The sequence below is a fragment of the Pogona vitticeps genome, chromosome 3, assembly GCF_051106095.1.
Source record: "Pogona vitticeps strain Pit_001003342236 chromosome 3, PviZW2.1, whole genome shotgun sequence".
In the NCBI taxonomy this organism is placed as follows: domain Eukaryota; kingdom Metazoa; phylum Chordata; class Lepidosauria; order Squamata; family Agamidae; genus Pogona; species Pogona vitticeps.
Window position 1 is genome coordinate 99,514,425 of NC_135785.1, and position 273,076 is coordinate 99,787,500.

Here is a 273,076-nt window from a genome sequence, read left to right on the forward strand (position 1 = left end):
GGAGTAGCACTTCAATGATCAAAGAACAGGTGTGCACAATGACTGGACCTTCTGGAAATGGCCCACTCCTGATTTAACTCTTGGCAGCTGGACATACCTCAAAATGAAGTGCAGCCTCCAGTAGTCTGATATCTTCTATGAGTCCTATAGAGACATTCTTAGGAAATAAAGATGGCAGATTGCTGGAGATGTGTGTCTCTAAAGTTAACTCACCTGCCCAGTTTAAAAAGTTAAAAAGGTGCTGGGAGAGAAGTGACTCTGAGAATGGGAAGAAGCATATGAGAGGGTTATGGAGAGAATAGATAGCTGAGGAAAAATTAAAAATGGATGTGTGAAAGAGATTGGCACATGGGGGGCAATTGGCTGAAAGAAAGGCAGGGGAAGGAGAGAAAATGAGAGAGGTGAGTGAGAATTGGCTACCAGAAGGAAAAACAGAGAATGAAGGGTCTGACAATGGGCTTCTGTTGGAGCAGAAAACTACCCATTCAGAGAAGTGGTTTTCTGTCTTGGGTCTCAAATCTTGCTTCTCCCCTTGTACTCACATCTGCTTGCCTTTCCACTTCATCATTCTGCCTCCTGTGAGTGTTCTGTGACTGGTCATGCCCACCATTGTGGCGATTTTGAGACTACATCCAGGACACTTACTCAAGAGTTAAAATGGAGTCCAGATGGAGGACTCTGGGTTTTCTGTGTCACCCTGTTTCCAAGCCAAATACAAACCTGTAGTTTCAAAGGTAGGCTAAGGTGTATGCATAATACCTGCCCTTCTTTGTTTGAAGAACTGGGGTGTTAATATCCATTCCACAGCTTCCTCAGCTGTAACTAACACCACAACTCCAGTGCAGCCTATACCCTCAACTAACTTACATCTAAGACAAATGCCTGGCAAAATCCAACTACAAATAACATTTGGACTCTAAGACATGGGTGCATGCCCGGTGAAGTGGACATTTAATCCATGAAAACTAGCCGATTGTATGATTTCTTTAGTGATCTATAAATGTATCACCTTCTCCTACATTTGCAAATGTGCCCAGTAACTCAGAAAAACTGTGATTCCTGACTTCATTTAAAAATAAATAAGTCATACCTGGAGGCCATCTGTAGCTCTTGGGCAAATGGCTTCTTCTGTATTACAATTATATATCATGCTGGCTAGTAAGACTGGAGAAGGGCATCTTTTAGAGGCAGTGGATAATGATGCACATTTGCATGCAGTGCCATAGTTAGACATGGACACACTCTGAAGAAGAGTATAGAAAATTACCACAGGCAAGAGGAATCTCACAGAGCATGCGAGGTAGGTGTGAACAGCATTGTTTCCCTCAGATGTTCTACCCCTCAAACTCCCAAGGGGCCCCAACTAACATGGACAGTGGAAGGGATTTGTGGACTGAAAGTTCAAATCACTTGGAGGGCCAAGTGTCCCCCATTTCACCCTTCTTTTGGTAAAATATGTTGATAAACTCTGATGAACAAAGAGTCTAAGAATAGCAATAGTCCTGCTATAAGTTGGATGCTGTAAGCCACCCAGAGACCTTTGGGTAGTGTGGGCGGCATATAAATTAAATAAATAAATAAATATTATTAAGTTTATGCTTCCATATCTTTATTAATGGGATAAACTTGAATTCAACCAACCAAACATCATTTCCCAAAAGTCAGCTTTCTGTGCATGACAGAATGGGATATATACTCGAATAGTCCTTGGAGCAATAGAGGTAGTGCATCAGTAGAAGCAGGTTAAACTCGGGAGGGGGGGAGAGATACAAATAAAGGTCCTGTAATCAGTGCTAATCACACTATGTAGGGTTGACAGCAAATATTGAAGGGCATCAAGCAGAAATGTGGCCTTCTTTAATATGAACTATGCTGCCTTAGAACAAGCCGAGCAAATATTTAATTCCTCCATATTACATTTGTCATTATTCTGTTTCTAAGAATGAAGACTCCAACCAAACAACCTATACTATACTCACAAGTCAAATGCATACCTTCCAAAGGACTTTAGTTACAAACCACTTGGGAGTATAGTTTACCTGAATACAAGCATATGTCTTTTTAATGTGTACAGAAGCAAAACTAAAACGTTCTGGCACCTTTCAGATTAAGTTTTATTTCAGTGCAAGTATTTCTGAATTACAATCCTCTTCGTTGAACATTTTGAGTGCAGTATTGAGGCCTTAAATTCATATATTCACAGTGTACCTTGTGGGAGTTGGGATGAAGAATAATGGGATATAAAAGATGACAATTTCATTGTGCTATTAGAATATTTAACATTGTAGGCCAATATATAATATTTAGGTTTTTGTCCTTGAAGGGTTGAAACAATAAGGTCTGCTTTCAGAAAAAAAATATGGTTGTGCTGAGATGACAGCTTTGACAAAGAAAGTTTTGGCTATACATCAGATGTTAATGAAAACAACTCATTTTTATATATGAGTGGTTATTATAGAAAAATGGAATTTCAGAGGGAGGCTCGGAGGAGGTAAGGAGAGAAAGAGACTGAGCAAGCAGAAGATCCATAACATCCAGTATGCAACTCAAGGCTTAAAGAAAGATTGGGGCTTCTAGCATCACATACTGGATGTTATGGATCTTCTTCTTGCTCACTCTCTTTCTCTCTTTCTCTCCTCCAAGCCTACCTTTGAAATTCCATTTTTCTATAATAACCACTCAGAGATCAAAAACAAAATATACTGGAGGACAGGTTCTTCTGACACAGTTTTTTGTGTGTTGCCATTTATGGTGTCAGAGCTGTGATAATTTATTTTCTTGTGCAGATACTGTATGCTGGCTGGATAGCTCAGTGAGTTAGGTATCTGGTTGGAACTCTGATTCCCCATTGTGGCTCCTGGAACACAAGCCAGACTGTCTAGCCTTGAGCAAATTGCAAAGTCTCAGGGCGCCCCCAGAAGAATGGATGATAAACCACTTTTGAGTACTCTATACCTAGAAAACTCTGGAAAGTGTTGGCATATGTCAGAACTGATATAACAACAAGTAATTATTATTAGATACTGTCTAGTTTGCCCTTTTTTGAATGCCAAGGGGCATTTTTTTGGAAGAGGATTACATGTGTTGCATCACAAGATTAATAGAGAAATGAAATCCTGATGTTGAGGATGACATTGCTGGGACAAAAAAAAGTGGCTCTAGAATAGATGTGAGGGATGCAACTGGAATCTGAGTTGTTAGCATAGTCCTGATACTATCACATGTTGTGCGGTCAGTACCTGTTTTTTGTACAGGGAAAATTTGGCTCCGAGGCCCTTATGGTGCCACTGGCGAAGCTTGCATATGTGTGGGTGGGTGCGGTGGGGATGGGAATGTTCAGCACTGACAGCACCAGCAAACTGACATTGTGACAGACAGCAGTAAAGCTAAGAAAGCTGAAGGCAGGGGGCTGGTTACCACTGGGAAGACACTACTGGCAATCTGTGAAGAGCCTTCTCAAGCCTGTTGCCAAATAATTTACAGTCTAAATGAAGGAACAAAAAAAGGGGAGGGGGCTTTGACAGAAAGACTTTCTGGGAAGAGAAAGATCCCACTGAGTGTCCTTGCATCAAGAACGGGGAAGGTTTGGCCTACCAGATCTTGTTGTGCTATAGCTCCTTGCAGCCCTCAACAGCGACTATGCTTATCGGAGCAGGTCAATACCATCTGGATGGTCACACTTTGCTCAGCAAGGACATGCATGATTCTGAGAGCTGCAGTCCAAAACTTTCCCAAGCTCTGCCTGTCTCTGTCATGTTGCTGAAGGTCTTTTAAAACCTTTAACTGGCTCTGAATGTAACAGAGAAGCTCTGAACTCAAGGAAGATGACTCCCTCTCCCTAGAGGAAAAGAATCTGCAACTTTATGAGTTTTAGACTTACACATACAGATAGACTGGCTGCTGGCCTAGTCCTGGAATCAATTCAGTTAACAATCTTGTCTTGCACATTTTCCATTGGCAAAGCATGAGATGCAGTTTCCTAGAAACATCCCTCTTTCAAATTAACTGGCTCTCATGAGAAACCACCCCAAAGAAGCAATTAGTGGCCTGTTTACCCAGCTCAGTATTCTCTGTGTAGTACTGTATTAAGCTGTAGCTTCTCCCTTTATGCCGAACAGTCTGATCTCTCCTCACAAGGAAGTCTTTTGAATAGCAGGGTTTGAAGTCCTGTAGGCCCACCTACCATTCTCCTCCCTATGCCTTAACCAGAGTCGCCAAGATGCCCACTGAAACAGCCCCATCTCAGGCTCTGACTGTCAGCAGCCAGCCGTCCTAACATACAGTAATCAGAGGGCCAGAGCCCCACAGGCTGACCTCTTCCCTCCCGTCATAATCTCTCTGTGTGTAGGGGGTGGGGAACGGGATGCAGACAGAGAAATAAAATGGGCGAACGAATGTAAGCAAGCCAGTCTTTCGAGGTTTGAAGTCCAGTTCAAAAGGGACCAGCAGCGGTAGAAGCAGCTCTAATTGGAGACCAAGGTTTATTTTGTGGGCTCAGGTAAGTTGCGGAGGGAATCAACGGCAGGCAGCTGAAGGCCTGGCTGTGGATATCTCCAATTTTTGCGTCTGGCTTTACCTGTCAGCCCCCCTCCATCGACAACGATCACACCTGCCTTGACACGTTCACATGCCTATAAAGTACAACACACACACACACACACACACACAAACCATTAAGACTCAGTAGCCATCCCTTTCCACCACCGGATACCTGGGCTTCCTCTGGCCTCAGGGCTGGGAACGCCAGCAGGGACTTGGCCAATGGTTTTCCTCAGGGACTAAAGGGGAGCCCTAAATCAGAACTGGCGTGGCCGCACATGATTATTACGGTAATTATTACACCAATTAACTCCCCTTCCAAACGAATTCTGGCCTCACCAGCGACCACCGCCTAAGTTCCCTCACAGACTTCACCCCCCTCCCCGCCGCAACCGCCTTGCCAAAGACCCACTGCGTCGCCAACGGCCCTCTTCCTCCTCCCCATGCCCTTCTTCGGCGGTGGGGCCGGCGTGGTGGTGGTGGTGGTGGCGAAGCCCCGCCGCCGAACCACGAAGGCTTGCTTTTTCCTCCCTCGTTTCCCTCTATAATTTTTTCCAGCGACGCGGGCTCCTCTTTCTCTCGGGACGCCCGGCGCTAAAAGCAGAACCTGCGAAGGGAATCTCCGGAGATGACTCATCGGCACCGGAATATCTAGTCCCAGCCCGTCTCCATTATTATTATTTTGATGGTGGCATTTAGCAGGGAGGGCAAAGCGCCCTCCCCTCCCCCCCAAAGGCTCACGCCAAAGCCTCGAATTAATGGGGGGGGGGGGAAGGAGCTAAAGCACCGACTCCCTTCCCGCCCGAGGGCGCGCGTGGCGGCGACCTGGGTGCTACCACCTGCCGCGGTTTCCACACGTTCGTTCAAGACCGCAGCAATGCCTGATGGGCGTTGTGGTTTTGAGGGAGACCTGCGCGGCTCAAATCCGGGGTGGAGTGGAGTTGAGGGGGGGGCGGTTTGTCCTTGTGATTGTGAGCATGTGCAGAAGAGGGCAGGATACGGTCTTGTGTACCAGGAGGTTGCACGCACACACGCACACACATATATACACACGACAGCGTTATCTCGCCTCGCCGCTACCGACCGCCCCCCCCCTTTCCCACGCCACAACCTCCCGGCCATGCCATGTGTCTCTGTGCGTTGCCCTTGCAACGGGTGAAAGGGATTCCGGGAGGAGACGGCCAGCCTTTCTGATCTGCCTCCGATGTTTTCTTGCTTCTGCTTCGGCATCCATCACCATTCCTTCGCCAGCCCTGCTGCTCTGCCAGAGTAAGTGCCTCTTTTGAATCTCTCTCCCCCTCCTCTTCTTATTACTCCATTATGGATCGCAGTGTGCCAGGAGATGATGCTTCAGCGGCGGAGCAAGGAAAAGGCACGGCGAGCTAGTTTCCAAAGCCCAGCTTTTTCTCATTTTAAAGCAAAATTTTTTTTTTAAAAATAAAAAAAATTATACATATATAAAAGGATAGGAATCATGCATATTCTGCGATACCTGCTTAAAGGAGGAACCTGCTGAAATTCTACACAATACGAGCAATCGCTCTTCTTACGTGCGGGAAGTAGTTAACCCTTTAGCCCCCGGAATGCGTTTGATAGCCGCTGCGTGTGTGTGTGCGTAGCATTGTTACAGGTCTTGCGACTGGGGGGGGGGGGAATCTTTCTTTCAGTCTGCAGGGCTATCCGTGTGTGTGTGGTTGGGAAAGAGTGGGGAGCACCCTGGGAGACAAAAATATCTTGGAAACGCACCTAGTCGACTACGAGTAAGGATATTTGACTTCTAAGTTCACACGAGCCATAGTTACAGCGAGGGTGGGGGAAACCCACTCGTAGAGCATCTTTTCTGTAAAAATCAGTGGGCTGGGTCAAGTCTATTTTCTCTTTAAAATGACTGTGTTCTGTGAAAAAGGCATCCTTTTAAAAAAAAGAGGTCAACAAGAGATTATTTGAAAGCAATGTAGTGTTACTGTTTTTCTAGATATAGTTTTCTTATCTGAAATTATTACAGTAGTTGCATTTCTGATTGAACTGTACTTACCATGGCAGAAATGTCATGGTCTGTTTCAGCATCATTCCTCCCCCCCCCCTCCGCACAAGTTTTATTTTTGGAGTGGTCAAAAAAATATGAGGGTTCCCCAAGGTGAAGAGAAGGGGAGTAATTTCTGGATTTGTTTATGTGTGAACTATATTTTCAATGGTCAAAACAGTGGGGGGGAAACAATAATTTTAAAAGCCCAAATGTAGTGATCTGTTTGCTGCACAGCTGCATGAAAGGGATTTTGCATTGGCTAGACTTAGAATTAATAAGAGATGGCTTTGAAAAATGGCTGGAGGAGGTTGCAGTAAGTTCCACTAATCAAGTTGCTCCTACCACACCTTTCTTGGGCTTCACCAGGTCAAAGCTCCACCTGTCTGTTCCACCTATGCTCACCTCTCCTATCAGCTAAAGGGAATCACCAGCATCAAGTCTCTCCACACTGCACTTCATTGGCATCCAGATGTTGATGAACTACTTACTGTACCTTTACCACTACTCAAGTTAGTCAAAGCTGATGGAAATTGGAGTTAACAACACTTGGAGGGCCACAGATTCCATGCCCTTTTTCTGTATTCAGACAACATTTACCTCCAATGCTGGGAGCCCTCATGTCTTGTTTCTGGACTTTCCAGAAGTATTTGTCTGAAGGCTAAAACAGATACGGTATGGGATTTCTGCAACCAGGTATCCATCTGTTTTAATCCTTCCTGAATCCATAGTCACTCTGGATCCAGGGTGGATCTGACCAGATCTACACATCAGACAACAGGAGTGACTATGGATTTAGGAAGAGTGAAAACAAATGCATAGATCTGATGCCCATCATAATGGGACTGCAGTGCTGGTGGTGGATGGAGATAATGTGTTACCTTTTTGCCATTCACCCAGTTTAAATCTGCCTACAAAGCTTTTGTTTGTCTGATGAAGAAATTGTACAAATATTGCTTGTACTGTATGTGTTTTCCTCCAGAACCTTTTTTGTGTGTGCACACACGCATGCGTGTACATGAAACTTAAAAAAAAGTTTAGAAAGGGCTCTACTCCCACTTAAAACTGTTTTTGGCTGTGCTGTGGGAAACACTGAGCTACTTGTGCCTTACTCCCGGTGGGAAAATAGCGTTTTTAGAAGGCTGTTTAGATCATGAAAACAGCAACAGTGGAAGAGATTAAATTCTCCCTTGCGACTGCTGTTGCTTTGGCCAAAATGTTTTAAAATGCAAATAGATCTTTATGGCCACCGCTTGTATGTGTAGGCCCCATGGGTGCAGTACCTCGATAGCCCCCTGAGGGAGTACAGTCCTGACTGATTTTGGAAGCTCTTCAAGGTCATGACCTGGTTAGGAATTGGATGGGAAACCACAAAGGACATCCTCTTGGGCCTAGGTTGAAACTCTGCCTAGATCCCTGGAGAACTGATGCCAAGTCAGACTGAGAAAACTTGGCTAGATGCACCCATGCTGATGTTCCTGTCTGTGAAGAGCCTCCTCTTTGCTCACCTTTAGTTACACTGGGGTACCCAAACCATCTAATTAGCTTATTTATTAGTTAACATTTTTATTCTATTTATCCTATCAGTTTAAAGTGGCGTATGTGGAGTTCTTCCTCCCCACTTGATCCTCCTAACAGCTAGTGAGATACGTGGATAGCGGAGAAAAAATAACTGTTGCAAGATCCCCCAGAGGAGTTCCTGGTTTAGTGGGGACTTGAACTTGGATATCACATGTCACCATCTTAATTTTGTTGTTGTTGTTTAGTCCTTAAGTTGTGTCCGACTCTTCATGACCCCATGGACCAGAGCACGTCAGGCCCTCCTGTCTTCCACTGCCTCCCGGAGTTGGGTCAAATTCATGCACCATCTTAATACTTCAGTCTAATCACTACATTTGGCTCTGTAGATATTCAGTGGCATGTTTACAAGCATTTAAACATTTAATGTGTCTTTTTTTCTTTTTCTTTTTTTTAAAGCAACATTAGGGGGTTAGAGGGAGGGCAGCCTGAATCAGAAGCATGGATGATGGCTTTAAATCCTTCCTTCCCTCCCTGTTGCAGTCTAGACAGGAACCAAGTTCATTCTTAAATTAGTCATTTGAAGTAAGAAGGTTCCCATTTTTAAGAGTGGGAGTTTTCCTCTTAATGCAAGAACCTCTATGTGTATGGATGAGGGTCATGGCAGAAAGGGAAAAGATTAATGTCCATTTCGTCTACAGTGTAGGTCCTAATTTATTTCTCTGTGTACTTCCCCGCTTTCTTTTTATTTTGATTTGGAGGAAAAATAGTCATGCTGAATGTAAAAGCATGTCCAAAGTAGCCTTCACAGTTATGGAACCTCAAAAGCCAAGCAAACAAATCTGAAGTATGTTGTGGGTGTTTCAGTGATAATTCCAGGATGTGGGTATTGATGTGTAGACTAAGTTTGCAGACATATATGTTGACTTTACAGTGGTGCCTCAGTAGACGATTACCTCGCAAAGTGACAAATTCGCTAGAAGATGACTTTTTTTTGAGCAATGTTGCGATTCACAAAACGATTGTTCTTATGGGCAAGATTGTTCCTATGGGCAATTTTTGCTGAATGATGTTTGGGTCCTTGCCTTGTAAGACAGTTTTTTTTGGGGGGACCCTGTTTCACAAGACAGTTTTGTCCCCCATTGAAACACATTACTTACATAGGACCTAATTTTTTATCCCAAAAAAGTATGGGAGAAAGCGTATGCTGCTGGCTTTCCAGGGTCTGCCTCCTAGAAAACCAACAGCATATACTCTCTCCCTCACTTTTTGGGATAAAAAAGCAGCTGTTATGTAATTAATGTGTTCCAATGGGGGGGGGGAATATCTTACAAAGCATTACCAATGGGGCTATGACTACAGATTTAAATGACAGAGGATGGTAAAAGCAGCCAAAAATCAAAGGGTGAAGAGATTGTAAGACCACCAGGAAAATCACAAACACAATCCCCCATTAATACAAACTATGCAATTAAATTCCCCACAATTGGGGAAATCATTGAGATAAGCACACCCAAAGTGCAATGGATGAGCTTTACCCTGGGAAAACCACTTTTATGACATGGCATTTTCCCTGCAAGGTATGAGTTGGAACAGCCCTTGTACTTCCTACCCCATTTTGGCCCCTGACCCCCCCAAGGCATGGTGACCCCCTGGCTGCACCTCCCACTTAGTACAGGGCTGCACAGCCCCAGTCCTGCCAGAGGCCAAGAGAGGTCCTCAGTGTTTTGGGGTGCCCTGTGGGACCCCCATCAGGGGTTAGGTGTTCCTCCCACAATCCTCTAGTGCACAGGTATCAGCATATGCTAATACAGTGGTGCCTTGCTTAGCGATTGCCTCTAACGATGTATTCGTTTAGCCATGGGTTTTTTTGAGCAATTTTGCACTCCGTTTAGTGATATTTCCTATGGGGAAATTTCGCATAGCGAATTTCGGGACCTTGCCTTGCTTAGCGATGACAGTTTAGGTCCCCCTGTTTTGCTTAACGATGTCCATTTTTGCAATTTTAACTGTGTCTTAAAATGTTCAAAAATGGTTTTAAGTGCTTGAGATTGTTAGTGCACCTTGCAAAACCTGTGCAAACTTAATTTGGCTTTGTTCTGAGTCTTCGTTGATTTTTGGTGAATTTTTTTCTCCCCCATTGGAATGCATTGAACTGTAGGTTTGACAGCTGTATATATATAAACCCATGCTGGAAAACCCTGTATGTACTCACTCAGAAGCAGAAAGCAGCACCAGGCAGTCCGAAGCCTCTCTGAAAACTCACACTCTCTAACCATTGGGGTGAAAGAGTTACAAAGAAGTAGCCCCTTCGCCGACCAACGGTTAGCAATTTAAATTCCCTGCCTTTCCCCCCACCTTTTTTCTGATTGTAACTCAAAGCTCCGGTGGCAAGTCGAAGCAAAATTTTGCGGCCGGAGCTGATCGTAACTCAAAATGGTCATAGGTCGAGGCACCACTGTACCTTAGAAATCCTGTTAGGGGTTCCCATAAGTTATCTGTGACTTGACCACACATAAAACTGTTTCCCTGAAAATAAGCCCTAGTATGATTTTTCAGGATGCTTGTAATATAAGCCCTACCCCACCCTCCATCATTGTGCAGCAACCAGAAAATGACACAACTGTATTTGAATAAATGTACGTAGATTGTTGTACATTGGGGGAGGGGGAAGACATCCCTTGAAAATAAGCCCTACTGCGTTTTTTGGAGCAAAAATTAATATAAGAACCTGTCTTATTTTCGGGGAAATATGGTAGCAACAAAGTGAAGCCACTGAGAGCAGATGATGTACTGAAAATGAGAGAAAGAAGGGGGGGGGTCATGCAGTTCTCAAGAATAAATGAAAATTTTCTATAATAAAGAACATTTTATAGGCATATTCTAAATGTTAATGAGAAGGGAGAGTAGTATAGTGGCTGAACTGTAATTACTGTCATTATTTCTCTGTTTTTTTATAAATTTAAACTATTCGCTGAATTTGATATATATATGGATGGTATGTAAAACTATTTTTGCCCCTGACTTTAAAACAAATCTTACACTAATTAGTATAAAAATTATCTGAGAACTCTAAAATTCCAAAGACATCTCGGTTGCCTGTTGACTCTCCAGAAGTAAAGGAGGGAAAGAGCCAATTGCGCCGTCCAAGGGAAGGAGTTCCACCGTATGGGAGCCGCCATAGAAGGCCCTCCCCTGAGGATCTCAATACAACTGGGGGCTCACAGGGGTTCACAGGCTTTCAGGTAGCCTAGACCTAAGCTGTAATGAGCTTTAATGACCAGCACTTTGACTAAGGTAACAACTGTGGCTCAATATTCTTTTGCACAGACTTGTATAGGTAACCATGCACACCAGTGGTTCTTAACCTTGGGTTACTCAGGTGTTTTTGGACTGCAACTCCCAGAAACCCCAGCCAGTACAGCTGGTGGTGTGAAGGCTTCTGGGAGTTGCAGTCCAAAAACACCTGAGTAACCCAAGGTTAAGAACCACTGATGTACAAAATAAACAATATTGGGATTTTTTTTGCAGAGGTCTTTTAGGCACACGAGGGAGACTTTATATCCTGCTTTCTTTGAAGTGAGGAAATTAGCTTACTGACGCAGATTAAGTATAAACAATAATTTTGTTTAATCATGAAGTTATGAAGATATTAATTTTTTTTAATTAATATGCCTAATCCTTAGCATTGGCCACAAGGGGCTCTTCCTCATAATAGAGAAAGAGCTTTCAAAGCAGCAGGGGGAAAGATGAAGAAAAAGAATCTGCACGGGTTATACTGTTATTTGACCTGCTTCGTAGACAGGGGTGTATCAAGTCCCCCTGTCCTTCCCTGTCGGATGCTGCTACAGTGGGGTCTCTACTTAAGAACATCCCTACTTAAGAACAATCCAACTTAAGAACAGCTCCATTTGCTAAATGTTGCTTCTACTTGAGAACAGAAATCCAAGATAAGAACAGGAAAAAAACTTTTCCTGCTCTTTTTTTAACCTTAGGTCATCTCAGGTTAAAAAAAAATCTCCCCCTAGTGGTAGAGTACGTATTAACCAGCTTTGCATTAGTTCCTATGGGAACTAATGCTTCAATGTACGAACACACCTCTACATAACAAAAAAACAGCCAGAATGGATTAATTGGTTTTCAGTCCATTCCTATGGGAAATTTTGCTTCAACTTAAGAGCATTTCAACTTAAGAACACCATTCCAAAACGGATTAAGTTCTTAAGTAGAGGTTCCGCTGTAGTTTCTATGGACGGAAAAGAGCAGATACGGATTAAATGGTTTTCAATGCATTCCTATGGGAAATGCAGATTCAACATAAGAACTTTTCAACTCGAAAACCACCTTCCAATACGGATTAAGTTCTTAAGTAGAGACCCCACTGTATTCTGTACAGCAGAAGTGCGTGTGCTAGGATTGGTTGTGGACCTGGGAATCTCTTAAATCAAGGGTGGGTAGCTTGGGAGGGCTGAAGGGTGACTTTTGTCCTAACAGATTTTAAAATACTGTGTGTTTATTTTGCTTCTGACAATTGTTTTGGCTTTTCCATGTGGTTATACAGTGGGGTCTTGACTTGAGAACTTAATCCGTATTGGAAGGCGGTTCTCAAGTGAAAAAGTTCTCAGGTCAAATATGCATTTCCCATAGGAATGCATTGAAAACCATTTGATCCGTATCTGCTCTTTTCCGTCCATAGAAACTAATGGGAAGCTGCTATTCCGCCTTCGACCACTAGAGGGGGATATTTTTTCTTTTTTTCTTAGGTCAAGAAAGGTTCCGGGAAGGCAGGGAAAATACAGTCCAGGCAGTCCAGTACCAGGCAGTCTGAAGACTGTCTCCCAGTCCACTCTCTAAACGCTGGGAGGAGTGAGGAAGCAGACAGGCACCCTTTTCACTGGCCAACAGTTAACTGAAAGTTCACATTTTGCACTTGCCCTGCCTCCCACATGGGTTTTTTTCAGTTCTTAACTCAAATCTAAGTACGTAAGTCAAGTCAATATTTTCCTATGAGAGCGGTTCTTAAGTCAAAATGTTCTTAACTCAAGCCGTTCTTAAGTCAAGACCCCACTGTATTACATAGGTCAGTCTCCATCTGGTGGGTGGCTTCATATGTTATATCAGTACATTGAGGGGTATGAGTGTACTGTACACTGATTGGTGATGTTTGTCTTTTCTGCCCTGGGTGCTTGTGAAGTCTCTCCTCCTCCTCCTCTTCCATTCATGGCAATCACAAGTCCTCTTCTAATACTGCCTGAGCTATGCAAACACAAGAGGCCACTGAAATCTTCAGAAGTAATTAGTGGGTAAAGCAGGCCCAAAATCAACCCAATAACGAAGAAGCATGAAATGCTCCCTGCATTCTCCCTCAAGATTTTACAAAGACTGATGGCTGCATCCCACTGAAGTCATGTTTGTCATCCAGTTCTTCACAATAGTGTACAAGTTGCCCTCCATGGAAACGTATAAACAGGGCTTGGAGGCAGTCAGTTTTTCCCCGTGTTGCTTAGAAACATCCTATTTCTGAATGAGCTTCTCCCCAATTGCTGTTCTGACGAGTAGCTATGGACAGATATATTGCCTACTGGCAAAAGGTGTGGTTGTTATGTGCTGTCAAGTCACCTGAGACTCATGGCAACCCTTTGAATGAGCAACCTCCAAAATCTCCTGTCCTCGACTTCCCTGCTCAGCTCTTGTAAACTCAAGCCCGTGGTTTCTTTAGGGAGTCAGTCCATCTCATATTTGGTCTTCCTCTTTTCCTGCTGCCCTCCTTCTCCATCATTATTGCCTTTTCCAAAGAACCTTGCCTTCTCATGATGTCCCCAAAGTAGGACAGCCTTAGTTTCAACATTTTTGCCTCCAGAGAGTGTTCAGGCTTACTTTGATATAGGACCCACTTGTTCATTTTTTGGCCCATCCAGGTATCTGCACATCTCTCCCACACCATATTTCAAATGAATATTTTTCTTCTGTCAGCTTTCTTTACTGTTCAGCGTTGACACCCATGCAAAGTGATGAAGAATACAAGAGTGTGGAAGTTCTTGGTGTTTGTTTCCAGTGACACATCCTGATACTTAATGATCTTTTCTAGTTTCTTCTTTGCTGCCCTTCTGAGTGTCTTGGCTGCGATCTCCCTTTGGATTGATGATTCACCTAAGATATAAAAAAAATCTTTCACTATTTCAGTTTCATCATTGTCAGTGTTAAACTTGTATAGCTCTGTAGTCATGATTTCAGTCTTCCTAATGTTCAACTTCAGTTTTGCTTTGGCAGTTTCTTCTTTCATTTTCCCCAGGAGACATTCTTTGTTGCTCTGTCAGTAGGATGTACGTGGAAATCTTAAATTATTGATGTTTGTTGTCTGCAGTCTCTCTTTGGATTGATGATTGAATCAACTGGCAAAAGTGCCCAGCCTTACATGGTTCAGAAACCCTTTACACCTCTCTCTGGTATTCTTTCCTTTCTCCTAACTAGATGCTCTATCTGTGTTCTCACAACATCCACTGATCCAAGATAAGTACCTCAGTCCTCATCCATCTCTATCCACCTATCACAGTGCCCTTTCCCTTCTATGGAAGCTGGCGCTTTTTCTTGTTGCTCTTTCTCTTCCCTCATCTACCTCCCTGGGGGATCTTTCTCTCCCTCACCCCATTGCTCTTTTGCTCATATTCTGTTCTCTTTTCCTTTCTTGTTGATGTTTTTCTCCTGCCACTCTAGGACTTATTCAACCTTTCCCTTTGCACACATTTCACCCTGCTTACTCGAGAACAGGGCTCTTTCTTCCTTACATTCAATATTCCTTATAGCTTTTTGAAGAGTAGAGTGGCCTGGCAGATGGGAGCAATGGTTGCAGACAGTTGGTCCAGATGCCCCCTGAAGGACTTAATAGTCTAGGACTAAATGTGATTTCCTCTCTGTTGATTAAGGGAAGTTATCTGTTTAACTGATGGAAGATGAGATAGAAGGATTTAAATTAAAATAAAGAATATTAACAAAAAATAACAAATTTTCAAGCAAATTATGCAAGGTGCATTACTCAGAGCCCCTTTGGTAAGCATCCCAATTTTCAGGTCTCTAGGTGTCATGGTTTTGTAGCTATGGGAAGAATGTGTGTGTGTGGCAGAGAGAGAGAGAGAGAGAGAGAGAGAAGGGGAGAGAGGGAGGGATCTTTTTTGTTATAAATTAACTTGGGTAACCCCCTTTAAGAAACATGGAGAGAGGAGGCTACTGAGATGTCCAGTGGCAAAGAATGCCGTAAATTGATTATATGTTGGGCAGTTGAATGCCAGTGTGGTTTAGTGGACAGACTGTCAGACTAGGAAATCTGAGTTCAAATTCCTGCTCAGTCTTGGAATTGGAGAGTGGCAATAGTGACCCACTCCTTGAACATCATACATACATTGAAAATCCTAGTAGGATTGTTAAAAGTTGCAAGTGACTTGACTGAGCAAACAACAAAAGAGTTATAATGAATCCTCGAGGTTTTTCTTCCTAACGTTTCACCAGTCTCTGTGGCCGGCATCTTCAGAAGACAGGAATTAGAACACTGTCTCTGTTCTTGAACACAGAGTTCTAACTCCTGTCTTCTGAAGATGCCTGCCACAGAGATTGGCGAAACGTTAGGAAGAAAAACCTCCAGAAGACGACCAAACAGGCCAGAAAAACCTACAACTACCAAAAGAGTTATACTTTGTTCTGAATCTCCCACTGATCAATTTTCTTTAGGTCACCCTGCATTCTACTATTATCAGAGCAGGAGAAAACTATATTTTTGTTCATTTTCTCAAAATAGTGCACAAGTTAGGTGCTTTACTATTTTCCCCCCTAAATTCAAATACTGTATCCTTTTCTTATGAGTAGGTAGGTAGATTTATGATCCAGTCCAGGGTTCTACAGGCAGATGGTGATGGCCTTGCCTTTAAGCCAGATCAAGTGTCGGTCTGTTATGCTTTAACTGTGACTCTCTCCAGAACGGGGCTGTGCAGTCTACTCAGAAAGAAGCCTTGTTGTGTGCATTGGGATTTTCCCGATAGCTGCCTACATGCTGAAAATTGGGTAATTCTGTGATTTTGGACCCCAGGCCATTTGGGATCTAGACATTCATGTCCTTGTTATTGTGCTTTATTCAGAGGTCAAATACATTTTACAAACAAACAAAATTGAGGGAGCAGCAAAAGGCTGAGTGACTCACGCATTATCGTTTTGCACTCTTATTCATGTCTAAAGTGAAATGTTGTTAAGAGTGTCACTTAGAGAGGGTGACCTTCCTCCAGCATTTTTCTTTTTAGCTATATGGGATGATTCTTCAGAAGCATCGATGCGGGTGACCTTCCTCCAGCATTTTTCTTTTTAGCTATATGGGATGATTCTTCAGAAGCATCGATGCTTCTGTGCAATCCACCACTTTTAAAACACGGGTGGCTATTATTATAAACAGTTAAATAAGTCTATATATAGGTACACAGCACATGTTAAAGGGATAAAATCCTATACATAAATCAAAATTCAAGGAATGACTGACTTACGGTACGCAGTTACCATTGTCATGACTGATATAACCTAGGGATAGATAACTTTCAGTCCCTCAGATATTGATGAAGTAGTATTCCCATCATAGCTTACCATTGGTCAGGATAGTTAGTGCGGTGAGAAGCAGAGTTCAGCAGCATCTGGAGGGTCATAAACTCCTTAGCACTGATATAATCCATTATAAGGTGTTAGAAAGTTCATTGCAACAAAATGTTGTTAAGATATACTACTCGTGTGATTTAAATTTGAATATTTCCCAAAGTGGAACATAGAAACTTCCTAGGTATCTCCCGTTCACCCTCAATCCTGAATCTTGTGTTGCAAGACATTGCATATGATGTTCCCAAGTTATTCTGCTATGGCATGGTGTTCTTGAGGTATGCAGCTCACCTGAGATAACAGGAGCTTCTGTGTGCCTCTGGAACTTTGCATGTAGGTAATATACACAACATAAAAGAGGAAGCAAAAATGCACTTGTGCCTACTTCCTTTTCTTCTGGTTCTTCACAATGGCTGAAGCTGGCCTGTGATGTTAGTGGTTAAACAAAGAAAATATAAGGCCGAATCAAGATTTGCTCATGCTTACAGCAGTGCCACAGTAATCAAGAGGACTTTAGGTCACCATGATTAACTTAAACCCTACTGGTTGCAACTCTTAAGTTTGTCTATCTAGATCTAACCCAACATGTCCTAATGTTTTTTTACAGTGCACATTGCTTCTTGGTTACATGATTCCTAGCTTGAGTGGAGGAAACCTTTACATCACATTGTGACGTAGTCAATTGCTCAAAGAGCCACTGGCTTCAGACTGTCTACCTGTCTAGTTATTTCTGAATACAGTAGTAATGCTGAAGAAGAGGGCCAGTCCTATTTTATAAAGGATTCAATTTGGTTTGGACACCTTTGAGATATTTTCAGTGCATATTGCTCATTCACCTTGCCGAAGCTCAGCCCTACTACTGCTCCAAGTGCTACTGTTGTATTAAGAGATCAACCCCCCTCCCCACATTATTCCCTTCCATAGGGATTTTGTTTTGGCCATGGTTGTCTGGCTGGCAGTTAGGAGAGGCTAATAGGATGATTTGTGGCTGATCTCCTGTCTCCCTGACCATTTAACCAATATATTCCACAGAACTAGGGGTTTTTGTATAACACAGAGTTGAAGTAACATTCCATTAAGCAAACCTCTAGAGAGCCATACCTTTGAGTGTTGACATAGGCTGGTTGTGGACCTGGTAGGTGGGGTCTCATCCCAAATTTTCAAAAGATGTCCTCCTTGCCCACTCTAATCATAAGCCACTGTGACTTTCCTGCTGCCTTCCTCTGAGTAAATAGTGCCAGAACTTGAAGAAGCTGTCTTTGTAATTTGGAGGGAACAAAGGGAAATTTTTTATTTTTGGTCTTTATTGACACATATGCATTTGTTTATGTAGACTTTATTTAAGGCATATGAAAATAAACTTCTGTACTTATCCAACACTTCAGAATGAGCTTTTTAGCTGCCCTAAAGATAAAATATGCGACCAGCAGGAAATCAATAATGATTTTGTATCCATTTTCAAGGTGTGGCGAGGATACAGAGTCTGTACATGAAGACCAAACGGCCAATTCCATTCACAGGTATCTTGCTATTGCATTTTACAAAATAAAAATATATCAAGGAAATCTCTCTCCTTTTTCTTCTTCTTTTAAAGTGAAGTTTTAAAAGAATTGAATTCTCAAAATCCGTTAAATGGTTGTAAATTACTAGTAGAGAGCGATTCTTTAACTGATTAAGTATTTGAGGGCAGGGTATAGCTTGTGCCTTTTAGAGACCATGGGTGGAAATTTTACCATGCTTTAGTGACCCTGGGCCCCCCATGCAATATTTTTTGCAAGCACTAGAAGGTGCATGGGGACATTTTAAAAGTTTAAAAGACCATATCTGAAAGTTAAACCCATTTTTTCAGTCAATAAAACTCTGCTGTTGTGACTTTTACAAAAATAAAAACCAAAAATATGCACACTAGCCCCCTTAATCAAACTTTTGCTCCTTTAGTTCTGCCCCCTTTGGAAAACGGCTCTCCGGATGCCATCAGATCTGGCATCTGCCTTGCTGAGGTTGCCTTTTGGTACCCTAATCCATCTCAGCCCATTGAATTCTTTGTGGGAAACAGTAAAGCTCAGACCTGGGAAACTGAAGGGATACTAAAAATTTTAGGTGAAGTTTGAATTTCATTAATTAAAAAAGGAGGAGGAGCTGGTGGGGTGCAAAAAATGGAAGTGACTTTATCTTGGAAGTAAATGGATACTGCATGGAGGAGGATGAGAGAAACAATGCATAACCACTGGATATTTTATCTAGAAATACGGTGGCAGTTAATCTTTCTTAATTAGCTCTCTGTTTAAGGCCCTAAGAAGGAAAATCTGGGGCCTGGATGTTACCTGTCAGTAGTTATCACTGGGAGAGTAGATTGAGCAGACACTTACGTACTCCACTGTTGTGAGATGCACAACTTGGAAGTACAGTAATAGGTTGCAATACAATTCATTGATCATAAGGCATTCCTTTAGGTGGTAATGACTTTCAAATGCTGCTCCTCTTTTATCTCAGAGAAAAAAAGCCCCAGAACATTCCTTTTCCTTGCTAGAAGAAGGGAGATTCAGCTTGCTGTGGGGTTGCTAACTCAGCCCTTCAGCTGATCTCCATGTTGTTTCCCACAGAAATCCAAGTTATGCAGTACATGTGGCTTCTTCACACAGGGCACCTGCAGATAGTGCTAGTGATATAGTTGTATGGATTTCACAGGCTGTAGTCTTGCGAACGATAGCACATAGTTGTCATGGAGAAAGTCACAGATGCAACGCCTGCTACTAGGCCTTGTAGCCAGAAGAACAAGGTAACAGGTTTCCCATCTGGCCTGCAAAGATTCTCATTTATGTTCCCCCCCCCCCCCTTCTGGAACTAGAAAAATTCACCATTTCATGCTGGAAGAGAAGAGAAGAGTCTTCCCTCAGTTCTGAATGCAAAACAGAGATAAGAACCTGGATTCCTAGTGTAGAAACAAACAGACAAATACCCAGGCATTATTTAATCCTGGAATGGAAACTCAGTTCTTATCTGCAGTAACAGGCAGTGAGAGTGATGCGCTCAGTCCCAGGATTACAGAAAGACCACCTTTAGCAGGGAGCAACTTTTCTATAGTGCTAGGAGAAGACTCCAATCAGCTATCAGAGATTGGGGATTACCTGATCTAGTCCCTAGACAATACTGGGTGAACTGAACCTGTGGTGTGATGTGCAACAAGGAAGCTTCCTAAACTGAACATATCTGATATATCGTCTGTTTAATAAAACACATTCTTAGCTTACAGTGCATTTCAGTAGCTTTAAAAATATTATCTGTGCACACAGTTCTCTCACAAAATGTTAATTAAGGAGAAGCAAAACTTTTGCTAAATCTGAAAACTAATAATGACCATAATGGTTGAAGCTTCATATTTTTGCTCATTTTTTCTGGGGACTTAAATTCTTCACAGTGCCTTTAAATGTTGCTTTTATTTCCTTCTAGAGATGAAAACAAAGAAAACTACCCAGACAAAGCTATAGTCTTAGAGGAAAACCAGGCAGTGTTCCAAGACACACAAACACCCTGTGATGGCATATTAAGGGTTGGAATGGGGAACTTAAAATCCCGAAAGCCCACATCTATTTCAAAAACAGAAAATGGGAAAAACCGTGAAGAAAGTCAGGTAATAATGAGTTCTCATCTTTTGTACTGTAATGTTGTGCTGCAGTTCAACAGAGGGAAATGCAACTTTTAAATGCAAAGCAGTAGCACTGCTAATATTGTGGCAGTGTGCTTCCATTTTTGATGAGGGTCATATACAAAACCATCTGGGTCATCAGCCACATTCCATCAGGAACATAGTTTGGGAAAGGTTCTCTTTCATGACTACTCCCAAGATCCATGGCCAGCATGGCTTTGTAATTATAGCCTGAGATGCTGCTAAAATGGTATATTCTTACAGATATATAATACTCAAATTGTCATAATTTTATGGAGTCATTTACTCACAGCTGAGTTTTCTTTTGTACATCTTCATTTTAGCTCTCTTTGTTTCTTTTCCTTTTGGTGCTCGTGATACTGATGGATTCATGTTCAGGCTTCAAAGGTGTGTGTTTTCTTCATAGTTGCAGGAATAAATGTTTCATGGCTATTCCTCCTGCATGCTGAGGAAGCGTTCTCCATCTTGTGATAAACCTCCCATAGCTTCCAAGATTCTGGGTATATAACAACATGGGGCATTGGCAATTTGCAAAGGAAGCTCAAGACACCTTTAAAGTGAGGGGGGGACACCAGGGAAATAAAATGGGGTGATTGGGGTTCAAAGTAGGCTGTTTTTCAGAGATCCTCCCCTAAAGATGGAACATTTCATGTACTTTCTTTGTGATTGGTTGTTAGAAGGCAACACAGGCCTAATTTGCAAGTCTGATGGTTGAGGACCACTCAAAGCCTGTTGTGGGAAGTAAAATGGGTTAATTGTAGGGAATACAAATTTCTGTTAACATTTACGTTGACCCTTAGATAACAAAGGATATATGTTCCACCGCTAATTTCTAGTTGTGATGTGATGGGTTGAATATACTACAGAGTGTTTAGAGGAATGCTATAATCTATGACTCTATAAACTAACCATGTCTGTACCACAACTGAATGCTCATTCTGCTGTAAAAGAAATCAGAGAACATAGCAAGTTATCCCAAACAGGCTGGCATCTGTCTAGAATATTTAACTTTGACATATTTGCTTTCCATTGGAAATTAGTTTCCTTGATGGCAAATATTCAACTAGGACATCCTTCAAGTGCCAAATGAAGTGGTGAAGTCTGCAAAGGGTTCTGTGCCGCATCAACAGTTCTGCAAACACAGCTTTTGTTCTGCGTCAGGAGTGGAGAATGTATGGCCTTCCAGAATGTTGATGCACAGTTCCCATCATGTCTCAATACTGATTATTCTGGCTAGGGCTGATGATGTGCATCCAGTGCTATTTGCATGCTCTGATTTTCTGGGACCAGAAAAAAAAGTACAGAATTTGGCACAGGGACCAGAACATAGCTTCTTCAGAAATTGTTTCATTTCATTTCATTTATTTATTTAAAACAATCTTCATTTTTGAAACAACCTCAGATTCTTATAACTGTGAAACGACTTGTGGAAATGTGTGAGCAATGACTGCTCAAATCTTTGAAAGTAGTGAGATGACTGAAACGTTGCCCAGCATTTGAGGGTAGAACTTCAGTACTTCTTGCAATCCTGAGCTCTTCTACATTCTTAGTCAGATCAAGATAAATCACATAGAGCAGAATTCGCAGCAGGAGAAATTACAGCAATTGGTTGTTCTACATAATTTAAGCAGGTTGCAGAATTTTTTGTTTTCTTGGTATGTTATTTAGATTGCTTAGAATATGGATTCTATGTTGCCCCCTTTGGCACTGTTCTGCCTATTACAATTTAAAGATATTAATCCTACGTATTAAGGCCTAAGTACAACTGCGAGTGCCAACTAGAGTAAACTGACCGAACCTGTTACTGAATGGTGAGTCAATGGTTATGTAAATTCCATTGATTAAATAGGTTTAATCTGTTTGGAACCACCAGAATTCATGTATTCATTATAATGAAGAAGAAGAACTGTGGCACTTGGAGTCGGGGTGGTTAGGAAAATGAGAGACTGGAACTGTAAATAGCAAGTTACTTTTAATCAGTCCCTTTTTGTAGTAACTGAGGTACAACTATTTTTCTTTATTCATTGAAACTACAGTAGTGTCCCACTTGACGATTACCTCATTAGATGAGGAAATCGCTTAATGACTAGTATTTTGCAATCACTATAGCGATCGCAAAACGATGTTTGTATGGGGTTTTTTCGTTTAACGACAATCAAAACAGCTGATCGTTGGGTTTTCAAAATGGCCACCCGCTGTGCAAAATGGCTCCCCGCTGTGTTTTAGGACGGATTCCTCGCTATACAGGCACCGGAAAATGGCTGCCTTATGGAGGATCTTCACTGGACGCTAAGGTATTTTTCCCATTGGAACTTCATTGAACCGGTTTTCAATACATTTCAACGGGTTTTTTACTTTCGCTTGACGACTATTTCGTTATGCAGCGATTTTGCTGGAACGGATTATCCTCGTCAAACGAGGCACCACTGTATTTTGCCTGAAGAGAAAGGTCTTGCCTGCTTGTGGAAGGGCAGTTTCAAAGACTAGGAGCAGCAACAGAGAAGACCTTCTCCCATGTCTCAATCAAACATATCTGTGAGGGTGGAAGGCCTCTCCTGATGATCTTAACAACCAGTCAGGCTCATTAAGGGAGACATGGTCCTTGAGTTAGGTTGGGTCCAAGCCCTTTAGGGCATTATAGGTAAGAACCACCACTTTGAATTCTGCCCTGAAATATATTGGCAGCCAGTGGAACTGCTGTTACAGAAGGGATGTGTGATCTCTGTGTCCAGTCCCACTTAGCAATCTGTCTGCTGTGTTTTCAAGCTGTTGAAGTTTCCTTACACTTTCCATAGGCAGCCCCACACTTTAGAATGTGTTACAGTAATCCATCTGGGATGTAGCTAAAGCATGTGTTAATGTGGCCATATCAGACCTCTCTAGGAGCTCAGTTTTATGCTTGATTGCAATGTAATGAGAAATCATTCCTTCTGTAGTTGTAAGTGTTCTTAGTTATACTGGGATGGCCTCATTACTTAGTTGCATTTTGTATTATAGGTTGGAGCATTCTGATTTTTAACAAAATCATAAGTAAAAGGGGAACTTGAATCATTTAAGGAGGTCTTCAATAACAAAACAGTACAGTAGTTTCTTTTTTAAAGATTGCAGTTATGACACTAACAAACTACTTTTGAAGGATTTGGAGCTATGACTGTAACCAATTATTTTTTAAAAAAGAATATTCTAGTCTCTGGTTAGACTACAAAATGTGTTTTCTGTCTTCTTGTCTTCTATCACACATATTTTCATATGAATAGCCATGAATATGGATTGTAAAATGATTCATTCTTAAATGGTATAGATATGTACTTCTAAAATGGTATGAGCCTCTCTTCTTTAAAACACAGAGCAAAAAGAATTTGTTAATTTTTGGACTAATTTTCAGGTTGGGACCCTGAGAAAATAAATGGATGATAATATAGATAAAAATCAAGAGGGGCCAAAAACTTCTATTTGGAATTCCACTGTTTGATTTAAACTCAATAGCTGTGAAAAAATAAATAAACCTAAACCTCCAGTGCTTCAACATTGTGGATGTGTTTCTTAACCACATCAGGCTTAGAGAATTAAGTATTCTTACAAAAATTTGAAACTCTAAAAAGTTCCTACACAATCCTCCTGAGTTATTTTCCATAATCAGGGTAGGAACATTCATGGAAATATGCAATGCACAAGGCCTTCCTCGTGACCCTGGAACTCTGGTTGAGCTGCAGTTTTGCTCATTAACTAAGCCATCTTATTGATTAATCATATTGATTAACACTTTTAGCCTGAGAAATAAAAGTCCAATTGTGTCCTCTTTATTTCAAGGGCATACTATTATGCTCTCCCGGCAATACAGAGTTGATCTTTTTTAGTGGTTACTTGTCCTGGGTGAAGATTTTAAAATCCTGTTAGTTTGACATGATTGAGAGCTAAGAAAAAAAAACCGTAGATTTTTATGTGCTCATGATTTACTTCTGTTCAGTTCAATGAACAGAGCAGTTAAGTGCTCAGGAGCTTAGACTGGTCTATCAGCTTGTTCTGCGAAACATCTCAGATGCTGATGACAGCAGTTGTCACTGCCTGCGTAGAACCAGTTACCTGGCCTGCAATATATTCACATGAGTGAAGAGCTGGTGGACTAGTCTGGGTATCTGTCCCTCCTTAAAAGATGTTCCCAAAATATTGAGGATCATCCTTTTGAATTCACACTGCCTGGCCTTATATCCAGTCAGAAATCAAAGATGACAATATGTATTCCTGTCCAAACAACTTGGGAGAGCCATTTCTTTGGGGAATATATTGGTTGTGGAGCCTCTAGCAGGCTGGCTTTTGACCCTCCATGGTACAAATGAGGCTGATGGGGGCAGATGCATAGAAAGCAAAAAGATGAAGCCATACTATTAAAAATCTGGTCTCTAATCAAGCAAGATCGAAATCCAGGGTGAATCCAGTGATTGACCTGAGAACTCCTGGTCCCTTCCTAACTCCTGTACCCTTGTCCAAATATATTTTGGTCTATAGATACCCAAAACTCATTCATTTTGGTGTGTGCACTTCTGTAAGATCCACAAAGTGACACTACAAATTAAATGTTGATTAACAAGTAAATAACATGGCATGAAATGTTGTCTGACAACTGACATGAGGTGTATGAGCTGTCTCACTTTAGGCTAGATGGGGGAGATGTTATCCTCTCCCCTTTTTAATAAAAAGAATTATGCACGGAAGAAAAATGGGATATCGGAGGAAGGTGTGCCTTGAACTCCTTGTATTTATGACATCTGGTTTTGTAGACAGACAATGCTTTGCCTATAGGAGTGGGCAATTATATGAGCCCTTACCTGCGATGGTTACAGCTCAGCTCAAGTGAGAATTTATCCTTAGTGCCAAGTGAGCTTGAGTGTGGATTAATCCTTAGCATCAAGCTAGAGGTGTTCGTCTGTTGATTACTTATCTTGAATTGGATGTAGATAATTATATAAGCATTAATGCAGCGAATATAAAATGTGCAGCTTCTCATGTTTGAGGCGTGGAATTCAAATACAGAGATAGAGTCCTGTGGTCCGCCCCTTCCTGTTTTTCTTCGTTCAAATGTCCTGCGTCTTCCTTGATTGCCTCTTTTTCCTAACATAGGAAAGGGAGAAGAGATCAATGGGTTGAGGGTGGTACGTCAATAGACCATCTCTTGTTTTTATTACTACCCTGTGATGCCCTAGCCTGTTTTGCCTGCCATGCCACTTCCTAAATGCCAAGTAAGTCAGCCAATGCTGTATAAATGTTAAGTCAGCTGATGCTGTACAGGTGGTTTATGACAAGATTAAGCAATAACTGAAACAGGCCAACCAGTGCCCAAGATTTTAAAAAATAGGAACAAATATAAACACTGAAAACTATAACATTAAAATGCAATTTATTTAAATGTAGTTTAAAAACACATTGATAAATACAAGGGATAGCAATCATTTATCCATAGCTCCTTTTTGAGCAGCCAGCCAATTGTCAAAAAGCTCACCTAAATTAAAAGGTCTTTTTTTGCTAGCAAGTGTACAGCAGCAAAGTGCATACAATAATGGCAGGGAGAACTGTGACTTGCCTCATCTTTCTGTGCAGTTACTGCAATTCAGAAAATCATTGATGGAGACTTTGGTGTTCCAAATGTGTTGGTGTCCTTGGAGTGCCTTGGAAAGCAAATGGATTTTTTTTTCTCAGCTGGAAGCTTTATGATAGCATGCAGGCTCCCCACTCCATCCCTTCAAGACAGCTTCTCTATGACCAAACTTCCTTTGCAAGTGAACAGGTGAATAGAAATGATGGGTGGCTTTCTTGAGTGTGCTCAGACTGCTCTGAAATGATTTTCTTCCTGATGCAGAGTAGCAAATGGTGCTCCTTTCCCCTGCCCATACAGGTCTTCAAGGCACATAATATTCAAAGCTAGCTCAGTTCATTTGGCAGATAAAGTAGAAAATTCCACACAAGCACCTCTTCCCACGAATGGGAAGTTTTTTAAATCAAATAATTGACAATTAGCTGCCCTTTTGGCATACCCCAAATCTGCTGCTTGGTGAGCTTACTGCTTATATAGGGCACACTCTAGCACATCCCCTGAGGTGTTTGCAACATGCTCGTTTTAAAGGAGGTGAATCGGTGTGGCAAGGGGTCCTTGAGGAAATAAATGTGTTGGCAAGCAATGCTCTCATTGTGGAATTCAGCCCCACTGTTGTGCTTCTGAACATCCACTGCAAACTGGAAAAGTTGCTCTAAAACAAGGGGACAAAAATGCATGCTTTTGATATTTGTGTGTGTGTGGTTTCCCAATTAATTTGAGCCATCAGCTGCAAATACCTCTTTAAATGGATAAATAGTCTAATTATCCTAACATTTTAACTTGTCTTTAATTTTATCTATTTTACATATGTCCATAATTTTAAATAGTACAACACTCTGATTATGAATAAAGAAAGAATGAATTGAGTATATTGTGCTGCCTTTAAAAGAGTATTCCTGGTTTGCAGCTGAAATTTGGAGGCATGGTTTTCAGGGGCCTGGGGGCCACATGTCCCCCCCCCTTGCCATGTGGTGTAGGCTTTCTGTGACAGAAGCTGAATAATTTTGGATAAATTATCTCGTTATTTTTTTTCATATCCATGACTGAAATCTTATTGCTCAGTGTATTAACTTGCAGATAGAGTAGGCTCAATAAATTAGCAGGGGTTTGGTGAGTTAATTCCTCCATAAGTTTCATTGATTCAGTGGGCCTGCTCTAGTTGTGACTTAGCACTCTAAATAAGAAGATTTCAGTCAGAATCTGAAAACATTTTACATCTGGGAACAGCTATAGTGCTGACATGGAAGGTAAGCATGCAATGGATTGGTTGGTTGGTTTTTGCTCCTGCTCTGTGCAATCCTTACATCAGGTTGTTTCCATTGCACTGAAGCAAAATGCAGTGGACAGCCTTCACTTTTCCCTCTCGGGCCCTCTCCTCCCCTCCCTCTCCAGATCAGCTGTGATTACACGCTTACTTTTTTTTTTTGTCCTTCCCAAAATAGCCACTTGACATCCATCTGTCCACTGTTTACTTGAGTGTTTTATATTTCTCGATATATTATTCCTTTATTTTTATTTTTTACAGGAGATGGGAAATGCATTGCCATGGCTTTCAGACTGTCAGAGGAAAACAGGGACACCAGCTAATGAGTACACAGAGAACGTGGCATTCAGATACCAGGAAACAGTCATCAAGTTTCAACCCAGGTATTCTCTTTTGAGTAAACAAATCTTTCACTTCAGTTTACATGTAAAGTGAGGCTAACTGATTCATGTTCCCCCCCTTCCTGGCTTGCTCAATTTGATCCACCAAGCCAAGTGTAGAATGACACTCATTTTTAGTGTCCCTTTGACTACCTCACAAAACCTTCTCCTATTCTTGGGGGAAGGGGAGCTCAGCTGAGGCATAAAAATAGGGATTTGGGGGGCCAGCTTTTTGAAAGGCTTTAATTTAATATGTTGGTGAATCACATGTTACACTGTTTAAAAACAGAGCTGAGTGTACTCTTTGTGTGTTCAAAGAAAATGAAGGGCTTGAGTTGGTCGGGGGGGGAGATGAAAATTCTTTGCCCCCAGGTAACTACATCTCTGAATTAAGACATACTGCATTTGATGACTTTTTAAAAGTTTGTGATTATCAATTTATCTAATAAGAGGAACTAGTGGATATTATTTCTGTAGGCATCCTTCAGTCTCGAAACACTATGGTAACGTGCTCTGAATAGAGGTCTTGGAACAGTGTCTAATGTGGTTGAGAAGGCCAATTTGAGAGTGACAATCCCTTCCACACTGGAGACAAATACAATCTATCCCTTATTCAGCTCCTTGATTTTGCTGGTTTTGGGACTGCCTGTTTGCCTCGGCCTGCTGAACAAGTGTCTCTTCAAATTGGGAGAGGCCATGCTGCACCGCCTGCCTCCAGGCCGAATGCTCAGATGTCAAGGTTTCCCATCCATTGAGATCCATTCCTAGGGCCTTCAGATCTCACTTGCAGATATTATGAACTTCTGGGATAAAATGCTTTGCAGGCTGTGCATTTTGCTCAGAAAAACATATTGAGCAACTGGTGGTGGTGAAGTATCTCAGTTGTTTGTTATTAATATTAGTTACTTTTGACCCAGCAGAAAAACTTCTCATGCTTTTTTCAATAACAGTCCTGCATTACTGCTACCTTGTTTAAATTGTAAGAATTGCCTCAAAAGTGGGTTGAATCAAAATGAAAAATGTTGTGGCCTGCTAGGAAACAAACCAGGAATGGTAGCATTCACATAATTAGCAATTGCATTATTTTTTAAAAAAAACCCTGGTAAATTTGAGGAACAAGGGTTTCAATCTGGGCAGTAAAAAAAGCATCACATTTAAAAGCCTTTATGTAAATACATGATAGTGATTCAGATAATGAGATTATTTCCCCTTTAAACATTGTTCTGATCCCATACCACTCTGGTTGAATCCCCTGCTGTCTAATCTGTGTTTTTAATGAATTATTCAAAGTACCTGAAATGATTCATTTTAATTAATCAAGAATGGGATTTTATCACAGAAGTAACTTTCTGGCTTACTGGAATTAAAGACTCTTGGAAAGTAGAATGACACTCCCCTTGTTTCCCATGTTCATTTTGCAGGGTAGATCAGAGTGCATTCATTTCACCAAAAGATGCTACTGAAAATTTACATGACTTCCCTGAGGTAAGTCTGACGAAAAACCTTATAAAGTCTGATACAGAGCACTGTTGTCAATGCTGTTCATTTAAACAGGTGAGAGACACAAGATGCCAGTTGTGACGTGCTATCATGGATAGCGATTCTCTCTTGGATCTCTTGCAGCTACTGTGAGCATAGTATCAAGTTATGCCTATGTAGCTAAGCAATAGGATTTTGCCCCCTATCAAATTAGTCCTGGTTGGGCTTCATTTTGTTGTGCAAAAATAATGCGTCACATACATCATACATTATGACTACAGTATATGCCTTATGATATGCATGCAAATCAAGAAATTATTGCAGTGTGCTTGCAGTTCTTTCTTTTTTGGCACTGTTTTGAAAAAAAGAGGAAAAGCCATTGAAAATTGAAGGATTTTTATGTTTAGACAATTTTAAGAACTGCAGGAAAAAAACGGAATTTTTGTTAAGGTGAGAGGAGGATGTGAAAATGTTATGTACTGATAACTGCAAAGGGTGCAAGAACGAAAGAAGTGACGCTAGAACAAAAGAGTCAACCAGCATTTAGGATGAGCAAAGAAACAGGTAGAATCAAGATGTGTTGTTGAAGAGTAAAACAGATTTTTCTACGGTGGTAAGTTTGCCCATTAAATTGCCTGGAAGCTCAGTCAGTTAGGTTTCTAGCTGGAGAGTCAGAAGCAGTCTTCCATTTCCCACTATGCCTCCTGGAAGAAGAGCCAGTCTGTGTAGTCAAGGGCAAGCTGCACAGTCTTTGGAGTACTGATCAGAAGAAGGGAGTGGTGAACCACTTCTGAATATTCTATAGCTAGAAAATCCTGGAAAAGTCAGAATTGAATTAATGGTGTATAATTTTTAAGTTTAACTATTATGAACAGCTTTAAAACAAGTAGAGATTATTATCTCTATTTATTATAAAAACAAAAGTAAAATCCCATTATTAGTTCCAACTGGAGTAGATACATTGAATCAAAGTGACAGTGGTAAGTCAGTCCTGCAAGTGAGTTCCACTTATTCAGTGATTCTACTCCACCTGGGACTAGAAATAGTATTTCATCCCAAAAAGTTTCTTTTGAGATATTAAAGTCTAATAAATAATTAGTGTAGTAGTCTGGGAGGTGTTAACTAGGTTAGAATGAGTACAATTCATGGAAACTGAATTAATCAAGGTGCTCTTCCTACAGATTGAATTTAACTAGAGTACTGCCCCAAAAGCTGCAAACAAGAAGGGGTAAAGCTATGCAAACAGGTTTGCAGTTTTGCCCTCTGCAAGGCCATATCTGCAAATTTTAAGGGCTGCAAATTAGCAATTTGTGGGAGCTAAGATTTGTAAATGACTTCTTTCTGTACCTAGTGCCAGGAGTTTTTGTACTTCTGTACCTATCTTGTTCTGACAGTGCTTCTCTTTGCATAGTATTGCTGTATAAGCATATAAATGAAATGAGGAATCACATATGAAATATAGGTCACAGTAGTGCTTTTTGCAAAGAATTAGGTCTGCTGCCATAGTGATGCCAAGACAGGTCTGCTTATGAGTGAGATTCTGATATACATTAAGAGAATCTTCTGTTCTTACCCTTTAAGAGCCTTCTGTTGCAATTAAAGCTACTGCTGAATCCTTTCCTGCTTAGGTCATTCTTTATTTGGATCAGCCATTCTTTTTAGGCTGTTGTTTACAGCTCAAATCCAGAAATGTTATAGTCTAAATAAGTCTGCCAGACAGGAGAAGCATGTGGAACAGCTCAGACTGGAGACAAAGTGTAGCTCATTAAGCTGCTTGCTGTAAATCTAAGTTTTGCAGGCCTAACGTACGAACAAATTGGAATGAAATGCTGTGTGGAATTTGACTAGGCAAGCTTTAGCAAGACATTAAGGACTGGTATGTCAATCAGTAGGTTAGACGAGATGGAGTAATGACAGTGGCCTAGTGAATCCGGAGTTCACGGGGACAAAGTGAAAGCAGGTTCTAGTTAGCAAGGACAGTGGTGTCATCCTGGGGTGGTATGGCCTTCAACTGGCAATTAAGACCATTTAGCCTGAGAAAATATCCGCTTCTGGTGGAGGCAGAAGGTACAAGAGCTGGGGTGTTGGAATGAATCAGTGCAGCTTCCAGCATATTTTGATTCTTCCTGAGTGTGTAGGTGTGAGGACTGCCACGATAGGCATCTGAACAAAACTTTAGCACTGCAACACTGGTTAAGAATAGTGGGTTTTAACAACTGGAATATACAGGACACTGGTAGCGGGATAGGAAACCTTACTGAATTACATAGAGTGGTGCCCCACTTAACGATTATCCCGCTCCACGATGAATCCGCTTAACTATGAGGTTTTTGCGATCGCTTTTGCGATCGCAAAACGATGTTTCAATGGGGATAATCCACTTGACAACGATTGGTTCCCTGCTTCGGAAACCGATTTTCTGCTAAACGGTGATCTAAAAACAGCTGATCGGCAGCTCTCAAAATGGCTCCCTGCTGTGCAAAATGGCTCCCCGCTGTGTTAAGGATGGATTCCTTGCTATACAGGCACAAGAAAATGGCCTCCCTATGGAGGATCTTCACTGGACGGTGAGGTATTTCGTCCATTGGAACTCATTGAACGGTTTTCAGTGCATTTCAATGGGCTTTTTACTTTCGCTTGACGACAATTTCGTTCTACAGCGATTTTGCTGGAACAGATTATCGTTGTGTATGCCTACGGAGTTAAGTATATCTCTTATAGCCTGGATGGGTGATCCAATAACTTAGCAAAGCATCATCTTTACCTGTTCAAGCCAATTTCAAGATCAGAAGAAAGGAGTCATCAAGTCTGCTTCCCTTTTCTGTTACTTTTGCATGTGTTCACTCACGTCTATTTTGTTCCTTTTCACATTAGTCTGTCAGCTTTTGGAAATGATCACAAAATTTTGCATTTAAGCAAGTATTTTAGATGGCATTCCTGAAGTCTATTCTTTCAAAAATCTGCATTCCGAAATGCATCATCATCATTGTCGTTGTCGTTGTCGTTGTTGTTGTTGTTGTCGTTGTTGTTGTTGTTGTTGTTGTTGTTGTTGTTATGTGCAGAATCTGATGGATAACAATTAGTTGTGATCTGGATATTCATTTTGGGGTGTGTGGATCAGTACCAATTCATACTGGAAATTCATAAACAGTTGATTTGTCAGTTTTCTCTGTCTTTAGGCCCACAAAGAGGTAAGAAATAGATGCAGGTTCAATTCTGAAATGTTTCCATAAATTCTTTGGGACACAATAATCAGTTTCTGGATGTCTTGCTGAACACATGTCTTGCTGAGCACCCACCAGGGGTTCATGCAGTGTACAGTGTCTTTCTTCCTTGTCAACTACTGACTTATGGGAATTTCTCTAGAAAAGATGACAAAATAACTATGACCATTATGCCATTCCTGAAATATAGGGATGTCTGTATAGCTGGATTAGCAGTGGCTTGTAACAGAACACGAGACAGTGCTATGTCACTGCACACACAAAGGAACAGTAACTGAAAACCGCAGTGGTTCTCTTCCCCACCCTTCCTTCTTATCAGCTGTTGACAGTTTCCTTGTTTATTATGTTCAGAAGCCATAGCAATTTCATTCCAGATAAACAGAACTAGGCAAACTTGTGTCATCTTTGATCTTCTCCCCAGTGGCACTTCTGAATCCTACCGTCTTCCTTTGATTTTTTTTTTCTTTGAAAGGATGCTGGAGGTTTTAATGAAGTGTAGGGGAAGAGTGTCAGAAACACCTTCTTGGGTAATAGTTATTGTTGCATGCATTGGACTTACTAAAACCTTATAATTCATCCTAACATCACAATGTTCTTCAAAAGATGCCCATAGTGAGGATCTGTATGATGGGCCAAGTCTGAGCAAACGGGGTGGACTTGGGTTCAAATACTAGCTCCTTTGTGAGGCTACAGGGTAGTCTTATATCACTCCCCCTTGTTTTGAGGTGTATACAGTGGTGCCTCGCATAGCGAGGTTAATCCGTTCCGGATTAACCTTCGCTATAGCGAAACATCGCTAAACGGAATAAAAAAAGCCATAGAAACGCATTGAACTTTGTTCAATGCGTTCCTATGGCTTGAAAACTCACCGTTAAGCGATGTTTCTTCATAGCGCCGCCATTTTCGCGCCCTCGGTAAGCGAGGGCAGGGCGCGAAAATGCGGCGATGACCTTCCGGCGGCCAATTTTGGAACCACCGATCAGCTGTTCTCCCCGGCTTCGTTGTGCGAAAATCGCTAAGCGAATCGCTTAGCGATCATCGCACAGCGAAAAAACCCAATAGGGGCCATCGCTGAGCGAATGCTCCAGCGATGGCCCAGAGTGCCTCGTTAAGCGATTTCATCGCTCAGCGAGGCACTCGTTAAGCGAGGCACCACTGTATATAAACCAGGCATATTAACAGTATACCTAATGGATATCTTGTCAGGAAGAATATGATGTACTTTGCTCTGAGCATTGTGGACAGAGTATTGCATGGATCAGTATCCTGCATGAAGCCCCAACCCTAGTTGAGTCCATAGATGGGTGTCTCCTCCGCTTTGGCCCGGACGCCTATCTGGTTATTCTCCAGATCCAACACCATCAGGAGCAACTACAGTTCAACGTTGCACGTATGCCCTGTTTTCCACTCATTCTGGGGCTTTCCTGGCTCCGAACACATAACCCACTAGTAGACTGGGCACAAGGGGAGTTGTGCTTCAGGGATCCGTGTCTGCACCTGGTTCCACCGGCCACCTTGACTGCAGCAGGATCAACAGACAGTCCAATGATACCTTCGGAATACAGGGACTTGCTGATGTTTTCGAAGAAAAGGGGGCTGACCAGCTACTCCCACATCGACCTTATGATTGTGCCATCAATTTGGTGCCTGGAGCACCCCTCCCTGTGGTACGGATCTACCCTATGTCCGAACCAGAACTTGCGGCCTAGTGGGACTTTCTTGACAAAAACCTGAGACACGGATTTATCCACTCGTCCACGTCACCCCTGTCTGCACCCGTTATCTTTGTTTTTTTTTTTTTAAGGCAGAGAGCTCCAACTCTGCAATGATTACGGGGCCTTGAATAAAATAACCATTCGGGATCACTACCCTCTGCCATTGATCGGTGATCTCCTGGATCACCTTAAGGGGGCACAGATCTATACCAAGTTGGACCTCTGTGGTGCCTATAATTTGGTGAGAATCCGTGCAGGCAATGAATGGAAGATGGCTTTTGGGACTTGTTATGGCCAGCATGAATACCTGGTCATGCCTTTCGGCCTGACCAACGCTATGACTGTATTCCAGCATTTCATGAACATAATCTTTAGAGACCTGCTTGATCGCTTTGTGATCATCTATTTGGATGACAATTTGATTTACTCATGTGACCCCGCTTGGCACACAGAACACGTTCGTCAGGTCTTCCAACAACTACGAGATCACTGACTCTATGGCAAGCTGGAGAAGTGTGAGTTCAACCTGCAGGAAGTCGAGTTCCTAGGCCACATTGTGTCACCCCAAGGGATCCAGATGGACCCAAAGAAAATAGAATCGGTTCTGACCTGGCAGAAGCCCCGGAACCGTAAGAATGTGCAGCAGTGTATTCACGAAGGCTTTCACAGCCGGGATCTAATGGTTGTTGTGGGTTTTTTGGGCTTCTTGGCCATGTTCTGAAGGTGGTTCTTCCTAACGTTTCGCCAGTCTCTGTGGCCGGCATCTTCAGAGGACAGCAAACTGTGCTCTGGGTAAGGCTTGAGAGTGGAGTATTTATGGCTGTGAGAAGGCTTGTTTGTGAGAAGGCTATTGTCTTATCAGGAGATGGTTAACCAGTATGTTTTGTTGTGGCTGTATTGTTTTGATAAGGAGGGGAGATTATCTGTCCCTGTGGTTGATGGGTGTCATTAGCTGGTCTTTTGTGTGTAGTAATCCCCTGACCTTGTGGCTGGGTGGAGTTCGTTGACCTTTTGCACTCTGTGTTTTTGAGAGCTGGGAGCCAGGTTTTGTGAGTTTCAGACTTTCCTCGTTCCGGTTGAAGTTTTGTTGATGCTTGTGGATTTCAATGGCTTCCCTGTCCATATGCATTTTTAGGGCTTTGGGAACAATAACAAAATCCTGTTGCTTAGCAAGTAAATTGCACTAGAGCAGCTGAATCAGTTGGAGGGACTTGGTAAATCAACTCCTCCACGAGTTTCATTGATTCAAATGGGCCTATTCTGTGATTTCCTTTAGCATAGTGTAGCAGTTAGAGGAAGCCCATTTGAATCAATGGAACATACAGAGGTGCTGACTCACCAAATCCTCACTGATTCAACGGGCCTAATCTAGTTGCTACTTTGCATGCTAAGCAACAGGATTTTGGCCAATAAATGTAACTAATTACTTTTTTAAAATGGCTTCACAAGCTGTGAGGGATAATGGGAGTTGTAGTCTAGTCATATATATGGGTTGCATATTCCTCATCCTTAGGTTAGAGTCAGCTGAGTAAAAGTGGAACCATATGCCTCATCCAATCATGTGTTAGTACCACATATAAGTGAGCTCAGTGGTTTGTTAGGTGCTGTCAAGTTGGAGCTCACTACAGTGATCCTAATAGGGCTTTCAAGGTAAATGAGCTACTTAAAGGAACAGTTTTACCAGTTCTTCCCCCAGGAAATTTCCATGGTGAAGCATAATTTGAACCCAGTTCTCCTGAGTACTTGTCCATCACTCTATCCACCACACCACATTGGGTACCTGATTATGAATTAGGTCAGTCTTTTAACTATTTTTAACTGTCTGCCAGCTTTGAACTCTATTCGCAAGTGAGAAAAATTTATACTCAAAATATCAAAGATTTAAAAATGGGGCAAACCCAGCAGAGCACAGAGAAAGGAGGTTGGGTAGAATAACTGAATCCGTTTAGATAGGTCACCGCACTACAACGTATCTTCATTACCATCAAGGTATATATCTTCACTTCTGCCATTCTCTCAAAAAATATGAAGGACTGCTTACTGGGAGGGCTGGCAAAGAATTTTCTAGTGCTTTTAGCAGACTTTTTGCAATCATGAAAGTTGTGGATATTTTAAAAGGCAGTTCTGTCCAAAATGGCCTATTTGTATGTACAGTGCTGCCTCGCTTAGTGATCGCTCCGTTGAGCGATGAAATCGCTTTGCAATGGACTTTTGGCCATCGCTGGAGCGATCGCTTAGCGATGTCCTCTGGCTAAAATTCGCTTTGCGATGATCGCGGGGGAGCGATCATGGCAAAGCAAATTTTTTTAAACAGCTGATCGGCGGTTCCAAAATGGCTGCCGCTGTTTTGCCTTGCTGTAGAGGCACCCCAAATGGAGGAATTTCGCTTTAAGGTAAGTTTTTAGCCCATAGGAGCGTATTAAGTGCCTATGGGCTTTTTAAAATCCCTTAGCGATTAAATCACTTAGCAGTGTTTTTTCCAGAATGGATTAACATTGCTAAGTGAGGCACCACTGTATCATGTAAAGTTAGGATGATTGTTGTGTTATTTAAGAATCTGAAACATTAAATGGGTTGTTGGAATCTTTCCTAACAATCCGCTGGTGCCAATCCTTCTGTGCTTGCTATGTCCATGTTTGTACTTTGCTCCTTAAAGGGAAAGGACGCTAGAAACTTTTTACATGAATTACAGAGGTATTGCAGGGAAAAAAGAGTGCTTTGTTTTGCTGTTGCTGGAGGTGAGGTATCAGACACATTTTTAAAATTCCTCTTTGAGATGTCTCATCATGTCAAGCCAGCCAAAAACTAACAGAATTTATCAAGTATTCTTTCCATTCCTAATAGCCGTGTTTTGATATCTGCTCTCTATTATTTGAGGAAGTTCTGGTCAAACAGCTTCTGCATAATGACCTGTTGATCAAATCCAGGAAGCAGCCTAGACTTAGAGATGCTCAAGAATATGGGTCCAGACAGTCAATTATACTGTCCTGCCTTGTGCTGTGGAAACAGAATCCTTTCCCACTGTTCCTATCCTTCAGGATATAGTTTTCTCCAATAGGTTTGGACATCTTTTGCCCTCATTCATTACATCTCCTATAGTTTTTAAAATCAATTTTTAAAGCACATGTTTATTTGCATGGAGGGTGTAATTTTATGTACACTTCCTTGGCAAACTGTGTTGAATTTAATAACTGTGAATGTTGGAACATTACCTGAACCTGTAAAATAAGATTATGTGTTAAAATATCAGTGAAAAGAAGGATGCCAATGCTCCATAGAACTTTCATGATTATCCTGTTTGTAGATCGAGGGCAGTGGTTCCCAATCTTGGGTAATCTAGGTATTCTTGGACTGCAAATTCCAGAAACCTTGACGAGCACAGCTGGGGCTGAAGGCTTCTGGGAATTGCAGTCTAAGAACACTCTGAGTTACCCAAGGTTGGGAACCACTGGTCTAGGTCAATGGTTCTGAATTTTGGGTCCCCAGATGTTTTTGGTTTAGAGACAAGGCATGGCTAGGACCCAGCTTGGCTTCCTTCTGGTTGCAATGTAAGATGAGGTCTCATTTGCTTCAAGGAAAAGAATTAGTATCATTTCCCCTATCCCTTATACGCATGGTTTCTGGCAAATATAGAAGAGATGGGAGGCATATTTTATTAATGTATGGAGCTGCAATCGTCTCAGTTGCAACCCTGTATTTTTAAGTGCTAAAGTCTTAAGCATACATATTTTTTTTGGAATAAATGTCCCTGGCTGCTATGAGCAATACTTTTGAACAAACATAGCAGAGGACTAGACTGTAAGAGCTGCACAGAAAGGAGAATTCAGCTGGGCATGGCCTTTCCTCCCACTCTGCTGTGATGAGGGGAAAAGTCACACCTGATAGACTTCTGCACAAGCTTTTAAAGGTCATTCCTCTTGGGATCAGGAAGCAATAGCCTTCTCAATGAGTCAGAGTAGAAGAAAGATATAGGATATGACATATATGGACTGACTTGATTGCATGTTTTTGTGGTTTTCGTGGTGCAGTGGTTAAACGGCTGTACTGCAGCCAAAACTGTGCCCATGACCTGGGGTTCAATCCCAGGTAGCCGGCTCAAGGTTGACTCAGCCTTCTATCCTTCCGAGGCTCTTAAAATGAGTACCCAGCTCGCTTGGGGGGGGGCAATGTGTAGCCTGCATAATTAACTTGTAAACCACACAGAGAGTGCTTGAAGTGCTATGGGGCGGTATATAAGCAGCACGCTTTGCTTTCGCTTTTTTCTCATAATACAAATATTGGGCTTCCTCCAGTAAAACTGGTTGGCTAGTGATTCAAAAACAGACAGAAGAAAGTACTGCTTCATACAACTAAACCTCGGAAATGCCAGTATTGAAGCTAAACCAAAAGAAGGGGGGATAGATGCTTGAAGGCTATCCCATGTTCTAGCTCGGCCACCAGCTGCCAGGCTCGAGGTAACCTGCTCAGCCACCCTTCCCCTCTGTCCTTGATGTCGTTAAATGCCAGATCTGCCCTAAATAAAGTCCAGCTTATTCAAACCTGATCTTGGATGAAGGGGCAGATCTGGCTTGTATTACTGAGACCTGGGCGGTGTAGCCCTCTCTCTAATTTGCCCACCCGGATATTCCATCCATCACCAAGGTAGACTGGAGGGTCAGGGAGGGGGAGTTGCCATTGTCTATAAAAGCACGTTAGAGGTTGTCAGTCCCTCTCCCTTGGCGATCCCAGGTCTAGAGGCCCTCCACGTGTTGGTAGGGACCAGGGATAGATTTGGAATAGTGCTGGTTTATCGTGGTCCCTGCAACACAGCACTCTCCTTTCTGGAGCTGGGGGGGGGGCTTCATCTTGGCAGTGATGTTGCGGTCCCCCAGGCTCCTTGTCCTGGGCGACCAACATCCACACTGAGATGGAAACCACTGGTCCGGCTCTTGAGCTCTTGGAAACCACGGCTTCCTTGGACATGTCTCAGTATGTCAACAGCCCCACCCATGTGGCGGGTCATATGCTAGACCTGGTGTTTTCAACAGGCAGGTTGAGAGTGATCTGAAGGTGACGGACCTTCTGTGGGATCCCTTGTCATGGTGGATCACCACCTGATAAAATACAGCACCTCAGTGGAACTCGTCCCCTTGCAGGGAGCCATTAAGATGGTCCACCTCCACAAGCTACTGGATCCAATTAGTTTCCAAGAGGCAATACAGGGGATACTGGCTGATGTGCACTTCAGGAGACCAATGCCCTCAATCCATTCCACTCTGGATTCAGGCTGCGTCATGGCATGGAGGTGGCACTGGTTGCCCTGCAAGATGACATTTTGAGGGAGACTGATGGGGCAAAATGGCCTTGCTGGTCCTCCTCGACCTATCAGCGGCCTTTGATACCGTTAACCACGATGTTCTCCTGGGGTGGCTCTCTGGGTTGGGGATTGGTGGTCTGGCCTTAGCCTGGCTCCAGCTCTTCCTCGAGGACCGTCCTCAGAGAGTACAGCTTGGTGAGATGATGTCCACCCCTTGGACCCTTAACGGTGGAGCCCCTCAGGGGTTGATCATGGCCCCAATGCTGTTTAATATCTATATGAGGTCCTTTGGGGAGGTCATCAGGAGCTTTGGAGCTTCTGTCACCACTTCTAGTCGCCTAGAGTGGTCGTAAGACCAGATGGGCGGGGTATTAAACAAACAAACAAACAAACAAACAAACAAACAAACAAACAAACAAACAAACAAATAAATAAATAAATAAATAAATATGCAGATGACACACAACTCTTTCTCTCTTTCCACCCTTCTGCAAAGTATGCTATCCCATCCCTTGAGCACTGCCTGGATGCAGTGCTGTGGTAGATGAGGGATAATGGACTGAGCCTGAGCCCAGGCAAGATGGAGACCCTGCGGGTGGGTGCCCTAGTGTTTGTGGATTGGGTGCCTCCCTCTCTTTTGGGGGGCTACTCTCTCTGCTAAGAATGAGGTTTGCAGCTTGGGTGTACTACTGGATCCAGCACTCTCAATGGAGCCTCAGATAGCATCTGTGGTCCATTCTCCCTACTTCCACCTAAGGCAGATTACCCAGCTGCAATCTACCTTGACATCGGGTCCCTCACAATGCTGGTTCATACACTGCTACAGTGATGCCTCGCAAGACAAATGTCTTGCGCAATGAAAAACTCACAAGACGAAAGCGTTTTGTGATTATTATTATTTTTTGGTCCTCGCAAGACAATTTTTTTCTATGGCTGTGCTTCGCAAGATGAAATTTTTGTAATACGAAATACCTCGGGGAACAAATTATTTTTTTGTCTTGCGAGGCATCACTGTATTCTCAAGAATAGACTACTGTAACACTGTCTACATGGGGCTGCCCATGAGGCTGTTATAGAAACTTGAGCAGATCTAGAGCACAGCAGCCAGATTATTGAGTGGTGTTAAGAAACATCAACACATTTCTCCCACCCTGGCCGCCCTGCACTGGTTACCTGACTGTTTCCGTGCCAGCTTCAAGGTGATGGTGTTAATTTATAAAGTTCTAAACAGTTTAAGACCTTGATACCTGACTGAACACCTCCTCCTGACGAGATCTGCTCATCCCATATGATCTTCCCAGGCCAGGCGGTTGACAGTTTTGACCCTGAGAGATGCCCAGAAAGAGAGAACCAGAAACTAAGCCATCTCAGTAGTCACTCCTCAGCTTTGGAACAACCACCTGCCCAAAATCCACCTGGCCACTTCACTGGGAATTTTTAATCGACTGTTAAAAACGTGGCTTTTCCGACAGGGCTTCCTGGACTTTACAACACCTTAATTACAACACCTAATTACAGTGAGTGGTCTCAACATTTATACTATCAGTCTTGCTGTCTTGCTCTATATTATTATTATCTCTTATTATTTAAATTTTTGGTTGTTTCAACTTTATTTTGATTTTATATTATTATGTTAATTGTTTGGAATTGTATATGTTTTATTTGTTTAATATGTAAACTGCCCAGAGTGGCCTAGTAGCTAAATGGGCGTTATAGAAGAGGAATGAATGAAAGAGTGAGTGAATGAATGAATGAATAAATAAATAATACAATGTTAAATTCAATGTCAATATGCTAATTAATGCTAGTTAATCATTTTTGTGAATATTTTAAAAAACTTTTATTATGTTAATTGTTAGGGATATACGTTAGCAACATATTCCTTCTACATTTTAAAAAATGTATTAAAATTACTATAATGGCTGTAAATGGGCAACTCAGAAATACAAAATTAAAGTGTCATGAAACAAAAACTCTTAAAATAATGACTTTTGAAATTGTAAAATTTTTGTACAAATTATGGATAATGAATCAATTTTAATAGTGGTGCCCTGCTTGATGACGATAATGCGTTCCAGCAAAATCGCTGTTAAGCGAAATCATCGTCAAGCGAAAAAAATCCTCATTGGAATGCATTGAAAACTGGTCAGTGCCTTCCAATGGGGGAAATACCTCATCGTCCAGCGAAGATTGCCCATAGAGAACCGCTGATCAGCTGTTAAAAATTGCTATAATGTGAAGCTGCCATCCAGAAAGCAGCCATTTTGAGAAGGGAGGGAAGCCATTTTGTGGAGCCAGAAAGCAGCCATTTTGAGAAGGGAGGGAACCCATTCTGCAGAACTGGAAAGCAGCCATTTTGAAAAGGGAGGGAAGCCATTTTGCGGAGCTGGAAAAAACAGGCTCCTAATCAATGTAAAGCGGATTTCTCCCATTGGAACCATTGTTTTGCGATTGCAATAGTGGTCACAAAAATGTCATCGTCAAGCGATTTCGACGTCATGCGGGGTAAGCATCTAGTGGGGCACCACTGTATTGATTCTGTGCTTTCACGTTCAAATAAAATTCACTGGTACAAAACATTGTTATGGCTACTCACCAGAGCTTGAAAATGGGATCAGTCAAATTCATGATAATAAGTCTATCACTGACTACTTTTGATCAGTAACTACTAGTAATGACTCTTGGGCTGGCTGGAATCTCTAGATTAAGTTTGCCATGGAATCCCCATTGTGGGAGGACAACCAATGGGAAGGGCCTGTTTGCTGTCACATTCTGTTCATAGGCTTCCTGGAGGAGTTTCCTTGGTTACTGTGAGAAACAAGATGGCAAGATTTGGTAGGCTTTAGATATGATCCAACAGAGCTCTTTTTTCATGTTCTTAGTGCTTTTCAGTATCAGACCTAAAATTTAATGGTCATATTAGATGAACTGACATTTTTTCAAAAGATTTTTTTTCTTCCGAATGTTTTCCCTTGCTTTCAAAAAGCACTTTATTAGTACTCTCAGATTAAGACAGCAGTGATAAAAGTAAGCTATAGTAAAAATGAGTTTTGGTTTATGTGTCTGAACTAGTCTGCATTCTTGATATTGGTTCCTTTGTTGTTTAGTCATGTCCGTCACTTCGTGACCCCATGGACCAGAGCACGCCAGGCCCTCCTGTCTTCCACTGCCTCCCGGTGTTTGGTCAGATTCATGTTCGTAGCTTCGATGACACTGTCCAACCATCTCATTCTCTGTCGTCCCCTTCTCCTCCTGCCTTCACCCTTTCCCAACATCAGGGTCTTTTCCAGGGAGTCTTCTCTTCTCGTGAGATTGCCGAAGTATTGGAGCCTTAGCTTCAGGATCTGTCCTTTCACTGAGCACTCAGGGTTGATTTCCTTCAGAATGGATAGGTTTGTTCTCCTTGCAGTCCAGGGGACTCTCAAGAGCCTCCTCCAACACCACAATTCAAAAGCATCAATTTTTCAGCGGTCAGCTTTCTTTATGATCCAGCTCTCACTTCCGTACCTCACTACAGGGAAAACCATAGCTTTGACTATTCGGACTTTTGTTGGCAAGGTGATGTCTCTGCTTTTTAAGATGCTATTGAGGTTTGTCATCGCTTTCCTCCCAAGAAGCAGGCATCTTCATAGAATTGGTCAATTTCAGCCTCTTCAGTGTTGGTGGTTGGTGCATAAACCTGGATGATTTTCATGTTGAAAGGCCTGCCTTGGATTTGTATTGAAATAATTCTATCATTGTTGACATTATATCCCAGTAGAGCTTTTCCCACTCTTTTGTTGACTATGAGGGCTACTCCATTTCATCTATGGGATTCTTGCCCAAAATAGTAGATATGATAATCATTTGAACTGAATTTGCCTTTTCCCGCCCACTTTAGTTCACTGAAGCCCAGGATGTCAATGTTTATTCTTACCATCTCCTGTTTGACTACATCCAGCTTCCCAAGGTTCATAGATCTTACATTCCAGATTGCTATGCAGTATTTTTCTTTGCAGCATCGAACTTTCCTTTCACTTCCAGGCACGTCCACAGCTGAGCATCCTGTCTGCTTTGGCCCAACCACTTCATTAGCTTTGGAGCTACTTGTCCTTATCCTCTGCTCTTCTTCAGTAGCATGTTCCTCAGTAGCATAAAAGAAGATGAGCCCCTTTCAACCTGAGGGACTCATCTTCTTTTAGCCTTTTGTTTCTGTTCATGGTTTTTTTTTTGTTTTTTTTTTTTTTTTTTGACAAAGATACTGGAGTGGCTTGCCAATGCCTGCTCCAGGTGGATCACGTTTAGTGAGTTTAGTTTAGAACTCTCCACTATGACCTATCCATCTTGGGTGTCCTTTCACAGCATAGTCCATAGCTTCTCTGAATTATTCAAGCCCTTTTGCCATGAGAAGGCAGCATTGGTTCCTTATCACATTTTAAAAATGCATTGAGCAGGAGGTTAGACTCAATGGCCTTATAAGATCCTTCTCAACTCAATTATTTTATGATTCTATAAAGATGGTATGTATGTATGTATGTATGTATGTATGTATGTATGTATGGATGGATGGATGGATGGATGGATGGATGGATGGATGGATGGATGGATGGATGGATGGATGGATGGATGGATGGATACTGAGAGAGATTTTTAATCCAATGCTGAAAATCTGCTGCCCTCCTACCTTCAGCAGATGGGAAAATATATACAGTATTTAAAGCTGATGTTTTTCCCCTTCATAAAAAGAGATTATATTACAGCATCAGCATTGCTAACAGCAACAACACTGGCCACACAGTGTTCATCACATACATCTGCCTGAGAGGCTTTGTACCATAGTTTGCTGGTGGTTAAATACAAAACAAATATGTATGAGTGAAATGATTCTAAATTAGTGTTTTTCCTCTTCAGAGAGGAGTTAATTGCTTTTGTCTGGGCAGCATTGAGAGATATATTTCAGATGTAAGTTGACAGCAGAGACTATCTTGTATTTAGGAGGTTCACCTGTGTCTTTCATTTTAGAATTATTTGGGTCAATGTCTCTTTTTTCTTTTTCTTTTCTTTTTGCTGTGGGGTACAATCCACCAAGTATGAGTGCAGGATCGGGGGGGGGGGGGTTGTTGTTGGAGAATGAAATGAAAGCAGCCTGTCATTTCTAGGATGGAAATATTCTGCAAATGCTATTCTGTGGATAGCGTCCTCACCATGTCACGTTTGGCTTTGGATAGTGTCTCCCAGAATCCTCCAGTTAAAATGGTCAAAGCTTTTTCAAGCTCTGGATCCATGCCTACTGCTGGCATGCAGCCTCTAGACACTGGCTCCCCAGTGAATGTGGCCCTTGGTCCTGAAAATATTTCCTACCTCTGCCTGAAAAGTTGAAGTTTTGTAGGTGAAAACAGGAAGTGTGCATTCAACAGTGTGCCTTGGCTATCAGAAATACATGAGATGTAGATGGTGGTTATATTTGTACCGGGCGGAAAAGTTGTTGGGCTGAGATTCAAGGCAAGCTTTGCCAGTGCCAAAGAGGAAGAAAGTGTGTGTCCTTTGACAGAAACGTAAAGTCTTGACTTTTATCTTTGCATGCTAAATGAGCAACAATAAAGAAGAAGAATGTGCTGCTCTGTAAGACAATGAGATTGCTCTTTGGTCAACGTTGAGAGAATTTGTACACTTCTGAAACAGACTGTGTGAAATTGAAAACTAGGATAGATGCTGCCTTGTTGCAGGGATTTTTTTAAAGGAGAAGCCCTGAATAGGTTGTGCCTTTGTGAGCAATCACCTCATTCTTTTGTGTGTGTTGTGTGTGTGTGTGTGTGTGTGTGTAACTTTACAAAGGGAAAAGATAACAGACATTTTCTGCAGATTACAAAAAGTATGTTAAAAAAATTCTTAATGTCTTGCTGTCATCCTGGTGGCAAAATCTCTTGTGGAGGCTTGAGAATCTTCCACAGGCTGCCCCGCAGAATCGAGACAGCCTATCATGATCTTAAAGAAGTCATTGGCAAAATTTCACATCCTTAGCCCTGTATTGGAAGGGTCATGGGTTAACTGAGAGAAGATGTAGAAGGAGCCCCAACCTTCTGCCTAGAACGGCAGTATGTCTCTCCCTTTGTTAAATGGATAGTCTGGTGGATAGTCTGACCTCAAAAAAACTAATTTTTCCATATTCAGGATCTGAGCTATAAAATGAGGTAGTCACACCTTTTTAGAGCAATGCTGTGTTCACAGAGCTCTTTTGTATTCAGTCCTCCTTTGAAGGGGAAAGGGAGACTGAACATGGGAGGTAGGCACATATAATTAGTAATACACCCTCCCCACAGGTGGTGCATGTTTAAGGTTGTAGGGGTGCTTCATCATGGCTGGATGCTTGTATCAGATTGTGTGGCTGGAATATTGCTTTACCTCTTCAGGACCAAAATGAGAAATGGATCAAGCATGAAACCATAGCTGGAGGATCTGCTAGGAGATAAGCAGCTTGTTCTTATTGATTTGTTTTCAGCGAGTGACAAAGATCTGTTAATTTTGTCCCAGCACTTGGTGAGAAATGAGAAGGTACATTGGCAAGATCTGCAGCAGCCTACAAAAATGAAACCTCTCTTTAACTAAAGCAGATAAGCCTTTTTTAAAAAAAGAGGAAAGAAAAGAAACAGAGAAAAGAACCAGGAGTGTGGCTGAAAATATAACACTTTGCTTTCGGCAGTCTTTTGTGCACTCTGCTAAAAAAAAAAAAATAGGATTTCATTTGCTCTGGTTTTTGTGAATGGTAGATTGGGAGCTATCAGGTCTTGCTCTCATCACAATGAACCTATGAAATCCCTACATTGCAGTTTGCTCCAAGACTAAGAGTAAAAGCCCTCAGCTTCTCCAAGTGGCTTTCTAGAACAAATCTTTCACTGATGACATTATCCTTCCCTTCTGTCGTAAATAATCTTATCAGTTAAATGAATGGAGCAGGTGACAGTGCTTCACAAGGAGGATGGTGTTCCTGAGTAGTGAATGCACTTGTGCTGAACCCCCGTGTCTGCTGGCAGCACAAATGACGTGGAGGAATCAACTGTCTTGATCCTTGTTTTGTTTCCCACACTTTCCATCTAGCCCGATGTTCCTGTTTTTGCTTGCAAAATTCATTGCTGAAGCTCCAGGCTCTTGAAACTGATCTCTGTTCTGCCCTTTTACCAAACCAGGAAGAAAATCCTCAGCCACCAGCTTCGAAGGACCCAGTCCCTTCCGCAGTTCTAGCCAGCGTGCAAGTCGATGGGGATACGAGCGGAGGTAAGAGGGTCTTTGCTAATAAGCCTTCATGGATATTCTTGCTTCTCCTTGGAAAGGCAGCTTGATGGGTTACAGCTTGACTGGATACATTGGTAGTATGGATAGAATGCAAAAAGATAGAGACTGAGGCAAAAAAAATGGAGATAGAAAGGGTTGAGAAAATGTAAATTTGAGACAGAGTAATGAAAATGTATTTTTCTTCGTGGCACAGGAGTATTAGTTCTTTTGAGGAAGAAAAGTTTGTTTAGATCAGTGGTTCTTAACGTGGGCAATAATGCCCCCCAGGGGGCGATTTCATTTTTCAGGGGTGCGGTAGAACGAAAAGGGGCGGTGTGGGGGCGAAAGAACAGAAGGGGGTGGTAGGGGGGCGCTGGAGTGAGCCAAACCTGTGAAGGCGACTGCAGCCGCAGTGCTGGCAGTAGATCCAGTGCTGCTGCTGCCGCCAGATGATCCAGCTCTTTCTACCTGCCACGTCTTGCCTTTCTCCTTTAGGGGAGCACTGAGTGTGGATCGAGCGGAAGGAAAGGGTCTCTGGGGTCCTCATCCTTGCCCCGTGAAGCACTGCCTCGCACCCGGGTGGGGAGGGAGACTAGGTAGGTAGGTAGGTAGGTAGGTAGGTAGGTAGGTAGGTAGGTAGGTAGGTAGGTAGGTAGGTACTGTAGGTAGGTAGGGTGGAGATCATCACCTCAGGGAGGGGGGCGATGATAACTTCCTCAATGGCTCAAGGGGGGGTTTCTTACGAAAAGGTTAAGAACCACTGGTTTAGATAGCTATTAGAAAGGGCCCTCACAAATGATTATTTCAGGAAGGTATCGGCAATTTTGCTCCCAATTTATTTTTTGTCATTAGAACTTTTTCTGTTTCTTTCAGTGCGTTTTCTCTCCCTCCCCAAAACATACCTTTGGCAGGCCAGCAGGGTTTCCTCTCTGCGCTCTTTGATTGCAAATGGAATGGCTCTGCAAGGAAAGTGAAAGTTTTGAAATCCGCATCTCCTTTTTTATTAAACTATTGACTCTCTTGTTCATCAAGCTTATTATTTCTGTATTTCTCTGCTGCTCCCCCCGGTTCTTGCTAGAAATCAATTGTTGGAAATAAATGGAATTTGTGAACTGGGATTTATTTCTGTTATCTCAGAGTCTCTAATCACCCAGATGGCATGAGATGGATTCCTGGGTTCAAGCAGAAGGCGAATTGCTGTGTACAAAAAATAGGTCATCGATAACAAGGCTAATAAAGCCAGCAGATCAACTGTAGGCCAGCTTAAAATTTGCAGACTGTGCGTGATCTCCATTAAGGCAAATGGGTCAGTATTTCATGGCCTAATCCCACGGTAATATCAGTAGATAAATACCACAACTGTAGCTGAACAGCTTATTTCAGAAGCTTTTTGTGCAGAGTCATTTTGCAAAGGCTAATCTGACGTTCTTTCTAAGAATCCCTTGGATCACGTTGGCAAGGCTGCTGTTTAGAGACGCATTTTCATATCTAGAAATAAGTGGTGCAAAGCCCTTATTGTACTTTATGGGTGGCCTGGTCACCATTAGATATACAATCATGCCCTGATTAATGATTACCCTGCATTACGACAAATCCGCTTCACGACAATGTTTTTGCGATTGCAAAACGATGGTCTAAATTGGGTTTTTTCGCTTTGCAAAGATTGGTCCCCTGCTTCGGGAACTGATTCTTCGCATTACGATGATCAAAACAGCTGATCATTGGATTTTCAAAATTGCCACTGGGTGCTCAAAATGGCTCCCTGCTGTGCTTAGGGACGGATTCCTCGCTATACAGGCACTGAAAATGGCCACCGTACGGAGGATCTTCGCTGGACGGTGAGTTTTTAGCCCATTGAAACGTATTAACCGGGTTTTAATGCGTTTCAATGGGTTTTTTATTTTTGCTTTACGATGTTTTCGCTCTACAGCAATTTCGCTGGAACGAATTAACGTCATTAAGCGAGTACCCCTAAAGTATATCTAATTGTGTAAAGTCAAAGAAAGCAAAACATACTCAGTATGTATAAGCAAACTGTAGAAAATGTTCTACTATTAAAATTACCAAGTCGGGTCAGTTGAATTGGAAACGATAGAAAAGAGGGGCCTGTTTTGCTTGCAGCCCTGAATTGCAGCATTGTGGATCAAATATGGTATATTTTATGTGTATCCATCACTGACTGCTGAAGGTCAGGAGTTCCACTGATACTGTAAAATATTCATGTCCCCCAACTTCAGATGTTACAAGATCAGAATAGTAGCTGCTGAAAAAAGGAATGGTGGGGATGCTTCTTATTTTAGTTCTTGGTAATAGCCAAAATCTTTTAAGGAGACCTCTAAGATAGGTAACACAGGGGATGTTTTACTGAGATCCTTTGAATTGCTTTGTAAAATTACTTTTTTTTTTACAACTCCTTCCAGATTCCTCCAGCAAGCAGGTTGGCCTGCTTTCCCAGCCTCTGCACTTTATGTACACTCTTCATCCTTGCTAAAGCAGATTGGCTCAACGGGTGTCACATGCGGTTGATTGCATTTGTCGGGTGCCTGTCAGTTTGCCCCATTTTGCAGAGTCAGGCAACATAATCAAGAAGATTCCTTAAGCTCTGGGGAGTATATAAGTTGATAGTTGAATGGCCATGGAGGCTCACAAGTTGCGACGTCCTTTACTGAGATAATTCTGATCAGAAAAAGGCAGTGTTCAAGTCTTAGTACCAATTTTTGTACAGTACAGGAAATTATTTTCTTTAAATGCTAAAGGTAAGATGTCTGTCTGTCTGTCTGTCTGTCTGTCTGTCTGTCTGTCTGTCTGTCTGTCTGTCTATCTATCTATCTATCTATCTATCTATCTATCTATCTATCTATCTATCTATCTATCTATCTATCTATCTATCTATCTATCTATCTATCTATCTATCTATCTATCTATCTAACCTTTAGCATTTAAAGAACACTGCCCCCCACAGGCTACACAGGTTTAGCAATCCTGGCTAAACTAGGGTTATCTGGACAAATTTTGTGCCCCAGTAAGTGGAATGTAGGCCTGTATCCTATTTATGGTGCTGGATAGGGAGTGCAAATTGGAGAGTGGTCAGGTTCTTGACATAGCTGCTAGGCTGCCTTAGATCTGGTGGTACAATTTGGATCCAATCCTGAACAAGTAGACAGACATGGATTAAGAAAAAGCACAACAAAGAAGATTCAGACACGCAACCATATACTAATTTATCTGTAGTAATGCAATACTAGAAATGATTTAATTTTTTGCAATAATTATATAATTTTATATTTTGAACAGAATTCCAGTGCTCACTTAGGTAGGGAAGTCAGTGAGTAGGCGCCTGCTGAATCTGCTGTCCATGTGCTCACCATGGCTGGGCAACTTCAGGCTCTTTGACTTTAAATCATATGTGAAACTGACAGGCTTTCAAATGGAGGACACCTTCAGAAGGAGGACTGTCCTTTGACTGTTCTCCAGATAGAAGATTGTTTGTTTGTTTGTTTGTAAAAGAGTACCTGTGGTTACCCTAACCAGGGCAGTAAATATAGCTTCCAATGGAATTGGATGGACATGAGCACACCCTGATTCCAAGTGCCCTCTTTTGCTTCTTTCTAAAGCAAGGGATTGACAACTTGAGGCTCTCCAGGTACTGTGGGGCTGCAGTGCCTATCAGTACTAGCCAACACGGCCCTTGGTGAGAAATGATCAGAGCTGTAACATTACAGCATGTGGAGAGACTCTGTTTTTGGGGCTTTACTCCTTCCCTAAAGAAATGTCAAAGCTGACAGTGCAGAGCATCTGTTTTGTAGAAAGAGCTTCACATGTAGCAATAACCTCTACAATTGCACTTTTTGGAATATGTTGTTGTTATTATTATTATTTCCCTATTTATTTTGTATGGCAAGTACTGTATTGTTTGGCCAGGGAATGAGCTGCAGAACAGTCAGTTCCACACATCGTTCCTTCCTGGCCATCATTCACAAAAGAGGAACTCCAGCAGAACCCTACAGGAGAGAAAAGTTCTGCTTCCTCAGTCTCTTTAGCTAAGTGGCACCTTTGAATGCACAGTTGTGTGAGACGAAGGCAATTCTTGGTCTGTGTAATTGCTAGCTGAGGATTACGTGGAACACTGTGCCCATGGAGCTATTATTCTCCATGGAAAGGATCAGGATTATCGCTTCTACCTCTAGAAGTTGCTTCTGTAGTTCTTAACATGTTCATCAGTCATTGCATACGTATACAGGGTTGTGTTTCTTTGGGGGGGGGGAATTAAGAATGGGTTCCAAGAGAGAGAGAAAATACATACAGATGTAAAAATTGAATTTTTTTGGGGGGGGTGGTATTTAAAGGCAACTAGAATACTCTTTTATTTGAAAGAAAGGTGATTGGACTCCTTTTAATTTTAAATAATAAACCAATATTGAGTGAATTGTGCCAAACATTGTTGATTCAGGATTATAACTTATAGAAACTGTCAATCAGTACCATTTAGAAATTGAGGGGGAAAAACTAGGTCAGATTCTTTTGTCATGATGTCTGCCAGAATGTAGCATTAGCTTTTCCTTTAAAGAGATCTATTAGTAGCTCCCTTTCATAATTATATTTACTGCACATGCCACCCCTATTTATGGATTGCTTTAGCACATTACTGCAATTTTAAGAGGAAGATTACTTCGTACATGCTTTACAAATTTTGAGAAATGGGTATCCGCTTTACTTGTTCTGTCTTTCATGATTACATGGCTTATTGATATTTTGCCTGAACTCCCCATTATGATAGAGGGTATAGCTATGCAGTCCAATGTAGAGGTTTCTAATTCAGTGCAGATACTATTGCATGCATGTGTAGATTCAACATGAAGTTCTCATACTTACTGTCCAGATGTAAGGACCATGACGCTTTGAAAAATGCCACCTCAACGTTCACTGCAATGTAACAGGTGTTCTTTAATACTGTCAGTCCACCGTGGGAATGGAAACAACGGGTGGGACAGAAGGACCCACCAGCTCTCCAACCCCCTGTAAGCTGCTTAAGAAAGAAAGAGGGCACTCTAGAGTTGGTTAGAGAACAATTTGGGATGGTCCACGACTAGGAGTGTGTGAGATATTTGGTTGTGTGAGACAAAAACTTCTTGCGTGATGTTCTGTCTATCCTGGGGTACTATTTAAGTTGCTGAGGTTGGCTGCCATCACGACATATCTCCCCCTATCTATCACTTGCTGTGTAGATATGTTGTTCTTCTTTAAGGTTTGTAGATACACAGAGTTCTGCGTGAACAAAGCTGTGACTTCAGCAGTGTGGTTCTTGTTGCTGACATGGAGGGGGTTCTGACAATGCAGAAGTAGCTCCTCTGCTGCAGTGGTAACGTGTGAATGCAGGTCCTGAGATAAAGGCTTCATGACTCTTCATACTTACCTGGAAGTAATTTTCACTGAATACTGCAGGAGTGGACCTGAGCAGACATCCATATGATTATGCTGGACCTCCTGGTTTTCATCCATATGACAGACTTTACAGACAGCCATACAGACTGTCTGGAGCTGCACACAGTCCTAAAATTATTGGAACATTTTAGTTTGTCTTGAACTGTTGGCTTAAACAGGTGGTATTTTAAGTCATTAGATATAAGTAAAAGCTATTTTGCATATACATAAGGGTGTCAGACATGTGTTCTTCAAGTTTGTTAGGATGAGATAGCCAGGGTGATGAATTCTAAACTCATAATAAATTCCTGATTTGTCTAATGCAAAAATGAGGTAGTCAACCTAAGTGTTAAACTGGAGCAGAGGTGGGCAAAGAGTTGTTCTCCAGATGTGTTGGCCTACAAGTTCCCTACCCAGCAAAGCCAATGGTGAAGGATGGTGGGAGTTGAGTTTGGACAACATCTGGAGGGCTGCACTTCCCCCACCTTTGAAGTATGGGATCCTTTTGTGTCTAGAGCTGGTTTTCTTACTTAGGTACTCTGAAGTTAAGATAAGAGACCCAATCCAGATGAGGACCCTAGCCTGAGTACGGGGGTGGCAGTTATTGTCCGTTTACTGTTTTTCTGATTGAAGTGGGAGGGTCTCATCCTTGCAGCTGTAATTTGAGTGATGAGATTAGTTTGTTTAGATATATCATTCTCTTGAAATAAAAACTGTACATGTGGATCTGTAGGCCAGAATGGAATCCCAGCCAGAGAGCAAAGAGTTAATGTCTCTACCATCTGCACTATGAACTGATCTAGATCGGATCCTTTGTGTTTACTGACATTGGAGGGGGATCCCTTTTGCTAGCGGTTTCCATTTTGGTGGTAGACAGGCTGTTTCAAGTGGTTACACAAGAGAAAGAGAGGAAAAACTGGCTCAATAATGTTTTAAAGTATTGTTTAGTTAAGATGTCCTTAAGATATTTCCGTGAAGGACAATGTACAAAGGTGCTACAGTGAGAAAGACTGGATTGCTGAATAGATGGATCCAGACAAGTTCCTACCTGGATAAAGCCCAATTTTATTGATGAGAGGCAGGAACTCCCGTTTTTCTTCTTGCTCTTACATTCTGTAAAAATAATATTGCATTAAAATGTTAAGCCATATTTGAAGAAAGCAATATCTGCAGTTCCACTTGGTCCCCGTTAGCTTTTCCTTGCTTAAAATGTTGGGTAATGGCAACTTTTTATTTTGTTTGTATCCCACAACTTGATCTGAACCATATTTAGCCAGAAGGAGATTTGAGTGAGTTCCGTAGAACTTTCTTCACATAAGGATACTGAGAATGGCAATCTAAAGTTTTATTCTATTCCTAGACCACATACTTTCCATTGTTGACATGACCTTCTCTTCGTACAAGTTGCATTCTTGTTCCACTATATTAAATAACAGTTTTTTTCCCTAGAGATTGCTGATGAACCTCAAAGTCTGTTTTATAATGTGCTGGGCTAATGAGCTTGGCCTTATGAATGCCTGTCAGATTTGTCTTGTTATTGCAGAGTCTGGACAATTCAACAAAGAAGGTCAGGCAGATGCCGACAATGGACATGAAGACCATCATTTCTTAGGGACTAGCAGACTGCTGTATCACATTACTGATGGAGATAATCCTCTGCTGTCTCCTCGCTGCTCTATTTTTAGCCAAAGCCAGAGATTTAATTTAGACCCTGAATCAGCTCCTTCCCCACCAAGTGCTCAACTGTTCATGATGTAAGCTTATTCATATTAATATTTTCTAGAATCTCTTCTGTGTAGCCATTAATGTTTCTCTTTTATTATGTCTCCTGTGCTCTCTTGCTGCTTACTGTATAGCAAGCATCATGTTTATTGATGGGAGATTATTATTTTTGGGGCCTAGTTGCATAAACCAAACCTATGATAATTTATGAATGGAAGTAGTGGCAACTCTGATGAAAGAATCCTTGGAGTTGTATTTTGGTCTGGGTTCTGAGATTCCTGTTAAGCATGTAGCCTTCATTTACAGAACTACAGTTTCCAGAGAAGGCTGGGATAGAGGCTTCCATAATGTGGAGTCTAGACAGTAGCCCATGGAATGAGAATACAGGTGTTACAAACATGTACCACTTTTGTGAAATGTCTGAGGCAATGAAATACAGTGGTGCCCCGCATAGCGAGGTTAATCCGTTCCGGATTAACCTTCGCTATGCGAAAACATCGCTGTACGGGGCAGGAAAAGCCTATTGGAACGCATTAAACTTAGTTTAATGCGTTCCAATAGGCGCCAAAACTTACCCCTCCAGCGATGTTTTCGCGGTCCGGCGGCCATTTTGGAGCCGCCGATCAGCTGTTCGGCAGCTCCAAAATGGCCGCCGGATGACCCGAAATGGCCCCCTGTCAGTGTTTTCGCGCCCTCCCCTTGCTTACCGAGGTCGCGAAAACGCTGCGGGGGGGCATTTCAGGTCGTCCGCAGCCATTTTGGAGCCGCCGATCAGCTGTTCGGCGGCTCCAAAATGGCCGCCGGACGCCCCAATCGTCGCAAAGCGAGTGCGGCGATTGGGGCAGCTCCGTATAGCGATCCCCAAAAAGGGATCGCTATACGGATTCTTCGTTATACGGTGCGCTCGTTAAGCGAGGCACCACTGTATATGTACAGTAGTATGAAAGAACTTGTCCTAGGATTAAAGAAGTTGAGCTAGATTCTCCTGAGAGAAAATAAACCACCCAGAGTAGACACGTTCTAAGTGGGTGGTATGTAAATAAACTAGCTAACTAATTAACTAATAATATTCAGTGCCGGTTTTAAAAATTTAGTACAGGTGGGGCCTTACACACATTATCTTGCTTCTTCTCAGGCAGTCTGAGTGTAGCATTGCAACATGTCAATACTTCCACAGAAATTCAGAGTATCAAAATAACACATTGCAAGTAATAATATTAGTGGCAATGCATCACTTTTTAGTGGAGGCATCACCACTTTTCTTTTTCAAATAAAGTTACCTTCCTCTGTAGGGAGTAGCATTTCTCTCCCCAACCCCATTTTAGAGCATTTTCTATTTTAGATGGATTTTGTATCAAAAGGAAACTTTAAAAGCACTGTAACCATTAATGTACGGGATTACCAAAGACTTACCCTCCAGCATTATAGGTAACAAATTGCTAGGGGATTTACCTAATAAATTCCTTTGAGAAAGTAACTTTGTAAGCTTTGTAGAGACACCAGGACGCTTTCAGATGCTCTTGGGAGAAGGCCCTGCACTGCTCCCGTTCATTTATCCATAGTCTGCCACGTGGCACAGTTTTGTGCTTGTGTATCCAAGTGAGCTCTAGTGCTGGATCATGTGGTGGTCCCTTCTGGGCAGTGTCGTAGTCACAGAACTCTTCTGATCCCACCTTCCTTCTCCCCTTCCAGCATTCAGGCAGTGGTGCTGCCCAACATAGACTCAAAGAGGACAGCTTCTGACTTTATTCCTTGTTCAGCTAGTAACCTCATCCATGATCACCATGATTGCTCTGTTGGTGGTGCTGGAGGACAGACTTCTAGTTTCAGTGCAACCTAGGTCAGCTTGTGTCTATGCCTGCCATCTTCACAAATGATCACTGCAGCTGGCTCTTCTAAGAACACCTTGGTGTGCAGACATTAGCATATGATGTTTTGATATCTATGCTGGGAAGAACTTTACTTGCAGCTTCTTGCAAATCTCATGGCTTTCAGATGAAGAAAACCAGGCCAGGTTATAGCCAATCTCAGTTATCCCTCCTCTGTTCACTCTCTCCTTCTCCTCTTTACTGCTGCCCTCCCCCTATTCTCCTCCTCCTCCCAGTATGGTTTAAACAGTCCAGGGCAGTTCTAGCTCCTGCCTTGTAAAATGACACTAAGGAGAAGCATTCGCATAACTTTCTCATTCTGTAGGCCAAGAAGTTCTTCCAGAGGCAGCTGTGATGACTCAAAAGAACCACAGACAATAGCACAAGTTACAAAGCACCTACAAAGTCTTAAGAGGAAAATCAGGAAATATGAAGAAAAGTTTGAGCAAGAAAAGAATTATCGGGTAAGACACCAGAAGGCTAAGTAACATTTTTAAAAAAGGGTATATGTTTCTGCCATATATGAATGGGGAAAGGGCTCTTAGAAATTATAAGCAGATTGAGGTGTGAGGTGTGCCCAGTTTGGTGGGTGACAGATTGCACAAGGCTGGTTGAGATAATGTTTTGTTCTTGACGTTCTCAAGGGACAACGTCAGTGGAAATTTGCATTGTTAGAATTTACTTCAGACTGGTGCTGATGGCTTGCTAGCAGATGAGCTCATAATATTAGTTGACATCATAAAGGTCTGTCTTAAGCAATGATGTCATAATTGCCCAAATCCTGGTTTATCAACACTAAAAAGATTAGGGAGCACCAGTGAAGACCAGTGAAAGGGCAAGTAGTTAATGAAAACTTCAATATTTTTTACTAGGTGAAAATTCAGGTAAAACTGTAAAAAAGGAGATGTGATTGAAGCCTTGTGGGTGGAGTGTTCTTCACTCTCCATTTTTAGTTTGCTGTATCCACAGTCTCATTTATTCTTGTGAAAAGAAACTGTGCATATGGTTTCTCTTCTTCTGGTGGCAATTATAATACATCCTTTTGGGTTAAATTTATATGTGAGTACCATTGGGGCTGTAACTGTTGTTAGCGAGGGTGGTGTTATGTACATCTGCCCTGATTAATCTTTGCCTATTTTGCAGCTCCACTATAGATAGATACAGTTTGTAATGTAAGAGTCTCAAATATTTTTGAGCCAAGAGACCACATTTGGCATTTTGAATGTCTCTCCCCCCCCCGCCCCCGCAAACCTGGCCCCTATCCTCATAAAATGCCAGACACACACAGTGGGAAAAAGACAAGAACAGAAAGAGGGGAAACAAAATATGTCTGTGAAGTAAAGCATGCAGAGAGACACAGGGAGACTGAGAGGCAGAAAAGAGAGGAGAAGGGAGAAAAGGGGCAAAATAAATAGAAGTAAACATAGGATGAAACATGGAGGGAGAAAGTAAATGGGGAATATTGAGAAAGAGAGGAAATGAGGAAATGGAGAAAGAGAAAAGAAAAGGGGAATGAAAGCGAGAATGAAGGTGAGAAGGCGATAGAACTGGATTAACAAAGAAATAAGGAAAATTGAGTGAGTAAATGGAGAAAGTAAATTGACAGGAAGGAATGCACAAACCGAGTAAAACAGAGGTCATCAACCCCCGGTCCGTGGCCCCGTGCTGGTCCGTGGCCTAAGCCAGACTGGGCTGTGAAGACAGACCTCCTGCCCCCCCTGCATACACTCCTCTCCCCACCCCTGCTTTGTGCACGTGCCAGCGCTGGCATGAGTGCTCCCCCACCCCTTCACGCATGCACCCAAGTGCCCGAGCGCCCATGCAAAGAGGTGGGGGAGCGCTCACACCAGCGCTGGCGGGCAGGCTCTCCCCCACTGCTTCGTGCATGCTCCTGAGAGAATGTGCGCAGTCGCACATACCTGTGCGAGGGCCCCCCGCCTTCCTCGGAGGCTCAGCTGGTCCGCAGTCCCAAAAAGGTTGGGGACCTCTGGAGTAAAACACAGCTCAATTGAAAGCAAGCACACATTCATATGAAGAAAAACAGAGAGGGGGAAATGTGTTTGCGGGAGAGAAACACAAAACATTGGTGTTCTCTACAAGTGGATACAGCAATTTTGCCCTCCCCCCCCCTTTTTTTGAGAATTAGGGAAAAGGAAGATATACTTCTGAAAAGCTTCTGTAGGAAAGAGAAACCCAGGGCTGTGTTCCCAGCCATTTTGGGACAGTACATTGTTTCCCCCTAACTGTACTGAAATATTTCTCATGAGGAAAAATTCAGAGAGATATCCCATCCCTGCAGTGGTAGGCCGCCCGGTTTGATACAATCAAGGCAGAAAAGAGGAAAACCTGATCAACTTAAAAAGTGGAATTGTAGTGCAGGATTTTAACACTACATTTAAAGTCCAGTTTTGCAAGAACCTTGGCCTAATTTACCTATGAAAATGATTTGTTCAAACCCCTGGTAAGAATGGTCTGTTTGTCTCCCAGCAGCCCAGGGCAGGAAAAAGAGAGAGGAAGGAAAGAAGGGAAGAGAAAGGAGTGGGAGGAGGAAAGCTGAAAGAGAGAGTTCTTGCCTCTTGTGGGGTTTTGCCCTGCACTTCACTGGCATTAACCCCAACAGGATTAAGCCCTGCAAGGATGTGGTTCTCAGTGGAAAAATACTTCTCTGTTTCTGCCTTAGACCCTAGCATTAATAACTTTGGAAGCAGCCTTGGATTGTATCTGACACAAATGAAGGAGATCATCCTGTTGCTGTGCAGCAGGCCTAGCAACCAACAATGTTTTGACCTGATCTAGAATTCATATTTGCTGTGCATTGTTTCCCAAGTGTACCTGAATATTTGTTGGCTATTCTGGATTAATACTAGAGTGCATCTTGACAGCCTTGCCGGTCAGTGATGAGAATTGTGTAGGTAATAATAATAATAAAACACTAATAATCTCTCTCACACACCCTTTCTTTCTCTTTCAGCCTTCCCATGCTGATAAAATATCAAATCCTGAGGTAATGAAATGGATGAATGACTTGGCCAAAAGTCGTAAACAGCTTAAAGGTAGACGTAACCATTGAGTACAGTCTTTTTGTTGTAGGGCATTTCCCTTTCACTAATGAGAGGTATTTAATGGATAACAGAAGAGGCCATGTTGCTTACTCTACTCCAGAGTGATATTCCCCAATAGTCCTCAAAGGAAAGTGCAAATTCCACCAAGGAGAGCTGAAAGGCAGATATTTAATGTCATAGTGAATCTTTTTAGAAAGATAATCAGTGTTCTTCCAGGATATTCATACTATATATTCTAGCTGGTTTTATGTGAGTCTCAAAATCATAGATTTCTCCTAAAAATTCTGGGAATGGTTGACACTCCTTTCTGAACAACCCAAATGATGTTAATTCCCTGTTTCTTTTTAGGGAGAAAGAACACTTATAACACCAACCCACTGCCACCTCCACTGCCTGCCTACCCGTGCCCCTGCCATCCCACACCACTGTCCTCGGAAGCAAGCAGTAGGTTCAACTTCCTTTCCAGGAGCAAGGCCTGCAGCTTCTGGGCATACACAGAAGCAGGAGCCAAGTGCGCTACTTCTGGGCAGAAATCTGAGCATGGCCAGAAGAGGTGGGCTTGGCTCCTGGAAGGGAAATACAAGCCTGCTGCTTGCTTCTGAGGACAGCAGTGCCAGCAACAGAAGCAGGTCGGTGGGAGGCAGCAACGGCAGGGGGACTTGATGAGTGAGTTGGAAAAATGGTTCTGAGTCACCAGTCAAGTGCAAGTCATTGTGGAAAAACCCAAGTCAAGTCCAAGTTGAGTGAGGGTTGTGATTCAAGTGTGACCCGACAGTGAATTTCAAGTCGCAAGTCTTCATCCCTGGCATCTGGGTTATGCCCAAGAGGGAGTGAACGTGTTATACTTTTTCCCATTCAAAGAACAATGCAGGCTGTGTTGCAAGACAAGAAGGTGGAAGTTTTAGGAAACCTTAAGTGACCTGAAAAGGGTAGTAACCCTGTCATGGCATTACCACTTTTACTTTACTGTACATGCAAGAAGTTTATAAAGTGTCCTCAAGTGTCCTTTACACTAAGACAGGGTGCCTTAAACCATTCTCAGTCTATTGATGATAGTGCTTCAGATACAGAGTAGGGAGGGGAAGAGATGGAATAGATGGGCTTAGGATTGCAGAACAGGGAGCTAATCACAGACTCATAGTGTTACAGGGTTGGAAAGAATTCTAGTGATCATCTAGTCAGTTCCCTGATAAATGACCATCCAACCTCTGTTTAAAAGCAGAGACTACCACATTTCAAGGTAGCCCATTCCACTGTTCAATGGTGCTTTCTATCAGGAAGTTCTTAATTAACAATCAAAGTCTCCTTTTTTGTATATCTGTGAAGACTCTCAGTCATCCAGGTGAGGTTATCTGGAAGCTGAGTCATGGCAACTGGACTTCTTTCTTATTAGGGTGAAACGTTTTGCTACTCATCCAGGTATCTTCCTCAGTCTGAAGAGAGTTGATAGGAGATCCCTGATATATCCTCCACATTAGTTCACTTCCCCCTGGTCTGAATAGGCTCATTAGAAGGACAAAGGACTGGGGGTGAGTGGAAATCCCACCTCTGTAGCTCCTCTCCACCCAGAGGTGGGATTTTCACTCACCCCCCCCCATCCTTTATCTAATAAGCCTATTCAGATGAGTAGTGAAATGTTTCAACCTAATAAGAAAGAAGTCCAGTTACCATGACTTAACTTTGAGATCTCCTTTCTTGTAATTCGAAAGGTTTTTTTTTCTGTGTAGTTTTCCTGATCTCACTTGCCTTTCCAAAGCCATGGACTATAAAGCCAAGAGTTAAATACCCTCCTTGCCCTGCCCTTTTCTACTGAGGTCTGAAATTATGTACCAACTCTTGGACAAAATTGCAGATTTAGCAGGTGTTGGCATTGTTGGAACAAATATCACCTGGACAGAATCAGTGGTTCAGTGCTTTCCCCTTCACCCCATTATTCTCCTGCATATTTAATCTTGTTTTCAAAAGCCTAGCTATTTAAAAAAAATGACTACTTTTAACTGATTGTGAATTTTCTGCTTGAATCTGTTGGAAGAAGAGGGCAGCCTGATTTGTCTGCTACATTTGAGAGGCACTCCTTTGTGTTATTTGTTCATTTTAGTGACTTCTATCCTGCTGTTCAGTAAAATTCCTGGGACAGCTTAGAAAATTTAAATCACAATAAAGAAAAAGTGACACATAGGAAAACATATTCAAAACAGTAACATCGACAGGAGCAGCTTGACAACTTCCATAAGACCACACAGACTGAATTGTCTAAAAGTCCTGAAAAAGATAAAGTCTTTGTGTGATGCCAAAATGACAACAGTACAGATGACACAGAGCATCATCTCCTCCCGTAGTTAGACCCCCATACTTGATTTGCTGGGGAAAACCCTGAGAATGGATTCTGACAAAGATCTCAGTGTTTGGCAAAGCACATCTGGAGACAGCCAGTCCTTATGAGTACAGCAGAAGAGTGATATCAAGCCTCTTGCCTTCCAGAGGTCTTTCCATCTTCTTTTGGCTGCCAACGCTTCATGTAAGTTAGGTGAGTACAGTCCTACCTAACTTACATTAAGCACTGACAGCCAAATGGAAATGCAGACATTTCTCCCATTGCTGGTGTTCTCCAAAGCTTTCTCTAAGTCAGGCAAAATCCTGTCTCTCCCTCACAGCTTCAAAGATTGCTAGAGAGAGAGAGAGCAGGATGCCTTTTAAAAAAAAATCCAGAGAAGCTTTGGCAGAGCACAGACACTGTGGGGGAAAACACCTGCTCAGACTCAGGAGGTCTGGGTTTGAATCCTTCCTCTGCCACAGAAGTTCATGGAGAAGGTGGAACTGTCAAACCACTCCTTTAATGCCTCACTCATTTAGGGTTTTTATAAGTCGCTTCTGTCTTGATGGCACATAACAAATTTGAGGGAGGGAGAAGCAAAAAGAGAAATGCATTTTATATAAAATACAAGGTTTCTTTATGCAAAACACAAGGTTTGTGTGGAAAATACATGGAGGCGGGGTTTGTAGCATACACAATAATTACATGATTTTTTTTTCTGTGATGGATTTCTCTTCATTCTGAATACATCCTGCATGGGGTGTAACAACAGAGTATTAGAGTTAAAAGTAACACTGGGACAAGTGTTGTCTTCCCAGCTTTGTGGTGCATTTTATGACCCCCCCCCAAGGAGTTTGAGGTGGAGACTTCCGTTCTCCACTGTGCTTCCAGGGAGAAAACAGTCTGTATAGTCTTGGGGAAGGTGCACAGTTCCAGGATGCCCCCAGAAAAAGGGCATGGTTAACCACTTCCAAGGGCTCTGTTTATTGACATTTTGGTGAGCTTCCATACATGGCTGAAGGACTGTAGTTTACTTTTGAAGGTTTCAAGTAGTGTAAATTATCTGAGCAATCCAATTCAGTGAGATGGTGATGGTGCCATCTTTCTCTCTGTGTGTGTGTTTGTGGTGAACAGAATTCTTTGCAAGCACTTGCTTATTCATGTCCTCTGAATTTTCCTCACAGAGCTGAAGCTCAAAATGTCAGAAGAAGAAAGTTGCCCCCTCAAAAAACCTCAAAGAAACCTTCCTCAGGAGAGCTCCAAAGAGACTGTGAATCAGGACTCAGCAGGCGCTCCCTCGAGTCCATCAGTAGAAGAAACCATGGATGGCATGATGAAACGGTTGACAGAGACTCGGCAGCAGCTCAGTATCCCTGAAAACATTAAGGTATGTGATTTTCATATAGTATAACAGATGATTAACTGTTCAGCCTGTTTGTCATATGGTGAACCATCAAAAGCAGTGGGGGCTTCTGTGTTTTACTACCATGTCCCATCAGTTTATTATAGCCTCACTATCAAAACTGCAGGAGAAGATATCTACCTTTAAAAAAAAGGCTCTTAGCAAGGCTTACATAGATGAGGTAGCAACATCTGTTTTCAGAAATATTTCCAGTTGTGGGATAGTGTGTATTACAAAGCTTTCACCGGGAATGAGGAATATACAAAAGAACCCTAATATTTAGATGGAGACTCCTCCCCCTCTGCTCCCCACAGGCATACATGATCACAAGCATTTCCCCTTGCTTTCCAGATGTAAAGTGTCTAAAACAGCTCATACAGATTAATAAAAATTTAAAAACTTCTTGTCCACATGTCTTCTATCTAAAGGTGAAAGAGAGAAGAAAAAGGAAACAGACTTAGACAGTAGTTCTTAAGTTTGCATAGTAGTTTGCATAATGATCAGCTGGGATGAAGACTATTTAGGGGAGAAGGTCAAATAGTAGAGTGAATGGAGTGGCAAGAATACGTAAAAGAAATAGATAGTTAAGTGTTCCTGAATGGGCAGTTGTTCAAAGTTGGCTCCTTTCTTCTTTTAGGCAAATTTGAACATATTTAGGACTTCCAATCCATGCTTATTTCAAGCTCTTGTTGCAATTTGCGGTTGGTTGGTGGGTTGGGTTGGGTTGGGTTGGTTGGTTGGTTGTAAAATGCTTTCCTTGCTCACATATGAAACACTATGCATAAAAATATGTGTGTTTTGAAAAATGCTTCACAACACTAAAATATAAAATGTTTTATTCAGTGCAAAAAAAAAATCCCTTGGAAAAAAGGGATTGTTGGGGGGGGGGGAAAGAAAGATGGAGACTACTGGTTTTTTTTAAAGGGCATGGAAATGCCTGTGAGTCCAGTGCAGAAACAGGACAGAACCAACTTATCAATAAAAAACACACAAAAGAATCTGAATGAATTCAAACTTGAAGAGATATTAGAAGCAATACATTGAAGTTACAAACATCAAAGCCATTGATGTTTTGTTCTGATGAGTTTTATGTATTATGTTACTTGTTTTTTCAGAGGGTTGGGAGTGGAGTGCTGCTGGCATCAGGTGGGTCATTGGGGAAGGAATGTTCAGGTCTTTCCTGCTGCCCCAAGAGGCCCTGGCTGTGGAAAGTTGCCACTATTGGTAGCCCTACAAAACTGGCTCATTCCTTTTTCTGTAGTCAGCATGGCATCCGTGCAGACTGCCATAGCAAATGGATGCAGAGGGGGCAGGAACAGCAGCACTTCTTCTGAAGGCAGGCTGTATACAGAATTGACTTTGTCATGAATGCCTGGCTCCAAGGGGTCCAGAAAGCCAAGTTGCTATTGGAGGGGAGCAATCTGCAGAATCCTGGGTAAAAAAAGGATTGGTAGGCCATTCTGCAGATCATTTCTTCATCTAGTTGGCTTGGCTTCAAGAACCTCTCAAAGCCAAGGAGTCAAGAGAAAGGCCTGGAAAGCACCACTACTCTAGCTGCCTATGCTCCTTCATCTATGGTGATGCTAGCAGGAGCTGTTATATCCATCCGTAACAATGTTGCTATGCCATCTCCTTCATGCCTTCTGGTTGGCAATGGTGGAGAAGGAAAATGTGATGGAAGTGGAACCAAGTGTTCAAGAAAAATAACATGCTGTGCACTGCTGTAATGCTGCATCGCCATACCTTCTCATATATGACTGTTGGTTGGTGATGGAAAGACACCCTGCACAAAATGGGAACAGTGCTTTATTTCCCACATCAGGTCACAGGTCAGACTATCTTTCTAAGGCAGCAACTTCACTGAGAAGCATTTGTTGGTCACAACAGTATAAGGTTATTATCAAGCTGTTAAGAGCAGAAGGCAAATGGTCGCGATCTTGTTCAGTTATGCTCCTCACAAAAAGACTGCTGTTTGAGCAGTTTGACTCATTCCTTGTTCACCTAAGGAAGTATCAGTGCTTTCTTGCACAAACATAAGCCTTGTATATTTAAATGAGCAATTTCTGCTAATGGAATGGCATCCAGGGAGACCCTCTGTTAGACCGCCCATGGAGCTGTCCACTATGCTGGTGCTGAACAAGATCACTGTGACTGTTTTTATTTATTAGAGTTTTAAAAAATGGATCTTCCTTCTGTTGACATAAGCGGCACCTCCTTAATTGGGTGGGGGCACCTTTCACCACAGATTAACATATTCAGCAGAAACTATTAATCTACCTTGTCACTTCTTCATGGGTTGGAGGGATTGTCATATGGAGAAACAGGCCTTTTACACTAACCTTTTACATACACCCAAAACCTGAATCAAGCCATATTTTTCCCTTTCTTATCAAAGGGATTCTTTTGAACAAGGAGGACTGAAGACTATAAGACATTTTCAGGTTTAAAGCCAGTGTCCTGGATTAAGCTTGGAAACAGATAGATAACCAGCGTAGAATATCTAATATGGGACTAATCTGCTGCTCTTTGGAGCTAATTGTGTTGTATAGTCAGTCCACTATATTTCATAGTAGTTGACATTTGCAAACTAATTTCAAGAGTACATTTATAAAAAGCATAAATGACAAAAAACTGGTAGTTATTCTTATGACTATGTCTCCTTTCATGATTCAGCTGACTCTGGTAAAATGTTTTCCTTTGTGCTGTCTATCTCTTGGAATTCCAGTGCAGTATTAGTAAAATCCAGAAGAATCCCCAAGTTGTAAATACAAACTTCGAAGAAAAATGTCCACCCAGAGAGCCCAAACTCTAATTTTACCTGTTTTGGTCAAGAGACCTCACTATGAGATCTAGATTCAGTTTCAGTTCATTATACTGCCTCCAATCTGTGACAGACTTTGGGTTTACCGCTGAACAAGTTTGATTGCCATCCATCAGTGGATGTGATTGCCATGTCCATAATGAAGCAGCTAGATTAAAATTATAAATACTCCCTAGAGGACCATGTTAGGAGAGCAGCATCTGGCTGTTAATGTTTTAACAACCATTTATTTAAATAAGAAGTAATTAGTTATTCAAATACTAATTATGAAGTTAATTTGTAGTCCAGCTGCCTCCTGGTTCCTATATTTTAACTCTGTAAAAAGGCAAAGTAGATTTGCTTAATGATTGGAATGATCATGAAAAACATTCAGTAATTGTATAAGTCAAGTCTGAGAAGCCAGTGTGCAAAACCCTGTTCTGGGTAATAAACTCAGATTGCGGTAAGACAGTAGTTCTCAACCTTGGGTAACCCAGGGATTCTTGGACTGCAGCTCCTGGAAACCCTGGCCAGCACAGCTGGTGGTGAAGACTTCTGGGAACTGGAGTCCAAGAACACCTGGGTTACCAAAGGCTGGGAACCGCTGATGTAGGAAAATTAAGGTTTCACAACTACATACTGCCATTATAGATGTGTTAGCATTCTCTCCTGACCTCGATTTCATTGGTCCTGGTGCAGCAGCAAGCACACAAGTAGTGTCAGTTCTACAAGACTTCCAGTTTAGGCTTTGCATTCCTATATCAAATTCCTAACCAGGATGAAGGAGAAAAACAATTTTCATTCCCAATATATTCAAGGTAGTTTGAAACTAAACTTTTTCTTTATAAACGGAAGGTTTGTTCATAAATTAATATTACTTACATGGACACACAAACTGAAGGTTTGTTCATAAATTAATATTACTTACATGGACACACAGATGCACACATGGGGCAGGCAACCTGTAGCCCTTCCAGTGGTCTTAGGCTGCATTATCTGTCAGCAATGGCCAGCCCAGCCAATGGTGCGGGATGATGGGAGTTCGACTGTGGCTGAAATCCTGTTGTGCAGTTGCACAAATGTCATAACTTTCAGAGATCAATAGCTTTTAGCAATGTTCCCTCTCATTTTCAGCCCTGTTGTGCAGGAATTTCATCCTGTGTGCATGGGTGGGGTTCAAGCCAAAATTGGAGCTAAATGAGTGGCACCACTGGCTGCCAGTGCATAGCCCCAATGGAGCTCTCTGTGTGCACATGCATACAGATCTTAGAGGAAACATGGGCCATAAGATAAGACCGTATCTGTGACATGCCAAGTTGTGCATCTTAGTATTCAGATAATGGCCAAAATTCTGTTGCATAGCGTAAGCCAAATAATAACTTCTGGTCTCCTGGATGAAATGTTCTTCATTCTGTACTAGGGATTAGACAGTGTCCCCTTTTTAGGGACAGGATGGCATTATTGTTATATTGGGATGGTTGCTAGGTTTGTTTAAAGCTGTTGGGGTTTCGAGAAATACTTAAATGTGAAGACATGAATTTCTAAAGAAAAAGATACCTATTCACTCTAATTCAGTACAAGTCATTGCCGTTGCTTTATATGAACTTGCAGTGTCTTGGATGCATTGAACGTGTAAGATTATACTAGTATTCCTTGTAACGACGAGGGGGTGCTGATACATATTGAGCCTTTCCCAGAAAAAATTGAGCTAGGAAACTATAAATTGCAGGGTGTATTGGCCAATTTATCTGTATTCAATGGTGCAAAAATCAACTACCTATTATTTTAACTGGTCCAAAGTGAACATGGCAACACCTCCAGAAAAGTTCAAGGTGGGAGAGCATAGGACCATAGTCAAGTTCCTGTTTCTCCAAGGGAAAGGTGCAAAGCACCTTGATGAAATGTCACAAACTATGGGTGACAGTGGCCCTTCATATGCAACAATTAAACATTGGGTTGTCAGTTTTAAAACTGACAATTTTGGTATTGAAAGTGAGAAACCCAGTGGAAGGCCTGTTTCTGTCTCTGTGCCTGCAAATGTGAAAGCCATCCATGACATGATCATGGAGGACTGTTGAATATCAGCCAAAAGTATTGCTATATATCTGAGAATATCACGTGAGAGAGTGGTGCCATTATCCACAATGACTTGGAAATAAGAAAGCTGGCAACAAAGTGGATCCCCAAACTTTTGACAACCGAACAAAAGAGGAAATGTGTGGTCATTGGTGGCTGTTTTGGAACATTTTGCAAGAAATGAGTCAGATTTCCTGGGCAAACTGGTAACTGGTGATGAGACATAGATCTACTGTTATGATCCTGAGACAAAGGAACAGTCTAAGGAATGGAGGCACAGTGGTTCCCCCAGGCCAAGGAAGTTTCGAGTGCAAAAGTAGGTGCAGAAGCAAATGACAACAGTTTTTTGGGATAAGAAGGGAGTTCTGTTGGTGGACTACCTCCAACAGGGTTCAACCATCAATGCAAAATATTACTGTGCTTTATGGACAAAGTTGAGGCAAAACATCAAGGAAAAACTTTGAGAAAAGCTCTCCAAAGGTGTCATCCTTTTGCATGACAACGCCTCGTTACACACTGCAGGTGAAACAATGGCAAAACTGACGTCCTTAGGCTTTCAGATGATGCCCCATCCACCCTATTCTCCCAACCTGGCTCCTTCTGACTATTATCTGTTCCCCAAACTCAAAAAACATCTAAAGGGACAACGATTTGGGAGTGTCCTGGAGGCAACTAATGCTGTAAATGAGTAGTTACACCAGCAGATGAAAGAATTTTATTTGCAGGGACTTAAGAAGCTGCAGGACAGATGTTGCAAGTGCATTGACCTCCTTGGGGGAATATGTCGAATAGTGTGGCAGTTACAGCTTTCTAGCTCAATTTTTTTCTAGGAAGGGCTCAATACCTATCAGCACCCCCTCGTACTTTACATTTCACTCCTTACAAAAAACCAAACAAAAAACCACTGAAGTAGTCAGACACAGTATATAGGCAGAATTACATCTTCTGCTTTGGAAACACACATCAAGAGATAGAAGGATGTTGTAGCAGGAAAGCAGGGGAGAGGATGATGATGATGATTACGCATTGCCTGTTTTCTGATGCTTCTCTGCTTCAAATTAGCCTTTCTCAAAAACTCTTTTGCATGAACAAGCAGCCGCTGGAGACTTTTCTTATGCATTTACACAGGAAATACGTGGTTCTTCCTAGAGGCCTCAGGAGAGAATAGCTGAAAACAACAGTGCATGTTCATTAAAAATCTCTCTTCTCTGTAGCCTGACCTCTGAGATTCCTTTGCGAAAGAGGTTTTGGAATAGATGGCTCTCCAGACCTTGTTGGACTTCCACTCCCATCAGATTCGGCAGGGGAGGATGAATGTTATAGTCCCACACTATCTGCTGGGCTGCAGATTCCCTGTTTCTGAGTCAAAGGATTAATTCACATGACAGTGTCTGAGTCAAGAGAGTCAATAAATTGTTACTTCAGCCTCAATATTTATGTGACAAAAGTGTCTGAATATACTTCACCGGTGGGGGGGGGGGTAAGATCATAAATTAATACATAATAGAAAAGATTCCTTATTTCACCATGTGTTTAGTTCTTTTCCTTTGAAAATAGTGCCCCCCCTTTTTTTTTTTGCTTTTGCCCTGTGTTCGCATTATAGCTAGTTAACATACAGTGGAAACCATTTCTATGGAAGATACTTTAGGGCTGGGAGTGGGGTGGGAAGAATACTAATTATATGCTTGGGTAATACATACATGGCCCTCTCTGAATTTACAACCTGATTCTTAATTGTTTTATACATAATTTTTTTTAAATAGGCTATGACAAAAAAGCAAATGGCTTTGGAAAAACTCAGTCTCCAGAAAAGCCTACTCTATTTTGAAAGTATTCATGGACGACCTGTAAGTATGCCTTGAAAAGACAGATAACCCCCTCAAAATCATCCATCACATATAAATTCCTTCAGTCAACCATCTGTGAGATTACTCATGTAACATGTGACAGTCAGGTGTTATAATCCATATTTCCTCTACCTCTTAAACTATGTAGCATATCATCCCTAACTAGCAGTGCCATACTGCTCGGGGATAATAGGAAACATAGTTCAAGATTTGGGAGGGCAGAATGTCAAGGAAAGCTGTAACCAACTTTTCAAAAAGTCTTTGGGGGTTCCTGAAGTGCAGTGACTGGGAACATATCCAAGGAGTGCCAATACCTAAGTACATTCAAGCCAGTTGAATTCCAGTGGCCTGTGGGAAACATGCAGCTAAATACTGTGCAGCTAAAATTAGATGCCAAACTGGGGAAAACCCACAACGTACATCACTTTCCATGGCTTCTGATAGTTTGCCACTGAATTGCAGCACTTAATGGCTACAGTGCATTTAGTGGGATTTTTTTTTTGAGTTGCCCCCAAGTGTTGGCACTACAGTTTACTGCTGAATTGCAGCAGCAGAAGCATGTTATGGTCTATGGTGGAGATGACCGAGGGAATTTCTCTCTTGATCCACCATGATTGCCCAGTGCTGCTTTAGTGTGACAAGGAAACCATTTCACATAATTCAGGAAGCTGCAAGTGCTTATGCAGCACAGCAGACACAGAAATGTAAACATTTCATTTCTCCATCAGTTTAAGATGTAAAAAATAGGATGACTTTTAATAAATGAAAGAAACATAGGTGACTGAGCAAAAAAAAAAAAAAATCTCCATCCATTTCTCCTTTTCCTTGATTACTCCTCCAGTTCATTTGCCTTGACAGTTCAAGTGGAGAACACATTCTGAACACTGTAAGTGGAAAAAGACAGGAGCGAGGGATCTCAATGGGCTAAGAGCCAAATTCTAGTCCTCAGACCCTAACTGTGTGGGGCACCAGGGCAGGAAATGGCCAAAACAGCTATTTTAAACGCCTGCCAAATAGGAAATATCTGCCCAAGAGTTCCAGCTTTTCTTTGGGGTTTCTGGGATGTGTGTGTAGTGGGAGAATAACTCCAAGACTCTTAAGGCAAAAACCACCACTCTTGGTGGGCAGATTTTTTTTTTTTTACTGAGGAGGGAGCTAAAGACTTAGTTGGAAACTGTGGACAGCTCCTGGCAGTCAGAAGAGCCAATCCTTCATGGACTAGTGTTGTGGTTCAGGATAAGAGAACCGAATGCTTGTATGTTCTTATTTACAAGTTCTGTTTAGCTCATCTGTATCCCCTTTCTAATTTCCTGTGGGTATCTTCACATTAGACACCTCTTTAAGGATTTTCTGCCTTATTGAGGCATTGTATTATCTATCTGAAATAAACAAGCAAGGAAGGAGCTCATTGCTCCTGTCCATTCTATTGCCACTCTTCACATGTGGTGAACAAGACTGAAGAGGAGAGCCTCCCTTACACGTGGAAGCCTCCTACTTGACCAAAAATCCTGATTTTTCACGATTCCTAATAGTTTGGAGAACATCCCAATATAAACCCAGCTTTTAGCTAGTCATTCAGGAAATGAAGGAGCCGGTGTACCTAGCACATTCCCGATCGTGCATCTGAACAGTGTTTTTTTTTTGACCTTTTGTTTATCCTAGAGAGCACAGTTCTATCTTTTGTCTTCTCCTAAGTGTGGGCTCTGTGTGTCTGTGCAGTTGCTGCCCATAATGTACACACTTCACATGTCAAACATAAAATGAAAGGGTTCCCAGTAGGAAGAGCAAATTTGTCTATACTTTTATATGTTTACCCCTAAATTAATTTTGTCCAGTTTCTGCATTTATCTACGGCTTTTAAACATCTGTGCAACAAAAGGCATGTTATTGCCCTTATTAAATGCTTCATTGAAATATATTTTCTAAAATTGTTATTTTCACAGTACACATTTTAGCCATTTTTTTAAAAAAAATCTGAGAATTCTGTTGAAAGATTCAGCAAAGTGTGAAATCTGGTGGATAACTTTTATTTAAAAGATATCCTGATTATTAACTTGGTGAGTCACTCTTGGTGGTAATAATGGAGTATTTTATTGTTCTATCATTCTTACACTATTTTATTGTTTGTATAATTTGATTGTGTTCAGCCTTATTGTATGTTTCAACTATTGTAAACCGTTTCGGTTTTGTTGATTTAATGAAAGGCAGTATAATATTGTTCTAAAATCAGTTCTGATCTGCTCATTTGTTTGGGAGAATGGAATTCCTCAACCATGCCTTGTTATCAGTTTAGATAGGGATGTCGGTCAAAAGGGCCTTAGAGCCAAAACTTCTCAATACTGTCCGAATGGTCTTTCCTACCCTGCTGGTGCTCGGGGGCTAAGTGTTATCATGAGTCCTTCTGTGAAAATTATTTGAGAAGTCTTGAGGGTAGGACATCAGCTTAATATGTTTAGCCATCAGGGTGAAGTTTTCATTCATGTGGTTTCATTGTTGGCTTGAATCTTTTCCTTAGCTATGCTGAAACGATATTCGCTCATATTGTGAGATGCAAGTGTATGTGGGTCTGAATGTCCATCGCGTTGACACTGATAGTCCCCATAGGCTCTAACTAAAGCAAGTGTTCCTGCCAGAGCTATGCTGCTCTTTTGGGTTGACAAGTCCTGCAGCTGCCAGAGGCAAAGCGTTGCCAAGATTGTGAGTCATGGCATTTGGGATTGCTAGCAGTGACGTTTTGCAGGAGCAGTGAATCTCTGACCCCATCATTCTAGTCAAGTATAGGGATTAATTTGAAGTAATTGTTTACCACCAGAAATTTATTTACCAACCTTTAAATGTATACAGAAGAAGCAATAGCATGAAGTGTAAAGCAAAATGTGAGAGTGACATGTTGCGTGAGCTGTACTATGGTACTATCAATTCTATGGAAATTTAAGGAAACGTATGGATTGTGACAAACACCCCTTTGTTCACATTGCATCATGTTGTGTGCCAAAGAAGAGGGGAGAGTATGTTGCTATACATTTCAACCTTGTAGACAGTATTATAGACAGTACAAAACATGACTTTCACAGTCTGTTCCACATTCCAAATACTGCTGTTTGGTTTTTTTAAAAATAAGAATTAAAAAATTATCCAATAAGTTCCTGGTTGGCAGCAAGTTAGATTTGTATTGGACTGCACGTCACAAATTTTGAGAAGGTTGGACAAATAGTTTTAAAGTCCTAATTGTTGTTCTGGAAAGGTTTCCCTGTGAACTTGTTTTTGATACAGGAGTTTTTTTTGGAGCAAGGTGGAGGTGGCGGCACATACTGAATAAAATGCTGCTACTTTTTCCTGAAATTGAAATGCTTTTATTTATTTAAAATTGTTGCTTAGCACAGTGGTTCTTAACCTTTTTGAAAGAAACGCCCCCTTGAGCCATTGAGGAAGTTATCATCGCCCCCCTCCCCACGGTGATGATATCTTATTTATTTATTTATTTATTTATTTATTTATTTATTTATTTATCTATCTATCTATCTATCTATCTATCTATCTATCTATCTATCTATCTATCTATCTATCTATCTATCTATCTATCTATCTATCTATCTATCTATCTATCTATCTATCTATCTATCTATCTATCTATCTATCTATCTATTTAAGACACGCATGACCCAGCTTTATATCTAGTTTAGTTTGCCTAAAATAAAAAATCACCATATTACATCTTTACCCTGATTCGGGCTCCCTTATTTCAATTTAGTTCTCCTTTTAATATATAGAATATACCCTTTTACAGATCCAGATGATAAATATAAACATGTTTCCAATATTAAGGGGCCCTTCCTTGTTTTCCCTTTTTTCATCTTTCTAGGTAATTCCCTCTCTGATTCCTCTTTTTTCATTCCCTGCTATATCTCTAAACATTCTGTCATCTTTCATGTCCTCTGAAACCATTTTGTAGTTCTGATTTATGTCCACTGACTCCTTTTGTACTTGATCTATCTTCAATGAGTCTTCCAGGCTGTTTTTGGTTAATTTTGCTGTTTTTTCCCCTTTGTCTTCCCCTGGTACTCTCCTCTGGTCCAAGACGGATGTTTCTCTTAGGTTAACTTTCTCAAGCTGCTGCTTGGTTTGGCATACATCATCTGTGATACTCCCATTTCCTTCCTTGTTGTTTCCTGTTGCTTGTGGACTATAGTCCTTCTGATGTTGATTAGATAATTTCGCCTCTTGATAATGAGATCTCACGGTCGTTAATATGTTTTGAAGTATAGATTTTATTTCATTCCAAAATTGTCCTTGTTGTGCCATTCTGTTTCTGCTGCCTAAATGCTTATAAACAGATATTCCAAATTTCCAGAGTCATTTCAAGAGTTCCGCTTTGGCTATGTAAAGTTGAACCAAATTCGACCCAAGGAACAGTTTTTGAAAAGTCCACTTTAGGGTTAATTCCAGCCAGAAGCTCACGAGGAAATAAACAGTTTTTCAGACTTAAGCAACAACAGTATATTCAAGGTCACATCTTCTGGGAATCATTCCAAATGCTCTGGATAGTCAAAACAATGTCCGCACTTAATTTGCAGGAAGGTCTCTTAAGCTTATAACGCCAGGTTGTAAATATTCTTAAAGTATAATTTAAAAAAGTTACTTTCTTCAGCTATCCCTCTCACCAGATTTTTTGCCGCTTTAAAAAGTTACTGAGATAAGATAGCAATTCTTTTTTTCCATATGTAGGGATACGTAGGCAATTAGTTGTAAAAAGATTCTCACCCGATGGAAAAACAGCGATGCCAGGTGCTGTTCCTTGCTTCTCTCAGCCGGCTGCCAGCGACTTGGAAGCTCGCCGAAGCTGCTTATTTCTGCCCGTTGGCTGATTAGGGAGTTTCCTGGATCAAACCGGGGTGGCCGCCGCCCCCTGTGATCAACAGGCTTTCTCCCCCAGTTCACCACCCCTCCAGGGTGGTTCTGACACCCTACGGTGTCCCAAAATGGGTCAGAATTCAGCCCAGGGGACAGAACTCTGCCCTCCTGCTGCTGTCTCGTCGCGACGTCAAGCCGGGAGTCCCCAGAGATTGCAGTCTTCCACTCTGGCATGTGTTTCACAGAACACGCATGCAACAGAGAAAGACTGAGCATGCGAGAGAGAGAGAAAGAAGACCCCCCTGCACACAGAGAGAGGAGCAATGGAGAAGGAGAGGGAGACAAAGAAAGAAGCCACAGAGAAGGGGAGGAGAGGCAAATAGATTAGACTATTGATGTCCTTCCATGAACTGTACTGTATATATTTTATGGTTGCCTAGACCTCCAGATTATTACTTGTACTGGAAATCTGAGTGTATTGTGTGTGCTTAAAAAACCTCTTGAAGGTGGGATATTGCTTTCTGTGTCCACAAATCAAAACATCAGGAAACAGCCTCACACTGCTTTGCAATATCATGCCTACATTGCCGGCAAGAAGGATGCTGAGCTTTATATGGCAAGGGCCAGCCTGAATGTTGGCAACAAAGCAAAGGAAAACAGGACTTTTCCCCATGTCACACCCAGATTATTTTATTCATGAGCTATCTACTTCTCACACAAACATAAAGCAATTGTCATGGCTGCTTTTTGACAATGGCAGTGTCAGACCATTTCATAAAGTTCTACACTGTGGATATAGGAACCGATGTCCCACATTCATAAAACATAGAGGGGGTTGTAGTTTTGTTTTGTTTTGTTTTGTGTTTTAAAAATTGAATTATCTCTGAACATTTTATGAAATGTTTACTCTGAACATTTTTGCTTTATTTCAGGTAAATAAGCAAGACAGGAGTCTGATGAAGCCACTTTATGAAAGATACAGAATTATCAAGCAGCTTCTGTCAACACCATCTTTGATTACAACCATTGTGAGTCTAAAAGTGATTGTGATATGTCTCATGTAGTGTCTGGAAGGCACAGTGCAAACTAACATTCCTCAGGATGGAAAAAAGAGAATGCTGTCACATTTGTAAAGCAGCTCTAAAGTCAGAATTAAAAGTATAGAATGGTAATAAATAATGCTGTGCCACATCTTTTCTTCTGTAGACAGGAGTAGTTTAAACAGCTCTGTATGTTAAGGCTGTTGCAGTGAACACCAACTCTGTATGCACGTGTCTTTAAACAACAGTAAACATCTGGGGAATCTGTTTGGTGGGTAGGCAAAAAAATAGTGTATTTCCACATTTAATGCACGGCATCAATCATAACACCATTGTTTTCCACAGGAGTGCAAATGAACCCTTTTCCACTTACATCTCTTTTGGAATAGAGAGTCATTGACCCTCCAGATGTTTTGGCCTACAATCTCCAAACTCCCTTATTGTTTTGTCATGCTGGATGGAATCCAACAACATCTGGAGAGCCACCAATTCTTCAGCTCTGCAATATTTGCAAGGATCCTTTCTAAGAAATAAACTGCTGAATTAAACATGATTTTACTTGAAAATAAACTTGCTTTGGACTGGGATGTTAGGCTTACTTGCTAACACTGTGGACAAACATTTGCATTCTGTTAGAGGGTGATCTCACAGGGATTGACAGATGAGAACTAATCTGGAGTGGAACATACTTGGAGACAGAGAAGGGAAGGATGAAAAGGACTGTGGCCATTGTACAGAATGAAGGACAATATGATTCAGTAGCCATTTGCACTGAAGCAGTGCCACTATGTGAACATAACTGGATACCTTCATTTAAAAAAAATAGTAAAGAGCACAATTGATTCTACTTCTGTCTGACTTTCTTCGTCATGTATGAATGCTATTAATTATGGAAACTCTGTGGAAGAAAAATGGAGTAGAGCTCAGGCAGCATACATTGATGCTGATACAGTTAGATATCCTAGAGCAGGGGTCTCCAAACTATGGCCCATGGGCCACATCCAGCAGTCCTTGCCTTTTTATCCAGCCCAGTGGGCGGGTGTGCACACACAAGCATTGTGCGTGTGTGTGGGAGCATATGCACAGTGCATCTTTCTTTGGCCCTCAAAAATGTGGAGCATATATGATGTGGCCTTCCTGCTGAAAAGTTTGGGGACCCCTGGCTTAGAGCAACACCGATATACTTGAATCCTTGAGTATGAGTCAGCATATTTGATCTGAGAGTCAATTGCACTCTCAGACTACAGTAGGATCATGATACCTGTGGGGAATTGGTTCCAAATCCCCCAGTGGATGCCAGAAAGCAAGCAAGGATAAATGAAGCACTCACTTCCAGTTTCCTTGGTGTCTGTGCATGGTTGAGAGAGTTAGCCCTGGCCCAGTCTTGCCATATCCCCTCTCTTGACAAAGGACTGGTTTTCCAGCCCTTCTGTTTTCAAGGGAGGCTTTCCTGAAACCAGCAACAGCTACCTTCCCTGTAAATGCAGCTTCTCGATTTTATTGGAAGTTGTCAGACCATGAATGCATTTCCATTAAGCCAACTGTATATATGAGCATAGTCTCTGGTCCCATCTAGTGGTAGCACATCTTGGGAATATGTATTTCTAGGTTTTATTTACTTTATTTTACTTTTTTCAGGTAGTGGATGAGTTAAAATGTGGGTACTGATCCTGTGGTTATGGTGGTCCTACTGTACTTTAAAAAAAATACACAAATCTCTTGTTTGCTCAAGCACCTCCTGTCCTCTGGAATCATCTCAATTACAATTTTGTACTGTAGATCTGATTTGTTGTGTTCTCTTTACCATTAATGTTCTATGATATGCATGCAGGGAACTAATCTGATGACCATACTTCCCTGTTCCAAACAGGAGGAGGAAGATTCTGATGATGATCGCTCCCAGAGTGCTGATGAATTATGTTCTGCTATGATGCTCCATTTGCCCACTGGTGAACATCTACATCATTCAGATGAGGACAAGGAGCCCACCTTTGTTTCCCCCCTGGATGAAAAGAAAGCAATCAAACAACCAGCTCTACCTATGTCCAATTTACATGAGGCTACTATGTGAGTGCTGACTTCACATTGATGAAATGTTAGAAAATCGCACGATGCACTGTTTTTGAGGAAGATGTAACAGACTGATTTCAAACAAGACTGTCCATGGAAGGAACAGGAAAAGCGAATCAGGGGGTTTTCCTGCCGTATTGTGAAGTGGTTCTGAGCTACCAATCAATGCAAGCTTATACACCTAATGTAATGCAACTTTTCTTACTTGCCTTGTGCAAGTACAAATCAAAATGCTGCTATAGCTAGGTGAGTTCAAATTGCTCTGTGCATTATTAGAACTATTAGTGACTACTGGGTTCAAGGTGAGTTAGGAAGATATCCACAGTGCTTTTGAGAAAGCGTGCTGCCTAATCCTGTGCTTTGGCACAGACCGTAAGAGGCAGTAGTAGTCAATGCAGCATGTATATGCCTGAGTCTGTGGTTTGCTACCTAACTTCAAACTATACAACCTTCAGATTCCAATTTTCTCTTTGCAGGCCTGTGCTGCTGGAACATCTCCGAGAAACAAGAGCTGACAAGAAAAGGCTAAGGAAAGTGCTACGAGAATTTGAGGAACAGTTCTTGAAACAAACAGGGAGGTAAGGCCCTGGCATGCATCATGTCTTATCTCAGCACTTCTGCAGTGTCAGTACTGACCTATAGCATCTTATAGTCCAACAAGTAAATCACTTACCTTTTTGCTTTAGGGTGCTTATTCCATGAATTGTGGCTGCACAAATCCAAGATTTGGCAGTACAGTGGTGCCTCACTTAACGATTGCCTCGCTTAACAAGGAAATCACTGTACGATTAGGTTTTTGCGATCGCTTTTGCTGATCGTCGGGTTTCAAAATGGCCGCCGGCTGAGGAAAATGGCCCCCGCTGTTTTCTAGAACGGCTTCTTCGCTTTACAGGCACCGAAAATGGCCGCCATATGGAGGATCTTCGCTGGACGAGCAGGTATTCAGCCCATTGGAACGCAGTGAACGGTTTTTAATGTGTTTCAGTGGGTTTTTTTATTTTGTTTGATGATGTTTTCGCTCTACAGCAATTTCGCTGGAACAAATTAACATCATCAAGCGAGGCACCACTGTACTTCCCAGCCTTCGGGTAGAAGAGTCCCCCCACCATGCCCCCCGTGCTCTGAGTTAAAACAGGAGTCCAATTTCACACTCATGTTCCTGAAAGGTTTACCAACAAAGTGTGTTAAGGATCTGGGGGATTTGTCCACAGTGGAGCCATCTGTAGTGAACAGCCCTGTTCCGTCACCACAGAACATTGAAGAAGGAGCCAATGAGTGGACGGAAGGTGGAGGCAAGAGGGGGAGGGAGCTGGATATAAAGACTGGTGGATGGAGTCTGAGGGAGATTCTGGTAGAGACTGAGTGAAATTTCCAGACACTTTCAAGAGTTAGAGATCTGTAAGAGTCTAGATGGAAATAGAGGGTTAAAAGAATTTTAAAGTGATATCAGATTTGATTCAAATGTAAGTGATTAGCAGCCGGTGATTTATCTATTGAATATTATTTATATCTTAACTTCCCTGATCTAATAAATGACTTAAGTTTTAAAAGCGCATATATCTCCATGATTATATGGTATTAAAGCAGTAATACCTGGTGGCAGTGAAGAAAGAAGAAGAGTGAGAACCTTGTGAAAGCCTGGGGGGAATAGGGGCTTCAGAGGAGATCGCCACACCATCTACCCTAATTGGAAGAAGGGGTGGGGGTCCACATCAGCAGTTCAATCTGGGGTGCCATCAGCAGCTGCCATTGTGTGCATGCGGGGAGGGGCCTCTTTTGGGTCTCCCAACATATTCAAGCCTTTACTTCCATCTCTCAGCATTCCATCCTGGATTGGAAGTGCAGCACTGCAAATACTTTGGGGAGTTAATGCCCTAATCATCCTGTGAGAACATTTGTACACCATTTGTCAGTGAGAGCAGCTCTTGACCTATTGGAAGGACCACAAGAGTGACCATAGACCTGACCAGGCTGATCACAAGTGATCCAAGTCAGCTGTATCACATTTTTCCTTTTAAGAAGAAAAATCAGAGAGCTGAACTGAGGCAGCAATAGCTCAGCATAAAAAAGCACTTTCCCTCTTGATCGTGTTCCCTCTTGATGTGCCACATCCTTCCCTCCTCACCTTCTCCCAGAAATAAACAAATCCTCACTACAGAGAAGAAGAAAAAAAGAAGCTCCAGGTAAAAGGAAGGGCCTTAGATCTCTCCACTGATTAGGAGTGATGCACATATAGCATCTTTTTTTTTTTTTAAAGAATTGAGAAAAAGATACCCTAACCAGCCCTGATGGGAAAGGAAACTTCATGAATCTCTCCCAGTTCAGAGCAAGCTCTGAGACTGTTGCTTTTTGCATCAAAACCACATACTGCTTGATATTGTATTTTTGTCTCCTAAGGTAAGCTGTAGTTTTAGAAGAGGTAGTTGTGTTAGTCTGTGATAGCATATCAGGCAAAAATAAAAAATGAAGGCAAAGACCTGGTGGTATCTTAAAGACTCACTGCTATATTTGAAGGTGAGCTTTCGTGGACAAGTCCACTTCTTCAGATCTCTTCTTTGAGGCAAGGAGATGAGGTATATCTGGAAGAATAAAAATAGTGTATGTCTGTGGGGAGGGATGTGTTCTCCTATTCCTCCTTTGACTTTTGAACATACAGTGGTGCCCCTCATGACGACGATAATCCGTCCCATTGAAATAGCTGTTTAGCGAAATTGTCGTCATGCAAAAACCCTTTCCCCATTGGAATGCATTGCAACCCGGTATAATGCGTTCCAATGGGGAAAATACCTCCTTGTCTAGCGAAGATCGCCCATAGGAAGCCATTTTGTGAGCACCGATCAGCTGTAAAAATGGCTGCCTTGTGAAGCATGGGTCTGGAAAACACAGTGCAGCCATTTTGTGAAGCTGAAAAAATTGTCATCTTGCGAACAAACGGTTCGTAAAGCATGGACCTAATCAACGTCCAGCAAAAATCCCCCATTGGAATGACTGTTTCGCGAATAGCTATAGCGATCGCAAAAAGTCATCATTATGCGGATTCGTCATTTAGTGGGGTCGTCGTCTTGCGAGGTACCACTGTACTTCTTTCAGTCATGTTCCTTAACATCTTGCCTCACTACCCTGTTTTGGTTTTGTCATCTAAGGCAGAGGTTGTCAACCCCCGGTCCGCGGCCTGGTGCCCATCCGTAGCCTGAGCCGGACCCGGCTGCAGAGACAGACCTCCCATCCCCTCCACATGCACTCCTCTCCACACAGCTGCTTTGTGCACGCGCATGCGTGCCAGCACTGGCGTGCACTCCCCCATCCCTTCATGCATGTGCGCATGCGAAGGGGTGTGCGCGCAGGCGGGCGGGCATGCAGGAGCTCCTGCTGCACGAAGGGGTGGGGGAGCACTCCTGGGGGGTGGGTGCATGCTCCCCCACCACTTCACGCATGTGCCAAGAGTGCGTGAGGGCGGGGGAGCCCACCTTCCTCAGAGGCTCAGCCGGTCCGCAGTCCCAAAAAGGTTGGGGACCGCTGATCTAAGGCAACCAGTAGCTGGAAGGAAGAAACGAAGGAGCAAAGCACAAAGGTCCTGGTTTTGCTCCAGGAGAGAAATATTTTGTGAATCCTTATTCCTTTGTCACTAAAGTGTTGGTGTTCATTTTGCAGGACCCCCCAAAAGGAAGACCGCATCCCCATGTCAGAGGAGTATTTGGAGTACAAGCATATTAAAGCCAAGCTTCGGCTACTGGAGGTTCTCATCAGCAAGCAGGATGTCTCAAAAACCCTATGAAGCCAGTGACTTGCAATAGTAAAATTCCCTGGTGGGGAAAAAACAAGAGAGAGAATGAGAGAGAGAATTACACAGGTCTGGTTCTTTCTGCACAATGATTTGACATCTTGAAATTCTGATGCACTTTATTAATGTTATACCACTGCAGGTGAGCAATTTTGTGCGCGTGCAGGTGTGAGAGAGATTGAAACACATGTGTGAATTCAGGCAGTGGGAATGACTGAATGGAAGGATGGTTTTTCCCTGTGAGTTGTCTCCTGGAGCTGGACCCAGCGTTCATTCTGATAGGCTTTCCCTGTGCTTTGCCACAGAAAAGCATATGTTTAGTGAGCTGTGTTGGTGGTGGCTCGTTTCTTCTAAAGTTCTACTAGGATTTTTTCTCCTGCAAATGCAGTCACGACAACTATACTGAATATAGTGAATGGATGGAGCAACCTTGAAACAAGTTGTCCCCTTCCCCCCCTTCCCCCCCCAGGCCCATCCTTTGCTCATATTGGGAAGATGATCACTCAGTCTTTCCATAAATGAAATACAGAGGACGTGTGTAGGAAGGCATATTTTTTTGAAGCCGTACAGTACATCCAGGCTTCAGGCTGCTACCCATCTTGTGCTAGTGGACTCTTGATGTTCTGTTTGTCAAGAAACAGGAACAAACAGTCTAAATTCCCCAGTTTAATGGAGATTCCTACTTACCTAGAATGCCTACCACATCCTGTGTGATGTCAGAGCTGGGACAGAAGTGAGCAGGCAATATAATTATTCATACAGACACCTCATAACACAGAGATGAGCAACCTTTCGCCATTTCACTTCATTAGTTGTGCTGGCTTTGATTAAAGAGAGTTGAAATCCAAAATATCTAGGGGAGATGTTAGAGGTTCTCCAGTCCATCCATTGCACAGGTCTGGGTAAAATAAAAACATGCATTAAAATTATTAGACAATGCAATATAGTGATTAAGCTGTAATTAAAATATAAATTTTCAAGTGGAGAAGTCTAGACTTTTAAGGTATAAATTATGTAGAAGTCCTGGGTGAATGAAAGGTTTCTCAGCTCTTTCTCAAAAAATCATAAAAGATGGTACCATGCGAACTCTTTTAGACAATCAGTTCAGTAACTAGGATGCCATTGGCAAAACTTCCCCTTCCTTATTTAATTTGGAAGGATCACTCATAGCTGGGCCTCTGAATGGGATCTTAAGGCTTGGATAATTAATTTTTCCATGTATAAAACTATACTTTAGACTAAAAATTGAGGGTCATCTTATACACGCCTCTGGAACAACCTACCTCCGGAGATTCGTGCGGCCCCCTCACTGGGTACCTTTAAAAACCAACTAAAAATGTGGATGTTTCAGCAGACCTTCCCCCCAGTTAATCCCTGATGTTTTCCTTCCCTTTTTCCCCTACTGTTCGTTTTCCATCTTATTGAATTTGTTTATTGTTCATTATGTTAATAATTTTATATTCAATTGTGTATTTTATGTGTATTTTATTTACGTTGTAAGCCGCCTAGAGTGGTCATAACTGACCAGATAGGAGGGAGGGATATATATATATATATAAAGGGGAAAGCAGGGATCAAATTGTTCAGGCAGGGCTTTGATCCCTGCTTTCCCCTCCACTTGCTGATCCTTAGCAAAAGGAAAGCAGGGATCAAAGCACTGCAGGATCGCTTTGATCCGCGCTTATCCCTCTGCTTGCTAAGTCCCATGGGACTTAACAAAAGGAGGGGGGAAAGAATCAAAGCAATCCTGTGGCTTTATAAGGGGGAAAGGGATTAAAATGATTGTGCAGTTGTGGGATTGCATTGATCCCTTTCCCCTCCTTTTGCTAAGCCCCACGGGGCTTAGCAGGAAGGGAGAAAGCAGGGATCAAAGCAATCCTGCACTGCTTTGATCCCTTTCCCCCTACACTTGCTAAACCTCAGTTACATTTCTTAATTTTGTGTTAGAAAAGTGGGGGTGTCTTATACATGGGGGCGTTTTATACATGGAAAAATACGGTACATGTGGAAGTAAGCAGCTTTTCAGAAAACCTGGTCCCAAGGCCTCCCAGGCCTTTAAGGATGAATGATGACTGTCCCAGAAGTGGCAGCTTGGCTTGGGAGAAAGTATGCAGGTGGCACAGTGCAGAAAACAGCTTCAGTTCCAGCAGGCTCCAGGCTATTCTAACATTTGGTTAGAAGTCTTCAATTTCAGCATCATGAAATATGATATCAGCAATAACCACTCAAAAGGAAGCATGTTTAAGAATCTTTTCTATCATATAGAGATTCTGCAGATGGTTTTTCTCTCTTTCTGTCTCTTTAAGGATTTTACACTTGGTCCTTTATAAATTCATTTCTATCCTGACTAGATTATGCAAAAATAAGAATTCCAGAGCTATGCACAATAAGAAAAATTCTGAACACCTGGTTAACTTCTTCATTGTATCAGAGTTTCCAGATGTTACTTGGGACTACAATTCCCAGAATCCCTGAGGAAACATGGCCATTGGCCCTGCTGCCTGAAAAAGTCAGGGAGGAGTCGTCTTAAAATGTAACATTCCCAAGAATAGAGGTCATGCTTTTCTTAATGAAGCATTTGGGTTTATCCTGTTGCAAAAATTTGACCAACAGAATACAAAGTCCACACCGTTTTTGCTGATTCCCCTCGTTGGGGTGGTTGTGCTAAGAGCAACCTCAAGTCAGTGAGTGTAAAAAAAAATACAAGAAACAGGTGATAATTCAGAGGGTCACGGAGCTTTTCCCCTGCTAGTACTAATCTTTAGGAAAGTGGATACGATAAAGATTAGCTGTTGCACAGAAGGTGGAGGGATGGGCAGTGTATTCTAGGCTGAGGACATCCCTTGCAATCTTGGAAATCGGTGTTTCTTTGGTCCTTCTTGCTACACCATTCTAGACCTAGTGCTTTCCAAATGTGTGCACAGAGGAAATCAGGTGGATGAAACATAGCTCTGCTTCTCTGAAGTAACAGGCTACCTCTCAGCTCCTAAATAAGTACATTAGAATAGTACCACCACTGAAGAAGGCTGGTTTGGCATCAAATGATGGTTTAGCTGCTAGTGCAGCTTCTTGATTTTGTACAACAACACTGCCTTCTTTTGGCAAAGTGGTGGAAAATATAATGTAGCCCTATAGTATCCCTCTCAATGTAGAAAATATGATCTCTCTCAGCAGTGACCCCTAAAGGTTATTAGGAGTATTCTGAGTGAGGATCTACTGTATGAGGAAAAAATTGCAAAAACATAGAAATGGCGACAGGGAGGATCACATTCCCTTTGGCCTCTACCAGAACCATGAGGCTTTTTAATGACCATGCTGGCAGTTGTGACAGTGATGGGTGGCAGTTTGGAAGTTAGAGTACCGCCCTGCCTGTCCCAAGAGCTCTGTTGACAGTTCAGTATATTAATGTGAAAGGTAAGGAACACTTGTTGCTCACCTTTTACTCCTTATGGTTTTGGAAAATATGAAGGAGTACCCGTCTTCTGGCTTAATGCAGTAGTAGGAAACCTGTGATTCTCCAGATCTTGTTGATCTCAAACACTCACTCTCCTTCTGGTCATGTTGGTCGAAGCTGATGGGCACTGGAGCCCAATTAAAGATTTCTTCCACAAGCACTCTGAAGCTTGGCAGCTCTTCCACTGCCCTTTATTTCCTTTCTTCTCCCCTTGCCCATCCTGTCATGTTCCTTCTACCTCCTCTGTCGTAGGTGGGCTGTGGGAAAGGAATTGGATGGCTACTGAAAGATCGCATTGGCCTTCTTAGCTAAGCTGGCATTCGTTGTGGGTGGGTGGGTGAAGGAAGAACTGCAGATGAGGGAAGTTCCACCCCAAGACTAAATGACTTAACTGGTGCCAAGGGCAGGAGCTTATGATTTCTTCTCACCCCAAGGTATCAGGTCTTAGGGGAAACAAACAGCAACCTGGTTGCTTCCCTTCAGTCAGTCTACGTAACTGCCAGTGATGACCAACTGAAGACCTTTCTCATGTGCCAGGGCTGCTTGCCAGTAGCATTCAGTCCACCTGTGGTTTGAAAGGACTTGGGAGGGGCTTAAAACCTCCTGTGGGAATGTCCTATGTTGGGTATCTGTTTAGATACCCTATCACAGTAGTTCCTGACCGTGGATCCCCAGATGATCTTGGATGACAACTCCCAGAAGTCTTGGCCAGTACAGCTAATGGTGAAGGCTTAATGGTGAAGGCTTCTCCAGATGTTCTTTGTCTAAGAACATCTGGAGATCCAAGGTTGAGAACCACTGCCCTAACAGGTCGACGGTCAGGGGGACATGGTCTTTTGTCATAGGAATCATGAAGTAGTTGGCCAGTATGGATATTCTTTATTTTTAGTAATAAAATATCATACAGGTTCCTAAAAATGATGAAGGGTAGGGATAAAAGTGAGAAAGGAATTTGCTGCTCTATGAAGCTAATTTGCCATTTTTGGCACAAAGCAAAACAATGTGATTTACCTTCAACATTTGACTCTCACCTTGGATCTTTAAACCTGTGCCTTATAATCTGTTCCATAATTGGTGCATACAACTGCTCTAGTTTTTTACATAACTATATTAACATCAATTTATAGTCATTTATTATAGAGCAAGCTAAAGTAAGAACATAAATTATAACGTAACAGAAATAAAGCCAAAATAACCCATTAGGGTATTTTAAAAATGAAATTCAGCTGCCTTTATTAATCTTTTATCTTGAAATGATTTTTCAACAATGTCTGCATGGGCACATGCATGGGCTTTAGTAAAGGGTCCTATTGATGGCAGTTACCCATTTTTCCTTCTGCTTATAAGGCCAGCCATTTTTCACATGGCAAAATGGCGGGACACTCCATTGTTCCAGACTTTGTTGCTGTATTAAACACTGGAATGTGCTGCAGCAGGAAGTTCCTGCATGCAGAAAAAAATGGGTATCAGGTACAGGGTTCTTCTATATGCTGGCACTCAATTTCCTTTTACGAATCTTAACAAAAGCCAAGTCAAAATTACTTTGCTTCCTTGGCATTTCTGTGAGGGCATCCCCATTTGTGTTGATGGCATGCACTCACTGTGAAAAAATGCCGTTTCTACTGTGTTCTTATTTCTGTTTTCTTTCTTCTTTTCCTTTAGCCTCATTTGTCCATGCTGTTATTTAATTCTACTGGCTGTTGCAACACACATGCTTTTGCTGAGGATATCAGGATGCTACTTCTGCCATGATAGCAAAATGAAATCCCACAAGCTGTCACAACCCGTAGGGTTAAATGGCTAGGGAGCAAATGAAAGCAAAGGCACCATGAGCAAGATGAACAAAATGACGTGGAATAGAGCAGGACCAAACAGTATGCATTTCATCGTTTTTTCTGGCCTTTGGAGCAAATATTAAAACTAGAACCTTCTTGGCACAGCCCTAGTTATGTCCATTTTACTCCCAGTACAAACTTGTCTTAGGAATGAAAACTGACTTGATAGAGACAAATGGTCTGTCTACCCAGAAGTGGTGCCAGAATGGATTTAAGACACAGGTATGATGATCTGTACTGCATGCAAGTAATGTTGCATGTTACCCTTACCTTGCTGCAGTAATGTTTTTTTAAAAAATCTGCAAACATTTTTAATAAAAACCTAGTTTAGCAAATTGCTTTTTTCACCAGAATGCTGCTGCTCACAGCCTGTCTTTCAATTTCTCAAACATCCTGCTTTCTCAAGGGCTGCCGAATCATTGCATCCACTGAGGTTATGAGCTAACTGCCACTGAATTAAACTATATGATATGCTCAGCTCCACATACAGAAAGATAGATTCCTTAAGTTCTAATTCTCTGTTTGTCTTAGCTCTGGCTTTTCTTACCACCAAACCCTTGCAAATTACTTGATTTTGTGATGGGAGGTCCTTGGGAGGTAAAAGTGCTTCCTTGCATGTGTGATTGCCGTGGCATGGACTCTGAGGAATTCTCATCACTGAAAGTTTATCAACTTCTGATTGGGAGATGAGGATCTTGTGTGGCTTGGCCTTCAATAACAGCTCATGAAATAGAATTTACTGAATCAAAAAGGTAACATCAACCAAGGGCTTTCCATTATCTCTGTCTTAATTAATGCCATTACAAAACTCAGAACATGTAGTATTTTGGTTCACATTGTTTCAGGTAGTACTGGTGTTTTTATTCTTTTTAAAAAGAGGTTATTCCAAGCTTGTCAGCAGGCTCAGTAATGTCAACTAAGCATCCAAGAAAAGAGGGAAAAAAATGCACGTTTTAAATCTTGCTAACAGTATGCAGCCATGGAGAAATGAGGGGTATATGTAAGGATGTAGTTGCAGTTTTTGCTTGCTCAACATAGAAGATGAGCTAGCAGTTGACTTTAGAAATTATTCCAGAGTTTTCTCTTCAGTGGATGTTGATATAGAAAAGATTCCCTAAAAAGAATATTTAAAATCAATTACTCTGGGCTTTCCTGGTATATATACATCATGTGTGCTAAAATATAACACTTCCCATTTGGGTGGAGAGTGTGTCTGCCCCTTTCTATTCCAAGTGAGCTAACAAAATTAGATGTGATAGGATGCCAATCGTAATATGTAATCAGCCATGGTATGCTAGCTCATATATGGTTTCCAGATGTTGTTGGAACAAAGGTCCCAGAGTTTCTAGCCAGTGTGGCCGATGGTTGGAGATTCTGGATGATAGCATTCAACCACCTTACCTTAGTTTAAGATAATACTGCAGCAGATACAACGTGGCCAAAATAATTTTATGCTAGAAAAAAGAACATCTTTCTAGGAAGAATATGAAGATAAAAATGGCATGTGAGGGAAAGCTTAAGCCAGGAGGAGCAGGTAGTAGGCAGTAAGACATTGCAAAACTCCTCCATCAGCTTCTTAAACAAACTGCCTGTATGTGGTTGAAGTAGCCAAAAATGAAGCAAAAATTAATGGAGGCCAATTTTTATTTATTGTAGTACATTTCCTTAGCCCAATGCTATACAATTTGCTTTTTCTAACTACCAAAGCTCGTTTGAAAGCATGCACTTTGTATGATCTTCATATTTCCTGCGTGATGATTGCCAAGATAGTTTAATAAAATAGTGATGATAGTTTATTGCATTATGATATTTTGGATAGATCAATGTATGCAGAATATTTAAACTAAGTGTTATGGTTGTGAACTGAAGAAGGCTGGATTTCTTTCTTTTTTTGGTTATGTCTAAGATAGACTATAAACATGAATATTTTCCTCACTCTGATGGTGCAGAGTACACATTTTATAATAGAGACTGTTCTTGTAATTTGCAATAGATCAGTTCAGAATGGAGCATGGTTTAGTGGGAGTTGGACAGTCAGCAGGGTTGCATTGTTTGGCAGAAAACAGAGGTTCACTGTCAAATATTTATGAAGTGCTCCAGATGGATATATATATATTGTCTCTGGTGTTTCTTGGTTTTGTTTTGTCCTTTTGTATTAATCAGCACAAAAAACAGAGGCATAATCCTTAGTCTTACAGCTCTGGTTCATCTGTAAAGAGGGAAATCCATAGGCAAAGAGGTATGTGTCCCACCCACTTGGTAACTGCATAGGAAGTATGAGAAGGCCTCTTGTCTTTGGGAACACAAACCATGTTGTGTGGTCTCCAACTGATTTGACTGCTGTACTGTGAAGGCCAGCAGGGAGGTTTCAGCAGAAGCTTGTGGGGATCTTCCCATAGTCCAGAGCTGGACAGAAAATACAAGGGATTGTATCTCAGCTCTTTCTGCTATAGTAATAATGATGCTATTCATTTTATGAAGCCTATTTACCCACCAACCCGTTTGTATTTCTGCTGTATCTAAAGCTGAAGCATGATTTTAAAAAAAAAAGGAAAAAAATATTCCAACACTTTGGGAGATCATGTCGCACTATGAAGCTAAGTCAGTTTTTTCCCTATGATGTCTGATGTTTCTGTGTAATTAGCTTGATCATTTATAACTGAATCAGAATGGTCTCCTTCATAAATCTGTTTTAATTAAAAGTTATATTAAGAGCAACAGGAACAGATACACAAGTATTTGAAGTTTACAAACTACATCTTTGATAAGGGAAAATGGTTTCATGACATATGTATACAGTTGCTATTAAAATGTAATCTATATATTCTATATGATTGTATAATATTTTATACAACAGTACAAATAAAATATTTTTCTATTTATTATGTTGAAACACAGGGTTGGTTGGTTTGTTAGCTAATATAAATAACATAAATAACACTGTCAAACAACACATTGGAAGTGCTGACATTTTCCTAGGCTGCAAGAGTTAAATCATGCTGCAATTACACCCTTTCATGCTGTTTGGCGATATCCCAGTTAAGTTGTTCAGTAGATTAAAATGAATGCATATTTAAACACCATTTAGAAGCCAGTAGTTTTTATTTTGCTAAAGCTTGTTTATATAGATTTGTTACATTTGGCAATATGAAGAGGGGTGGGGAAGAAAGAAAATTTAACACCAATTGCAGCATCTAGACATATAAATGTTTTCTAGAAAGAAAAATCCAAGATTTCTAACAGTTGAAAGCACTGGTGACCAAAAAGGAAGAAAGATGGGAAGAAATACAAAGAGCAGAACTTCATGCTACCACAGATTCAGGGCTGCTGTGCCTAATACTATGTCCATATTGAGTCTGCAGTCTCTCTGCCACCTCTCTCCTTAGTTTAGATGTGTAACTGTGTACGGTTGTGCCCTGTGTTCTCCACCACTCTTAGCCAGGTATTTTGAAAGAGAAACACACAAATACATAGATACCACCACAACAGGGTAAGTTGCCTACCCAGAAAGTAAGAGAGAAGGGAATTTGGCAGAGAGTGCAGGTTTTGGCAGCAGTGGGGTACCATGAAGTTCTGCTCAGAGAATACTGTTGAAGAATTTTGATCACTGGTGTTTGCATTTGGTAAGAACAGCATTATGCATGCGTCTGATGAGAACGGCTGACAATGGGAATAGGCAACAGAGAAGGCTCCAAAGGAAGGGGAAGAATTAAAATTAACGTCCAACACTGATGTTACATGTCTTGCAGCTGGGATCTTTCTTAGCATTGGCGGTTGACAAGCTCATTAGCTGATGACCAGTAATTTCTGCAACTGTGCCAAGGGAGAGATCCACAGGGTCAGTGTAAATCACTTCCAAGATTACATCTTGTGCATGGTGGTAAATCATGACTCCATCTTCTTCAGTGCAGGTCAGAAATTTGTTATCCTGCAAGTTCAGCTGAGGGAGGCGCTGCTTACAGAATTCATCTCCCGGAGATCCAACAGGTGCGAGGACGAGGATGACATAGTGGTAAGCTGTGTACATGCAGTAGAAGTCTCCAAAGTACAAGTTAGTATTTGGGTTGCAAAGTTTTTCTGCTGCAATCTCAAACCTGTATCTTCCATATGGTGAATCTTGTGGGGGCTTTCCAGTGTTGAATTCAGTATTGCAGCTAAAGAAGATACCCTCCAGCTTCCCACTAATGGGAGAGCCATGGCTCCCACTGTTATCCTTGACTGAAGGTTGCAGAATACCTCCGTGCTGCTCTCTAAAAATGAAGGATGGGCAACCGTTTATTTTTACAGTGGCATCAGCAAGAATGACACAGATTATGCAGAAGCCTTCATTCCAAATGATGACTTACAAAATGAATAAGAACATTTCAGTTTTAAAAAATTAAGGAGAAAACACAGCTTCGTGAATACAAAAAGCCAAGATGAACTTCAAAATATAGAAATTTTTTCCATAAAGAGGTAAGAATGTATCTAGCTAGAAATGCTGAATTACACTTTTTAAAATGGCACCGTACAGGTTGTGTCTTCAGTGTACAAGGCTTCTAATTGTAGATAGAGGGGCTAATGACTATTAACAGATTTTAATTTGTAATATTCAACAGAACTCCGCTCTTCATTAGGGCTGTTTCACACACTATGCTTTTCAGGTGGACACATGTTTTTTAAGTGTATACCTGAAATGTAATGTGTGACAGAGATGAGTATATTCCTCAAACAGGCACAATAAAAGAGCCAGGATTTCCAGTTGTGCAGAAGCATAAAATTGGTGGCAAACTCCTGTAAGGAGTACCCCTTATTAAGTCAGAAGATACAGCTGATGGGGGATGCTATCCTTCCTACAGTTGTCAGGGTACTAACTAATTCTAGCAAATCTATTGGGGAAGAGCCTTCTGCCTTTCTATTTTGCCATGAAAATTCACATGGGGGTGGGTGGGAAGGTACACATTTCCACAGTTCCAGCATAGCCTCTCCTGTCCAGAATTAATCAGTTAGCTTACCTTTCCTTATTATTTCATCCATCCTCAGGCTTTCAGATCTGGTTCACCAAAACCTGTCCAATTCATTTAAACTCACTTCCCCCGTAACACTCAATATTAACACATGTTGCATTTTGCAGACACACTTCTGTGGTGTCTCGATTCTTCACATGCACGTGTTATATTATTATTATTATTTTTAAATATGATTTTCTTGCACAATAATGAATAGGAAAAATGTTGCATATGTACATACATACAAATATAACTGGAGCACCAAAATGAAGAGGCCTGTGGGAAGCAAGAATAGAGTGGAATGACTGAAATCGTGAATTTTCTCAGGTTTGCTGCACCAGCATAGAAAAATATTGAATGTGCCAAATCAGTGGTCCATGCTGGTAAACAAAACTAATCTTTCACATGGGCTTGGGGGGGGTAGGCTTGTGTCCAGTGGGAATATTTGACATTTCTATTTCTTTGTAAGCTTGCTATTATGTTTTTCAAGTGTAGTCTGTCTCAAGACAAACTTAAGATGTTGTTTATCCTCAAAATATCCATCTTTTTTTGTTTTTGAAAGACAAGATTGGGAAGAAAAAGGGCATCCAACTGAGATAAAACGATTGCAGGTGAGCTAAATATCAAGAAGATAAACATCAGTAAAATAATGCCACCGTTCTAAAATGTGAAGCAAGACAGGTAATCATTCCTGAATGGTAGCATAGTGACATCCTGTGGCCAGTTAAGCTAACTGTATTCCGGAATTACCCACAGACCTGGCAGTAGCACCGATACCAGACTAATCAACACACACCTAAACTATTTGAAACAAAATAACTAATACTCTTTCTAATCCACCTAAATAGATTAATGTTTGTAAACAGACTTATTAAATCCACTTGCTGGACTAAGAACTGCAAGAATAAATCAGAATGGGAATCTGAGTGTAGAGACCATTTGCCCACAAGGAACAGAACACCCATGTTGTTGTCTATTTCTGATAACATTCTTATGCAACTAATCACATGCAGACATCTTAGGTGTATCTGCAAGAACAGCTGGATTAAAGGCAGTGTCTTCGGCCTAAAAAGTAGATTGAGATTTGCACATATGGAACAGTAGGCCCAGGCACGACAGAGTGCGTGCATCTTAGCTTCCAATAAAGTGCCTTTGGTCCCAATTCAAAAAGTCAAAACAGCAGTGGCGCTCCCACAGGTCACTTTCTGATTAGATTACTTTAGGATGCGATGCAGAATTTAACCCACTCTCTAAACGTGTTAGCCAGTGACAGAATGATTAAGTCTACCTAATTTTTTGCACTGTATCCTGATTTATGGCTACAGCAATCCAACCCTACAAATTGTATGCACAATTCCTACTTGTGTCTAGGGTTCATAATCCAACAAGGAACGATCACAGAAAAACCTGCATTCTTCTATATGTTCTCCACACTGGATTTTGGGAATGAGATTTTATTGAGCTAGATGTCATCTTTTATCACAATCCACCAGAACAATGTAACTCTACTCTTTGTTAATGCCAACATTGGGCAGATAGCTCTGTTGGCAAAACAGCTCCACTGCAAAGGAACAGGCAGGTATCTGCGTGCTCAGCTGAATCCTGGGGCTAGCAGAAAAGGTATAGGAAACAGACAAGAATAACCACAAGAGTTCCAAAAAAAAGAGAAAAACCATGCACGTATGCAGTCAGTGTGGGGAGTGGGAAGGCAAGAAGAAAACGAATAAGTGTTGGGGCTCCTCAGTAAAGCCACCTACAAACAGCTACATGGAGACTTCTCCAAGTTAACAACTGTGCTGACTCTGGGCTACTAGGGCTGGGAAGATTTCAAAGTCTGAAATAGGAGGCGAGCAGGAACAAAATGGGAGATCCTCCAGCATAGTGGAAGCACATAACATTTTGATTTAGGTCCCTTTAATCTTTATTTGGGAGGCAGTGAAAGATAGGAGGGCCTGGCGTGCTCTGGTCCATGGGGTCACGAAGAGTCGGAAACGACTAAATGACTAGACGACGAATCTTTATTCTAATGGTGGCACAGTGCATGCTACACTTTCTTGTTCCCAGGTTTTAAAATTTATATGAGCCATTGCACACTCCAACCTCTCAAGTACAGCACCTGTTATGCATCTATATAAAAATGCACTTAGTTACCATCTAATTTCACCTCAGTGATAGCCAATGGTAATTTAGTAAACATATTAAAATAATAAACCAGTATGCAGACAATCCTCTTGCTACCTATAGAATGGAGAAGGCAAAGTTCTTATCTATAGGGAGAGATTTACCTATGAAACGTACTGGACACCTTACCTGATGTAGTCAAAATACTCTTTGTGCTGGTTCCGATAAAAGACCGAAAATTTAAGCATGCGTCCTGCAATCACTTCTGCTTTTTCCAAAAGTTGTGTTAAATGAACCTTTGAATAATCTGTGAATGCAAAACAATCTGCTAGTAAGAATGTCACCTTTCAAGTACACATGGTGTTCTTGGTTGAGTCAATGGGGACTGTGGAGCTGGTCACACTTAAGAATGATATCCCTTTACTTTACACAGATATATCTGGTAGAGCACTTAGATTAGCTAGAAGGACTATATCAACATTCTAGACTCCTTTCTAGAGTAGTGTTTGTACATCAACCAACAAGTTGCTTTGCATGTTACATTGCGATAAACCCAGGTTTATCGCAAACCATACACTTAAATGGGAATGATGACTGACTTGGCTCTTTGATTAGTCAACCCTATGAGACACTTGTGTTTACAAATAACTGATTTTTTTTATATTTATGTATTTGTACAATTAAGGCCCCCTTCCAAAAGTCTTTCCCTGAAATACTTAAAAGTAAATTAGTGGCATTGGAGTCTGACAAAAATCAACGAGTGGTTTCAGATTAAGAGACATGCACCTTGACTGGTAGAAGCCTGCCCTCGGCTCCATAGAAAACCTGCTAGCCTCCCAGAAAATGCTACTGAGGCCAAAAGATACCTTAGATCTAATCCACCACAAGCACTAAAATCAAATTAATGAACAGTTATGACTGAGGGAATATTTCATGTCAGAAATCAGACTTACAAAGCAAGAATACGTATGCTTATGAAATGAAAGTCTATTACCAATCATAAAACAGTGAGCCAATTTGCAAATTATATGAAGTAAAACTTCAGCTGTGACAATTTATGTCTACTCTTATGGAATTCCATCTTGGGGATGAGTTATGTGAAGTGCATTTTTTTGCAGCCACAGAGGAGACCTTATCAATGGTGTGAATTATGGTGCAGAGGGGAGAAATCACTGAATATTACAGAAAAATGCCTACTGTGAACACAACCTTCTGTCCACAGAAGATAGATTTTGAACACTAAACAAACCCAAAGTGAATGATAGCTCACTCACCAAAAAAGGGTGTTGTGTGTGTCTGTGTGTGGGGAAATTATATTTAAAATCTTGTATTTTGTGCAAGAGTTTAAAAAATTCCTGCAAAAAATACAACATTTTCAGTGCAAAATGAAGTTTGTTGTAAGGTTTATTTTTGCCCCCCCAAAAAAACACTCCAATGAATTTTTCATCAAAAGGTACCAAAATTTGAAAAATGCCAAAAACTCTTGTAATCTCATTTAGCAGAAAGAAATGGTTTAAAATATTAGTTAAAAATAAATAAAAATACATTAACTTTTTAAAAATAATGCAGGTGATATCATACATCACAATTTCTGAAAAACAGAAAGCTTTTTTAAAATTTTAATTCTTGCCTGTAAGAACAAAACAAGTGAAGATTCATATCATTACTTATAGTACTGAAGTGCACTATGGAATTAATGCTGGTGGCAGTAAGCAGCAGCATTTGCTTTAAGAAAATCTATGATTCATAGTCTCATATATTTGGTTCTGTTTAGAGATTGGTACAAATTGGCATTGTGGTGGTTCATGCTGGTTTGTGTGTGTGTGTGTGTTTGTGTGTTGTTGTTGTTGTTGTTGTTGTTTTGTCCAAACAGGTATTTGATGCTTCCCAGCCCTGCCTGCTCTGGTGTGCGCCCACTCAGAAGCAGTACCCCAGCTTCCATGCCCCACATCCTCCAAGCGCTGCCTGAGTTGGTGCCTGCTGGGGGTGGTGGGGCTGGGAAGCACTGAACACCTATTTGGAGAAAAAAACAAACTAGCACCAAGGGTTGAACTGGCAGTTTGTGCCCATCTCTAGCTCTGTCCCTTGAAACGACAATATAACTTGGGGAGGGAGATGATTAGGGAGTTGCATGGCTATCTTGCATGTTAATCCAATTGAGGCAATACACAGAACAAAAACTAGTGTCCCAAAAATGAATTTGCATTTCCATCCATCAGTCAGTTGCAATCTATAAAGCAGAATGATGCAAACAAAAATGTGACATACAGACGTTGCTTGTTTTTGATGGGCTAAAACTTTAAAGGAAGAAGCTCACCTGCTGTGCAGAATTCAATGATTTCACTCCATTCTGAAACCATATAATCGCCATCAACTTGCTTTGAGGCAGTCTGTACAGCGACTGTGTATTCAGTTCTTGGGCTCAGGAACCAATGTCCACGGACCGTCATAGGCAGGGGAACGGCTTTTGCCACTAGTTTCGTGGGCACATCCTAATTTGAGAGGGAAACAGGAGAAATTAAAAACTATGCATAGAAGTACCACTATTACTGCTGCCACCACTACCACAATAAGGTTTTCTGAAGTGCTTAACATAACTAGAAGTTGTATAATAATTTAAAACAACATTTGCAACCTCATAAGCATGGACAAGCAACTGTGTTTTTCTCTCAAATGCACTTTCCTCCCTCTCCAACTAGGGGTGTCTGTGTCTTTTGAGCCAAGCACTGCCTTGGAACACCTGGGAAGCACAATAGACACTGTCTAAATTCTGATCTGTATACTATCCTGGGAAACATGGACTAGGATATTCAGTTTCAGAAGCATGGACTAGGATATTCAGGTGAACAAATGTCCAACTTCAGACATCCTTTCTTAAAATCAAAATAAATGATTATTTTTAAAGGCCTAGTGACAATTAGGCTTCTGTATGAAATACATGTCCTTTCTTGTTTCATTGCTCCTAGTGGTGTTTTTACTACTATTTGTCTAAAACCTGCTTGCCTATTGTCAACATTAACAGAAGAAAACAAAATTAATAGAATGGTTGACTTAGGATAAGGCACAGTAATTGTCTGGGGTTCCCTTTAGTACCACAAAGGCTTTCTGCTGAAATTGGCATTATATGAATTGCATTATCTGTTATTATCCAAAAATTCACTGCATAGAACACAGAGAGTAGTTTGTGTTCCAAAATGTATGCTGTTCTAAAGAAAAAGAAGGGGGAAAATCATTACTTTTCTCAACAGTACAGAATACAAATAGGAATCTGTGTAAAAAGGCCCTGTTCCTGCCAATTCCAAAGCCCTGACTTTGGAACAAAAGGGTGGAATATTCTGACTCTTAAGTTTCTGGCATCATGTCCCTTAAAGTGTTAAAGACTTTAATTGCAAAATTAAAAATTGGCCGATGGATCCAAGTGTTTATTTATGCAATTTAGCTTTTCTGAGAAGGCTTAATGAGTTTGCTGTGAAATATAAAATACAGTGGTGCCCCGTATAGCGAGGTTAATGCGTTCCGGATTAACCTTCGCTATGCGAAAACATCGCTGTACGGGCAAGGAAAGCCTATTGGAACGCATTAAACTTAGTTTAATGCGTTCCAATAAGCGTCCAAACTTACCCCTCCAGCGATGTTTTCGCGTCCGGCGGCCATTTTGGAGCCGCCGATCAGCTGTTCGGCGGCTCAAAATGGCCGCCGGACGCCCCAATCGTCGCAAAGCGAGTGCGGCGATTGGGGCAGATCCGTATAGCGATCCCCAAAAAGGGATCGCTATACGGATTCTTCGTTAAACGGTGCGCTCGTTAAGCGAGGCACCACTGTATACTGCTGCAGAAAACAAAGGAGGTAAAAGCAAAAGCAAAATACAGTTCACAAAGAACTAAAATGAAGTGGAACATTAAGGTATCTTGAGTCCATACTACACAGCAGAAACAGAGTTGTCTACCTTCTTGACAACTACAAACAAGATCCAGCCTACACAACAGTGAAACTCTCTCTAGGCAATACTGTGCCCATAGGCTTTAGAGTTCCCCCACAGAAACAACAATTTCTCATACTTTCTTACATGTAAGTCAGGAGTTTGAATTTCCACTGATCCTCCTGAGAGACAGGCCAGTCAACATCACTTGGAATATGTACGAATGACTGGTTATGGGCTGTGTGGCCTTTTGGTAAGCTGCATGGTCCTAAAGTGCCATCAGAAGAAAGGCCTGGCAAACCATTTCTGAATATTTTACTAAGACATTCACCACAAATCAAAATCGCCGTGAAGGCACACGGTATTGGTTTCATTTTGGCTCCAGGTCAAAACATGCTTATTTATTAATTAGAGCCTTTGAGGGTTCATCCAACAGTTTTAATGTTATGTTTTTAAATTGTTTTAACTTTGAATTGTTTTAAATCTGCATTTTCAAATTGTCTTGTATAGCTTTGTAATTTGTCATAAGACATTGCACTATTAAGAGAGGGGTTATAAAGTAAGTAAGTCATTAAGATCACTGAAGAAAACAATAAGTTGTAAGAAGGAGGGAGAGAGAGAGAGACCCCTCTCTTGGGAGTGCCATCCCTCCCACCAACCACTGAGAAAGAGAGCCAGACCCCACCAGTTCCCTCACCCCGGAAGACGAAACCACCTGGACATGACCCGGGGAATTTGGAGGGAGATTTGAAAGGAGTCAGGATTGCAGAACCTGGGACTACCTTGGCAGGCGCGGGAGAAAAAAGGCGGGAGATAGTGAAGGCGGGGGATATAAAAAGGGGGGAAGGAGAGTTGCCAGTAGGCTGGGAGTGGATTTGGGTAGAAGATCCATGGACAGGAAAGATGGCGAAATTGCGTGTCCCCAAAGAAGAAGCTGATGTTCGGAGGAGGCGTGAGTTAAGCTCCAAACCATCATACTGGGGTGAACGAGAAACTAAGGAGTGGAGGAAGAAGTTGAGAGAGGAAAGAATGAGAGTGGAAAGAGAACAAAGGGAGAGGTTAGAATGGAGAAATTGGGAGACCCAAATGAGGGAATTCCTGGAGCATTCTTTGGCACTGCCCTTCTTTGGCATTGGGATGTAGACTGACCTTTTCCAATCCTCTGGCCACTGTTGCGTTTTCCAAACTTGCTAGCATATTGAGTGTAGCACCTTAAAATCTTTTTAAGATTTTAAATAGTTCAACTGGAATGCCATCACCTCCGCTGGCCTTGTTGTTAGTCATGCTTTCTAAGGCCCACTTGACTTCACTCTCCAGGATGTCTGACTCAAGGTCAGCAGCCACACTATCTGGGTTGTCTGGGACATCTATGATTTTTCTGGTATAATTCCTCTGTGTATTCTTGCCACCTCTTCTTGATGTCTTCTGCTTCTGTTAGGTCCCTCCCATTTTTGTCCTTTATCATGTCCGTCTTTGCACAAAATGTTCATTTGATATCTCCAATTTTCTTGAACAGATCTGTTTTTTCCCCTTTCTATTATTTTCCTCTATTTCTTTGCATTGTTCATTTAAGAAGGCCCTCTTATCTCTCCTTGCTATTCTTCGGACGTCTACTGTAGCGTTCACCCTTCTGGCACCTGTGTGTTTTACCCTCACAAAGGCTCATGTCGCGTCTTCCTCTCGCTGCCACCAGTGGATTACCTCAATCCACAATATAAATGGCATTTGTCAGAACACTTGTCTTGTGAATACAAACAGATCTTATTTATTGACGTGAAACAGAAGTTCTTCAGATAAACATTGTACACAAGCAAATCATTAACAGTTCTCTCAGTACATATTTTTCTCTTCCAATATCATTACTAACTTCTCTACCTATTTTCTTAACCAGCCTTATCACTCAGTATCTGTTCCCTCTCTCTCTGACTAACCAGTCCCCTCCTCTCTATCTGGATGTCATCCCAATCTCTATCTGACTCCTCCTTCTCCTGCCAAATCTTCATATAGCTGCTGACTCTGCCTCTCCAGTCCTCTCATAGGCTCATGCAAATGAGCTGATTTGCAAATGACTATGAATGGCATGAGTGAGGTGGGGCGATCATCACATCTACATTCAATTTTCTGTAACTTTCCCTATCTCCCTTGTATTCTGTTTCCCTTCTCTGCTATTTGTAAGGTCTTGTTGGACAGTCACTTTGCTTTCTTGCATTTCCTTTCCTTTCCTTTGGGATGATTTTTGTTGCTGCCTCCTGTACAATCCCCTTCATGGATTGCTGCCTTGTCGTGGCGAAGGGGCTCGAGTAACTCAGAGAAGCTATGGGCTATGCCATGCAGGGACACCCAAGATGGTCAGGACATAGTGAAGAGTTCCGACTAAACGCAATCCACCTGGAGTAGGAAATGGCAATGCCACTCCAGTATCTTTGCCAAAAACGCCCCATGATCAGAAACAAAAGGCTAAAAGATATGACGCTGGAAGATGGGCCCCTCAGTTCGGAAGGTGTCCAACATGCTACTGAGGAAGAGCAGAGGACAAGTACAAGTAACTCCAGAGCTAATGAAATGGTTGGGCCAAAGCCGAAAGGACGCTCAGCTGTGGACGCGCCTGGAAGTGAAAGGAAAGTCCAATGCTGCAAAGAAAAATACTGCATAGGAACCTGGAATGTAAGATCTATGAACGTTGGGAAGCTGGATGTGGTCAAATAGGAGATGGCAAGAATAAACATCGACATCCTGGGCATCAGCGAACTAAAATGGACAGGAATGGGCGAATTCAGCTCAGATGATTATCATATCTACTATTGTGGGCAAGAATCCCGTAGAAGGAATGGAGTAGCCTTCATAGTCAACAAAAGAGTGGGAAAAGCTGTAATGGGATACAATCTCAAAAATGATAGAATGATGTCAATACGAATCCAAGGCAGACCTTTCAACATCACAATAATCCAAGTTTATGCACCTACTACCATTGCTGAGGAGACTGAAATTGAACAATTTTATGAAGATTTACAACACCTTCTAGAACTGACACCAAAGAAAGATGTTCTTCTCATTCTAGGGGACTGGAATGCTAAAGTAGGGAGCCAAGAGATAAAAGGTATAACAGGGAAGTTTGGCCTTGGAGTTCAGAATGAAGCAGGGCAAAGGCTAATAGAGTTTTGTCAAGAGAAAAAGCTGGTCATCACAAACACTCTTTTCCAACAACACAAGAGGCGACTCTATACATGGAAATCACCAGATGGGCAATATCGAAATCAGATTGATTATATTCTCTGCAGCCAAAGATGGAGAAGCTCTGTACAGTCAGCAAAAACAAGACCTGGAGCTGATTGTGGCTTTGATCATCAGCTTCTCATAGCAAAATTCAAGCTTAAACTGAAGAGAGTAGGAAAAACCACTAGGCTCCTCAGGTATAATGTAAACCAAATCCCTTATGAATACACAGTGGAAGTAAAGAACAGATTTAAGGAACTAGATTTGGTGGACAGAGTGCCTGAAGAACTTTGGATAGAGGCTCGTAACATTGTACAGGAGGCAGCAACAAAAACCATCCCAAAGAAAAGGAAATGCAAGAAAGCAAAGTGGCTGTCCAACGAGGCTTTACAAATAGCAGAGAAGAGAAGGAAAACAAAATGCAAGGGAGATAGAGAAAGTTACAGAAAATTGAAAGCAGACTTCCAAAGAATAGCAAGGAGAGACAAGAGGGCCTTCTTAAATGAACAATGCAAAGAAATAGAGGAAAATAACAGAAAAGGAAAAACCAGAGATCTGTTCAGGAAAATTGGAGATATTAGAGGAACATTTCGTGCAAAGATGAACATGATAAAGGACAAAAATGGGAGGGACCTAACAGAAGCAGAAGACATCAAGAAGAGGTGGCAAGAATACACAGAGAAATTATATCAGAAAGAGTTGGACATCGCGGACAACCCAGACAGTGTAGTTGCTGACCTTGAGCCAGACATCCTGGAGAGTGAAGTCAAGTGGGCCTTAGAAAGCCTGGCTAACAATAAGGCCAGTGGAGGTGATGACATTCCAGTTGAACTATTTAAAATCTTAAAAGATGATGCTGTTAAGGTGCTACATTCAATATGTCAGCAAGTTTGGAAAACGCAACAGTGGCCAGAGGATTGGAAAAGATCAGTCTACATCCCAATCCCAAAGAAAGGCAGTGCCAAAGAATGCTCCAACTACCGTACAATTGCACTCATTTCACATGCTAGCAAGGTTATGCTCAAAATCCTACAAGGTAGGCTTCAGCAGTACGTGGACCGAGAACTCCCAGAAGTACAAGCTGGATTCCGAAGGGGCAGAGGAACTCGAGACCAAATTGCTAACATTCGCTGGATTATGGAGAAAGCCAGAGAGTTCTAGAAAAATATCTACTTCTGCTTCATTGACTATGCGAAAGCCTTTGACTGTGTGGACCACAGCAAACTATGGCAAGTCCTTAAAGAAATGGGAGTGCCTGACCACCTTGTCTATCTCCTGAGAAACCTATATGTAGGACAGGAAGCAACAGTGAGAACTGGACATGGAAAAACTGATTGTTTCAAAATTGGGAAAGGAGTACGACAAGGTTGTATATTGTCCCCCGCCTTATTTAACTTATATGCAGAATACATCATGCGGAAGGCTGGACTGGAGGAATCCCAAGCAGATGATACCACTCTGCTGGCAGAAAGTGAGGAGGAATTAAAGAACCTAGTAATGAGGGTGAAAGAGGAGAGTGCAAAAACAGGCCTGAAACTCAACATCAAAAAAATATTGATAATGGCCACTGGTCCCATCACCTCCTGGCAAACAGAAGGGGAAGATATGGAGGCAGTGACAGATTTTACTTTCTTGGGCTCCATGATCACTGCAGATGGAGACACCAGCCACGAAATTAAAAGACGCCTGCTTCTGGGGAGGAAAGCGATGACAAACCTTGACAGCATCTTAAAAAGCAGAGACATCACCTTGCCAACAAAAGTCCGAATAGTCAAAGCTATGGTTTTTCCTGTTGTGATGTATGGATGTGAGAGCTGGACCATAAAGAAAGCAGACTGCCGAAGAATTGATGCCTTTGAATTGTGGTGCTGGAGGAGGCTCTTGAGAAATCCCCTGGACTGCAAGGAGAACAAACCTATCAATTCTAAAGGAAATCAACCCTGAGTGCTCACTGGAAGGACAGATCCTGAAGCTGAGGCTCCAGTACTTTGGCCATCTGATGAGAAGAGAAGACTCGTTGGAAAAGACCTTGATGTTAGGAAAGTGTGACGGCAAGAGGAGAAGGGGACGACTGAGGATGAGATGGCTGGACAGTGTCTGCGAAGCAACCAACATGAAATTGACAGACCTCCGGGAGCAGTGGAAGATAGGAGGGCCTGGCGTGCTCTGGTCCATGGGGTCACGAAGAGTCGGACACGACTAAACGACTAAACAACAACAACTCCTGTACAATGTAATGAGCCTGCATCCATAGTTCTTCAGGCACTCTGTCCACCTTAAATCTGTTATTCACTTCCACTGTGTATTCATTTTTTTAATTTTCTTTTTATTATCAGGATAATCCATGGTTTCAGCCAGGTAAGAACAGATGATTGATAATGTAAGGTCCAGTCCGGTAAACCAAATCCTCTATTTTCCTTGGATTCTTTGAGCATTTTTAATTTGATTCTGGCTTTCTTCCCTTGCCAGATATACTTTAATATCACCTTGTTTAAGTCATCAAAGTATTTATTTTCACTGGCACTATTTGAAACAAAAAGAGTAGCTTTGGCAAAATGTTCATTTTGATTGTTGTAATTCTTCCTAATAGTGATAGTTGTAGGTGTTTCCATTTTTCTAGGTCTATTTTTATTTGGTTAAGTAGTTTTATATAGTTATCTTCTTTTATAGTTACACATCTGGCAGTTAAATATATTCCGAGGTACTTGACTTTTTAAACTATTTGTAGGTCTGACATCCTTCTCTAGTGCCTTTTTAATATTAATATTATCCGTCAGTTCACCATTTATAATTACTTTAGCTATTTGTTCATTATAGATTGTCTCAATTACATTTATAAAGCTTTTGCCGAAATCCATAGCTTTTATTTGCTTCATCGTAAATTGCCAATTCATATTATCAAAGGCTTTTTGGGCATCCAGAAAGATTAATGCCATTTGCTTCTCTGAATGTACCTCATAATACAGTGGGGTCTCTACTTAAGAACTTAATCCGTATTGGAAGGTGGTTCTCAAGTTGAAAAGTTCTTATGTTGAATCTGCATTTCCCATAGGAATGCATTGAAAACGATTTAATCCGTATCTGCTCTTTTCCGTCCATAGAAACTACAGTGGAACCTCTACTTAAGAACTTAATCGGTTTTGGAATGGTGTTCTTAAGTTGAAACGTTCTTAAGTTGAAGCAAAATTTCCCATAGGAATGGACTGAAAACCAATTAATCCGTTCTGGCTGTTTTTTTGTTATGTAGAGGTGCGTTCGTACATTGAAGCATTAGTTCCCATAGGAACTAATGCAAAGCTGGTTAATACGTACTCTACCACTAGGGGGAGAATTTTTTTTAACCTAAGATGACCTAAGGTTAAAAAAAGAGCAGGAAAGTTTTTTTTTTCCTGTTCTTATCTTGGATTTCTGTTCTCAAGTAGAAGCAAAATTTAGCAAATGGAGCTGTTCTTAAGTTGGATTGTTCTTAAGTAGAGATGTTCTTAAGTAGAGACCCCACTGTATTCTAATATGTCCAAGATTATCCTTAGGTTGTACCTTAGTTGTCTTTTTGGCAAGAATCCATTTTGGTTTGAATGGATGAACTCCATTAAAAACTTTTTCAGTCTTTCCGCTATAATTACTGCAAAGATTTTATAGTCCACATTCAATAAAGATATTGGTCTAAAAAATTTTATGTGTGGAGTCCGTATCTTCTTTTGGTATTAGAGTGATATATGCCTCTAGCCATGTCTTGGGTATTTTAGCTTCTAGTCGAATTTCATTGCAGACCTCTTCTGTTGGTAGGCTTCACTGTGTATTCATAAGGGATTTTGTTTAAATTATACCTAACTAGCCCAGTGATTTTTCCTACTTTCTTCAGTTTAAGCTTGAATTTTGTTATAAGAAGCTGATGATCAGAGCCACAATCAGCTTCAGGTCTTGTTTTTGCTGACTGTACAGAGCTTCTCCATCTTTGGCTGCAGAGAACATAATCAATCTGATTTTGGTATTGCCCATCTGGTGATGTCCATGTGTAGAGTCGCCTCTTGTGTTGTTGGAAAAGAGTGTTTGTGATGACCAGCTTGTTCACTTGACAAACTCTATTAGCCTTTGCCCTGCTTCTTTTTGAATTCCAAGGTCAAACGTACCTGTTGTTCCTTTTATCTCGACTCCCTACTCTAGCATTCCAGTCCCCTATAATGACAAGAACATCTTTCTTTGGTGTCAGTTCTAGACGGTGTTGTAAGTCTTCATAGAATTTGTCAGTTTCATCCTCTTCGGCATTGGTGGTTGGTGCATAAACTTGGATTACTGTGATGTTGAAAGGTCTGCTTTGGATTCGTATTGACATCATTCTATCATTTTTGAGATTGTATCCCAGTACAGCTTTTCTTACTCTTCTGTTGACTATGAGTATACTCCATTTCTTCTACGGGATTCTTGCCCACAGTAGAATATATGATAATCGTCTGAACTGAATTTGCTTATTCCTGTCCATTTTAGTTCGCTGATGCCCAGGATGTCAATGTTTATTCTTGCCATCTCCTGTTTGACCCCATCCAGTTTACCAGGGTTCATCACTAATTCCCAGTGTTTTACCTGGTTCCCCTCCTCCCAGAGGACATCATCCATGTGGGCATTGTGTTTATTGCAATCATATAAGGCACATGTCAGAATTTATAGAGCCACAGAATAAAAAGGTTTACACCCTGAAGGATTTCACTAACTGTAATACCAAGGGAATAATCTATGCTATAAGGTATCCATGTAATAATCTGTACACAGGTAAAAACTCTAGACTTCTCAAAGTAAGAATGGGTGAACACCTCAGTAATTTAAGAAATAAACAACTAGGCAGTCCTCTAGTTGGCAATTTTACAGAAACGAACCATAGAATAAAAGATCTGGTGTTCTGGGCTGTGGACAGAGTTACTAGGAACTGTGAAAGGTCTTTACTAAAAAGGGAAATTGACTGGATTGTGAAATTGAACACCCTAGTACCTCATGGGTTAAATGAAGAAATAGACTTTCTCCCTTTATTATGATAACACTGCTGGGTTGGTTATCTCACCACCCTGTACAGCTGTATATAAATGCCTCTTCTAGTGCCTGCACTTTCCAACACTTTCAATTAGTTTTGGAGGTGATGTAGACCAAAGAAAGGTGCCAAGGGTATAAAGAAGCTCGGTAAGTGTTTGATATTCTGTCTAGTATATTTTACCATGCATGTATTTTTATAAAGTTGAGAGTCCCAAGCCAGGTGTATATATATAATTTTTTAAAGAAAATGTGTGGTTTCAGTATTTAATGTGTGGTTTTGTGTTATGCTCAGCTCCTGAAGAAGGCTTTGCTGAAATGTGTTGAGACAGAGCTTTTAATGACTCATTTTAATGACTCATCAATAAAGAGCTTGTTTCTACGTTCTACATCCTGAGACTTAGTTTCTCATTTATAATCTGGACTTCCGTGGATGTACCAGTTCCTTTTGTTTTGCCTTGAAGGGAAGACACTGGAATATTTAGCCAATATCAACATGCAGCATTGGGAGGATGGATGAGTTGGAGATGAAAGGGGAGAGCCTTCTTTTAAGGGTAATTACAGCACAAGGAAGGAATTTCCTCATCTCTCCAATAAATAAAACCTGAAAATTACAGCTTTTGACCAAGTGGAGAGTTTGGGCCACTGTTGCCTCATGCGTGGCTATTTCAGCCTGATGCTTCTTTTTTGTAGCAGGGTCTAGCAAAATCCACATGATTTCACGAGGAAATGAAGGAAATTTCATGAGGAAATGAAGGGCACTAGTTTTTGATGGCTCAACATCAGATCCCTTTGACATCCTAAGTGGAGTGAAACAGGGCTGTGTCCTCACGCCGATTCTTTTTGGGATCTTTTTTGCTGTCATGCTGAAGCACGTTTTTGGAACTGCAACAGAAGGTGTCTACCTCCAGACTAGATCAGATGGAAAGCTCTTTAATCCCTCTAGACTGAGAGAGGAGACCAAAGTCCAGCTGAAATGCATGCAGGACTTGCTCTTTGCCGATGATGCAGCCATTGTTGCCCATTCTGCTGAAGAGCTCCAACAACTCATGAATCGTTTTAGCAAGGCCTGCCAAGACTTTGGATTAACAATCAGCCTGAAGAAAACACAAGTCATGGGCTAGGGTGTGGACTCGCCTCCCTCTATTACCATCTCCACACAAGAATTGGAGATTGTTCATGACTTTACCTTGGCTCAATGATCTCTGACACTCTCTCCCTAAATGGCAAGCTGGATAAATGCACTGGCAAAGCAGTTACCGTATTTTTTGCTCCATAAGACGCACCTCCAAATAAGACGCACCTCATTTTTAGGAGAGGAAAACTGGAAAAAAATATTCTGGCAAATTCATAAGGCAGTAGCAATAGACAGATGTTGTCACATCAATTAGCTCAGACTTCTTGCAGTGTACAACACAGTGAGAGCTTTTGAACAATTTGTAGTTGGCAAAGTTATTCCAATAGCCACAGACAACAACACTACAATGCTTTATATCAACCACCAAGGAGGAACAAAATCCATGTCTTTCTTGCTACTAACAGTACAGTTTTGGGACTGGTGTATTCTCAAGCATGTCATTTCACAAGTCATACATGTACCAGAAGTGGAGAATCATGAAGCAGACTTCTACAGCAGGATGACACACAATGAGTGGGAATTACCATCTCAAGTTTTAACACTTATAATGAATTGTTATTGCACTGAAAGAGATGAATAAACAGATTGTTGCTGGGTAGTCAATAAGAGCTATGATGAAGAAATCACCACCAGCACAGGTGTAAGCAAACAGCAAAGCATGCCTCACTTCCACTCCCTTCCTTCCTTCCTTACAGCAATAAAGTTTTCTCTCTCCATCATTCAGTTCTTTACTTTGCAGCATGCAGCATGTCCACAGAAAGTGTGCTTACTTTTATCAGGTTTTTGCAGCTGATCCTCCTGTTTCCTCCACTCTCTAATCATTTTTTCAGATGAGGAGGCCCAAAATGTCTTTGCACTGTTCGCTGTTTCCATACTCCTTAGCATATTTTACTACCTCTAGTTTAAAAGGAATGCACCATGCAGCTTTTGTTAACACAAAAATACTACTAAAATTTCTGTTTCCAGTTGTGTGTGTGTACGTGTGAAATGCTATTTATGAAATGTTGTGTTCTTAAACCAATTTTCAAGATTTCAAAGCTTTACTTGGACATATTTAGATCTGTGATTCAGATCTGCCCTCTGCAATTCAAATTGCCTTGCTCCTGATGAGTCCATAAAAACTGGCAAGCTAATACACCAAATAAAACCTGTAGCCCTAGTGGTAATATATTAAGGAAAGGAGTGTTAGGTCCCTTTTGGTTTCCCTTTTGAACTTTATTCTGCATATGCTCAGTGCCTTTTTAATCATTCTGTGCTTCAGAATGAAATTTGGCTAACAATACACATTAGCCTCCCCCCCCCCCCGGTCCCTTAATGTTTTAAATATCTGCAAAATTACTTCTATTTAGGCTTAATTTATGGGGAAGTGATGCAGCTTACTACCAAGCTCTGAACTACAGACAGCTATATCTAGCCACCTTTTCCCCATCCAGCAGGCTCTCAGTAGAAATTTTATCTTCCCCTCGCCATTCTCAGGCTTATTAAACTTACTGCCAATTTTAGAAGCTTTTGTTTCTGTCCTCTCTCTCTCTCTCTCTCTCTCTCTCTCTCTGGTTCTCCACATGTCTGGTTGGTCACATGGTCTAACTTCTCTGCAGAAGGTGAAGGGAAAGAGACTCCTCCTTCCTGCTTTGCTTCTCCAATAGAAAAGCTAATTGGATGATGTAAGCAGGCAGATATGCTAATATCTGTGCACTGAAGGATTGTGGGAGGAACATCCAGCCCCTGATGGGGGTCCTGCAGGGCACCCCAAAACACTGAAGAGCTCTCCTGGCCTCTTTTGGGATTGGGGCTGTGCAGACCTTTTCTGATCAGGAGGTGCAGCCAGGAGTCACCATGCCTTTGGAGGGTAGGGCACACAAAGGGCCAGGAGGCTTAGGAGCCATTCAAACTCAAACCTAGCAGGGGAGATACCATTGTTGTAAAAGTGGTTTTCCCAGGGTAAGGCTAATCTATTGCACTTTGGATGAGCTGACCCCTGTGATTTCTCCAAACATGGGAAAATCAACTGCTTAAGTGGGGGACTGTGCTTCTGGTTTTTCTGTACTGCAGTGAGTCCTGGACCCTTTGTGCATGGCAGGAGAGGAAGCTGAACACGTTCCATATGCGTTGTCTCTGATGCATTTTTGGTATCACCTGGCAGGTCAAAGTTCCAAACAGAGTAGTCCTAGAATGAGCTGGAATGTTTAGCATTATACATTACTGAAACAGCAATGTCTATGTTGGCTTGGGGATGTCGTGAGAATGGCTGATGGTCAGATTCCAAAAGCTCTCCTATACGGAGAATTAGTGCAGGGAAATCACCCCAGCGGGAGATCACAGCTGTGACAAAAGGATATTTGCAAATGGGATTGGAAGGCCTTAGGAATGGACCTCAACAGATGAGAAACCTTGACATCTGATCATTAAGCCTGGAGGCAGGCGGTGCAGTATGGCCTCTCCCAATTTGAAGAGACCCTTGTCCAGCAGGCTGAGGCAAAGAGGCATTCCCAAAACCAGCAAAATCAAGGAGCTGGACAGGGGACATACTGTATTTGTCTTGAGTGTGGAAGGGATTGTCACTCTCGAATTGGCCTTCTCAGCCACATTAGATGCTGTTCCAAGTCCCCCATACAGAGCATGTTATCATAGTCTCTCGAGACTGAATCTAATCTAGTCTAGTCTAGTCTAGTCTAGCAAAATAGTGAAAGCAATAGTTGCCTTATAATTGCTGTCCCAGCATTTTCTCCGTATGTGGCTGAGGGTGGGTGGGGAATCAGGTTCAGTACAGCAGCTGTCATCCAATCCTTCCCTTCATTGTGACTCCACCTGTCCTCTCAGCCTGAGGGAAATAGAGGGGGCCTAACTGTCTCAGAACCCAAGTGCTCTATGCTAGTGTGAGTGGAGACAGACAAGTGTGCCATCCTCACAGACTTCCAAGAACGAAGAACATGAAGGATGTGTAGTGGGAGAACTGATTAGGCTGGATGATGATGAGAGTGGAACAAATAAGGCGGTAGAGGTGTTCTTGGCGGAGAGGATGAAGGATTGGGGGGAGGAGTTAGAGACTTGGAGGTGGGATGATCCTATAAGGGAAGAGGAGAAGAGAGAGGAAGGCACGCAAACGGTGGAGACGGGAGTAGAAAGAGAAAAGGTTGCTACCTTGATAAAGACTTTCCCAAACCTGATGAAAGAAGACGGATTACTGCCTTTACCTAAAGGAATTGCTAAGGTGGGCACGGGTGATCAACCGGAGGGATGGAAGTCGGGAACGGATCTGGCCAGCCCTTCAGGGGTGGTCAGGGAGACCCATGGTGGAACCAGTCCTTTCCTCCCCAGATTAGAGGGATCAGTGGTGATTCACCCTTGCTGCCGAACAACTTGTTCAGTACTGACTGCGCCAGTCGGGAACAAGAATTGGGTCACCCACCTTGGGGGAAAGAAACAGTAAAGGCTAAAAGTGCTGGGCCTGGGGGCAACCCTAAGAAATATTGTTTGATAAATGAAGACGACTTGCTGAACCCGTTTGGTTCTGAATTGTTTAATGATGGAGTTAATAAAACGAATCCTTTTTTGACTGTTACATCGTCTCCGGCTGTCATTCCTGCCGAATCCCTAGGCCCGCCTACCCTAGAGAAAGAACCCGGTTACAGTGGCGCCCAACATGGGGCGGGCCAATGGGGAGGCGAGGAAGAGGTGACGAGACTGAGGAAGACCATAGAGAGGCAAGAGAAGATGATAGAGAGTTTGACAGAGCAGCAGATGCTGGTGACCAGACAAATGTTGAAGTTAAGCATGGAGGAAGGAAAAGGTCCGCAAAGTAACGTATGGATAAAGAACGGATTGGTGGCGGGACCTGCTCCCATAAGAATACAAAAAATGAGTGCTAGCGATGACCCCGAAGCTTACTTACACACGTTTGAACGTGTAGCTATGGCGGCCGGCTGGCCGAAGGAACAATGGACATTAATTTTGGTGCCTTGCCTGACTGGTTTACTGCAAGAAGTGGTGGGTACCCTAAGTCCACAGGAAGCAGCCCAATATGATGCAGTGAAAACAGCCATTCTAAGGACTTTAAACCTGACAGAGGACATGTATAGAAAGAAATTCAGAGACTTGAGATGGAAACCAGGCGTACATCCTAGGACCCTAGTACAGAGAATGAAAGCCAATATGACCAGATGGATCAAACCAGAGGATAAGTCTAAAGAACAGATAATGGAGGCGTTTGTGTTGGAGCATTTGGTAACGACTTTGAGCGGGAATTTGAAGGGGTGGGTCCAAAAGAACAACCCAAAATGATTGGAGGATGCGATCAAACTGATTGAAGATTTCTGCGCATCAGAGGAAGTGGGTAGGGAAAGTCCTGCCCAGACTGGAGAACGTGGACGACCTCGTGAGAAGGCGGTGGCGCAGACACAAGTCGGTGGAGAACGAAAGAGCATGGATGTGCCGGGGAGCGCTCGCGCTTGCGGACGCCCGTTCGAACTGATGGGACCGAGACCTGTGCGGCCGCTTACGGTGGACGATCGCGTGTTTAAGGGGCTCATATGCTATGGATGTGGGACCCCCGGCCACGTTCGTCGGGATTGCCCAGGGACAGACTGCTCATGGAAGGACGAATAGTGGTCGGGACAAACAAGAGAGACAAATAGGTTGGGAGGTGGTTGCTTGGGTAAATGGGGAGAAGAAACAAGCTCTGATCGACACTGGGTGTGGGCGAACCCTCGTTCAGGACTTGAAGGAGAAGGGGGAGGACGAAGGGTTCACCGTGCGATGTATTCATGGGGACTCAAAGACTTATAAGACCACGTGGGCAGAAGTGAAAGTAGGAGAGGACAAGAGGAAAATGAAGATTGGGATTGTTCCGGGACTATCGAGAGAGATGTTATTGGGGAGAGATTGGGTAGGAGATAGAACCTTGATGGGAATTAAGGAAGGTATGCAAGGAGAGTGCACCGGAATTGAAGCTGGAGATGATTTTTTACAGGAGACCACGTGCGACCACATGCGTTTGCTGCAGCAAGACGATACTACCTTACAAGAACACCTTCGGGCTGCACGTGAGGTGGGAGCTTTGAAGCAAGGCGAAAAGGGGATGGTGATGGATAATGGATTGTTGTACTATGTAAATGAAAAAGGGGGGAAACGGTTGGTGGTACCACAGAAGTGGCGCATGGCCATTTTACACTTGGCCCATGACATTCCCATGGCAGGCCACCTAGCTTACGATAAAATGAGACCGTGAATTGAACAACGGTTTTGGTGGCCAGGAATATGCAAAGATGTGGAAAATTATTGTCAATCTTGCCCCGAATGTCAAATAACACAACCTAGGCCCAAGTCAGGAGCTCATATGATTCCCATGTCCTTGGTAGACCAACCGTTTCAAAGGATAGGGGTAGACATTGTAGGGCCTCTCATACGTTCTGCAGGGGGACATACGCATATATTAGTTATTGTGGATTACACAACGAGGTACCCAGAGGCGATACCTCTGCGATCTACTACTGCTAAGGTGCTAGCCAAAGAACTACAGGTGTTCACCAGGTTAGGCTTTCCTAAGGAGATATTGACAGACCAAGGTACAAATTTCATGGGACAAACTCTGAAGGAAATGTGGAAGGTCTTGGGAGTTAAACCATTACGGACCGCCGTCTATCATCCGCAGACCAACGGATTAGTAGAAAGATTTAATAAAACATTAAAGGGGATGTTGAGGAAATTGGTAATAGAGAAACCTAAGAGGTGGCATCTACTGGTGGCGCCTTTAATGTTCGCGGTAAGAGAAGTGCCACAAGCTTCCACAGGGTTCACACCATTCAAAATGATGTATGGATGGAACCCCAGGGGCATCTTAGATCTAGTGAAAGAGAAATGGGAAAGTGGGAAAGATGAGGCCCAAACTAATGTAAAACATGTTATGGAGATGAGAGAACACTTAAGGTTGGTAGCTTCCTTGGCCAAAGAAAATTTGTCTCGAGCACAAGACGGGCAAAAAAGACGTTATGATGCCAAAGTTAAGGTGAGACAGTTTGAACCAGGACAGAAAGTCTTATTACTAATGTCAGCATCTTCCGCCAAACTATTTGCCACCTGGCAAGGGCCTTACAAAGTATTGAGAAAGGTGGGGGAAGTAGATTACGAGATATGGATGCCAGATAAAGTTTAAAAGAAAGGCATTTTTCATGTGAATCTATTAAAAGAATGGGTGGAAAGAGAAGCACTATGGGGGGAAGTAAAAGATGAGGAGTTTGGTCCTGAAACAAAAGACTTCCTCAACATCGAGGCTAAATTGGATCTAGGTGAGGAGTTGGATGAGGAACAGGTCCAACAAGTAAGAGATCTGGAGTGCAAATACAAAGAGGTATTCTCAGGTAAATTGGGGAATACAAATTTAGTAGAACATTGTATTAACACTCAGCCTCAAGTGGTTGTCCGTTCAGGTAGCAGGAATTGGCCGAGGAATTTGCGAGAAACTATTAACCAAGAAATAGAGGAGATGCTGAGTTTGGGGGTAATAAAACCATCACGCAGTCCATGGAGAAGTTACCCAGTAGTAGTACCAAAACCTGATGGTAGTGTAAGGCTATGCATTGATTACCGGAGATTAAATGAGGTATCGAAGTTCGATGCTTATCCGATGCCAAGAATTGATGACTTATTAGAAAGGCTGGAAGGGGTAGAATATCTAACCTCGTTAGATTTGACTAAAGGTTATTGGCAAATCTCGTTAAGGCCCGAGGATAGAGAAAAAACAGCATTTGTGACCCCCAAGGGCCTTTATCAATTCTCCAGAATGCCCTTTGGTCTGCACGGCGCAGCCGCTACTTTCCAACGTCTAATGGATAAGGTGTTAGAGCCAGTAAAAGAATTTGCGGGAGCTTACACTGACGATATACTTCTTTATAGTAGAAGTTGGAAGGAGCACCTGGAGCACCTGGAAAAGGTGTTACAAGTTTTGGCCAAGGCACAATTAAGGGTTAACCCAACTAAATGTAAAGTGGCTAGGAAAGGGGTGAAATTTTTGGGGTTTCAAGTGAGCCAAGGGAAGATTCAACCTGTGTCCGATAAAGTAGATCAAGTTACCTCTTGGCCAGTGCCCAAGACGAAAAGAGAAGTACAGCGGTTCTTGGGGTTGGCAGGGTATTACAGACAATTTGTCCCCAACTTTGCCGATATTGCTGCACCCCTTAGTGATTTAACTAAAAAGAAGAAAACGAGGGTGGTCCAATGGGGGGAACAGGAAGCAAAGGCTTTTGAGGAGTTAAAGCAAATTCTGGCTGAGTTACCCAGTAGGTACGCGCCAGACTTTTCCAGGACCTTTATAGTGCAAACAGATGCCTCCAACAGGGGTGTAGAAGCGGTGCTGTCTCAGGAGAAAGATGGAGTAGAATTTCCAGTGATGTATTTAAGTAAAAAGCTGAGTCCTCAAGAGCAAAAATATTCTACCATAGAGAAAGAGGGTTTTGCAGTCAAATGGGCAGTGCAGGCATTAAGATATTATTTATTGGGAGCTCCATTTACACTTATCACCGATCACGCTCCCTTACAATGGTTAAACAGGATGAAAGATGTGAATCCTAAATTGACCCGATGGTATTTGAGTTTGCAACCCTTTACCTTTGAAGTAAAGTACCGTAAAGGGAGCGCACATGCTAATGCGGATTACTTCTCCCGACAGGTAGAGGATACAGATGAATCAGGAGAGAGGACGGCCCACTCCTCTGGGGGGGCGTGTGAGTGGAGACAGACAAGTGTGCCATCCTCACAGACTTCCAAGAACGAAGAACACGAAGGATGTGTAGTGGGAGAACTGATTAGGCTGGATGATAATGAGAGTGGAACAAATAAGGTGGTAGAGGTGTTCTTGGCGGAGAGGATGAAGGATTGGGGGGAGAAGTTAGAGACTTGGAGGTGGGATGATCCTATAAGAGAAGAGGAGAAGAGAGAGGAAGGCACGCAAACGGTGGCTATTTCAGCCTAGTTACAGCTAGGGAAGGAAAAGCTCCCCCTTTTATACATACCTCCTGAAGTCCCTTATCACTGGCCATGAGTTGACCTTTGGGAGACTTGAGTCCACACATCTGGCCAGAGAGTTCATATCTCTGCTGTGTTTCACTCTGAAGGGTTGCCCGTGCTCCCACTCCCCATAGGCAGAGCAGCTATAGCATTTCACCAATCTCCCTTCCTCATCTCACTCTTAGAAGAGGCAGTTCCTCCCATGGAAACAAACTCCTTTTTCTAAGACAGGACGGGGGAATGTTGGTAAGGATGGTGCAGCCTGGCAATTAGAAAACAAAAGCAGCTCTCCCCTTTCATCTGGTGGGAGCAGAGGTGTGGTCATAGTTACTTTGTGTGACTACTAAGGTTAGCACAGGTTGGAAGGGGATGGGCACTCTGATTCCTGATCATAGGTTCCACAGAAGGGAAAACACAGGAACAATGAGGGTAAAAGTAACCTCCTCAGACCACTATGTAAATCTGAACCACCAGCCATTGTGATTTAGGGGACTGTTCCAAATATTTAGGGCACATGCCCTTAGCAATGCCACTACTTCCAGTGTAAAATGCTAGCGCAAGGAGAATTGTGAGCCTGATTCTTGTCGAACGACCACAATTCATGGATGCCTTCGTAAGGATGTAAAGAATACTCACTAATTTCTTCAGCCTCATCTATTTAGGCTGACTTGATGAGACACCTCAATGAATTTTCCAGCCCCATTACTGTCGTGGTATGGTTAAACCGGCATTTGTTCCCTGAGATTCTGGAAAGACTTACTAAAAGAACAGCTGCAAGACATCACAGCTGTAGCTGATAAGAGACATTGTATATAAGGCAAAAACGCCAGTACTTGGTGTGGGTTAATGTTGGTGAAGAGTTACGTGTGTAGGAGTGTTCGTTTGCTGTTAACTGCTGTATATCTACTGTTATTTTCTACTACTACTGCTTATCATCTCATAAGATGCAACTGGTCTCATAAGATGCAACTGCTACTGAAAAGGGAGTCATTATGGTCCGTAGTAGAAGCAACACCCACCCCCTTGACTGGAGAAAATCTACAAAAGGATGAGAGGGCACAAGCTCATATTGGCTTGAGCGTGGACGATGAATTGCTTGTGCACATACGAGGCTTGAACACAGCTAAACAATGTTGGGATGCACTTAAAGAAATCTACACACGCCAGTCTGTGGCCTCGAAAATAAGCCTGTCCAGACGCTTATACAATACAAAATTGGAGCCTGGAGGTGATTTACGAGCTCATCTTCATCTCATGAAGAAAACGCTCAAAGATTTAGAGGACGTAGGAGTGAACATTCCAGAGCTACAGAAAGTACTAATTGTGCTAGGCTCATTAGATAGCAGCTGGGACGTATTTGCTCTGACCTTGGAGGCGATTCCGGAGAGCACATTAACCCTTCCATATATCACCAGCCGACTGCTGGAAGAGGAGGAGAAACGGCGAGAGCACACACAGGAAAGGAGGAGGGAAAGAACCCATCCATCTACAGCAAAGACAACAGAGAAGGAAGAGGCACCACACGTGTATGCAGCACAAAGATGCTACTGTTGTGGTTCAACATCTCACATTCAGCGCTACTGCAAGTCAAAAGAGTCAAGACGACGTGGGAAGACTGCAGGACGAGGCAAAGTAGCTGTGGTGAGAACACAAGATCCAGAGGAAGGACAATGGCTGATCGATAGTGGCGCCAGCTGTCACATTTGCTGTGACCCAACAAGGTACAAGAACTTGAAACCCTCCGAAAGGACTCAAGTAAGCTTAGCCAATGGAGCATCTGCAAAAGTTGAAGGGACTGGTAAAGTATATGTACCTGGGTTGCATGATGTAATATCTAACGTTTTATGTGTACCCTCACTCAAACAAAGCTTGTTAAGCGTATCATGCTTATTGCTAGAGGGATTCACAGTACAATTTAAAGGAAAAACATGCAATATTACAAAAGGGGACAAGTGTATAAAGGTGCCAATGAGAGATAATCTCTTTATCCTAGAAGCCACTCCTAAGGCTGAGATGGCAAGAGCATTGTGCACAAACAAAGAAACCCATAAAGCATGTGCACATCTATGGCATAATCGCCTAGCTCACATAAATTACAAATATATACAAAAAACAGCTGAATTGGCTCGTGGTATAAACGTGCAAGAATGTAATAAATATGTGGATTGTCACACCTGTAAGCAAGTAAAATCACGAAAAGCCCCTGTAAACAAGAAGAGTGACAGACAATCACAAAAACCTTTTGAATTGGTTCATGCAGATATAGTAGGACCATTCAAAGCCACGGTGGGAGGAGCAAAATATTTTCTACTAATAGTTGATGATTACTCTCGATTTACATTCTGTTACCTACTGAAAGAAAAGAGGGAAGCATTTCAAAAATTTAGAGATTGGGTTCATATGATAGAGCGCAGATTCAACCACAAGGTGGCGCAATTACAAACAGATAGAGGGGGAGAATTCATGAGCAATGCCATGAAATCCTGGCTTGAAAAGACAGGAATCCAACATAGGACTACTAACCCGTACTCACCAGCTGAAAATTCAGTTGCAGAAAGAAAGGCAGGAGTACTACAGATCATGAAAGATGCTTTACTAAATCAATCAAAGCTAAGTCAAGTATTCTGGGGGGAAGCACTACAATGTGCTACACATTTGGTTAATAGGGTATATAGTAGATCTGTAGATAACATTCCATATAACTTGCTGTATGGGAAGGCACCAGATCTATCCTATATCAGAAGTTTTGGTGCTTATGCTTTTGTACATCTGCCAAAATCCCAAAGAAAGAAGGGAGCCTCTAAAACTCAAAAACTCATATGTGTTGGATATTCACCTTTCACAAAAGGGTATAGATTTCTAACTAAAGATAAGCGAAATATAGTGATTTCCAGATCAGCTAATTTCTGTGAACAGGAACTATTACCCCAAAGAGAGGAGAATTATTTTCCTACATCAGACATACCCCTCATATTGCAGGAAAGAGAAAATGAGTTGACAAAGCAACATACACCAGCAAAAACAGATAGTGAGGATGAGGAGCATAAACCTTTAACTCCTTCCATAACTCCAAAAGCTATAAAACAAGAAACAACACCGCCTATAGAGCGCAGCCCTATAGTACAGAGAAGAGAACTTCCACCAAGAACAACAAGGGGAGTACCACCCCAAAGGTTCGTTGTAGGAGAAGCTGTAGCATATAATGTACAACTTGAACCCCAAAAATATGAGGACATTCTCGAATTACCAACAAGTGAAAGGAAAAAGTGGTTTGAAGCAATGCATCAAGAGATGCAAGCCATGAAAACACTCGGTGTCTTCACCACTTGTAATTTACCACCAGGAAAGCAAGCTATAGGTTGCAGGTGGGTATATAGAATCAAACCCCAGGAGGGAGCAGATCCCATATATAGGGCACGTTTAGTAGCAAAAGGATTCTCACAAAAGAAAGATATAGATTATGGGGAAATATTTTCACCTACGGTAGCAGCTCAGACCATTAGATATGTCTTAGCACTAGCAGCTCAAAGACAGTGGCATGTGCATCACTATGATGTACAAACAGCTTACCTGAATGCCACACTTGAGGAAACATTGTATATGGAACAAGCACCAGGTTTCGAGCTACCAGAAATAGGCATAGAGCAAAAGGTATACCAATTAAATCGCTCTATATACGGCCTAAAACAATCTGCTAGAAGATGGGCTCTACATCTAAAGGAAAAATTGGAAAGCTTGGGCTTTAAAGCCACAAAAGCTGATGCATGTTTATTCATAAAAGGTACAGGTACTAAACAAATAATAGTGATATGTTATGTTGATGACCTACTGATAATGAGTGCTGATATGAAGCAAACAGAACACACAGCAATAAACCTAAAGAAAGAATTTACTCTAAAAGCACTAGGACCAGTAAAGCAATACCTAGGAGTAGAAATAGAAATAATACCAAAGGGTTTTGCACTACATCAAAATCAGAAAATTAAACAACTCCTAGAAACATGGAGGATGTCAGATTGTAAACCGGCTAGAACTCCTATGACTGTAGGAAGCCAAATTGCAGAAGAAAATACTGAACAATATCCTCATGTAGAACAATACAAATCATTGTTAGGAAGTTTGCAACACATAGCCTTATGGACAAGGCCTGACATATGTAATGCAATTAACATTCTAAGTAGATATTCAAATAATCCAAGCCACAAAAACTGGACAGATCTAAAGAGAGTGTTAAGATATCTAAAAGGCACAACAGATCTGAAACTTAACATTACACCAGTGGGTGAACTAACAATTAAATGTTATGTGGATAGTGACTGGGCAAATGATGCAGAAGATAGAAAGTCCACATCAGGTAATGCCATAATATTTGGAAACACTTTGGTAGATTGGTCAGTAAAGAAACAAGCATACCTAGCATTATCAACCTGCGAATCAGAATTTGCATCAATTTCACAACTATGTACAAGTCTGGTATGGATTAAACAATTGATGAAAGATTTGGGAATAGACCAAAATGATCCAATTACTGTATATGAAGATAATATGGCATGTATAAAATTAGCCAACTCTGAAAAGGTTAAAACAAGAAGCAAACATGTGGACATCAGATATCACAATGTGAGGCAAGCGGTACAAGAAGGGATAATTACCCTAAATTATTGCCCAACAGAAGAAAATCTGGCAGATATACTGACGAAGCCTCTGTCAGAACCAAAATTCATTAAAGGTGTACAAATGATGGGAATGAAATGAATATGTAATATATATATATGCCTAACAAATATGTAAAATGTACACTGTATAAATGAAATGTATATGTACGGTATACAATAACCAAATGAAGGTCTGTATACATGTAAAATTAAACTGTAAAACAATATATATATAAATAAGAACCAGAAACTCAGAGACAAATGGGAGGAGTGTCGTGGTATGGTTAAACCGGCATTTGTTCCCTGAGATTCTGGAAAGACTTACTAAAAGAACAGCTGCAAGACATCACAGCTGTAGCTGATAAGAGACATTGTATATAAGGCAAAAACGCCAGTACTTGGTGTGGGTTAATGTTGGTGAAGAGTTACGTGTGTAGGAGTGTTCGTTTGCTGTTAACTGCTGTATATCTACTGTTATTTTCTACTACTACTGCTTATCATCTCAAGTAAAATACCTCTAAAGAAGGACTGACTTCGTTCATTGTGCTTCTTTCTGCTGGACATCTGCTAAATTCTTCAAACAAAACACAACAATTACATCCCTTGCTTCCAGATTAAAGCAACAGAGAGTGCTATTTCTCATCTTGGTCTCCATAATTAATGAAAATTGTCTGCACTAAATTAGTGTATTTTCCCTTTGGGAGAAAAAGGACACATACAAATACAGAATTATGTTTTGACTATTGAAAAAGATGTGAACAATCCCTTCAGTACTTCTAATCCTTAAAACACTGTGCAAGAAACCAGCCACCAATGGCAATTTGTGTAATTTGCATTATAGTATGATCTACAGAAGTGTGCTCAAACTGTGTGAGAAATTGTTCTCATTCTCTTCTTTTATGGAGAATACCACTAAATGTTTCCCTCCCTCCCTCCTTCCCTCTCCCACCCCCCCCCCAATAGAACAAGGAGAGCGATTTTGCAGTTGCCTGTTGTGTGTGAGAAGGAGAGAAATAAGGAAATGGCACCTCTTTTCCTGAGACAAAATTCAATATGCTTGACTCATGTATAGTCTGAGAAAGCTATAATCTGATCACAAAATAGTCTGGAAGATCTCTATTTCTGGCAGTGTTGAGCTGTTAGGAGAGGCACAGTTTATGTGCTTGCATTATTAGCAAGGCTTTGGGGGAAGACATCTGTAGAGAGAAGAGCCTACATCCTGCCCCTCTACTCACTCAGGAAACCCCTTAAATCATGTATTAGCCCAGATGCCCCAATCCTCAAAATCTGCTATTTTAAGGCTTATTTCATTTCTGCTTGTATTAGGCTTCCAACTTTACCCTGGAGCTTTGTTGCCACGGTAACAGCATCATTTGCTATTTCCTCCACGCCTTTCATACACATGCTGCCAATGTCCAATCAGAGGCAAGACTTTACATCACTGTTAGCAGGGACGGTCTTAGCTCTTTTGAGCTGATATCATAACTATACAGACTACAACTGTTGGTCTGTGGAGTTCAGTTAGGCCTAAGGATGGGTGAAATTTTTTTCTCTTTTGTTTAGACTGAAATTCAAATATTTCTTTGTATTCATCATGGAAAGAACTTTAGATTGTAAACATTTGAATGTGGGCAAAAACAGCTTACAGATTTGTCATTCCGGGCCTAGGGTATGGGTAATTAACCCTTAAATGTTGGCATCTGAATTGTTATATATTCAACAACATTAAGGCTGAATTAAGTTCTAATTTTCTGAGAGGCTCTGCATTTCGATACCTTTTTGGGAGGCAGAGACAATATAGTCCTCTCCATGCTGGGAACAATCTTCCTTTTATATCAAGTCTTAATTATCCCAACAGATTTCATGTTTTTTTTAGCCAGAGAAATAAGGACAATCTGACAATACAGGGCAAAACAATCTGTTTGCAAAAAAGGAGGGGGGAAAGGAGGGGGAAGGGGGTGGGTTTTTTTTTTTTTTTTTTTTTTTGGTTTTTTTTTACATCTCCGCATTGGGGAAAGAAGAGATTGCAGTAAGTGGGCAAGAGTGAAAGCAAGCATCAAAAATCCGATCTTGGATATAAATACAGCAAGACAAGCAGTCCAGTCTTATATATGTTTAATGGGAATTACTCCCAAAGATCTGTGCACAGCATGGCAGCCTTTGTTGTTCATGTTTCCATACCACCTTGCTTCCTTAAAGGGACTCAGGGTGCCTCACAAAAATTAAAACACAAGTAAAGCTAGAAGGACAATAAATACAAATACACCATTAAAAACGATCACACAAACATAACGTTTTTTTAAAGAGCACACTTGAAAATCATAACCACCATCTCAGAGAGAGCCTATCTTTGTTGCCAATGTGATTCTTAAAACCCTGTTTAAAAATAAATGTTTTTACATTGTGCCAGAAGGGAGGGGCCAAACTCATCTCCCAAAGAGAGGGTATTCCACAACCTGGGAACAGCCACAGAGAAGGGCTGTCTCTCATGTTCCCACCTGTGAAGCTGAGTGTTGGCACTGAGAGAAAGACCTTTGAAGCTAAGAAATCTCATACAAACTGAATGGTCATTCAGATAGCTTGAACCCGAACTCTACAGGGTTTATATCAGTCATGACCAGCACTTTAAATTGGGCCTGGAAATGGACTACCAGCCAACAACACTGTTATAACAGAGCAGTTATATGCGCTCTATAATCAGCCCTAATTAGCTGCCTGGCTGCGGCATTATGAACCAGTTGAAGTTTCCAAACTGTCTTCAAAGACAGTCCTCTATACAGCATGTTCAGTAATCCAAGTGGGGTGTAACTAAGGGTTGTGTCACTATAGCCAGATCTGTGTTGCCAAAGAGCAGGAGGTGTATTTAAGAACATTTACTGTAGAACTTCAGTGGCTGCCAGTCTGTTTCTGGCCCAATGCAAAGTGCAGGTTATTACCTATAACGCCCAAATGACTTGGGTTCAGATTATCTGAAGGATCATATCATCCCATATGAGCCTTCTCAGCTTTTAAGATCTTCTGGGGAGGCTCTTCTCTTGGTTCCACCACTTTCCCAAGCTCACTTGGTGAGGTCAGAAAAGAGGGCCTTCTCTCTGGTTGCTCCCAGGCTTTGGAATGCACTGCCCTGAGAAGCCAGGCTGGCCCCCTCCCTCTTGTCCTTCCATCATCAGACAAAGACTTCCCTTTTCAGGCAGGTCTTTTGAGCAGTAAGTTATCTCAGGAATGTTGGTTTTCGACTTACAAGCTTTAAATGTGTTTTCTTTTAATGTTAAATGTACGTTTAACTGTTTGAAATGAAATATATAGTGTTTTTAAATTTCTTATTTTATCTCTTGTGAGCCACCTTGAGTCCTCTGTGGGGATAAAGTGGCATATAAACAAACAATCAAACTAAACTGAGCAAGTGTTCCAAAATTAACAAACAATTGAACTTTAATGATGTTATTAGGTGCTCTTTCAATCATTCTATTGGAGAGGGGACCACAGGAAGCTCTGTGTAAGAGCAGACTATAAATGATTTAAATGTAGTTTATATTTGTTTGTTTATTTATTTATTTATTTATTATTTTACAATATCTTACCCCACCTTTCTCCTGAAAAAAGATCCAAGGTGGCTTACAGCATTAATATTAAAGGCTAAAAAGAGTTAATTATTCAAATATTTAAAAATAATTAATCACATTATATAAAAGCGTTAGATAAAACAGCACTAAAACAGATTTAGAAGCAATAAAATAGACAGTCACTAAGGAAAAGCTTCTTTGAAGAGGAAAGTCTTTGCTTGCAAAAGAACTGCAAAGATGGGGCCAGGCCAGCCTCCTGTGGGAGGTAATATTCCAGCAATGTTGGCAGTTTTATCTACTGTGGCCAAAATAGTCTCTCCCTATTTTGAAAAAGCATGGACATCTTAGGCAGGATGCATAGCTGGCACATACCTATCCTTTAGCTTTGTGTGGGCAGCTAGCGCTGAAGTGTCTATAGGTGAGGAAGGGTACCCTCCTCCACATGTAGCACATTAATGAAGCCAGTTTTTCCAAAAGGACCGGAGTTCTCAGTTCCTCTTCTGCCTGTCAACAGAAGCCTTATTTTTGTCCCCTGTGCATGATAATGTTTTTTGCAGGTTTGTTTATAAAAGCTAAACTAGGTACAACATTTCTTTTAAACTGCTTATAACTATCACTCCAAGTCAGTGATTTTACAAAGCAAAGTGTGCTGCTTTTAACAATGTTAGAAACAACCATTAACTGAATTGATATAAGTACTCCTAGAAATAATCCAGTGTGGACTAATATTTCTTTGTAAGTACCATGATGGGACAAAGGGGGGCATTATTTTGCACCTGAGATGATTAATGGACACAGTCTCCTCCTAATCCAAGAAGTGTTTTAAAGACAGTTGCTTCAACTGCACTTCAGAGCCTTCTCCTGCTGTTCTACATTTTCTTCTGCCTTCCCCAAGAAGGTGTTATCTTGGACTAGCTATTTATCCCTTCAGTCCTCTCATGGTATTGAGGTTGCTGTGATCAATTTCAGGCACGGCAAAACTGCCAAGATCACAGCAGTTCACATACAGCTGCAAAGCAGACAGGAGAGGCATGAGGACTGCATACTGCAGCAGAAGCTGGAAGAATTTGAAGCTCCAGAGGGGAAATATGTAATATTACAGACGGGAAATAATATTACAGCAGGCCTTAAATGAATGAAATACAAGTGACTGCACAACGGGAAGCAAAAACGTGCACCCCTTGGTTTCTTTTGATAAGGCCCTTGGCTTTAGAATTTTCAAAAGCCTTTTGCAAAGCCATCTGTTCAGAATTCTGGGCAAGAGCTATCTATTGCCCAAGAGTACACACAAGGAGAAAAATAAGAACTTCTGACTGAGAGAGAAAAAGGGTTAGCCTGCCTACACATAGGTCTGGGCCAATTCACCATTAAGATACAACAGTAGCTAGCCTCAGCATGCATCTTCTGATAGATTCCCTGGAAGGAAACATGGCCCTCCAAAGGAAAAGATTGCCCCCCCCCCACACTATGGTGCAAAATATGTATAGATTTTTTAAAACTTTAAAACAAGATGGTAGGCATGTATGTCAATAACTATAAAGTGGCAATAGACAAACTTGTATTCTTTGTTTTATCTGCTTTTTTACAGTTTTATCTTCTTCTTTTTCCAGGTAAGTTAGGACAGTGCCCATGGTCTGCCTCACCACATCCCTGTGAGTTAGGCTATCCATGAGAGGTAGATTAAACTTCCTTTTAGTGAGACTGATGTTGAATGGGTATATAATTCTGGGACTACACATGTTCATGGTCACTCTTCTTGACGAAAGAGACACAATTATAAATTGGCTCTTCCTAATAGTTTTTGTGGTCTGTCAGTTACCACCTGCTAGGATAAGAAGGCTTCCTTCAAATAATATGATATTTTAATTTTCCTCCCATCTTCAGATGAGTAGAAATTGTCATAACCAGAGACATTGTGTTGCTAGGTTATTCATAACATTGTACCTAGCTTATAGTGTAAGATTTGTACTTAAGGATGCAAGACTAACTTCTAGAAAGGGATGATGGATGAATAATTCCCTTGCTGATAATATTTTATGGCATTGCCTCTAGGAAGCTGTTGCAGTACTTGCTTTTGCTTGCAAGGTCCTAGTATAATAGATTATTCCTAATGGTAGAATTTAATGGAAAAAAGGAGACCTATAGAGCTTGATACTACAGATTAAGGTTCTCTAAAGGTTAAATGCTTTGGACATTACAACATGAGTCTAATTATATAATAGATGAGTCATCACTAGCTAGGTTCTAGTCAAAAGAACCTTTGATAATGGCAAAGAAAAAATATATAAATTGAGGCAATTTTATAAGGATAAGTTTCCGATCCATAGCAGAAAGAGAGTTAGGGTTGTATCTGAGATGTGGCCCCATTTAACTCCAAACACAGTTGTTTAATGCACGCAGGTGGAAGCTCATCAATCAATAAAAAACCCAGCTCTCTTCTGGAAAGGCTCTGGCTTTATTACATTTGTTACCACAGTTGCTGCTGTTTGGAATTGTTTCAATAGACTTTCAGATATGATTCATTATTATGTACTGGGCAAGCCAGCAGTCCCGCAGCATTCCCAGAAAGAGGGACCGTAATCCACTGCTGAATATTTTATACCTAAAAAACACAGAATTACCATAAGTCAGAACTGACTTGAAAGTGTCAAGGTTTGAAACTCAGAATGTACAGAGTGTTAAAATAATTAAGAAAACTGTTTATAAAAAAGGCAACCCTGAAAACATAAATTTTGCTTTTACAAATGAGCTTTATACAGCCGTCTACTCAAAGTCACTGCAAAACAGCCAGCTAGCTCCAGCAAGTCTGAAAGCAAGTTAAAACAACATTGCCTCACAAAAGAATCTCTTTCATAGCTGACAGCTGAACATGTAAACAAATGATAAAGAAATCAAAAACAAGGAAAAAAAAACCCTCCCAAAGCCCTAAAATGTAGATAGAGCAAATTGGTACCTGACCAACTTGGTTCACTAGTACTTTGTGCTCATGGCATTTTATCTACCTAGTAAATTACCAGTAAATAGTAAATTACTATTAGTCAGATATCCCCACAGGTGCAGGGACCCATTTAATCTAAACAAAAGCAATGATCTGCCATAGCAGCAACTTGCTAGTCTTATAACTAATGGGAGTCGTACCTTCCTAAATGCAATAGAGATTTCCATTTAAAAAATTCTGATGATTTATGCAGACCAAAAGTTTACTACATTGGCAAAATTCTGTTGATTGCAGTTGAAGGGAAATGTAAACATCTGAGAGAAATATAAAATAGGGAGGCAAGAGACACACTACAAATGCTACACACACCAAATAGCAACAACACAGATACCAAGAAGTGCCAGGCATCATATAGCAGCAGCCAAAAGAAAAAAGGGGGGAGGGGAATGCATGGATTTTCCTCCATACATTCAAACTGGCTTGGCTGGGTGAATGTTGATCATATGTGTTGAGTAATATGCTTAAAGGCTAAAGATTGCTTTTTACTTTTTAATGATGTATTTTAGAGACACTCTGCTTTTTATTGTGCTTTTAAAGCTATAAACTCTTGTACTTTTAGCATGTAATTAAAATACAGTGGTGCCTCGCTAGACGGTGATAACCTGTTCCACTGAAATCACTGTTTAGCGAAATCATTGTCTAGTGCAGTGGTTTTTAACCTTGGGTCCCAGAATCCCCAACCAGCATAGATGGTGGTGAAGGCTTCTGGGAACTGCAGTCCAAGAACACCTGGATTACCCAAGGTTAAGAACCACTGGTCTAGTGAAAAGCATTTCCCCATTGGAATGCATTGAAACCTGTTCAATGCGTTCCAGTGGGGAAGAATCGTCGTTGTCTAGCGAAGATCAGCCATAGGAAAGCCGCTTTGTGAACCGCCAATCAGCTGTTTAAATCACTGTCTTACGAAGCTTAGGTCCTGAAAACACCTGTTTGCAAGCACAGAGGGAGCTGTCAAAATCGTCTAGCGAAATTGGTTTGTGAAGCAGGGTTGAAACATTGCCCAGCAAAATTCCCCCATTAGGAATCACTGTTTTGCGAATCACTATAGCGATCGCAAAAAGCCAATGTCTAGCGAAAAAAACTGTCATGTGGAGTAATTGTCTAGCGAGGCACCACTGTATTTTAAAAATATTTTTATTGTACCTTTATGCTCCTGTATTTTGGATTGAAATCTGACTTAAATATTTGGCTGCAACTTAAGTTTAGTTTTCATATATATTTTTAAGAATATGTTTCTAGTTTTTCCTACTTTTGATGTATTTCACAATGGTTGAAGTATTTGTACCTACAGCGTCTTCATAGCTGTAAGATTGATTTCTGGCAAAGCGAAATCGGCCTGTAACTTCTCAAAATGTTACATATTTTCAACAACTCTCAAGTATTCTTATTCTTATGGAACACAAAAGCAATGTATATGCATAAAACTTGTAGTATTAGACAAGCTGATGTCTGGAATCATTCCAACAATAAAAAGACTTAAACCTTGATAATACAGATGAACTTTTATCTGTTTATCTGGTTTCATACTGGAATTATCCCTTTCAAGGATAAATACCAGCTGTGATGAACACAGGCTTCTAATTTCTCCCAGACATCTATGAAGATCAATGGGCCTCTCAAGGAGGTTTTTCAGGCATCACACTTTCTGGCCTCACAATAGCACATTTTTTCCTCCAGTGAGTTCACAGGAGCAGGCATAGTTCCCCTCCGCTACACAACAACCATGTAATGTTGATCAGAAAAAGGATTGGCTGAAGCCCCTCCCCCCTGTAAGTTTCACAACTCAATAATATGTAATGAAAACTCTTATCTTCCAAATTCCAGTCCAACACTCTAAAAATTACACTAGGATGTTAGTACCGAGAGCTCTGTTTTTTGCTATATTTGTCAAATATGGACTTTTAAATACATTTGCATGCAGTTTATACTTCAGCATGACATTTTAATATTCTATGATTAAATTTATCTCATCATTTTTAAATGCTGCAGCAAAACTTGGAGGACATATGATCAAAAGGAATCACCTAACGTGTAACTTCATGGAGTTTCCAATTGCACAATTGGTTTAACCAGTTATTGTCAATTTATTTATTTTATTTTAAGACTAATTGAAAGTTACTGTATTTTAATGCAACATTAAGTGCATTGTTTCTTTTCTTTGGTTGGCTGAATTCCCAAAATCCTGGTTTTAATTCTTTTTTTGAAATTCACATCTTCTTCCACCTCCAAGTGCAGAAAAAAGACTACATGTAATTAGTGCAAACAATGTAACTATTCTGACAAAATCCATAACCAAATTAGTGCACTTGACAATTTAAATAGAAATTACCTAGTCTGAAATACTATTCAGATACTGCTAATATAACAGGGACACAATTTCTATTACTCTTTTTTTCTTAGCAATGCCTTGCCAAGCAACTAAGCAAAACATCTGGGTCAAAGGATTTGAATAATGATGTTTTTTTGAGACACCAAGGATCTTAGCACTACTTACTACAGGTTTAACCAGTTATTGTCAATTTTCCTTCTCCGTAGATTATGGATTATTTCATCATAAGTCTCTGTACTGATGTGGAGAAAGTTCAGAATGAATCGGGTTTAAGCTTGGAATAGATTAGAAAATTCTGTTTTTCCACTGAAGTTTTGGATGCCCACTAGAATTGTGCAAGGTCCTTTTTGTTATGAGATACAGTTGGATCCCTGAACGCCAATGCTCCCTTCATTCCTACTTGCAAATGCCATGAAACAATTCACAAGTTGTTATCTCTGTTGCCTGGACTTTCATTCAGAACCTGTGGCCAGTCCAGGCCTGAACATCTCCAGACCCATAAAGCTGAACACAGCACATCACTTACACAGCACATCACTATGGCCCTCCTAGTGCGACACATAGCATTAGATGCTCCTCTCAAATATCCCATCTCCTGTGTTTCCAGTTTGCTAGAAAGTCATAAAAAACAAGTGGTATCCCCAGATGAGTCCAGTCAAGGCTGTCATTCTTGCTGTCTGAGGTGAAGGCACAGATGGAGCCCTCCATCCCATTCCACATACAGAAAGCAATAGGACAAAACAACTGATCTTTAACATTTATGACACATTAGAATCCTCTACTACTCCCAACTAGATTAGGGAGGCCAGCATAAGCCATGTGACACACACAGCACTGTCTTCAAACAAAAGGTAACCATGCCTAATGGTGATATCAATCAGAGGTAAAGGTAAAGGTTCCCCTTGACAAATTTTTGTCCAGTCGTGTTCGACTCTAGGGGACATGCTCATCCCCGTTTCCAAGCCATAGAGCCAGCGTTTTGTCCGAAGACAATCTTCCGTGGTCACATGGCCAGTGTGACTGGACATGGAATGCTGTTTACCTTTCCACCGAGGTGGTCCCTATTTATCTACTTGCATTTGCATGCTTTCGAACCGCTAGGTTGGCGGGAGCTGGGACAAGCGACGGGCGCTCACTCCGTCACGTGGATTTGATCTTATGACTGCTTGGTCTTCTGACCCTGCAGCACAGGCCTCTGCGGTTTAGCCCGCAGGGTCACCACGTTCCTTTATCAATCAGAACTAAGCAGCAATGGGACCAGTCAGAGTTAATGTTATTAACACCATAGTACAGTATGTTAAAGAAACTTTAGGTGAGGTGAAAAACTTGAGTATGGGCTCAATGAAACTCTTTTCCTTGACAGATTTAAAATCTACACACAGAGAGAAATGAAATATCACAAGTAAAAATATTAAATATTTCAGCTGCAAACAGAATGCAGCACTTACTGTCAGTTGCAGCGTCAGTGTTATTTCTGCTAATAGAACCAGAGACAATACCTTGTGCTTAAATTTGTTAGAATTCTTGTTCTCTTTCTTATTTAGATCAATGAAGTAGTGGGTAATGCGCTCCTTGGATTTGGAATCCATATCCCATGAAATCTTGAAGGAATCGCAGGTGATGTTGCTGATCTTGATGTTGTGTGGAACTGGAAGCTCTTCCATTTCTGCAATTCCACTATCTTGTGATTTATTCCCTGTACAGAATTGGGGTTAAAAAAAGATGTCCTTGTTAACAACACATCACTTGTATGGGTGTTGTTATGCCAACTGTACTTTTCCTGGATAGTTTAAAGGAACTGTTCCCTTAGTAAGGACACAAAGTCAGAGTTGAGAACTATTTAAGATTTTCAAAATACATGTAGAACTAGGGGGCAGAACCACAAAAGGCGCAGCCATGGCAAAACCTGCCGGGAGAGTGTCATGGCAAATATAGCCAGATAATCAGAGAAATGCAACAGAACTGGAAGCTTTTCGGATCTTGAAATCTCCCCCATAAACAGAACAAGACAGTTGCATGGGCTATACCATTATTATTAACTTTATTTCAATGTGTTTTGTTTTCAGGACATTTTCATACCACCCACCATCTTGTCTAAAAAAAGAAAATGTAACACTTTTAATTTAGATCCAGTTTCAGTCAGAAGCTTCCCACATTGTGACTAAAAAAACAAAAACAAAAATAATCCAGATTAGGTACTGCCACAAACCTGGGAAGGAATCTCTTCTTACTACTATCAAATTAGTGAACCACACTCTTTGCAGCTAGTTCTAGGTATATCTTTGGCATCTTCACCCTAAAGCTAGCCACCTCTTTCATAGTGCTAGTTGGTTAGGCCTCAGCCCAAGGACAACCACTCTGCACCCTCTCTGAAGTATTTCGGGTTGCCATCCAGCTGGTACCTCCTTTCCCTGAGACTTATATTTAATCTGCTTGTTGAGTGAAAAGGTCTTTTTGAGATAAACTCTTTCTCTTCTTTTGCATCGTGAGAGCAGACATTTCATAATTATTATGTATCTTTAAAGTTACACTTAAAAATAAATAATGAGTGGAGTTTTCCTCGGGAAGAAACAAAATAAATTTATTTGGCGGGGGAGAGGGAGAACGGTAAATGGAAAGGCAATTTCTCAGGTATTCAGGATGAAAGGTAAAATAATTGTTACATATTTTAACACACACTTTAAGTTCAATTTGCCTCTCATGGTTAACCTACTTTATAAGCTACTCTCCGGCACCCAAAACTCGAGGTGAACTAATTGCATAGGCTCCACCCACACCACTCCCTCGAGGACTCCTTCCTTTCCTCCTCCTCAAAATGGCTGCCACACTGGCTCCCTCCCTAACTGCCTCTTGTCATTACCTTCCTTCACATTCCAGGTGCACCAACCAATCAGCACGCAGCCCTGTACCCAACATTCCATCTCCCATCCGCCAACCATTCCACCACCCAGCCCACACACGCTTGTCAATCATGTACAGTGGGGTCTCGACTTACGAACGACCCGACTTGCAAACAATTCGAGTTACGAACCTGCCCTATAGGGAAAGTAAGAACTCTACATGCGAACTTCCCTCGAGTTACGAACAGGGAAAAAAGTCCCCCCTCCCTCCCCTTAGAGGCTTCTGGAGGGGGGGAAAGGGTCAGAAGCTTAAAAATAAATACTGTACTGTTAAATAAAGTCACTTACCAGGCCTTGGTAGCCCTCAAACCACAGGAAAAAGAGCAGGAAAGAGCTAAAAGCCGACACCCAGAAAGAGCCTGGCAGCCATTTTGTGGTTTTCCCCGCTCCTCTCCCCGCCTAACAGCTGATTGGCTGGCTCTGAGCAGGCTTCCGGAGGCTTGCTCAGCACCTAAAAAGCCTGCCTGAGTGCCTTTGTGCTGAAAAAATCAGCACAACATGCTTTAAAACATTATTTAAAATTGGCTTCGTTTTTTAAAAAAAGAGTTCTAAGTGCTGCCTTTAGTGTTCCCTGCCTTCCCTGAACCTAAGGGGGGAAAAAGAAAGAAAATATCCCCCTCTAGTGGCAGAAGGCAGAATAGCAGCTTCCCATTAGTTTCTATGGACAGAAAAGAGCAGATATGGATCAAATGGTTTTCAATGCATTCCTATGGGAAATGCAGATTCGACTTAAGAACTTTTCGACTTGAGAACCACCTTCCAATACGGATTAAGTTCTTAAGTCGAGACCCCACTGTATCCATGGTTATACAATATCCAAACTTGCTATCATAATTTACGTATACATACAGTACTGTATACTGATATCTAGGCAGACTGGATGAAATCACCTCTGATATCCCATCCTTTGTTCAGGCATAAATCCCCTGCAAGTGCGGGTATCACATTTTTATTTCCTAAGTTTTTTTAAAAAATCCTGAGTGAATAATAGAATCATAGATTTGTTCAGGTTTTTTTTTTAAATTAGGGAATGAAAATGTGATACCCATACTTGCAGGGAAGTTAACAAAGCCATAAATTTATTTCAAATATGAACAGACATGGTATTTTAAATTCAAAAACAACAGGGAGTGTTTAGAATTGTGATTGTCCATAAATTGACAAGACCTCAGTGATAACCAGACAGAACACTATTTTACTGTACAAAGTAGTACTTGCTACCTGGCAACATGTTGTAAAAGTAATGAAGCAGGGCCTGGAAAACGTGCATCTTCATGCACAACAGATGAGCATTTATATTCACATAAGCTGTGCCTGCCAAAACCAATGGGATTATCCACATGACTAAATGTTCATTAACTTTAGTTAAGACTTCACAGTCTGGTTCACAGTAAATCAAAGAAAATGTGGGGCTGAGCCAATGCGTTTGTGTGGGTCCTGAGAGACATATGAAGTAATTAATGTCAGAGAGAACTGTTATGGTTCCAAAAATAATTGCTTTACTAATTTAACAGCTAACCCCAGCTACTATAATAGCCAAGTGGGAAAAAATGAGTACTAAAATTAATCTGAGTTGTGCCATTTTAAGCAGGATATTGTGAAGTCTTCAAGTTCTTGCAGCAGGAATGGAAATCTTTGACAATAATGTTAGTAAACGTTACATCTTTTGTTTCTGCAGTCTCTAGAAACCACCAGCCAGCATAGTCTCTTGATACTGGGAGGTGTAGTCTGAAAAAGTACCTTTTTCAAGGTCTAAATATGATAATGATAAGGAGCATGATAATAATAGTAATAGCAGTGCATTGCGTAAATTTATTACCCCACATTTAATTCCTGCTTTCTAACTAAATTCTCAACCTGAGGCTTCAGATTCCCCCACCCATGATTTATTTTTAATTGTTCTGTCTTTGGCCAGAATCCTGTTTCCATAGGTTGCTGCAACTAACTGTGGCTAATTGAAGAGATGTCAGGGTGCATCTCTGTTGCATGTATGGTCATATGCCTAATTGTACAAGCAAGATGTGCCCTAATATCTTGTCAATTAGCTGCAATTAGCCACTACAAGTTATAGAAACACTACTAGGATTCCAACCTTTATATTGCTGCTAAAATCTGCATTTTATTATTATCCATCTTGAATGCTTCTTTCAGTGGAAACACAGGATTTAATATGTAAGCAATAAACTAATCTCCAGGTTTGGCCCCTCCCTTTTTCTTTTTGCTCATTGTTCCCTTAAACCAGCAGAGAGGGTGGTTAATGGATCACTGGTTCCCTTGGAGCTGGCTCTCTGTTCTTCATGATCAAATGCACATCTGGACACTGTGGGGTACGGCAGAATCACCTTAAACAGAATTTAAGGTGCACACAGGTTGCATAGTCTTAATTCCTCCCAGGCAACAAAAGCAGCTGGGGAGAAGGAAAAGTCTCAGTTTGGGGAATTTTTCTTGGGCCAGACTAGATTCCAATTTTGGAAGGGACTTGTGGAACAGGAAGCTGGACTGGATTTTAAAAACAACAATTTAAAAAAATTAAATGGATTTTTAAAAATACAAATTAGATTTTTGGGGGTGTAAGTAGGATTTCCACCTTTTATTGTAAAAATGCATATTGCTTGAAAAAAAAGCCCTACCCTACCTGATGAGTTTTAATTTAAAATATTTTAGTGATGGAAGATCTCACTTTGCAATGGGGGTTATGAATTCTAATTCTATATTATTAGATAATGGCAGAAATCCTGTTGCTTAGTGTAATATGCCACACCAGAGTAGTGTGAATCATTTGAATCAGTGGAACTTAAGAGGAGTTGACTCACCAGGTCTCCACCAATTTAGTCAGCCTAATCTAGCATGTCTTGCTACACTGAAGTCACAACTAAGCTAGGCCTACTTGAATCAGTTAAATTTAGGGAGGAGATGACTCACCAAATTCCCACTGATTCAATTGGCCCCTTTAGTGCCATTTAACTATGCTAGGCAACAGGATTTCAGTCAACTAGTTTATTTACATAACTGGGGGGGGGGCAGGGAGGAATTTTGTAAATAGGGTCCAACAGTTCATGGACAGGATCCTCAATATAACAAGAGTTCCATGGGGTTCTATATAGATCACTTACGTTAATCATTGTGTCTCCCCCATTATTCAGTCTAGAAGACACCATTAGGCAATACTGCAATCCTAGAGTTCTTAGAGCTTTTTTCTTTTTTGTCTCTTGACATGGTATAATGTTGAAATCTACAGGCTTGCTTTCAATAGCTCCCTTGAGTGATGCTGATCTCTTTGGAGCAATAACTAGCTATTGTCCCTTTGCAACTTTGTGTAGACATAGTCAGGTCCTCACCTCCATCTTTGAAAGTGCACACCTTCAGATACTGGAAGTACCAAGAAACAGAGGATTACTGAAAATGGAGACAATCTGAGCAAGGAAACTATGAAAAATATATATCAAAATAGCAGTTTGTGTGTGTGTGTGATGTGATTAAATCAAGTATTTCTGAGCAGCAATTTAAATCACAATTCAAACAACATGCTTTAAAACAAATCAAACATAGGGAAGAGCCACAGCAAAGGGGGCAGAGGCAGGCACGATAATTTGGCCATTTACCCTCCAAGCGTACAAAACACAGCTGAATTGTGATCTAAAGAGAATAGCTGAAATTCTAACAGGGAAAATTTCTGGCATCAGACTAAAACACAGTGGAGCACTGAGGAATTTTTTTCAGTCAGAGTGCTACATTCCCTCATGATTACACTTACAGGGGGTGCAGCTAAGAGGTAAACACAGCCTATGCCACACACCAAGGGCAACTTATGGCCCCTCATGCTCAGATAGGCAAAACGTGGCAAGACAAATCTGGCTACCCAGCAAAGGCATTCTATTCTTGTGGTAGCAAAGAAGCTCCAATGTCATGAGGAAAGGAAGTGCTGGAAGCCATGTTGCTATTTAAATGGAAGCATTTAAATGTGTGTTTTGTGAGGAAAAGTAGAACTGAAGAAAGCAAGGGAGGGAAGGCTTTGTCTGAGATCACTCATCATCCGAGAAGCTTTGCAATGGACGGCATCTGCACACAAAACATACACACGACCACTTCAAAATATTCAGACTTGAAAAAATGATGACGCCATGGCAGAGGTTTTGCAACTGTATCTGCCTTCCCAAGAAAGTAGTGTCCAGATGTTTAGACATCCTCTTCTATAATGCTCAATGAAGGGACTTAGGAGGGGGTGATAGCAGCAGTCACATTTTATGGATCATTTTATGATTTGCAACAATCTTTGGTGAGACTCCTATTACATAACTAATACTGGCATAGAGGCTTACATTTCAACAGTGAACTGCCACCAATGTCTTAACTGATGGCAGTTCACTACTGAAACTTATGCCAATGGAGTTATGTCACTCGGTGTTAACTAACAGGATTCTGGCCTCTGTGTTCTTTTCTGATAGAACACATCTGTTAAAAAAAAATCTCTAAATCTATACTATGAAACCTCAAATCACCTCCTGAACATGGAATCTGGTTAGTTCTTGTTATTTTTGGATGAAGTTTAGAAGAGACAGTGTGGTTTTATGGATAGGGTGTTGGGGTTCAAATCCATGCTTGGCCATGCTTACCATCTCTCTTGGGATGGAATGGCAAGGGTAAACCATGTTTTGATATCTCTCATATCTCAAAAATCCTATTAGGAAGGTCATAAGTTGACATAACAGCAATAACATAAAGACATAAGAAAAGCCATTCTGAATAAGCTCTAACACTTTGTTTCTTACACTAGCTAACCAGATAACCTTTAGAGGGTCAGAAGCAAGATATGAGGGGCACAGTGCCCTTGCTCTTACTCAACAATACAGGGTATGATGACACAGGGAGGTTGTTATAGGTTTACTCAGGTTGATTTGAAACTGCAATTCACATAGAAATGTTTAATTATCTTGTTGCAGAGTTCCACACTCCACTTTCCAATGACTAACATTTTTACCTAGATCATAGCCTCCCACCCTATTGACACCACCCTCTTTCTCAACTTTGCTTCACCCCTCCCCTCTATCTGTCTTTTGTCCTGGCTTCTATCTCTTTAAAAAAAAATTGACAGGTGATACAGAACTGATTTAATATAATTGCCAGCCTAGCTCCAAAAGAACCAACTAAAACTCTAGTCTGCCCGAAGTAAAATGGTTTATGATAAGGATGAGAGCATTTCCTAGAAACACGAATAAATATAAATAAGAAACAAGATGAGCTTGCATGCAGGAATGTAACTGCTTTTTTTCTCTTGAAATGGGGGTTTGGAATTTGAGGGAGGGGACTACTTGTGCAGGCCTGTCAGGATGTTTTTATTTTTTATTTTTATTTTTCTCGTCAAGGAGGGCGAAATCTAGAGGAGAAGGAATTTACACTTTTATTTGCAAATTGCATCTATGTGTAAAAAGAAGAAGAAGAAGGTGGGTGTGAAAAGCCTCTTGTATTAATCTGATCAAATTAATTAAAAGGAGAATTGAGCACATGCTGGAAGATTGAAAAGGTGACAGATCAAAGAGAAGAAAATACTGATGCATCTTGTAGGTTTCTCTGCCCTCAAGTACTGCTTCCTTTAACTTTTCATTACTAAATGTTAATGTTAATAATAATAATGTTAATAATAAAAATTCACACAATACTATAAGCAGTTGCAGATCTCAGAAATCACACCATCAGAGCTACAAAAACGCCAGTATTAGGAACAGCATACACACTGTGTCAATATTTAATAGATGCATAGGTTTATGGTTAAAACTTGTATCTGTTACATAATAAGAGTCATAATAAGAGTTTTTATAATTTTGACTGTGCCCAGAGTTTAATAATAAAATGATGATGATGATGATGATGATGATGATGATGATGATGATGATGATGATGATGATGATAATAATAATAATAATAATAATAATAATAATAATAATAATAATAATAATAATAATAATAATAATAATAATAATAATAATAATAATAATAATAATAATAATAAATAGGTCCCAATGCTCCCTCTCCCTTTCCCTAACAAATATTTTCCTCAACTGACTTTAAAGGTGAAAGTAGCTGCCCTCCTTCCATAAAATAATTTAGTAAAGCAATTATGAAGGCAATGCTTATCTGATGCAGTACTACATTTGACTGAACCACTAAATTTTTTTAAAAGAAAATATTTATTCCAAAGAAAGACAAGAAGTGCTCACTGGAAGGATCTTCCTTCTGTATTGACATAAGCCACATTGAAGACATAGCTGTGAACATCAACATGGTTACACCAGGATACACTTCTCTGAGCAGATACAGGCAATGACATATGCCGGGGGGAAAACAAAGCAATATGAGTGGAATCATTATGAAAATACACACAAAACCCAGTAGCCCCTGTTGGCCAAACAAAGAGTAATAAATGGCCAAGCAAAAAAAGACTTGAAATACTCATGATAAGCTGTACATCATGTAGTTGACAGGGAAAAACTCCAAATTCACCATGATAACTATAGCTAAAACAAGTGGATACATGGTAGTGTAGTCAAGCCCTATGTTTCTAATACTGTCTTTTAGCACATACAATTTCAACTATAGATTTGTTTTCCGATGTGTATTTTGACTGCTTTTTACGAGAGCAAAATGTGTTGGATTAGCTTGTTAGCATGCAAAGCACTGTCCAGTTTTTCTCTCATTAATGGGCCCTTCCATTTTTCCTGTTAGAGTCAAATTATGTCACCAATGGTGTTTACAACATGTTTCTTTAGACTGTATCTGAGCTTTTACAAAAGTGTGCCTAGGAATTATTTTTCACTGCTATAACCTTCATTGACCTGTCCAGGTACCCTATAAGTTACAGTGCAGTTTCCTAAATTTTTTAAATAAAATTTTCTCAGTTTGCATCAAGACAGTGATACAGAAAGACATACCAGCCATTGACCCTTACAAGGAGCAATGCCTATACTAAAATTAGACATTCCCCTGCATAGCAGCTCTTCCCTGCAGTGGTGCCACCAGCCAGTGCTATTGTGACAAGGATTGTGTGATGTTTATCAGCTTCATACTGTGTAAGAAGAGAGAGATGCGAAAAGACAATGCAGAAAGGAAAGAGGCAGAGACACAGCAAAGGGTGAAAAGGACACTGCAGCATGAAGCCAGCGGCGCAGAAAGAAGAAGCCAGAAACTGCTGGGTTGACAACATTTTGCCCCACTTCTACTGAAGATTCATATTCAGTGTATTGTCCCACAGAAATGCTTGAGTGGTGTCTGTGTAAAGAACAAAAGGTCCAACCTTCCCCCTTCCACAATGTTGTGGTATTGGATGGGTGTGGGGAGGGATCTGGAGATGGAAAGATGAACAGAGATAAGGAGAAAGCAAGGCTAAAGAATTTGGTGCTACTGAGAAACTTCTAAGGGATGTGGCTCTCATTTGTTTTCCTGCCTTGGCTCAGTTCAAAACAGATTCTTCCAGCCAATTTGAAGAGAAGCATGAGATATTTGTGTTTATCTGAAGGAGGCATGGGTTAAGAAAAGACTGAGGAACACTTTTTATGCTGGCTACAGGTTGGGTATTTGTAATGTTGAGCCATGGCTTCAGTTGCGTGAGAGCTTTAGGGACAAAATGATATATTACATATAATCCACAATTAGATCTGAAATCATGTTTGTGCTTAAGAGCTTTGATTTACCCAAACTTTCATGTATGAGAAATCAGGCTTAAAAAGGAAGAACATGCTTATGGTCTAAAGACCAATAATTAAACAAAGCAAACTGATTTGCAAATTATGGGAGGTGAATTAAAAAAAAAACCTCTTGCTGTGACAATCACACACAATCAGCTCTCCAGGAATCCCTTCCTTAAGTGGCGGATTATCAGTTCAGCTCTCAGTTGAAGAGACTGTAAGTCAATTCCAGGAAACAAACCAATTGGTGACTTAGGCCCACTCGTCCACTATTAACAGCTATAAGTTGCACTGCAATAATGAAGCTGGAACTAACCATAGCATATAATACATGTCATGCACCTATTGCCTAAGTAGTTTGCCATATGTGTGGCCCTTAATAGCTGCAATTTTCCAGCATCTTCTGGGAGCACAGAAACGCCTTAACACTATAGGAAACCTTCCTTATTGTTATTAATTTGATGTACAGTTATCACTGATAGACCTATCTCTAGTTCATGTCTATCAATAGCTCATTTGATCACATACTTTAACTGGTGACTTGTGTTGAATGTTCAATTACATCCAACTTTTTAAAAAAAAACACCATTGTGTGACTGTAAAAAGATACAAATGTTGGGATATTATGGTAATTCAATTTCTTTGGGTGATCTCTGAACCAAAGAAAAAGAGAGGAAACTGCTTTGCATTCTTTGTCTCTATTCACTTTTGATTCATTTTCCTCCTCAAGTAAAAAGCCATAGTATCAAAAGCTACACACACACACACACACACACCCTGTTGCGGAAGATACTTTTGTTCGGGAGTTGACACCACTCAATGCAATCTTGGACTGTCTATTCAGAAGCAAACTTCAAAAAGACAATATGCATAGAATTGCAGTCTCAGGATACAACACTAGCTAGCCAAGATACCTGGGGGTTGGCTCAGCTAAGTGAGCTGAAATTGTGCTGAATTCAAAACCCTCCCATCCTAGGCATGGTGGATATTACTCAGGACTACCCTGGATCCTGGCTTAACTTTAATACAGTGGCATAAGTCTGGGCCAAGAGTGGTGGTTCCTCCTCTTCTGCACCTGTTCTTTGCTCTTTGGCTGATTCATCTCACCCAGTGTAGCAGCTGTTCAGGCAGATCTCAGATCAGCCAGCGCAAGGGCTGTGTGCCAACATGAGAGGCTTCTGCTCATTCCTAACCCACTACCGCTAGTGCATCTTTGAGTCTGGGTTACATGGCCTTTGACTCTTTTCTTTATTTCCCAATATACTAATTGTCCTTCAGATGGGCAGTCACAATAGTACAGGATACTAAAAAAATGATAAGTACTCCAAAAGCCTGATAGGATCACAATGCTAGCCTTCTTGCTTTTATTTTCATTTCTTTAAACAATAAATGTGCCTTTCCCCTGGTCACCCTGAGCTGATACTGAACTGATGGCTGTATTCTAGGCATGTTCAAACAACATGAAAAAAAAAAAGGTTTGAGGAAATTTGTAACAAAACATCAGAAAAATGGCTTTGTCCACACACACTTTCCATTTAATTAAAAGCACCACAGACTTCATGGTCTAGTACCTTTCTGATGTGAGTTTTCTTTCCTCTTGTTTAATGAACTATCACTTTGCTCAGTTCACATAAAAAGTCTGAATTAATACATGCAAATAGACATCATGGACAAATAAAGGAAAACAAAATGCATAAAGATGGAGCATTACTTCCTTTAAAAAAGTTGTTTATAGAGTGCATAGTTATTAGATTAACTGAGCCACCTCCCCAGTCACTTCACATTTTATACATGGTTTTCAAAGAGTGTAAGAGTAGAAAAAGCTTCTCTGCAATATTTATTTACCAGATACTAATGATTCCAAAATTAAATAAATTATTTAAAAAAACAATTGAACTGAAAACATAAAAAATTCTACTATGAAGTTGATAGACTTCATAGAATGACTTTTATTTTCCATAATATCCAATGCTTATTGGGAAGTTTCTCCTCAAGAGACATAGTTGGAAGAAGTCAAAAAACAAACTACACACCTCTAAATAGATGCAAAACCTCCCTGATAAATTTTGTTACTTTTGCATTGCTTTATATCTTTTTTATGTGCACTCCTAAAATGTATGCTTATAAATATACAAAATTCATGCTTTGAAACATGTATCATCCATATAAAGGGTGAAATCCAATTGTCATTCTGGAATAGAGTAGACTCGATAAATTAATGGGATTTACGTAAGTAAAATCCTGTTCATTCATTGGGTATACTCTTTTTGCGACTTGTTAGCCCATGGTCAGAGAGTCAGGAGTTGATACAGGCAGAACCAGGTTGTATAAACCATCATTAGAACTGAAAGAATAAGGCTGGTTACATGGCCATGTAGTCTAGTCCACTGTTTGGTCTGCTGCAGGGATGGGCTGATTCACTTCTGATTCACTCCTAAAGACAGCAATCAGATGATGTCTTTGCTGGAGTAAACCAGCATGCCTCCAGAGCAGTCCTAGCCACACCTTTCTAGCCCCTATTGGGGGCATCTATTTTTTGGTGTGGCTAGAATCGCTCTGTTTTGGTTTATTTCCAATGTGTGCTATAGCTGGAAATGAATCAAAAACAAGCTTTTATGTCAATTGCCAATATAATGAAGTGGATTTTTAAAAAAGAGTAATTTCAGGATAATGGCAAATTAAACATTTTCTTGGCTTTGTGGAGGATCTGACAAAGTGATTTTTTTAAAAAAGCATATTAGGGCAGTGCATACATGTTGCATCACTTTTTTTAAAAAAAGTGCTAAATGGAAAATTTCTTCCTGGAAGCAGGAGGGAACAATCAGGGGGATTTTTTTTGTTTGCTTTCTCAATCAGCTCTTGACTAGCTCTTTCTACTGGCATACAGCAAATGCTTTGCACCTTCACACAGGCTTGTAAATAGTTATGTGTGGTGGATAAAATTTACCTCCTGTTACTCAATCTAACATTTATAGAGGATTAGTGTTTTATATACTTATTCTCTCAGCTATGTGGTGATCTGTAAATATGAATCTGCATTTAATATAGACAGGTTCTACATTGGCAATTACGTCAAATGTAGGTCCTTTCAGTATCATATATGGCAACATTTTAAAAAGCAGGTTTTCTATCAAAAGGCCTCAGCAATGCAACCTCCCTAGTTACATAGTCCAAAGACCAACCCAAAGTGAAAAGATTTACAGGCACCAAGTGAAAGCCATACAACCAAATGCTCTTCCCAGCTGTTGTAGAGAGGATTTCTTACTAACTTCCCCTACAGTTCTCTTGCTTGGCAAGAGGTGGGCTGTGGACTGTTTTATTTTTATAAGTGTTGGAGCAGCGATTTCAACACAATCCAGGAAGTTCAGGAAGGCAGCAGCTCACAACTTCCCTGAACGCCTGGAGCAGCAGCGGCAAACCTCTGGCACTCCAGATGTTCTAGACTTGAACGACACAGTCCTCTATCATTGGCAATACAACTGGTAATTCTGTCCGTCTAAAACATCTGGAGTGTCAAAGGCTTGCCATCCCTGGCCTAGAGCATCTGGTGACAGTGATGGGATCCTCTAGACCAGTGGTCCCCAACCCTGGGCCTCCAGATGTTCTTGGACTTCAACTCCCAGAAATCCTGGCCAGCAGAGGTGGTGGTGAAGGCTTCTGGGAGTGGTAGTCCAAGAACATCTGGAGGCCCAAGGTTGGAGACAACTGCTCTAGACACTTGGGTAACTTTACCCTTATTGCACAAAAAAGTAGTAAGTAATTATAACAACGTTATTTTCTAACCTGTTAGCTCCAAGCTCTGGTTCAGATGCCAGGTATAACATGCCCAAGCCTTCCATTAGGCAGGGTGAAGTAGCTGGTTTAGACAGCAGAATCCAAGAGACAGTAGCAAAGTATAAGTGGAAAGACTTGTGTGCTAACCAGTCTAACAAGCACCCCCTACAGGAGATTTCTGCCTTCTGGTACACTGGAGGATGTAGTCCCATCATCAGTGTGGCAGATTACGTTGTGAGCTCAGCTGGCTTCTTTACCTACAGTGAGAGGGGCACTACTTAGTCCTCCATTTTAAATGGTAAAATGTTGCTGGAGGCCATGGTCGAATTCCACACCAAATTCTGTGAAGTTTCATATGGATGGTGCTTCCCTTTATACTGATAATATGTAGTAAAGTGATTAAAGTAGAAAAAGACCATCTGAACATAGACACAGAAAAGTTGGTACATGCTGCGCTGATTTTAAGAATATAACCAGGAAATAGCCACCTCAATGATTTATGCCTGGTGGGGAATATCACATACCCTCAACCCCCTAGAACTCAATGTGACAAATATGTGTCTGAGCTAACCTTAGTGATGAAATCGGTGAATAACTGTTCCTCTGTTCTCGCTCCCACCATATTATCCCATAATTAATCCACAAATGGCTAATTGTATAATTAAGCTATTATCCCTATGAGCAGTGATTAAAAGAATGTCACAGTTGTCAAGCCCTGTGTTAGTTCATATTGTGCTAGCAGACTCCCACTTTTCATTACTGCCTTCCTTCCGGAATAAACACCAAAGGTTTGCAAAATTATTTTAATTGCAAAATGAATAGCCCTTTTAAAGAACACACATTGTAGAGGCAATTTTCTACTTATTCCTCTGCTTTAAAAACAAAATAATTCTTCATTCTCTCAGGCATCAGATTCAGGTATAAATACTTAATTCTTTGATAGACAGCTTTTCAATACACAATGACATCTTGCTCAACTTTTTTTCTCTCTTAGCTCTCTCACTCTCCCTTAATATGAAGGATATACAAACACTACAGTTCATTGATATGAAGATTTTGAAAGTGGGGTGGCATATATTCCAAAGAAAATAAGAATACAGCCACTATGGACAAATAGGCAAATTGTAAAATAGTATTTCCCTATATAATCCATCAGTCTGTCACCAGGAATTACAGTGGTGCCTTGCTTAACGAGCGCACCGTTTAACGACGAATCCGCATAGTGACCCGTTTTTTGCGGTCGCTAATGCGATCGCTTGTGATGTTTAGATAGGCTAAACATCACGTTGCGATCATTTCTGCACCCAGCAGCCATTTTGGGAACAGCTGATTGGCGGTTCCAAAATGGCCACCAGGTGCAGAAAATGGCCACCCGCACCTGCCCTCGCTTACCGGGCAGCGAAAATGGCAGCCGGATCCAGGATTCTTCGCTTACCGGTGAGTTTTTCCCTAATAGGAATGCATTAAACGGAGTTTAATGCGTTCCTATGGGTTTTCCCCGCCCGGATAGCGAAGAATCCCGATAGCGACGTTAATCCTGGAACGGATTAACGTCGCTATGCGGGGCGCCACTGTACTAGCAGGGGACTTTCATAAAATCTAAAACAAGACATTGTTTATTCTTTGTACTAACAAATGACAGAGACATGCTGCTTTAGCAAATAGATGCCCCACTAAGTTACCCTAGGCAACATCTGTTTGCCACAAATTTTTCTTCACATTTTAAAGCTACCCAAATTGAGAATGACAAGGTTCGTTTTCTGGTTTGGCATCAACTAAATTCAGGATAGTAAAAGGTGCTGCAACACTTTTTTGTGGACACAGATCTTCTTTTTGAGGGTGGGATTTAAGGATCCAAACATTGTTCAGAACTTTTCAGAAAAACTCACTCTGCAACATTCTGCCAATAGCTATCTGCTTATAGAACTGACAATTGACATGAGCAATCTAATCAATCATTTCCGGATCTGTGTAAGGGGAATTTACTCCTAATTGTCAGGGTAGAGGGTGCCTTTTTGGCTTGGCCCATAGATAGGCTGCTTGAGCTCTCAGATATTTTCTTCCCAAAACTTTGCAGCCAGGGATATCTCTGATTTACAAGGAACATGATGGGCTAAGAAGCAGCAACAAGGGCTGATATTTAATTGGATTTGTGCGAACATCTCAGGGATTCTCAAAGAGATTGTTTGCAAGTCTATATCATAAAGCAGCAAAGAAATCTTCTCCACTATGACCAACATTACAGGAATTGTTGGGCTATTTTGAGTGTTCACCATCAGAGTGTCCATAACAATGCCTTGAATATCATTCAAGCTCTCTTCCTTCTACAGTTGTATCAGATCCTACAAGTGATGCACATGCTAGCCAAGAGTGGGGAACCTGCAGTCTTCCAGATATTCTTAGACAACAACTTCTGTCATCCTTCAGCACAGGCTGTGCTCCCTGGGGCTAATGGGAACTGGAACCCAACCACATTTGGAGAGGTACACATTCCCAGCCTCTGCCTTAATCCAAAGGCTCCACACGGTCTTACTATCACAGCCATGTGCATCTATTATATCAAGAAAGGGAAGACTTTGGCTCTCCAGGCCTTTCGGCCTACATCTCTCATCATTCTCAATCCGTACAGCTGATGGTAAAGGTAAAGGACCAAGCAAACGGTAGTAAAATTTTTTTTACAAGGGCCTAAAGTTTCACAGCCTGGAATCACACAGTTCTTGTTACCTGAGAGCTCTTGATCCCATTTCTTGCAGGTTCATTGTTTGTTTGTTTGTTTGTTTGTTTGTTTGTTTGTTTAACATATGCACCCACACTACCCAAAGGTCTCTGGGTGGCTTACAACATTTAAAATATAATAAAAAGTCAAAACAATTAAAATACAATTAAAAGATATACTCTAAAAATTGCCATCAGACCCACAGCTGATATTATTTCAATTAAAAGCCTTCTGGAACAGGAAGGCTTTGACCTGGTGCCGAAATGCCATCAGCGTCAGTGCCAGACGAATCTCAGTCAGGAGGGCATTCCATAGACTGGGGGCAGCTGCCAAAAAGGCCCTTTGTCAACAAGCCGTCCCTCTTACCTCCTTAAGGGACGGCTCTTTCAAAAGAGCCCCCTGGCTAGATCTTAACTGCCAGATTGGTTCATATGGAAGGAGGCGGTCCTTCAGGTATCCAGGGCCCAAGTCATTTAGGCCTTTATATGTCAAAACATGTACTTTGAATTGGGCCCAGGCAGCAACTGGTAACCAATGTAACTTAAACAGAATCGGCTTAATATGTCCCCTAGCGACCCCCACCACCACTTACCAACCGCGCAGTTTGATTCTGGACCATTTGCAGTCACCGGACCGTCTTCCAAGGCAGCCCCACGTAGAGCACATTGCAGTAATCTATGCGAGATGTTACCAGTGCATGTGTAACTGTCATGAGACTCCGCTTGTCCAGGTAGGGCCGTAGCTGGTATAATTTCCGCAGCTGAAGGTAGGCGCCCCTGGCCACCGAGTCCACCTGGGCTTCCAGTGTTAGACTGGGGTCCAGGAGCACCCCCAAGCTGCGGAACCTGTCCCTTAGGGGGAGTGTAACCCCATTCAGGGCAGGGAAGTGGCCCTCCAGCCTGTCCGGTGAAGCACCCACTAACAGCACTTCCGTCTTGTCTGGATTGAGTTTCAATTTATTAACCCACATCCAGTCCATTATCAGGTCCAGACACGAGTTCAGCACAGAAACTGCCTCACCTGGATTGGTGGAAAACGAGAGGTAGAGCTGAGTATCGTCAGCATATTGCTGACCCCATGACTATTATGTCACGTTGTTGTGCCTAATAGTTATCTAATTTCATAATTAACTTCAAAAACATATTCGCATCTCTTGGGCAAGCCACACAAAATCCCCAAACAAAGAACGCCCCCCCTCAACAACTCACTGAACTCCTGTATTGTTTGTCCCCCAGTGGCAACTGCCCCTCAATGTGAGCATCTTTCCTTGGCCTCACCTGCCCCCAGTCAGTAACTGTGAACATATATGTATGACATTATGTCAGGTGGTGCATTGTGATGCAACTGGAAACATAGCCTTGGTTGCCAGAGCATACAGAATTCACCAGCCCCCTGGAAAAGGGAGGCTGAAGGCTGGTATAACACATGAAGATAATCATACTGGCTGAATACAAAGCTCATAACTGTTCATGCCTCAACAGGGCACATACAGCCAAGAATTCTGGGAAAGCTGGAGGTGCAAAAAAATCAGTTCATAAATTTTCTTGCATATCATTTTATATCAGTGCCACAAAGATTGGAAGCTCTGAAAACAGGTTGGAAATGGGAGACATCAAGAGGGACAAGTTGCTTCCAGCTGAGCTTCCCGTCTACTCTAAAGCCTTGCTACCACTGGAGAAAACATGCCATTTGTTTGCGTCATCCCTGTGCTTGACTTCAGACAAACTTCCTCGACCCATTTTCATACAGCAAATATAGTTTTAAGTCTTCTTTCCTAGGGAAAGTTATGAAAAACATGGGCTACCAAGAAAAAAATAGCAAGCTTTCTTGGGTTTACCTACTCTGCAATGTAATAAAAGAAACATGGGGCATGTTTCTTTTACATGATTTCATTTGTGTTATTTTACATAAAAAAACATGAGGCAACTGTCCTGTTTAGTCCATGTCTTTCCTAAACGACATCCCTGTGTCACAAGTTGTGGTAGCGCCACAATTATAGAACTCTCTTCCGCCTGAAGTCTGCCTGGCCCGTTCAAAGGGCACATTCAAAAAGATATTAAAAACCTGGCTACCGTATTTTTCCATGTATAACATGACACTTTTTTTTTACTTAGGAAAAAAAATGAGGGTTATTTTATACACGGAAGGAAGCCCCTTTCCCTGCCTTTTGCGAAGCCGCAGAGTAAAGCAGTCGTGATCTCTGAAGCAGCCATGAAAGGGCTTCAGGATCAAAGGGGTGCAATCATGTAAATTTTTTAATTTGGGGGTTAGAAAAGGGGAGTCATCGTATATATTGGGTCATCTTATAAACAGAAAAATACGGTATTTAGACAGGCCTTCCCTGAACAAACTATACTCTGATACAATGGTGTCCAACAATATAACTTCTATCATACTGCCATGCTCCATGTTTTTATTTTTCTACATTTTTAATTGGATCTATTGGATTATACTTTTATCCTCATTTCACTTTGTGATTTTTTATTTTCACCCCATGTATTAATGTCCCTATTTGCTATTTTGTTACTCTGTTGTTTTTTGTTATTTGTTGTAAACCACCCAGAGTGGCCTTTATTTTTTATTTATTTTTATTTATTTTTGGACTTATATACCGCCCCATAGTGCTACAAGCACTCTCCAGGCGGTTTACAATTTCATTATACAGGCTACACATTGCCTTGCTGCCAGATGAGCAGTATAAACAAACAAACAAACAAACAAACAAACAAACAAACAAACAAACAAAGAAGTTCCCATGACTACGCTCTCCAGTAGCAGTCCTTTGTTCTTGTATAGAAATTGTTCTCCCCTCTATTTGCAAATGGATTGGCTCTTCAGATGTTACTGGACTTGTAACTCCCACCAGCTTCATCCAACACAGAAAAGTGTGAGGCATCATGGAGGGTGGAGCTCAGTGGTTTAGGTATCTGGCTGTGGAGTGAAAAGTTGGGTGTTTGATTCCTCAGTGTGACTCCTTTTACAGGGTCCAGATTCAATAATCCATAGGATCCCTTCCAGCTCCACAGTTCTACAATTATCAATATCTACAAGGCCACATGCTCCACAATAATATTTCTACCTCTTTTCATACCCAATTTCCTGAACTTTTAAAATGATTTCTCTATGGCAAGAACTCTGTTGTAAGCGGCATCCATTTTGACATTGCCTGGTTTGTATGGATTAATTACATCAGAGCCCTTTAAAAACAATTAATTACCTATCGACATTTTTTTTTAAAAAAAAGCAGTTCCTCTGATGCTTCATTAAATTACACATGATCCTATCATGGATGCTTACATAACCTTGTCACTGCCTACGTCATGCAGTTTGTTCTCTCAGCAATCATTACCCTCCCACGTTTTATTTGTTTTTTTCAGAGAGCCCTTTAAGTACTGCAACAGCAAATGCATTTGTCAGGGGGGAAAATTATGCAGCTCTTTATTCAAAGCATATCCTCCTCAGTGTCTTTTTGAAACTCATCATGATATCCATTATTTTCATGATTAAATATATCTAAGAAGTACAGGACGTTTTCTTCTAAGTACTGCATCCAGAGCACACATCTGGCAAACTTGCCACACGCAAGTAGTTATGTTACAGCAGTAGCTATTTTCTTTCCTCTTCCTTCTTATGCTCATTGTTTGGATATGCAGAAATAGATTCCTTCCTTCCTACAGGAGCCGGCTGCCATTTTGGCTGAGAGATTCTAGGACCTGGTGGCAAAAAAAAAATCAACTCTTCCAAGCGCTGGACTGCAAACCCTGAGCTTATGAGATACATAATGCTGATGAACCAATAATCCCTTGACTGTAGTTCATCTTTGAGGAAAAGGGCGTCAGCAAAGCAAGCCACTTTCCAATAACAGATAAGGGTATAGATAGAAGGGTGGAACAAGGCCAGTCACAAAGACATGAATTGCACCATGAATTTCTGAGTCGGCTGAGTCCTTATTTTGCAGACTTTCCACCTCAGTTTCTCACAGGTAGTTTCTATATAAAGCCAATATATTTATTATTTCAAACCAGAGGTGTGGCGTAATGAATTATAAAATTCTTTGTAGCATATTACTTCTGGAGGTAATGAAGGGGAGAATGAGCAATGTCATTACCTCCCCATCCTTCCCACTGTAATGGATAGCATCTACTTATTATCAGTACTCCTTACTGGAGGGAGTCATTTTGATTCCCCCCACCCCAAATTTTAAACAATCTTATTACTGTTTGAGATGTGTGTAGGTTTTTTTAAAAAAAAGAACAATATGTAAAGAAAAATAATGAATAACATTTTAAAAAATTATACTGAGAAACTGCAACAACCCCTTTGAAAAAGTAAACTTTTGAGACTGTGGTTCAAAAAAATATCTCTGTGCATAAAACCAAACCATTAAAGCAAAGCCTGTTCCTATGGATTTTGCCATCCTGGAGCTGATTTTAGCCATTTATGGAAGTCTTGTTGACTTTACATAACAAATGTGGAAATGGTAAAAACTGAGACGTTTCCTTTCTTTCATGTCATTGCTCATTCTTGCTTTTAGAGATTAATATCAGTTATTCTCTTAGCTTGACTATTCACATTAAGTTATTTCTGTGGTAACAAAGATGTTGCCAAATATGTATAAATTGGGCTTCCCAGCTACCTAGTAAGAGTGGCTTTCTTGGCTTCTCAGGTGAACAGTCCTACCTCTGCTTATATTTGGCATGCAACAGGTGATGTCTACATCACCTGTTGCATGCCATTTGTATGGCTGTGCAATAGAATTTCTGCCTATGTTTTATAAGCTGCAAGCCAAAGGAAAATTTATGTAGTTAGCCAACATTTCAAAACAGTATATACTGTAATTAATTAACAACAATAGAACTCTGGTTGCAATCTTTTTTGGATTTTTCTTCACTTCACAAATGGTGTGGACAGTTTGACCATTGTTGTTGCTGCTATGTGCTGTCAAGTTGGAACTGACTTATAGTGACTCTAATAGGGTTTCAAGGTAATGGAGGTATTTAAGAGGTGGTTTTGCCAGTTCCCTCTCCCAGTGAGTTTCCACAGCAGAGCCAGGGAATCAAATCCAGATCCTGAGACAAGTCCATTACTCTATCCACTATACCACACTGGATTCAGTTTGACATTTACTACATGAATATCTTCAATTCTAAAATACCCTCAAAATATTTATGGACTGGAAATTCCTCAGAACAGCAATTACTTCTGTATAGTGTCTCCATTTCAAAATCCTCCACCTCTATTTCCTGATTTCTGAATAACTACATACTGTACTGGTTTGACTAGAGATAGGCATGAATCAGAAAAATGTTGAATAGTTTTTATTCGTGATTTGTCAAGGCTGATGAATCACAAATTACAAACTTATGGATTTTGATGAATCAGTTTATCAATTAATTTTTTTATTTTTAAAACCCTATAAAATGCCCCCCCCCAAGCACCTCAAGACACCAGATTTGCAGGGAAGCTTTCCCCGACTCTCCTCTAAAAGCCACACAAGTCTGGTGAAAACTGGGTTTCAGACATCCATGTTATAAACCCACAAAGTGGGTCCCCCCAGGAAAGTGCCCTTTAGCAGCTGGCATGGGAAAACCCAATCTTCACCAAACTTGGAGGTATTGTAGAGGAAAGTGAAAGAAAGTTTCACTGCAATTCTGGTGGCTCTAGGTGCCTTGGGGGCCACTGTATATCCAAATGTATCAACAAATCAAAAATCACTAAAAATTCATGATTTGTCAGGGGCACTGATTTGTATGAATAGAAATCGACAAATTAATGATTTTTGAATGAATTTGGTGATTCATTTTTAAATTTATGCCCATCTCTGGTATTGACTCAATTTGTACCTTACAAAGTAGCATAGGCTGAAATCCAGTAGAAGTTGCAACTAGAGTAGGTCTGTTGAATCCATGGAACTTACGGCGGAGGTGACTCAAGAAATCCCCACTGATTTAGTGGACACACTGTAATGCCATTTAAGTACTCTAGAAAACAGGATTTCAGCCAGTTTATTTACATAATTGGGGTGGGATTTTTTAAATAGGGTCCAACAAGTCTACTGAATCCATGGAATTTACAGATGAGGTGACTCAACAAATCCTCACTGATTCAATGGATCTACTCCAGTTGCGACTTACTAATTGATTCCAGCTGTAGTGTTGATATAGCAGTATTTGTCCCCTTTTATAATGTTGCATTGTTGTGAATTATATTTACTGTTGCAATTCTCCAAATAAAGAGTCAATGCAGTATAGTGGACAGAGTGCCAGATTAAGATTCAGGAGAGCTGGGTACAAATCCTCATTCAGCCATGAAAACTCATTGCAGGCTAAGCAATCATTAACCTTGAGCATCTCACATACCTCAAAAAGCCCTACTAGAATCACCATTAAGTTGAAAGTGATTTGATGGCACAAAACAACAGCATTTTATATATTATATTATATTATATTATATTATATTATATTATATTATATTATATTATATTATATTATATTATATTATATTATATTATTTAACGTATATGCCACCCACACTACCCAAAGGTCTCTGGGCAGCTTGCAACAATTTAAATGTTAAGTATCCTTATATATTAGATTGTGTGTTAGCACTCCTTTCTCTTTCTTCTTTCTCAAGCACTCTCAAGTCTGTTTATACTGAAGACTATTGCCAAAATTAAGATACTTCATGAATATTTTACAGAGTGAGATGGCACCATATCTCTGACAACTTGAAGTGTGGGTATGTCACAAAGCTGTAGCTGAACCTGGTTCCCAGTGTGAGTCCAGTGCATATCTGTGTTTGGAACTGAGTATTCATCTTCATATACTGTGTGATTACCACAAGCCCTACTGAGGTTTGCTTGAAGCATGTGGACCTCAAACACAATGAGGGATAAGTGCTGAATCCATCCCCTCCATTGTGGCTTCAATCACAGAAATGTACAGTCTGAAGAGGAGGAGGCTGGTCAATCTGGGTTGCTTCTCCTCATAAACTGACTTCAACTCCCAAAACAGGATTCTGGCTCACGTGGAGAGGTTACCATCAAACTGTTGCATTTCAATTATTTAAAGCAGCAACAGAAGAAGTAGGGTTGTCACACTCCCTTGATCACATATTGGCTCTGCACATTCTAACCATGCCTGAATAGGGCTGCAGAGGACAAAGAATCTGGCAACGCCGCTGTTGCAAAAATCGTAACACAAGCATCAAAAAAGCACCTGGAAACGAATCCTAAGCAGTATTAAGAGGCTGTGTATTCCTTAGGAAGAGGACACCTTAGACATCTAGAAGTTTTTCTTTTTCTCAAAGGCTTGCTCGCTCAAGAAAAGATAAAAAATAAATAATATTTTATCCTTTTATCACATACCCCCCCCAAAAGAGAAGAGAGAGTACCATTGCCATATTTGAGTCTGAGAATTTAGCCCTTGAAAAGTCAAAAGAATAAACACAACCTGTCAGTTCTACTAAGATCAACAGGCCCACCAAGAGATTAATGTTTTATGCTTCTGTTCACAGGCTTATCTCTCTCTGCCATAGTCAGAGTTAAATTTCAAGTTAAATTGTCTAATCAATTTTAGAGCAGTTGTGCTCATCATGAATACAGCTTAACCAAAATCTCAGAAACAAAGCATGCTCCCTATATTTTATTATTCCCTTTATCGTTTTATTATCACTGATACGCAGCACACAGGGAAGAGAAGGGAAAATAGTTCTGGCAATACTTGCAGCTTTGCCTTATCACTATCAGAACAGGACAACATTAAGAAGAAGAAGAAAGAATAGAGCAAAACACAAACCAACTCAAACCCAAACCAAACAAATAAAAATGTAAAGACCCCATAAAATAATTGTGTCAGATTAATTTCTTTCACCTTTTGAAAACGGAGGGTATCTAGCAAAGCAGCATCACCTTTAAGCAGGCCTTGGAAAGTTATTTAGTGCAAAATCAAATATATATTCAACATGAATCAGCACTACTCTTTCAGACGAGGGACTGCCATTTTAGGTTGCATTAACAGAAGCAATGTAATGAATGGAAAGGAAGTATGAGCTGATTTACACACCATACTGAAATATCAGAATCACAGACTTTACACTGTATGTGAGGGAATCCTGTAAACCAGGCAAGTGAAAATTATATTCCTTCAAATGTTGCTGGACTGCAACCCCCATCATCCTTTTCTACTATGATGGACAGAATTGATGGGAATTTTCGTCAAATATCACTGGATGGGTGATACATTCCCTCTCTTTGCTCTAAAGACTTGTACCAGCATGCACACACTCCCATACCCCTACTCGCACTCTTCTTCATGTAATAACTTAGAATATCAAAAAACTTCAATGTACTCAGCTCCCTAAAATACAAGCTTTATTGTAAGCAGCGAGCTTGGACTTGTGGAGTAAAATGTGTTGTAAAGATTCTCACATGACAAATGTAAACTAGTTTAGTAATCATGATATCTAACTAGTCTGGAGAACCAAATTCCAGAAGGTTAACATATGTCTTCCATTCCAAAAATTCTTACCAGAGATTTTATTAGGGAACAATACAAAAAGACAATTCCTGTAGTAAAACAAACGAACAAACAAAAATTGATGGATGATGAAAGAAACACTTAAAATTGTAAAGGACAGATGAGAAGCAAAAGTAAAAGGTGACAAAAATAGGGTCAAAACCCTCAATGTAGTTTTTTAACAATTGCCATGCAGAGACAAAGAGAACTATTATAATAATCAGTGCAAAGAAATAGAGAACAACAAAGGGAGGGGGACAAGATATGTCTTCTCAAAGATCTGAGAAATAAAAGGGAAATTTAAGCCTAGATTACAAAAACCAAAAAACAACAGTGAAGCACACTATCTGACCAGAAGAAAATAAAGAGAATGTGGAAACAATATAATGAAGAAAATAACACCAAACAGATAAATGAATGACTGACTCTTTTGATGAGGAATCCTATGGTGAACCAGTTCTAGAAAGTGAAGTGAAAGCTGCTCTGAAAATACTGGGAAGAAATACATAATCAAGGATATATGAGATAAGAATAGAAAAAGCCATAGAAACTGAATCCATCAAAATCCTAACAAGAATATGCTAACACATCTGCAAAACAAAACAATGGCCCACAGATTGGAACAATCAATATACATTCCAATCCCCAATAAGGAGATGCCAAGAAATACAGTAACTATAAGACAATTGCTTTAATCTCATGCAAGCAAACTGATGCTCAAGGTATTGCAACAAAGGCTTTTTACCTTTTATGGAGCAAGAAAAATCTGATGTTCAAGTTGGATTCCAAAAAGGAAGAGGCACTCAACATTATATTGCAGATATCTGCTGGCTACTGGAGCATACTAGAGTGGTCTTTTAGACCAGATGGGTGGGGTATAAATCAAATAAATAAATACAAAAAAATTTCAGATCAGTCTATGCTTTATGGATTACAGCAAAGCCTTTGACTCTTGACTTTTATCAAGACAAACTACAGGTTGTTCTGAAAGAAATGTATGTACTTCAGCACTTGATTATCCTGCTGCATAACCTGTATTGTGTACAAGAAACTACTGTTAGGACAGAATATGGAAAGACCGAATATTTTCCTATAGGCAAAAGAGTCAGGAAAGGCTGCATTTTATCCCCACACCTGTTCAATCTGTATCCAGAACATATCATATAGGAGGCCAGACTAGACTCAGATGAAGGAGGAATGAAAACTGATGGAAGAAACATCAATAATCTAAGATATGCAGATGACACCACTTTTCTGGCAGAAAGCAGTAATGATTTGAAATGACTTTTAGCTAAAGTAAAAGAAGAAAGTGCCAAAGCAGGACTGCAATTAAATGTTAAGAAGCAAAATCATCATCATCATCATCATCATCATCATCATCATCATCATCATCATCATCATCATCATCATCATCATAATCCATGACTACAGAACTACACAACTTTAGCATTGACAATGATGAAACTGAAATACTGTGAGATTTTGTATCAGGGTGAAATTGATTTAAAATCATTGATTGTTATCCACCCTGTTTTGTATACCTTGGTTCACTCATCAATCCAAATGGAGGCTGCACCCAAAATCAGAAGACTGAGACACGGAAGGACAGCAATGAAGGAATTAGAAAAAGATCATCAAGTGTAAGGATGGGTCACTGGAGAAGAAGACAAAGATCATCCACTCTATTGTATTTCCAATCACCATTTACGGGTGTGAAAGCTGGACAGTAAAGAAAGCTGACTGGAAAAAATGGATTTGCTTAAAATGTGATGCTGGAGAAAAGCTTTGCAGACACCAAGACTGCAAAAAAAGATGAGCAAGTGGGTCCCAGAGCAAACCAAGCTTGAACTATCTCTGGAAGCAAAGATGATGAAACAGACTGTCCTACTTTGTGCACATCATGAGAAGGCAAGGTTCACTGGCAAAGATAATAAGCTAGGAAAAATTGAGGGCAGCAGGAATAGAGGAAGTTCATATACAGTGGTACCTAGACTTACGAACTTAATCCGTATTCGAATGGTGTTCGTACGTCGAAAAGTTCGTAAGTCGAGGCAAACTTTTCCAATGGAATGCATTGAAAACCATTTAATCCATATCTGCTGGTTTGTGTTCATATGTCAAGGCGCTGTTCATAGGTAGAGGCATTAGTTCCCAGAGGAACTAATGCAAAGCCAGTTAATCCATACTCTACCACTAGGGGGTGAATTTTTTTTATTTTTTTCTTCTTTTGACCTAAGATGAACTGAGGTCAAAAAAAAAAAAAGGGCAGGAATTTTTTTTCATTTTTTTTGTTCGCAAGTCAAGGCTCCGTTCGCAAGTCAAAGCAACATTTTGCGAACAGCTGTTCGTAACTCGGATCGTTCGCAAGTGGAGACGTTCGTAAGTCGAGGTACCACTGTATGATGAACGGACTTACTAAAGGCTTGCATTTATAAGAGCTGAGCATGGCTGTTGAGGACAGGACATTTTGGAGATTGTTCCTTCATAGTATCGCCATGAGGTGGAGGTAAATATTGTGCATAACAACAACGGTGGTCAAGACAAGTTCGTGATTTTAAACAGGTACAGTAGTTCAGATATACTGATGGAACCAAATCCTTATAAATTTGAACAAAGACAGAATGATCTTCTACTGTGCCAACCCAATTCAGTAAAGTCTTCTAAGACACGTTGTTGTTCCCCAGAGGACGTGTCTTAGAAGCCTTTACTGGAATGACAGGTTCTGAAGCACCAGTGTGACCTTCCCTTTCCACTTTTGATAAGGAAATGCATGTGACCATTCTTCCATCTCAATTTGAAAAGGTTGATGCAAACCAGCTGCTCTGCCTAAGGGGTGGAAATTATTCTTCCAGTCAACACAGCTACTATTTCAACTTTTTGCAAGCAGCAGAATCACTGCTAGCGGGGCCACTCATCTCTCACAAGAAAGGATAGACTTAATAATAATTTTTGCCTCTCATAACTGCAAATCTAGAAATATCTGAAAGGGACTATCTTCTAGATAAAGAAAATGTGATTACCGGCAAAGGAAAGTAACAGGTACAGTGGACCCTCTACTTACGGAATTAATCCATATTGGAACAGTGGCTGCAAGTCGAAAAGTCTGTAGGTCGAATCTCCATTGACCTACAATGCATTGAAAACCGATTAATCCCATAACTGGCAGTTTTTATTCTATTTTTGTTCCATTTTGGTTTTTTTCTGGTCTGTAAGTCGATTCTCCGTCTGCAAGTCGAATCTAAATTTTGTGACCAGAGAAGTCTGTAACTCGAAAAGTCTGTAAGTTCTGGCAAGTCGAGGGTCCACTGTATAAGAATTTTAACAATATGAAACTTTAAGCCTCTGGTTCGCATACCTAGGTCCCCAAATGTTGGATCACAGCACCCAGAATCTCTCATTATAGGCTGTGTTGGGTGGAGCTTCTGAAACAACAGTGGCTGAGAGAACCATTTTGGAACCAGTACATTGGAGAATCCTTGGATTATACCCCAAAGAGGACTATTTTAAAAAAAAAATACAGATCTGTTTATTTTCTTTGACCCTTTGGCAAAGTTGGAAGGCCAGATAGGTTTATTAAAATATGATAGTTTATTTATGAGTTTTAAGGTATTTTAATATATAGGCTATACACCTGCAATTTTATTGCTTAATGTTAGACTTTTACCAATTCCCCATGGCAAAGGTGGGGAACCTGTTGCCTTTCAGAAGTTAATAAAATTACTGCAACCATCACCCTTCACTATTGCGGCAGGACTATCTGATAGGAACTGGTCCAACATCTTGAGGGCCACTGGGTTTCCAGGCCCACAAAAAGGTGCACACATCTGTCATCTGGGATGGCTGGGAGATGTTAATGGACAGAAGGAATAATCTTTATCTTTAAAATGCTTGCACACAAACAAAAAATTTTAAGGATCATTTACTGTAATGCTCCCAATTATAAGTGAGAACTATGGTAAATATCTGAAATGTTTCCTCATATGAAGCATTACATCATCTTTTACGCACTAGAGATTAAACAAAGATCAAATTTTGCAATAACCTTCTCCATAACATGTTAATTTTGCCTGTGAAACAAAGGATATGTGCATGCATGTGTATGTGAGTGCAGAACATTCAAACGCACAATGCAACATATGCAACACAGCAAATGGTAACTTCATGTGAGGCTTCCTTTCATCTCTTTCATACCTCATCAAGGCCAACTTTAGCTTATGGACTCACTTTGGCTTTTCCTAAAGTTCCAACTCTGTCACAAATTTACATGGAGCACATTTTTAACAGATGATGACTTGGAATACAAACAACCACAAAAACACCAACCTCCAAGCTAGAACAGATCATTCTTCTTGCATAATAGTGGTATCTCACGGTTGGACAAGGTCATTCTCTAGATGGATTTCTGCTTGAAAGGGCATGAGTGACTAATGGACCTGCAGAGTTTTTAAATGCCAATACCGATCGTCTCTAGCTTCCCATTAGTTTCTCCAGCCATGAAATTCATAGTGCTTGGGAAAAAAAGCACTGAAAAGGTCTTTCAAGAGTAAGGCATGCAGGCTGCAGACAAAATGTACAAGGGGAAAATTAGCTTGTTCAAGAAGAATGCTGATAAATAATAACCATTATCTAGAAAAGCTATAAACAGAACCAACTCTTTGTTACTTAAACTAGTATACACACAGAAAAGTGGTTTTTAAACAAACTATATTCAGGGATTTTCTTCACACCTTTGTACTTACAAAAGAGAACCCCTGTACATTTACAACTTGTAGGGTAGTAGTTCCCCATCCTGGATTTCTAAATGTTGTTGACTTACATAACCGAGTATTTCTGACTATTGGCAAGGCTGGTAGAATTTTCTGACAGTTGAAGTCAGTTGAAGTCCAGGAGGATGTACAGGAAACGTCTCACCTGAGCATTCCAATCAAAACAAGAGACCAAGGGATTCAAGATGAAACTGAGGCAATGTTTACAAAACTGAATTGTCCCCACCTGGTAGTTGTCAAAATGGGAGTCACTGAGAAAGACAGTGGCATCTATAAAAAGCTTAGCACAGTGTTATTTTCAGTGCTGTGTTCCCATCCAAGGCCAAACGCGTTGGTGCAATGTCAGACAAATGCTAGAGCAGAACTACATTATCTTTCTGCCATGTAAGTTACACTGACTAGACAGTGTTTCAGGTTTCCAGCTATTCCTATCTAAATTGAATATATTATCTTGAAAAATGATACTGCAAAATTTTGAATGATTGTGCTAATATAGACTTTAAGAAATCTACACTCATTCCATAGTCAATTCTGTGCACATATCAAGTCCATCCTTCTTAACATAAAGAGAGTGAGAGCGAGTGAGAATGGCAGCCATCGTTCAACAATATTCAGATACTTTGGATGATTTGAGAGCAAATGCAGAGTGGGCCAATCTGAGGTCTGTATACCCGCTGCAGAAACAAAGAAAGGTGAAGGGGGTGGCATCTGGTGCCAAAGTCAGCTTTTTTAACACTTTTAATGGCTAAATCCAGAACACAGAAGAGTAACTTTTTGTGGAGAACAGCTCCCAGAATTTCCTAACCACCACAAAGAGATTAGATTAGATTAGATTAGATTAGATTCAGTTCTTTCCATAAGGCACTGACAGCTACATGATACTTTCTTCTGCAACCATAAGGGAGAATGAGAGGGGAAAATAAAGTTAGAGTGGTTTACACATAGCAAAATTAGGTGGAAATGTGCATGTTGCAATACCAGGAAAATAAAGAGTTCTATGCCTAGTGCCCCAAAGACTGTCAGACCAATCTTGCAGGGGAGAACTTCCCATAAATAGGATTTCACAACTAAGACCATTTCCAACTGTCCAAATGTCAGAAAATGGGCACATAATCCTTATCTGGCATGCTGTATGTGCTGTTTTAACCTTCAATAATAAAACTGTATGGATGCTCCGAGGCATTTTTGTGTGCATTGAGGAAGAAGGAAAATGCTGCTCTGTCCAGAAGAAGCGAACCACCACATCACAGGACAGATGAATTACTGAACAGTAGCACCCTTCATCTTCTCTTGACAGAACTTCTGTTCTTGACCCAGGATAACAGTTTGTAATTCTTACTGTCTCATCCAAATCAAATGAGAAAGAGTAGTAGAATTGAGAACCACCAGGATATCAACAACACTTCACTAGGAATTCCCAGATGTCCTCAATCAGTCACATCATTATAAACCAGCCTTCTCTGACCTGTGCCCTCATGGTTTAGCATCCATGATCCCTCCCCTTTGGCTGTGTTAGCTGGGACTGATGGGAGAAACACCTGGAGGGCAACTGGCTAGGGAAAGCTATTGTATATATGGAAACCATGAGAGATAAACAGAACCCTGAAGGACCTCACAGCAGAAATCCCAGAGAACCAAGTAGCCCTGCCACTTTCTAATCTGGTTTGGTCAGCAACATCCAGAATGACAGTTCAGTCCTGATATATGATATAATGGAAACTCACGGGTGGTCATGTGAGATTCTTGGCTTTATTTAACTCCAGTTTGCTGGATAACATTTGGTTCTACATACTGTAGTTCTCCAGACTCCTTGCCATTAGTCAGGGTGACTAGGCCTTCTGGGAGTTGAAGTCCAAAACATCTGGATAGCTTATCACTCAGTATAGGGAGAGGCTAGAGAAGAGCTGACCAACAGTTTCATAGACAGAGGCCCTTGGATATGCCTTGAATGTGTTTGTACCTTCCACTGTTCTTTTGAATTTTTCTCTGCCACATATTATCCAGATGCCCTTCTGAGTTGCTATACAAAGGAATGCTTCTCAGAGCATTAGGGCCTACAGAACATAACTCAAATAAACAAATCAAAAACAGAATTAATGTGGTCCCTCTGACAGCTTGCTCTGTTCAGAATGTGTTTTCCTGTACCTGATATCCACCCTGAGTCCCATCTGGGATCTTTTGCTTCTCCCTTGTCAATTTGCCTTGAGCTTCCCTGATCCTGTCCTTTGAGCACTGATCTACCTGTGACATCCCAGCAGAATATAAGCTTCCAACTGTTTTTAAAATTATGGAAAAGACATAGTTCAGCTATCCATCCACAGCAAAGTTAGAAAACTGAATTCATATTAGAACAAATGACAGAAACATAAAGTGATGAAAAACAAATCCTTTCTAAGTATTGTAGCAAAGACATTCCCTTACTCCGCCCTGATAAACCTCAGGTACAAATACCAATGTTCATTGAAGCCATCAACAGATCCTTTAATTTTGAAGTCCAATTATTGTTTTCAAAACTGTCCATGCAAAACAGTGCCTGCATTCAAGCGTAAACGGAGACAAGAACGCTTTGTGATAATAATAAAAACTAAAAAATTGATTAATGATTCAGCTACAGACACCACAATGGAAATTGATTCAGCTATCAACACCACGTTGAAAGAAACACTTTCAAGGTCAGACAATGGATGTGTCAAAACACACAGCATCAAAGCTTCTGGGGCAAACTTTTGAGCTATTGTGCTCTTTTCCCCTTTCCAAGCGGAAACTATTTACATAAGATTGTATGGCTATATTCTGGCTACATTCCTCAAAAATGAAATAAAAGCAAACTCAGTGTCAGGAAATCAACATATATATATTTCAAGATGATGAGTGCAGTGGTGGTGATAGTGGTGCGATGTACACTTTTTCTAGCACAGGGCAAGCTGTTGTTAGTTTAGAAACAATGTGAGTTCAAAGGCTCCAGATCAAAGCTTACATCTGCCATGAATTCACTAGATAGCCATTGCAAACCAATCATTGCTCGAGTCTCAAACCAGTCCAACCCTATCCCCAACATGACCATAAGCAATGGTTAGAGGTCAGTGATAGACGAAGTACAACCTGCAAGCTAAAGCCCAGACTTCAACCAAGTAAGACAGGACTGTCAAGATGGAATTCTACTGTTCCTGGAAAGTTTGGTTTGCAGTTTAGGTGTATTGCTAGCCCCAACCTGGCTTCCTAGTGGTCAGGGGCACAGAAATTCTCATTTTGCCTCGTATGCTAGCTGTGCAGCAACAAACCCTGATTGTGCATTTAGGCTGGGTTACCATAACAGTAATGTGTTGATAGAAGGTTCAGCTGGTCAAATTTGCAGCCTGGGTCAGGTTTGATGTACTTCTTAGTTCATTTACAACTTTAGGCAGCCCAGGAACAAGTCTCTCCTCTCACATGATCCTGCCTTACTAGAGGAGGAACCCTGTACTGTGTCCCAGCACCGTCAGAAGTGAAGCCAGAGAGAGTAGGACGCACAACTTTCTCCTAAATGACTCCAAGATTAATGAATTCCTTATCCTAGGGGATCTAGCTGGTTGGTAGTACTGGCCCAATATGTTTTGCTGCCTGAAGTGGAGCTAAACGTTCAATTTCTGCTGCTAGAGCCTACTCTTTCACAGTCTTGTTGCACCATTCAGCCACGGATTTCTGTCATTTATCCTCTATGTATGGCACTACTTCAGGTCACTTCATCCTGCTGAATGGCAGAGAAGAGGTCGAGCCTATCAGAGGTCCCTTCCCCAGCAGTGTTTCAAAATCAAGCAAAATGTGTTTATTCTGGGTTTGTAAATTTACACTTCTCATGATTTTGTCATTAGTTTTTGGACAGTAGGTGTTGGGTACCTCAACATGAAACTTTAAAAGCTAGAGATAATTATTTTTAAGAAATAGTGTCATAGTTTGCAGGCCTATGGTAAGAATTACTAAATTAATACATATGAACATTCTAAAGACTTTATAAACACCAGGTACTGTTATTTGCATATTCAGGTATTACGAAGAAAAAAAGAAACAAGACAGAGGTCTTAAACTATGGATTAAAAGGGCAGTTGGCGTATAATGGCACTTCCTCTTAAACCATAAGATCATTACTCAAGAAAGATGGAAAAGTTCACAGATACCACTGAAATGGTAGCAGTTCCATTGTGGAGCTACAGTAACAAATAAGCATGTCAAACTTATGACAATTTCTCACATTCAGTTGTCAAGTCATCAGGGATATATTATGTATTATCATCCTCATGGGGAAGGGGATGGGGAAAATTCCTACTTTATATTAGATGCAGGTTTTGGAAATACATGTGACTGCAAATACATTGCGTTAGCTACACTATGAGCAAACACATCAGCCTAGCAATGGAAAAAAGTAACGATTCTGTCAGTGCATAGTGCAAGGCCACACAGTGCAAGTCATAGCCAGAAATGGATTTGAATCTAGGACCTGCAGGCCAAAAAGCAACATCCCATCAGTTGCATCCGCCTGGCAGCTTTCCAATTCAACTGTACAGTATATCAGCACAATGATGTTATGGCTATCCAGGACAGGATCTAAAGTACCAAAACACATAACTGGAAGGAAATTGCATGGGTAGCTGGAGTTTTGCTTGCTGAGTGACTTCTCTCTTTGGCAGTAAGAGCAGCAAGCAAAGCTGCAGTGGTGTACAGTGACTCTTTTCTCTTTACACATATCCAGAAAAAAATTGTACGCTGCCTTTGTCGACCTATCCTCGGCCTTTGATACAATAAATAGATCCCGTCTATGGCGGAAACTTGCAGAAACCAACATTGACAAAAGACTCCTCCTTCTTCTTATAAAGCTCCACACAAACACCAATCTCAGAGTCAGACTCGGCCCACATGGTATGCTTTCAGAGGAAATTACTACCGAAAAGGGGGTCCGCCAAGGTTGCTTGCTGGCTCCGTTTCTTTTCAACTTTTACATAAACAACATTGTATCTGAGCTCCAAGGCCTTGATTTCTTTCCGCCGACAATTGGGGACATAAAACTTCCAATATTATTATATGCCGATGACATTGCCCTTTTTTCACTCACCCCGGTTGGGCTACGTAGACTACTGGCCAAATTAAGTACTTACTGCAGCCATGAAAAACTAACAATAAATCACGCAAAAACCAAAGTGATGACCTTTGGGAACCACCGCAGAAAACATACCTGGAGGCTTGGGGACTTTCCAATCGAGCAAGTGTCAGCCTTTCGTTACTTGGGTATTATTTTTGGCCCTCATCTTTCCTGGTCAAAACACCTGGACTCAGCAAGGCTTAAAGCCGCCCATGCCATCCAAGCCCTCCTACACTTTACAAGGTCTAAAGGAGGCAACTTGGTTCCCCCCGCTACTGAAATTTTTGCCAAGAAACTGATTCCCCAAATGACCTTTGGGGCCGAAATCTGGGGATACACAAACATTTCGACCCTAGACGCCGCACAGAACACCTTCATTCGCTCCATCTTGTGTGTCCCGCGGAGTACTCCAGCCTCCTTACTTAGGGCAGAAGTAGGCCTTATCTCTGTAGCTGCCACCTGCCACTCAGCACTAGTCCGGTACTGGCATAAACTGTCCCAAATGAATGATACCAGTTTACCTAAGATCTGCCTTAGAGAACAACTGGCCAACCCCTCTCTTAAATCCTGGGTGAGTGCTGTGAAACAAATAACTGACTCCTATGGCATCGACTTAGATTCTTTAACCGCTCTTCCGCCCAAATGTGTGAAAGCTAGTCTCAAGGATACAATTCGCCTTTTTCATATCAGAAGTGACCTTTGCATCATCTCTAGCTCGCCCTATTCCTCTTCACTCCCACTCTATAAGTCAACTTTTGTCATGAAAAACTATTTGACCTGGATAACTACATTTGCCCTTCGCAAGGCCTTTACCGCTCTACGTTTTCAATGTATGCCTTCAAGAGTGTTAGAGGGCAGACACGAGAATCTGCCCTATCACCTAAGAATCTGTCCTTGCCACCTTGGAGAAGTCGAAGACATCACTCACTACCTTTTGAGATGTCCATATTACCACTCCCCTAGATCAAGGTTTTTGGCAAGTTCTCTGACTTCCATCCAAGACAGACCTAATCTCGCCCAGGTCTGTTGGCTCCTGGCTGACATTAACGCCAATACCACCTTAAACGTGGCAAACTTTGCCTTGGCTGCAATTAACATTCGAGCTCGCTTGTTCCCTGTACATTTGTCTCTTTGATTCCTGCTTACGCCTTATTGTATTTTCTTTTTTAATTAACTATCTCACCTGCTGCTTATTATTTTATTTTAACGTATTTTAATGACTTATAGTTGATAAATAAACACTTCCTATTGCAGTGACTCTTTTCTCTTTACACATATCCAGATTTTGACCACAGTTACTTTAACTTTTCTCTCTCTTCTGCAGCTGCTACTCCTCTTTAAATAGATGTCCTGGTTCATCTACCAAATGAAGCTGGGGAAAAGACAAATGGGCATGACAGATCCCCTTTAAGACAAGCTTCTAAAGAAGCTGCACACAGATATTAATGGAAAGAAAGGAGGCAGAGAAATTAAAATGAACAAGTGAAAGGGAAGAGAAATTGCTTCGGTTATGAAAAACGAATGAGGATTAATGAGGTAGGGGAAAAACCAACAGCTGTGAGATAGTTTAAAGCAATAGAGAAGACACACCAAACCAATACCATTAAAAAAGAGAGCAAGAAATGAGAGAAACATGGTGAAGAAAAAGTCAAGGTCAGAGAGATAGCTTACACCAAACTTAAGAGGGGGAAAATGAAAGCCAAAGATGGGCATTCCACATGCAACCTCTCTTACAAACAGGGTTGTTCTGAAGCAGTCCTTCTTATGATGTATCCGTATTTCTTTCTGTACGGCAGATGCTTGGCAGCCAAAAGGTTACCCAAAATATTATTCTACCAGAGAGGAAGGATGTGATCAGGTACCCACACATTGCTATTCCATGCACAGAAGCAAACCAGCCTGGGAAATGAATCTAATCCTAGAAATGGGGAGCCTCTTCCACTACGCTAGAGGGCACTGGAGGAATGTAGAGGGGCACTGGGCAGGTTGTGTCTCCTACAGCTCACTTCTCTGCCTGGTACCTACTTGTTGTCTGTTCAAACAGTGCATGTCAGATGAGCAGAGCAACTCCTGGGCATATATTACGTCCACTGGCATATTTGCCTAGTTTTGTTTCTATGCTTGCTTGCTCTTTTAGGACGGTCTTACTGGCAGTGTGAAACATCGGGCAAAGGTGGTTAGGCTAAACAGAGGGACAAAAAGCACCACTATCACTACTTCGGGAGGATGGAAACAACTAAATGGGGAAAGAACACCTGGGGCAACAGCTGCCACCCCTCACCATCTTTTTCCTAGTTTGCAGAGCCAGTCCTGCCTGTGAAGCAATATACTGCTCACACCAACGCCAAAAGATTCAAGGCATCAAAAGGGCCAAAGACACAACAGCCGGAAATCATGCTGAAATAAATAAAGGAGTCCAATATCATCAAGGCAAGGGAAAGTGCCATGCAAATAAAGACACATAACTATCAGGCGATTCTGCTGGTTTGATACAATGAGGGTTGAAGTTCTCCTTAATAGCACTAGCTACAGTATATGTTTAAAAAGCAACAACAATGATGTTCCAACCCTTAATTGTGTTGAAATTTTCAAAAAATGTTCAAGAACCCATATTCTGAAAGATTTCAAGTCTTCGATTCATTTAAGCCTCCGGCTGATCCAATGTAGAAATTATATTTATCAGATGACAATCTTATATATAAAATAGAGGACATCCAAGATCTTTAATTACCAAATACAGCTGCCATGGTAGGTAAAGCCAGTAGTCCGTCCTTATAAAACTCTGTGTTTTCAACAGCAGCTGGCCAGATGTTAAAAGCCGGTTGAGCTAAAGTCAGCCATCCCAGTTTGTTCCCAGGTTCTGGTAATCAGAAACACGAACCTTCTGAATGTGGTAGATTAATTCCTCGCTCTCAAGGCTATTCACTTCAGAGAGATTCACCATCTATTAATTAATCCTTTATTAAAGTCACATGTCTGAAGCAGTGAATTCCATAGATCCCCATCCTGTCACACAGAATTTGGTCACTATCATGTCCATGTGTTCCTTTTAAGCATCCCAAGCTGTCTCTATTGCACTGTGTCCTCAAGTTATTATTATGAGTTTTATTTATATGCTGCATTTCTCCCAACAAGGGACCCAAAGCAGCTCACAACATTAAAATCCACACAATTAAAAACACAGTAAGTTAAATATTAAAAGATAAAGTAAACAATATATGATTTTAAAATGCAATTAAACGATTAAAATATGAAAACATAAAAAAAAAGATTTAAATTTCTGCTGAAATGGGGTTCAGGGATTGAGTTATAATTTTTAAAAGCCTGCCTGAAGAGATGGGCTCTTTAGCTTTTTTTCAAAAGGATAAAAAGGAAGGGGCCATCTTAATCTCCCGAAAGAGAGCGTTCCATAGCCTGGGAGCTGCCATAGAGAAGGTCCTTTCTCCCGTGTCCCCATCAGCTGTGCTTGTGCTGGCAATGGGACTGAGAGGAGGGGCTCCTCTGCTGATCCTAATCGCCAAGAAGGCACATATAGGGAGATACAGTCCTTCAGGTAGCCTGGACCCAAGCTGTATAGGGCTTTATAGGTAATGACCAGCACTTTGAATTTGGCCCGGAAACAGACTGGTAGCCAGCGCAGTTCTTGTAACAGGTGCATTATATGCTCCTTGTAGCTGGCCCCAGTCAGTAGTCTGTCTACAGAGTTTTGCACCAGCTGAAGTTTCTGAACCATCTTCAAAGGCAGCCCCACATAAAGTGCATTACAGTAGTCAAAACTGGATGTAACTAAGGCATGTGTCACTGTAGCCAAATCCAACATCTCAAGGAACGGGTGCAGCTGGCACACCAGCTTTAGCTGTGCAAATGCACTCCTGCCCACCCCCAAGACCTGGCATCCAAGCTTAGGGATGAATCCAGGGATACACCCAAGCTGTGGACCTAAGTTTTCAGGGGGAGTGTAACCCGATCCAGCACAGGGAGTATCCCTATTCCCTCATCTGCCTTCCGACTAACCAGGAGCACCTCTGTCTGGATTAAGTTTCAGTTTGTTTGCCCTCATGCAGCCCATTACTGATGCCAAGCACTGGTTTAGAGTCAAGAGAGCTTCCCTGGAATTAGGTGGAAAGGAGAGTTGGGTGTCATCCACATACTGGTGACACCAAACCCCAAAACTCTGGACAACCTCTCCCAGCGGTTTCATGTAGATGTTAAAAAGCATGGGTGACAAACCAGAACCCTGAGGAACGCCACAGGCCAATGGTCAGGGGGTTGAGCAGGAGTCACCCAGCACCACTTTCTGAGTTCTCCCCTCCAGGAAGGACTGGAGCCACTGTAAGACAGTGCCTCAAAGTCCCATCCCAGAGAGATGTCCCAGAAAGATACCATGGTCGATTGTATCGAAAGCTGCTGAGAGGTCTAGCAGAACCAACAGGGACACACTCCCTCTGTCCAGTTCCCGGGGGTGTAAGTCATCCACCAAGGCAACCAAAGCTTTCTTTGACCAAAGTTCTATTATTTTACCTAGGAATCCAACGTGTGATAGAGCTGGTTGAATTAATGGGCTACATGCTATTCTACTGACATAAACAGATCTTATAAGTGCCAAATGATGTTTGTGGAAAGGTATACATTATGCAATCTGCATAGGTCTACAATCATAAAGTGGACCAGTATGTGCTAAATCCAACTGTTAATCCCACTAAATGAACGCAACTCATTCAATCAGTAAAGTACATTAATTTGGGGAGTCTTATCTAACTAGCATTAACAATTACCTTTAACCCTATATACTGTATGACATGCTAGGCTCGTGACAACAGCTCTACTTTTTTTATGAGTCCCAAAGCAAAATGTGGATGTTTATTAGTCCTCCTTTGATTGTACATGAATGTCAGTGTTATTCTACATGACAGGTCACAGGTGTTTCAAGCTTAAATTAGGCATAAGCCTATAGATGATAAAATTAAAAGAAGTACTGGGATCTCACAGAAACACTACATTAGATCACAATGAGCAACTGAAGTTTTGGTAAAAGCCATCTCTGTAACATGAACGGCCACTGTCCTTTCTGCCACAAAGCTCTGCTTGATAGGAGGAACACAGACACATGGAACCAAACATCATCTGCAAGAGATGAACAAAAAACCATTGCTAATGGCGGGCATTCAGGTGAGGTGAGGTGTTCAGCAAGGTACCACAGACACTGGTCATAGCTCTAAAAGCAATTAAAGGCTTGATTAATGATCCAGAAGAATAAAAACCCATAATAATACATTTATTAATGGCACTATATGTGAACATTTTGTTGCACCATGCAAATAACTGGACACACAATAGAAATGGGATGTTTAAAAAGACAGCTGAATGATTTGTGGAAATAATCCAGACCATCCCCCTCCCAAAATGAAGGCACAGAAAATAGCCTTTTTAGGAAAGGGACTGACTCATGAAGGAAAGCATGGAAGTGCAAAATCATATTGCACACCTCATCAAAAAGAAACTGTGTTGAAATAATAGGGATTGTGCAGAGGCAGCCCTTGAACTACAAACAAGCATGCAAGGAAGCAGGCTTCTGGATACAACTGGATAGCCTAGATATAACAGCATCACAGTTATGGACTTTGACCCCACTTCCCAGCCAGTCATGGCCTCTATAGCAGCTTGCAATATAAAATATATGAAGAAAATTAATGTTTTGCACGTTAAACTGGATAAATAGTAGCATGATGACACAGAGAGAAAACCATCAGCTTCACTAACAAGTAAAGGCCTTTTCTTTAAAAATAAAAATAAAAAAAATGTTGTTGAGCAAAAAAACAACAGAAATGACAGGACAAAAATACAATTTTTCCCATGAGGATTTTTCTACTGCGAACCCAATATACACTGAATTCCCATGCAGTTTGCAAATACCTTAGGACACACCCTATAAAATATTATTAATTTCAATCCATCGAGATAAGGATTCAGTGTTATACTTATAAAGGAGGAAGATTGGAAAAATAATTATATACTCCAAACCAGTACCTCTTGTAGAGTTCCTTTATTCCTAATTTCACACCAATGATGCTGCAGCCACAGTAATGTGGTGTTCACATTTGAGGATGTGAATTGAACTAAATGATACGAGACATATTTATAACTGGAAAAGGAGGGATTAAGAGATTGAATCCATTTGTGTCTTCAGGACAGTGCAGAGTTGCAATCTGGATCTTTGTCTCTTGATGTTTCAGATTTAAGTGGTTTATAATATACTATTAAATATTTTAATGCAAAAGGAAAAATATTTGCAATTCACGTTTTATTTAGCTTACATCAAAAAAATTATTATATTGCACCCTCCGCCTCTCAAATTGTTTAACTTTGAGCATTGAGCTTCCTGTTGGAAGAGAAGACACAAGTGTCACAGATATGAGCTAAGAATTAAAATGCTGATGAAGACAGCAAATAAATGAATGAAACTGAAATACATGGAAGGTAATTGTGTAATCATAGTTTGCATACCCCTAAAAATATTGATGTAATTTACAACTACAAGAGATCTTTAATTACTAAGGAAGGCTCTCATTACTGAGAAATTCAGGAAAAAGCTATAAAGTAGACTGAAAATATTTTAAATTGGATCTCACAAGGCGACTAAGAGTGTTGAAAACATATGCTATAACTATTACTGCCATAAATAATGATAAAAGAAATGTAACAGTGGGTGAAATCTGGAACTGTTTTACTCTCTCACTACTCTTCATACACTTACTGCAAAGTTGGAGGCAGTTGTGTGCCTACCATACATTTTACAGAAGTGTCTACTCTGATTAGATAGGCAGTATAACCTTTTGTGAGGCAGACACAACTATGCATAAAACGTATTTTGTTTCATTTGTGTGTGTGTGTGAGAGAGAGAGAGATTAAATCAAATAGAGGAAAATGGGTTACATCTCAGTCAACTGCACATTGACTTTAAAACTACTGTGAGTCAACAAGCTTCAAACAGTATGCCTTGGACAGGTGTGGGAAGGTATAGTCCACTCCCTATAGCCCTTTGCAATCTGCAATCTCTTTTCTGAGAACCCTTAAAGTAGCTGAGCTGAGAGACGTAGCAGGACTGTTTTCTCTGGGCATTGTCCCTTGCTCTCTTGGACATCACAACCAGGGAGGCAGTTGGAGTGCATGTCTGCAGGGCTTTAGGCACAACTCTAAATAATTTCTCACTTTTTAAAAAGCAGGTTTTGTAAGACTTCATAACCTCTGTGGATTGTGTTTTTGGTTTTATTATAGTCATTTCAAAATGGGTGTTTTGCTTGTCGTGGCTAATTATCATTATTTTAATTAACTGCATGAATAGTACCTGTTGACCCACTTTGGAAGGAACTTTACTTGAGGAAAAAAAAGGAGTATAGTCTTTGAATAAAACTTCAAAATATTTCCACTCTCTTTTGTTTGAAACCTATCAATATGAGATGATAGCATTCAAGAAGGTGACAACGCTGGAAGAGTAAGGAAAATAAATACAATATGAACTACACCACTGACATATTGTTATCTGCTGGACTATTTCATGTCAAGTTTTTAATTAATATCATGATAGTAATCTCTAATTTTAATAAATTGTTACAAAACAAAACAATAATAAAATCTGGCTGTAGGAAGAAAGGTGTAATTTTAATAGAAATTGTTGCATCTTGCTGCATTGAATGTGTTTTGGTGTTGCATGTGTTTTGGTACTGCATTGATCCTTTTAGTATTGTATACTCATTGTTACCAACTTAAATATGTCTTTTCATTGTTGTAAGCTGCCTTGGATCCTTTTTAATGAGAAAGGTGCATTAAAATATTTTAATAAATAAAATAATACAACAACGCATTAAAATGTACACATGATTTAAAATAATAATACTGACTTTCTTCACTGAACATAACAGTACTACGTGTTCCTGAGTCTTTTTCACATATACGTACTTCCTTGCCAATTGGTATCATTCTTGGTTGCATGTGTGTTATGTGCCAAAAAGTGAGAATCGATTTATAATGAGCCTAAAAAGATTTCCAAGGTAAGTGAGATACTAAAGAATGGTTCTGACAATGCCAACCCCATCCACCCCAACAGTTTCCATGGTGGAGCAGGGATTCAAATCCAGATCTCCTGACTCCTAGTCTGTCACTCAATTCACTACCCTACACTGGGTCATTAGTTGTTGCCTGGCCAGGTCTACCCCACACATTAAAGAAAGCTAATTAATTTCACACAATACATATTGCAAGGCTCTCAGAAGGGGGGGGGAGTAAATATGGACTGCAACACTGTACTGTGTTGATTTATGAGGACTGCCCACTCTAGCTGGATGAATGACCATAAAATGACATTATTAGTCAGCATGAAAGAGGAGCGGTAGAGGAGTTGAATGCGCAGGTATTTTCAAAGGAATAAGAATCAGAACCCAAAGAAACTGATTGGACTCAAATCTCTCACAACTGCTGCTGGGAAATTACTATTCATTTCAATAATTTTCACAGAAGCAAAGAACTGCTGCAATGCACATTGGAGTACAGCAGTGCTCAACTGACTGCATCTCACAATGCTTTAGAAGAAGTGACTCGTGTTTATAGCAGGTTATACATTGAAGGCAACTAATTATATGTTGCTTTACTATGAAGTTGGATGTATTTCCTCCTTTGTGCTTTTCCCTATACGCAGGCATTCTTGGGCCTTAAGTGCCACCTGTTGGAAACAAATTATGTTTCAAGCTCTCTCCTGTACTCAGTTCTGCATGTGTCTGGTAAATTCTTAATGCAGAAAGCAGCAGTCCTGCACTAGTCGTGCTCTTTGAAGAAGAAAATCTTTGAGGACCTGCTAAATCCCTACATATATTCTCTAGACACTTCAACTCTATGGCAAGAAAAAGTTGGCACTCTCCCAGCCCCCTCACCTCTAACTTTTTTTTAAAAAAATGCAGGTGTATGGAAGATTTACTTCAAGAAATTTTGCACTTCATTAGATTGTACTTCAAGGTACAGAACAATTAATTAGACTATGCTGAATCAGTTAGCAGGCTACCATAATTAACTTCACAGTTTCACTATATTGTACTTGAGACAAGCTGATTGAGAGAGAGAACTGCATAATGTTTATTTTGTGTATTCTATTCCCAAATACCTGCCATGACAAGAAACAGATGTTCATAAAATGTCACTGTCCTGATGTTCCGATTTGTAAGCACCCAACAATTAAAAATGAGGAAAATATGATACATGACATTAGCAAAAATATGCTGTTGACATTAGCAATAATATGCTGTTGACGGAAAAAATAGGTATTGCTTTATTGAAGCCTATTTCAACACAAAGCATCCCTCAGCAGAATTGTTAATACAGTATTATTGTGCCCATAACTTGAAATCATACAACCTTATTTTTTCCTTGAAATACTCATGGTAAATGTGGGCACTCAAGTAAAAAAAATGAAAAGGTTGATTAAATTCTCACTTCCAAATAATGTTAACACTGAAAATTTATAAATATTCTCCTTTAGAATAGCAAGTACATAATGTCCCCATTTTAAAACAAACTTAATGATATTTGATCATTTTTGATGCAACACTTGGCCTGCAATCCTGATACACTGAGAACTACTTCAGAATGGCATGCTTGTAGTTGTGTGTTCCAAAATAATATGAATATACCAAGGTAGTAATTTAACTACTACTATCAAATGTTCAAAGAAATTTTATAATACTGTAGCAGGATAAAACAAGGCATATTTAATCCCACATTTAAACTATGAATTAAAATTATTAAATAGAGTTAATAATATTGGACAAAACACTAAATACAACATAGGTATATTCACTAGAAATTAAATAGTGTTAATTCCCTGAAGTCTTACTTTCTGAGCACAAGTTCTTCTAGTGTTTTAGCACAGTTAAAATGAGACATAATTGCAGAGGTTTAACAAGCAAACATAATTGCTAGTCTTCAGGGTCAGTTCATCAGTATGAAAATTGATTGTTTCCAGATTCTCACTTCAGTCTAACAAAGCTCTGGGTCTCTGCAGCTCAGACGATCCTTGGGCACACTAAAACAAGACTTAATTTGTTCAGCAGCGGTTTTAACTTTCCAGTTAGGACAATCAGCATTAGAAAGCTACAATTTCACCACCATCCCTTTCTTTTTTCCAGATTCGTTAGATCCCCTCCCATTTTACGTTGGCATCAACACTTGTAACTCCTTGGTACAGAACAAAGGGCTTACCGGTCTCACAGAAAACGTTTCCAATCAGCTCAATGTTCTGTAAAATACAGGACTGAACAAAACATTTCCGCCCAGACGGAGAGATAATGCGAGGCTCAAAGCTGGGTAGAGGAGCTGGAGCTGTCCGTGGTGCTGAAAACATCTAAACGCCGCTCCCTTCCTCTTACCAAGGCTGGCTACCACCCAAACCAACCCGATGTCTCGTATTTACTTACCATTAGCTCATTTTGAGAGACAGGTTATTCATTATGGTTCTTAAGCAAGAAATATAGCATGTGAACTACAACAAGTTTTTGCATCAGCCGAGAAATTTTAAAAAGAAGCCCCGAGGAGGCACGCTTCATTTTTTATTCCCTCTTGCCCTACCCACCCCGACAGGCAGTCCAATAATTCACAAAAGGGTTTCGCGCCACTAGTTCGTGATCATGGCTTCGCAAGGAACGACCGTCCCTGGCGGCTCCGAGGGGCCAGATCCGGACTCGATGAGCTCAGGCTAATTCTGCTTCTACTCGCCCTCTTCTTGGAAGGCGAACGGGGTTGAAGGCGGCTGCCCCTCCTCCCTTCCCAGCCCTTTCAACAGGCAAAATGCTTTGGACAGCACAGATCTCTTATTAAGGAGGGTTTCCCCTTCGTAAGGTGTGACCCTCCTCCTCCCGTTTTGTTCTTTTGTTCTCAAAGGGCAGAAGAAGAGAAGGGTGGATGGGAAGGAGCTGTTCACACCTGAACCGGCGCACCATCGGGAGTGGGTGGAGGGCGAGGACAGGGTGGCAACAAAGAGCCATACACCGGGAGGGGAGATTAATGTGGTACCAACATCCTTGGGGGAGGGGTAAGGTGGGGAGGGGAAAATGGCAAGAGCAGCACGCAATTTGGTTCCAGCGAAGCTCAAGCCCTCAGACTCGCCTCTCCCGCCCCCACGGGCCGCTCAAGCCCCCCGGACCCTTCCACTCACCATCCCTATCGCAGAGCTGGATGGCCTCCAAGCTAAGGTTCTTGATGACATCCTCGCAGGGACTGGTGGGGCTGCTCATATGATGATCCAGGCGAGGCACCTCCATTGTTGTTCTCCCCCCCTTTTCTTTCTAGCCTTTCAAAGGTCGACCTGCCTCTAGCTCGCTCTGTCTTCCTCCGCTTTGAAAATCGGTGCTCTCGGGGAGGGGGAAAGGAAGATGGGTCGTGGGGAGAGGAAGCACTCTTTGCGATCGCGGCGGCAGCGGCGGCGGCGGCGCGATCTGTCTGCTCTGCTCTGTCTGCGCTGCCTCCCTGTCCCTTTCTCCTTGCCTCTCCAGGCTGGGCTGCAGAACTACTGGGTGCAGCAAGAGGCAGGCGCGCGCTCCCTGCCCTCCCCGGGACTGACTGGCAGGCGGGCGGGCGCGGATTGGAAGGCGGGCACCGGTTGAGGGAGGGAGGAAGGGAAGGAGAGAAAGAGCAGGCTGCCCGTCACTGCAATGGAGCGGAAAGTAGGGGGGAGGAGGGGCGGCGGAGGGACAGCCGCCGCCGCTCACATTCGGCACCCGAGCAGACAGGGGAGGTAGGGGGGAGTCGCCCTTTAAAGGGGCCACACGCTGCTCCTGCTGCTGAGTCAAGCCCAGCACGCTTGCACCAACATTATTCCCCCTTCCTCCCGTCTTCCTCCCCCGCCCCCTTCATGTAACGCAATGCCATCCCATGCAGTTGCCTCCAGGCAGCTTCCTCTGCCACTGGAAGAAGCCGCGGTGGCCGTCGGCTCGTGGCTCCCTCCCCCCCACGCCCCTCATTATGTAATGGGCTTATCAGCGAATTAAAAGCTGCAGCCCCAGCAGCTACAAATAAGGTTCTAAGTAGTCCTCCAGCCAACCCACACGCACACGTTTAGTCACACACACACACACACACACGTTTTCGCGCTCTCTCTCACACACACGCTCTCGCTCACTCGCTCTTCTCACACACGCACGAGCATTCTTTTTCATACACATGCTTTCTCTCGCGCGGGCGCGAGCGCCCGCCCGCACACACATACACATACCACTTTCATTTCCCGCCTTTTTCGCAGCTATAATTATAACGCCCTTATTAGGAATGTGCCTAGAAGGGGCTACTTAGTCTCCCTCTCAGCCATTTAAAAATCCAAGAAGCCGAACTATTTTCATACTTCTTTGTTCGAGGGGAGGTAGAACATAAAAACTATATGAAATTAGTTCACCAAAAAGGGGTTCCTAACACGCTTAAAATAACGTCCTATAATCATTTCTTTCCCCAGTACACTAAAAGGATAGGAAGAACGAGTTAACGAATGCTAAATGTAAACATTTGGGAAGAATATATAAGGAATACTAAACTCTTACTTGCTGTCTTAATTATTGAAATGAATTAACTAGTTCAGCAACAGCACCTTGTTGTAATAATGTGATGTTATAATATTGCTATCATACATCAAAACTTCCTGTGGCTATTCATAATACTTATCTTCTGGAGTTTTTGATTGATTTACAAGCGTTTATGAATGTAAATATCAAAATGGTATAATATATATAGGGATTTTAAAAAAAGGATTTTCAAGATTTTGTAGGTATAAGGTAGTCAGTTGGACATGGTTCACCAAGGACCATGCAGTTAGCCCAGCCCTACACAAGTAGCGTGCAACCCTATCAGTCACATCTGCTCTGGGCAATCTCAGCTTGCCTGTTGCCTAGGTGGCAGAGTGGGGATTTGAAACCCTGGCCCCTGGTTTTACATCCAGGCAATCCTGCCCACTGAGTTATAGCATTCCTACCACCACCACAAGAACCTGACAAAAGCAAAACAAACAAACAAACCCCCCAGGTGTAAACATCAATGAATTATGACCAAATGTCCGAGTAAGTATTCCTACACAATTGCTCTCCATATCTCAAAGCTTGAATTCTGAAAGAGTTGTAATGTCCTTGCTCTGTTGAATAATATCATTTATTCTTCCAATGCTGCAATAATAATCATTTAGTCACCATAAAAGCACAGAAAACACATTTCTTTTAACTGTTGATTAATATTCAAGAAACAGGTAAATAATGTAGCAACAGATGTTCATCTGCAAAACTCAGACATTGGTCCACTGCAAAGTTGAATGATTATGATATGCATGAGGGGAAGGGGGAGTAAGTGGGGGAAAGAGGGAGGGAGGGAGGGAGAATCCAGTCTTACCCCACTCTCAAATGGATAAGAGTCCCTGGCATGCCCTCCTCCAATCGGTCCCTCTGGTTGAATTAATGCAATTTTTAAAATAAAAATCTATCTTCATTTTATGAAATAATAATGCATCCATTTTTTAAACCTACGAAACAAACATTTATTTAAAATGTGCTATTCTTGCACTATCTGGAAATGTTTCATACTGGCCAGTAGGTCACAGAAAACTGGGTTTGGTGGTATAGGACAGCATGACTTTGAGATGCATTTAGATTGTCAACATGTTTACGTTAGAGTTTTCTCAAGACATTTCTACATGCACTCTCTTTAACACACACAATGTGAGACACCAAATGCTGGAGCACAGTCAATTCTGCAGGAGGTCATACAAGGGAGCAAAGAAGATGGAAAAACTGTAGCAGATGCTGCTGGTGAACAATTATTCCTATACAGTACACCATAATTGGCCAGGTTGGTTATAGCTTTCCAGAATTTCCACCAAGTGAAGAGCTGCATGTTTTCTAGCCCTGGAACACAATAATGTCTGCATGCATGGAGGAGTAGGGAATAAAAAGATGCTCACACAGAGTAGATGTCTGAGATATGTCAGATTACGTCAATGGATGTAAGAACAGGAAGTGTAATGGAAAAGGTTCTAGCTGGACTGGTCAGTAATTTATTAATGCATTACATTTTAACCCCACCTTTCAATTAAAAATAGGACTCTAGATTGTTGACAAGCATCTAAAAATAATCTGAATAACAATCATTCTTAAAACAACCTGTTATATGAGGGGGTGCTGATAGGTATTGAGCCTTTCCCAGAAAAAAATTGAGCTAGGAAGCTGTAACTACTACACTATTCTACATATTCCCCCAGGAAGCCAATGCACTTGCGACATCTGTCCTGCAGCTTCTTAAGTCCCTGCAAATAAAATTCTTCCGACTGCTGGTGTAACCACTCATTTGCAGCATTAGTTGCCTCCAGAACACTCCCAAATCGTTGTCCATTTAGGTGTTTTTCGAGTTTGGGGAACAGATAATAGTCAGAAGGAGCCAGGTCGGGAGAATAGGGTGGATGGGGCATCACTTGAAAGCCTAAGGAAGTCAGTTTTGCCATTGTTTCACCTGCAGTGTGTGACGAGGCGTTGTCATATAACAGGATGACACCTTTGGAGAGCTTTCCTCAAAGTTTTTCCTTGATGTTTTGCCTCGGTTTCGTCAATAAAGCACAGTAATATTTTGCATTGATGGTTGCAACCTGTTGGAGGTAGTCCACCAGCAGAACTCCCTTCTTATCCCAAAAACCTGTTGCATTTGCTTCTGCACCAACTTTTGCATTCGGAACTTCTTTGGCTTGGGGGAACCACTGTGCCTCCATTCCTTATACTGTTCCTTTGTCTTAGGATCTTAACAGTAGATCCATGTCTCATCACCAGTTACCAGCTTGCCCAGGAAATCTGACTCATTTCTTGCAAAATGTTCCAAAACAGCCACCGATGACTCCACACATTTCCTCTTTTGTTCGGTTGTCAAAGGTTTGGGGATCCACTTTGGTGCCAGCTTTCTCATTTCCAAGTCGTTGTGGATAATGGCACCAACTCTCTCACGTGATATTCTCAGATATATAGCAATACTTTTGGCTGACATTCAGCGGTCCTCCATGATCATGTCATGGATGGCTTTCACATTTGCAGGCACAGAGACAGAAACAGGCCTCACTTTCAGCACCAAAATTGGCAGTTTTAAAATTGACAACCCAACATTTAACTGTTGCATATGAAGGGCCACTGTCACCCATAGTTTGTGACATTTCATCATGGATCTGCTTTGCACCTTTCCCTTGGAGAAACAGGAACTTGACTATGGTCCTATGCTCTTCCACCTTGAACTTTTCTGGAGGTGCTGCCATGTTCACTTTGGACCAGTTAAAATAATAGGTAGTTGATTTTTGCACCATTGAATACAGACAAAATGGCCAGTACACCCTGCAATTTATAGCTTCATGGTTCAATTTTTTTTTTTGGGAAAGGCTCAATGCAGCACCCCCTCGTAAAAACCATTTAAAACCAAGACTGAAAAGAAATCCCTCCACCCTTGCTAAAAGCAAGAAGGGTGAGATGAAAAATGCATTCCATAATCTAGGAGCACCATGGGAGAACACTTTCTCCTGCCTGTGTATCAAACAGGTCTCTGAAGGATATATTTTTTTAATTTGTTAAAAAAAATTAGTTACCAGTTTCCGTGGTCACGTGGCCAGCACAACTAGACACAGAACACTGTTACCTTCCCACCATGGTGGTAACTATCTATCTACTCACATTTGCATGCTTTTGAACTGCTAGGTTGGCAGGAGCTGGGACAAGTGACGGGAGCTCACTCCATTGTGTGGATTTGATCTTACAACTGCTGGTCTTCCAACCTTGCAGCCCAGAGGCTTCTGCAGTTTAACCCACAGAGCCACCACGTCCCTTTTGCATTCCTTCTTACATGCATATTATTTCCATATTGATGTGTCCATCATGATTTTCCACACTTATCATTTGGGGTATCTCCGTAAATTTATTTTGTTGGATATTTTTAGTTGTTCTATATCTTGACTGCGTTTCTGTTTGACATTATGTTGGAGGTGATTCATGAGTCTATATTTTTCATAGTGTGTCTTCTTTATCAGGGATGATTTACAAGATAGAAAGTTTTAGGCAAGCCTGGAAATGCAGCACCGTGGAAATGGTTGTGTTTGACTTAGGACAACTCTGAATACAGCAGCTGTTTGCCAAAAGCAATTTGTCTGAGCCTGATGGCTAGTGGATATGTACTAGGTTAACCATTACTTCTGCCATCTGGCTGAATTCATCGGAGTCCTTCAATCATCATTCCTCATAGAAGAAGGAAAAACATTGGAGCTATCGCCTAATGACTTGGAGTCAAGTAGATGCATTACTTTCATTGATAATATTATATCTTAATTTGAGGTAATCTGAAAGGGACATTTTGTGTTTGATATGTGAAGGATATTTCCTTTTGAAAGTAAACACACAGCCATTTAATAAAAAGTTGTGTTCTTGTTTGTTTTGAACTTTATTTATACTGGGAATAAGCAGCTAGAATAAGGGACGTGGCAGCGCTGCCGGTTAAACCACAGAAGCCTCTGTACTGCAAGGTTGGAAAACTAGTAGTCGTAAGATCAAATCATGTGACAGAGTGAGCTTCCGCCACTTGTCCCAGCTCCTGTAAACCTAGCAGTTCGAAAGCCTGCAAATGCGGGTAGATAAATAGGTACTAGCACGGTGGGAAGGTAACGGTGTTCCGTGTCTAATCGCGCTGGCCACGTGACCACAGAAACTGTCTTTGGACAAACGCTGGCTCTACGGCTTGGAAACAGGGATGAGCACTGCCCCCTAGAGTTGGACACGACTAGAATAAATGTCAAGGGGAAACTTTACCTTTAAGAAGGAATGCAGTTTATATATTGTGTTGTAAAGCTATGTTATGTGTATGGACTGCCAGAAAATTTATTGTGAGAAGAGGCCAAGCCACTTTTTGTGTTCAGTTTGTTTTTAATTTTTTTAGAAAAGATCTCTCTTTTTTGCTGTTATTACTGTTGTTAGACCTACTACCAGCACCAGCACCATTATTGATACTGGTGCTATTGCTTGGTTTTGGGGAAAATGCATTAGAATTCCAAGAATAAGAGTGTGGATACAGAAACATGTATACAGAGCCATGAGCTCAGAATTTATACACAGAGAAATGCTTACAGTATTTTCATTCCTCTTGATTATAGTCCAATAAATATAAACTGAACATGATCATTCTATATGGCTTACTAGAGTAAAAGCAAGATAAAGGGAACTTCACCCCTAGATTGGTGTTTAAATTCTGATCAGGATTTAATTACTTCTGGAAAACTATTTACCAGCCATCCAGGGGTGCCTCTCATATGAATCGGTCTCAGTCCCTTTTGTAGAAAATAGTAATTCACCTTCCAGTAAATACATTTGGCATCCTTTGCCTTAAGTTCTTCCATTAGGACTCAATTTGGATTGGTACTTTAAAAATTATTACCTTTCTCTTACTTGGTCCAGTCTTGTTGAAATTACCATGTAGTCTCTAGATGAAAATAGGGGATAATATTCCCCAAAGGGGATAAAAGTTCCAGGGATTGACTTAAATAGAATCATATTCCTTGTGAAGAGACAGCATTAGAAATGCATATTAGTTTTGCAATATGTTCATTTACACATTTGCATGGGGGGGAAAATAGCTGGACACCAAATGGGACATTACTAGTCTTTAAAATAACATCAGTTCCTAAAAAGCAGGGTTGCATCTTAACAGACAAATACAAACTTTAGGTAGTTTCACTTTCTCTTTCACTGGCTATAATATAGAATTTGTTTGTTTCTTTGTTTGTTTGTTCATTACATTCTTATCCTGCCCTTCGAGTGACAAAAAACTACTGTGGGCAGCTAACAGCAATAAAAATAATTACCAATCACCTTCAAGCACATGAATATTAAAAATAACAAAGAAAAAAACAAAACCCAGAGGCAACCGCAAATCAAATTTAACATCAAACTCATGGATCCACAAGAGTGTCATGGGGGAAATGTTCCTAAAGGCCTCCTCAAAAAACACAGATTTAACATGTTTTCTGAAAGTCAGAAGGGAGGGAGCATGGCAGATATCTGCAGGCAATGTATCCCATAGTGTTGCAGCCACCATTGAAAAAGTCTGGTTCCTGGTGATAGTTTTCCAAGCCTCTATAGAGGTGGCCACAAAGACAAGGAGATGATATTAAAGACAGATGTTCCAACTCCTTCCATCCTTCCTGAGCAAGTAAGGTGTGTTTAATGGCTACAGGCCATTGGCCATTAAATATAACAGAGCAAGGGACCAAGCAACAGAAAACCCTACAGGCCTGATAATTTCTTTATTGGGAAGTTGGCACAAACAACTGGATTCCTATTGTGGTGGGAGAGATTACCAAAAGCACCTTCCTGGAAGGAGAAATTCCTTGGCTGGTTCCCAGTTGAGATTAAAAGTGGAGGGAGCAACCATGCAGTGCATTCCAGAGAAACTAGTTTATTCTGCTGGTGGATACAGGCAGATATATGCCCTGATACAAACCCTCATCCTCTCTTGTCCCAACTTTTATACCCTTCTGGTCACTGGGCTGATTCTTTACATTTGTCTTTCCGACCAATTATGGTGACTTCTCCAGTTCTGTAAGAGGGAGTTTTGATATGATACAATAGGTAATTTCATTATTAGTCCTGTTTAAATGACTGCTCAGATGGAGACATGCACATTCTATTTTGGGTCTTCATTTTGGTGATTCTCTATAGGCGATCCTTTGTTCCACTAACAAAACATGTTAGGGTTACATAGGCATTTCCTTAATTAAGGTGCTAAAGCAATAAACTAAAAGCATGGTCAGGCCTGTCTGACAAGTTTAGGTCTTCCCAGAAACAGAGTCTGGTTAAGATTTTTACCTGACACCATCATTTCTATTGAATTGTTCTGGGATTCGCTTCTGACTGGATGCCAGCAACATCCCTCTTTCCTTGAAGTTGCCTATATTTCTATACAAGAGTTTGTCAACAGCAATAATTCATCTCAGTAAAACACCAAAATACAGGAGTTTCAAGACAGATAAACCAAAGTATAGAACACCGACATATCCACTCGGATCTCTAGATGGGAAGCAAATATTAACCCCTTTCAAAGCCACAGCTGGAGAAAGAATAATAGTGTAATCCATATTTCAATTTCCTTAGTCACTTCTGTTGCCATTGCCTCAGGAAAAAGGAGAGAAGAGAGTGTTAAAAACTCCCCCACTTTTTTTTTGTCCCTTCTATTTCAGATTTTTGAACTATGAAATATATTTGGGGAAAGGGAGAATAAAAATAATTGGAGTGAAAATGTTAAAAAGTTGGAGGAAATGGAGGATGAGTCATGAATGAGATACACTGATGAGCTCTAGCCTGAAAAGATAGACACTGAGTCAATGGAGAAGGTGAGAAAAACTAAGAAATAAATGAAGCAATATATATATATAGAATACTTGTAGGCAAGAATTGAAAGGTATGGGACTGGGTGGGGAAGAGATTTAATTTAAGCACTGGCAGTGATTAATTACATTCATATGAAAGAGGGGGGGGGTTAAAGGAAATTGGAAAAAATCAGTGCAGTACCGACCACCTCAAAAGAACATTTAAAATGTTCTTTTAACACAGGAATGGTGAATGTACCATAAGTCATCATCAGAGAAACAGAAGGTACTCCATATGTACTTGGATTCTAACTCCCATCATCCACTAGCCATTGTAACCCAAGGAATATGGGAGCTCTCAGCATAGGGAAGGCCATGTTGGGTTTGACTGCTGTGTAAAGCAATTAGGAACCTCTAAGAATCAAAATATGACCCTTTCAACTCAGCACTAATATGGCAGAATAGCCATAGAATGAAATGTGCATTTCTAAGAGCTATGTACTTAAACCTCTAGCCCTGGATAAATCAAATTGTCAGGTTCAGTTCTTCACCCATTATAAAACATTATTTGCATCCTAACTATAGGAACCCAATGTGATGTAGTGGATATACAGTGATGGACTAAGACTCTGGAGACCAGGGTTCAAATCCCCATTTAGCCATGGAAGCTCACTAGGGGAGTGGAACTGGTAAAAGAAGTCCTTAAATATCTCATTTGCCTTGACAGCCCTGTTAGGGTCCCTATGATCTGGTTCTGGCTTTAGAGCATATAATAGCAACAAACTATAAAGAGGCTAGATAGCTCAGTGGTTTGGGTACAAGGCTGCACAGCCAGAGGTTGGAGGTTTGATTCTTCACTCTGCCTCTGAGTAGAGCCAACCCGTGTGGCTTTGGGCAAGCGGCACAGCCCCAGGGTGCCCCCGAAAGAAGGGAATGTTGAACCACTTCTGAGAACTCACTACTTTCAAACCTCCCGGAAAAGTTTGCCATGAGTCGGAATTGACATGATGGCACACAACTATTAATTATTATTAACTATTAATATTTTGCAAATGTTGGAAATTCCTATTAGCAACAAACTGAAACAAGTTATCACCAATCTTTATGAATCATCAAGTAGCCTTGTCTAAATAACAATGAGAATGTAATCTATGGGTTTTTTAAAAAAATATCCTCTTCATCTGCCTTTACATTCTCAATCTTATTAAAGATGTAAACCAGAAATGTATATGTATAAGTATAATGACTTATACTTACAACAGCTATGTACAAAGAACTGTATAATATGCTTTTGAATTGTGTATAATTTATGGCAAAATAAAGTGAACCAGGATATACAAGGCAAGAAGAATGTTAATTTCTCTGACTAGGGCGATAATCCCTCATGACCAAGAGTCACACCTGGGAAATCTGTTTGCTATTATACTCAGCAGACTCTTATTTCAGAACCTCATAGCATATGTTAATTAAATATTCAGTCCCTTAATGGGCATTTAAGATTACAGTCCTGCACACAGTTTGCACAGGTAAACCCCATAGGTTTTGCCTCACAACAAGAAGGCGGTTTCAGATGCAGTAGCTTTGTAGCATTTGCCATGCCAATGGTAGATCATCATACAGTAGATGTCTGACAGAGTGTTTAAGTATGTGCCAGCAGTTGGGCAAGCTTTCACTAGGGCTTAATACATTTTGGACAATGACTGGTGCTGTTCCTTCTCAACTTACCCATATCATTTTTCATCCTTATACCCATTCATCTTTTCAATAAAACTGTCTTCCATTATTCTTTATTTGAAAGGTTTCTGGTAGCCGGGGAAAACAATACTCAGTCGGTAAAGCCTCAAGCTGCATAACTCACACAGGAATTGGCTAAGGATGTTACAACCTCGAATGTTGTGGTGCTGTATCGAAGGCTGCAGTCCCACAAGAGAAACACTCCCCATCTTTCTTGCATCTTCTGCTTCTTGTATATTCACATGTTGTGGTCACCTGGCATATAGCCTATGATAGTGGTTCATACATATTTTAACTGTTCCACTTTTTGGGGTTGAATTAGATGTGGTACGTTTGCCTACACCCCTCAAGCAGAACATATTTCCTTCCTTTTCTTGTGCCTTTCTCTGCCCCCTCACCCCTTTTTAAAATTTTGGGTGTAACGTTGTTGTGTCAGCAAAATGACCTTGCTGGCCACATACTGATCTGGGCCATTTCTTCCTATTTCCATGCTTCTGTACCCTCTGTGGGGAGAACCCACACTGCAGTGGCAGTAAAAAGACAGTACGATGAATAATGCTCCGTATTTGACAGAAGTATATCAATACACTGACATTCCCATTTGAAAATTAATTTAAAAAAATTAAGGAAGTTGAACAACAGTGGGTGCAATAGGTGGGAGTGCATGCCAGATGCATAGGATATTCATCAGTTTTGAAGTACACAATGGGATGTCGTTTGTACTGCATGATGAAATGCAGAAAAAAAACAGCAGTAGCCTCCTAGTGGGCTGGATTTGATGCAGAGATAGCACGAAGGGGGAACAAAAGAATCAATAATGGCCTTGTGTTGTGTGAACAAAAAAAAGAGGGTCAAAATTCATGAGGAGCAACTCGGAAACATTTTGCTGGTGTGACTGTGGCCTCAGTTCAATTTTTATGTGCCTAAAATACTGTGCAGCAATGTCTTTCTAACAAAAATGTCTGAGATACACTTTTGAATATTCCAAAAGAATACTGAAGTCAACATGTAATCAGAATGTCTCCTTCTTGATGGATTACACCTGACTGTTTTTAGCAAGAATGTCACATATTGTGGATATGGAGAAATATTTGTTATTGTTTAGTCGTTTAGTCGCGTCCGACTCTTCATGACCCCATGGACCAGAGCATGCCAGGCCTTGCTGTTTTCCACTGCCTCCCAGAGTTGGATCAAATTCATGTTGGTAGCTTTGATGACACTGTCCAACCATCTCATCCTATGTCGTCCCCTTCTCCTCTTGCCTTCACATTTTCTCAAAATCAGGGTCTTTTCCAGGGAGTCTTCTCTTCTCATGAGATGGCCAAAGTATTGGAGCCTCAGCTTCAGGATCTGTCCTTCCAGTGAGTACTCAGGGTTGATTTCCTTCAGAATGGATAGGTTTGTTCCCTTTGCAGTCCAGGGGACTCTCAAGAGCCTCCTCCAGCACCACAATTCAAAAGCATCAATTCTTCAGCGGTCAGCTTTCTTTATGGTCCAGCTCTCACTTCCATACATCACTACAGGAAAAACCATAGCTTTGACTATTCAGACCTTTGTTGGCAAGGTGGTATCTTTGCTTTTTAAGATGCTGACTAGGTTTGTCATCGCTTTCCTCCCAAGAAACAGGTGTCTTTTAATTTCGTGGCTGCTGTCACCATCTGCATTGAACATGGAGCCCAAGAAAGTAAATATATAATATTATATAAATAGGAGGCCAGCCAATGGCAATTTCTTTTAGAGCCAATACAAAAGAACTGTGTCCATGTTTTCAGTATAACAATATTAGTCTTCCATATTTTCACCATCAAATATACAAATATTTATATTTTTTCATGAGGCGGGCAGTAGCTGTTAGTTGCACAAGAAAGCAACAGCAAACCGTTGTGGCACCTGAAGGCTAATGCATTTTATTTGGTTTAGCTTTTGCAGACAATAGCTTATTTTGAATATTTACATACAATATTTTAATGCACCCCACAGTGGCACCGTTTCACACACAGTGGTGCCTCCCAAGACGAGCGCCCCGTTTAAGGACGAAATCGCATTACGACGAAGTTTTTGCGATCGCAAAAGCGATTTCAAAACGATGTTTCCTATGGCGGAATTTCACTTTGCGATGATCGGTTCCCTGCTTCGGGAACCGATTCTCGCAAAATGATGTTTTTCAGCCAGCTGATCGGTTGTTTCAAAATGGCCACCAGGTAAAAAAAATGGCTCCCCACTCTTTTCTGGGATGGATTCCTCGCTGCACGGGCAGCAAAAATGTCCGTGCTATGGAGGATCTTTGCTGGACAGTGAATTTCAAGCCCATAGGAATGCATTAATCGGGTTTTAATGCATTTCTATGGGCTTTTTAATTTCGCTTTACGATGTTTTCGTTCTACAGCGATTTCGCTGGAACGAATTAACATCATAATGCGAGGCACCACTGTATTTACTTTTCATAGGTACATATAAATGTGAAATGTAAATATTCATTTGGGACTCCATATGCAGCATGGAACTATGCAGAATAGAATCAAAACTCACCACCGCATGTACATACCATGACAATTATCTAATCTGCAGGATGTACCAAGTCTTGAGGCCATTTGTCTATGGCATGTTGCAGCATCACTGTATCATCTGAAATACATTATTCTCATCTATATGGAGACAAATTGGTGTCCACTTTAAAATATGATATTTTAGATCAGCAGTTCCCAACCTTGGGTCCCCAGATGTTCTCGGTCTGCAACTCCCAGAAATCTTGTCCAGCAGAGCTAGCAGTGAAGGCTTCTGGGAATTTTAGTCTAGGAATATTTGAGGACCCAAGGTTGGGAACCACTGTTTTAGACATATCTCATTTCCCATTACATATATCAAGTGTGGAAGTCAAGGTCTGGGATTGAGCTAGGAATCAGAATAAACCTAGTCTCTTTCTTGCTCAGTGTGAACATACTGGGAACTTGAAAACTTTTCAGTTCCCCAAATTTCACTTGGAGTCCCACCTCACCTTTCTTCACATCACTTTGTCAGATTTTAGAGGTTTTTTTCGGCATTTAAATATCTACATATTTCCCCAAATGAATGTATTTTTATTTATATGTTTCCTAATGTATGTACTGTGCACACTTTTGCCTTATTGACTAATATGTGCTGGTGTGTATTTTTCAACCATATTCATGTTTTGCCATTCACACTTCTAAAATCTATACATGATTCTGGGCATATACAGCATACCTGCAAACCTCACAAATGTATGAGGTTCCTGGGTAAGGTATGCTTTGTCTTGCAATCTTGGGAGGTATGAAATAGGTAGTTTCATCAAGAATCTCCAAACTATCAATTTCTTTTCCATGCCTATTTGAAAGGTGCTTAGAAATGTCAACTTTTATCACATTATATGGTATGAGCTATCACAGTTCTTTGCCAGTCTGGGCAGTTCACTTGTAATCTTTTCCTTTGATTAAGAGGTTGTTGTTGGTAGATAAGCTGAAACTGTTATCTTTCAGGCCACAGATTCAGGACTTCAGGCTAAGCTCTCAGGAAGATGTGAAGTGGCTGCCCAGAGTGATATGCATCTCCTAATGCAACAAAATCAATTCAGAAGCATCTCTAGTAATGGGAAGGGATTGTTTGTTGTTGTTTAGTCATTAATTCGTGTCTGACTCTTCATGACCTCATGGACCAGAGCATGCCAGGCCCTCCTGCCTTCCACTGCTTCCCAGAGTTGGGTCAAATGCACGTTGGTAGCTTTGGTGACACTGTCCAACCATCTCGACCTCTGTCGTCTCCTTTTCCTTTTGCCTTCACACTTTCCCATCATCAGGGTCTTTCCCAGGGAATCTTCTCTTCTCATGAGATGGCCAAAGTATTGAAGCCTCAGTTTCAGGATCTGTCCTTCCAGTGAGCACTCAGGGTAGATTTCTTTCAAAAGAGACAGATTTGACCTCTTTGCAGTCCAGGGGACTCTCAAGAGTCTCCTCCAGCACCACAATTCCAAAGCATCAATTCTTTGGTGGTCAGCCTTCTTTATGGTCCAGCTCTCACTTCCATATATTGCTACTGGAAAAACTATAGCTTTGATGATGCGGATCTTTGTTGGCAAGGTGATGTCTCTGCTTTTTAAGATGCTGTCTAGGCTTGTCATCACTTTCCTCCCAAGAAGCAGATGTCTTTTAATTTTGTAGCTGCTGTCTCCATCTGCAGTGATCATGGAGCCCAAGAAAGTAAAATCTGTCACTGCCTCCATATCTTCCCCTTTTAATTCCCAGGAGGTGATGGGACCAGTGGCCACAATCTTAGTTTTATTTGATGTTGAGCTTAAAGCCATTTTTTGCACTCTCCTCTTTCACCCTCATTAAGAGGTTCTTTAAGTCCTCCAAATATGAACTATTTGAACATTGGGATTCCTTTATCTTACACTAATGACTGCAGATTGTTTTTGGCTTTCCTGTAATCATTATCTGTGTATAATGATGTAGGGGGAACCTACTTTATTCATTCTGCTCTTCTAAAGAATCTTTTGCTCCATTTGTTATGGTTATTCTGCATCTTAACTATGAATCTGCTGTTCATATCAGCCACAACAGGTATACCCATGTGTGGATACTCCACCAAGACAAATCATAAAGCACAGCAGAAAGATTTTAAGGAAAGGATGATGATTTGAACAAGTAATACATGCTGGGAATTGCTGCAAAGAAAACTGGACACAAATCTCCATAATTATATATGATATATATATGTAAAGAGGATACTGTTGTTCAGGAATATTTACACAAGCTCCACTAAAATGAAAGAAACGCAATTTCAATGGGTTTTGAAAAAAACATAGTTTTATTAAGTGGCATTCTGTGCTGTCAATTAGTAATTTGCTATTTATAATGATGCTCAACAACATTGGTTTGATCTTCATAGCATTCTACCAAGGACTCGCCCTTGGACGGATGGGCTACCACTTTTAATTACTATCTATTGTTCAGTGGCTAGAAATGTAATCTGTTCAGAACTGTGTTTTAGTTGAAGCCAACTGACTCATTATTACCCTTAGGACATAACGTGGGCATGTACTGAACGTCTTCTTAGACATCAGCTAGATTCATCTTCTGTCTCTTTTTACAGGACAAAAAATGCCATGACATTTATAGGATCACTGATTTTTCTCTCTCCCTTATACCTGCTCACTTGCCCACTTATAGCTATCACAACATTTGCCCTGCTTAAAATGTGTGGTACACGAGAGAGAAAGAGACTGAGGGAGATGGGTGGGGAAGGGAGTAGCATTTTCCTAGTTTACCAAAGCTACCCTGCCTAGTCCTCTGAATTCATATTTCAGCCATATTTCTTCTTATAAACTGCCACAGGCAAGAGGATTTTAGATTACAGCAATGTGGAATAAAAAAATAAGAAGAAAGAATTACAACATCAGTGTGTTCCCATCTTGCAGTGTGATGCACAGGATGGCAGAATGTAGGGCTATGGTCAATCAGTCTGTATAGCAATTATTTCTGAACTAAATGACAGTCCTGACAAGACGAAGCCAGCTCTACAATCAGGCGAGCACATTTAAATCCCCTTGCTCAAATTAAATGCTGATCTGGAAAAAAAAATCATGTTGCTCACTATTTCAGACTTGAAAATACAAATACTTTTCTTCCAGGGGCTGAAGATGCTTGTTTTAAAGCCACTTGCATCAGATGCTGCAGAATAAAACAGAAAAGAGGGTGGCGGGTAGGAAGAGGGTTGTTCTGTTTACATTTAACTAATAAGAATCCTCCTGGGAAGAGTGGCGGCTTGCTAAAAATAGCTTCACTGAGAATACTACTGTCAAGATATTACACATATCTGTTGTGCCTGGAGAAATACTGAGGGAATGGATTCTCAGCCATTATGCAAAATAAGAGTAGCTAATACTGTGGAACGAAGTACAAATGCTTCTTGTAACAAGAGGTTTCTTATACTTGTAATCCAAAGACTTGGAAGTGGTCCTTAAGAGCAGTGGTTCTCAGCTGGTACTATATGTACCACTGGTGGGACATAAAAGTAATCGATGTGGAACCCAGGGTTTTTGAAACAGCTACTAATATTTAATAGAAGTTTTATTCTCATTTTGAGTTAATAGTAAAATTGATGTTCTTGTTTGTGCGTACTTTATAACTGGAATACAAACAGCTTATTTCTGTGTGGCTAATTCTTAGGTCACGCCTAACATATCAGATCACTTTGTGTGAGAGAAAACTTGAGAGCAAAAAATACACTTTTTGAACACACACAGTGGTACCTCGACTTACGAACGTCTCCACTTGTGAACAATTCAAGTTACGAATGGCTCCATTTGCAAAAAGTTGCTTCGACTTGCAAACAGAGCCTCGACTTACGAGTGAAAAAAAAAAGAAAAAGAATAAACCTTTCCTGCTCTTTTTTGACCTTAGTTCATCTTAGGTCAAAACAATAAAAAATTTTAAAAATTCACCCCAGAGGTAGAATACAGATTAACCGGCTTTGCATTAGTTCCTATGGGAACTAATGCCTCTACCTACGAACAGTGCCTCGACATACGAACGAAAAACAGCCTGGATGGATTAAATAGTTTTCAATGCATTCCTATGGAAAAGTTTGCCTTGACTTACAAACTTTTCGACGTACGAACACCGTTCCAATATGGATTAAGTTCATAAATTGAGGTACCACTGTATTTCAGGCCTAAGGGGCTGTGAGAATGGAGATACTCCAAACTTCTTTGGAGAGATCATTTTCTGGCCCCGGGACAAATGTAATGAGTATCTTGTTCCATACTTGTGTCGTCATTGGACCTTTGAGTACCATAATGTCAGTCCACTCGGCCCTGTTTTGAACTACAGCTCCTCCCTTGAAGAACCACAGTTAAGTCTCTGACAAACATCTAAATTGTACTTAGGCTATATTTAATCGGATTTTTAATTGAGGCTGTTCTCTGTTGGCCAATATTCTGTGTAGAGAGCACTGCTGTAAACAACCCTTTTCCTCCACCCCTTAATACACTAAATGAGTTTAATGTGATTTCCCCCCAAAATAAAGGATTTATTGCTGTTTAATGAAGGAAAAGTTTTATCTCCATTATATAGCCTCAAAATATCACTTGGATCAATATAATTTCCTGTTGAATGAAATAATCTGTTAAAAGCAAATTTCTTAATTGACTTTTAAAAAACTCCATCAATTAGCAACACTAATTATCTACCAAAGCATTATCTTCAAACCTTAAAGACTTATGCATTGAGGCACATGCAAGAGAAAGCATAAGAAATTGAAGCATTTTACTGTTTGGCAAATATATTAAGGCACAATAATATGTGAATGACAAGAGAGCCTTCTACCTTTGTGCACAGTTGTTCTGTCCAAGGTTCTTTAATATGCAAAATTTGCGTAAATCTGGATGTCAGTTTTCAGGCGAAAATAACCCAAAACGAATAGAAGTGGAATTTAAACAAGTTGATTCATGAAGCCAGAAAAAAAGTTATTTGCCCAGGGTGGGGGTGGGGGCAGGCTGTGTAAGCGGCAACATTCAAAAGAGCATGTAATTAAGAGCTGTAAAGGGCTTCAGTTGCAGCACTATGAATTACAGATCACTGGCCTCTAAAATGTGAAAGCTATCAATTAGATGAAATTAATCAAGCTGTAGGCTCTCTGTTCATTGAATGTGTGAAACCAGAATTATCTCCTCCTTTTCCAGGAGCCTGGAATTAGTTTCTAGCCATGGACACTGCAGGCAGTTCCTCTATGTAGTCAAACATTCCACTTAATTCCATTGTATGATCATGGACTATATATCATCACTAGGTAAGAGGCCTGAATTACAGTTCAACCAATCTCAGCGTGGTAAAGCCATAAGTTAGGTACTCTTAAATTCTATGATTTCACCTACTTCTCCGTGCTTAACTCTCCCAGTGAAATGACACAGGGACTGTTTCCTCATAGCTCAATGCCACTACATTGCTCCCGGACACATACAAATTGATTTCATGCAGCCAAGTGATGTGGTCACGTCTTATAGATATCACCTAAGTAAGAGGGGAGTGGACCACAAGATAACTGGCCCTACATTGCTTCTAGTTATCTAAGCCATGTGAAATTGAGAGAGAGTTGATAGGATGAAAGGTGGTACCATACTTGCAGGCCAGTGCAGGTACACAAAGCAGCCGAATGCCACAAACAGCAATGACCACAAGCTAATGCAGCTCTTTATTCAATATAAGGACCCAAATCCACTTATTACACTGAACAGGAATCACTGGTACATTGCTGTGCCAACAACATACACATCATTTTCAACAATACACTTGCTGTCTTATGAAGATAGGGTCCATAGCTTGATCGTCTGTCTTCTGCCCCCCTCTGCCCTGGGTTTCCTCTCCACTTTTGCTATTGCTTGGCATCTAGCCTGTTGAAGAGACCTGGGGGGGAAATGACCCTGATGCTTGCACTGTATTTTGAATTGGCATAATGAAAGTACTGTACTACCCAATGGATGTATGTTTTTTTGGTCAATACAAATATGCTCCTCTTATTTGCATTTTAATGTCCTTGTAAAAATGATTCAACCCTATTTTCAAAAATGACTGATGACATTTGACCAAGTCCTACATAACTCATCAATATTAATATCATAACCCAACAATCACTTTCCAATAGTCGCGCAAATTTCTAGCCCTGGACATCTGACAAGGTGTCTGTCAATTGTACCTACCCTATGAGGGGGTGATGCTTATGTAAATTAAACTTACCTTGCTTACATACTTTGACATTGTATAACAGTGTGTCTGGGGAAAATGAACAGGCTGAACCTGCAAAACAACAAGGGACTGGATATCAATGTATACAATTTGGTGTCATCATTAGAAAATCCTTCCTGCCGGTCACTGTGGCTAGCACCAGTGAGAGAAGACCATAAATGCATTAAGAACACTAGGATAGCTTTCCCATGAAAAAGGCAAACTAATACATAACATATCAAAAAACAAGTGGTGTGCAAAATGAACTCCAGATAAATGATTAATTATTTCCCTTTGCCCAGAAGATCATTAATATTGATAAGCTCATTTACAGCATGGATGTTTACAAAATGCAACGTGTACAGATATTTGCAAAGTGCATTTTAAATTCTATACATGAGAAGCTGTGCAAAGTTTCTTGCCAGGCAGGATTCCAGTGGGACAACACTTGCTGAGAGAGATTTCTCTGCTGTTCTAGCCGCTTACAGGGACTGACAGTTTGAACGGCTGAATCAGATGACAAAAAATTCATAGCTGCTGCTCAAACGTTCTATTCCCTGGATGTAATATGTGCGGTGGGGTCCCTCAAGATTCTGTCTTGGGCCCATGCTCTTCAACATCTTCATAAATGACCAGGGTGAGAGGATTGAAGGAGCACTCATCAAATTTGCTGATGACACAAAGCTGGCGGGGAATTGCTGATACTTTGGAAGATAGACTCAATATTCATAAGGATCTAGAAAGACTTGAACATTGGGCCCTATCCAATAAGATGCAGATCAGAGGTGGCAAAAGTAAGGTCCTGCACTTAGGCAGGAGAAACCAGATACACAGGTACAAGATAGGTGGTACATGGCTCAACAGCAGTACCTGTGAGAGGGATTTAGGTGTCCTGGTGGGCCACCGCCTAAGGATGAGTCAGCAGTGTGCTGCAACTGCCAAAAAGACTGAGAGGAGATATGATAGCAGCCTTCCAATATCAGAAGGGTTGCCACAGGGAAGAGGGCATCAATTTATTCTCCATTGAGCCTGAGGGTAGGACAAGAACCAATGGGTGGAAACTCATCAGAGGGAGATCCAACCTGGAAATAAGGAGGAGTTTCCTGATGGTGAGAACCATTAAGCAATGGAATAGCTTGCCTCCCGATGTTGTGTGTGCCCCATCACTGGAGGCTTTCAAGAAAAGACTGGACAGCCATCTGTCCACGATGGTATGAGGTCCGGGATGGCATGACGTCTCCTGCCTTGGGTAAGGGGTTGGACTAGAAGACCTCCAAGGTCCCTTCCAACCCTATGATGATTCTATTCTATGATTCTATAATAGAGCAGTCCAGAACCAAAGCAAGTAGGTCACCAAGGCTCTTTCTCCCCTTCTGTCCTCTTTTCTCTCTCCTCGCTCTGCTACTATTTTTCCCTCCCTCTGTTTCCACCAATCCATTTTCTTTCCCTTTTTCAGACTCAGTCTTTTCTCTCCACTTCCCTCTGAAGTCTGAATTAATCACTTGTGAAAAGACTAACAAGAAACCAAACCTCTCCAGCACTAGGACCAACCCTACCACCAGACAGAACGAGGAAACTGCCTCAGGCAACTGATGTTGGGGGCCAGAGGTAGTCATATCCTCAGCTGCTGACTATTCGTCTCTATTGAAGGGCTACAGCCAGGAAGAAAACATCCAAGACAGCCTGTAATCACATATGAGAGTTTATTAGTGATGCAGTGAAGTGAATGAGACAGTTTTTTGGGACCTGTGAAATCAGATTCAAAGAAATGTTCTGCTTAATACCCAAGGACCAACAAAAAAATACTGTAAAGCAAACTAGTTTGCATATTCTTGGAGGTGAGAGAAACCCCTTTAGCAATCAGCTATGAGTTATCTCTAAAATCTGCTTCAGGCCTGAGTTGTGTATGTCACAAAAACTGTCCTGCGTCCTAGTCTAAGCTACCTGTTGCATCAGTTATCGTTCAAGACATTATCCTGTAACTAGCACTGAAGTGAGATTCTACTGCCAGCCCAGCTTCAGGTCAGCAAGCTGGCAAAGATCCTCAGGATTACTCAAAAAAAGTAAATAAATTAAAGGAAACCAGTGCCAGATCTGCTAGTTGTGGAAGTTGTCTACATTTATCTCCAAGCTACACATGAATTTTCAATGGCAGTCAAATCTAAAAAGGAGACTTACTCTCTCTAGTCAATCCACTGAGCCATTCAATACCACGACATTCATCGTCTCTAAATTCAGCACCAGTTTATTCACCCACACACAGTTTATTAATAATCTCCAGCATGATTTCAAGGTCATCAGTGTCCCAACAGGAGCAGATGAAAAGGAGAAAACAGAGCTAGGTACAAGCACCACACCAATTGTATTACCTTTCATAATGCTGGATGATTGAGTGGCCCAATACTCTAGTGCTATGAATTTTATTCTGCTAGGGGGAGGAGAGAAAAAGAAGAGGTAACCACCATATCGATATAATAGAGCTATTATGAGACAAAAAAATTAACAGATAAATGCCTTTTAAACAGCATACCACTTCCTCTCATCTTTTTTTTTTTGGCCATATCATTTTAAATATATGCTAGTGCACCTTTAACCTTTGCTGAGGACCTCCTACAGAGAGAAACACAGAGAAACAGCTCTTTGCCAACTCTATTCACCCACATGAGGAAATGGCCTCATGTCTCACATGGCATACCCTGCCTTTGAGAGTAACCTGGCAGTACACAGACAGCAGCGCTATTATCAGTAATAACTAACCCTGACTGATAGTGTTCATATCAGTCAAATGAAAGGTGACTGGAAGGCAGATGAACCCTGTCTAGAGCAGAGGTCGTCAACCCCCATTCTGTGGCCTGAGCCGGACTGGGCTGCAGAGACAGACCTCCTGCCCCCTGCATGCGCTCCCCTCCCCACAGCTGCTTTGCGCGTGCACACACGTGCCAGCGCCGGCATGAGTGCTCCCCCACTCCTTCACACATGCGCCTGTGCAAAGGGGTAGGCGGGCACACGCTCCTACGCATGTGTGAAGGCATGGGGGAACATTCATGCTGGCGCTGGTGGGCACACATGCACTCCCCCACCACTTCCCATATGTGCATGAGAGTGCATGCACGCCCCCATGCGCCCGCGTGAGCGCAGGGGGGTGCCTCGCCTTCCGTTGTTCTAGAGCAGCGGTCCCCAACCTTTTTGGGACCGTGGACTGGCTGAGCCTCTGACGAAGGCAGGGCACCCCCTCTGCACACTCTCTCGGGCACATGCACGAAGCGGTGGGGGAGCGCAGTCTCGCCCGTCAGCACCAGCATGGAGTGCTCCCCCACCCCTTCATGCATGCACAGGAGCACCTGCCTGTGTGCCCACCCACCCCTTCACGTGGGTGCTTGGGCGCATGCATGAAGGGGTGGGGGAGCGCTCACGCTGGTGCTGGCACGTGCGTGTATGCACAAAGCAGCTGTGGGGAGGGGAGTACATGTGGGGGGGGGAGGTCTGTCTCCGGGGTTGACGACCTCTGTTCTAAATACTTTAATGAGGAACATTTCTGCTTCTGTGGTGATAAGGTGCATAGTGCTTGTCTTCTGCTCCCCAAGAGAATAGGAGCTTGAGGCCTATCTCTGCCATACTGCAAGCAGCTACAGTCTAAGGTGAGAACTGGAAAAACAAATACCCCTCCTACACACAACCCCTCAACAAAACCTGATGTAATGTTTTCCAGGCACAGGAAATGCATGTCCTCTTAGATGTCACCAAAGTCCAAATGCCATCCATCACCACTGGTTATGCTGGCTAAGTTATCAGTTATAGTCCAACAGTGTTTGCAGTTCAGCCATATGTGCTCCACTTTTAATGAAGAGCAGAAGTACTAGAGTCTTTCTCTACTGCCTGGTCAGATGGCTACCTATCGAATCACTTGCATACTTCCTTGAATGCTATTTGCATACCAGGATGGCATCTTTATTTTATAGCACTTCCACACAGCACTGGAGGTAGGTATAATATTTGGTGCCATAGACTTCATAAAGTGACTTACAATGGGGAGGGGGACCAGTGCTGCACAACTCCTTCTACAACTGATCTCAACATGGTTTACTGCCCTGTATTTCAAATTCAACATTCTCCTGATGTTTCAGAATTACTTCCTTCTTTGGACTCATTGCTGGGAATAATTTGAATCCCATTTCATTATCATTCCAAGAAGTGAATGCTGGTCACTGTAGTCAAGTAGAATTTCTTTTTTACAGGTAGTGTGTAGCTCTTTAAATATGGGCTGCTTTAGACAGACAAAGGAAGGTTACTGGTTAGTAGAGATGGGCATGAACCTTGTTTCAGAGGTGCATAAATCCCTGGCCCACCTCCTTGTCTGAGCGGGTGGCTGCCAGAGGAGGCGGATGAGGGAAGAACGGCTTCAAATGGTGAGTGGGCAATCACACGGAGGAGGCAGGGAGGGAAGTACACATTGCCTGGAAAACTGGTGAGCATGTAGAGGAGGTGGGAGGGGGAAGTATGCAGTGCCCATATAGCACCTAAAACCACCAGCCAGGCCATAGTTTTTCCTAAATTTCAGCATGTTTTGAAAGTGAGACAAGCTACATGCAAATCCATCCCTAAATATCTATGCATGCTCAGATGCAAGTCACATACAGAGCACTCTTCCCCAGTACTTTGTGGAACTTTTAATGAACTCCAACCCCTTCGGTATTTGCTTTTCCTAAGCACTGCACTGATCAGTTCTGTCTGCAGGAGTGTTTGTATGAAGAGAAACTCTTCCGTAAATTGTTTGGTGAAATGTTTTGAATAGTAATGAGCCAGAATCAAAGAAAATGGTATCTTTGTTGCCTCCGTCTCTTGCTTATGAATTTATTTCTTTATCAAGACTTCTGACCTTCATTCTGCCTCTTAGTCTAGCCACCCCTAAACTTGTACCCTTTATATGTTTTCATCTCCAGCCAACATAGTGATTGTTGATGGAAGTTATAAGTCATCACAGCTGGAGTGTCGACTTGGTGAAAGCTGCATTAGGCTCATATTAAGTAACATCTCTTATCTACTATCACCATAGCACTTGAAAAAACTATTAAGTGGTTCTTTTATCTCTGATGGGCATTTATATATTTCTGTCTCTTATTTGGTCAGATCTCTTTGGGGGTCATGGACCCAAAACTGAATATAGGAGAAATTATTAAGAATACCTCTTCACAGGGGCCCATAACTCGTATTTGAAGCATTCATGTTATCATGAATTACCTGCAGGGCCAATCCTGCACATGCTTCTTTGAAAGAAAATCTCATTGTATTCAATATTACTCATAAGTAGACATGCCTAGAATTCTGCAGAGCACGGCACTCTCCAAAATTTCAGTCCACCAGACTGACCCCATCCAAGTTAGTATGTTGGTTTGAGAAACCTCTTTATCTCCTCTCTGCCCATGTCTGTAAAATTGAGGTGTGGGTTTTTAGTACTTGGAAAGTGACCATTCACGGTGGGTGGACTGCTCTCAGACCTGTAATAAGCTACAAATTGCATTGTGAATATTGTGAATTATAGCAAATGCAACTTCAACAGCTTCATCTATTTATAGATCATACAAAGCATGTTGAATTGTGGGAATATGAAGTTAGGGATATTCAGAGAGTATTATAAAGAACCTGTAATCCAGGCACCTGGACCTATTCTGGTTTTATCAGCATTTCTAGTTAAAAAAAAAAAAAAAAAGCTAAGTGTGCTGCTTATAAACCGCCCCATAGCACTTCAATCACTCTCAGGGCGGTTTACAAGTTAAATATGCAGGCTACCCATCCCCCCCAAGCAGGCTGAGTACTCATTTTACTGACCTCGGAAGGATAGAAGGCTGAGTCAACCTTGAGCTGGCTACCTGGGATTGAACCCCAGGTTGTGAGCACAGTTTTGGCTGCAGTACAGCGGTTTAACCACTGCGCCACGAGGCTCTTTGTAAGTAAGATCATCTTTTACTTACGTACTTTGTAAGTAAGACCATCTTTTGTTGCTAAGAAGTAAACATAAACTCTTTTGTTTTTAGGTCTCTACTGCTTCTCCTTCAATCCAGACATATAAAATGAAGAACAGATTAAGATGGGTGAAACTCTGGGGAAAGACCTTTATTTTTAAAACACACTTAACCTAAGCATACTGCCCCTCCACCTTTCAAAGTATTCCCTTGGAGTTCTCTTTCTGCTTTTACTTGCTGCACTATTTCCCATCATGAGCAATAAGTTGGCTATCCAGATCTCTTTATTCATTGTGACATCCAGGTACTTAAGCCTAGGGCTCTAACATCTTTAGAAAGGTTGAATAGGGTGATAATTTTTTCCTTCTGAAGATTGAAGGACTTCCAGAGAGTTAACTCCTTCACCTGTATACTTGCAACCTGGGAAAAAAATCATTTTTAAAACAATCACTTTTTTTGCTAGGTGTGATCTTGATCCATCCAGTTTCCTTCCAAAAATAGAACTGGCTGATGAGTATGTTGAAGTGGCAGTGTGTGCGTATGTGATGGCAATAAAAATATGGTAGGAATGATTTCAAGAATGCAGTTACATTACCCTAAAATAATAAAAACTGCGCAATTAGAGAGCACAGCAATAAAAACAAATCTATAGAAAGCAAACTCTAGATACAACGTTCAGGGGCCAATCTAGCCCTCTACATCTCATCCGTGTTCTCTTTTATGCATAAGAGTTCTTCACAACCTCCCCCCTATTTTGCTAGCCCTGTCAGCTGCCTAACACGTGAGTAAGGGAAGGGCTGGCATAAATTTGCATTTAATTCTGATCTGGCGGTATCATTGCATAGACTAAGGCCTAAAATCTTCAAGTGCAAACTTGTTCCTCATTTGAGAAAATAAGAGGGCTGGCTCTCCATACCATGTATCATGACTTGGGCATTTGCAGCTCTACCACTGGCAGCAAAATATCTTGACCCAGCTTGGCTTTGTCAGCACGATAACAAAATAATAGTACAGAAACGTGAATGATCATTTTTCCTCTGTGCGTTACATTTTACACCCACACAAACAAAAGGGGGGGGGAGAGACAAGCATCTGTTCAATGTATTCTCTAAAGCTTTCACAGTGGGGATCCGATGGTTGTTGTAGGTTTTTCGGGCTGTTTGGCCATATTCTGAAGGTTTTTCTTCTAGTGCAGCAAGGAAGAAAAACCTTAAGAACGCGGCCAAACAGCCCGAAAAACCTACAACAACCAAGCATCTGTTTGTTTGCTCTTTTGACTTCTTTTCTGCCTTTTTTTCTAAATACAACAAGGAAAAGTTAATCAAAGTGTAGCATAGCTGCAGAAAAACTGTAATGTACATGATAGCAAATTTTCTCAGTTGACTCAAACTCTTACACATGGAATTGCTGCACTACTGTAAAATCCTCCTGTTCAATGTTTGAGATATAATCTCAACGACTTGGTATTTTGCTTTCTCAAAAAATAAATAATAAAAGAATCATAGAAGACTAGGATTGGAAGAGAGACTGCAGGAGTCATTGAGTCTCACCCCCTGCCAAAGCAAGAAATTCCAACCTAAAGTATAACTGATGGCCATCCAACCTCTGTTTAACGTCTCTGGTGCTGGATAATCTACCACCTTACAAGACAGTCAGTTACATTGTCAAGCAGCTCTCACTGTTAGGAAGTACAGTACTTCTTACGTTGAGCCAAAATCTCCCTAACATTAATTTAAATTCATTACTTAAGGACTTATCCTCTAAAGCTACAGAAAACAAGCTCACTCCATCTGCCAAGTGATAGCAAGATGGTAATCAAATCACCATAAATTAAATGAATAAAAATATGTCCAGTAGTCTTCTCTTTAAAGTTGGGGGGGGGGGGGTAGGGTTGCTGGATTAGTCTGTTGTACCAAAAGCACCAAAGAGCCTTGTCACATTTAAAAGACTAGGAGGCTTTATCTGGCATATGTTTTTATGGACTGTAGCCTGCTTTATCAGGACACAGGCTGGGACTACATTTGCAGTAAAGAAATAAAACGTAATTTGTTTTTTTTTTCAGAAGTGACTGATTCATTGCAATTCATTTGTCATCATGAGAGCCATTGATTGGTCTCAGGCAGTAGTTCCCAACCTTGGGTCCCCAGATGTTATTGGACTATAACTCCCAGAAATCCTGGCTAGCACAACTAGTGGTGAAGGCTTCTGAGAGATGTAGCCCAAGAACATCTGGGAATTCAAGGCTGGAACCACTGGTCTAAGACAATCTAAGCTGAACCGATAGTACTTTGCAGCTATCAAAAAAGATACACATTAAGTTCAACATGGAGCAGCTGATGAAAATGGCATCCTTTCCTTGTGTCCCCTCAATCCCATATTTAGAAGCATTTCCCTCAACTCTGCCATTACATTATCATATCTGTTTCCCCATAAAATATAATGATACAGCAGTGTGGTCACAAAGATGGATTTCTTCTAATGGATGCAAGTATATTTGCTCTTCCCAATATTTAATCTGTCACTGTTGCTCTCTTGCTCACTGGTAATTTATGGTGATGCTTCTTAAACATCTCAAGCAAAGTGTAATTAACTGAGCAATGAATGAAATGTAAAGGACACCTAGATAATTCCCTAAGCAATCACAGCTATTTTGGCCAGAACAAAGTTCTGAAGCCGTATCAGAAAAATCATCATTTGAGAGAGAAATAATTAAAGGGATATATAGGGTGTGTGTGTGTGTGTGTGTGTGTGTGTGTGTGTGTGTGTGTGTGTGTGTGCGCGTGCGTGCGTGTGCGTGCACACATCAGTGTATTTATGTGCATATGTGTACATCTGTAAAGCATTCATTTAAAGCAGAGATGAGCAACTTGTGGCCCTCCAGATGTTGTTAGACTACAATTCCAATTACCACTTATGCTATCTAGGGCTAATGGGGGGCCCTTTTGAAAGAGCCATCCCTCAAGGAGGTAAGAGGGATGGCTTGCAGACAAAGGGCCTTTTCGGCAGCTGCCCCCAGACTATGGAATGCCCTCCCGACTGAGATTCGTCTGGCGCCGACACTGATGAAATTTCGGCGCCAGGTCAAAACCTTCCTGTTCCAGAAGGCTTTTAACTGAAATAATATTAACTGTGGGTCTGATGGCAATTTTATATATATTTTAATTGTATTTTAATTGTACATATCTTTATTGTATTTTAAATGCTGTAAGCCGCCCAGAGACCTTTGGGTAGTGTGGGCGGCATATAAATTAAATAAATAAATAAAATAAAATAAATAAATAATGGGGATTACAGTTCAATAATATCTGGAGGGCCACACGTTGCCAATCCTCAATTTAAAGCAATCCGTTACAAAATTCACAATGCCATCCAAAATGTACCAAGATTCCTGACAGGGAACAGTTCTAGTTTTTTTAAAAAATCATAATTTGAAAACCCTTTACCAAAACTTCCCAAAATTTTACACAGAGCAAGAGTGGTGTGCTCTTTCTCTGTGCCAAATCAGGTGCTGATCTGAAGCCATTGGGCTGCCCTCATTTTTAGAATTGCCTGATCTGCTCTTGAACCTGTAAATCTGACTCTTCGTTCATTTCATATTATTAGAATATTCTAAATACAGAACATGAATTTCTTTACTTCTTTATTTACAATCAAAACTTATTAATTCAAACTTAGATCATGGTCTACATGCCTGTTCCTTTACTGGGCAAACACCAGTGAAATGCACAATTTGTACAAATTGGAACCAACTGGGATTAATATATTTAGCTGATTTTTAATTTATATGACTGTTCTGGGATTCTTTTCTTCAGAAAAGTCCTTCAAATAATATACACTCTTACCATCTCATTGACCAAATTGTGATCATAGATTGTGCAAAAATAAAATTAAAGAAGGGAAAATGGCGTTGATTTTTTGTGAAACCAAAAACAGGCCTTAAAGGTATTAAATAGAAAAGAGTTTAGAATATGACTTGCATCTCTATATATTTTGAATGGGAGTCCTCTGGCTTCATTTAAGTCCTTAGAAACACGTTCTAATAGATGCCATTTCTCAATACCCTTATTATTTAAAATTTTAATTAATTATTGAGCTTGAATCCATAATATCAAAATCAAATATTAGGAATTCTCAAAACTCCATCAATACTATCATGAACATTGATAGTTTAAATAAAGTTAGATTTCTTATTTTGATTAATTAGTAGCTTTATTGTGCCCATGTCGCCAGCAGTAAAAAGGATGGCTTTATTAATCAAAATAAGAAATTTGCCACATGGATAACAGATGGTCTGGAATAAATATTGGGAGAGACTGAAACAAGAAATTAAATCTGGAAGGGGAGTATCATCATTTTAATAGCAGCTATTCAGCCCAACTAGAGAAGATGAAATCTCTTCCAAGAAATGAATTAATTTTTAACAGAGTTCACCAAGGAAGTGAAATTTAGAGATAATTCTACAGTATATGATTTACCTGGCAAAACCACCCCTAAAATATTTCAATTTTTATATTTTATAAAAGGTAATTTTATAAAAGATTTTGGCTATTATATTTTAAAATATTTTACTTGTAAAGAATCTTAGGGTTTGCTTGTTGTCTCCATGTTGCAAGAAGAAGAAGAAGAAGAAGAAGAAGAAGAAGAAGAAGAAGAAGAAGAAGAAGAAGAAGAAGAAGAAGAATGCAAATTATACAAATTAGTGATCTGAGAGATTCCAATTGCTGTTTGTATGCAGCCATTGAATTTCTGAGTCTGGAAAAGATCCTTTCTTTTGGACTACAAATCCCCAGATCCCAAAGCCACTGTGGCTCAATCAGCCCATAGTCTGTTCTATAATCTCACTGTTTATTTTGTTATGAACTCCCCCAGTCCAATTATAAGTCTGTAGCTATCACTGCAAAACAAAATGAAAAGCACTATAATACAGCAAGAACCCTGTGGGGAACTAAATGGAAAGTCATTTAAATGTACACATGCCAACCCACATTAGTAGCTGGGAATTAATTTTTTATACACAAGGAATTCACATGCAGAAAATCAAAGGTTCTTGAGTTAATAATATAACTAAATGTTGCTAAAATACTCCACAGTGCAATTACTTTCTAAATGCTAGACCCATTTTCATGCTGTAATACATAAGTGACCACCAAGGATTTGTCTGCAAGAAATAAAAACTCTTTGAAATACTTCTATTGAAAAGTGTAATTTGTTAGACCTGGCATGAGGCAGCAGCTGTAAGCAGGAGCTAAGGGTGTGAGAAATCCTTGGTTCAAATCTCACCTCAGTTACAAATTTACTCAGTTGTCAAAGTGCTCTTCCAAATGGAATATTTTCTGTTCACTGTTCTGTCACTCAGTGTCAAATGAACACACCTAAATTTGCACCTAAATATATATTTTTAAAGCTACTTCTTATCACTTTAAGAATTCCAATTTTCTGGTAGAGTTTCTCTGCTTCTGCTTTTTTGTTTTGTCTTCTAAAGTGTGAATTGTGTGCTAACGGAAAATCTGTAATTGGAGACCTTCCAGTGGACATCAGCTGCGTATAGGAAGTACTAAATTGCAACTTTCCATATAGCAGGACACTAAAAATATACCACCTTTAAAGAGGAAAGGAAAGAAATGGAAAGTCATGGTTAAAAAGAGCACTGAACATAGCGAGATGAGTAGAACATCACAGGGATGGTTGGAAAAATACCAATGAGATTAATACAGAATCCAATATTTTAAGAAGACCAAATGCTCCATCTGGAAGAATGTTTGGACAAGCAACTGTTTTCTCAGCTCACCCTCTGCTCAAATCAGAAAAAGCAAAGCTGCAGCATCCCCTACAGATAGCTGCCCATTCTCTTCCTGAAGATTTCCAATGATGAACAGCCACACTGAAGTGTTTCAGGACATTTCACAGTCTAACACAATCTTCCCACCCATGGATCGGTCCCCCGATGTTCTTGGACTACAACTCCCAGAAATCCTGGCCAGCACAGCTAGTGGTGAAGGCTTCTGGGAGTTTTGGTCCAAGAACATTTGGGCCCAAACTTAGGAACCACTGGTCTATAAAGCAAAGAACAAGCTGCTGCCTTCCTCTCAGTCACTTTCTAATGCTGCTAGAGTGGACCCTCTACTTACAGAATTAATCCGTATTGGAACGGTGGCTGCAGGTTGAAAAGTCTGTAGGTCGAAGCTCCATTGACCTACAATGCATTGAAAACCGATTAATCCATAACCGGCCGTTTTTGTTCCATTTTGTTTTTTTCCCGGTCTGTAGGTTGATTCTCTGGCTGCAAGTCAAACCTAAATTTTGCGGCCAGAGAAGTCTGTAACTCGAAAAGTCTGTAAGTAGAGCCGTCTGTAAATCGAGGGTCCACTATATTTCAAATTCTGGTTGAAGCCAGAGGCACATATCTTTTCCTTTGAAGTAAAACTTTTAGGTGAAACAGTGCGACCATTCTCCACAGATATTTACTGTATACTGTACCACTTCTGGCCCCATGCAGCAGCTAAGCATGCCTCAGTGCTAATTCAAAGAAAGAAAGAAAAATCTTCAAACTTGATTTACTTATTGGATGTGTATTTGGCTTTTTTCCCAAATAATTGCTTGCAAGAATCAAATATCAGTAAGATGCACAGTATTTTTCTGTCACATAACCATTTTTTTTTAAAAAAGAAAAGCTTACTCATTCCATGGAAACAGGCCTCCTTCAAGAATAGCTGGAGGAGTAGAGGAGCTGAGATGCTGAGAAAATCCTTCCTGGTGATGATTTTGATGGGAGAAACAAACAAACAGACATCTGAATAGTCGTCGCTCTTTTAAAAACACATACTGTATTCAGATTGGTCCTTTAATGGGGAAATCTTGATCTATGGCAGAAGTCAAAAAGACTATCACTGGCACGTTCAAGTTCACTTGTTTACTTAGCTGAATCTTCTCCATAACCTTGCCACACGACAGCATCTGCACATGGATGATTTAAAGCACTGAGCAGAATCAGGCAACTCCAGGCATTACTTTCAGCCATCCTTTCCACCTAATCTAACCTATTGTTGCCATTGTGGCTTCCCCAGGCTGCTCCTGATCCACTCCTTAGCAGTTCCTCAGCTGTCATTTCCCCTTCTTCAGCCTCCCGCCCCCCCGTCCTTGCTTTTTTTCACGCACACTTTCTTGCTCCCCCACTCCTGCCAGCCATAGCAACTTACGGAATAAGATAATTTGGCCTTGTTACATCAAGCCCTCTTCTTGCTCCAGATGGTGATTTCTCTTTTCTCCCACAACTTTCAGAGTATTGCTGAGGGCTCTGTTTTCTCTATCTGCCCTCTAAGGGGAAGAAACAGGGGTGGAGCTGAGAGGAGGACAAGGCCTGGTTGGCTCCCTTCATGGCAGACAGCCATGAGTACCAAGCCAGTCAAAAAAACAGACCTTGCCTGCTGGAGACACTGGCAGGGCAGCTGAGGGAATCCCCATCGTACTACTGTAATTCAATTCAACTCGCAGTTTTGTTTTATCAGATCTTTTTTAACCCCATTGTTTTCATTCAGAGTTCATCATCCTGCAAGGTAGCTTTACAATCATTTGCAATTCATAAGTGTTAACAAGGAATACCGGCAGGGCATGGCGACCATCAGTCCTTCAGATGTTGCTGGACTGTGACATCAGCCAATCCTTAGCCACCAGCATTTTTTTAAAAGAAAGGTTGCCAACAGTGCCAATGTTGATCTGAACCCCAACAATTGCCCCTCCACATGTCCCACCACCTTAAAATGGCCATGATTGTAGCCCAAGTCCGCAGTGTCTTCCACTCCAGTGACTTATTTTCCTTTAGTGGATAGCAGCTATTCATTATCACTTAAGAAGATAAGGCAAGGCACAACAGAAGTTGGTAGGAAGGGGACTAGCCTGGCACCTTACCAGTTACATAGCTCAAAAGAATCAGGCATGGTCCTGAGCCCTATGTCTGGAACCCATTTCCTGGTCAATCAAATAGCAGCCCATTCTATTTCTATTTCTTTTCACATCACCTGGAATGAATAACCAAAATGTCTCCTACCTAACACTTGCTCTTCATGTTCATTTCTTCAGTATGTGCTCTCGTGCACAGTCTCTTTGGTAACAGTGTTGAGCATCTCCCCAGACTCCAACCCCCACTTTGCCTCTTCTTCCAGCTATGTTGTTTTCTTCATTAATATTATAAAGATTAAAGGCCCTTTGTTATGTTTTTTTGGCACACACGTCCAGCTGACTCTCTGTGCCACTGCACACATTGAACTGCATGAGAATAAACACTAGTCTGTCTAAGGGATCATCTTTCTCTAGGAAATTCTTGGACTGTTTCCTATGAGAAGAAGGTTGCCTGGCTGATCGGCTTTTATACTGCAGCTTCTATATTACTGTAGATTTCCACCAGAATGGCATATTTACTGGATTTACGCAGTTGCAGTCTGAGTTTGTTAATCACTCATCAAGCCCATCAATGACAAGCAGAAGTCTTTTCCCATGTATTCCAGATAGGAGATGGAAGTCTTTCTCAACCCTTTTATCTGTCCCTTTGCATATTTTTTTGGACTGCAGTTCCCATCATCCCTCATCATTGACTATGTTGGCTTGGGCAAATGGGAGTTGCAGTCCAAGAACAACTGAAAGGCCTCTTGTTGGAGATGCTGACATGCCAACTAAAGACTGAAGAGTTGGATTTTTCCCCTCATCCAGGTACTGCATGTGGTCAGAGGCACTCATATGATTGCATATATTCCTTTGATACTCAAATTCTTTCAGATATGGTGATAAGAACTTCTATGACTAATGAATGCTTCCTGCTGCAATTTATTTTCAGGATTTCAAATGCAAAACCTGTGGATCTGACAAGTAAACTACCACACCACATTTAGATGCAAAGAAAGGTGATTGATAATAAGGTAATATGCATCTCCTGGTTAGTCTCTTGGTAGATATCCATAGATGTTGATGTTGTTGTTCAATTGTCAGAGTTAAATGAGATTTTGTTGGTTTTTAAGAGAAGGGAATCCACATATGAGAACCGATGTGGTGTAAAGCAGTAGACCTCTCCTCCTCCACCCACTCCAGCTAGGAGCTGATGTCTTTCTCAAGCAGAAAGGAAAAGGTCAAGAAGTACTTTCTGCCCCTGGATGGATTTTTGATTTGGCTTTCTTAACTGATAGATATCACAGGGCATCTGGGCCCATTGAATCTAAGGTTGCAGAGAAAGGGAAATTTTTTGGCAACATGTATTCTGAACGGAGAGCATTTGAAGCACAACAAACATTTCTGTGAAGCCAGTTGGTGAAAGTAACTTTTCAAACATCTCATGGGGCATTACACTAAATTTGAAAAGGATGGGAATTTACAATTCAGTGTTGAAAGACATATCAAAGCACTGAACCAACTGCACATGGAATTTCAGACCAGATTCACTGATTGCCAACAGCATGGAAAGAAAATAAGACAGTTTTAGAATCCATTTGTAAAATGCAAGTAACTTTTATCAGATGGAACTGATGTATTTGCAAGCCAGTGATCATCTCAGAGATATTTACAAAGAAAATAGTCTGTTAGATTTCTATCCTGGTCTGCCTGATGTATATTTATCAATCTAAAGAATTTTGCTGCAGGCATGTTCACAGTCTTTGGCACTACATACATCTGTAAATGAACTTTTTCTGGAATGACGACCGTGAAATCCAAGTGTAGGTCAAGTGGAAAAGGAGAGTAGAAAGCAAGCAGGGCAAAAAGTCAGAGCAAACAGCTCTTGTTGAGGAAGGAAGAAGGCATTTGCCTCAAGCAGCAAGCTCACAAAAAACCCTGGAAGCCATTTGGAGGAGCCTTGATGGATCGAGCCTCTAGAAATGTTTAGTATCCAAAACACATTGTATCCTTTTGGCAAAAATACCAGGCATTTTACTCTCTCTCTCTCTCTCTTTGCAAAAGCAGGCCAAACATCTCCTGGACCCATCCACACAGCTGCTTTATCTTCCTTAGACACACATATAGCCTTCAACATAGTAATGCTAGGAAAGGGGGAGTGAAAGAGCTGAGTGATATGGTTACCTGAGATCTGCTGGCTAGCACAGCACTCAAAATGGCCAGAATATGGAGGATAAGACCTAGAGGGGGCTGACAGAAGGAACCAGAAGAAACGATGATGCTGTTGTGTTCTTTTGTGAGAAAGGTACAGGAAAAACAGCAGTAGATGGTGCCACTTCAGGCAGGAAGAACCATGAGGGAAAATGCCTGAAGGGTGATAGCAGTAAACAAACAGTTTGGAGAGCCACACAGGAAGTGCTCATGTGGCACATGGACCGCTTTTGGGCACTCCTGGTATAGAGTCTGTGTGTCTGAACATAACGAAGCAAAAAGCACAGCAATGTCAGCTAACAAGCAATCTTCAGACAACATGCTCTGACAGCAAGGACAAATTGTACTTAAGGATACATTTTGAATTATTTACTGACAAAATATGCACGGCTTTGCTGCCTGGCACAAACAAGTCACCTAACCTTCATCTCTCTCACACACACTACCGTATATCTGATGGTGTCTTCCATTATCCTTACTGAGACCAGCAAACATTTCTTTCCACTTGTCAGTTTTGGAATCAAGGAATATATTATTATGAAGTGTAATAATAACCAGTTGTGTCACATTCTAGGATCACATCCAATTCTAAAATGCACAGGCACTCAGCATGGCAGTACCCACCGCCATACAACCCTAAGAAAAAGGACACACACAGAGAAAGCTACTGTATCAGCAAACCGGTCCTAACAGGTTTCATCTCCACCAAGACCAAGTTTTGTTTTTTTGGTTTGTTTGTTTAGTATAGTTCGTAATTCTTCATTTGAGACCAAGCCACCCCAAAATAACCAGAATTTGAATTATAACAGAGATAGTTTGCAAGAATAGTGTGAGGGCTGCAACGGAGATCACAGAGAAATCTTACAGGAATGGCAGATAAGAATCACAATCCCTGCTAATTAAGAAGATTCAGCATTTCCATCCTGCGATCCTGGCCCCATTGTACTACTAGTACCCCAGTGTGAATGCATCTGCCACCAGAGCCCAGAGTGAGTATCTTCAATGAAGCTGTCCTAGTTCTCAATGATTCCTACTCTTTCATCTGGTAAAAGGCAGATGGTTATAGTTCAGTGGTGGAATGGATGCTTCATATGTAACAAGCAAGCAAGCAAACAAACAACCAACAGGTTCAACCTCTGACATTTCAAGGTAAGGCAGGGAAAGACTCCTGTCCAATACTCTGAAAAACTGCTGCCATTGTGTATGAATTGTACTGAGTGAACTAGACCAATGGTCTGATGTGTTATAAGGAACATTTTAAAAAAGGAAGCTGCTTCATAGGCCATTGGTCTATTTAGCCAGTATCTTCAGCAAGTTTTCAGGACTTCAGGAAGAATTGGTTCCTAACCCTATCTGGAGAGTGCTGGTCATCTTTGGTGCATTTCTATCCCAATACTAAGCAGGCCTCATTCTGGCTAGCTTCCAAAATCAAATGTAGCCACTGTGTTCATAAGGTTAACAAGACACTTACTGGGATGTCTGAACCTCCCCTTTCCTTCCAGGTGTTTAGAGAAGTGATTTTCCTATCTGACCTTCCACAGCTGTCTTGTGAAGTAGAATAAACTAAACTAAGAGAAAAAATCATCAGTCTGGGCCAAACCACAGATGTCCATTCAGTTCCATATTTAGTTTCTTCAACAGTTAGGTAGATGTTTGAGGAAGCAGAAAAGCACAGTATGAAGACAATAGCCATGCTCTGCTCTGTCCCAGTGATATCATGCACATAGGTGAACTGCCTCCAAATATGGAGGTGTCCAATAGCTGTTGATAGACCTATTCTTCATGGGTCTATCTAATCTTCCCCAAAAGTGTTCTAAACCTAAGCCCATTGCCACTTCCCTAAAGAAAGACAGACAAAATCTTTAATGTGCAATCAGCAGATCATTGCAAAATTAAAAGATGACTACACCAACTTAGTACATCAATAATGTCATACCATAAGTATTTATCAATAAATATACTATGAGATAAAATAATACCGATGCTGATACATAAAATTAAACTACATACATAGAATTAAACTATAGCATATGGTAATTTGTTTGATTATCTTAACCAATTTAAATGGGGACCTGAAGTAAGTACAATAATAAAAGTTCAGAAATCTTCCCTACAGAAATGTTCACTAAACCATCCATATCTTTTTAAATTTCAAGCATCTATGATTGAATTCTGGGATATCTACACAATTTACATGTGGGATGATGAGACTACTAATTTCTTCTTTGCTTCTCTCAATTTATTTTTGCTTCTACGCCTTAAACTGTTCATGCTGAAACCCGGCTCCGTACCCTGAAGACAGAATAATCCTGATGTTCATTATACTGACAAGTCCATTAGCATTAATCTCCTGAATTCACAGGAACAACATGTAGAAGTACTCAGTTCCAACACCAAAACACATCTCCATAACTGCTATAGCCAAAGAAGCACATCTTCCTTGACTTTTGCAGACATTTAATTTGCAGAAGATAATGATTATTTGCCTTGTTCATACATACCCAGCAAGTTAAGAACATATTACCTTACATACAGAGAGACACACATGAAAATGCACAACAAAAAAAGTCAAAAATGAGTGAAAAACACACAGTGTTAGAACTGATCCAGAACTTGAAAGGTTACGTTGTAAAAGTTACAATTTACAGTTTATAACTTCCCCTAGTCAGCTTGGACATTGACTATGGGTTTGGGGAATTGTAATCCAAGAAACCAGAGTTGCCAAATTTTGGTCTGATTGACATCTGTTTGACACATCACTGCAGATACTTAATTTTTTTGGCAAAAGGACCATTCAGTAGGCAGGGTTGGGCAGAGAGAGGTTCAGTTAGAGTTTTCAAAGTACAATATTCAGAAACTATCAGCCATCATGGCTCCTGGCCATGGTAGCCATGGGATTCTACATATTGTAGTCCTCCCACCAAAATCTTTTCCAGATAATTTGATATGTGGTCTGCCATCCTTTAAACAGTGGTTCCCAACCTTGGATTCCCAGACGCTCTTGGACTAAAACTCCCAGAAGTCTTCACCATTTGCTGTGCTGGTCAGGATTTCGAGAGAAATATAATAAGAAATTCTTTACTAAAAGTCTGGGAAAAAATTAAATGTAAAATATATATGAAAACTCCTAGGTGGATCTCACCGATGGAAGCATTCACACACCCAAATCTATTGAAATTTGAGAAAATAACGACATATAACGAGCTCCTAAATGAGGAAGGACTATTAAAGACAAAAGATCAACTAGAGAGTCAAGGACTGACTTTTTCATGGTGGCCCCAACTACAACTGCAATCGATTTACAATCAAGATAAAAAAACCCGAGGATTTTATAGCGAATACACAGCACTTGATAAAATACTACTCACTACAGAAAAACAACAAATTCAAAAAGCATACAAGTTTTTATTACAATGGGACACTCAAGATGAGGAAGTTAAGGAAACAATGGTAAAATGGTCAAAAAAATTTGGATATAGTATTGAACTTGAGAAATGGCAACAAATGTGGACTAAAAATCTTAAATTAACATTAGCAACGTCTTATAAGGAAAATCTGTACAAAATGTTTTATAGATGTCATCTCCCTCCATCCAGACTTGCAAAAATTTCTGCCAATATTTTGAATAAGTGCTGGAAATGTAAAAACCAAGAAGGAACCTATTACCACACATGGTGGACATGTGATATTGCAAAGAAATATTGGGTCAAAATGTATACATGGATTAAACAAATGATTAAGCAAGAAATACAATTTAAACCAGAAACTTTTTTATTGGGATTAATACCAAATAATATAAATAAGCAAAGTTACTACTTAATAGCACATGTCCTTACAGCTGCTAGATTAGCATGGGCACAAGTATGGAAGGAGGGAGACCCACCAAAAGATGAATTGATTATCAAAAAAATACTAGAGTGCGCAGAAATGGATAGACTTACAAAGAGACTAAAAGGGCAAGAAAAATCAACTTACTATGAAAGCTGGAACATGTTCTACGAATGGTGGAAAGCAAAAACTTTGTAATAAATAGAAAGTAAGTGACCAAAAGGAATAATGAGGAGAAGACACTGCTGAAAGAAATGTGTTATTATACAAAAGGCTTGTAGGCTAAGCTCTACAGTATGTATCGTTTGTAGATAGAGATTTAGGCATATGTGTGTATATATATGTCTATGTATGGATATGTGTATATATATTTAAAAAATGAAAAAATTTAAAAAAAAGAAATGAAAAGGATTTCTGGGATTTGTTGTCAAAGAACATCTTGGGGGCCCAAGGTAGGGAACCACTGCTTTAATAGGCTGGGGACAAATATACTCCACCACAGGAGAGAATTAGAGAAAAAGAAGCTGTTCAGCTGAGTGTTCCAAAGCTGGGTCAACTCAAGATAATCTTTTGCTAAACGGTGGCAGAGGTCAAGATCGCATCTATTCCACTGTCCACCTATAGATGGCTGGACTGGGAGTTGAATCTTGTACACCTGATCTTGGAGATTATTTTACTCAGAGGAGACAAGATGGCTGCTGAACAGCTCATAAGGAATAGTGAGGAGGATTCCTCCATGGCCTCCCAGCATCTGCTGCCTTAGCCAGTTGTCTCGTTCTGCCTAATGGTAGGGGATGGAGTTTGTTCCAAAGATAATTTGGTGTTCACTATCGCTTGTGTATGTCCTGAATTCTTCCACAGAGGGTTCAGGTACATTTCAAAATACAGTTTTGAGATCACTGCTATGCCTCATATTACCATTAGCATTCCAGATTTTTAAAATTACCTCTTTCTACAGAGGCAGTGATATTTTGCTGCAGCATTTAATATTCTCAGAACTCCACTTTGAAAACCTAAAATGAGCAACATCTTCAGAAATGATTCGATTCTCTCCCACGTTTGCAAGGAAGTTTGTATCAAAGCCACAGGAAGTAGGGATCAGTGTTCCCCCATCATGTAACTTAGAAGGGACTCCTGGAGAACCATATACAGTTGTTTGTCCCAAATATATCCAAGGCCAAAAGCTTTTTCAACTAACTCTACTGAACCAGCAGATTGATGATGCCACAGAAATACAGATTTTGCTGGAATGAATTAACATCGTAATGCGAGGCACCACTGTACTTGCAGAGCACAGACCCGGCTTCAGTGCTTCAAGGGAAATCTATTTTACCAGGTGAAGAACAAACCCATACATCAAAGCCTTGCGCCCTGAAAGTCATTTTTTGTTCCCTTTGAACAATTACTCGCACAGATCTCCACCGTAGAGCTTCCTCTAGTACTTCCTTTCAAGTTCCAGATATGCCATCTGCTCGGATTTTTTTTCCTAGTGAGAATCTTTGTGATCTCAACACCTCTCCAGATTACATTCCATTATTATGAGTCTGCTGGTCATTGTCTTCCTCTTTGAATTGCTTCGTGAACCAGAAGAATCATGGCCCTATTGGAAAGAAAAGAAAAGAGGAAGAAGGGAATAGACTGGGTTTCAAGAACTTATAACTGTTTATGTAGTAGCAAGCCCACCCATCCAACTATTTGCATGGTTAGAGGTTCCAACAACCTGAAATTTCATGAAAAGAGATGGGCAACTTTTGTTGTTTTGGACCACAGCTCCTAGAATTCTACAGCCAACATGGACATTTTTTTAAAAAATCATAATTACCTACCTCTATTGAGGGAGAAATAGGGACGTTTACAAGGTTCTCTGATATTCCTCAAATTAGCATGAAGCAGTTTTTCCTCCTTGCCAAAATTCTAAAAGCAGCTATTCTGAACTGCAAACAAACCAAGGCTTCTATTGCCTAGGAAACTGTGGCAATGACCCTAAAGTCTTTTGGAGTTCATAAGAGGAATCTTAAAAACAACAGCACAATTGAACCCCCTTCCTCCTTGAAAAGTTGATCAGCCCATCTTAGTCCCCCACTTCTTTGTCCCAAACTATAAAGAAACAAAGAAGACATTTTTCAGGGATTCAGAACTGCTAAATGAAAAAAGAGACAGTAATACAATGAAACAAAGTAAAGTGCACTTTTAGACTAACTGACTGTTAGCCTACTCTGGCAGTTAATGGGAATCTGTCATTGAGGGATAAACTTCTAATCAGAAGGCTCTTTTATTGTTGTTGCTGCTGCTGCTGTTTTCCATGAATGGCCCCTCCCAAACTGGCTTCGTTTTTCTTGATCTAAATCCAGTTGTTAATCCCAAGCGGAGTAGACCTGTTGACTCCATAGCTAAAATCCTGCAATTTAGTGTGGTAAGTCACATCTAGAATAGGCCCATTGAATCATTGGGGATTTGGTGAGTCAACTACTTTGTAAATTCAATTGATTCAGCTGCTCAAGTCGGCTCAATGAATCAAAAGGATTTCATCCTATGAACTTAAACAACAGGATTTCAGCTTACAAATGTACACAATGACCTGTTGAATAAGGCTTTCCTCTGGCTGTTGGTGGCATTCTAAAACAGTTAAGAACTCTACAGAACAGTTGCTATGGCACCCAACTCAAACCACCACCAACGATTCTCCCTGATCAGGAGGACACCTATAAGATCTCCAAATATGTTCAGATGTTCTCCTCTCTCAGGTCAGGAGCATTTCAGAAAGCCCTTCCTTGGACGATGTCTGCTTTAAGAGCCTATCGAAGGTGAGTGTAGGACATCAAGGGCTCTGTATTCCTGGAAAAGGTTCAGATGTCAAGGGTTGTACTGTGGGATTTTGTTTCTTTGGATAAGAAATCATGGAATTGATGGTTGTTGTAAGTTTTTCACTCTGTCTGTCTGTGTTCTGGAGGTTTTACTTCCTTCGAGACATCAAATCATGGAATTCTTTGAGTGTCTTTTGCAATGTGGTGTGATTTACAAGTGGACATTCTGAGGAATGAGAGACTCCTGCAGAACTTTCCCACGGAAAGCAACAGCTTAGAGTTTCACAGTTTTCAAAGTTACTTCCAAAATAATGGGGGGGGGGGCCAGGCTTTTCGCACAGTCTCACTTAAAGTCTCACTATCTGACTGCTGCCAAAAAATATGGAGCTGCTTTAAGCTGCAAATCTGTACACCAAGACTGAGCAACTTAGGGCCTACAAAAAGATGCTGGACAATAAATTCCATCATCACTCATGTATATATGTCACCTTTTATGTCATCTTGAGATTAACGGATGAAAATGTAGCTTATAGCTGAAATGGTGCTTACGATTGAAGATATGGCAGGATTTCCCTTCATCTGATGAATGTGGAATATGGGGCCATTTGTTTTTGAAAAACAATCTTTCACACACTGACATAGCCTTGGCTTGGTGCTACTACTTGTTCAGACTTCAGGCCTTCTTCATAGAAAATAGTGCATACATTAACATAATTCCATAAATATAAATTATGTTCCCTCCCCCCCCCCCCCCATGATTATCATCCTGGACAACTGGTGAATGAAGTCATAGTTGGGGAGGGGGAGGCAAACTCCCTGATTTCTGTACCAAGTCTCCCTCTTCCAACTTCACAGCCCTTTGCTTGTTGTGTGTTGATTGGATCCTGTGCATTCACTTCATGGCCCGACTGTGCATCTAAGAGATTCTGCTTCTTGCCTGGGTGTTACAGAATAGGGTAAAACTAATGGTGCATTCTCAGAAATTTGATGACTGGTGCAGGCCTCCATCTAAGGAAAATAAAAGATCAGGACCTGATATTGTTCATCTCCATTGTGTGGTCGCAATCCATAACTTTGATGTGCCTGGCCTTGTGTTACTGACCTTTTCCAGTGTTATATGTTGTAACAGGAGTCATTACATTAATTCTTCCTTTGTGTCAGTTCTTTTCCATCACAGACAAGGACATGGTTGAGTTTCCTAAAGCAGTACCATTGCCCTGGTTCCCAAAAAACAACATGTGGGGATTGCAATTTACTAGAGCTTCACTAAGGTCATTCTACAACTGTCAAAATAACTTCTTTACTGTACTAAGTCTTGGTGCAGTCTGCATCTGATGCAACTTTTAATGGCAGTGTCTGTACGCCTAAAACTGAGTTGTCCACCAACCAAGTTGTCCACCAGGTGGCTTACTGGATTCACTTCTTTCTCTCCCATTAGTCAAAACTTTACTCTATTTCTACGGCATGATATACTAATGGCCAATATTGAAGGGGTCAATAGGAAACCATTTAAATATTTGAGGGCAGGAAGGAGTGACTGCTTTTATTTTCCATTAAGGTCATTAATGAGTTTTAGATGATTGGAATACTAGGTCTGCAGAAGACTAAACTACTGAGCAGATCTCTTCATGATTTCTACATCAGGGGACCCTTTGTTCATTGAACTGCATGTTATAGAGTGGTCGTTCGCCTAGAGTGGTCGTTCGCCTAGATAGGCAGGGTATAAATGCAATCAATCAATCAATCAATCAATCAATCAATCAATCAATCAATCAATCAATCAATCAATCAATCAATCAATCAATCAATATAGAACCAATAAACTGCAGAATATGGTGGACAGAGTCTGGAGTGGGGTGCAATTAGTTTGTATACCACCCAAACTAAACCTGCTGGCATTCACTATTGCTTGGCAAAAGTTGCCAGCCTAGAATAGAGGAAGATTTTAGAAGCTGCACTAACAATGGTAGTAATGGACTGTGCAAACTGCTTTTCAGGGAAACTCATCTGAAATGTGACTGATGGCTTAGAAGTGGAATCTCTTATGAGATTCCAAGGAACAACAAAGGGTTCTCAGGACATACTTTTACAAAACACTGATACAGTGTGCAATGACTTAGCCTAAATGACAGAGCATTCAATGAATGATCTCAAAGCATCCTCATCTCAAGAATGCTTATTAACATCCCACATGATATCCTTTATGTTCAGTACTTCTGCTAACTCTTGGAAGCACGACTCTTGGCTAGCTTGGTTTAATTCATGGAAGACCTCCCTGGGGAAGAAATGATGCTGCACATTGAAATCAACACAGAAAACCAAAGTTTTTACTGTACAAGTGATGTAACAGGACTGTCTCTACTCCCAAACTAATAGGAAATTAAAAAAAATGGAAGGTAATGATATTTCTGTTATTTAAACTTTGTTTTATTTCTAAGTCCATAATTTAAAAAAAAAAACCCACACTAATGGGATATTCTATTATTATTCTATTAATTTATGAGAGACATGAATGTAGCTGAGAGATGAGAGACATTGGAAAAGGGAAGGGCCTTAGTTGGCTTCTTTTTATGGAGGCGGAAGAGGCATTCTAAAGCAAAAAAGGAAAAAGGAAGAGGAAAAACATAGAGGCTAGGTGTAAATGAAGGAAAGGAGCAGGGCAAGAACAAGCTGTAGAGATTCACATTATTTGGAGAAAAAATACTTTTAAAAATTTGATTTCCTTTACAAAATGGGAGGTAAAAAGGAAGGGCTCAGCAGCTCAAATGATGTAGCCCAAGGTGAAGATATAATTGAAGGGCTGATTCGCTTTAGATCTGAGGAAAGGGAATGGATGGAAATGAACACAGTAGCAAACAGTATAGTTCCAGGCATCTTTAGTTCAAGAGTCAAGGAAAGCTATGTTTCTTAGAAACAGAATTTTGTGCAGTAAACAGAATTGGCCACTTGAGAGAGGTACTGAGCATTTTCACGTATTTGTCAATGGTTGCCCCAGTAAAGCGAAACATAATACATTCCTTTTGAGATGTGGTAATGGAGATTTTAATGACCCCTTTGCTGGTCCAAACAGTGAGGAACAGAACAAGTTACTTTTTAAAAGGAACACTCCAAGCTTTGAATATGACTAGTGATCAAGGACTGTGGTGAAATGTTTGGTGGGCACTGGTTCGGCAGCCTTGTGATACACCAGTGCTTAGGAGGAAGCCTAACTGAGATCTGTTGACAGACTCAATGAGTCAGTGGGTCTGCTCTGGTCAGAACTCACAAATGGACATAGGACTTATCAGCCTTATTATCGTATTTTTTTACTCTTAAAGATGGGGGAATGTACAGTGGTGCCTTGACTTACAACTGTCTTGACTTGCAACCAATTTGAGTTACAACCAGCTCCGGTCACAACGTTTTGCTTTGATGTGCAACCGGTGCTTTGAGATACAACCGGAAAAAGGCTTCTTTTCCCCATTGTTTCCTCCCTCCCTCCTTTTCTGCCCATTTTTTAACCTTAGAGGTCATAGGTTAAAAAAGAGTCTCCCCCTAGTGCACAGATTAACCACTTTTGCTTTACAATGGTGCCTTGATTTACAACCGTCCTGACTTGCGACCAAACTGAGTTACTACCAGCTCTGGTTGCAACATTTTGCTTTGACTTGCCACCGGAGTTTTGAGATACGATCAGAAAAAAGATGGGTGGAAAGGTGGGGAATTTAAACTGCTAACGATTGGTCAGCAAAGAGACTGCTTCTTTGTAGCTCCTTCCCCCAGTGTTCTGAGAGAGGCTTCGGACTGCCTGGTACTGCTGGAACGGGTTTGTTTGATTCCGGGGGGGGGTTCTGTTTCTGTGCTTTGATGGGTCTTGCAGTGTAGCATTTTTAGTCCCTGCTGGAATGGGCTTTTTTGTTGTTGTTTTAGACTCCAAACTCCCTCCCCCATTGTCTCCTCTCTCTCTATCCTCTCTCTTTTTGTGATTAACCTTTGTCTCAGGGGTCTGTGTACCACAGTTATTACCTTCTTTCTTTCCTCTTTTCCCCATTATTCCCTCCCTCCCTCCTTTCCTGCCCTTTTTTCACCTTTAAAAACAGCTGGAACAGATTGAGTTTCATTGTATTCCTATGGGAAATGGTGCTTTGAGTTACAACCAACTTGAGTTACAACCATCATCCCGGAACGAATTAAGTTCGCAACTCAGGGCACCACTGTACTTGTAAGATTCTCTGCCTCATGCACCAAAATAACCAGGCAGGCTTGGGGAGCTATGCATCTTGGCATCGATAAATGAGGGGCATCATTTGCCAATGTACATCAGGCAGCAAAATGTCTTGGGCAGGCTGCAGAGGCTCTGCGTAGTTCAGAAGGCCTCAGATGATTTCATAAGGTCCCTGGGAGAGGTTAGACTGGCTCCCTCTGTTGTTTTTCCAGTAGCAAGCAAACCCCTTTCTTGGATGGGTCTTTAGCAACTGAGTATCTAATCAGATAGTTGCTGCATTTCTTTTTATTGGTGGGTTTTAACTTGAATGTTAATCCTTTTTTAATTAATAGGTTTTATGATTTCATCATATATATTTTATTTAGTACTGTCATGAGAACGAACTCCAAAATCCAGGTTTGCAGGCTGGCAGCATCCTATTTTCTGAAATTTCACTTTCCGATGTGGACATTGAAGGCTGGCTTTCAAGATGAAAGTCCAAGACCTGACAATCTTGCCTTTAGTAAGGTAGTGAGTAAATGAGTATTCAAGTGCCTATCCATGAATAGTGTGCCAAGGAAGCCAGGAGCTATGACATAATCCTGATGCTTTGAATTTAACCACATATAGCATTATCAGTGGTCCTCCTAAAACCAAGCCCTTCCCAGCCAACAGAAGACTCTTTCTGGTGAATCTTTGCATCTTCAGTAATAATACTTTGTCCAGACAACAAGGCACTAAATCCAGATAGGCTTGTAAGACTGATTACTCTCCCAAAAACATCAATAGAAGCAAGACATAGAAGTTTAGTATCATATTTTAAAAGGGATTTTTTGAGATGAGATCTGCCCTTTGTCTTAAATTAATTATTTGTGCGTGGGGGTGGGTTGTTTGTTTTTCTTAAACAAAATACTCATATACGAAGTTTAGCTTGGGGGCTTTTAATTAATCCAGTTTTAAAGGATTAATTGTGAATTAGATGCCGATCGGGGAGGATTGCTTCTCATTTGTCCTAATCCACTTTATCTTTTGTTGAGTCAGAATATGAATCTATTGTTGACCAGAGAGTATCAAATTAAGAAATTGCTCAAGCCCTCTGGGACATTTTATTAGTCTTGTTTGTGCTCTTTGTTTGTGGTAAAGATCTTGCTGGGATCAGACTCAAAAAGGTTGGGAATGGAACCCTCAGTCACCTGCTATGAGACGTTTGCTAGGCATTTCAAGGAGAAAGTCATATGCATCTGGAACTCAAAGCCACAAAATCTGCAGTGTCTAGGGAAGTGTCCAGAGCACCGTATAGTCAGTATTTTGAAATCAGTTTAAGTTGTTGCAGCCTGATGGTGTCGACAAGACCCTTGAACCAGTTCATCACACCACACATATACTTGACCCTTGCTCATCATGGCTGATAAGATTTAGCAGAGGTGAAGTGGCTGGGTGGGTCCAGGAAATGGGAAAAAACCTCACTATGGCGGGCAATAGTTCCTTCTGCCTTGGAAGAGGCAATGATGCACCCTCTCCTGAACAAAATGTTTCTTGACAAAGAGGCATGTGACAACTACTGCTCCATTGCAAGTATCTCCTTTTTGGGCAAGGTGCTTGACCAGGTGGTGGCTGGGGAGCTTCAGATGTTCTTGGAGGAAACTGATTATCTGGACTCATTTCAATCTGGTTTCAAGCTAGGATTTGGTACCAAAATGGCCTTAGTTGTCCTGACTGATTACCTGCTCTGAGCTAAAGACAAGGGGAGTGTAGCCCTGTTGATTCTACTGGACCTCTCAGTGGCTTTTGATACCACTGATCATGATATCCTCTTGGACAGGCTCCACAGAATGGGAATGGGAGACATTGTGCTTACAGCAGTTCCATTCCTATCAGAGAATTCTGTTCAGCCTCATGGCAGTCAACAGGTTCCATTCTGTCTCCCATGCTGTTTAATATCTCTATGAGGCCACTAACAAGGAGAGTTCATTCGGAGTTTCGGGTAGGATGCCATCGATATGCTGATGACACTTATCACTCCTCCTCCTTATCACTGGGGTCAGCTGAGATGGTGCAGGTGCTGGACCAATGTTTAGAGGCTGTAATGGGTTGGATGAAGGTCAATAAACTGAAGCTGAATCTCAACAAGACAGAGGCTTTGTGGTTCGATGGTTCCCAGGCCCCGAGGTTGGACAGCAGACGTATTCTGGATGGAGTTGGCCACCCTCTGAAGTAGCAGGCATGTTGTTTGGGGATACTCCTAGATCCATCTTTGTCATTGGAGGCTCATGCAAGCTCACTGGTTTGGAGTGCATGAAGTCAACTTCCACCGGTCTGCCAGCTACAACCTCCTGGACTGGGATCACCTGACTACCGTAGTCCATGCCCTGGTAGCTTCCCTATTAAACTACTGTAATGCAATCTACATGGGGTGATGCTTGATGATGATGGGGATGGTGTTGCAGTTACAGTATGCAGCAGTGAGACTGCTAACAGGAACATCCTTCAGAATCAGCATGCCACTAGTCCTGAAGGATTTGCACTGGCTGCCAATATGCTTCTAGTCTGAGATGTCAAGATGTTGATAATGACTTCTAAAACCCCAAGCATCTTGGGACCTGGATATTAGGAGTGCCACACTCTCTAAAAACCTGCCTGATTCCTACGATCTGCTGGGGAGACCTTCACTTCATGTCCCATCGCTGAGAAGAGTTCATTGCATGGAGACATGGGGGAATGGTTTTTTCTGACATAGCACCTCGACTGTGGAATGCCTTCTCCTTGGAGATTTGATTGATGCCAATATTGGCATAATTTTGGCATCAAGTCAAGACGTACTTATACATTAGAGTCTTTGGGGGTTGAAGATTGTGGCCTGTGTAGGTTTTAGTGCAATGGCTTTAATGTTTTAAATATTTGAAAGTTTTAATCTTGTGCTGCTTGGTTTTAGATTGTTTTAAATACCTTATGTTTTAAAATTGTTTTATATAGCCTTTCAGGCAAAAACAAGAGATAAATCAAAATTAAGACAAAAATGTTGTAGCATCTTAAAGACTATCTGCTATGTTTTAATGTGGGCTTTCATGGGCAAATTCACTTCCTCTGAGAAAGCTCACATCAAAATATAGTAGTTAGTCTTTAAGGTGCCACAACACTTTTGTCTTCTCTTTTTGATATTGTTTTGTTTTTGCCTTATATGCTAGCACAAACTAACATGGCTGCTTCTTCTAAAACTGCTTATATAGCTTTGTAAACCGCCCTGCCTGTGTTATAGGGTGGGCTATAAAGGTTTAATAAATAAATAAATATTTGGGCTTCCTCCAACATTCTGGAAAAAATATCTTTAAATAAATTTTAGTGACAAAAGTTCATGCCAAGATGGGATCAACCCAAGGTTAATTGAAATAGAAGATAATATAGTTCACCGTCTCATTGCACAAGCACAGTGACAGGTGAGTCTTACTTTAACACTGGAGAAGGGACAACATCTTCCATTACCTCTGAGGGCAGCTAGTTAGCTTAAATGGGGCAGAGGAGGCTGCCCTAGACCACACAATTTTCACTTCCAAGGGAGGTGAGTGGTCCGAACCATTCTGTTCCCACACCTAGGATCTGTTACTTGAGGCAGCTGTGTCACTTTGTCTAATGTTAGGGGTGACTCTGACTCAGAGTACTGAATGCCCAGAGAAGAGCAAGGATCTTATTTCCATCCTAATTCTTGGAATCATCACATTCCCAATATTGTTTAGATTTTCTGTCTCTGTATTAACATTGTTTTGTCCCTCTTTCTTAGTGGAAGCAAACACTGGAATGGATATCAGGTTGTACAAGATTTGCATGTGCTGATTTATGTAACATAGAAGTGCAAATTTATAAATAAGTATCTAATTTAGTCAGAACAAATGGATATGTCCCCAGAGCAGGCCAGAGTGTGGCCAGGAATCTTATCTGTGAAGGTTCTCAGTCATCCAGGTGGGGTTATCTGGAAGTTGAGTCATGGCAACAGGACTTCTTGTTAAGTTGAAATGTTTCACTACTCATCCAAGTACTTTCTTCAGTCTGAGGAGAGTTGGTAGGAGATCCTTGATATAATATATCCTCCACATTGGTTTCACTCTCCCCTGGTCTGAATAGGCTTGTTAGAAGGACAAAGGATTGGGGGTGAGGGATAATCCCACTTCTGCAGTCCTTCACCACCCACTGTCATGGGCCATTACCAGTCATGAACAGTCTTTCTGGTGTGTGTGCTCCTGATCTTTCTGGGGACAGATGAAAGGGCAGCATGATAAACAGGAGACAGATTGTATCTAAGGCCTCCACGCCTTAGAAGGATTTTTTATATGGACATGTATGGCCTCCCTGACCCCTCTCTCAAACCACCGATCTTCTAGGTCCAAAATGGGTACATCTTGGTCATCAAATGAGTGTCCTTTGTCCTTCCAATGGAGGAACACTGCTGCTTGTGGTCCTGAGCCATTGCCCCTCCTGTGATGGGCCATTCTCCTGTTTAGTGGCTGTTTGGTTTCTCCAGTGTAGAGCCCCGAACACTCCTCTTTGCATTGTAGGGAATTGTAGTCTTAAAAAAAGACACTTTTCCAAGCACCGCCACCTCCATGTTCTCTGCTCTTCCTTCTTAAGGATAGCTTAGTAGTTTAGGCATCTGCAGAGACTGAGAGTTTGATTCACCACCGCGCCTCTCTGACAAGGGCTTGGCTCTATGATCCATAGGGTTCCTTCCAACTCTGCAAATCAAAGATGATGATGACGATTTATCTTCAAGGACTGCACAGCCCTTCAACTCAGAAAGGGGACTTCTGTGAAATAGGGTACACGGCCACCCCATGGATCAAGAGGATTGATAATGCCTTTTCCCATACTGGACTTCAAGCCCAGGATGCACAGTCCTGATGCAGGAGAAACACAGAGCTTGCTTCCAGAGCCTTCTAACCCTGCAGCTGAATGACTCAGAAGTGTCTCTGGGATGCCCTGACCTTTTCTCACTGTAAATGACCCTCGCGTCTACTTTCTTCAGTGCCAGGAACCAAAGAGCTCCCGAGGGGCTTCTGCCTTCGCAGCGCATGTGTTTGGCAACAGTTTCCTCCATTATATCAGTGGCTCTGGGCCAGGCCATTCAGCTCATTCCATTTGTAAGACAAACTGTCACACACCAAGGACAGCTAGTGATTTCTTTGTTGCCATGACGCGGGTGGCCAAAGAGGGCAAGATTTCATTTCTGTTGTGAGGAGTCTAGTCTATATATGAACACTGAACCTGACACTCCACGTAGAGATGCATCTCCTTCAACAATTCTTATCACTAAGTGCACGTTGAAGGCTTAACATACTGTGTCAACCCTTCTAGTGTACTTCAGCCCACCGTGTATTTTATGGATAGTGGAGATGTGTATTGATTTTACGTACTTTTAATTTATATATATATATTTATAACTACTCTACATTGCTTTCAGATGTAAGTTGTTTTCAAGTATACTAAATTTTTAAAAAAATCAAACAGCACCATTTGTACAATGCTGCTGCCTATATGGAAGGGTCTCTTTTGGATTCAGCAAATAAATTTGACTGTGCCACATATCCAAAGTGAAACAGTCACCCCCCCCCCCAAAGAGGTGAAGCCCTGGGGAGATCCTACTCTTGAAATTGGTAATTAATATGGGGCAGAGGAGAAAAACCACACAATCAGCCTATCACATCCTCTGAGTGAAACAGGAAGAAACCATGCTGAAAGGGTTCTTGTATATGTTTTGTTGTGGTTCTGTGTATCTACCATTACTTGGAATTTTGACAACACCTGATGAAGAAGATGCTGTGCCTTGGACCTTTCTCAGAATGCAAAGAAATAAAAAAGTGGGCACTGGGTGGGAGGAGAGCGGGTTTAGTCCTACAGATGAGCACTTTGTAGCAGTCAGGTATTTAAAAAAATAGTAACTTTTAATTACTTGCTACAAACAGGAGAGTGAGTAATTACTTTTTAAAAGAATGTTTATAAGTTTTAAACTAGAACATTCATTATATTTAGGAAGACTTGGAAATTTAATTGTTGACTTTTTAAAAAGGTCTGGGTGTCTTTAATAACACATGGTATTTCAGGAGTCCATTTTGTCAGCACCTTAAGTGTCAAAGAATGGACATTTATGGTGGACACCAGCAGGAGAAAGTGAAGCTGATGCTGGGCAAGTCTTCCTCAGTACAAGCAAACCCACACCAAGTCATCTTCATTACTTCATTTCACCCTCTTATATTACACTGGAAGCTGTAGTTGCAGACATATGTACAGGCAGCAAAGGGTATGGGGTCGTTCTCAGCTGGATTGAAGCAGCAGCAGAGTTCAGCAGTCATCTGAGTGTCCCTTTTTGGGGCTCTTCACCATACTCTGGCCAGCTAGCTGCACTTGGCAGGGATCCTACATTTTTGTGGTAGGAACTCACAAAGTAGAAGAAATCAAAAGAATCAAGGATGTACAACGGAAAAATGAAGAGAGCAGTGGTGCAACATCTCAACAGCCCAACAAGCCCAGGATCAGCTAATCTGTCCTCACTGTTTCTGTATCTTCCAGGCTCATATTGTTAGTTCGTCAACTGCATATCCATCAATGTGTTACATCTCAACCTTAATTCCTCACTATTTCTCCCTCCCTCCTAATAGTGAGTGTAATGTCCTTCATGGAGATGGTCTCTTTCAAAAATAAAGGATGGACTATTGTTATTAGACACCTAGGTATCAATGTATGTATGTATGTCCTACAGAGACTGGCAAGGGTGGCAGAGGCCAAGAGCATGAATAATAGCAATAATGAATAATGGCCCAATAATATCCCAATTCTGATAAAACAGATAATGACGGGTACCCTAAAACAGATATGTGATTAACAGAACATTGGTTATGGCAAAGAGTAATTTTTCTTGGCTCTTTGCTTGCTATTGTTAATTCCTTGAAAGTGAGAAAGCAATGAGGCCATGCAGTGCACGGACAGAGTACTGCACTAGGGTTCAAATTTTTGCGGAGCTCCACGTTCAGATCTCTGCTCAACTATGGAATCTCATTGGTGATGGCAACGGTAAAGCCACTCCTTAAACATTTTACACAACTTGCAGACCTAACTGTTGCTGATATGCTGTATGCTGTCGTCATTTTAGATTTTAGCAATGCTATGAATTATAGACTTCTAAAAGGCCCTGCCATTAATAGCCCTGTTCATGTCTTGCAAACTTGTTGCTCTTTCTTGAGTCAACCCTTCTCACGTTTGGTGTCCCCCCCCCCTTTTCCAGCCCTTTTAGGGTCTCCATAATTTGGCAGCAACATGATGGCTCACAATAGCAACAAAAAGCCTTGCTGATCAACTGCAAATCATCCAGTGATCTGCCAAGTATTTGAGATCTAATAAATATCAGGATCTTGGCACAATTGGGGGGGGGGCTTGGAATTGCAGGGCATCATAGAACTGAACAAACCTTCCTAGATCCCAATGTAGCTTCTTCCTGCCCCTGCCATAAAATAAGCTATGCCCTGATCAGCATGGAACACTAGAGTGGACAAGGGGTCTGAACAGGTTTTCAGTTCCCTGCATTCTTCCAAATAATCTTTGTGCTCCGATTTTTAAAAAACGTGTGAAAGGAATGGGAGGAAGAATGCAAAGTCCATGCCGCCATTCCCTTCAGATCTTATGGTGCAATCCTGAGCTGAGTGGTTATAGGCAATTGTGGGAATACATAATGGGAAATGCAACGAGGCTTGCGTCTGAATAGGCATGCCCAGGATTGTGCTGTTAGTCACACTTTAGATAAAAGGTAATTATGATGCCATAAGCATTAAAGATTCAGGATTAGGCTAATTACATGTATTATAGAGTAGGTTCCATTGATTTTAGTGAGTTGTATGAGTGAACATGCCAAAGAACATATTGGTAATAATATTTATCTACCACTGATTTTTGTTGTTGTCATTTATAATGTTACATTTAGTGTCGTCGTTTAGTCGTTTAGTCGTGTCCGACTCTTTGTGACCCCATGGACCACAGCACGCCAGGCCCTCCTATCTTCCATTGCCTCCCGGAATTGTGTCAAATTCATGTTGGTTGCTTCGATGACACTGTCCAACCATCTCATCCTCTGTCTTCCCCTTCTCCTCTTGCCTTCACACTTTCCCAACATCAAGGTCTTTTCCAAAGAGTCTTCTCTTCTCATGAGATGGCCAAAGTATTGGAGCCTCAGCTTCAGGATCTGTCCTTCCAGTGAGCACTCAGGGTTGATCTCCTTTAGAACTGATAGGTTTGTTCTCCTTGCAGTCCAGGGGACTCTCAAGAGTCTCCTCCAGCATGACAATTCAAAGGCATCAATTCTTCAGCGGTCAGCTTTCTTTATGGTCCAGCTCTCACTTCCATATATCACTACAGGAAAAAACATAGCTTTGACTATTCGGACTTTTGTTGGCAAGGTGATGTCTCTGCTTTGAAGGTTGCTGTCAAGGTTTGTCATCACTTTCCTCCCAAGAAGCAGGTGTCTTTTAATTTCGTGGCTGCTGTCTCCATCTGCAGTGATCATGGAGCCCAAGAAAGTAAAATCTGCCACTGCCTCCAGATCTTCCCCTTCTATTTTCCAGGAGGTGATGGGACCAGTGGCCATGATCTTAGTTTTTTTTTTTTTTTTGATGTTGAGTTTCAGACCGTTTTTTGCACTCTCCTCTTTCACCCTCATTACGAAATTTAGTGTAGCGTGTCTGTAAACAATCCTAAGGAAATGTCATTTGAACAATATACATTTATTAATAATTAAACTATTTTTCTTTACCCCAATTAGAGTGTTACACAATTCAAAATAATAGACACACATGAAATATAGGCCAAATCAACAACCAATTAAAATGTCAAGATAATCAGACTATTTTTGATCAAAAATGGTCAAAGCTTGAGACACACACAGAAACTTCCCAACTTCAGTTGTCATCCAAGGGTCAGTGTCCATGAAGTGGGTGGGTTCAGTGATGTTTGAATGCAATGCTTCTGGAAATGAAAGATTTGCCAGCTGTATGTCATTGGTCAGAGGGACGTGATGGCGCTGCAGGTTAAACTGTTGAAGCCTCTGTGCTGCAAGGTCAGAAGACCTGCAGTCATAAGATAGAATCGACACGACAGAGTGAGCTCCCGTCGCTTGTCCCAGCTCCTGCCAACCTAGCAGTTTGAAAGCATGTAAATGTGAGTAGATAAATAGGTACCACCATGGTGGGAAGGTAACGGCGTTCCATGTCTAGTCACACTGGCCACGTGACCACGGAGGATTGTCTACGGACAAAACGCTAGCTCTATGGATTGGAAATGGAGATGAGCACCGCTGCCTAGAGTCGAATACGACTGGCCAAATTGTCAAGGGGAACCTTCACCTTTGCCTTTTATGCCATTGTTCAAGGGTTGCTCTCAATGCCCTTTCACTTTTGGGGGTGGTTCCTTCTATGTCCCCGAATAAACTATTTACCTATATGGAAGAGAACAAAACACTAAAGAACATTGTATATCTGTCCCCGATTGAAATTATTTCAAAAGACACTAGAACTTCCATCTTAAAATACATTTCTTAAGTATGCATAGTAGCTTCAGACAAAAGGGTAATTTTTAATTCCATCTTGTGTGAAAAAAAAATTGGAAATTCTTATCCCTAAATTAAGCCGGATAAAGAATTAAAATGCACTCTGATTTAAGGGTTGAGAATAAAACATTCCATTTAAATTAGCCAAGTCCATGCATATTAAAACCCCGCTTCTGTTGAGAAGATACAAACAAGGCTGTCTACAGAAATCTTCAGCACAATGGTGGCCTTCATTCAGCCTTCCTCATTTCAGAATACCAATTGAGCTCTGGCGTTTTAAAGTCAACTAAGATTTCCAACCAGCCTTTATCATTTGCTGTTAAATAAGCCTGTCCAAGAAACTCAGACAAAGATACAAACAACAAAGTTCTCTAAATGGGTTACATAAGGCATTCAGAACATCCCGATTCATTCCCTTCCAGGAGTGCAGCTGAGTTACAAACAATGCACACAGCAAGTTGGAGCTTTTAGGAAAAACACAAGATACTGTAAGGGGAGAAAACTAGTTATATAATCTGGGATATGAGCAATGCAAAAGGCTTCTCATCCCCACCCTCTAATTTTGGGGCAACCTACAATCCCTTTTTACAACTCAGAAATTCCCAACTATTGTTTTGTTTATTAAATCAACATTAAGTATTCTTAAGACCCACTGATTTCAACAAAAGAGTAAAAGCCATCATCAATTTAATAATAATGATAATGGTAATAATAGCATATTAAGAAGCTAACTCCAATTTATGACTACCCTTTCCAGGGTTTTCTAGGTATAAAGTACTCGGACATGGTTACCATTCCCTGTGACTCTGCAGTTTGCTTAAGGCTACACAGGTTGGTTCTTCTCCTGGGACACACAGTGGGGAACTGAACTCTCCACCTTTGGCTTTGGAGTCCAGGTGTTCAACTCACTCAGTTATCCAGCCAGCTATCTCCCCTTTTGACTGTTTTTATCAAGGAGATCTGCTGAAGTCAGTCTTGATTTTCCGGAAGCCTTCCACTATTTCTATTTCTAATTTTGGAAGGCATTTATCAACAGTTTAATATTAGTTACAAAAGTTGCCCTTCTTTGGGTGTCAACACCCTTTGTTGCATTGCTGGAACATAAACATTGCTGATCGCATTTGTTCTGATTGAGAAGATTTGTGAATGTTGCTCCTCTCTCTTGAAATATATCATGTGGGGGATTCCGGCTAACTTGTTGGCACTCCTGTCAATGCTCTGGTGGATGGCTGGTATACCGCTGCCACCAGGGCAGTCAGCACCTAACCACCCTCTCCGCTGTCGAGCCCGGCCAGCCCCCTGGTTTCACCAGCAGCTGAGAGCCATGAAGCGCAATTGGAGAAGGCTAGGGAGCATTTGGAGAAGGGCCCTGACAGAAATTAATTTAAAAGCCGCCAGGATTGCCTCTAAACTTTACCTGGCTAGGGTAAAGGTTGCTAGAAGATCATTTTTTGCTGACCGGATAAGCAAAGCTCACAACCAGCAGATGGAACTTTTCTGTATAGTGCGCGATCTATCCGGAGTTGGCCACAGTGGTAGGCCTCCCATTAGTATTTCATGTGACCAATTTGTGGCATTTTAAAAATCTAAAGTGGAGGCCATCCGCCAGGACCTTGATCCCTTTTTACGGACAGTAGATCGAGTCGAGATGTCCGATGCATCTTCTTGTCCGGAGAGGTTAACTTGATTTCAACCTGTGACGTCCAATGAGGTGGACAGGGTGCTTGTGCGCTGTTGTGCCACCACCTCCTCTTTAGACCCTTGTCCGGCTTGGCTCATCAAAACAACCAAGATGGTAACAACAGAAAGAGCCACTGCAATAATTAATGGGTCTCTCCAGAAGGGCATGGTTCCCCCTGCCCTCAAGGAGACACTCAAATAAACTGATGACCTTGGTCTGTTCCAGTCAGGCTTCAAGCTGTGGCATGGTACGGAAACAGCATTGGTCACCCTGCAGGATGACCTCCTGAGGGAGGCCGACAGGGGGAAATATGCCCTTGTTGGTCCGCCTCGATATCTCAGCGGCCTTTGATACCATCAACCACGGTATCCTCCTGGGGTGGTTCTCCAAGCTGGAGATCGATGGCCTTGCTTTGGCATGGCTTCATTCTTTTTTGGGGGACTGTTCCCAGAGAGTGCAGCTTGGTGAGATAGCTTCCACCCTGTGGATTCTCAATTGTGGGGTTCCGCAGGGGTTGATAATCTCACCAGTGCTACTCAATATCTATATAAGGCTGCTGGGTGAGGTCATCAGTATGCTGATGACACCCAGCTCTACCTCTTCTTTTCTCCAGCTGCAGTGGATGCTGTTATGTCTGAGGTGGATGAGGGCAAATGGATTGAGGCCGAATCCGGACAAGATGGAATCTTGCGCGTGGGTGGCCCTGGTGTCAGTTGGTTGGGAAACTCCCTTTCCTTTGGGGGAGTGACTCTTCCCATGAAGAATGAGGTTCACAGCTTGGTCATCTGTCTGGACCATGGAAACTCAGGTGACATCTATGGTCTGGGCAGCCCATTTCCATCTTCAGAGGATTGCCCAGCTGTGTCCCTATCTAGACGTGGGGGCACTCACGACTTTGATTCATGCACTCGTAATCTCAAGAAAAGACTACTGCTGTGCTCTCTACATGGGGCTACCCTTGAGGTTGATGTGGAGACTACAACTGGTTCAGAATTCGGTGGCCAGATTAATAACTGGGGTGAAGAAATTTCAACACATCTCCCCCATTCTGGGTGCCCTTCATTGGCTACCGGTTCATTTCTGCATCAACTTCAAGGTTATGATGATAACATTCGAAGCCCTAAATGGTTTAGGAACTTGGTACCTAGCAGAACGCCTGCTCACAGCCAGATCTGTCCATAATACCCATTCTTCACAGGCAGGGTGGTTGAGGGCCTTGGTCCCAAAAGAGGCCTGGAGGGAAAGAACCAGAAGCAGGGCCTTCCCGGCAGTTGCCCCTCACCTGTGGAACAATCTGCCCATGGAGATACACCTGACACCCTCATTGGACGGGTTTAAATGAGCATTGAAAACTTGGCTCTTCCGTCAGGCTTCCCCCAGGCATTAAGTTGCTGATATCTCTGCTTCCCTTTTATCATCCTTTTTGCCATCCTTTCATCATCCTTTCTACCATCTGTATAGCCATTTGTTTTAATTTATCCTACTAGTTATTATACCTGTTGAATGTTTGTATTATTTTATTCTTATTGTGTTTTAATATTGTGTTGTTTGTCTTCTTGTTGTTAGCCGCCCAGAGTGGCCTGGCTGCCAGATGGTGCGGGGTATAAATCAAATAAATAAATAAGGTGATCTGCACCTGGTGACAGTGCTGATACAGGATACATTTCTACCTGAAGCAGAGCCTAGTTGTGTTCCCTCACTGTAGTAAGTGAAACTCTTTAAGACCAATACCGTTCAGACCCCGGGACCAAACTGTATCTACCATTATTTGTGGTGCATGGTGTTTCTACTGTGCTGTATTAAAAGGGCAGGTCTGCCTTAGTGGCTCAGGGCCTTAACTGGATTACACACCCATCAAGATGCATCATATCAGTAGTTCTACAACTCTGGATTCATTTAGGGCACTTTTTCAGCAAAAGGAAGAAGATGGAAGGAAACAGTGGAGAGAATTATAAGATAGAAGAACAGATACAGATGAACGTTCTATGTTGTACGGTGTAGTTAAAATAGTGCCAGATAATGTGTTCCCTTTTATCTATGGAATGGGAACAGGAAGATGTCAATAGGCAGAATATTGCTTGAGGCACAAACTAAAATGGCTGCTATTACTTTGTGAGGTTGAAAGGCTCGGTTTTGATATGGCAAAGCATTTGTATATTCGACACTGTACACTAGTTTCTCAGAGCCATACACGATCCCAAAGTCAGATTTAAACTCTTTTGCTGAGGACTTTGAAAATATATTTGCTAATCACTTGGTTAAGAGCTGCAGTAACAGCTGCAGTTTGCTCAACTGCTTTCTTCATTTTTGGAACAGGAGCAAGATAATTGTAAAAAGCAGACAATAGAAGAAAAATAATCCAGGTTCTTGTCCCTCTTCCTCTTGCTGGGAATGTACCAGATTTGAAAACAAGAACTTCAGCCTGAATCTGTGTTCCACACCTTAGTCACTTTTAAAGAAAACAACAAACAAACAAAAAAAATCAGGCTCAAGTATATTTAAAAGATTTTGAAATCCAATACCTACAGGAAATTCACCGTCCTTTTCAAAGAAAGCTAATAACACTCCTCCCATGTTTATTCTTCCATTTAAAAATTCTGGGACTCATCAGAGGTGGTTGGAAAAAAAAAACACCCTACCTTAAGTGTTTTGAATCATGTTAAAGCCCAGTTGTATTTGAAGGATTATTTACTTAAAAGCAACTCCCACTCAGTTCAAAGGAATTTACTTGCAAGCAAGTGCGTCAGAGGATTCTCAGTTTAGATTTCTTGCTGGCTTTACTTTGTAGAGTGCCATATCTTTCTGTATAGGTATTCAGGACAGGATCTTAATTTTCATTTTTCTGTTGAATTTTTTTCTCCCTAGTAAATAGCTGTGTTAGTCTGTTGCAGCAAAACCAAGAACTCTGTAGGACCTCTAAAACGAAAAAGTTTTCTTTGGCATAAAGACTGCAGGCTACTTCTTCAGATGCCTCTACAAGACTTTTTGTCATCTTTCTGAGGTGTGTGGCTACACCCTATAGACTGAGCAAATTTCACACAATTTGTATATCTTCATTGTTGCAATAATACGTGATGATTCACTTATGTGACTCACTCATCACAAGTCCAATGTTGTGAATGCAATCCATTTTCAAGTCATGTGGTGTCATTTGAAATGTAGCCATTTTGAACAGGGGCAGTTCAGTAGGGATGAAATTCCTTACTTCTCCTGTCCTTGTAATCGGAGGACAAGGAAAAGCAGAATTTTTCTTCTCTACTCTCTGTAGAGAGAACACTCTCAAAAAGGCAAGAGATGGAGAACTATTTTATGCAAATCTGAAAAACTAGCATTTAAACAGAAATAATGAAGAATATGCATTATTTTGTTGCAAAGGCTTTTCAGGATCAAAAGTATCAGAGTGGTATTTTGATTATTTTGAAATAATTAACCAGTGATTCTGGAAATGAGCACAATTTTATCTCTTTTTCTTTTTCAATTTTTTTGTTTGCAGATGTAGCTTGTGCAGATTACAAAGTTCCTGAAAGTGTGTGTGGGTGGGTGTGCGCACGTGCCTTGCCGCACACTTGCCTGTAGCTAACGAATTTTGTAGGTCTTTTAAAGTCCTCGTTGAATAATCAAGAAATGACAAAATAAATGGATAAGATGAAGAATTTCATAATTATTATTTACATCCCTGCGATTTGTGCATCTGTGTGCCAGTTTCTGGGATGACAACTGACAGACCTGCATGTACTAATTAGGCCCAGGAATGCATGATTTCATTATGAGGTCTAATGTTCTGCCGAGGGCACTAAGATCCCAGTTTAGAACTTGAGCCTTTGAGGGTGAAACATCCACCAGCTACAATCGAGCAATATCGAGCGGCAGCCTGTAAGCAGAATTTGATTTGAAAGTCCTGACTGTTACTAAATTCAAGACAACAGTGCCACAGGGCTGGTCCTATCTGCCGAGTGATGTGACCTCAAACAGCAAAAGCTGGAGGGCAGGCAGCAGTGATAGCCCCTTGGCTGCTCCTTCTGAACTCACCAGCTGTTTTCCTAGGAAACAGGCTGAGCTTCATGACACAAAACTGGTCCTAGGTTCTCTAAACTAGCCTGCTGTCACAGAAGAGATGGAAGACATTATTCAGCTGCTTGTACTCCACTCAGGTTCAACTGCCTATCCAGTCAGGTTTCGTAGGGCAGTGGTCCCCTACCTTGGGCCTCCAGAAGTTCTTGGACTACCACTCCCAGAAGCCTTCACCACCACCTCTGCTGGCCAAGATTTCTGGGAGTTGAAGTCCAAGGCGGCACAAGGTTGAGGACCACTGTCATAGGGGACCCGTGTGGAAGCAGGCACCACTTTGCCCTTTGGCTCAGGCAGCACGATAGTTTGATCCTGCCAAATGGTATTTTCTGCTGCTGCTGAAGGAACGCCTGGGTATAGCTCAAAGTTCTTTTTTCACTCCCACTTTGTATTAATTTTCTCCCCAAGCATGTCGTCAAGGGTGTATTCAATAATGGGAACCCATGTTCTACAGGAAATCTGGGAGCACATTTTGAGATTCTTCTGGGGAGAAAAGAAAAACACAAACAACCGCAGGGTTCAAGCTGTGGGTTTTTGTTTTTTTAAGGTTGTTGTTAAGCTTCAGCTGATGACGACTTCCACAGCAGCCACAGCTGTCTAATCACTAGCTCTAGAGAGCATCTGAGTGCAGCTGGCACACCAGATATTCTCAAAGTGACAGAAGCCCTCTGTTTGTTTCACAGTCATAATTTAAAAATGTAAGAATCATTTCTCAGCCCATCTTGCAGAAGTCATGGGAAGATAAACAAGCAGAGGTCTGCCCTTAGAAATATGCAATTCTATGCTGTCATTGTTGTTGATCAAATCTCACTTATTTATGTTCCAGCCCCAATATTTTTCTTTATTTGTCCCAATAAACTCACATCAATGTGGAAAATATGAACATTTGCGATAAACTTGATCCACATGAGCCGTCTTGAAATTCATTAAAAAAAAGGCAAAATATAGCATTTTAAAATAAACCAAATGCCACAGAAGCATGGATTTGGAAAGCTATAGAATGTACACTGAGTTTTTAAAATTCATTGCCAGGTTTACACATACAGTGGGCAGTTGTTTACTACTCAGAGTCCCCAGAGAAACAGGTCACAAAGTGAATTCTGTTTGACTCCTTTGCCCATATTAGTGATTTATTATTACTTTAACAGGTCTTCTTGGCTGCTCAGATATAATGGTAAACTGACTAGGCTAGATAAAGTCACTGTTTGTAATCTGAATCATAGGGCTGCCAGATCAGCAGCAACCCGTCCCCTAAGATTTAAAGGCCAAAACCTGAGACCTGGGAGTCTCAGGTTTAGTGATGTCACAGGATGATCTTTGTGAGTTCACAGAGACAAGGGCAAAAAAAGATTGGGAGGAACCATAATGGCTTCTGCAGCCTAGGCCCTGCACTGCTGCTTCCAGAGCTTGCCCAACAAGAAGTCTCATGCGTTGTAATGCTGGTATTGCACTCCCTCTCTTGGTCCAAATGACACAATGAGCATAACATACATAAAAATATCTTCATCCTGACCCAGAGAGTCTCATTTGTCATGTCTCTCTCAGTGGAGTGCTCTTCTGAGGAGGAGGAGGAGGAGGAGGAGATGGTGGTGTAGGAGATTCAACCTGTTCCAGGGAAAGTTAGGTCAGAGAAAACATCACTACGGTGCAGCACTTCTAGCAGCACTCCCTCAGAATGTCAGGAGAACAGAGTGCTCTGCCCTCCAAAGGTAAAAAGAGCCTGGCCCCTCTTAGCCCAAGACAGTGCTAGAAGCTAGGAGAAATGAAAGCAGAACCAGCACAAACAGACCATTTAAAAAGTCTTGACTGCGGATCAGAGGCACCTGGAGAGAAAGAGGAAACATTACTGATAACAATGAGTGTACTGATCTCCTTGCTCAAATTGTTTGCCTGTACTCCATTCCTGCTCTTTTCTCAGACTGGAATGATTGTTTTACTAGAACCTCAGATTACAACTGGCCTTGCTCCTGGACTTTCTTGAACCTCAGCACTTGCAGCCTTCATATAGTCAACCACAACACTTGGCAACAATGCACAATGGGTAGAGAGGGGTGCCTAGGCACACAAGGGTCAAATTTTCTTCTTTTGAACGCTACAATTTATTTTCTTTTGTTGTTGTGTGTCATCAAGTCGTCTCCAATTTATGGTGACCATGTGAATGAGGGATCTCCAAAATGTCATGTCATCAACAGCCTTGCTTAGCTCTTACATACAAAGGTTTGTGGTGCCTTTAGAGAACCAATCCATCTCATACTTCATCTTCATCTTTTCCTGCTGCCTTCTATCTTTCCCAGCATTATTATCTCTTTCAGAGCATCCTGTCTTCTCATGATATCTTAATTTATTGATGTTTCTTCCACCAATTTTCACTCCTCCTTTATCTCAATCTAGTTTGGTTTTCTACATGATATGTTCTTTGAACAGACTGAACAGTTAAGGGAGATAAAATGCACACTTGTGTGACAATTTGGCCTATAGGAAATCATTCTGTCTCTCTACAATCTGTCTTAGCAATAGCTTCTTGCATACAATATAGGTTAAGCATCAGAACAATCAAGTGCTGAGACACATCAGTTTCTTTCAGAACAACCCACAGTTTCTCATTATCTACACAGTCAACGGATTTGCTGTAGTCTACAGTGGGGTCTTGACTTGAGAACTTAATCCGTATTGGAAGGCGGTTCTCAAGTCAAAAAGTTCTCAGGTCAAATCTGCATTTCCCATAGGAATGCATTGAAAACCATTTGATCCGTATCTGCTCTAATGGGAAGCTGCTATTCTGCCTTTGACCACTAGAGGGGGATATTTTGTTTCTTTTTTTCTTAGGTCAAGAAAGGTTCAGGGAAGGCAGGGAAAAGACAGTCCAGGCAGTACCAGGCAGTCTGAAGACTCCCAATCCACTCTCTAAACGCTGGGAGGAGTGAGGAAGCAGACAGGCACCCTTTTCACTGGCCAGCAGTTAACTGAAAGTTCAAATTTTGCACTTTCCCTGCCTCCCACGTGGGTTTTTTTCAGTTCTTAACTCAAATCTAAGTATGTAAGTCAAGTCAATATTTTCCTATGAGAGTGGTTCTTAAGTCAAAATGTTCTTAACTCAAGCCATTCTTAAGTCAAGACCCCACTGTATAAAGCATAGACTGACCTGAAATTCTTTGGGGTGCTCCAGTAGCTAATCGGTATTTGCAATATATCAAGTGCTTCTTCCTTTCCAGAATTCAGCTTGAACATCTGGCATTTCTCATTCCATATAATGTAAAAGCCTTTGCTGCAATACCTTGAGCATCACTTTGCTTGCATGGGAAATTAAAGCAATGGTCTTATAGTTACTGCACATCTTGGTATCTCCTTTCTTGGAGATTGGAATGTACTATATTTTTCCATGTATAAGACAATACTTTTGTCTTAAATCTTTAGACTAGAAATCGAAAGTCATCTTATACATGGAAGTAAGCTGAGGAGATAATAAAATGGCCCATACCTTGCCTCTGCAAATAGGCTGCCTCCAATCACGAGGCTTAGCTTCCTACAATCATGAGCCTTATGTAACTGATGTTACCTGATGCTGAACAAACCAATTCCAACACACCTAATTGGAGGTGGAGCATATAGGCTGTGCTCGAATGCAACAGGGACTTGTAATGTCTGAGTATTCTGAGCCCAGAGACTGAATACTCAAAGCTAAGATTTCTTAATTTAGAAAAGGGGGTGTCTTATACATGGAAAAATACAGTGTGTGTGTGTGTGTGTGTGTGTGTGTGTGTGTGTGTGTGTGTGTGTGTGTGTGTATAGACGGATTCAATTTCTGTGGTTTCAAACAGTTATACACCAGTGATTTATTTCTTCCTACTGCTTTCAGGATAGCTTTCACTTCACTCTCTAGAACTGCAGATTCTCCATCATGGGAATCTTCTTCAAAAGAGTCTGTCTTTCTTTTATCTCTGCTGTATACATCTTCAGTATACTGTTCCCACTTTCTCTTTATTTTTTTCTGGTCGGGTAATGTGCTTCCCTGTTACTCATATAGCATTCCTAATCTAGGCTTAAATTTCCCTTTGATTTCTTGGATTATCTGGAATAGATCTCTTGTTTTTCCCCTTTTGTTGTTCTCTATTTCTTTCGACTGGTTGTTGTAGTAGCTCTCTTTGTCGGTATGTGACAGTCACTGAAAAAGAGCTTTCCAGTTCTGACCATATTTCTGTCACCTTTTACTTTTGATTCTCATCTGTCCTTTAGAATTTTAAATATTTCTTGTCTTCCATTTTCTTATGCACTATGTCATATTATACAAAGCCAATCAAACTGTCTCTTCCTACAGTGTCATTCACTCTGAGATTTGTCCCCCAGGCTGAGGAACTACATAATCATTGTGATTCCTAGAAAGCTGCAATCAACATCATGAAATCTGGCAAACCTAATCGAGGCAGAAGGCAGGACAACAATGTGCTCCAGAAGCTAAGTAGGAGTCAAAAGGCTTGTCTCTCCAAAGTGTTTGAAATCATATAGGCTGGAGATCCTTTTACTTTGCTTCTCTTTTTCCACTGGTGGATCATTTTCAGCTTGAAATTCAGAATAAACCTCTGGCACATTCAAGCCACTTTCAAGACAGAGCTAACAGTGATAACCCCAGCTTGCCCACCTATCCCAGGGAACATTGTGACAATTTGGAGCCACTATTTAAAATTCCTACTTGACCCAAGAGCACCACTAATGTAGTGGTGTTTCATAGTACTGTAGGAAAAAATAAAATGGCTGCTCCAAGTCACTATAGCACTTGTTGGAGTGCTGCTACCTGTACTTTGCTGGGCTCATAAGGAGTCCCACTGATGTAAGAGGGCACATTCTGAAAATGACAGGCATATGACAGCTTTGCAATGACAGGATTCCATAGCATATTTTAGAAATCTGATGGGGTTCGGTCTCCTCTCAGCATGTGGAGCAGTCATTAGCTACACGTGCTTTTTGTGGGCTACACCCATAAGAGTGACAAGAAGCATGTACACATACTTACATACCCTTTATTGCTCTCCGATAACTCTGCCTGAGCTGAAAGCGCCTTTTATTTTCTTATATTTGAATGCCACATCTCTATTGATTTGGATGCTGAATTTTGCCACATTTGCTTGCAGTCACTGTTGTCATAGCTATGAGTCACTGAATCTGGTGCTTAGAAACTGGAAACACCTGAGTAATAGGGGGAAATAAATCAAGCAGCATTGAAAATGACATCTAGAGGACAGCCTTTCAGGTGTTCTTTTGAATTTCAGTGTGAAAAATCTCTATTTAAGCTCAAAGCAGAAGGGAAAGCCAATGTTAAATGGAAAACAAAAAGCCCACAGTAAGTGTTACTGCCTCAGCCACACAGGAGTGGGTAATATATGGTTGCTGGGGGAGTGGGTTCAACTTGGTGGATCACAGACCTTTCAAGCTCAGAGCCTCCAAAATACAGTAAGCCCTTGCTTAGATGTACTCAGCAGTACTGATCCCATTTGAAATTCAGCCTTCCTGGAGCTTGTTCATTTCAGAGTCTTATCTCAGCTGATCTGCATCAGAGGCTCCAGGTCAAAACTGGGCAAACTATGGCTTGTGGACCATATGTGACCTCTGGGCCCTCTTAAAGCTACTAATATCTCAGATTGAGTTTTGAGTTACTGAGACTGGACGTGCCAGTTAATGAGAAAGGCGATGGACTAATTTGGGGAACTTGAAATTATTTCATTTTGTGAATCCATGCATTTCTGCTATGCAGCTAGAAGAATTTAATTGGAAATTAAAAACTCTGCAACACCCTCAGAGAGCAGCCTTTAGAAAACATGGATCTCACTAGACCTACATTTTTGGTGGGCATCTCATTTGATAAACAAAGAGAGAGAATGAATGAATAAATTGGTACATGTTGTGTAAGGTAAAGGTAAAGGTTCCCCTTGACATTTTAGTCAGTCGTGTTCGACTCTAGGGCGTGGTGCTCATCCCTGTTTCCAAGCCGTAGAGCCAGCGTTTGTCTGAAGACAGTTTCCGTTGTCACGTGGCCAGTGCGGCTATACACGGAACACTGTTTACCTTCCCACTGAGATGGTACCTATTTATCTACTTGCATTTACATGCTTTCGAACAGCTAGGTTGGCAAGGAGCTGGGACAAAGCGATGGGAGCTCACTCCGTTGCGTGGATTTGATCTTACGACTGCTGGTCTTCTGACCCTGCAGCACACAAAGGCTTCTGCGGCTTAGCCCGCAGCACCATCATGTCCCCCACATGTTGTATAGTAAATGGTTATGACTGTAAATATGAATTGATGCATGGGAATAGGATATTGTGAATGGATATATGGAATCTGGCTGCAGATAACTCTGACCATATACAGAGGAAGAGGAACCCACCACGAGATTTTGCCATGTGGTTGATTGTATGCTTTTCTCTGCTAGAATTCATTCTCTCCTACTCAATATACCCAAAGCTCAGTGGTGCAGATAACCTAACACACACAGATGAGCTTCTCCCCAAGCTTCCAATTCCTTTTGTTTCTCTTGTGTCAAGTCTGTTCACAGTTCATGTTCCAGATATTTGGGGTTTACTTTCCTGTTTAGCATGTATGGCACAACCAAACATTTAGTTGTAGTTACACCCTCAAAGAGCAGTCCCATTCAATTCAGTAAAATAAATAATTTCTATAGTTCTCCTTAAAGTGTGAGACTCACACAGGAAAACAACGGCCAAACAGAAAACTTGGACAGGCTCCTACAATATTCAGAGTCTCAAATACTGAGACTCAGGAGAGGAGCAGAAACTATTGCCAAGCTGTCATCTCCTTTATTTACTCTTGTCTCTTTAATAAACAAAGGCAGTATTGCTGTGCTGGTTTTGCTTCCCTAGCCAACCGCAGTGAACTTGCCCTGTTCCTTTTATGTGACGCAAAGGCTTCATTTTGTTCCTATGAATCTCCCAGGCTTCCATTTGCTACAGTAGTTCAAAAGTTCAGCGCCTCAGAGTTCCAGGAGGGAAGGGAGAAGGGAACAATTGAGTGAATCACGAACTCGGTATGGGAAGCAGTACATGTAGGAATAGGGAAATTGGTCATGTTTCTTCCTGTCTTTCTTAGAATCCCACCAGATCATACCAGTTTTATAGCAGGCTGCTAGGGTTTTTTTTTGTTTCTCCCTGCACAGGCCTTCATGCATTTAAAAACAACTTTTGCACACATCTATTTCCCCTTCTCCAAAACACACTGGAAGCCTCAAAAACTACTGCTTTCAAAAGCAAAGTACTATTCATTTCACTGCTAGTCCCAGGAGGTACAAAAAACATACTTTTATAGAAGGAGCTACCTTTTATAGAAGGAGCTACCATGTGAACTTCTAGATATGGTTTTTGTACAGATACAGTATAGTGGCTACAGAATAGGGTTACAATAGTGATGCTATCAGTCACATAAGAATTGAGCAAGGGACATTAAGATTTATAGCCCTCATTTAAAATATTTATGTACTACCTAATTCTATATAAGCATTTTAGTACTTGTATTAAATGCCCTTGGAGTAATTTACAACTATATGAGTAAAAAATAAAAAGAGTCTATAAAGTCATGGATACGACCATCAAAACATAAATGATACAAAAAGGTGTCAAAATGCTAAATTATGAGATTATTAAGAGCCAACAATAAAAAGTGAACACTAAAAGAAGAGATTAAAAAAATAGAAAGTCCTATGGAAACCAGATCTAAGAAACAAATTAATTTCTTTTCTGATAATATGAATATATGAGTGAAAGCTTTAAAATTGTTTGTTACCATAACTCTGCTATTTCTTTTCCCCCCTAGCTAGTCTTATTCCCCCAACATGTTCTGCAGCTGCCAACACTATGTGGTTTAGAAATCCCTTAGTCTTTCCCATTCCAATCTCTTGCTCTCCCCATCTTTCTTTTTGTTTTTCCTTCGGTTTCCCTTCCCTAGAGCCTTTGTCCTTGTTTCCACTCTTTCTCCACCTAGTGCTTCTTCAGCTTTCTTTTCTCCTAATTCTCTTTCCTAACTCTGCTCTGTGTTGTGAGCTGAACACTCCCGCATGACAGGGGAGTTCTAACTGTACATGCCTCTGAGAGAAAGGGATAGCTGGAGATAACAGATCTGGAATCATCAGGCTGCCAAAAAAAAATTCCCACTACCCAGAGAAGGGAAAATCTCTGAAATAGAAGGGAAGTAAAAGGATTTGGGACGTGGTGGCGCTGCAGGCTAAACCGCAGAAGCCTGTGCTGCAGGGTCAGAAGACCAGCAGTTGTAAGATCGAATCCACGCGACGGATTGAGTGCCTGTCGCTTGTCCCAGCTCCCGTCAACCTAGCGGTTCGAAAGAATGCAAATGCGAATAGATAAATAGGGACCACCTTGGTGGGAAGGTAAACAGCGTTCCGTGTCTAAGTCACACTGGCCATGTGACCATGGAAGATTGTCTTCGGACAAAACACTGGCTCTGTGGCTTGGAAATGGGGATGAGCACCGCCCCCTAGAGTTGAACACGATTGGAGAAAAAAAAATTGTCAAGGGGAACCTTTACCTTTAAAAGGATTTATGCCAAATCTGCTGTAATGTCAGGCAGACAAATTCAACTAATCCAAATCAATAGGCAACTGAAACCTCTCTTAGACAGGACCAAACAGAGAACCTGGATAAGATTATAACCACCCACCCTCTCCTCTTAAAAGTAAAGAACAAAATTCTGTTGTGTACAGTTCAAAAGGTCACCTGTGGAAAATAAATAAGACTTTTATTGTTATAGCAATAGAACACAACAGAAGTGTCAAAAAGCAAACTTAAACTAAAAGGAGATAGTGAAAGCTTTTCAGAAGAAAGAATCCCAGCTACTTAAGGTAATTAAGTGAAGGTGAACTGAAAAGGGATCACACCCACAAAAAACAGTGGTTTAGAGAAATTTAGAGAAAATAGGTCTCCCATAAGGAAGGCTATTAAATCACTGCAGTTTCAAAATGTGAATGCCTTGCAAAGATCATGCTAAGTAAAATAAAATGATCCTTTGTATTAAACAAGATTCATAGCAGCATCTTGGGAAAATTGTATTTGGATCTTAAACTTCAGTATGAGCGTCCTCAGTGACACTAAAGGGAATTGAATTATACCTGCAAATTAGAAGAAAGAATTAAATTTTAGATGGACGGACGGACGGACGGACGGACGGACGGACGGACGGACGGACAGACAGACAGACAGACAGACAGATAGATAGATAGATAGATAGATAGATAAATAAATAAATAAATATGCTGAAAAGGGCTGCTACACACTTTAACCAGGAGGTTAATATAAATGGAAGAAAGTCTACGATTAGGGAAGGGATAGCTTTGAATGGTAGATTTGGGGTATCACCATAGAGGTGGTAAATTGTTTACTTTTTTTTTTAAAAAAATTTTGCTTTGAAGGTTGGAACCATCACTTTCAAATGCTGGCTGCAAGATGTTGGAAGCTGCAGTTTTTTATTATCTTGATTTTTTGTTATAATATTTAAGCTGCCATTTAGATTTTCTGCCCTAGCACCAACATGTTTGATTTTCTTTCAGTGAGGGGGAAATTCTTAATCAGCAATGGGCATTTTTATAACAATATCAGCACCATTTTACAGTACTATAATGGAGTTAGGACCAGCATGGGCAAAAGCCCAGATTCTTTCCTTAGCAGGGACAGTGTTATAATCTGCTACCTCATCAGACTTCCTTGTTCCCTCCTAACATGGCTGCTGCAGTCTCATAGAAGCTAGCAGAGAAGCCATATTTCTCCAGCAACAATATACTATAGTTGAGCTATCCCTGTTGTAATTAAAAGCATATGGAGTATGCTTTCTTGTTGACAATTAAGACCCGTGGGCCTTACAAAACAATTGCTCCTCATGCAGATGAAACCTACAGGAACTGGTTTGTAGATAAGATCAACATAGTGCCTGTACTGTCAGACTCTTCTGGAATGTATAATTATGGGGACCAGCATGATGATCACCTCTACTTTAAAATTTACCACTACATTGCTGCTCTTCTGTACTTTCTCTACCTCAAGCTCAGGTGCCCAATTGACAAAATGTTTCTGAAGTGTGTTTAGTTTAGCACAAGAAACAGATGTAGGAAAGACTGCATACTATGTCTTCCCATATATGCTGCACTTGGAGGCCTGCCACGTGGATTTCCTTTCAATGATCCATAATGGAAGCCAATGGATTGACAACAATAACTGAAGAAACCTCTTTCCAAGGATAGCATTATGTCATGACTAGCCTAAAGGGACTGGTCAACTAATGTCTCAATAGATTTCCTAAAGTCAAAGACTGTGAACTAGAAATGCTCTGAAATGTAGCTGCCTTGAGGGGTGTCTTTGGTTCCCATGACTACACAAGATTATACAAAGCACAACGACCTGGCACATCCAATTCATTCTACATGAGCCAGTGAACAGCAATTAGATGCTAAACATTGTCAGCTCCACCAGGACAGGAGGTTGGATTTGCACAGACAGTGTCTACAACGTGCCACTTTTCATTTACTTGAAACATCATTGTCCGACTTCTCCAAAATTCCAGACAAAGATGAAAACCTCCAAACAATAGAACACAAACACACACACACACACACACACACACACACACACACACACACACACACACACACACAGAGAGAGAGAGAGAGAGAGAGAGAGAGAGAGAGAGAGAGAGAGAGAAGAGAGAGAGGCAGGCAAAAACAGAAAATACCACAATATTAGAAGCAGCAGCAAAATCTCACTGTGACGGCTGTGATGATGTCACCCGCCTGTCACTGCTGTGGCTGGAGTTTATCTACCTATGGCAGGACAGGAGGTGGGACTTCAGTGGGTGGAGTTAATGTATATAAGGGGGTAGTGAATGTGGTGAAGGGAGAATTTTGAGATTTTTGGGAGATGGGAAGATTGGGATGAGATAGGGTTCGGTTAGGAACTTGGTTAGGGTGTTAGGGCCTGTTTATTCATGTTATGAGGTACTGTGCTAGTGTAGGTGTGAATGAGAGAGTGATTGAGGGGAATACTTTATCACATTGATTGCCTTATTTAGTTTCCACAGTGATTTACTATTATTTATGTTTTCTCAATAAACAATCCTTTTTATTTTGAAATCCATACCATTGTCTGATGAGTCAGATCAATAAGTGTGGTTGGTGGCAGCGTGAATAAAGTGTGAATGAGAGTGACGTGACCATTGTGACGTAAAAGGAGGACGTCACAATAAAACTGGTGTCCAGCGTGTGGGATGCGACTTGTCCCGTAAAGCCTTGGCCAAAGTGACCAGAGCAAGAGGATTTCAGTTAGGGTCACCTGAAGTGTAAAGCGTGAGTAACTCTCTAGAATTTGACTCAAGGGGAGCAAATTTAGTGGAGAGGCGCTTAAGCTTCAGAGTGGAAGAACTGATATATGAGCTCAGTGGTGTCCATTTTGTGAGGGAGAGTAGCCCAAAAGCAGAGGCTGTGGTGATTTGGTCAACGTGTCCAGATTTAGGAGAACTCTGTGGGACACAAACCAAGGGCAGCAAAGCTGAGGGATCTCCATTTTAATCAGCAGAACCTAAGTTTGTGGGTAGAGCTGTATTAAAATTAAAGTGGTGCCAAAGGCAGATTAATAAAGTATCCTTAATTTGGCAAGAGGCCCAGCAGAAGGGGAAGAAGACGCCAGAGAAGCGTAGTTACAGTTACTAGTCCAGTTAGATCAGCTGGAATACACTGCTAATAAATATCAGACCTTAGCACAGGAAAGGAAAATAGTGTTTTACACAGAGGCTTGGAAATAGTAAGGAGCCTTTTGTGCAAGTAACATGCCTTTAACGCGCAGTAAAATGGCTGAAAGTGAGCCAAAATCTCCAGAGATGTCTGAAAGTTCTGGAGATAAGTTAAATGGTGAACATATATACAGAATGAAACAAATAGAAATAGAAATGGAGAACTCAAAGGGGAAGGACTCTATTGAGTTTAGCAAATGGGATCAACAAATAGATCCAACCTTGCAGTAACCCCTGAGAACCGTGAGAGATATTATTGTGAAGAAGAAGGCCTTTTATGTAAGAAGATCTTAATAAACTCCAAGAAGGAAAAATTGTTTGTAGTTCCGTCTAAATATAGAAAGAAAGTAATGGAAAAATGTCACACAGACACCCTATCGGGACATTTAGGGATGGCAAAGACTAAGCAGAAAATATCCCAGAAGTACTACTGGCCAAAAATGGGAAAAGAAATAAAAGAATTTTGTCAAAGCTGCACCACTTGCCAAATGAAAATAAATAGTGAGGAAAAATCCAATAGGGATGATGACTGGGATAGGTATATGGAAGAGATGAAAAATATTGACAGTATATTTAAGCAAATGGAAAATAGATATATTGAACAACTGAAAGAGAAACAGAGGTCTGGGTTTACTCTATTAAGGCAAGTTTTTAAGGATGCATAGGGCATAGATGAGTTTTCTGAGGGAAAAGATTTACAATCCAAAGTGGAAGTGGATGAGGTTTATGAGTGTGAAAGAAAGATAAAGCCACAAACTATTCCGAAACCAAAAGAAGGCACACAGGTTAAGGCACAACTTCAAAACCTGAATTATTCTGAAGAAAACATGAGGGAAACATGGGAAGACTACCCTAAGTATCCCAAAGGGCTAGTTCAGAGCCAGCAGAAAGTGGGCGGCCATTTTGTTGAAAAGCCTTCAGGACAGAGCCAGGCCAAGAGCCAGGTTTTGGAGGGAAAAGAAAAATCAGAAAGATTTGCTGGCAAAAGCTCATGGGGAGAGAAAATTTGCTTCGCTTGTCAGGGGAGGGGACACATTGCTTCCCAGTGTTTTAATACAAAACAAAATAAAGAAATTTCTCCTCAAAAAGTGAATTTAAAAGAGACCAAGTCTGTATATTGCATACAGAACAGTCAGATGACTCCCTATAGAGGTAGCTCTGTAGCCATAGAAACGAAAGCAGAGGCAGCTAAGCTCTCTAAAATTGATACATTTAGAGGAAAGATCTCAAGTTATGATGAAAATATTCTCATTGCTGCTGCATCAGTTCTTATAGGCACTGATCTCTCAAAACATGTCAAGAGTGCCTTGACACCACCAGAACAAAATGAGGCAGCAGGAAAGATTACTGATTCTCAAGAGGAAGTTAGAAATCTACCCCAAGCTGAGGCAATTTCTCTGGAAATACCTCAGGAAAATATTTTTGTCCAAGAGCAGCTAACAGATCCTATTTTAAAAGGCTGTTTTGGAAAAGTGGCTGGCAAAGGATTATCCCCTAAACAAGGGTTGCTATACAGAGAAAAACAGATAAATATTTCAAAAGGGGAACTTGAGATAGAAGCCAGTTAATGGTACCAGATAAATATGATTCAATAATTCTGGAAAAGGGACATTCAGTCTTAGTTAATGCACATTTGGGTATAATTGAAACCAACCAGAGAATAACCCAGAAGTTTCATTGGCCTGAAATAGAAAAACAGGTTAGAAATTTCTGTCAGAAAGTTGATATGTGCCAGAAACAGAGTTATAACAGTGACCAGACTGAGGTTAAGATGTGCCCTTTACCAGTAATTTCAACACCTTTTAAACGTTTAGAAGCAGACATTATAGAACCATCTTTTACATCCAGGCTTATAACTAGAATGTGGCAGATTTGTGGAGTGAAACACTTAGAGAATTCTCCCTATCATCCGGAAAGTGATGGGTTGGCAGAGAGATTCAATGGAACCCTCATGAGGATGATTAAAACCTATTTAGCTGAGAACCATAATAACTGGGACCAAAACTCACAGTTACTTTTATATGCCTACAGATCAGTCCCACAAGAGAGTACTTGTTTCAGCCCTTTTGAGCTATTATTTGAGAGACATGTGAGGGGTCCGCTTGATCTAATTAAGCAAAATTGGGATCAGATTGTTAAAGAAGGCCCCCAAAATGTGATCACATGTGTAAACTCTGTGGTAAACAGCCTCGAAAGAAATCTAGATTTGGCTGCTGAGAATCTAAAACCACAAAAAGTCAAACAAAAACTGTGGTATGACAAAAAGGCTAGGGAACTTCAGTTTATTTCTGGAGATGAGGTCTTTCTAGTGAGGCCCATCAAGGGGAACAATCTACAACTGAGATGGTACGGTCCATATAGAGTTATTCATGAAATGAGTAACCTCAATGACATTCTTGATGAACACCTAGACAAAAGGGTTGTTCATGTAAATGCCTTTAAGCCTTCTTGTAGTGGAAAAAAATGTGCTGTTTGAATTGAAAGCAGCTGATAAAGGAAAACATGAGATACCTCTCTGGGAATGGAGGGGCCAGCAAAAGTTCATCTCAGGGGAGGTGCAGATCAGCCCTGCTCTATTCATAGAACAGCAGAGTGATCTAACATTGGTTAATAAGTGTCAGCCTGTTTTCTCCAGCAAGCCTGATGTAGCTAAAGGAGTGTTACAACGAAATGATCCCGAGCTGATGGAAAAAAGGACCAGTGACCTTGTTCCATGGTCCTATGACTGCAAGGTGGCTTTTGGAAAGCTAAAAGAAGCATCAACAACCGCCCTGTGTTGCATACTCCAGACTTAACTAAAGAATTCATCGTCCACATCGATACTTCGAAGGCCGGGGTAGGAGCCGTGCTGTACCAATGTGATGACTACGGAGACCAGCATCCTGTGTCCTACCGGATCCAGAAACTTCGAAAGGAAGAAAAGCACGTGTCGACCATCGGAAAAGAGTGTTGGGCCATCGTTTACGCGATCCAGAAAGTGAAGGCCTACATCTGGAAGAGACATTTCATTTGGTGCATGGACTACTCACGTTTTATATGGCTAAAGACTATGAAAGCCCAGAACTGTGAACTAATAAGGTGGGCTCGCATTTTGCAGGACTATGACTTAGAGGGTAAGGTTGTCAAATGGACAATGAACTGTGTTACTGACGCCTTATCCCGAAGACCTGAAGACGACGGATGAGTAAACATGGACTCTTAAAATTTTTTAACTAAGTGTAAAAAGTTGCAAATTGATACTGTGACTTTATTATTACCTATGTGTATATTTTTGCAGATGGGTATTTGGAAAGTAAGTATATTTAAGAAGATATGTTCATGCTTAAAAATGTTATGTGGTTATATTATGGTTATATGGGGTATGTATTTGTATATTTCATGTGCAGTTGTTTTGGAATGAAAAGCACTTTAGCTTTTCATCGCAAAACAACTTTATAAGGGGGAAGGTATGTGACGGCTGTGATGATGTCACCCGCCTGTCACTGCTGTGGCTGGAGTTTATCTACCTATGGCAGGACAGGAGGTGGGACTTCAGTGGGTGGAGTTAATGTATATAAGGGGGTAGTGAATGTGGTGAAGGGAGAATTTTGAGATTTTTGGGAGATGGGAAGATTGGGATGAGATAGGGTTCGGTTAGGAACTTGGTTAGGGTGTTAGGGCCTGTTTATTCATGTTATGAGGTACTGTGCTAGTGTAGGTGTGAATGAGAGAGTGATTGAGGGGAATACTTTATCACATTGATTGCCTTATTTAGTTTCCACAGTGATTTACTATTATTTATGTTTTCTCAATAAACAATCCTTTTTATTTTGAAATCCATACCATTGTCTGATGAGTCAGATCAATAAGTGTGGTTGGTGGCAGCGTGAATAAAGTGTGAATGAGAGTGACGTGACCATTGTGACGTGAAAGGAGGACGTCACACTCACTAAGAGATCATAGCTTTCTCAGTGGTCCCCAACCAGGGTCCCCAGATGTTCTTGGACTAAAATTCCCAGAAGCCAAGTTTGGATTTGAATGCAAGACCCTACAAAGGAATGTGGTCATCCCTTATAAATCTAACACACATTTAGGAATAAAATACCTACTAAATCCAGTAAATCTTAGTGGCTGAAATCCTGTTGCTTAGCATAGTAGTTTGGCACAAAAGTAGGCTCATGGAATCAGTGTGGATTTAGTGAATCAGCTTCTCTGTATGTTTCATTGATTCAAATGGGCCTAACTAGACTACGTCCATTTGAATCAATTGAGTTTATAGAGTAGCAGTCTCACCCAGTCACCACTGATTCATTGGGCCTGCTGCTACACTAAGCAACAGGATTTCAGCCACTATTGAGGAAAAAGACAAAGCTGCATGTTGTAAAGTAAACCATTGAGGCCTCACTGAAATCCACAGATGATATCCTGCTTTCAAACCACAAACTTTGTGTATTAGTCTCTAGAAACATAGTTATGAGAGTATCTTTGATTTCAATCCATCAGCTGTTGTTTAGGTCTTTGATGATAGGAGGCAGATTTACTCAAAGATATGATGGGTCTACTTGATCTCGTCTTTTGGAACTCTTTCCAAGAGGGCCACCAGATACGAGGGGGTATGAAAGTCTTGCTGCTGAAGTACTATTAAAGGAGGACAAGACTAAGAAGTTGAACAGCCTACAGAAAGGAAATTCAAAAGGTACAGCTTTTTTTCACAAATAGCACCTGCTCAAATCACACACCAGTTAGGACTGCAATCCTCTGCACAGTTATAAAAGAAAAGCTCCCTTCAACATGGTTGGCCTTCTATTTAAACAAACACAAATAGCAGGGATATGGAACTGCAGGCTCCAGTTGTCCTGTGGTCTCAACCCAACCCTTCTGGGATTCTGCAGGGGGTCCCACCCCCTTCCCTCGAGACACCACCATTATGAGATTCCCAGCTTCTGTATGTTGATTCCCCTTTCTTCTGAAATGTTTAAATGCCTTTCTTAATGCTTCTCTGCTGGCAAAAGATTTAAGATATTGTAGTGTATTTTGACCCCGGCTGAACTCACAACCTGAATGTCCATAAAACTGGGTGCAGAAACATATGTTACAGACGAAGGGTGATTATAAGAGGAAAGTCTCATAGGGCTAAAAGTATGTGAGTGTCAGAGCAGGAGCTTTTCTCATCTCCCAGTGTATGTAAATTCATTTGCATTTTATTATCATTTCTCAGGACTAATTCACAGAATTCTTTTGAAAACCGATTTCTCAAGCTGCCCAAAACCGATTAAATCATTTTTCTCTTTTAGCTCTGCTTACAGGTCACAAATTCAGTCCTTGGGTTCAAAGACCTTCCTTGTTGATGTATACAATTCATTTGTAGCCATACAGGAACCTTTAACTCTGATTAAATTTGGAGAAAAACTATTACAAGTTGACGTATTATAGCAGGAGCTCCTAATGGGTATCTACCTTCCACATCTCTATCTCTAGTCTTACTCATTAATTACAAATTACACTTCATTGTCTATTAATTATTTTTTTTTAGTAACGGTTAGTGACCATAGAGCAAGCATGACTCAGTTTTCATCTTCATGCCTTAGTAGAAATAGATTCATTTTATTTCATTAATTTTAAAGTGATGTGAGTTTCAGTAGCAGTTCCAATGGATTGTTGCAGGTTTCTCTTCAGTGTCTGCAGATGAAATAAAGACCGACTCACTAAATATCTAGTGGCAAAAGAAATCATATAGTCTTACACATGGACTATATGTTATCCAAGCCAATACAGAGCTTTTAAAAGCTTTTTAAATTAACAGACAGGAATTTCATAGTAAAGTTTTTGCGTATTTTTTCTTTTGGTCTATATAATGGTAGATTCAAAAGATCTTCAAAAGTAAGAAAGTGCCACTGGAGACCAAGACCAAGTTAATCCATGCTGTGGTATTCTTGGTGGATGTTAAAACTAGGCTGTGAAGATATCTAATGTGTGTGTGTGTGGGGGATAACTCATTTGAAATGTTGTGTCAGAGAAGAACCATGGAATCCCAGAGGAAAAATACATTGGGTGTTGGATCAAATTAAATCTGAGCACACTCTAGAAGTAAAAATTACTAAACTGAGGTATTGTGCGGTATTGTGAGAAGACAAAACTCTGTGGAAAAGATAACAATGCTAGGAAAATTGGAAAAGATAGGAAGACTCAATAAAGGAAGACACAACCTTTAGTTTATAAAACCTGAGCAGGCCTGTTGATGTTTGGAGGTCATTAGCTCAAAGGATCTCCATAAGTTGGAAGCCACTTGACAGCACATAACAGCACCATGAAACTGGGAAGTTTGCCCTCAGCTTGAACAAGAGCTCTTCACAGGGGCTGGGAAGTAAGAAGGAGTGTTGGGGGGAAGGGGCTGGAAAAGTGAAGTCTGAGATTTGTAAGGGAAATGCTAGGGGGACCATGGTAGACTTCCCTCAAAATGGTTTCCCCACCTTGTTCTACAGAGCCAGCACCTTCACTCAGGAAGGTTATTTCTCCCGTCTGTGGTACTTCATGTACTGTTGTACAGAAGAAACAGAGCAGTCCTTGGCTCTTCAGGCAGTTTGACCCTCAGGAGAAGGTGTCTGTGAGGGGTCTTTAGCTCGGCTTATAGGGTCCCTTGTTTTCCGGCTCCATATCAGGTATTTGGTTCTGTTCCTCAGCTGGTATTACAACAGCTCTAGTCCAGTCTCTAAGCTGGAAGCAAGGGCAACAATATGCTCAAGATTGCTCTTGGATGAGGGGAGGGGATGGCACAATCACCTCATTCTGTCTACAGAAACCTAGCACTCTGACAGGTGAATTCCAGTTCAGCAGCGCTAATGGATAGCCTGTTTCATTGTGGACCATGTGGCAAACATTGGTGAACAATCTTCACAGTTGTGCCTGCAACATTTGCTTCCTGAGGCAGGTGCCTCGATTCGCTCAATGGCACACCTCCTCCTCCTAAATCAGGGGGAAAAGGTTTTCTGGGTACAGTATTTTAACCATAACTGATGAACACTTTTCCTGGGTTGTTCCTCAATATGGCTTGTTGTGGTTGTTGTTAGGAACTGAATGCTCAAGTGGCGTTTGGCCACCTCTGGGGTTAGGAACTTCATGTTAGAATTGAGAGTGGGAGAGACCACCCTCTGAAAGACTGTATAATACAAACACTCTGTAGAAAATTCTGCATTTACTTAGCACCTGCACAGAACTTTAGTAGTTACATAGACCCAGCCTTATTTTTTGTCTTTTGTTCTGCACCATACATTTTTGAAATGGTTTAATGACATGTTGCCTCCTTGATTAAGCTGCCTTTGGAATTTTCCTTATCAGGTAAATTTCAGGCCAAAATACCTCGGAGTAAGTGGAAATGCCTTGGGTTTTAGAGGACAATCGAGCGGGGGCAGGGGTGGGAGGAAAGAAAATGAAAGACAGAGAAACATCTGAGACTTTGTTGTTAATTGCTTCCACTACAATAAATCCACTCTTGAGGGCGGTAGGTGAGCTGAGAAGAGCCACTAAAAAAGAGAAGCTGCATCTAATGCCTGAAAGGTTTTTGATAATGATAACTGCTTGTTGTAAGGAATTGTCAACATGATGTCATGGGTAAGAGTGTTTTGCAACTCGGGCCTTTGCTTCCAGAGAGCTATGTGGAAAACTGCCTGTTTCATCAGCACACTTAACTGTGCCCAATTGTTTCTTCTTTTGCAGTTAGGAAAAGGTAAGGAGGAGATAGGAAGTCACTCTGTACATTTCCCTTTCTAATACATAGCATGAAGCATGGTGTGGGGGTAAGTGGGTGGGTTTTTCTGTGTGCCTGTACACATATATATTGGTATATACGCACTCAGAGACAGTGTGCTGCAAAAAGGAGGGCACTTAACCCTTTTCCTGAACAGTAGCCTCCTGAAGGGGAGGCTCTCCTTCAAGGAGCTCTGCCATTCTTGTTTATTTACAACTGTGCCACAGAGTGTTAGGAAAGGAAGCACCCTTCTAAAGCAGGCGTCATAACTGCTAATCCCACACTGCTCTCCAACATAACATTAGAGTCCCTTGCAGTAGGTTGCTGGTAAAGGGAGGTTAAGGGAGCCACTGCTTTGACCCACAAAGATGCATTTCAAATTGCAAAATAACAAAGGGGCCAGTTTATCTTTCAGCTGATCACGGGCCTCTCAGAGCCTTTAGGTCCCATGGGCTTCTGAAACTCATTCCACCTAGAGCCCCATTCTTCTAACTTGTCCACTTTCTGTTCTAATTTGAACTGCTGTAAACTGTCTGTCCCCTTTCCCCCCCTCCAAATGCTGATGGTGAGAGACATTCCTAAGGCTGGACAGATATTTCTTTCTATTAAGGAAAGGACAGTATATTCTTTTGGTTGGCATCCCTTGCCACTTTAAACAAAATGATTTATTTATTTTAAATATTTTTACTCTTCCTTTCTCCTGAAAAAAGGCCTGGTTCGCAGATTGGTTTGTGACCTGGTTCAGGCATCCCATTTTGCCAAAGCAGAACAAAGCAGCAAAAAAGTTTCCCCTCAGCAAACTTCATTTTGCTTCAGCAAAACAAGATTGCCCACCCACCCCTTCTCATGGCCGCTGTTCCCTCCCTACTTCCTCCTGCTGCCACCTGTGCCGCCACCCGCAGAGGCAGTGGGCCTGGCTTCCCTTCCCGGAGCCCAGCCTGCTCCCTCTGTGCATGTGCACAGCTGTCTCTGTCCCATAACCAGGCCTGAAGTCAGATTGAAATGGATCTAGATCAGAGCTGTCAAACTCAATTTCATCTTGGGCTGCATCAGCATTATGGTTGCCCTCAAAGGGTCGGTTGAATCTGTAAGACTCTATAAATGTATCTGCTCTTTATCATATTAAATATAATCCTCCTCATTCGATTATTACTACAGTTTCTGACTCTTTTTATTATTATTATTATTATTATTATTATTATTATTATTATTATTATTATTATTATTATTATTATTATTATTATTATTATTATTATTATTATTATTATTATTATTATTATTATTATTATTATTATTATTATTATTATTATTCCACATTTCTCCTAACAAGGGACCCAAAGTGGCTCACAACATTAAAATTCACACAATTTTTTTTAAAAAACCAGTTAAATCTTAAAACAATATGTGATTGTATATACAATTAAAAGATTAAAACATTAAAACATGGAAAAGATTGAAATGATCTGCTAAAATTGGGTTCAGGGATTCAGTTGTAATTGTTAAAAGCCTGCCTGAGGAGATAGTCTAGCTTTTTTTGGAAGGGAAACAGGGAAGGGGCCATCCTGATCTCCTGAGGGAGAGCGTTCCATATCCTAGGACAGTGATGGTGAACCTTTTTGAGCCCGAGTGACGAAACTGGGGGGGGGGGAAACTAGTGGGAGGCAGGTGGTGGCAGCGGAAGTGGAAGTGGCAGTGGAAGGAGGAATCCTAGGCACGGAGGTGCCTCGAGACCCCACCCTGGATCCGCTTTCAGTGCCAACTGCTCCGGATCCTGGCCCGCCGGCTGTTGGGGCACCAGTACCGTGGCTGCAGCCACCTTCTCAGGTTTGGCTGTGTGGGGGAGGGGAGTAGCGATCTGGTGACTTATGGCTTGCATGCCCACAGAGAGGGCTCTGCGTGCCAGCTGTGGCACACGTGCCATAGGTTCGCCATTACTGGCCTAGAAGCTGCCACAGAGAAGGCCCTGTCTCCCGTGTCCCCATCAGCTGTGCTTGTGCTGGCAATGGGACCAAGAGAAGGGTCTCCCCTGCTGATCTTAATTGCCAAGAAGGCGCATATAGGGAATCTGTGTTGTTATTATTATTTGCGTATATTAGGGGTATTTGTATGTGTGTTCTGATTTTGTGGCCTTACTGCAAAATGAATTCAACTTCTTTTCTGTTGCATTATCCAGACTGGCTCCGTTTTTACTGTACTCAGTCATCTCTCTCAAATGCAATCAAAGATTATTCACAGTAAGATTAGGAAGGATTGTCCATTAAAAGAACAAGAAATGTCACAAATCTACCAGGAAGGTCTCCTTCAAAAGCCCAGTTTAAGTGAGTTTGTCTGAACTGACATTCATATTTGCCTGGGAGTAAATCCTATTGCATTTGTGTAACCATGCATAGAACTGTGCTGTTCAAGTTTTATGAGGACACTATTCCAAATTTTTTTTATAACCCAGACTTGGTTGCATAAAAGTGTAGTTTAACACTCATGTCTTCCACCACCTTTTGAGCCAGAGTTCAAAATGTAAAAATTTGAATCAGCTGTAGTTGAGTTTGCTATTAACGGCATAGCAGGATTATAGGATCAAGCTGTCCAATACCATTATATTTTGGCTTTTAGTTCCTTTAGCTTCAGCACTGTAAAATATTTGACTCAATGCCCATTGAAAAATAGGTCTTAACAGTAGATTACTTTGACTTTAATTGGAATCACCCTCAGTTTTCATTTCCATTTCATAAACCAGCCTGTGGTTTCTATAAACTTAGTTTCTATATATATATATTTTTTAATGTAGCTAAGTACTATACTTTATTGGGGATTTCTGTTCTAACATTTTATTTATTCATTAGATTTGCTAGTTCACCAAGTTTTGCATTTATTTACTTTACAACCACATAATTGTTTTTAACATGCACCTAGATGTGCTAATGAAGATCAATATTTATCATTACCTTTTATTAGCTCTGTTACAAGAACCAATGGGGGTGCTGGCATTTTCTTTAAAGACATTCTATTTTACTACTTTCAGTTAAGCAAACCTAGAAATATATCTATGGGATCTCAGTGAGAACGCACCATGAACTCCCTTCCCCCACACTTTTAAAGCATTTTAAATTTCTAATAATCCCTGCTTTCATTAGTAACCGTAACATATGTTTTTTCAGGCCCAAAAGGGTAAAGGGAAATGCTCAATAGACAATGGCAATGGGCCAGATGAGAAACTGGCAATCCAAGACATATTACATTCACGCACACATATAGAAGGAGATGGAATTTTTCATATAAATCTTCTATGTTTGTGCATCACTGTATATGTACATGAATGTATTATATCTTTATTTGCTAACAATTGATTTTCAAAACTTTCATCCCAAAGGAAGCTGCCTTACACCAGATCAGAATGTGGCTGATCTCCAGCAGTGTAACTTGCACAGCATAAGGCTCATGATGTCATCAGCTGTGGCAGTTCTTTTTGGAAATTAAAACTTCCTAAACCCCCTGAACGCCCCCCTCCCACAAAGGTCCTGAGGTTCCCTTTGGATCCCCTTTCTTGTGATGAAATTATTGAGGGCCACAGGGTGAGGGGGGAATTTTAATTTCCAAAAATTGGCATGTGCAGGAAAATCATCCCAGCAGTGGCAATATTTGGAAATGAAAGACTTCATATCCAGCAGCCACCGCCAGTTCCCCCATGATGAAAAGGATCACAAGGGAGCCTCAGACCTTGTTGGGGGGGGGGGGGTCAGAAATTTGCAATTTCTGGAAAACTGCAATAGCTGATGAGTCATATAATCCTTAAATTATGCTGCTGGACTTCAGATACTTTTTTCCTCCTCAACGCCAGTATTGGCTACTCTGACTTACCAGCCAGAGGCTTTTCACACCATCCACTTCCTGACCCTTTTAACTACCATTCCACCATACCCACCAGGTTTTTTTCAGATTCTGAAGGCAAAGCAGAATTAGCCCTGGTCAGTAATTGAATCAGAGACAAACAGAGATTTCCAGGGAGGACGATGAAGTAATTCTACCTGAAACCCTGGACAGCCCTTACCAATCAAAGTTGGCAATAATGGGCTACATTGAATAACGGTCTGACTCAGTATAAGCCAGGTTTCAGTGTTTCCTATGTTTCTAATCGGAGACACTGCAGTGAGAACCCGGAAGTTTCTGCATGCAAAGCTACTGAGGTACAAGGCCTTTTCCTTCAGTAGCACAAGAGAACAGTCACAAGAAGCAACGTCAGGGCAGAAACTGGCAGATGGAGGTAGTCCGAGGAAGGCCAATATTTCAGGAGCAGAGCTTGGCTGATATGGAAGAAGGGCCAAAGTAAATCTGGAGTAGAGCTGGGATGGATCAAGACAGACCAGATAAAATGTGGATGGTTTTTAGGTTTTTAGCCCTGAGTAGACTTCTCCCTTAACAATGCTAGGGTTAGTGGCATAGGACCCCTGTGCAGTTCAAATTCTGTGTACTGTATAACTCTTATGCCCTGTGAAGCAACTATAAAACACTAATGGTTGAATCACACAGGAACACACACACCTCCGTACCTTCCCCCAACCTCCAGCATACCCTGGCACCTTCCCCAATTGCCATATGGAGGTGCTGTGCCAGCAGAGGGGGCTGGCCGGATGCTGCCATCGGGGGCAGCCACACTGCCAAAAACAGAGGCCTTGGTAAGCCTGAGACCTATCTTTCTCAGGCCACTACCAGGGGATGAATAACAGTACAGTATTTATTGAATATTTATGTTTGTATATATCTATTTGGATATTTTTTATTTGTTTGTTTATTGAAAAAAATCCGTGTGTAACTAAAACTATGCAGTTAAATGGAGAAGTGTACTGGTTGTTGGACAAAACATGGTTTTATCGGCTTGATCAGCAAAATATTGGCTTGTTAACAACCCAAAGTAAGTCCAGATGTAACTTCCAGGCATTGAGACAAACTAGGAAAGATGAAGAAAATAGTTGTCGGTTTTCTTTAAGAACAAGCAGTTTTTGATAAAGTTAATTTCAAGGACTACAACTCCCAGAATATCTCAGCAGGAATGGTTGCCTTCCAGGCTGGCTGAGAGATTCTGGGAAGTGCAATAAAAAAAAAAAAGACCTTTCCTTAGGTCTGAAATGTCTGAATGTTCCACAGATTGTAACACTCCTCTTTCAGCATCATTCTGGTTGCTCATTTCTTCTGCTGTTTTCATTTATTGATTCACACATAACCCACTCAAGGCAGGTAACAATATGTACATTTCCCTCTCCCCTGCATCCTGTTTCCCTTACCTGTTCTTATGGCTGGCTACCGAAAGCCCTGTGAGTTTAAAAATATCTTACATCTCTGCTCCTGGACACACACAGACTTAGGCATCAGGACTCTGTGTCCAATGGAAGTCATCAAAAGCACACTCCATTTTGAAGGCTGATTTCTTCCCCTTCAACATAATTCTCAATGATTTCACAATGGCAGAATTTGGCTCCATGTTTCAGATGGCATGAATGGCTGGCCAATCAATCCTAACCTGCCTTTGTATGAAAAAGAGCTCATATTAATTTTTCTTTCTGAAAGAAAACAAACCCCCTTTTGATGGAACAGTGTGTGAAGTAACTGCCAGGGCTACCCAATACCAAACTAAATATTTGCATCACTGAGTGGGTGTTCCACAGGGAATGTGATGGCTTTGAATGGATAACAACGAGTTTTTGAAATGCATACTCTTGAACACAGTCCAGTCAATGTTGGCGCCATTAGAATTTATCGCCATCTGTCGTCTGGTTTGATGGCTTCCTTGAAATCAGACATTTCTAGCCAGCTTCTCAAAGACAGGAGTTGATACGAATTACACCAATCGTTTGTGATCTACTTGTAGGGGGAAAGATGCCACTCAAATAAAGGGCCCAGCCAAACAATGTACAGTAAACCAAGGATTTTGCATTTTATTTTTCACATTAATTTGTGATAGTGTTCTGTTAAAAGACTGATGCTGTTGGTATTCATTCTGCAGGGGGGAGAAACTAACCAATGCTTTTAGGACTGCTGCTAGGCCTTGCGACTAATCTACATGTGTAGATTCTGGGATGGCCCAGAATTGTGTGTGGTGAATACAGAGGGTCAGCCCTACCATTAGGCAGCATTTAAAAAAAAATCAGGGAAAGGCAGTAAATTGTTAGTTATTAATTAATTGCCACATTTTTACCACCAGGAGAGGCATTTCTACCATTTCCTGCCTCCAGTGCCAAAACCTTCATTCAACTTAGGTGCTATTTCCCTTGATTTGTGTGGAGAATTTATTTCTTCTTTACCTCAAACAGCAAAAAGTCTTAGGCTGGCCCTGTGGATTCCTTGCCAAGCCATAAAACCCATTGCATGACCGCAGGCAGGCTTCTCGTAGAATTCGCCTTCCATCTGGCTGTAGGCAGCATTCTGAAGTGGCCTAGAACTCTACAGAGCAGTTGCTATGGCACTCAACTCAAAACAGTCAGCAACAATTATCTTTTAGATCAGGAGGACACCTGTAGGACCTCAACGTGTCTTCTGCCGTTTTGGTGTGATGTGGTCTCCTTGAAGAAACCCATGAAGGTAGATGTAGGACACCAAGTGTCTTGGAATAAGTCCAGATGTTCAGGGGTTGTATTGTGGGATTTTATTTCCTTTGAACAAGAAATTATGGGATCCTTATGGTGCATTTTACAATTTGGTATGATTTACAAATGGACATCCCCAGCATCTTAAAAACTTGAGACTCCTACAGAAGCAAGCTGAACTTCCCTACAGAAGGCAACAGATTCTCTCAGGTCTCAAAGCTGCTTCCACTATTCTTTCCCATGGGCTCTCTCAAAGTCTTTGCTACCAACTGCATTGGAGCATTTTAGGCTGCAAGTCTACACACCATGGGCAAATAGCAGCTGATGTTGTCCATCAACTCTTTACTACACATAATGAGAATATTGGTATGAAACTTGGGAGCTCCAGGTTCTAGTTTCCACTGCCCATATAGCTCACAGGATGGCCTGTGTGGCCCATCATCACTCTCTCTCTCCCTGCCTGATTCTCTTCAGAGGGTGGTTGTGAGGGACAAACAGAGAGCCACATATATCCTGTCAAGCTCACCTGAGGAAAGGTGGAGTATGAATGTAGTTACCCAGATGACCATTCTAGAAGACACTTAACATCAGCCAAGCAGAACTAAAAACTGAAGAAAACATCTGCTTCCAACCACCAGGTAATACTATCAGTTTGGGTTCACCTAGTGGGTAAAGCAAGTTTTCCCCCCCCCAGATCTCTGGTGGGGGTTTTGTCACATTTCTGTGTAACCTCTTTTCCTGAACATATAGGGACCTTGAGTTTCAAAGAAAGGTGACGTGGAAGGGAGAAATGTTTGATGAGTTGGAAGATGGAATCCAACCAAGAGCCACCAGGGGTAAAATTTGAAACCTACACTCCTGACATGTATTTACAGCCTGCATTTTGCAACTGCTTTTAAGATACAGACCTGGCACACATATTTGCCATGACTTTTGGGACTTTCATTTTCCCCTTTGCACTATCCACAATATATTGGTGCATAGCCTGGTGAAGACTGGTATAGGCCCAAAGCTAGATATTTTACAATTTTTGTTACTGGTCTAATAAAGGTCTCACCGGTCCTTGCTTTTGTATTGTGTAAGGACCACACATCTTTCCTTGTTTGTAATGTACTTGCTGTTCATAAATGCTGGAAGATACACAAGATTTTCCATTAAGGTGAGTCAAAGAGGGATGTGGGGCCATTTGTTTTAGAATAAGATCTACTTTCACACTGTGGCACGACAGAGTAGTTCATTGTCAAGCTTTAGAACATCTTCACCAATGGTTGTGCAATGCATATGATTAACTCTATAAATATACATTGTGTTGTTTTGTTTCCACTTGCAGTCATCATCAAGAGTTGTTGTTGTTTTTGTTGTTGTTGGTTTTGGTTTTATTTATATGCCGCCTTTCTCCCAACAAGGGACCCAAAGCGGCTCACAACATTAACATTCACACAATTTAAAAACACAATAAGTTAAATATTAAAAGGTAAATTAAACAATATATGATTTAAAAATTAAATTAAAAGATTAAAATGTTAAAACATGGAAAAGATTAAAATTATTTGCTGGAATGGGGTTCAGAGATTCAGTTGTAATTTTTAAAAGCCTTCATCAATCATTAGGAAAAGATATGGGTGTGAAGAAAGACAAACTCCCTGCTTTCTTCTTGTCTGTCCAAAATCTGTAGCTTCATAGTCCTTTGCTTGCTATTGTTGGATGGATCCTGTCCCTTCTTTGCAGTGTCTGGATGGGTATCTGATTACTCCGCTTTATGTCTGAATCAATAGAAGGATGTGGGCTAAAACCACAATATTCAAAAGACAAAGCTATAGAGTTTTATAAAGAGAAAACAGTTTTGGATAAAGGATTACTAGATTCAGAGGGAAAATTGATTAAATGTTTATATAATATTTTGATGGAACAAGAAATGGAAGATGAAATTGTGAAGGACTGTATGATAAAATGGTCTCAAAACATCGGTTATAATATTTAACTAAGTGCCTGGTCACAAATATGGGAACGGAACATTAAAATTCTAAATCTATAAGCTTAAAAGAAAATGTTTATAAAATGTTTTATAGATGGTACATAACACCAGAGAAATTAGCCAAAATGTATAAAAATGTATTCAATGAATGTTGGAAATTTGAAGAGAAAGTAAGGAGTTTCTTTCATATGTGGTGGACATGTAGTAGGGCTAAAGATTTTCAGAAAATGATTCATGAAATTGTAGAGAACATTTTACGAGTTAAAATTGGCTTAGCACCAGAGGTTTTTCTATTGAATATGATACCACTTATAATTGAAAGGGCTGGAGGAGACTCTTGAGAGTCCCCTGGACTGCAAGGAGATCAAACCTATTCATTCTGAAGGAAATCTACCCTGAGTGTTCACTGGAAGGACAGATCCTGAAGCTGAGGCTCCAGTACTTTGGCCATCTCATGAGAAGAGAAGACCCCCTGGAAAAGACCCTGATGTTGGGAAAGTGTGACGGCAAGAGGAGAAGGGGACGACAAAGGACGAGATGGTTGGACACTGTCACCGAAGCTACCAACATGAATTTGACCAAACTCCTGGAGGCAGTGGAAGACAGGAGGGCCTGGCGTGCTCTGTTCCATGGTGTCACAAAGAGTCGGACACGACTTAATGACTAAACAACAAACAACATAATTGAAAAAAACAAGGTTTATTTGATTTTACATCTGATAACTGCAGCAAGAATTTTATACACCAACAAGTGGAAGAACACAAAATTATTGACAAAAGAACAATTTATTGAGAAGACTCAAGAGCTGGCAGAAATGGACATCTTGACAGACACATTAAACAACAGAATAACAGGAGTGGAGAAAAACAAATGGGAACTGCTTTACACCTGGATTGAATCTACATCAAATGAAGTAGAATAGATTAGATCACTAATATATTAGTAAGAATAGGATGAGATGAAACAAATTGTATACACTGTAATAAACCTCTGATTGCAACAACATGTAGAGAAGTAGGAAAAATACAATAAAAATATTACTGTAATATTGCTGTGGATTCTTGCTGTAATTTTGTTACTTCCTTTCTTTGGGCAAGGAGCGCTGCACTATTGATAAGGAGTGAGGGAGAATATGCAAGTTTTAACATTTCTGCAAAACAAGGAGCTCCATATTGCCCCCATCCTTTATATATTGCCCAAAGAAAGGAAATAACAAAATTACAGGAAGAATCCACAAGGCCATAGGAGAGAGGAAATCAAATGAGTTACTGCCTTCTAATTAGCATTGTTGGTGTGCCTAGCTTTAACTGCATCGTAGGGGTGGAGTTATTTGAGCTAGAGTTACTTATATTATCTGCATTACTAGTATAAAAGGGAGAGATTCTTAGTGCCACCGACTCTGGTGGATAGCTGTAAAAATCTGGAAAGCCTGGAATTACCACCATGTTACTTAAGTTGGGAATTAAGGGCATTCCAGACAGGCATTTATCCCCATTGGGGCAGATTGGTTTGCTTTTTTTCCCAGCATCCACATGATGAGCAGACCAATTTGTCCAAGCTGCCCCCCCCCCCAACCTGCACCTTTTTGACCCTTGACAGGGGCTTCTACTTTTCTTGGTGCACTCCAGTTTAGTCTATTCCCAGTGCATGCAGTCCCTGGGAACAAGACTAAAACTGAGCCTTGCAGCTGTCAAAGCTGCCAAGCCTCCTCCTGGTTTGGATTTCCAGCACCACAAAGTGCTTAATTAACAAGCCACTTCAGGATATCAGCAAGTTGAAAGCTTTTTAAAAATAAACAAACAAAGAGACTTTTCTTCTTCTTTTCCCCCATGGGTGTGTTGCCTGTTTGCATGCAAAAGATAGACAGAAAAGGCAAGTGCAACTGGAAGGCAATGTGTGAACGGAGAGGTGTACGCGAATCTGCAGAAGGCTTAAGAGTCTCTTTCATTTTTACATGGACACAGATCCCATTTGATAGTTCTCTTGTTTGAATGCACACAGAGACTTTCCTTTTTTATTTGCTTTGCACCCTCCATACAATTCCTCTCTCTCTCTCTCTCTCTCTCTCTCTCTCTCTGTGTGTGTGTGTGTGTGTGTGTGTGTAAATACAAGATGCAAAAGGGGGGAAGAGAATTCCTTTCTTTTGTCTCCACTGGAGATATCTGGGATGGTGGACGATTGTACTCTCTCTTCTCTGCATGTCCTTCTCCTTTCTCTCTGCCTCCCTCTCTCCAAACTTGGTTTATATGTGTATGTGTGAAATTGACTGTGCTGAATCAATACTGGAGTTAACTCTTCGATACTGCAGGAGCCCCAACCCTTTTTAGAAAATAAGACAGCATATTTGGGCCAGTCCGAGAAAGTTTCTCTATCCAACACGATGAGGAAAAAGTTCTTGAGGTCTCAGGATCCAAAACCTTAGAGGAAAACATGTTTATTCCACCTTCATGCTCCAACCAAGAGGCATGCCTATGGGAAAATTTTATTTCTAAGGAGAGCAGAGTGGAAAAATATCCAGTCTTTATAGCTGAAGAGTTGAACTTAATCAAGAAATTCCTGAGAGAAAGTGACAACTTGTTAACCACTCTGCTGAGTTTTTAAAGAGAGACAAGAGGCCCTACTTCCAAAAGAAAACAATACTAGAAGTGAAGTTGAGTCAAAAGAGAATGATCTAAACACTGACATCAAAAATGAAGAAGAAAGCAAAGAACCTAGCAAGGAATTGAAGAAAAAGAGGAAGAAAACTCCCCAGAAAAAAACAGTAAAACATCAAATCTTCAAGGAAAACACCAAATTCAACTAAACAATGGAAGAAAGTCCAGAAGAAATTAAAAGTCTGTTCAGTCTATACCTAAGAAGATTTCTAATCCCCCCAAATAGGAGGCACAACCGAGAGACAGGAAGCATTCATCCCTAAGGAATAAAGAGTGATCTAATGATCTGTTCCTTTGACTGAGAAAAATGGATTAAGACCATCCATTGGTGCAACACAAGACCCAGGGCAATACACAGTAGCCGGACAAACTCACTCAAATAATAAGTTACAAGAGACTGATCAATATAGGGAAAAATTAAACCAAAAATGCCACAGAAATGGGACCTAGTATTAAATTGACACAAGCTGGCCTTTCCTAATTTACCAAAACCAAAAGGCCTGCTTTCCCTTTGACAATGCAAAACCCACTTTTCAGAAGTACTGAGTAAAATGGCCTCTCAATATTGATGATATTCTTGATATAAAATATTTGTTTTATGACTACCACTCTCCTCATATTGTGGTCACATTTGGGAGTTGAGTGAATGTTAAGAGACTATATGAGGATAGGAATAAACTTCTTAATGCAGACATGTCAGTGAATAGGATCTTCAAAAATAATACTCCTATTTCTCTGTTTTTTGAACAACCAAGAAATAATAGAAGTCTTAATGAGGTTAGTCCACTAAGTATCTTGGAGGACTCAAATTAATCATTACAAGACTCCTAGTCAGAGTCCAAAGTGGCAACACCAACAAATTATACAAGAGCTAAGGGTTGATTTAGACCCAGAAGAATTGAAGCTTTTAAACTCCTACATAGTCCCACTTCCACATTCACAAGAGGAAATAATTGACAGTCTTTCATCTCTACAAAATGTTCTCATTTACTGTGGGACCACAGACAAGAATGAAAGACCTCAGGTTTGGGACATGGAGATAATTAGCCGTCAGCAAGGTTATATAACCAGAAAAGTGAGAAAGCTGGCAACCAAAGTAAAAATGACTGTATGCTTGGAATAAACTACTTTACCACTAAGGAATGCAATTTTACTGTCCCTTCAGAGGCCTCAATGACCAGTGAGGAATGTCTGTAAAGAAGATACCTGCACTGTGAAAAAGTGAGACAATGTGCTCCCTTATCGACATCTCAAGTTGTAACATCCAAAATTGACCTCCCAAAAGGATCTGGATGTGTTTTTCTCTACAGAGATAGGGAACTGAATCATATTGTCAACATAAACTGACAGACTTGCAACAAGATCCCCCCCCCCCCCCGAGCTTTCTCTCTGCTGCCTGACACTGGTCAGGATAGACAGGAAAAAAATGGTGGAGGCATGTGACAAGCTTCAGATTGTATCGTGAAACATAGTAAGGTGGACCTCCAAGCAAAGGGATGCCAATATTAAGGATTATTTAAGAGCCAGTGATGTGACCTTTATTCAAGAAACCGGGGCCACCAAAAGATCCACTTAAATGAGTTTTTAGTAAATGATGTACCCACTCAGCCCACTAAAGGAAAAGGTAGACCTAAGGCTGTCTTGGTGATATTGATATCTACACCCCTCCAAGCATCTGTCAAGTGCCCCCACCCCCAGTGGGAAAGTAGCAGTGGCTGGTTATACTGATCTTGGAGCGAAGTCCCTTCTGATCAGTGTCCTGATCAGTATCCTCTCTCTTCCCTCTCAGAACAGTATCAACTTAGCCTGGGAAGATTTGAACAATTATTTAACAGGACTAGAATCTATCTCCTCCAGAGCCCAGTTACTTATAATGAGTGATTTTAATATGATATCAGGCCCAAATAATAATTTTTCTGGTTGGGTGGGGGCAGCTGATAACAAGATTTTTGCCTTCAGCTATGACAGAATTTCTGAAGATCTATGGTGAACTAAATAGTAAGCCTTTTTGCCCTTGTAATTTTAAATGGATGCTTCTTCATCATTATAATCTTCTTCTTCTTCTTTTACAGAAGTGTAGAATTCACCTGTGTGTCTAGACATGGAAACAGTGTGGTGGATTTTTTGTTGATTTCCCACTTCTTATCTAAATGGATGCCTGAATGCTCTGTGGGCCATAGGCTTGATAGTGACCCTCTTTCTCTCATCACCACTCTCTCCCTATCAAATGCTTTTCATTTGAATGCCAAATCTCATTTTCAAGATATAGCTCCTAGTCTCAAACACAAGACTGGACTGAGAAAAGCAGTAATAAGGTAACTGATTTTCTTGTTTTTTTCTGTGGGAGAGACCTTAGAGTGTTTCCTCTGCCTTAAATACAGTAACTGCTCAACTACAATCCTTGCTCTGAATGCAGTTTTAACTCCAAGAAATTTCGTTCAGGAGCTTTATAGCAAACACTTAGTCCCAAGTGGTTTGATAAGGACTGCTGTGCAGTGAAAAACAACTGAGAAAGGTATATAATCACTACAGAATGGAAAATGTAAATGCTTTACCCCAAAAATATTATGAAACTGTAAACCACTGATAATCTCTAAAAAGAGGCAAGCAATCCAGAAAATATGGAATGTTTCAACAAAATCCTCACTAAATAAAAAATTCCAAACTCCTTTGGCTCTCATTACTGATGCCCTGGGTTCTTCTTTGAACATGCCCTGGTATAATATTCCAGCTGACATTTGGGAATAGATTTTAATGCCAGTTTTTACCTGCTGTATTTTACCTGTATCTTACCTGTATCTTACCTCAACTGCTGTATGGAATCCCAAACTGGATTTTGGTATTTTATCCAAATATTGAGAGTGTTCTCAATATTTTTTTAAAGCTCTATCCTTGGATTGCGAAGATGTGTTCCTTCAGCAGGTTTATGACTTGTGACAGGTGTTGCATTACAAATACACAGCCTGGCTATCCATTTTCAGATACTGGACTCAAGTGTTATATGCACTTCTGTAGTATATTTTCACCTTCTACAAAAATATGTCTATACTCGTTCCTGTCTTAAAACCTTTCCTACTCAACTGCAGTTATTAGGTCTATATGTTTTCTTCACATCCATGAGCTCAAGGCAGTTAGGTCTATTTTAGAAAAGCAGATTAGGGATATTGACTATCAATATAGTCAATATCAAATGCCTGCTAACCTGCTCACCTTTGCATTTTGTCCTGAACTTTGAATTCAAAGTTCAAATCCAAAGTGCCAGGTATCTGGAAAAATACCGGTAGATCTTTTCAAGAGCCAGATTTAATTGCTTTCCATCTGCAGTCTTAGATGGATACTATTATTGTGTGTCATATGAAAATTGACTACAGCCCTGTAATGATGAAGACATTGAAAATCTGGAGCATGTCCTTTTTGTATGCAGTTTTTCATGGACGGGCGTATCGGACTCCTTAGCCCTTGTAATGAGTGATCTCTTAGGTAGGACCTTGGATTGATATTTAAAATATTTTCTTGCTGATAAAAATCAGTCCATCAGAGAACTCACAGCTACATTTCTTCTTTCTGCACAAAGAACACACAAGACGATATTTGCCTTTATGACACTTATTTGTTTTTTAAGGTATGCCCATCTAATTTATTTGTTTTGGAAATCTTTATTAATGAGTTTTGTAGGGACTGTGATCACACAACAGTGATTGATTGATTTGTCTGAATCTACAGAGGATAAAACTGCCAGGTGCAGTCAGGAATTCAGTGGCTAACACAGATCCCTCTCCTAAAAACCCTTGATAGCTCTGGACCTGATGTCCTTTGTCTCCATCTGGCAGTCCCTGGGCATCCTTTGATGTCCCTGCCTGCATGTCTCTGAACGTTCAACAGAAGAAAGTATTATTGACATTTGCTAGCATCAGAATCCTGCTAAATATAATCATGGGAATCATTATATTAATTCCTGTTCTCTCTCAAATCTTTTTTGCCTCTTTCTTTTCTTCTCAGGTCTGCTTGACTCATTTGTGCTCCCAGAACAAACAGAGTAATTTACACAGTTTCAAGCTATCTGTTAAAGTGGTGGCTGTGCTTTAAAGGTTTTGGTCTCCATTAGGTTAGACACTGATTTTAATAAGGGTAGACCTTGCTAGGTTGAAATGCAATTAATCAATTGAGCAAAGCCCTTTCTCCCAAGCTTTGCTCCCAGCATAGGCAAAAGGTTTGAGTTCCTGATGGCACAATGTCAATGAAGAGGGCTATTAATGAGGAAGAGGTCAATCTTCAGTTGTTCCAAGTGTCCTAATTCTTCCACAGAAGACGGGAAATTTGACGGGGTGGGTGAGAGACAGGAAGAAATCCAGCAGAAATTAAAAGATGGGGCACATCACCAAAGCTTTAATAGAAGATATGACTCCAGAAATGAACCCTTGATCAACAAATTGAGGGTATTATTTGCATCCTCCAGATTGTAAACTGGTCTATTCAGAGCTTGGAAAAATGGCTTTTCCTGACTACAGCTCCCAGAAGTTCAAACCTAGCATGGCCCTTGCTATGGATATTCTGGGTGTTGCAGTCTTAAAACATAACTTCTCCAAGCCCTGGTTCTCTCCAGGGAAAGGGGAGATGCTAGGCAGGATAATGGGACTGATCTGAATGTCTGGTTGTGCCTTAAAAGCAAGGATGGCCAACTGCCATAGGCTGTTGGATTACATCTCTCATCAGCCAAGCTATCATAGCCAGTGATGAAGGCTGATGACAGTTTTAGTCCAGTATCTGGACAACTAAGTATTGCCTGCCCAACCCTGCTTTAAGGGCACTTTACGTTTGAGGAAGATGTGACCATGCTTCAAGGTACAAGCAGTAGGAAATACAAAGAAATGCTAGACATAGCTTTTCGCTGATTATAGTGTTCTGTTTAAGTTCCTCTGATGGCTCTTTCCTGGAGTAACTGCAGAATAATTGTGGGTGGGAGAGGAATATTTCACCATCCTGTTGTTTCAGTTTAAAACTTCTACTGGAGCCAGCCATCATGGACAATGGTCACAGTTTTGTGTGAGCAGAAATGTCTGAGAGCTACAGGTTTTCTAGCTTTCAGTAAGTCCATGCCCCTAAGAAATCCTATCCAAGATCTTTCTATATGTTAGGATTGTGTACAGTTCAGAACCTAATTAGGTGATTCAGATTCTTTGAGGAATTGGTTCGAGATTATTTGACCCTGCTCTTACCTGATCTGGACTCATAAATTAATATGGAAATGTGAATGATTGATAGCCTGAGAAACAAAAATGCCCATAACATTTATGTTTTTTTAATGCACATGCATGAACTCTGGAGATGTGGCAACCCTCTCTGTGTGTGATTTATTCCTATGAACTTTGAGGCAGATTGGTCTAGTGCTTTTCATGCTACTTATACAGTATTTAAAATTTGCTCTCGCATAAAGTTGGCTAATATGTTTGCTGGGTATCTAGTCTCTTCAGCAGATTGAAATCAACATCAGACTAAAATGAGGTGGGATGAAGAGTTGAAGATAAATGGAGTGCATTAGTCCTAACACAGTGCTATAACCATCACACTGAATAATCAACAAATATTAGGAATGAGGGAAAATGAGCCTGGATTAGAAAAGGGCTATGAAAGCGATATTGATTTTGGGTAGTGACAGTATGAAGGAAGGAGCAACACAAACTACATAAAACACAAAATATACTTAAAGATTCTAATCATCCTTTGCGGAACAAGAATGAATTCTTTCCTAAATGAGAAAATGGAAAAGAGAAAAAGGAACATATTCTTCCCACCCAAGCACTTTGATTGGACAGTGGGCCTGAGATTTTTGCCCCTCATTGGGAGCTAGAGCTCTCAAAGAGCAAAGTCTAGCTCTCTTGTTTCCTCCCTCTACTCTAGTGTTTTCCTTGTATCATACTGTTTTGTAATGTTTGTGGAGGTACACTGTCTGGCTTGAATCATGCCCGAATCCAAATTTGGCCTGACCCGATATGATTCAGACATGACCCAGATCAATCGAAACAGGGCTAATTCCACTCTGGGTTCAGCCAAGCCAATTGCAAAGCCCTTGTCCTTGTGTCACAGGAGGGTTGCAAAAATTTAGCAGAATTAATTTCATTTTACAGTCACTATATGGAGAATGGAACAATGCGGTTTTAAAAATTGGCAGCAACATCAGGGAGAGTTCCAGTAGTGGTAGGTCTGCTTTTCTCATCTGCTGTCTGCCAGGCATAGCTGACATGGCATAGACCTTCTCCCAGTCCCATTAGGAGACATTAATGCAAGGGCAAGACTTCGTACCTACATACCCTGCAGCTTCCTTGTCATACGACAGGGCAATCTGTTCAAAATATTGTTGGAGAGCTCGGCTTGCAGGCATCCAGCTTCTGCCATATCAGTTCCATGGATACCACACTATAATGATTTGGAGCATTGGGCTGCGCTCTTGCCATGCCTCTTTATCATGAATTGAACTCTGAAACTAAAAAGAAAGGTAAGGAGCTGGTGTGGTGTAGTGATTAGAAGAGTTAGGTCGAAACCTGGGCACTCCTGCTTCTAGTTCCCATTGAGCCATGATAACACAGTCGATTATCTTGGAGCACACTCTCTCACCCCCTCCCCGCTACCCATACTTCACAGGCTGCTTGTAAGAATAAAGCAGAAAGAGAGAGAGTCGTGCATGCCACCTTTCTTTCATCAGAGGAATGAGAGAAGATTCATGTAATATGTATTTTTTTTTAAAATTGATATGAAAAAATGAAATTTGTACAGACTAATTCACAGATGAACAAAAA

At 41.1% G+C, this 273,076-nt stretch overlaps 2 protein-coding genes, 1 long non-coding RNA gene, 1 other non-coding gene and 1 pseudogene across 13 annotated transcripts; 3 read left to right on the top strand and 2 right to left on the bottom strand.

Moving 5' to 3' along the window:
• The first annotated feature begins 5,493 nt into the window (after positions 1-5,493).
• Positions 5,494-82,360, top strand: FAM13C (family with sequence similarity 13 member C). Of its 3 annotated transcripts, XM_078390950.1 has the most exons (15): positions 5,494-5,808; positions 18,169-18,225; positions 20,156-20,336; positions 27,488-27,609; positions 29,028-29,091; positions 46,484-46,571; positions 53,533-53,743; positions 55,905-56,043; positions 58,551-58,632; positions 62,140-62,342; positions 68,997-69,080; positions 74,864-74,959; positions 76,842-77,038; positions 77,518-77,619; positions 80,693-82,360. In XM_078390950.1, the coding sequence occupies exons 1-15, from the start codon at positions 5,744-5,746 to the stop codon at positions 80,814-80,816; spliced, it is 1,815 nt and encodes a 604-aa protein (XP_078247076.1). In that variant the 5' UTR covers positions 5,494-5,743; the 3' UTR covers positions 80,817-82,360. The 3 variants fall into 3 exon arrangements, with proteins under 3 accessions (XP_078247076.1, XP_072851226.2, XP_078247077.1); XM_072995125.2 differs by lacking the exon at positions 68,997-69,080; XM_078390951.1 differs by lacking the exons at positions 18,169-18,225; positions 20,156-20,336 and having other exon boundaries at positions 5,574-5,808; positions 80,693-82,043.
• LOC140706143 (U1 spliceosomal RNA) lies at positions 9,506-9,668 on the bottom strand. Its single transcript, XR_012085861.2, has one exon. It is a non-coding gene; the product is annotated as a U1 spliceosomal RNA (small nuclear RNA).
• LOC144588325 (uncharacterized) lies at positions 47,013-47,686 on the top strand. The gene is made up of 2 exons (XR_013543836.1): positions 47,013-47,164; positions 47,205-47,686. It is a non-coding gene; the product is annotated as an uncharacterized LOC144588325 (long non-coding RNA).
• A 6,424-nt stretch (positions 82,361-88,784) lies between the features above and the next one.
• Positions 88,785-207,602, bottom strand: PHYHIPL (phytanoyl-CoA 2-hydroxylase interacting protein like). Of its 8 annotated transcripts, none has more exons than XM_072995129.2 (6): positions 207,383-207,602; positions 206,015-206,088; positions 129,555-129,751; positions 95,538-95,712; positions 93,410-93,527; positions 88,785-90,361 (listed from the first exon to the last, which is right to left on the bottom strand). In XM_072995129.2, the coding sequence occupies exons 2-6, from the start codon at positions 206,016-206,018 to the stop codon at positions 89,827-89,829; spliced, it is 1,029 nt and encodes a 342-aa protein (XP_072851230.2). In that variant the 5' UTR covers positions 206,019-206,088; positions 207,383-207,602; the 3' UTR covers positions 88,785-89,826. The 8 variants fall into 8 exon arrangements, with proteins under 8 accessions (XP_072851230.2, XP_072851231.1, XP_078247079.1 ...); XM_072995130.2 differs by lacking the exon at positions 207,383-207,602 and adding an exon at positions 206,535-206,666; XM_078390953.1 differs by lacking the exon at positions 207,383-207,602 and adding an exon at positions 206,535-206,651 and having other exon boundaries at positions 206,015-206,084.
• LOC140706197 (U1 spliceosomal RNA) lies at positions 108,400-108,554 on the top strand (annotated as a pseudogene).
• Positions 207,603-273,076: the final 65,474 nt, after the last annotated feature.

Coding starts and splice junctions, on each gene's coding strand:
- PHYHIPL (XM_072995128.2), bottom strand. CDS start 173,906: ATGTTTTCAGCACCACGGACAGCTCCAGCTCCTCTACCCAGCTTTGAG. Junction 129,752..173,764: donor AAACGTTTTCTGTGAGACCG/GTAAGCCCTTTG, acceptor AATTCTGTACAG/GGAATAAATCACAAGATAGT. Junction 95,713..129,554: donor CTAACAAATTTAAGCACAAG/GTATTGTCTCTG, acceptor CTCTCAAATTAG/GATGTGCCCACGAAACTAGT.
- FAM13C (XM_078390950.1), top strand. CDS start 5,744: ATGTTTTCTTGCTTCTGCTTCGGCATCCATCACCATTCCTTCGCCAGC. Junction 53,744..55,904: donor AGTGCTCAACTGTTCATGAT/GTAAGCTTATTC, acceptor CTCATTCTGTAG/GCCAAGAAGTTCTTCCAGAG. Junction 74,960..76,841: donor CATCTTTGATTACAACCATT/GTGAGTCTAAAA, acceptor TGTTCCAAACAG/GAGGAGGAAGATTCTGATGA.